The sequence below is a fragment of the Aotus nancymaae genome, unplaced genomic scaffold, assembly GCF_030222135.1.
Source record: "Aotus nancymaae isolate 86718 unplaced genomic scaffold, 86718_ANA_hifiasm-v0.15.2.pri h1tg000007l, whole genome shotgun sequence".
NCBI lineage: Eukaryota > Metazoa > Chordata > Mammalia > Primates > Aotidae > Aotus > Aotus nancymaae.
In genome coordinates this window covers 58,106,179-58,394,536 of record NW_026988418.1, presented here as the reverse complement: position 1 = coordinate 58,394,536, position 288,358 = coordinate 58,106,179, and the positions used below count along the sequence as shown (strand labels likewise).

The 288,358-nt window shown below is 43.6% G+C and overlaps 4 protein-coding genes and 1 pseudogene across 8 annotated transcripts in view; 4 read left to right on the top strand and 1 right to left on the bottom strand.

The window, feature by feature from the left end:
* Positions 1-980, top strand: part of CD2 (CD2 molecule) — a 14,247-nt gene extending 13,267 nt beyond the window's left edge. The window contains exon 5 of the mRNA XM_012458868.2: positions 215-980. Within this exon, the coding sequence (XP_012314291.2) occupies positions 215-534 (320 nt within the window). The 3' untranslated portion in view covers positions 535-980. The remainder of the gene's footprint in view (positions 1-214) is intronic.
* Positions 981-91,747: 90,767 nt separating this feature from the next.
* Positions 91,748-93,513, bottom strand: LOC105733021 (small nuclear ribonucleoprotein F). The gene is made up of 2 exons (XM_064370702.1): positions 93,508-93,513; positions 91,748-92,044 (listed from the first exon to the last, which is right to left on the bottom strand). The coding sequence occupies exons 1-2, from the start codon at positions 93,511-93,513 to the stop codon at positions 91,748-91,750; spliced, it is 303 nt and encodes a 100-aa protein (XP_064226772.1).
* Positions 93,514-147,317: 53,804 nt separating this feature from the next.
* On the top strand, positions 147,318-225,949 carry PTGFRN (prostaglandin F2 receptor inhibitor). The gene is made up of 9 exons (XM_012458866.2): positions 147,318-147,388; positions 182,531-182,899; positions 186,123-186,536; positions 190,925-191,305; positions 203,198-203,623; positions 209,073-209,492; positions 216,315-216,422; positions 220,600-220,905; positions 222,397-225,949. The coding sequence occupies exons 1-9, from the start codon at positions 147,340-147,342 to the stop codon at positions 222,561-222,563; spliced, it is 2,640 nt and encodes an 879-aa protein (XP_012314289.2). The 5' UTR covers positions 147,318-147,339; the 3' UTR covers positions 222,564-225,949.
* A 3,071-nt stretch (positions 225,950-229,020) lies between these two features.
* On the top strand, positions 229,021-230,015 carry LOC105721692 (L-lactate dehydrogenase A chain-like; annotated as a pseudogene).
* A 9,032-nt stretch (positions 230,016-239,047) lies between these two features.
* On the top strand, positions 239,048-274,676 carry CD101 (CD101 molecule). Of its 5 annotated transcripts, none has more exons than XM_064372655.1 (10): positions 239,048-239,148; positions 248,132-248,512; positions 249,824-250,240; positions 252,178-252,564; positions 256,335-256,718; positions 257,401-257,805; positions 261,523-261,933; positions 265,431-265,826; positions 272,056-272,330; positions 274,345-274,676. In XM_064372655.1, the coding sequence occupies exons 1-9, from the start codon at positions 239,106-239,108 to the stop codon at positions 272,295-272,297; spliced, it is 3,066 nt and encodes a 1,021-aa protein (XP_064228725.1). In that variant the 5' UTR covers positions 239,048-239,105; the 3' UTR covers positions 272,298-272,330; positions 274,345-274,676. The 5 variants fall into 5 exon arrangements, 4 of the variants coding, with proteins under 4 accessions (XP_064228725.1, XP_021529827.2, XP_064228724.1 ...); XM_021674152.2 differs by having other exon boundaries at positions 274,314-274,676; XM_064372654.1 differs by having other exon boundaries at positions 274,302-274,676.
* Positions 274,677-288,358: the final 13,682 nt, after the last annotated feature.

Below are 288,358 nucleotides of genomic sequence, written 5' to 3'. Positions count from 1 at the left end.
GAGTTCTCTAAAGTCCTGGGCTCTCACTCTACCTTGTGGTGAGCACCTCTTTCTTTCCTACAAGCTTCAGAGTTCTCAGAGAGTAGGGGCAACTTCTGCTTCTTCATTGCATCCCCCAAAGCCACTAGCATGGCACCTTGCACAGAAAGATACTCAATATTTCCACTGATTTCACCTGGCCAAGATGAACTCTACTGAGGTTTTGTTGTTGCAGATGAGGAGCTGGAGATAAGAGCCCACAGAGCCGCTACCGAAGAAAGGAGCCGGAAGCCCCACCAAATTCCAGCTTCAACCCCTCAAAATCCAGCAGCTTCCCAACATCCTCCTCCACCACCTGGCCATCGTTCCCAGGCCCCTAGTCATCGTCCCCTGCCTCCTGGACACCGTGTTCAGCACCAGCCTCAGAAGAGGCCTCCTGCTTCATCGGGCACACAAGTTCACCAGCAGAAGGGCCCACCTCTCCCCAGACCTCGAGTTCAGCCAAAACCTCCCCATGGGGCAGCAGAAAACTCAGTGTCCCCTTCCTCTAATTAAAAAAGATAGAAACTGTCTTTTCCAACAAAAAGCGCTGTGGATTTCTGCACTCCTGATGTGCACATCCACACTTGCAGCAGGTGTTTTCCACGTGCAGAACATGGTCACCTCCTGAGGCTGTGGGCCACAGCCATCTCTGCATCTTCAAACTCGGCCATGTGGCCAACTTCTAGAGTCTTTGGTCTCCTCGGAGAGCTCCATCATACCAGTAAGGAGAAGCAATAAAAGTGTCATTGTGAAAATGGTAGATGACTGAGCACAGAAATCTTAGAGATGTCTTGTCCCCTCTCGGGTCATGTGCAGATGTGATAAGTCAAGTGATTGCTGTGTCTGGGTCTCGCTACAAGCAGTCTATCTGCTTGAGAGACTCTGGACTTTCTTATATGCCCCGGTGGACACTTGCCCACTGTCCTGTGAGTAAAAGTGAAATAAAAGCTTTGATTAGACCCGCATCTGCTCATTGTGAAAGGCAGCCCAGTATCGAGGAGAGGAAGCTGCTAAATAAGAGCGAGCCTCTCCGATGTGACAGCAGGACCAAATTCAACCAACTTAATCCAGCTGAGACCTCCTTAGTCCTCATCAGAATGACCAGAACATTCTCCCTAGGTCTCAACTGCAAAGCCAGGTCCAAAAACCTATTTATAGATTCCCAGAATGAATTGAGGCCTCCATGCACAAACACTAACAGGAGTCACCAGAAAACTTAACCTTTTGGGTCTTATTTCCTTGACTGTTCAGACATGATCGTAATGGTCTTTACTGTCATCCTTGAAAACAGGGGAATCTATGGATACTGGAGATGTCATGAACTCATCAGGTGACATACAAAAGGATAGGCTAAGAGACAACTCAGTTGAATCAAACTTTGATGTCTTAAATGACTGTGATTAAAAGGTCAGACCCCAACCCCAGCAGTCATGCTAGCTGTACTTTGGGGGAAGTGGGGAGAAAAAATAGTTTTCAGTTAGAGTTCTAAAACAATAGGTGGTGAGAAGGCACCTGCTTTGAAATGTTGGTGCCATGTCTGTGGTCCTGTCTGCTCGCCTTCTCCTTGGCTTCTTAGGCTTGCTAAACCTTGTTAAGCTCTGGCAGGAAGCTCTGAGGTCTAAACCACAAAAACTAAACATATTCAGGACTTCCTGTGACAGCTCACTGAGGATTGAACTACTTTTTCCTCTGAATTTGGGAGGCTATTATTGTTCCAGCACCCAGAGTTAATTGCTAAGGGCAACGATGAATGAAAGCTCGTAACCTTCCAAAACTCAAAACACAAAATCCAGTTAGGTAACAATCACCACAAGATCTACCCAGTAGAGAGATGAGGGTTCTGGTCATGCGTGTTGGCTTGCACCTGTAATCCTAACACTTTGGGAGGCCAAGGCAGGTGGATCACCTGAGGTCAGGAGTTCGAGACCAGCCTGGCCAACATGGTGAAACCTCGTCTCTACTGAAAAAAAAAAAATTAGCCAAGCATAGTGTTATGTGCCTATAATCCCAGCTACTCAGGAGGCTGAGTCAGGAGAATCGCTTGAACCCAGGGGGCAAAGGTTGCAGTGAGCTGAGATTGTGTCACTTCACTCTGGCCTGGGCGAAAGAGAGAAACTCCGTCTAAAAAAAAAAAAAGAGAGATGAGGGTCCTAGTCCCGCCCCTTTCTCATTCTTCATGACACCCATGAGCAATTTCATTGGCTATCTCGCCACAGCAGTTCACATGCCGTTCCCCTAAGAAAACCTTCCCTGGTCTATCCAGCCCTGGGCTCTGCCTTTCTTCTGAAGTCCTGTGGCATTACATATGGTACACATAGAGCCCATTCAATCCTTCATCAGTCATACCTTCAACAAACATTTATTGAACTTCTGCTACATGTCGGGCTCTGTGCTAGTCACTAGGAAAGCAGAGGTGTACAATTGCATCTTTGCTTTCAAGGAGCTCACTACCTGGTAGGTGAAGAACAGACCAACCATGGGACAAATATAACGCAGCGTGAAAATATAGGTCAGAGGCAAGTGCATGAACCCGGAGGAAGGGCTTTGAACCCAGGCTGAGTGGTGGGACTGGGGTGACAAAGAGGGCTTCCTAGAGGAGGGACGTCTGGGTTAAGTTGTAATAGATTAATTGAATGGATGAAGAAGAGGTACAGAATTACCCATGTAGAGGGAGCAGCATGAGCAAGGCTCATTTGGCTTCCTGTTTACATAAACATATGGTTTCTTTTTCAGCTACTGTATTTAACTGATTCAAAGATGTCATTGATTTTAAGTGGCACCATTCTTTTACATACCACTAAGAAAGAAAGAAAACTTCTCAGTTGCATTATAACAAATACTAAGATACAGTCCGTTTTTAGTCACAATCTCATTCCTGAGATGTTAAAATGGGAAAAAAATGTGCACTTTAGAATTACTGCAATGCATAGTAAAGAAGCTTTTTGAGTATAATGACCATTTCTCAGTCCCCAGCACCTTTATTGAAGCTATCATTAGCCAATTGATTCAATGGGTGAGCACAGTCCTGCTGAAAGGAAGGGAAGTGAACATACACAACATTCTTGTCCTTACCCAGGGAGGGTAAGATGGATTCTCTGCCCTGCTGGAAACTCCACCATTAGGTGAGAAACATGAACCTTTCTTAAGATCTGTGCTGCTGTCACCCACCTGTCTGACACTGTGTGAAATCTCACTGAACTTGTCCCAGAGCATGGACATTCTGAGAAGTGGTCAGGCCAGCTGCATAGGAATAGCTTGTAGAGCTTGCAGGAAAAAAAAAAAAAAAAGGCTGACAATTCTGTAAGTTAGGTTGGGGGTCAAATACATATATATATATATATATATATATATATATATATATATATATTTTTTTTTTTTTTTTTTTTTTGAGACGGAGTTTTGCTCTTGTTACCCAGGCTGGAGTGCAATGGCGCGATCTCGGCTCACCGCAACCTCCGCCTCCTGAGTTCAGGCAATTCTCCTGCCTCAGCCTCCTGAGTAGCTGGGATTACAGGCACATGCCACCATGCCCAGCTAATTTTTTTGTATTTTTAGTAGAGACGGAGTTTCACCATGTTTGACCAGGATGGTCTCGATCTCTTGACCTCGTGATCCACCCGCCTCAGCCTCCCAAAGTGCTGGGATTACAGGCGTGAGCCACCACGCCCGGCCCTATATATATATTTTTAACATCTCTCCAGCTGATTCCAATGGGCATTGAAGTCGTAGGTAACCTTGGAGACTGTAGATAATGCAGTATTGTAAGAAAAATAAACAGCTTTAGCCCGGTTAACTATTCCCCCGCAAGGAAATCTCCAATACGAGAAGGCCAGCCATGTTGGAAAAAATATTCACACAGTTTAAGGTACTGGAACATCCTAGAGGGTTGTATGAAGATAGAAAATTTAGAGGTTTCTGATGGCCTATCACCCACCTTAAATAGTAATCTAATCCTAGCAGCTAGAACAGCTTAGCTCCGAAAGGGTCTCAACTGTAAGCTGGCAATTTCATCTCAGTCCTCCTGCTCCTTGTCCTCTGTTCATTTTCTAATGTCAGACTTCTTATGCATGCTCAGTGGGTTGCAGTTACCCAGTGGCTCATGTTCACCAATAAGTTTGCCACCTCAGGACCATTGTACATGCTGTTCCTACCACACATGCTATTCCCACTGCCCACACTTTTCACCTGGCTCCTCACCTGTCCACATTCTTCTTTCAGAGCTCAGATAGAAAGTCATTTCCCGGGAGACACCTTTCCTAACTCTTGAACTCCACTGTAATGTGAATCCTGTGTGAGACCATCTCTGTGTCTAGTTCTGTGCCCATGAAGTTCAATGCAGTAGAAGATCCACAGGTATCGAAGCCAGGAAGTTCTGACTCTCTTGCTCACTGGCTCTGTAGGCTTGAGTAATTTATTCGGCTTCTGTGAAAACTGATTTTCCCATCTGTTAAATGAGGATAACACCTCACAAGGTTAGAGTGAGGACTAAATGGACATGATGTATGTAATGTAACTAATAGATCCTTGTGTACAGAATGCATCTGAAAACTGTGAGCTTTATTTTTTGCATGATACTCAAGAAGGAATATCCTGGATAGTACATATAAATGGGCTAGTTATTGGAAAGAGACACAGCCCATTATAAATTGATAAGTAAGCACTCTGTAAGGTGACTTAGTCTGCTATGAGTATGATTCATCTGAGTCAGTTTCCTAACTTTGGCTCAAATGGAACAAATGGATGATAAAATCCTGTACCAGAGGCATTTAAAGCTAAAGAACAGATCAGTGAGACTAACTCACAAAGTCTAGATTGAGTCACCAGCCTTCTGTCACCTCCCTGGCCTCATAAGCAGGGTTTTCCTGAAAATAATATCAGGACATTATTTCACAAAGCATCCTGCTGGTTTATTTATAGTAATACAGAGCAAAAGGATGAGGGAGCAAGGGAAAATGCTGGTCTTTTTAATTGCCTACCAGACAATGACATTACAAAAAAAGAAACTACAGACCAACATCTCTCACAGATACAGATGCAAAACTTTTAAAAAAATATTAGCAAATCAAATTTGACAATGTATAAAAAGAACTATACATTACAACCAAGCAGGATTAATCTCAGGTATGCAAGGCTGGTTCAACATTTGTAAACCAATTAGTATAATGTATCACATCCAAGAGCTAATGAAGAAAAATCACATGATCATACAAGGAGATACAAAAAACAAACTTGACAAAATCCACACTTGTTTATTAAAAAATTTTTTTTGGTAACTGGAAACAGAGGGAAACTTCCTCAACTTGATTAGAAAAATCTATAAAAAAGACCTGCACCTAACATTTTACTTAAAAATGAGAAACTCTAAACTTTCCAGTAAAATCAGGAATCAGGATGTCTCTTCTCACCACTGTTTTTCAAAATCATATTAGAAATCTTAGCTAATGCAATAAGAGAAGAAAAGGAAATAAAAGGTATGCAGGTTGGGAAGAAATAAAACTATATTTGTAGATGACATGATCATCTGTGCAGAAAATCTAAAAGAATCCACACAAAACAATCCTGGAATTAATAAGGGATTATATTAATAGCAAGATTGTATTAATTAATTCTTACAAGGCTAATATTAAAAAGTTCATCAGTTTCCTATATACCAGCAATGAACAAATGCAATTTGAAATTAAAGGCATAATACCATTTATATTAGCACTCAAAAAATGAAATACTAAGGTATAGACTTACATGAAGAAAACTACAAAACTCTAATGAACAAAATTAAAGAACCAAATCAATGGAGAGCTATTTCATGTTCATGGATAGAAAGACTCAATATTGCCAAGATGTTAGTTCTTCCCGACTCAATCTATAGATTCAGTGTAATCCTGGTCAAAATCCCAGCAAATTGGGCTGGGTGCAGTGCCTCATGCAATCCCAGCATTTTGGGAAGCTGAGGTGGGCGGATCACTTGAGGTCAGGAGTTTGAGATCAGCCTGGCCAACATGGTGAAACCCCATCTCTACAAAAAATTAGCTGGGTGTGGTGGCACGCACCTGTAATCCCAGCTACTTGGGAGGCTGAGGCAGGAGAATCACTAGAACCTGAGAAACAGACATTGTATCGAGCAAAGATCGCACTACTGAATTCCAGCCTGGGAAATAGAGCGAGACTCCATCAAAAAAAAAAAAAAAATTCCCACAAATTATTTTGTAGATACTAAAGTGATTCTCAAGTTTTTATGGAGAGGCAAAAGTCCCAGAATAGCCAACGTAATATTGAAGGAGAACAAATTTGGACAGCCAAACTACCTCACTTCAAGATGTGCTATAAAGCTACAGTAGTCAAGATAGTGTGGTATTGGCAGAAGAAGAGACAAATAGATTAAATGGAACAGAATAGAGAGCCAGAAAGAGACTCTCATAAATTTCATCATCTAATCTAAGCTTGTCCAACCCTCAGCCCAGGGGCAGCATGTAGCCCAGGATGGCTTTGAATGGGGCCTGACATAAATTCGTCAACTTTCTTAAAACATTATGAGATTTTTTTGCAATTTATTTTTCTTTTTGCTCATCAACTATTGTTAGTGTTAGTGTATTCTATGTGTGGCCCAATTCTTCTTCTGGTGTGACCCAGGGAAACCAAAGGATTGGATACCCCTGATTTGACAAAGGAGCAAAGGCCATAAAATGGAGAAAGAATAGTCTCTTCAACGAATAGTGCTGGAACAACTGGGCATCCACATACACAAAAAGAAAAATGAATCCAGACACAGATGTAACAGCCTTCGTAGAAATTAGTTCAAATTAATTACAGGCCTAAATTTGGGGGCAGGGTACCTAACGTCTTTATTTTGAGGAATGGTACAAATCAAAGAAGTTAGGTAAATGTTTTGGTATAACTTATAGAAAAGGTAAAGGAAACCCCAACGCGCAGGCACCTCTTTGGTGGAGAGGTCACCCCGCGGCTGTGGGAAATGAGCCCCTCTTTATCCCCCTCTCCCACAGACCCTGCCAGGCCGGATTCCTGCTCAAGTTGGTCACGTGCTCACCCAGTTCTTGGATGGATTTCACCGGCTCATTCAGGCAATGTGTCTCAAGGAGGTGACACAAGCGGGGCTCGTTTTTACGCAATTCCAAGAGTGACTGGTTCACGTTTTTCCCAAGTGTGAGGCACACTCCGTCTCGTTCAGCTGGCTCTCCGCCTGGTGTCTTGACTCCTGAAGGAAGATTCCGCCCCTCGTTGGCTCTGCAGCTTCCTCAGTTTCTCGGCGTGCTCCCTCTCATGAGATTAGTGACGACATAAGTGTTTGGCAAAGTTCTTCAGAGCTACGTTATGGCAGTGAAAGCAGTAAGATGTGGGATGTTGGAGCTCCAGATTGGCCGGGGGTTTCTGGGCGGTCCCAGCGCACGGTGGGGAGGTGGAAGCGCTGACTCTGAGCTCCCAGCCGCCGGGGAGCAGGAAGAGCGCAGGTTCACCAAGCGCGGCTGAAGCAGGAAACCCCGGTGACTCCAGGCGAAGAACGCCTCCAGACCTAAATATTAGATGCAAAACTATAAAATGCCTAGAAGATAACATAGGAGAAAATCTGGAAGACCTCGGGCTTGGCAGTGACTTTTTAGATGTAACATCAAAGGCAAAATCCGTGAAAGAAAAAATTAGTAAGCTAGACTTCATTAAGGTTAAAATTTTCTTGGGCAGGGGCAGTGGGTCACGCCTGGAATCCCAGCACTTTGGGAGGTCAAGGTGAGAAGATCACTTGAGCCTAGGAGTTTGATACCATCCCGTGCTGTATAGTAAGACGCTGTCTCTATACAAATTTTCTTTAAAAACTAGCCCAGCAGGATGACCTGCACCTATAGTCCCATCTACTAAGGAGGCTGTGGTAGGACCATCTCTGCTAGGGAGGCAGAGGTTGCCATGAGCTGTGATCATGCCACCGCACTCCAGCCCGGGTGACAGAGCGAGACCTTGTCTCAAAAATACATAAAATTAAATTAAATTAACATTTTTTGCTCTGTGAAAGACAATCAAGAGAATGAAAAGACAAGCCACAGGCTGTGAGAAAATATTTGCAAAAAACGTGTCAGTTAAAGGATTATTATTCAAAATATACAAAGAACTCTTAAAACTCAACAATAAGAAAACAAGCAACCATATTAAAAATGAGCCAAAGACCTTAACAGACACCTCACCAAAGAAGATATACAGACAACAAACACATACGCATATGAAGAGATGCCCTATATCATACGTCATCAGGAAAAGTGCAAATTAAAACAACAATGAGAATACCACTACGTATCTATTAGAATGGCCAAAATCCAGAATACTGACAACACCAACAAATATCAGGGAGGATGTAGACAAACAGGAACTCTCAAACATCGCTGGTGGGAATGCAAAATGGTACAGCCACTTTTAAAGACAGTTTGGCAATTTCTTATAAAACTGTACATACTTGCCCCATATAATCCAGCTGTCATATTCCTTGATATTTACTGAAAGAAGTTAAAAACTGCGTTCATACAAAAGCCTGCACACACATGCTCAGAGTAGCTTTATTTACAATGACACCACTTGGAAGCAATCAAGGTGCCCTTCAATAGGTGAATAGATAAATAAACTGTGGTACATCCAGACAACAAAATATTAGTCAGTGCTAAAGAAGTTAGCTATCGGCTGGGCGCAGTGGCTCAACGCCTATAATCCCAGCACTTTGGGAGGTTGAGGCAGGTGGATCAGTTGAGGTTAGGAGTTTGAGACCAGCCTAGCCAACATAGTAAAACTTTTTCTCTACTAAAAATACAAAAATTAGCTGGGTGTGGTGGCACGTGCCTGTAGTCCCAGCTACTCGGGAGGTTGAGGCAGGAGAATTGCTTGAACCCAGCAGGCGGAGGTTGCAGTGAGCCGAGACTGCGCCACTGCACTCCAGCCTGGGAGATAGAGCGAGACTCTGTCTCAAAGAAAACAAAAAGAAGTTATCTATCAAGCCATGAAAAGAAGTGGAAGAAACTTAGATACATATTCTAAGTAAAAGGTGCCAATTTAAAAAGGCTCCACGTACCATATGATTCCAACTATATGACACTCGAAAACGCAGAACTATGGCGACAGTAAAAAGATCAGTGGTTGCCAGGTGTCAGATGGAAGGAAGGGAGGAGGGGACAGAGACTTTCCAGAGCTCTGAAAGTACTTCAGTTGATACTGTAATGGTGGATACATGCCCTTACGCATTTGTTCAAACTCAGAATGTACGTCAAGAGTGAACCCTACTGTAAACTATGGACTTTGGGTGATAATGATTTGTCAATGTAGACTTATCAATTGTTAAAAAATGCATCAGTCTTGGTCTAAGATGTTGATAATGGGGAAGGCTACGTGTGTGAGCTCAGGTGGGGGAATACTGGAAATTTCTATAACTTCCGCTGAATTTTGCTGTAAATCTAAAACTGTCCTGAAAAATGAAGTCTATTTCTTTTTTTAATAAAGATGGGGTTTCACCATGATGGCCAGGCTGGTCTTGAACTCCTGACCTCAGGTGATCCCCACACCTCGGCCTCCCAAAGTGCTAGGATTATAGGCTTGAGCCACCGCGCTCGGCCAGCTGAAATCTATTTCCTTTTTTTTTTTTTTTTTTTTTAAAGAGAAAGAGAGAGAGAGAGAGAATAGGAAGGAGGAAAAAGGAAGAGAAAGGACCTAGCACCACGAAAGAAAATGTATTCACACCAAGACATATGATTGTAAAACTTCAGAACACTGGGAGAAAGATTAGAAGGGGTAAGAGAAAAAGAGGTAATGGGAAGGAAGAAGAGAAAAGGCAGTGGAGAGAGAGACAGAGAGAGACACCATATCAAGGAGCAAGAATTAGAAAGAATTAGAATAGCACTAGATTTCTCGACAACTATACTGGAAGCTAGAAGACAAAAAAGTGATGCTTTTAAATTCTGGGAAGTATTCAGCTTAGTATTCTAGGCAAACTATCAACTATGCATGTGGCTTATAGAGAAAACACGTGTTATACAAGCTTTTCTGAGGCATGAGTCATAGTGCTGTTGGCCATGAGTTCAGTGTTAATGCATCAACAATATATCTCAAATAAGATGTCTTTAAACAGAAACACATAAAATTAGGTTTTGTATTGATCAGTTGACTCACTGTTTACTCACTCAGTGTTAAGGCTCACAGGAATCTAACCCTGTGTTTCCCCTGAGAGCAATGTTTCACTGTTTGCTAAGTCAGTGTTTGCAATAACCTTATAGAGCCTAACTACCATGAATAGTGAGAATTAGCTGCATAGACTTTTCTTTTTTTCTTTTTGCACTGCCTTCAAATTACCTCTCCTCATATCCCCTTTTCCACCACCAGGCCGACTACACTGTTGCTGATGATTGCTGCAGTGATGAAGCAGGAAGGGGGTGAACAAGGAGAGAGTTTGCCAGCTCTCCCCTGGCCTGCCCTTCTCTGCCCCGGTTTGCAGACATTCATCCCCCAACATGTGCTTGCTCACATTGTGGCTCAAAAGAGCCTTCAGTCTTCTCAGAAAGTTCTCAATGGTTTATTAGCTTGTCATGTCCATGATTATTTCTCTTTTGTAGCTTTTCTCTTCTACAGTTCTGTAGTTTGCAGTTTTAAAGGAAGGTACCAGCAGTACAAGCTCGTTCACTGGCTTGTCAAAAACCTGATCAGGGAGGATGTGAGCAATATGATGCAAGAACAACTAGCAGAAATATCAGGCATGAAAAATATAACTGTTGAAACAAAGGGCACAATAGCTGAAGTATGAAGCAGGATACATACAGCTAAGGATTGAATTAAGAACCTGCAAGATCATTGCAAAGACCTATGCAAGAATACAGGGGAAAGTAAAAAGAGATTATTTTAAAAAAAGAAAAAAATAATAGAGATATGAAGGATAAAAATACTGATATTCAGATAATAGAGATTCCATGGGAGAAAAACATAAAGCTGAAAATTGAGCCTACAATATAGAACCAAAGAGAGAGAGAAAACCTCAAAATTAGACATTGTATTGTGAATTAGAATCATCAAAGACTATAAGAATTTTTTAGAATGTTTTCAGAGAGAAAAACATAAAAAGAACAATCATTAGATTGACAGGAGACCTCTCGGTAACAATGCTGGATGCAAGAAGACAAAGAAGTAGTATTTTAAACGTGTTGTGCAGTCATCCCTGGGTTTATGTGAAGGACTGGTTCCGAACCCCTACGTATCTCCACGTCTGCACATGCTCAGATTCTGCAGTTGGCCCTGCAGAACCCACCCATGTATGTGAAAAGTCATCTCTCTGTATATGTGGGTTTCACATCCCACAAATACCGTCTTTTTATCTAATTTGGTTGAAAAAAAATCTGCATAAAATGGACCCCTGCAGTTCACACTCAGATTTTCCAAGGGTCTACTGTACATTGAATTTTATATACAGACCACTTGACAATGAAATGTGAAGATATAATTTTAAAAAATCTGAACATAAAAACTATAGTCTCTGGTATACAAAATCTCAGGATCTGTGTCATACAACTTTGATAAACCCTTGGAAGAAATATTCAAATTAGAGGAAAACAAATGTAACAGATGTTATATAGAAATGTGAAGTTAGGGCAATTAAATAACTTAGCAAATTAATTGTTGTCTTAAAAAAGCAAAGGCAGATAAAAAAATTAAAAACCACATTCATAAAAACCCAGAACTAAAATTCTATCTAGACCATATCAGTTGTGTGTGTGTTATTGTTGTTGTTGTTATATGTATTGCTGGGGGACAGAGAAAGAATAATCCAAAGACATAAGAGAACATGCTAAACTACAGGAAAGAAATAGGCAATCACAAGTTTAATAAGTCAGGTTGAATAAATAAACAAACACGTGTGTATCTTAACTACCATAAAAACCAAAATGAAACGTGTTCTTTTAAACCGGAAAAAGAAAATCATCTCTACTCAGTGAAGAGTAAAATTAAAAATGAAAAAAGGTATCAGTAATGAAACATGTGAAATAAAATGGAATAAACAAGTAATAATATAAAGTGATTATGAGAAATGTAAATAGGTTAAACAACCGATCAAAAGAGAGCATCTCAATTGGGCATTTTAAAAGATCCAACAATATATTGTTTACAGAAGATAACTTTACAACAAAAGAATACAAAAAGGTTGAAAATAAAGTAAATGTGATCCAAAAGAAAGCTGAGGCAACAATCTTAATATCTAATAGAAATATTCGAAGGACAAAGAAGGAAACCATACTGGTTGAAAGAATGGTACAGCAAACACATATGCATCTAACAATACTGCAACAAAAAAATAAGGCAAAAGATGGAACTTCATAACAAATAAATTAGTAATTTTAATTGGAAGTTTTAACACAAAAAAATTATTGAGGAGGAAATGGAGTCTTCAGAAATAAATGGGTTAAGCAGGGAAAAGCAGTGATATAGAAATCTGAGCATTTTAATTAATAAGCTTTATTTATATCCAACAGAGAACGCATATTCTTTTTGAGCATATCTGAAACAATTTAAAAAGTTAATCATATATTAGGCCACAAAGAAAGTTACAAAAGAAAGTCTAATGAATGAATGTCATCAAGAATGTATTTTCAATCATAATGAATTAAAATTATAAAATATTTTTCAAAAAGGTAGCGAAAAAACTGTTAGATTACTAGAGAACATTTTTTCTAAAAATATATTATTTCTTGAAATATAATTTTTTTCTGGAAATGTATTATTTCTAGGAAACCCAGAAAACAAATTATTAATAGTTGGCCTAACAGTAAAATGAAAGTTTTGATAATAAAATAATAATAACAAAGGAAGCTAATAAATATGTTAAACTGGTAATGAAAACACTACCTATCAAAATTTGAAGACCACAGTAGCTTTTAGAGACAGATGTATAGCTTTAATTACATTTATCAAGATATAAGAAAGATTGAAAACAAAGAGTAATACTCAAGAATATGGGGAAAGGACAAGCAAAGAAACAGAAAGAAAGCAAGAAATAATAATAAAGATAGAACAGATATCGATGACCTAGAGAAAAACAACAACAAAACAGAGAAGACTAATAAAACCATAAACAAGTGTTTCAGAAAGATTAATAAGATACACTCGTGGCAAGGATACTAAACTGAAAAAAAAAAAAGAGGTAGAAAGCACAAATTTAAAAACTCAATACAAACAGGGAAATAAGCACAGACAGCAGAGATTTTAAAATTAATAATTAATATTGTGAACAATTAACTATAAACGAATATTTTTTAAAGTACAAGCCCATTTCACATATAAATGTAGATGCAAAAATCCTAGATGAAATATTAACAAACTCAACACTATATATATATATATATATTTTTTTTTTTGAGACAGAGTTTCGCTCTTGTTACCCATGCTGGAGTGCAATGGCGCGATCTCTGCTCACCGCAACCTCCGCCTCCTGGGTTCAAGCAATTCTCCTGCCTCAGCCTCCTGAGTAGCTGGGATTACAGGCACGCGCCACCATGCCCAGCTAATTTTTGTATTTTTAGTAGAGACAGGGTTTCACCATGTTGACCAGGATGGTCTCGATCTCTTGACCTTGTGATCCACCCGTCTCGGCCTTCCAAAGTGCTGGGATTATAGGCGTGAGCCACCGCTCCCGGCAACACTATATTTTTAAAAATGTATCATGATGAAGTAGAGTTTATCCAAGTAATGTAAGCGAATGCAACATAAAAATAATCTACCAATAAAATCACAACATTCATAGTCTAAAGGAGAAAAATTATGATTATATTAATGTATGCACAGATGGAAGGGGTAAAACCAAGCATTTAATCAAAAGCCTTAACAGGCTAGGAATAGAAGCTCTTTCCATCATTGTTAATTGGCCCCTTTCTAATGATGAATGTCCAGTTTACTTGGACACGTGGACTATGTTTTCCATCCACTCTTTTTTTTTTTTTTGAAAAGGAGTCTTGCTCTGTCACCCAGGCTGAAGCACAGTGGCACGATCACTGAACCCTCGACCTTGTCAGTTCAGGTGATCCTCCCACCTCAGCCTCCTGAGTACCTGGGACCACAGGTGCATGCCACTGCATCTGGCTAATTTTAAAATTATTATTATTTGTAGAGAGGGGGTCTCCCCATGTCGCCCAGGCTGGTCTCAATCTCATGGGCCCAAGCAATCCTCTGCCTCAGCTTCCCAAAAATACTGGGATGATAGACTTGAGTTATCATGTGCAGCCCCATCCACTCTTGCTATGTGTTAAATGTTTAGGCTCTGGTGAAAGGAATACGTTTTGAGCATCTGGCACAGCTGAGTCAAATCAACAAGTCATACAGCATTTGGCACCAAAAAATTCACTCCAGGCTATATATCAATACATCTTAGCGAAGTACACAGAAGGGCCCATAAAGTCTGTTCTTATAAAGATTTGTAGGTACTCTATCATGACCAGAAGAATGGATAAGTAAAATGTGATACTTGCATGGAATTTTATTAGCAACTAGAGACAACAGATTAAAAGAGTACTCAGCAACAAGAAGATACCTTAAAAACAATCCTGCTAATCAGTAGTTACCAAGAGAAAGCAAATAGAAAGGAGTAGTGTGAGGGAGCTCCTTTATGATGATGGCCCAGTTCAAAATCTTGATTGTGGTGGTTACATGAATGCATACATGGGATTAAATTGCATAGGAACACACACACACACACACAGTTCATGTGAAAGCCAAATTAAAATTTGTGATTTAGTTAATAGTATTGCATTAATACCTATTTCCTGGTTTTGATATTGCAATGCTGGTATATAGGATTCCACCATTGGGGAAAGCTGGGTTAAGGGTCCACTGGACTCCAGGTCCGATAACTTCCTTGGAGTGTGTAATTTGGGGAGTAAGTCTATTGACTATTCCAAGACAAATTAGACATTCTGCAGACAATTAGGAGAAGCCAAAAGTAAGGCCAGCAAAAACTGTCCATACAAATATTATAGAACCAGAGTCTTGCAATAATCGCAGATCTAGGAGAAAGAACATGAGGGATATCATTAAAAACAATACTTAGATTTTTGTTCTCTTAGTTTAATTTCATTTCCTGACCATGAATGTCATGGTATATTTTTGTGGCATGAAGTCGATGTTTGGCTTATAAGAATGTGACTGAAGAGTTTGGTGCTCAGGAATTTCTGTAACATCACAACAAAATATGTTCTGCTCTCTTTGATAGCAGTGAATAAACTCTAGCTTTTAATAAAAAAAAAAAAAAAAAAAAAAAACGGTGGCTCACGCCTGTAATCCCAGCACTTCGGCAGGCTGAGGTGGGTGGATCACAGGGTCAGGGGTTCGAGGTCAGCCTGACCAACATGGTGAAACCCCGTCTCTACTAAAAATACAAAAATCAGCTGGCCATGGTGGCACATGCCTGTAATCCCAGCTACTTGGGAGGCTTAGGCAGGAGAATTGCTTGAACCCAGGAGGTGGAGGTTGCGGTGAGCCGAGAGTGTGACATTGCACTCTAGCCTGGGCAACAGAGTGAAACTCTGTCTCAAAAAAAAAAAAAAAAAAAAAGTTATAAAAAACACAGCACTACTTAAAATTCATCTTCTATTTCTCCAAAGAAAAAGGACTAACTTTTACTGCCATTGTTTGAAGCACGTCCCAGCCTGGCCCCTGCATGCTTCTTCATGGCAGCATGTCTCATGCCTACCCCATGTCTAAGTTCCAAGCATAGTCAACTTTATTTGGTTCTTTAAATATGCCAATTTCTCTCATTCTGACCCTATGCCCATGCCATCCTTACTGCCTTATTTTACCAACTACTATGTGTTCTTCAGATCTCAGCTTAAACATCTTAGACAAAAACCTAAGACCCCCACCATCTTCCCTAACCTTAGAATAGAGTACTAGCTGCCCTACTTCCTGAATTTCCCATAGCACCCTGATATCTAGTCCCTTTTACAACCATCTTGACATTTCAGAGCGGTCACTTGCTAGTGCCTGCCTTCTAGGCTGGGCTATGTCCTGGGTCTGTCTTGTTTGCTTTAGAATTGCCAGTGCTTAGTATGGCACCTGAAACATAATAGATGCTCAATAAATATTTTTAAATAATATGTTTGCCTGGGCGTGACTGGTTGGGAGCCAGTGGTCTGCCTTAAGAACCAGATCCCTGTGTGAAAATGGGGCTGGCCGGGACTCATCTGAGAACTGGCACAGGGTTGTATGTGCTGGCAAGTTGATGACTGGGACCCTCCATGAGAAGCAGGGCAGGTAGCAGCCAGGAAAGAGCCCAGGGGCCTGAGGCAGGTTCCCCACTCACACGACATGATCCCTGCATGACATGGCTTGGAAAAAATAGAGACACAATTCCCAGAAAAAAAGACATCAGTTTGAATGTCTGAATATTCTTCCACTCTCACAATCAGCAGGCTGCCCATTAGCCTTCGGGGAGGTGCTTAAGAAGAGGCCGGGCGCGGTGGCTCATGCTTGTAATCCCAGCACTTTGGGAGGCCAAGGCGGGAGGATTGCGAGGTCAGGAGTTCGATTCCAGCATGGCCAACATGGTGAAACCCTGTCTCTACTAAAACCACAAAAGTTAGCAGGGCATGGTGACATGCACCTGTAGTCCCAGCTACTTGGGAGGCCAAGTCAGGAGAATCGCTTGCACCCAAGAGGCGGAGGTTGTGATGAGCCAAGATCACACCACTGCACTTCAGCCTGGGCGACACAGCGAGACTCCATCTCAAAAAAGAAAAAAAAAAGAATGCAATGCTCTCAAGAAGTGGATTTGCTCTTGTCAGAGAGCAGCCCATAGAGACTAGCTGCCCCATTTACTCCTGTCTCAAGGTCAATGGCATTGAGGTTAACGTTATAGGATGCCTTGGGAGCAAAGCTGGCTTTGCGAGTACTAACATTGGGGAAAACTGAGGAAAATGTTGGATAGAAGGCAGGACCAGCTTGTAGATCCCACACTGATGAACAGAGCAGTATGTGGAGATCCACATTGTGAATTTTGTTCCAAGAACTGCCACAGGAACATACCAGGAAAGCTGAGAGAATCCACAGACCCTTGGAAGCAGGTGGATTGCCGCTGCAGCCTCCATGGGACCGCCTAGGAACAGTGAATCAGTTTGCTTTCTTAGCTGAGAGGCTTGTAGCCGGGGGCAAGTTCTCAGCCATACTCACTGACTGCCTGGAAATAAACTTGGTTCTGTGGTGGGGCACAGTGGGAGTGACAACAGCGTTTCAAGCTGTGTGGGATCCAAGTGAGGCCAGCTGCTGCTGGTTTTTCCCCACTTCCCTGGAAACCTGTGTGACATAGCAGGGGCAGCAATAATCTCACTGGGAACATAACTCCATTGGCCTGAAAACCACACCCCCATTCCCACAGCAGCCACAGCATGCCTTGCCCAAAGAGAGTCGACACATCTAATCCTGCTGCCATTTGATGGTCTTTCTGTACCTGCCCTGACAGCCAAAGACAAAGGACGTAATCCCTTGGTAACTCTATGGCCCTGCCCACTGCCTGACCCTAGGGCAAGCTTGTGTACTGCAAGTACAACAACAGCTGATGCACTTTTGCAATCTCCACCTCTGGGAGAAAAGGCCCCTGGGCTCTTTTCTGGCTGCTGCCTGCCCTGCTTCTCATGGATGGTCCCAGTCATCAACTTGCCAGCACATACAACTGGAAGTGGGAAGCCAACTAACAAAACCAGCGCACTTAACAAAAGTACAACTAAGGACCCTCACAGAGTCCGCTTTACTCCCCTGCTACCTCCACCAGAGTATGTAGTGGTATCCACAGCTGAGAGACCTGAAGATGGATCACATCACAGGACGCTTTGCAGACACTCCTCAGTTCCAGCCTGGAGCCACTCCGCTGGGTGGCTATGTCCAGAAGAAAAATAATCACTGCATGTCAGCTCTCAGGAAGCCCCATCCCTAGGGGAAAGGAGAGAGCACTGCATCAAGGGAGCACCCTGTGGAACAAAAGAATCTGAACAACTGTCCTTGAGTCCCTGATCTTCCCTCTGACATAGTCTACCCAAATGAGAAGGAACCAGAAAAACAATTCTAGTAATATGACAAAGCAAGGTTCTTTAACACCCCCAAAAGATCAGCTCCCCGGCAATGGATCCAAACCAAGAAGAAGTCTCTGAATTGCCAGAAAAAGAATTCAGAAGGTTGACTATTTAGTCAGTCAAAAGAAATGTGAAGTCCAACTTAAAGATATTAAAAAAATGATATAGGATATGAATGGAAAAATCTCCAGTGAAATAGATAGCACAAATAAAAAACAATCACAACTTCTGGAAATGAAAGACACACTTAGAGAATTGCAAAATGCACTGGAAAGTCTCAGCAATAGAATCAAGTAAAAGAACTTCAGAGCTCAAAGACAAGGCTTTTGAATCAACCCAATTCAACAAAGACAAAAAGAATTTAAAAAATGAACAAAGCCTTCAACAAGTTTGGTTAAATGACCAAACCTAAGAGTAATTGGTGTTCCTGAGGAAGAAGAAAAATATAAAAGTTTGGAAAACACATTTGAAGAATAATTGAGGAAAACTTCCCTGGCCTTGCTAGAGATCTAAACACCCAAATATAGAAAGCTCAAAGAACACCTGTGAAATTCATCACAAAAAGATCGTTGCCTAGGCACATAGTCATCAAGTTATCTAAAGACAAAATGAAGGAAAGACTCTTAAGAGCTGTGAGGTAAAAGAATCAAGTAACCTATAAAGGAAAACCTATCAGATTAACTGCAGATTTTTTAGTGGAAGCTCTAGAAACTATAAGGGATTGGGACCCTATCCTCCTAGTCTGTTTAAACAAAGCAATTATCAGCCAAGAATTTTGTATCCAGTGAAACTAAGCTTCATAAATGAAGGAAAGATATAGTCTTTTTCAGACAAACAAATGCTGAGAGAATTCACCACTAACAATCCAGCACTGTAGGAACTCCTTAAAAGGAGCTCCAAATCTTGAAACAAATCTTCAAAATACACCAAAATAGAACCTCCTTAAAGTATAAATCTCGCAGCACCTATACAACAACACCACACACATATACACACACACCAAGGTATTCAGGCAACAAATAGCACAATGAATAGAACAGTACCTCACATCTCGATGCTAACATTGAATGTAAATGGCCCAAATTCCACTTAAAAGATACAGAATGGCAGAATGAAGTAGAATTCACCAACCAAGTATCTGCTGTTTTCAAGAGACTCATCTGACACATAAGGACTCACACTAACTTAAGGTAAAGGGGTGGAGAAAGATATTCCATGCAAATGGACGCCAAAAGCAAGCAGGAGTAGCTATTTTATACCAGGGAAAAAAAAAAATAACAAATTTTAAAGCAATAGCAGTTAAAAAGAGAGAGATATTATATAATGATAAAAGTACTAGTCCAACAGGAAAATATCACAATCTGAAATATATATGCACCTGACACTGGAGCTCCCAAATTTGTAAAACAATTACTTCTAGACCTAAGAAATGAGATAGCAATACAATAATAGTGGGGAACTTCAATACTGCACTGACAGCACTAGACAGGTCATCAAGACAGAAAGTCAACAAAGAAACAATGGACTTAAGCTATACTCTAGAACAAATGGACTTAACAGATATTCTCAGAACATTCTACCCAATAACTGCAGAATATATTCTATTCATCATAATACATTCCATTTAACAGTATGTAAAACATTCTCCAAGATAGACCATATGATAGGCCACAAAACAAGTCTCAAAAAATTTTAGAAAACTGAAATTATAGCAAGCACTCTCTCAGACCACAGTGTAATAAAATCAGAAAACAACTCCAAAAGGAAACCTCAAAATCATGCAAATACATGAAATTAAATAACCTGTTCCTGAGTGATCTTTGGGTCAACAATGCAACCAAGATGGAAATTAAAAGATTCTTTGAACTGAAAAATAATAGTGACACAACCTAAAAAGCCTCTGGGATACAGCAAAGGTGGTTCTAAGAGGAAAGTTCATAGTACTAAATGCCTACATCAGAAAGTCTGAAACAGCACAAATAGACAATCAAAGGTCACACCTCAAGGAACTAGAGAAACAAGAACAAAACAAACCCAAACTCAGTAGAAGAAAAGAAATAACGGCCGGATGCAGTGGTTCACACCTGTAATCTCAGCACTTTGGGAGGCTGAAGCGGGTGGATCATGGCATCAGATCGAGACCATCCTGGCTAACACAGTGAATATCCATCTCTACTGAAAATACAAAAAATTAGCTGGGTGTGGTGGCATGCATCTATAGTCCCAGCTACTTGGAAGGCTGAGGCAGGAGAATTGCTTGAACCCAGGAGGCAGAGGTTGTGGTGAGCCAAGATTGCACCACTGCACTCCAGCCTGGGTGACAGAGCAAGACAGTCTCAAAAAAAAAAAGAAAAAAAAGAAAGAAAAGAAATAACCAAGATCAGAGCAGAACTAAAGGAAATTGAAACCAAAAATAATACAAAAGATAAACAGAACAAAAAACTGGTTCTTTGAAAAGATAAATAAAATTGGTAGCCAATAGTGAGATTAACCAAGAAAAGAATCGAGAAGATCCAAATAAGCTCAATTAGAAACAAAACAGGAGACATTACAACTGATACCACAGCAATACAAGATTATTCAAGGCTACTGTGGACACCTTTACATGCATAAATTAGAAAATCTAGAAAAGATGGATAAATTCCTGGATATATATACAACCCTCCTAGATTAAATTGGGAAGAAACAGAAACTCTGAACAGGCCAACAGCATGCAGTGAGATTGAAATGGTAATTAAAGCTACCAACAACAACAAAAAGTCCAGGACCAGATGATTCATAGCTGAATTCTATCAGACATTCAAAGAATTGGTACCAATCCCAATGACACTATTCCAAAAGATGGAGAAAGAGAAAATTCTCTCTAAGTAATCCTACGAAGCCACTATCACCCTAATACCAAAATCACGAAAGGATATAACAAAAAAAGAAAACTACAGACCAATATCCCTGATGAACATAGATGCAAAAATTCTCAACAAAATGCTAGCTAACCAAAACCAACAGCATATCAAAAAGATTATCCACTGTGATTAAGTGGGTTTCATACCAGAGATATAGGGATGGTTTAACATCCACAAGTCAATAAATGTGATACACCACATAAACAGAATTAAAAACAAAATTCACACAGTCATCTCAATAGATGCAGAAAAATCATTTGACAAAATCCAGCATCCCTTTATGAATAAAACACTCAGCAAAATCAGCATAGAAGGGACATATCCTAAGGTAATAAAAGCCATCTATGAGAATCCATAGCCAACATTATACAGAATGGAGAAAAGTTGAAAGCATTTCTTTTGAGAACTGAAACAAGACAAGGATGCCCACTTTTACCACCTCTATTCAACATAGTACTGGAAGTCCTAGCCAGAACAATCAGACCAGAGAAATAAATAAAGAGCATCTAAATTGGTAAAGAGGAAGTCAAACTGTCACTGTTTGATGGTGACGTGATCATGTATCTAAAAAATCCTAAAGACGAGATGGCAGGGCTGCAGCATCAGGAAGACCAATTCGAGACTTCTGCAGGGTTCAGGAGGGTCAGGGTCACGTTCCCTTTCCCAGGACCTCAGAGGTCTGAGAGGTCACGGCTGGTGTGGGCTGCTGTGGAATCCTGCCTCTTCCGTGTGAAGGAAGTGAGTTCCAAGATGGCCGGTTAGATCCAGCTCAGAATTGCAGCTCCGAGTGAAAGTGCAGAGGGTGAGTGGATGCTGCATTTCCAGATGGAATTTTATTGCCCACAGACCAGGAGATTCGCAGGCGGAGGAGCCCCACGGGTCGCCAGAGCAGCTGTTTTGGCTGGTGCGGCTGTTTTGCCTGTGCCCCAGCGCAGCCACTCCAGGTGCAGAGTAAACGGGACTGTGACCCACTTAGCCAGCAAGGGGAGCTGAAACAGGGAGCAAGGCCAGGAGATTCCCAGGCAAAAAAAGCGCCACGAATCTCAGAGCCACAGTTTCAGCTGGCGCAGCCACTCCCAGTGCAGAGTAAACGGGACTGTGTTCCCACTTAGCCAGCAAGGGGAACTGAAACAGGGAGCCAGGCCAGGAGATTCCCAGGCAAAAAAAAAAAGTACCATGAATCTCAGAGCCATGGTTTCAGCAGCGCGGTGGGTCACTGCACGGGATATCACACAGATCCTGGCACCTATTCAACAGGCGATCAGGTCACCTGGTAGAGAGCCAGCCGTTCAACGAAAAAATAAAAGGCTCTGAGGCAGGGAGCCAGGAGATCAGGCCCGGCTGGTCCCACCCCCACAAAAACAAAAACAAAAACAAAAACAAAAAAATAGCAATTGGAAATGCTCTGGGTTGAGAGTTTCAGGATGGTCCAGCTCTGTGGAGGAGGGGCATCCACCATTACTGAGGCAGCCTGCCGTTGCTGCAGCAACCTGCCATTACAGAGAAAGTCCGTGATTACAGAGGCAGGCCAACATTGCGGAAGCAGCTCTAACTACACCCATATAAACAGGACTGCAGGGAAGTTCACACAGCAGCTCAGTGAAGCCTCTGCAGGCTGAGAGTGACTAGGCTGCCTCCTTGTGGGCAGGGAAAACGGCAGCAGCACAGCGGAAACTCATAAAGCCCTAACTCCCTGAGACAGAACACCTGGGGGAAAAAAAGGGGGTTTATGAGTTCTGTTGCTGCAGACTTAAACTTACGAAAATCAGAAAGTCAACAACTACAAAGTCGACAGGTGGATAAATCCACAAAGATGGGAAGAAACGAGCGCAAAAAGGATGAAAACACCTGAAACCACAACACCTCTCCTCCTACAAGGGATCACAACTCCTCACCAGCAAGGGAACAAGACTGGATGGAGAATGAATGTGATGAAATGACAGAATCAGCCTTCAGAAAGTGGACAATAAGAAACTTCCATGAGCTAAAAGAACATGTTCTAACCCAATGCAAAGAAACTAAGAACCTTGAAAAAAGATTTGACAAAATGCTAACGAGAATGGACAACTTAGAGAGGAATATGAGTGAATTGATGGAGCTGAAAAACACAACACAAGAGCTTCGTGAAGCATGCACAAGTTTCAACAGCTGAATTGACCAAGCAGAAGGAAGGATATCAGAGGTAGAAGATCAACTCAATGAAGTAAAACGAGAAGGCAAGATTAGAGAAAACAGGGTAAAAAGGAATGAACAAAGTCAACAAGAAATATGGGACTATGTGAAAAGACCTAATCTATGTTTGATAGGTGTACCTGAATGTGACGAAGAGAATGCATCCAAGCTGGAAAATACTCTTCAGAATATTATCCAGGAAAACTTCCCCAACCTAGCAAGGCAGGCCAATATTCAAGTCCAGGAAATACAGAGAACACCACAAAGATATTCCTCTAGAAGAGCAACCCCAAGGCACATAATCGTCAGATTCACCAGGGTTGAAATGAAGGAGAAAATACTAAGGGCAGCCAGAGAGAAAGGTCGGGTTACCCACAAAGGGAAGCCCATCAGACTCAGCAGATCTCTCAGCAGAAACCCTACAAGCCAGAAGAGAGTGGGGGCCGATATTCAACATCCTTAAAGAAAAGAACTTTCAACCCACAATTTCATATCCAGCCAAACTAAGCTTCATAAGTGAAGGAAAAATAAAATCCTTTGTGAACAAGCAAGTACTCAGAGATTTCATCACCACCAGACCAGCTTTACAAGAGCTCCTGAAAGAGGCACTACACATAGAAAAGAACAACCAGTACCAGCCACTCCAAAAACACACAAAATAGTAAAGAGCATCAACACAATGAAGAATCTGCATCAACCAATGGGCAAAACAGCCGGCTACCATCAAAATGGCAGGATCAAATTCACACATAACAATATTAACCCTAAACGTAAATGGACTAAATGCCCCAATCAAAAGACACAGACTGGCAAATTGGATAAAAAGCCAAAACCCATCAGTGTGCTGTATCCAGGAAACCCATCTCACATGCAAGGATACACAAAGGCTCAAAATAAAGGGATGGAGGAAGATTTACCAAGCAAATGGAGAGCAAAAAAAAGCAGGAGTTGCAATTTTCATCTCTGATAAAATAGACTTTAAAGCAACAAAGATCAAAAGAGACAAAGAAGGACATTACATAATGGTAAAAGGATCAATGCAACAAGAAGAGCTAATGATCCTAAATATGTATGCACCTAATACAGGAGCACCCAGATACCTAAGGCAAGTTCTTAATGACTTACAAAGAGACTTAGACTCCCACACAATAATAGTGGGAGACTTCAACACACCATTGTCAATATTAGATCAATGAGACAGAAAATTAACAAGGATATCCAGGACTTGAAATCAGACCTGGACCAAGCAAACCTAATAGACATTTACAGAACTCTCCACCCCAAATCCACAGAATATACATTCTTCTCAGCACCACATCACACCTACTCTAAAATTGACCACATAATTGGAAGTAAATCACTCCTCAGCAAATGCAAAAGAATGGAAACCATAACAAACAGTCTCTCAGACCACGGTGCAATCAAGTTAGAACTCAGAATTCAGAAACCAATCCAGAACAGCACAGCTTCATGGAAACTGAACAACTTTCTCTTGAATGTTGACCAGATAAACAATGAAATGAAGGCAAAAATAAAGATGTTCTTGGAAACCAACAAGAACGAAGACACCACATACCAGAATCTCTGGGACACATTTAAAGCAGTCTCCAGAGGACAATATATAGCAATAAGTGCCCACATGAGAAGAAAGGAGAGATCTAAAATGGACACCCTATCGTCAAAATTGAAAGAGCTAGAGGAGCAAGATCAAAAAAACTGAAAACCTAGCAGAAGACAAGAAATAACTAAGATCAAAACAGAATTGAAGGAGATAGAGACAAGAAAAACCCTTCAAAAAATCAATAAATCCAGGAGCTGGTTTTTCGAAAAGATCAACAAAATAGACAGACCACTAGCCAGATTAATAAAAAAGAAAAGAGAGAATAATCAAATAGATGCAATAAAAAATGATAAAGGGGATATCACCACAGATTCCACAGAAATTCAAACCATCATCAGAGATTATTACAAACAACTCTATGCACATAAACTAGAAAACCTGGAAGAAATGGATAAATTCCTGGACAGTTTCCTCCTCCCAAGCCTAAACCAGGAAGAAGTCGAAACCTTGAATAGACCGATAATAAGGTCTGAAGTCAAGGCAGCAATTAAGAGCCTACCACCCAAAAAAAGCCCAGGTCCAGATGGGTTCACAGCCAAATTCTACCAGACATACAAAGAGGAACTGGTACCATTCCTTTTGAAACTATTCCAAATAATCCAAAAAGAGGGAATCCTTCCCAAATCATTTAATGAGACCAACATCATCCTGATACCAAAACCCGGCAGAGACTCAACAAGAAAAGAAAACTACAGGCCAATATCCATGATGAACATAGACACAAAAATCTTCAATAAAATACTGGCAAACTGATTACAACAGCATATCAAAAAGCTTATCCACCATGATCAAGTAGGATTCATCCCGGGGATGCAAGGCTGGTTCAACATACGCAAGTCTATAAATATAATTCACCACATAAACAGAACCAAAGACAAAAACCACATGGTTATCTCAATTGATGCAGAGAAGGCCTTCGACAAAATTCAACAGCCCTTTATGCTAAAAACCCTCAATAATCTGGGTATCGACGGAACATATCTCAAAATAATAAAAGCTATTTATGACAAACCGACAGCCAATATCATACTGAATGGGCAAAAACTGGAAGCATTCCCTTTGAAATCTGGCACTAGACAAGGATGCCCTCTCTCACCACTCTTATTCAATATAGTACTGGAAGTTCTAGCCAGAGCAATCAGGCAAGAAAAAGAAATAAAGGGTATTTGATTAGGAAAGGAGGAAGTCAAATTGTCTCTATTTGCAGACGACATGATTGTATATCTGGAAGACCCCATCATCTCAGCCCAAAATCTCCTGAAACTGATAAGCAACTTCAGCAAAGTCTCAGGATACAAAATCAATGTGCAAAAATCACAAGCATTCCTATACACCAATAACAGACTTAAAGAGAGCCAAATCAAGAACGAACTGCCATTCACAATTGCTACAAAGAGAATAAAATACCTAGGAACACAACTAACAAGGAACGTAAAGGACCTCTTCAAGGAGAACTACAAACCACTGCTCAACGAAATAAGAGAGGACACAAACAGATGGAGAAACATTCCATGTTCATGGTTAGGAAGAATCAATATCGTGAAAATGGCCATACTGCCCAAAGTAATTTACAGATTCAATGCTATCCCCATCAAGCTACCAATGACCTTCTTCACAGAACAGGAAAAAACCACCTTAAACTTCATATGGAACCAAAAGAGAGCCCGCGTAGCCAAGTCAATTCTAAGCAAAAAAGAACAAAGCGGGAGGCATCACACTACCGGACATCAAACTCTACTACAAGGCTACAGTAATCAAAACAGCATGGTACTGGTACCAAATATAGACCAATGGAACAGAACAGAGGCGTTGGAGGCGACACAACATATCTACAACCACCCGATCTTTGACAAACCTGACAAAAACAAACAATGGGGAAAGGATTCCCTGTTCAATAAGTGGTGTTGGGAAAACTGGCTAGCCATATGCAGAAAGCAGAAACTGGACCCCTTCCTGACACTTTACACTAAAATTAACTCCAGATGGATTAAAGACTTAAACATAAGACCTAACACCATAAAAACCCTAGAAGAAAACCTAGGCAAAACCATTCAGGACATAGGCGTAGGCAAGGACTTCATGACCAAAACACCAAAAGCATTGGCAACAAAAGCCAAAATAGACAAATGGGACCTAATCAAACTCCACAGCTTCTGCACGGTGAAAGAAACAGTCAATAGAGTGAATCGGCAACCAAGAGAATGGGAAAAAATTTTTGCAGCCTACCCATCTGACAAAGGGCTGATACCCAGAATTTACAACAAACTAAAACAGATTTACAAGAAAAAAACAAAGAAGCCCATTCAAAAGTGGGTGAAGGATATGAACAGATACTTTACAAAAGAAGATATACATGAGGCCAACAAGCATATGAAAAAATGCTCATCATCACTGGTCATTAGAGAAATGCAAATCAAAACTACATTGAGATACCATCTCACACCAGTTAGAATGGCGATCATTAAAAAATCTGGAGACAACAGATGCTGGAGAGGATGTGGAGAAATAGGAACAATTTTACACTGTTGGTGGGAGTGTAAATTAGTTCAACCATTGTGGAAGATAGTGTGGCGATTCCTCAAGGACCTAGAAATAGAAATTCCATTTGACCCAGCAATCCCATTACTGGGTATATATCCAAAGGACTATAAATCGTTCTACTATAAGGACACATGCACACGAATGTTCATTGCAGCACAGTTTGCAATAGCAAAGACCTGGAACCAACCCAAATGCCCATCGATGATAGACTGGACAGGAAAAATGTGGCACATATACACCATGGAATATTATGCAGCCATCAAAAACGATGAGTTCGCGTCCTTTGTAGGGACATGGATGAACCTGGAAACCATCATTCTCAGCAAACTGACACAAGAACACAAAATCAAACATTGCATGTTCTCACTCATAGACGTGTGTTGAACAATGGGAACACATGGACACAGGGAGGGGAGCACTATACACTGGGGTCTGTTGGGGGGGAGTGGGGGGACAGCAGGGGGTTGGGAGTTGGGGAGAGATAGCATGGGGAGAAATGCCACATATAGGTGAAGGGGAGGAAGGCAGCAGATCACACTGCCACATATGCACCTATGCAACAATCTTGCATGTTTTTCACATGTACCCCAAAACCTAAAATGCAATAAAAAAAAATCCTAACGACTCATCCAAAAAGCTTCTAGAACTGATGAATGAATTCAGCAAAGTTTCTGGATACAAAATTAATGTACAAAACTCAGTAGCCCTGCTATACATCAGCAATGACCAAGCTGAGAGTGAAATCAAGAACTCAATCCCTTTAGCAGTAACTGGAAAAAAAAAAAAAAAAAAAAACTTAGGAATATACTTAACCAAGGAGGTAAAAGACCTCTACAAGGAAAACTATAAAACACTGCTTAAAGAAATCAGAGACGACACAAACAAATGGAAACACATCCCATGCTCATGGATGGGTAGAATCAATACTGTGAAAATGGCCATACTACCAAAAGCAATCTAGAATTTCAATGCAATTCCCATAAAAATGCCACCATCATTCTTTACCAAACTAGGAAAAAAAATCCTAAAATTTGTATGGACCCACAAAAGAGCCTGTATAGCCAAAGCAAGACTAAGTAAAAATAACAAATCTAAAGGCATTACATAACCTGACTTCAAACAATATTATTAGGCCATAGTCACCAAAACAGCATGGCACTAGTATAAAAACAAACATATGGATCAATGACAGAATAGAGAACCCAGAAATAAAGTCAAATACTTATAGTCAACTGACCTTCAACAAAGCAAACAAAAACATAAAGTCAGAAAAGACACCCTATTAAATAAATGGTGTTGGGATCACTGGCAAGCCACATGTAAAAGAATGAAACTGTATCCTCACCTCTTATCTTATACAAAAATCAACTGAAGATGGATCAAAGACTTAAATCTAAGACCTGAAACTGTAAAAATTCTAGAAGATAACATTGGAAAAACCCTTCTAGATATTGGCTTAGGCAAAGACTTCATGACCAAGAGCCCAAAAGCAAACACAACAAAAACGAAGATAAACAGATGAGATTTAATTGAACTAAAAAGCTTCTGCACAGCAATAGAATAATCAACAGAGTAAACAGACAAGCCACAGAGTAGGAGAAAAATCTTCACCACCTATATATCCAACAGAGGACTAATATCTAGTATCTACAAGGAACTCAAACAAAGCAAGAAAAAAAAATCCCATCAAAAAGTGGGCTAAGGACATGAGGAGACAATTCTCAAAAGAAGACATACAAATGGCCAAAAAACATATGAAAAAGTGCTCAACATCACTAATTATCAGGGTCATGCAAATCAAAACCACAATGCAATATCACCTTACTGCTGCAAGAATGGCCGTAATCAACAAATCAAAAAATAATAGATGTTGGCATAGATCTGGTAAAAAGGGAACATTTTAGCCGGGCGCAGTGGCTCACGCCTGTAATCCCAGGACTTTAGGAGGCTGAGGTGGGTGGATCACCTGAGGTCAGGAGTTCAAGACCAGCCTGACCAATATGGTGAAACCCTGTCTTAAAAAAAGAAAAGAAAAGGGAACATTTTTACACTGTTGGTGGGAATATAAGATAGTACCACCACTATTGAAAAGTGTAGAGATTCCTTAAAGAACTAAAGGTAGAAAGGTGGCTCTACCATTTGATCCAGCAATCCCATTCCTGGGTATCTACTGAGAGGAAAATAAGCCATTAAACAGAAAAGATACTTGCACACACATGTTTATAGCAGCATGATTTGCAATTGCAAAAATATGGAACCGGCCCAAATGCCCATCAATCAACGAGTATGTCGTATATGTATACCTTGGAATACTACTGAGCCATAAAAAGGAATGAAATGATGGCATTTGCAGCAACCTAGATGAAATTGGAAGTAACTCAGGAATGGAAAACCAAACATCGTATGTTCTCACTCATAAGTGGGAGCTAAGCTATGAGGACATAAAGGCATAGGAAGAATACAATGGACTTTGGAGACTCGGGAGAAAGGGTGGGAGGTGGATGAGGGATAAAAGACTACACACTGGGTACAGTGTACACTGCTCAGGTGATGTGTGCACCAAAATCTCAGAGATCACCACTAGAGAACTTACTCATGTAACCAAACATCACCTATTTCCCAAAAATCTATTGAAATTAATAAATAAATAAAATAAACTAACATTAAAAAAATAGTATTAACATTAGAATGGGTGTGGTGGCTTATGTCTATAATCCCAACACTTTGGGAAGCCAAGGTGGGAGGATGAGTTGAGCCCAGGAGTTCAAGATCAGGCTAGGCAACCTAGTGAGACCTTGTCTTTACAAAAAATAAAAATAAAAAAATTAACTGGGCATAGTGCTGCACTCATGTCTTTAGTCCCAGCTACTTGAGAGGCTGAGGTGGGAGGACTACTTGAGCCTGGGAGGCTGAGGCTGTAGTGAGCTGAGATCCCACTACTGCACTTCAGCCTGGATGACAGAGCAAGACTCTGTCTAAAAAAACAAAAACCAAATATAAAAACAAAACAAATAAACAACAGCAACAACAAAAAACCAGAGTACCAACATCAGCGATAGCCCAGTGACACCAGAGTTACCTGAGGAAAGACTGTTGCAGACCCGGTGCGTGTTCCAATGAATAAATGGACCCCACACCAATGTGTCTATTAGGAGAGGCAACCTGGACTGGAAGAGACCAGGTGCCTGTGACCTAGATTGGTCACTGTGTTATCACCTGCCCTTGCAGAGCTGATAAAGAGATTCAGCTGTGAATATTGGTTACACCATAAAAATACATTTCCTTAAGAAAGCAAGGAGGAACAAAAGAACAGAAATTCCTGCTGCTTAAGGACTAGCACACTTGTCAGCAGTGTGTCATACCACTTACCTCTCAGGGGCAGGATTTTCTTGGAAGCTTTAGTTAGAGATGAGGAAGAAAATCTCCATCTATGCTTCACAAAGATTAGTGTCTCAGGGCCATGTCCAAGGAGAGCCCTGGACACACACACAGTGTCCAGGTGTGGTTTCTGAGAGACTAGTAAGCCCTGCTGCCCCCTTGGTGGCTCCCATACCACCATCTGATAACTGAAATTCCACTATTAAAGCTTCATATTGGGCTGCATGCCATGGCTCATGACTGTAATCCCGGCACTTTGGGAGGCCGAAGAGGGCAGATCACTTGAGTCCAGGAGTTCAAGACCAGCCTGGGCAACATAGCAAAACCTTGTCTCTACTAAAAATGCAAAAAAATTAGCTGGATGTCATGGCGCCTCCCTGTGGTCCCAGCTACTCGGGAGGCTGAGGTGGGAGGATTGCTTGATCCCAGGAAGCAGAGGTTGCAGTGAGCCATGATCACACCACCATACTCCAGCCTGAGTGACAGAGCGAGACCCTGTCTTGAACAAACAAACAAACACGTTATGTTTTTCAGCAAGAAACAGTGATAAGCAACTTGAGGACTGACATCTACATGGAAGAACCACCAGACTGGTGAATGATTTTCAGGATGAATGTCCAGATACTAACTTGTTAGTGACTAAAAAGTCACACCAGTTTCCTCATTGACATTTCCTTTATTCAGTAGAGCAAGTATGCCAAGTCTTGAGAATCCATGTTGTTTTCCTTGCATTTTCATTTCAATGGACAGGAGATGGTATGCAGAGAAGGCTGCTCACCTCTGGTTTAAGGGTTTGAACTCTGTTAAAATGCAAATCATCCCAGAAAAGTGCACCTTAAAAAAAACAGTTTATTTTTTAGAGCAGTTTTAGGTTCAGAGCAAAATTGAGAGGAAGATACAGAGATGTCCCATGTACCCACTGCCTTTATAAAGGCATAGCCTCCTGAATTATCAATATCCCCACCAGAGTGGTACATTTGTTACAATGAGGAACCCACACTGACACATCATTGCCATCCAAAGTTTACATTGCGGTTCACTCTGTGCTCTGCCTGTTCATCCCTCCTTCCCCCTAACCTCAGGCGACCACTGATCTTTTGGTTGTCTCCATAGTTTAGCCTTTTCCAGAATGTCATACAGTATGCAACCTTTTCATATTAGCTTCTTTCACTTAGTAATGTTGTAGTGGAGCAAGCATAGAAAGTCAACACCAAGACAAAAGTATGCCAAATTGTAGGGTCTTTATTGCCGGCGGCAATGGAGGACTCGTGTCTCTCCAACCTGTGGCCCCAAAAGGAGGGTGTCAAGACCTTTTATGCCCGTAAACCACCTCAGGCGTGAGGGTGAGGGTGAGGGGTGGGGGTGGGGGTGAGGGGCTTCAGACATTCTGAAGGCCAGTGGACTTTGGACATTCTGTAAATCACCTCCTGGGTGGGGGTGAGGGTGAGGGGCTTCGGACATTCCGACTGTTAGTTAAGTGGTTCACAGAAGTCAAGATAAGCGTTAGTTCACACATTGCCTGGGTAGGGTGGAAATTACAGACCTTAGTTACTTATTACAAGTCGCAGGGGCCAAGATGGGATGGGTTTGGACTGCTTGCCTGTCACATCAGGGTTACAGAGAGCAGTTTCTACAGAAGCTGAGGTATGGTTGAGATATGCAGTTTTATGGGGCTTTTACCAAGTCACATTAATATGCATTTCATGTTTCTCCACATCTTTTCAGGGCCTGGTGGTTCATTTGTTTTTAGCATTGAATAATTGCAAGGTTTAAATGAAGCAAGCAAGGTTCAAATGAGACAACTGAGGCCAGTTATTGAAATGAAGAAATTTAATGGGCTCCTGGGCAAGGTTCTGCGGTCCGACAGGAGGGGAAAGAGAAGTCATGCTTGACTCCTCTTGGGCGTGGGATTTTTATAGGGAGTAGAGGCATTCTGATTGGTTGTGGGGAAGCAGCACATGGGCGGGGGCAAGCTGCCATTGGCAGGTAGGTGTGATTTCCGGTGAGCGGGTCGCCCAGGGAGAGTGGGGCCTGGATGGGGCAAAATGCTATTGGGCAGGTTTCGGCAGGGCTTCTTTTAAATTTTGGCGGGATTCTTCAATGGCTGGCTAGGTGCTGAGTGCAGAGCCTAGTGCCGAGTGCAGAAGTGGGCAAGGGATGATGACGTGGTTTCTAGGCACGGAGGGCGGGTGGGCATGTCTGATCTCCTGGAGGGGAAGTGGGTGTGTCCAAGTGCCCAGCGAGGCAACTGGCCTTACAATAATATTCCACTGTCTGGATGTACTATAGTTTATTTATCCATTTGTAACCAGATAGCTTAACTTCAAAATGCATTTTTTAAAAATGTCCCCTTTCTCTTTTCTTCCTGGTCTTGAAATACGGTCTTGAAGCAAACTGCAGAAGCCTTTTCCCTTGAGCTTAAAGTAGACTCTGTGTCCTGCCCTTTCCCACCATATACTCCCTTTGCATTTATCTAGCTGTATGCTTGTATCTAATTATGTGCTTACTTAGAAGTTCCAGGGGCTAATCTTTTTTTTATAGAATACACAGGAATTTAATACAGTGTGATCTAAAAATTAACAAAGCTGCCTTCCAGGGACTAGTCTTGACAGACCAAGCCTGGAGACCCAGCTACAGAATTCCAGAGATAACCTCAAGGCAGCTCAGTAACAACCCGGCCAATTGTTCCAGGTGGACTGAGACCCAGGAGAGCCACCAAGACAGGACATGCGGATCTTGTACTCAGCACAACTCCTGCGTGCTTCCTACATGAAAGTCCCCTTTGTAAATTCCTGCTTTCTCCCCAGAAATTTGAAGTGATTACTTTGGATGGGGATCTGGTCACCTCCCCTTTACTAGTTTTAGTTAAGAAAGTCACTTTCTTTCTACCATACCTCACTCTTGTCATTGGACCCTCCAAGTGGCAAAGAAGCCAGACCTGTCTTCGGTTACACATTTGTTGTACTGGCCCAACCACAGAAAGTCAACACCAAGACAAAAGTATGCCAAATTGCAGGGTCTTTATTGCCGGCGGCCACGGAGGACTCACATCTCTCCAACCCGTGGCCCCCAAAGGAGGGTGTCAAGACCTTCTATACTCGTAAAATCACCTTGGGAGTGAGGGTGAGGGGCTTCAGATGTTCTGAGGGCTAGTGGATTCTATAAATCACCTCCTGGGCAGAGATGAGGGTGAGGGGCTCCGGACATTTCCAGTGGATTCCTGGCGAAGATGAGGGTGAGGGGCTCCGGATACTCCGAGGGCCAGGGGACTTTTGACATTCTGATTGTTACTTAAGTGGTTCACAAAAGTCAAGATTAGCATTTGTTTACACATTGTCTGGGTAGGGTGGAAATTACAGTCCTTAATTACTTATTCACATTTGGGTTATAGAGAGCAGTTTCAACAGAAAGCCGAGATATGGTTGAGGTATGCAGTTTTATGGGACTTTTACCATGTCATATTCCCCCCCTTGTTTTATTTACAGGAATTAAATCATTGATTCCTCCAACAGGCTAGTATTGTTTGTTGGTTCTAAGGGCTCATATCGAGACCTTAATAGCATTAGTCTATGTTTTTGGTGTACCCTGATATAGTGGAGATAGTTTCACAACCCCAATGGGGGCAAAAGAATTCATTTAAGTCTCCACACATTCACCTACTAAAGGGTATCTTGGGTGCTTTCAAGTATTGCTTGTTATGAATAAAGCTGAGTGCAGCCCTTTTTGTGTGGAAAGAAGAGCATTTTTGCAAGGGTGTTGAAGGCACAGAAATGGTAGCAAGGGGCAGGAGACTAATGTGGGAAAGGGAGTTGGGGAAACCCTCTCCCTTCACAACACTGCCTGTGTCCAGCCCTGCTCAGAAGATACTGGGTGTTAGAGCCCCATGGCAGAGGAAATGGGGCTGTGACTGGCAGGGCAGTTTGCCTGGTGCTATCCAGAGTAGCTGTCAATCCCATGGAGCCCTCCACTAGTAGCCTCTAAGAGCCGCCTAGAAGTTGGAAGAGAAATCCACCCTTTTTTAAGCCAGAAAGTCCCCTCTTCCAGGGAAGGGACTCTCTTCTCAAGCTACAGCTCAGAGGATAGTCTGTGTGGAAAGGCTAAGGGAGTCTTGCTCAGTGGCAACACTCCTTGGGAGAGCACTCCTCAGGGGAAACACTTCTCAAGGGGGCCTCCCCTCAGAGGGAATACTTTTCAGGGGAACACTTCTTAGGGGCACTTACTAGGGGAGCACTCCTCAGGGGCGCTTACTAGGGGAGCACTCCTCAAGGGGAACTCTCCTCAGAGGGAAACATTCCTCAGGGGAGCACTTCCCAGGGGGAGCATTCCTCGGGGGGAACACTCCTTAGGAGGAGCACATCTTAAAGGGAACTCTCCTCAGAGGGAACACTCCTCAGGAGTAATTCTCCTCAGGGGTAACTTCTCTTAAGGGGAAGTCTTCATGAGGAGCATTCCTCAAAGGAAGCTTTCCTTCCTGTATGTCCTGTCCACTTTCTGGCAGGGTCTCAGAGCCACATGTGCTCCCACTTCCTTACAGGGCAGGATGAGATACCACCATTTAAACCCTCACTGAAAAGGCAGTCACACACACTCATACTGTAAGGGAGGAAAAATATCTTTTTTGACCCATCTAGAATCATGACTGAGACCCCTGCAATAAAAAACAGATTAAAAAAAGACAGGAAATTTGGAATTCTAATTAAGATGTCAGACATCATCCTGTTTCCCATGTCTGTTAACTTCCATTTTATATCCCTCATATTTCTGTCTCTACCTTTTTTTCATTCTGGGTAAACTTATTTCAGTTTCCTAAATCTCTCTTTAGCTGTGCAGACTCTATTGAATAATCCTCCCTTTTTTGATGGTATCTGTTTTCTTGCTCATGTTTTCCATTTCGTTTTTCCCCTTCCTTTTAACACTTGAAACCGTACTCTAACTGTAGTATCTGATGTAGATTAGCAGTCCCCAACTTTTGGCACCAGGGACTGGTTTTGTGGAAGACAATCTTTCCACGGACAGGGCAGGTGGGACGGGGGTGATAGTTTCAGGATGATTCAAGCCCATTATATTTATTGTGCACTTTATTTATATTATTATTACATTGTAATATACAATGAAACAAACTACAACTTATAATAATGCAGAATCAGTGGGACCCCTGAGCTTATTTTTCTGAAACTAGGCAGCCCCATCTGTGGGTGATGGGAGACAGTGACAGATCAACAGGCATTCGATTCTCAGAAGGAGCAGAAAGCCTAGATCCCTCGTGTGCGCAGTTCACAATCGGGCTCGCCCTTCTATGAGAATCTAATGCCACTGGGAATGGAAATGAGATGTGTTGTATATATTTATTATGGCCCATCTGATGAACCATGTACCTTAGAGCTGATGTTTCTAAGTCTTATATTGGTAAGACTTACATTTGGAAAGAAGCAACATGAAGAGCAGAAACACGTGGGATCCATGTTTTGGCAGGCAGAGTGACAGTATGTCTGCTTTTCTAGGGAGCAGAGGCGGAGATTCTGATGTATAGTGCCCAGCATCACCAGTGGGCTCTGCAGTGCTGCCCTGTGTGGTCTTTGCAGATTCAGTCCTGTGATGAGTGATACACTTGCCTGTGTAAGCTTCCAGTCCTGACCTTGTGACTTTCCCAGGGAGTGTGTGATACCTAACATTCCGTAGCATAGTCTCTGCTTAAACTAGCTAAGCGATTGTGTTTTCAATTATGGACTCTGATTGATGGCCTGTAGCTATAGCAATATACAGAGGTTTAATTATGAAGATTAATTCCACACACTACATGCAGAAATCAATATTCTTACACAGAGCCCCACCTCACTAAAATCCGTGTGCTAATGAGGTTTACAAACTCAGATTACTGAATAAATTTGGTATTATATTTAGAACAGAAAAATAGGCTGGGTGCAGTGGCTCACGCCTATAATCCCAGCACTTTGGGAGGCCGAGGCGGGTGGATCACGAGGTCAAGAGATCGAGACCATCCTGGTCAACATGGTGAAACCCCGTCTCTACTTAAAATACAAAAATTAGCTGGGCATGGTGGCACGTGCCTGTAATCCCAGCTACTCAGGAGGCTGAGGCAGGAGAATTGCCTGAACCCAGGAGGCAGAGGTTGCGGTGAGCCAAGATCGCGCCATTGCACTCCAGCCTGGGTAACAAGAGCGAAACTCCGTATCAAAAAAAAAAAAAAAAAAACAGAACAGATAAATAATTTAGGATTCAAAAACATGGCTTTCTTATCAGCAAGTTTGGTTCAAAATTACAAAATAGCTTTTTAATATATTCACAATTCTATTGTCTGGTTCAAACTTAGGGGTATACATGGTGTGTGTGTGTGTGTGTGTGTGTGTGTGTGTGTGTGTGTGTGTTTCAGGTTTGGCTTGATGTGATCTGTGGTTTAGTTAAAAATAAGAAATGAATATTTGGTTCCAGTTGGGATTTTATGTAAGTTCCTGCCAAGGTTATTATTATAAAGGTATAAAGAGGTCAGCATCATAGAGATAAATAATCACACTGATTTTCCACATGATATCCCATGACACCTGTGATAAATAAAGACAACACATCTCATTTCCATTCCCATTTCACCTCTGCTCCCAGTGCTTGGAATTTCCTCCCCTTCTGTCTCCACGGACTTAGATTATAGCTGTCCTTTAAAGCTCCCTTTTAATGCCACTTCCTGCCTTTCATCAAAGCAGAAAGAATTAACATCTCTTTACTCTGGACTTACGAAGCACTTAATGGGTTCTACTTAATATTTCTGTATATGTCTGGAGCTTGGTGGTAAGGTCGAATGAGAGTGCCCCTCCAGTTTCTGGTCAGTCAGCTCCTGGAGTGGTTCTGTTCATTTCCTAGGCTCTGTCATCCGGGACTGTGCTGGTGAAGGAAGGGTAGGTGGTGGGGTGCAGTGGCAAGATGATCTGATCCACGTCTTATCAGGTCAAACACGCAACCAGAATCAAGAAGAGTACAAAAACAGCTCTTGATTTCTGGTGATCATCCAAAGTCTTCTAACCCAAATGCTCATGATCCCAGTGGTTCGTCTATGTTGTCTCTTAATTTGCTCAAGGGCAGAGGCCTTGGGGTCTGCCACAGAGCAATAGCTTTAAGTGGCAGGGCTCCTTCCCTGGGTCTTCCTCCTCTTCCCTCTCACTGCAGTTATTTTAATCCTTTCCCTCCATAGCACCCACCCGAAGCCCCAACTCTTCTTGTGTCTAAACATCGGGTCACCTTGTTAATTACTTTCTGTTTCAACTCTTTCTTCTTTTGAAATGAGGGGTGGGGAGAACTTTGGGTGCTGAAGTAGAAGAAAGGAGAAGAAGCCCTCCCAGGAGACTGACCATCAGCTGGAATATTTAAAATTATCATAAGATCTCTCAAAAGGCAAATGTTAACATCCTACTCACGAATCTCCTGTTATCTCATGTGAAAAGACTGGCCCTTTCCAAGACCTGGGTGTCACAACCAAAAAAAAAAAAAAAGAACCCTCCTCTATTATTGTAGCCTTAGGAGATTTACTCTCTGGAAAGAGAAAAGGATGGTGAGCAAGAAGGAAAAATATCCATCCTCCCATGTATCACCTCTCTGGCTAGAAATTAAGCATTTTGAGAGAATGAGTTGTTTTTTACACATTTCTTAGTCCTTTGTCACAGTAGATCAACATGTATTTATTTAGTGGATAGACAGACTATAGAGGGGATCGAGCAGGAAAAATTTCAAGTTCTGATGTTTGGCAGTGTATCTGGTGTCTTAGACTTCAGTCCCCTGATGTCTAGGACTTTTTTTTTTTAAGCACAGGCAAGTTCTGGCATGACATAAATCAAGAACTCTACACCCGCCTAAGGCACCCACTGTTGTTGCCTAACAGGACACGGAAGGCCCACAACTTTTATTTGCCTGCTGCAACCCAGCAGGGCCTCCCCTGGTAAGGGTGTGAAGTCAGGAAGTTTGACCTTGGTCCTCCTGCTCCTCTGTTTGGTCCTCCAACCCCCAGGAATCTCCCCTGCCCATCTTCCCCAGTCAGCACTTTCCTACGCTCTAACATCCTTGCAAAACAGGAAAAGGTCTGATATCGTATATATTTTGACTGATATTGCTCTAGGTAAAATAACTAAATGATTCAAAAAATTGTAGGTGCTTGCTTCAAGACACCAGAAAAGAATGACAGCCCAGATGAAAGGAGATTCTAGAGCCACAGGGCTTTCTCTGAGAATGTGGAAATCCCAGTGGATACAGGAGATTCAACAGAAACTGCTTACTAAGCCCACCCAAGGCTCCCAATGCAGAGACATCGTCCCCGGTTTTCCTGCTCAGGCAACAGCAGCAGCAGGGCTATCTGGCACGTGGTGGTAACGATGTGGGAAAATGGTAGCAAGCCTCCGCAGCTTTCGGGAGTGTTTGCCTCTGGGACTCTGAGTGGGGCTTGGAGTTTAACTTGATTGTGGGTGTTCAGAGTTAAATACCATTGCACTAGTCACTCGTGCCCTTGTTTATCCCCAAGGCTAATGAGACTTGGAAAATCAACGTGTGTGTATACCTTAACTGAATGGTGAGTTTTCGAGGCCAGCTAGCATAATTTTCATCCTTCTGTTTTTGAGACAGAGTCTTGCTCTGTCGCCCAAGCTGGAGTGCAGTGGTATGGTCTTGGCACGTTGCAACTTCTGCCTCCCTGGTCAAGCAATTCTCCTGCCTCAGCCTCCCAAGTAGCTGGGACTATAGGCGTGTGCCACCACACCCAGCTAATTTTTGTATTTTTAATAGAGACAGGGGTTTCACCATGTTGGCCTGGCTAGTCTCAAACTCCTGACCTCAGGTGATCCACCGCCTTGGCCTGAGAAAGTGCTGGAATTACAGGCATGAGCCACTGTGCCCAGCCTCATAATTTTCATCCTTCTTATCCCATTGCTTAATACAGTGCCTGGCATCATAGATATTTGCAGTAAAAAAATCACTGAAGGGATGTATGAATGAATGAATGAGTAAATGAATAGCACATCTTACATTTTTTCTGGTCCCCTGAAAGGAGAAATAAACAAACAAAAAATAAAGCTGAGGGAGAAGGAGGCAAGGTAGCTACTGAAGAGGCCTGGAAAACTTCCTGAACTCTCTGAGTGATTTTAGATGCTCATTCATGCCAACAAAAATTCAGAATTGCCTCCTGCGGCCCTCTTTCCCCACATTTCAAGGTCTGGTGGTATTGGTGTGGTCACAGGGCTTTCCCTGCGCCATGCCTGTGTGTTCTGCGAGGTGGCTTTATCCACTGGAAGCTGGCTGGGAATGGAAGCAAGTCTCAGTGAGAGGTGAACACTAACTCTCTCTAATCCCATGGCAGCCCCTCTGTCGTTATACATTGACTGACCAAGGTCTACAGGACAGAAAGCAATTGCTTCTCTCAAAGAGCCAACAGTCTGACTCACATATGTAACAGATCCACGGTAGTCTTCATGATTCGTGAAGATCAGGATGGATCCTAGCACGTGCAGCGAGGTGGGAGAGGCGGAGGGCACGTGGAATGGAAATGCAGGGCACACGGCTCGGGAATGGATTTATAACTGTACTGTATCTAGAGAATGTGCACACCCAACTTAACAATGCCAGCTGAGTCTCCACCTGGCCCCCTACCCTGGAGTCCATTCACCAGCCTTCTCTGCCTTTCTGTGCCTCAGGAAGTTGACCCCTATGGGCTGAATCACCTGCACTTCCTGACCACCTGGCTTCTGATTGGGTTGGCCAATGGGAGGCCCCAGCAAGGAAGAAAGAGAAGTTGGGGTTTTCCCACACCCTTCCCTGCTCTGGTGCTCTATCTTGACTGCAGCTTTCTTTCCACGGCTGCTGCTGTCTCCAGGGGACCCTTGCTCCACAGCTACAGCTCTCACTGGACCCCCTGTCCCTTCTGGTCTAGGGGAGTAAGAGCTTCTGCCAGTTCCCAGCCTCCAGGTGCCTCAACAACCCTATGGCTTCCTTGACCTTGCCTACACTTCCTAAGTGGTCCCTCCATTGAAGCCTCTAGTTGAACCATCTGAGGGACAGTCTGCTTCCTGCCAGTGCACTGCCTGGCAAAGGGGTGAACATATAGAAGTCATGTGAAGAGTCATTTTCCACTAAAAACAAGTTCTTACATTGGACTTGTTTTTTGTTATTCAACAAGAGGTTTCTGGCTTTTCAACACCTTTCTGCCCAACCTGTTTCCATGAGCTTGTTTCACAACAGCACCAGTGCTGACAGCACGTAGCACATGCCTGCCTCACGGTGGATAATCTGAGAGCTCCTGCCAGCTTAGACGGCTCAGGTCCTTGGGTTGAAAGTACAATAATTCCATTGTGCAGGGGTCCAAGCCAGCTGCTCCCACATCCCAGGGCAGCATACAAAAGAGATGGCTTATTATTAATTCCCAGCCCCTCCCAGACCTCTACGTTGCACTCCAGGACCAGCCACAAGCATAATATGATTTGGGATGCAAGGAAAAGGGTTCTCAGACAGTCCTTGCCATTTTCTGTACATACTTGCTGAAATTCCTAGAAGACACCAGAATTTTTTCATAAGGTGCACATGGCCTTGCGAGGGAAAGCGTCAGTGTTGATGAGGCTCAGGACATGCTAGCCCAAAATATTCTAAGCTGAAAGAATTTGAGAGAAAAGCATGTGCAGGAAAGTCTCTGTAACCATCCCCATCCTTCTCCATAAAATGTAGGAAGGATATTCTCACCCTCCCCTGAAGCATGTCATAAAACCATCACGTGAGAGGTAAGCGGTGCCCTCCCATGGGAAAATAAGAGAATAGAAGGGCTCAGGGATATTAGAGTCTATGAGGAAGGTCAGTAAATGATCCTCCATTCTCCACCATGTTTGGAACCGATTAAAAATGCACATTGGCCTGATGTAGTGGCTTACGTCTGTAATCCCAGCTCTTTGGGCAGCTGAGGCTGAAGGATTGCCTGAGCTCAGAGGTTTGAGACCAGCCTTGGCAAGCCAGACCTTGTCTCTACTAAAAGTGAAAAAAAAAAAAAAGTTAGCCAGGCATAACGGCGTGGGCCTGTAGTTCCAGCTACTTGCAAAGCTGAGATGGGAGGATCGCTTGTGTCCAAGAGATTCAAGGCCACAGTGAGCTATGATAGTGCCACTGCACTCCAGCCTGGGTGGCAGAGGGAGATCTTGTTTCAGCAAAAAATTTAAAAGCTGATTTTTTTAAAGGTACATTAGATTCAGGCAGATGGAGATACAAATGCCAGGTTTCTTACTGATGTAACTGGTGAATAAATATTTATTAACTTTAGCCTTCCTAATATTGAACTTCAGAACTAAGCAAATTTCCCCATCCCATCACTGGCAGCACTAGACAATTGAAGCCCCATCCCTTTCTCCCATAGGATGTGCCCTGAAAACCTTAAGCACAGAGGAACACAGAGAAAAGTGTATGCCCTGCAGCCAACTCCCAAAGCGAAAGAGGACAACGGACTAGGCTGAGCATGCTCAGATACCCTCCCCAACCTCACTGTTGGATAAATCATCTCCTCACCCCAAAGAGGAGAGAGAATAGACAGAGAGGGGCCAGGAGTGTTGGTTTCAAAGGATCTTCTCCTGCAGCTGCTTAATGGGTACAAAGACACAGTTCGATAGAAGGAATAAACTCTTGGGTAGCAGAGTAGAGTGTCTAAAGTTAACAACAGTGTGTTGTATTTTTTCAATAGCTAGAAGACTTGAAATGTACCCAACATGTAGAAATGATAAATACTTGGGTGATTGATACCCTAATACCCTAAGTTGGTCATTACAGATTCCATGAATGTAACAAAATTTTACCTGTGCCCCATAAATATGTACAAATACAATGTTTCAACAAAATTCTTCTCCTTAAAGGCAAAAAGTAACAACAAAGAATCTCCTTCTATCCGAGGAGAGGTATTATTCAAAAAGATTGTACATATGAATTTTCAGAATCCTTAGATCAAGGAAGTGTTAATAAATGCTTAGCGAGATAAATACAGAATAATCTATACCTAGCCACACTGTGGTGAAACTGCAAAACACCAAAGACGAAGAGAATGTAACAGTAGTGAGAGGATAAAGAAAGATTACCTGCTAAGGACTGTCAGAGGAGTTATCAACAGCAAGTATGTAAACCAGAAAACAACAGAACAAGATCTTCAGACGGCTAAGAGAAAATAGCTGTCAACTTAGAACTGTACCTGGCAAAAACTACTTTTTTTTTTTTTTTTAAAGACGGAGTTTCACCATGTTGGTCAGGCTGGTCTTGAACTCCCAGCCTCAGGTGATCTGCCCACCTTAGCCTCCAAAGTGCTTGGATTACAGGCGTGAGCCACCACGCCTGGCCAAAAACTACTTTTTAAGAAAAAAAAATAAAGACATTCTTCTGACCAGAAAGAAAACAAACAAAACCCCTGAGAACTTCTTACTATAGAAACTTCTGAAATGCGTTCATTTCAGAAAGAAACAAAAAAATATGCAGATGGAAGTCAGAGACAGAAGATGAAGCGAAGTATAAGGAACTGCTTTAACTGTCCGACTTTTCTCATTTATGTCCCTTATGTAGATCCCCGGCTTAATTTTGTGAACTCGTTGTTAAGAGTTTGGGGTGAAATCTGTGATTCATTATCTTAATTCTGGATCTCTATAGAGCCCATACAAGGATGACGGTGCTGCTGCCTTTTCAGAAGATGCAAGTCCAGGGGGTCAAGGGTGAGGAAAAAGGAAACAAGACCAAAAATATGGAAGTCATATGATGTGATGCATCACCAAGGTGTGCAGATCTTTCAAGCCATAAAGAAAACAACAGACTGCTCAGGTAGGAAGTCCTCTGGAAGTATCACAAGAAAAACCCAGGCCTCTGTGTACTGTATTGAAGGAAGAAAGGAAGAGAAAATTGTTTCTTCTTGACTCTCTCCATCTCCTGCTGCCCAATGGTCAAGATTTACCCTGTGCAGAAATCACCCCTCTGCAACTTGAATGGCATCACCTGGTGCTCAGAGGCTGTCAGAAAGCCAAGTTCAAGCTTCGTGGTGTATCATTTCATTCGAGTTCCAGAAGTGAAAATGAGACTCGGTGCAAATAAGGTTTGGTATGAGAGATGTGAGAACCATGCCTGCCCAGAACCTTCACCCAGTCTGCAGACACCTTGGGGACCTTGGCTGGGTGCCAGCAGTTTGGGGCTGGAGATGGTGCCATCAGGATGACAGGCAATCAAGGGGCTCTGAGAAGAGACACAAGTTCCGAGCTTCATAGGCTCCTGAAACAGCTTTTCTCTCCATGGAGCTAACTGATTTGCCCCAGATTAACCTGTGCTTTGGCCCTCTTAGAACTGTTTTCTAACCAATGAACTAACCCAGATTCAAAATTATTTTAATTAAAAATTAAAGGAAAAATCAACCACCTATCCATTCAAGATAGGCAGACCATGCTGTGGCAACAAACAACCCCAAAATCTCATGACTTAACACGGCAAAGGTTGATTTTTCACTCATGCAATATCCACTGAGGTCCCGGGTGACTTTCAGAGCAAGTGCCCTCCACGAGCTGCCTCCACCATCCAGGCTATGGAGGCTCCATCTGAGCTTGTGGCCTCCTTGGTGAGTGCAGCCTGAGAAGGGGAGGCTGGGAAATCATGTGCCTGTTCCGAAAACCCTCCTCCTGGAGGTGACACATGGCCCTTTGGCTCACAACGTAGCTCAGAGGTAGTCCTGTGGGTCTAACTTCCAAGGAGTGGGAGAGCATAATCTTCCTTTCATCTGTATGAAAAGGAGACCCCTACGAGCACAAGTAATGTTTTCCTGAAACATTTTTTTGAAATAGGATTTATGTTGGGAAGATAAATTTAATCACTAAAATATTTTTCTCCATCATTCTTCTTATTCGCTCTCATATTTCTATTCTGTACATGTAAGTGTATTCATCTTAACTATAAATGTCAGGAAGACTTAAATTTATTGTCTGTGATAATACCATCATTTTGGAACTACCCTAATGAGAAGTCCTCTATTTGATTTTGCTTACTGAAAGTTTTGATAGAGTCAGTGACATTGAAATTGGCTTAGAACAAATAGGTTGTTTTAGAACTGAAAAGGATCTTAGCATTTCACACCCACAAAAATATGCTTTCAGAAAGATGTGGAGAAATCCATATTGTCAAAGTAAGAGTTTGCTTTTAACATATCAGTCACTACCCCTGCTGGTCCCCTGCCTCAGCCCTAACTCAGACCCTCATCATCTCTCCCTGGGCCAGCTAACTGTCTTTTGATGGTTTCTTTGCCTCTCCAGCCCCCATCCGACCCATGTCCCATGCTGAGGCCACAAGTCTGATCTATATTCAGTCTATGGTTTTACAATTCAGACAATGTCTTATTTTCTCACAATTTCCTAAGTGTGTTCTGTTTCTCTTCCAGTCTGAAAGCTTCTGGGGATGAGAACCGTTTCATAAATCGTTGCATGTTTTCTTACCCCTCCTTTCCTGCTTCTTCCAGCACCTGGTCCTGAACACTGTGTGTTCACAGTGCACTCAATAAATACTTGTTGAATTGAATTCTCTAAACCGTACTAATTATTCATTCAGCTCAAGTCCCTGTGTCTATGTAGAATGATGGATTTCCAGACACCAGGACTGAGGGTCAATTCAAATCTCTCGAGGGCCTATTGGCTTCAGGGTTGCGCACCACCTTCCCCTTTCACACTGGTAAACAGAGGGCGCAGGATTACGCCACCCCGCACTCCTAAGCAGCTGCCCTGCATTTTGTGCCATCCCTAGAATTAGTCCTAGTGGCAGACATGAAAATAAACTCATTTTTTCCCAAATTCTGTCAACAAAAGGGCCAATGAATGTCAAATTAATGACTCATTGAAAGTCCACTGCATCCTGTTTCTGACTTCTTGGAGGAAGTAGACCCCAAGATTTCCGAGAACACTCTTAGTAATTTCTCCACTAAGCACTCCTTCCAGACATTTGCAAGAGTGACAACGTCTCCATTGTTATAAGCCTGAGCCTCTCAAAGACACCCTGAAGTGTGATATTTGAGTATTGTCAGTTTCTAGTCCTAAGTGCAAATGGTGGCAGTTTGGAGTCACGCCACAGGCTTCACCTTTTTGCCTGTTTTTATGTAATGGGGTCTTGCAGGTACAAACAAGAAAGACATATTACATAACAGGAGAAGATGTTTCTAATTGTTGAGATCAATTTTAGTACTCCATCAAATAAACTGGCAAAATAACAGTGCCTTTTGTACTGAGAGTACAGTAAGTAAAAGAAAAAACTATACAAGTAATAGCACATACAAAAGGCTGATGCTAAAACATGTTCAATGAATCACTGTGCCCAGCAGGGACAAGCAGGAACTTCTAAGAAGATGCCAGAATCTTCCAAGTGTTGGGAAATTCCATACAGATTGTCTGACCTGTCAGATCATGGTGTAAACTGTGGATTATCCAGAATTCTTTAAAATGCTGTTCCAAATCTTAGTTTCAAAAGTGAAATTTGAGACAGGATGTATGTACAAATAAATGAGATAAGAAATCACTTTGGGGAAACTGATAAAGAGATCCATTCAGGCTGGAAGTGATGGCTCAGGCCTGTAATTTCAGCGCTTCGGGAGGCCAGTGCAGGAGGATCGCTTGGGCCCAGGAGTTTGAGATCAGCCTGGGCAATGCAGTGAGACAATGTCTCTACAAAAAATAAAAATCACCCAGGTGCAGTGATGAATGCCTGCAGTACCAGCTACTTGGGAGGATGAGTTGGGAGGATTCCCTGAGCCCAGCAGGTTGAGGCTACAGTGAGCTGTGATCACACCACTGCACTCCAACCCAGGCAAAGAACCAAGACCCTGTCTCAAAAGAGAGGGAGAGAGGGGGAGAGAGAGAGAGAGAGACCCCTTTAGCGAAATATGTCTGCACTGTAACATGGTTGTACAAGCTTGAATATTTTATTAACATTTTAATAAATTCAATAAAATCACTGTGGCAACGTACAGCAATGGTGTTACCAGACTAACAACTGCAGCTATTGTCAGAGATAAAACTGAAACGTGAAATCAATATGAAAACCAAAGTTAGATTTACAGTTTTAAAACCGAATGTGCCTCTATCAGAAACAAGAAGTTACATGAAACTTCATAAAATGTCATAGATTAGGGCCGGGCGCGGTGGCTCACGCCTGTAATCCCAGCACTTTGGGAGGCCGAGGCGGGTGGATCACAAGGTCAAGAGATCGAGACCATCCTGGTCAACATGGTGAAACCCCGTCTCTACTAAAAATACAAAAAATTAGCTGGGCATGGTGGCGCGTGCCTGTAATCCCAGCTACTCAGGAGGCTGAGGCAGGAGAATTGCCTGAACCCAGGAGGCAGAGGTTGTGGTGAGCCGAGATCGCGCCATTGCAGTCCAGCCTGTGTAACAAGAGCGAAACTCCGTCTCAAAAAAAAAAAGTCATAGATTAAAATATCCTTGTATAAAAACTTACTGTATAACTTAAACATATTTTCTTCCAAGTAGTAGAGATTACTTATCTGAGGAGCCCATTTATTCATACTCTCCACATAGAATGCTAACCAATTAAGGGATGACAGAAGTTATTAGAGTTTGCCAATGATTCAACTTTGAAACAGAAAACACTCTATTATTCCCCTTTTGAGACTCTAGAGTAGTTATTAAGAGTATTGTTAGATTTTAAAGCAAGCTACCTTTTAAAAACATGTGCTCTGTTAACTTCTATTCATCATAATTAGGATTTTCTCAATGTTATAACTTCAAAACCAAACACAGGAATCAATGGCTAACCTGAGACTCAAACTGTTCTTCAGAACCTCTGAATTAAAGTTATTATGGTCATCAAAACAGCCTCACTTCTGACTGATAGACTTCATAATAAATAAATGGCATACACTTGAAATAACAAACTTAAACCAGTAAAATATTAAGGAATCTGTCCAAGATGTTAGAGTTGATAACATTTATTTATTGCTAAGAAAAAAATGTTAAATCTGTGGAATAAACTTTAGTTACGAAGTCTTTGGTGTTAGAACACCAAAATTCTAGAATGAATTAAAATTCTATTCATGAATTCTAGAATGTCATGGTGGAGGGGGCACTCACTTTCTCTGTGTGTAAATAATTGTCATTTAATTGTAGATCTACAGAGTTCTAAAACTGCATGATAAAATGATATTTGCCTTAGCCAGGACACTTTTGTATTCAGTAAAATCAGTATTCAGGACAATTCTATTCAATTTTATTCTATTCAGTACAACTTTATATTCAGGACAATTCTATGGTATAGAAAACAGCCTTCTAGGACTAGCTGGAGTGTGAGCCATAAGCCCTAGGGCCAAGGATTTGTGTTGAGTTATGAGTGAACAATGATAACTCAATCAGCAGGCTCCCTAATTTTGTATAGAATTATTCACAGAGGCTGCAACGTAGGTACAGTGAAGAAGGGTGAAACTAGGGTTATCATTCTTCATCCTTCAGCCTGGAGGGTGTCACTGTGAACGATAGCAAACCGAAGGCATATCTATGGAGTAAAGTCACTGGGAATTACCCAATGGCAAACCCATTCAATGCTGATTACACTGATGTGGTTTCTCTTAGTAAGGGACCCATCAAAGGGTTTTACTCAGAGCTGGGGGAGTTGCACGGCCTCTTGCCGATAATCACGCATGAAGAGTAGCAGGAATTTCTATGTGGCTAAGACAAAGTACGTGAAGAAATGCTTAAAAACTGCTTGGAGTAGAACACAATTTAATGCGAAGGCAGTGCAGGGGAAGCTGAGTGAGAAGTGAAAGCTGAAGTCAAAAACGGAGAAAACTCAGTAGGCAAAAATCACTCAATGACTTTTGAAAAATCATTTCCTGAGCACCCACTTTGGTATATAATATGGTTTAAAGTTTGCATTACTCTGCTAGGTGTGGTGGCTCACGCCTGTAATCCCAGCACTTTGGGAGGCTGGGGTAGGTGGATCACGAGGTCAGGAGTTCGAGACCAGCCTAGCCAACATGGTGAAACCCTGTCTCTACTAAAAAAAGTATAAAAATTAGCTGCGCATGGTGGCACGTGCCTGTAATCCAAGCTACTTGGGGGGCTGAGGCAGGAGAATTGCTTGAACCTGGGAGGCAGAGACTACAGTGAGCCGTAATCCTGCCACTGCACTGCAGCCTGGATGACAGAGCAAGACTCTGTCTCAGAAAAACACAAATAAATAAATAAAAATAAAAATAAACTTTTCACTACTCCTAAGGAAAAAGTAAGTCTCAGAGTCTTCATTTTTTGGCCAGTGTCACATGACCAATAAAGGACCTCACCCTGTGATATTTGAACTCAGATTTTATGGCTGACAGCAAGTCCAGATAGGGGTCTTTCCAGCTCACTCAGCACTTTTTTGATACGTTTTCCTTACGTTGTAAGGAAATTTACAAAGACTTTCAATGCCTGGGCAGAAAGCCTTTGAGTACCTGCTGAATGTTAATACTCTGGGCAAGGCCTGAGACTGCCTTCCTTGGAATGACCTACTTTGCAAGGTTGACCATTGGTTGGCATCTGGGAATTTGAGTTGTAAACGGTTCCCTAGAGTGATATAAAACTTTTCTTAAATGACAGGAGTGTCTCACTGTGCCTAAACTGTTTGCTATGCTGAACACCTGATTTTCTTCTGGGAGTCTAGAATTTTGCTATGTGTTAGGCATAGACTGTCTACATGACCAGCCTCCAGTAAAAACCTTGAACACTGGGTCTCTAATGAGCGTCCCTAGTAGACAGCATTTCACATGTGCTGTTACAAGTCACTGCTGGAGGAATTAGACGTCCCTTGTGTGACTCCACTGGAAGAGGGCTCTCGGAAGATCGTGTCTTCTTTCCTCTGAACTTTGCTCCTTTTCCCTCCGCTGAGTTTTCTTTTCATCCTTTTGCTGTAATAAATGATAGCACGAGTACAACTATATGCTGAGTCTTCCTAGCAAATCACCAAACCTGGGGTAGTCTTGGGGACCCCCAGTACAATGCCTCTAAAATAGCAAGTATAATAGTGATGGATTTCAAGTCATTGACATTTTCTTTCATATTTAATTGTTGTTTCACATAATACTTGCACAGGATATTAAAATTCAACAAGTATTCTAAGGCTTGTAATAAAAAAGGATAGACTCTTGTTTATCTCTTCCCCATACCTTCAATTTTACTCGCTAGAAGAAACCATATTCATATCTTTTAGACATTTCTTCTAATATTTATATCCATATTGATACATATGCTCATACTTAAAGTTTTGACATTATTTATCATGTTTCTACTATAAAAAAATGAGTATTTAACTATCTTACAACTAGTCCCCCAACACACCCACATGACCTTTTCTCTTCCTCCATTCTCACGTGGTAGGTTTTGGCATGATTTTTGGTTAAATAAATATTCAGTGTTTACATTATTACGCCTACCTACTCTTCACAACTGAGCCACAAAATGTACTGTGATTAATTTCCTTTCTTGTTACTTTTTAAAATGACCTGAAGATAATTGTTTTATATTTTTATTTGTTCTGTCACCAACTCTTCCTCTAAACTCTGTCAAACTTTTAAAATTTCTCTCATTGACACAAACACAAAAGATAATTTATCATATTCATTTATTTCTTTGAAGATATACTTTTAGAGTTCTCTGACTCTTCTGTAAATGTGTCATTCTGGGAGTATCTCTGCTTTCCTTCTGTGTTGAATGCCTTGTTTTGTAGCTCTCATATTTTGCTGTTTTTTTCATTTGATGGAGCACATTCTCTAATAACCCCCTAGAAATGTTATAAGGGGGTGAAATGTTTGAGACTTGCATGTCTAGAAATATGTTTATGCTACTACCCTCACACTTGATTGATAGTTTGGCTGGGTATAGGATTCCAGCTTGCCAATCACCTCTCCTCAGAATTGTGAAGACATTCCTCCACTTTAATTTCTTAGATTGTTGCTTATAAGCCTATAGGATTTCTGATTTTAGGCTTCTCTTTTATGCAACCGTAAAATTTCACAATGATGTGCCTTGGTGTTCTTGTTCTGGGAATTCAGAAGGTCCTTTTCAATTGGGAGACTCAAGTCTTTCAGGGCAAGATTTTCTTGTATTACTTTCTTGAAAAATTTATTATTCCATTTTCTCTGTTAACTTTTTCTAAAATGCCTATTAGTATAATGTTTTACTTCTTGCATTGATCCTCTAATTTTTATACTTTTTTTATATCTTGATCTTTTTGGTAACTTTCTGAAGATTTCTTCAACATTTTCCAATACTCTGTTGAATTTTTATTTCAAGATATTTTTGAATTTCCAATAGCATTCTTTTGTTTTTTGAATGTGTATTTCATACTTTTCTTTTTTTATGTTATGGATGTAACATCTTCTGACCTCTCACGTGATACTAAGCCAAGGGTACTCCCCTGCTTCATTTCTCTGTCACTAAACTTTTGTTACTAAAACTGTCTTTCATGGTGAACACTTTCCTCAGAGCCCTTGTGATTCTTATTCTTTTTTTTTTTTTTTTTCGGCAAGGAACTAAAAAGCTGATTGTGTGCACAGGGGGAGCTTGCTATCCAATGGGCTTCACTGCAGTGCTATCAGGTAGGAGCCTGGCCATTTTGCTGGGGAGCCTCAAAGTGTCAGGTCATAGGTCTTTTCTCTTGGTTTCTCCATAGAGGAATCCTCCTGCCTGGGAGATACAATTCTGTATGTGAATGTTCTGAGAATTGAGGAAGGACTGGATGTCACCTTTAAATGTAAACTTTTTTACTCAATCCTCATTTTCAAATCTTTGTACTATATCAAACACATTTTATTAACGAAGCCTAACATTGAACGAATCAGCAAAGGAGAAATGCTCACAGGATCCAGCTCCAGTACAAATGGATAACTGACACACTCACCCTTCCTTCACCTGGTGTCTCTTAAGCATACATTTTTCTTTCCTAGTGGGGTGAAGGAAGGGACCTGGGGTCTGACTGCTACTTATACAGGCTGTGAATTGCTGCTCCTCTTTTTATCTCCACCTCTCATCCCTAAGTTTCTGGTGCCTCTAATCTGCCAGTCTCTGTGAGACATATGAGCAAATTGGCTTCCCATTATAGCTTCCCCCATTGCACTTGGAGTTTCCTCCATGCTGCTATATCATTCACCATTTGTCTATCTGTGTTATGACTTCCAAGCTTTTGTTGACATCCTTCTTCTAGGGTCATCTTTTCTCATGTTTTCTTTGTTCCTGTGGATTTATGACTTTGAAAAAAATTATCATTTTATTGGAATTCCAGATGGGATAAAGATAACTATTCCTTCAATTCCTCATGTTTTAAGCTACTAATCTTTTACTGAAAGTATAGGTATTTATTTATAAATTAAAGAAAACCAGTTCGATTAAGCAGTGATTAATAACAAATCACTTTCCGTTTGGAAGGTATTTAATTTACATCCACTGGGAACAAACTTCTTCAAATCTTACTCTATAACTATCAAAGATTGGTCTAAGAAACACAGGCATCAAAATCAACTTATGGTATTTGTTGAAAATGCAAAAACATAAGCTTACCCTAGACTGTATGCCTCAGACTCTTTGGGGACTGGGCTCAGTACTCTGCATCTTAAACATATTTCTCAGATGATTAACATTTCTGAAGTTTGAGAACCACTGTTCCAATTTGTACTATTAATAAGTGATAGAATATTTTGATTTGGCATTTTGGTGAAAAAGTACGTTTTATTAAGAAAAGGATCCCCCAAAATGACTCTCAAATAAGTAATGTCATATTTGTAGTTTTTTTAATCCCGATGTTGTTAAGCCTTGCTTATCGGCCAAAACCACTATAAAAGAAAGCATCATCAGTCATCTGTTTTTTGCTGCCTGAAACTTAAGGAAAGAGTCTAAGAATTCCAGCTCCACAGATTCAGGCACATGAAAATGACAACAAATGTCACAGCCTCCATTAGACTGGGGATGAAAATAAATGCGTGTTCCAAGGCCTTGATGAGCTAAACCAATTATGCAAAGTGAAACCCTCCGTTAGTCTTTTGTTCCAGTCCCAGTCTCTAGCTGACTGTAAAGTGGGAAAGCAGCCTTGCTGGGTTCCAGGAAGGCCTGAAGCAGGTAACAGCAACCATCCCCCTCACCTTCCAGGCCTTAGCCCCGCACAGCGGCAGGTTTCGTGGCAAAATATTTTGTACTCAAGATTATTAGTTTTTCTTTTAAAATAGTAATGTTGATGTTTTTTCTGCTTATAAAAGTAATGTATGCTGACTGAAGAAACATTAGAAAACCGAGAAAAAACTAAGAAGAAAATAAAATTTACCCGAATCCCAGAGATAGCCAGTGTCAACATGTGAGTGCATTCCCTTCTAGTCCTATTTCTGCACACCCATGTTTTACGCAGTTGAGATAAGAACTCTGAGGTAGTTGTATGCCCTGCTTTTTTTCCACTTCTCATTTTGTGAGTGTGTCTCCACATAATTAAAGTTCTTCGTACACATATTTAAAGGTTGGATAGCTACCCATTCATTTGGCCACTCCCCAATTGCTGGATATTAAAGTTGTTTCCAACTTTTTGCTGTTACAAGTAACGTGATATTCAGCTTTTTATATACATTTTGGCCCACAGTTCTAGCTTTTTCCTAAGGATACATTCCTGGAGGCTATATGTATTTTAAGTCTCTTGATAGAAGCTGTTACACTATTTTCCAGAAAAGTCTTTCAAGATACACTTTTCAACCAGCAACAAATGAAAGTGTTCCTCTCATTACTGTTTCAACTACTATAGATATTATAATTTTTTTAACCAACATAATATATCTAGATTATTTTAAAAACCAGTATTCTCAAAAGACCTAATAAAAGACACAAGCCCCCGGCCCACTATCCTCTGCCCATATTCCAGGTGCAATTATTCAAAAATGTTTTTAGCTATAATTTTAAGTACTTATAATAATATGTTTATTTCTGGTGAAACCCCGTCTCTACTAATACAAAAAAATTAGCTGGGCATGGTGGCGCGTGCCTGTAATCCCAGCTACTCAGGAGGCTGAGGCAGGAGAATTGCCTGAACCCAGAAGGCGGAGGTTGCGGTGAGCCGAGATCGCGCCATTGCACTCCAGCCTGGGTAACGAGAGCGAAACTCCGTCTCAAAAAAAAAAAAAAAAAAAAAATTGTCATAACTGCACAAATATGATTCAACACAGACCCACCCTGTGTATTAATATTACTGACTTTCCTGTCTCTGTTTGGGCTGGCATTTTTTATTGCCCTTTTCTTCTTGCATTGCCTCCCTGATAGCTCACATTTAGCACCATTACATCAAGTATTCTTTTGAGTCTCGCATTTTCCTGAGGATCTTCCTGCCAAAGTTCTTCATATTCATGCTTTAAGATGGACCAGGAATCAAATCATTCGCTAAACAAACTTCTAATGAATCTAATGTTTAATTCTCTGACTCTTCCGCCTTTTGGTGCCGGAAGTTTCTGAGCCCAGCGGCGCTGCGGCCCAGCCAGCTCTCATCGGGGCTGCATTCTACGGCGGCTCTGTGGGCACCTCGAGCTGTGGTTTCTTCAAACCAACTCCATCGAACAGCACTTTGCAAGAATTCTGTGGAACTCTCTCGTGCTCAGATCGCCCTCATATCCCACTGATTCTCAGCTCGGAGTGAACTCGTCCCCCAGGGAACATCTGGCATACTGCAGATAAGTTTTGGTTGCCACACCTGAGTTGGGGGTGCCACTGGTACCTAGTGGGTAAAGCCCAGGGATGCTGCTAAGCGTCCTACGATACGTAAGACAACCCGCAGCAACCAATAATTATTATCATTACCATTTCAGTAGCTTCTCAGGATAAAGAAGAGGTCAACATGGATATTCAGATTGACATCTTTTTTTTTTTTTTTTTGAGACGGAGTCTCTCTCTGTTGCCCAGGCTGGAGTGCAATGGTGTGATCTCGACTCCCTTCCACCTCCACCTCCTGGGTTCAAGCGATTCTCCTGCCTCAGCCTCCCGAGTAGCTGGGACTACAGGCACCCACCATCATGCCCAGCTAATTTTTTTGTATTTTTAGTAGAGACGGGGTTTCACTATGCTGAACAGGTTAGTCTGGAACTCTGACCTCAGGCGATTTGCCCGCCTCAGCGCTGGGATTATAGGCGTGAGCCACTGTGCCTGGCCTTGGATTGACATCTTTATGTCATTCAAGTTCTTGGAGACTGTTTCTTCAGTCATAAAATGAGACTGGTACTTAGGAATCCTATTAGGACTAAATGAGATGATGTACAAACAGGATCCAAAGTATAAAAGTTTTTCAAAACTAGTCAGAAGTTATTATTTTTAAAAATGTTTTAATAGCTTGGCAGATTAAAAATGCTACCTTGTTTAAATGGACATTTTTAGTACTGGGTGAGGCTAAAATACTTTCACGTGTTTATTTTGCAATTTGCATTCATTCTGCTGTGATTTGTCCAAATCCTTTGTTCACATTGATTGACAATAATATGTTTATTATTACCCACAGGCTCTGGCCCTGCCAGCATGTGACTGCAAAATAGAGTCACATTTACTTTAATATTGAAATCACTGTGAATCACTACATCACAAATTAAGAAGAAATGTGCTGTTTTCCCAGGATTTCTCTTCCCAAGTGACTGTGATTCTCCGAAGTTAAAGGGCTGTCCTCGTCACTTGCTGCCCCCTGCTGGGAGAGCAGAAACTCACTCAACACTAGAGGGACTGTATTCCATGACTATTGGGGACCTCCCCACATTTTCTCCAGGTGGCCCCACCTGCTGGTCTCCTAGGCTTCCCACTCCAACATTTAACACCTGGTGGTGGTCAGCAGACAACCATGTCACAGCCCTGCAGCCCTGCAGAGATGGAGCCCAGCTGGACACCTTTCTCCACCTCTCCTAGACCCCTCTTGTTTTCACTGCCAGGTGCAAGAATTGACCAACTTTCCCAGGTGAAGATGAATCCTCAAGCTGCAATAAAGATCTTGGTATTCAAGTCAATTATGATTGTCCCATATTGACTGCCAAAATCCCAAGTGATTCAGCTCTTCAGTGATATATGTATGCTTAGTAGTTTTACATATAAGTATTGAGCATTTATTGTGTGCTACATATAGCACTCATGAATTTACATGAATTACTTTGTATTTATTTCTCATTTAAATATTGGGAGTTATACATATTATTATTACATGTCCTACTTTATAGATGAGACTTAGACAGAGGTAGGCAACGTGCCAAAAGACACAGAACCACAAATCCAATTTAGGACTGTCAGTCCTCAACACCTACATTTTGCACAGTTAAGGGGCTATTTTTTCTATTTGTACATACTGTACTCATTTCCTCTAAGACATACTTAGATAGAGTAGGTTGCATCTGGGTCTAGACTCTCTCCTTTTGAAGGTTAACCCTCAGGAGCCACCGTAGTTAACTCCTTCACTCTGATCTCAATCAGAGCCACCCAAGTCCATCAACACACGTTTATGTTCTTGAACTTTAAAGTGGGACAGGTGGAGGGAGAAGTCAAGGTCCTAATTCTCTTTTCCCAAGAGAAGACCCTCCTTTACTTAATAAATCCCATACCTACAAAAATTAATAGACATTAATTATAATAATAAAATGCAAAGACAGAGAGAAGGGAGGCCCAAGTGCCTGTGGATACATTGGGGAAAAATGGCATTTAACTACTCCTCCCAATGGTGTCTAAGCTCAAATCTTACTAAATCAATCATGTCTTATTATATAAGGTCACTGATATTTTGTGCATTTCGTGTTCTTTTATAAAATTATTATTTTGTTGTTTTTGTCAAGGGATTATGGTTTCTGAATGCTGCAATATAGTGACTTTTTACCACTTTATGTAACGTCGGCATCCATGTTGAATACAAGTTTAACTGTCTCAGACCAAAATCAGGTCACCCATGATACAGTTTTCAGTCCTACACTACACCCACACCCAAATGGCTCAAGCCTGTAGCCAGAAATAAGAACTTAGAGGCCTCTCTACCACTAGCAGACTGGACTCCCCACTTTCCCACCACTTCGTTTAAAAAAACCATGCAGGCATTTGCCCAAGAACTGAGAGTCACCCACACCCTATTCCCTAATATATATGCTGCCTATTGCCATGCACATGTGCTCTCTCCCTCTCTCCCAACTCTTTCTTTCTCTCTGACTCTTCATTCCCGCCTCATGAGACCCAGGGACAGGCTGCCCCCCAGGCCGGGTTTTTCCCATGATCCTGGGGAGAACAGAAGGTCAGGCCCTGATGCTAGAGTGATGGAGGCATAAACTGGATCATAAGCCAGAAGGCATCTGCCAGTATAAACAAGTTTTCCATGTGAGGGACCCCTGTGGTTGTGGGTTGGATAACTAGACATTAGGCCATCTGCCATGTAAAGGGTATCCCATGAAAGGCGCACTGTAAACACCTACGTCCAACCCCTATTTGTTTCCTGTTAGGGCAGGATTGCTGGCTGCTTTGGTTCTAACCTCCAGTTTATCTGAGGGCTCTCAAAACACACAACCCCTGGGGAAGGAGCAGGGAATGAACAAGCTCAACGGACTCCATGTCTGTCTTAGTTTGCTCTTCTCAAGTCTTTAGTGTCACAGGCCTCAGGTGACTACAGTCTCTAAATCAGAAAAGAAAAACAAAAGAAACTAGGAACATTTGGTGGGGCACGGTGGCTTACGCCTGTAATCCAGCACTTCGGGAGGCTGAGGTGGGTGGATCACCTGAGGTCAGGAGTTCAAGACCAGCCTGACCAACATGGTGAAACCCGTCTCTACTAAAAATACAAAAATTAGCTGGGCGTGGTGGTGCGCGCCTGTAATCCCAGCTACTTGGGAGGCTGAAAAAGGAGAATTGCTAGAACCTAGGAGACGGAGGTTACAGAGAGCCAAGGTTATGCTACAGCACTCCAGGTGACAGAGCAAGACTTTGTCTAAAAAAGAAAAAAGAAAGAAATCACCTCTCCCTGCTCTCCAATGGCACCCCTTGACATTCCACCTTCCAGATTCCTGGGACACAAATCACCCCTCTTGTTTCCAGCTCATTCATTGATACTACTTAGAGTGAGCTATGATAATGATCTCCCTGGGGTGATTTTTATATCTGCTACAAAATGGAGGGGTGGATCAGGTTTTCAAATATGGATCAGGCTATCATCTAACTTTACTGACCTTGCAATGGAAGTCCTAGGTTGAAATAGAAACATTTGGCAAAGGAAAATGTAATTTCAAAGCCTCTAAAATCACTGGTGAAGGTGGAGGCTGCGGAGCCACTGTGAGTCCTGGCCATATTTACTAGCTTGAGCCTGGATCTGGGCAAGTTACTTGACTCTCTGTCACAGGCGGACTGTTAATCGCACCTATCCCACAGGGTTGTTGTGAGGATTGAATGTAGCATTGCGTGTGGAGTGGTTAGAATGGCACCTGGCAGGTGATCGTGGGCTGCTGTAACTTATTCCTGCACTCCCAGTGTCTGGTATAGCACCTGGCCCCAGGACGTGCAGTCCTTTCTTGTTGCTAATGCTACTTATCTTCACAGTCTGAGTCACGTTTTGTGAGGTCCCTGTGAAAAATTTCCGGGACTCAGGCCTACGTCTGCCCTCACAGAAAAGTACAAAATCCCACATAGGTGATCAAGGTCTATTTCCACATTTCAGTCTGAGGGTTGGCTTGCAGAGAAAATGCTTCATGGGTTTCAGGCTTATCTTATAATAGAAAAGCCTTAATGTGATTATTAGAATCTTTACCCTTGTGTTTAAATTTACACCTTAATTAGGTCTTGTATCTTTTTTTTCCTCTTGGAAGTAAAACTGCAAAACCTGAGGAATGAGGTGTTTGTAAAAGGCTTCCTTCAAAGTGAGAGGGCACTACAAAATCACAGGTGTACCTGCAGAGTATCGAAGTGGAGAGTGCAAACAGTGAAGTTATCCCAACACAGGGGCACTGGGCACCTTGCTTCATTCAGAATTCAGTTGCAATTGGCCTGAATTTACTTACATTTCTATTTCACTCCGACATGGTAGAGTAAACCAATGTTCTGTATTAGATTTGCAATTCTTATTCTAAAGGCACTGTTATGATTTCATTTCTTAACTCTTACTGAAGAGAAAGTAGCCTTTTTGTCCCATTAAGGATGGTTTAACATCTTGAAACATGGGAAGAGGTCTACTTTATTGAAGCATGCTGCAGACCAGGGGCCCCCAATCCCTGGGTACCAGTCCATGGCCTGTTAGGAACTGGGCTGCACAGCGACAGGTGAGTGGTGGGCGAGCAAGCTCTGCCTCCTGTTAGATCAGCAGTGGCATTGGATTCTCACAGGAACATGAACCTTATTGTGAACTGTACATGCAAAGGATCTAGGTTGTGTGCTCCTTATGAGAATCTAATGCCTGATGATCTGAGGTGGAACAGTCTCATCCCAAAACCATTCCCCGACCCTGGTCCATGGAATACCTGTCTTCCACAAAACCGGTTCCTGGTGCCAAAAAGGTTGGGGACTGCTACTATAGACCATGATTATGTCTATTACAGCCTTCTACCCCCTTGGCTCTTGGTCTGCGGTTTAATACATCATAGACTCTCAATGCATTTGATCCTTGCCTTCCTCTTTTTGTCTGGTCCACACATAACTGTTACTAAGCTCTCTAAGCACAGACATTGAGGAGGTCCTGGAGGAACAGGAATTAGCAGCAGGCTAATCTGGTAGAAAGGCCGTGATGTTAGGACTGAAAGAGACTACACTGTGGTCCCTTGTGGTATGGGAGTCCTTCATAGAGACTGCTCAGTCACCTTCTGTGTCACAGCCACATAAATCTGAATCCTTGTCTTAGTTCACTTGAGCTGTTGTAACAAAATATCATAAACCCAGCAGTTCATAAACAACAGAAATTTATTACTCACAGTTCTAGAGGCTGAAAAGTTTAAGACAAGGCACCGTGAGATTTAGCGTTTGCTGAGTGTCTGCTTCCTCACAGAACGTGTCTTCTAGCTGTTCCTCACATGGTGGAGAGGCAAACAAGCACCTTCAGGCCTCTTTTATAAGGACTCTAATCCCATGGGTGAGGAGGAAGCCCTCATAACCTAATCACGTGCTAATGGCCCACACCTTTTTTTTTTTTTAAGACAGAGTCTCACTCTGTTGCCCAGGCTGGAGTGCAGTGGTGCAGTCTCAGCTCACTGCAACCTCTGCCTCCTTGGGTTCAAGCGATTCTCCTGCCTCCGCCTCCTGAGTAGATGGAATTACAGGTGCGTGTCCCCACACCTGGCTAATTTTTTGTATTTTTAATAGAGATGGGGTTTCACCATATTAGCCAGGATGGTCTCAATCTCCTGACCTCGTGATCCGCCCTCCTTGGCCTCTCAAAGTGTTGGGATTGCAGGTGTGAGCCACTGTGCCCAACAGACCCCACATCTTCATACCACCACATTGGGAATCAAATTTCAACATCTGAATTTGGGGAGGACACAAACTTTCAGACTATAGTAGTCCTAAAGTATTGAGTCTCAGTGAGTCAGGGAGAAAACTGCATTAGACACTGAGATTCTTAGAGCAAAGACTGTTGTTAAGTCACTTCCAGCAACTGTACAATCCTATACCTTACTCAGGGTAGGTGCTTAATAGAGCAATATTTGTTGATTCATTGATTATCTTGAAGGTCAGGTGAAAGAGTTCGTGCCTTAAATAAAGGAGAAGTAAGAACTCACTTTTGTGAGTTCAGATCGGTATGGAAGGGACTGGGTCTTGTTCATTTTTGTAACCTGAATATTCCGTGTATTCACTCAATAAATTAATATTTATTGGATGAGTGGTTGTACAAGCAAATGAACAAGAAAATCTCAGGGATCTCCTCCATGGGAGTCCACTGGCCTCTCCTTGGCCCCATCAGTTCAATATGAATACCCCATAAATGATGCTAGAGAAGATATGATTTTCAAATTGCAGATGACAGAATGTGAGTTTATTAATACCATACTCCACTAATTCTAAGATGCACATTTTAACTTCTAAAATTAGATGCATCATACAATCAGTTGCATGCTGTACTTTAAGGGGCAGTATTCTTTCTTCTTTATGGTAATTTAAAAAAATATATTGCATCTTACAATTAAAGGAGACTTCTATTTGATGAAATATGGTATATTGGTTGATGTAATCCAAATCAAAGGCTATCATCAGGATAGAATAAATAGGGGTGACTTGAACAAGATGGAATTTTGTGGTGATAAACAGTATAGTCCTGCACTTAAGTTCAAGAAATCAATTGCCCAAGTAAAAGATGAAGACAAGTTGGCTTAAATTCAGTTCCTGTCAGGTTTGAGTAGACTTCTAAGGAAGTCAATAGCCATGTCACTGCCCAAAAGCTAATGCAATTATAGGCTGTGCTAATAGAAATATAGTGTCCCCAAACAGGCAGAAATAACTCACTGTAATGTTCTTTGGTCAGATCGAGTTTGAAATCTCTTCTTGCCACATTTTAAGAGGCACATTAACAAACTGGAGCATCTGCTTTTATTGAAATTGTGCTTTGGAGTTAAGCCCTAGATCTACAATGAGAGATGACTTTAAAAGAAACAATTTGAGTAAATGTGGTATTGAATTTATCATAAGGAAATGGTTAGATGCATTCTTCTCTGGGAGAACCCAGGAGGTCCAGGGATAGCTGCATTTCCTGTTTGCCTTTATGAAGGCTGAATCGTACAACTGCCTATGTTTCCCTTTTTGCTCTGGCTGCCAGTAAGTTCAAAAGGCAAAGGTAGAGCCAATACCTAGCCAAGTTTAGAGATCTGTACGGCATGTATTTGTGCACTACACTTACCTTGGGTCAATATTTTCTGCTTTTATTTTCCTTTGCTAATATTTCCTCCATTACTTTTATAATCCTGCTGTATCATTTATGCTTTTGCAGACTCCTTCCAGTCTCTTTTGGGATACATTGGGGATATGAATGAATAAACACCAAAAATAACCAAGTAAAAAATGGATGCATATTCAGAGAGAGACAAGTGGATGCATATTCAGGGAGAGACAAGATCACTTGGGGAGACAAGTGATGAGGAAATTATTCCTGAGAGATATGGCTGAAGGAATCGGAACTATTGGAAAAGCAGAGGACTGACTGGGGAATGAGAGTAATCCTGCACACATTGACAGGCCTATCATACTGGAAACAGATTAAGTATATTCTGTATGACTCTAAGTAAAATCAGTGAATGTCAGAGAAAGAGTTGTGTTTATTTTCTTGATATAAAGGAAAAAGGTGCCAACAATTGGAGCTGCCCAAAATTAGAATGGCTGCATTGTGAGGAACCATGCTCCTGTTTGTGGAAGCGCTAGGTTGAGGCCGGAGGGCCATGTGTCAAGGTCGGGAACGATGGGATTCCTGAAGGGTCTCAGAAGTCCCTCTTGACTTGTGAGTCAACATTCTGTGCAATGGAGGTTGAGACAGGGGAAGAAGACACCCGCTGGGAGAAGGGGGCTTGGCCAAGAAACTTGCCCTCGTGGAATGGGATTCAGGGAGACAAAGGCCTCTAGGTAAAGAGGTCACTTCCCAGGGAGGGCCATCCACCTGCCATGGAGATCTTCTTCCAAGCCCAGTCCTCACACTGAAAACGGCACAAAGAGAAATCCGGAACACAGACATGAGCACTGAGAAGCACAGGCCTCCAACCAGCCTTCCTGTTCTCCATGGTCCCCTCAATCAGGGGACAGGAATGTGGCACTCTCAGTTCCCCAGGGGCCTTTTGTATTCCCTTGCCTGGGTTCAAATTCCATCCTTGCCTCTGATTGGCTAACAATTACCTCATTGTCTTTTCACTTGCTTAGAAAATCACATCTGCCTTCTCCACCCCCTTCCCTCCTTTCCCAGTGCCTCTTACTCCAGAATGACAGTGTCTTTCCCTTGCTGTGTATTCCTGCCCTCAAGTTCACAACTGCCCATTGTCTTCGACCTGATGTCCCAGGGCTTTCAGCTTTTCTTCCCTGACTGCATTAGCCATGCAGATTTATGCAGTGCTTCTCCCAGTCCTCAACCATCTTCCCTGCTATGTTAATATTCAATGTTTTCCTTTCCCTCAACTCTGCTTTCAGCAGATCTTATTCCACCCTGCCTCAGAGCGGCTCCCAGCTTGGTGGGGGCAGCTGGGTGTGGTGAGCACAGGACACTGCGGTGGACAGATGGACGGGCGGAGGGGCAGGAAACACCCCCAGCCCCGGCTCAGCTGCTGAGTGATTTAGCCAAGAGTAGGAGGGGAGGAATGAGACAGCTCCACCAGCCCAGGCTAAAAACAGACCTGGCCTCCTCCGAATGTTCCACAGATTAGGACCCTCTTCCTCCCTTCTCCATTCCTACCACCTCTCCAAACCTCAAATCCTACAGCCACTGTGTGGCTTCTGTCCCCGACAAGGCCACTCAGGATGTTGATCTTAATTCGATTTTGACAGACACAAAGAGGAGGAGGGGGAGGGAGCTCACAGTGTGATCTGTCCTCTTCTCTCCACCCACCTCTCAGGGTGGCCAGGGCCCAGCCAGCAGGACCTACAGCTTGGAATAATTTACAGCCTGAGACCTCAGAAGGTTGGAACCCAGCCAAGGCTGTAAACTCTGTTCAGAGTGCTGTGTGACAGTTTATGGTGAAGGGCAGACAGGACGGACTTACTGGCCCCGGGCCTGCCCCTTCATTACAGAGCACCCACCCTTCTGCAGCTCCTCTCACCAGTGGGGCCATGGTGACTTGCTGAATGGCACATGGGAAGCAGGCCTAGGTCCTCACACTTGGTTCCTGTGTCCTGAGATCCCCACACACCCTGGCCCTCACATACCCATATACCCAGGTCCCAACACGTCCTGGTTCCACACGCCCAGCTCCCTACACGCCCTGGACCTCACATACCCATATACCCAGGTCCCAACACATCCTCATCCCACATGCCCTGGACCTCACACACCCCATATACCTAGTTCCCTACACACTCAAGTCCTCACACACCCCACACACTCAGGTCCCCACACACCCTGGCCTTCACACATCCAGCTCCTCACACACCCAGCTCCTCACACACCCAGGTCCTCACACATGCAGCTCCTCACACACCCAGGTCCTCACACACTCAGGTCCTCACATACGCAGGTCCTCACACACGCAGGTCCTTGCACACGCAGCTCCTCACACACGCAGGTCCTCACACATGCAGCTCCTCACACACGCAGGTCCTCACACACGCGGCTCCTCACATACGCAGCTCATACACGCAGGTCCTTGCACACGCAGCTCCTCACACACCCAGCTCCTCACACACTCAGCTCCTCACACACACAGGTCCTCACATACGCAGCTCATACACGCAGCTCCTCACACACGCAGCTCCTCACACACCCAGCTCCTCACACACTCAGCTCCTCACACACACAGGTCCTCACATACGCAGCTCATACACGCAGGTCCTCACACACGCAGGTCCTCACACACCCTGGTCCTCTCAGACCCTGGTCCTCGAACACGCATGTCCTCGCATCCTCTTGTCCTCCTACATGGGCCTGTGAGGCACACACAGAGAATAGAGGGTCACAGAGTACACACACACTAACCCATATCAAAGATCAGCCGTCAGGAAGGGATAGAGATGCTTCCCTGACTCCCATTCCGTCTACTGGGAAATGGTATCAAGTGAACTTCCCTCAACTTTGAGGGAAATAAACTACAAAATAAGTCACGTGAAGAGAGTATGAGGAGGAAGAGGGCCAGGCACTTGTTCCTGCGAGTATAACCCAAATGTAAGGTCTCTACCAGCATTTGTCTAAACAACACTGTCACTGTCATATTTTAAAACAAGGGATGGAACCTATCCTAGCCTCCTTCTGTTGGGATTCAGGGGCTCAGGGGAGCCCTCAGTTCCCCTGAGAGGACGTTTCTCCAGGTTCTTGGTCTATCACTCCCCAAGAATGGGAGAGGAGACCACGGCGCAGTGCGCTAGTAAAAGCAAATGCCGGACTCAAAAGTGTTTGTAGAAGGTGATTTACTTAAGTAGAGAAAGAGAAACAGGAGAAGGAGAGAGAAGGAAACGGCTAATTCTCCATTAAGTGAGAGAATCTAGACAGATGGAATCCAGGAGAGGAAAGCAGCTTCCACACTGAGTGGAAGGGAATAGAGGGAGATGGAGTTTAGGAGGGGAAGACAGACTTCCACGAGAGAGTGTGGAAGGGGACTCCAGAGGGGAAATCCAGGAGAGAGAAAGATGGCTTCCATGAAAGGAGTGTTCATGGAAGGGGACCCAAACATGGAGTCCGAAGGGGTGTGGAAGAAGGGGACTTTTAACCTGGGAGGAACTCCCTCCTTCTCCAACTTCTCTGGCCAATGAAAGGAGTTCATAAAAACTTCCACTGGAGTGACTGACTTTTTTATTCTTTCAGTGCTCGCGAAAATTAAAACAGAAACCATTAAATCTCCCGGATAGACAGAGTTGGGAGGAGGCATGGTGCTGGAAAGTCCTTGCCCTTAAAACTACACCCACTCATGGACCCGGAAAGAGAACACATTCCCTTACTTTGACTACAGGAAACTTGTTTTTCCCCTGCGTTTCACCCCACGTATTTCTGAAGCAACCCCCATTCTGCGAAGTCTTCCCTGGTTGGCCCAGCTCCCTTGGTCAGGCCCTGCCTCCAGCCAGAGCCCGCTCCACTGCAGTCCCTCAACCACCCTTGGGAGCAGCTTTCTCCTGATTCTGTCTCTCAAGCTGGGCACAGGTCCTTCCCTCCATCCCCGACCATGACAGCAAAAACCAGTTCATCTTTAGCAAGATTCTTACCTAAAGCTTAGCTGAAGGGTATTACAGCACAGCCACAAAAATAACAAAAACCTTCATGTCAGATAGAGGAGAAAACAGAATCTGCAGACCTCGCCTGCTTATAGAATACCACCCTGTCCCCCTCCCAGCCTGTTCACTCAGGAAGAAGCCAACCTTCCCCTCCCCACATCTGAGCTCTGCAATCACTTAGAGCGTATGTAGAACCTCTCACCCCAGCACCCCTGCACAAAGCCCTGGGCTCCACTTCTTAAAGCTCATGGAAAGGAAACTGCAACGCTTGTCCTGCTCCAGCCTCATTTCCTGTCTCAGGTGTTAACTTTTCCCAGGGTGACTGACAACGGGATGGTTCACTCACTTCAGAACCACGAGGTTGACTCATCCGACAGCCTGGCCTCTGGTTTCCTCCATCTGCTCACCTCCAGCCACCTTTTCCTTCACTCCATCTCAACCACCAATACCTGTAATCAGCTTAGACTTTGGCATCACCAAGGAGAGCACCGGCTCTGAAATTTCCCTCTCAAAAATCCCCACCAGACCGTGAAAAGACATGGAGGGACTGTAAAAGAAAGAAGCCAATCTGAAAAGGCTATCTGCTCTATGATTCCAACTAAGTGACATCAGAAAAGATAAAACTATGGAGATTAAAAGGAAAAGTATTTGGCAGAGGTTTGGGAGAAGGGAGGGATGAAGAGGCTGAGTATAAATTATTTTCAGAGCAGTGGAACTATATTGTATGATACCCTGCTGTAGTATACATGTCATTATTCCTTTGTCAGGACCCACAGAATATACAATACCAAGAGTGAACCCTAATGCCACAAACTATGGACTTTGGGTGTGTCTTATATGGGTTGGGTAATTTATACAGAGAAAAAGTTCATTTGGCTCAGAGCTCCGTAGGCTGTACAGGAAGCATGGTGCCAACCACTGCTTCTAATGAGGGCCTCAGGCTGCTCCCACTCATGGTAGAAGGCGAAGGGGAGTCAGCGCATGCAGAGATCATATGGCAAGAGAGCTCTTTTTAGCGACCAGCTCTCGCTGGAACTAGTAAAGCAAGAACTTACTCATTTCCATGAGGATAGCACCACCGCCTACACGAGGAATCCACCCATGGTCCAAACACCTGCCACTAGGCCCCGCCTCTAGCACTGGGAATCAAATTTCAGCATGAGATGTGGAGGGGACAAACACTCAAACCATATCAAGGTCAGCGGAGGTTCGTCAGTTATAACAAATGTACCACTCTGGTGGGGTACGTTGACAGCAAGGCTGCTTGTGCACCTATGGGGGCAGAGCGTATATGGGAAAGCTCTGTACCTTCTGTTCCATTTTGCTGTGGACCTAAGACTCTAAAAGACAAAGTAGACTTTTTAAAAACTTTTAACTAATTTCCTGTCCTTCATTCCACATGCTCTAGTACCCTTTTGGCTGCGACTCTTTAATTACATTGAGACACATCACCTGTCCCTCACTATTCAGCAGGCCTCTTGTGTTAACTGCATTCCTGAACCAGCTTAGAACCCAGAGCCCACCCTGATAAACGCTACCTCACAAATACCCTCCACCCCGATCCTTTCTCTTGGCAAAACTCTCTCTCTGACGACCTCAATGACTGTTTTCTCTTTACCTGTACCCAGTGTGCCTAAATAAAATATTTCTAGAGAAAATCTTATGCCAGGCTGACATGCACACTTTAAATTCATGATCACAAGCCTGACCAGAGTGCTCAAAGCTGCCCTCCACACCAACCGTTTCCCACTCTCTGGAGTAACTAGCTCATATCTTCTTGTTCTTACCTTAGACTTTTCACATTTTCTGCCACTGCACCCTCTTCAGCAGGTGAGCTCACCTCGTACTACATGGAGAAAATAGAAGCTTTCAGATAGGAATGCTCTCATCTCTTCATCACCAAATGTAGAGTACAGCCTGCATTCCCACACACTTCCTCCTTTGCAAGCCAGGTGAGTAGGTTAAAGTGTCCTTACCATAATCAAAGGCACACCCTTGATTTGAGGTGTAGACCTCAGTCTTTTGCTCCTCCTTGTGGACATGGCCCCTGCAGAAATCCCTGATACCTTCTGCATCATCAAACTCTTGCTTTACTGGGTCATTTGCATCACTTTACAAACATACTCATCTTTAAGAACAAAAAAGATACAGGAAGAGATGTTCAGCATCATTAGTCATGAGTGAAATGCAAATCAAAACCATAAGACATGCAACTTTGCATCTATTAGGATGGCTACAATAAAAAGATAATAGTAAGCATTGACTAAGGTGTGGAGCAATTGGAGTCCTCTTACAAGGCTGGTGGGAATGGTAAAACAGTACAGCTTTGGAAAAACAGTCTGAAAGATCCTCAAACAAGTTAAACATAGAGTCACCATATGATCCAGCAATTCTGCTCATAGGTATCTATCCAAGGGAAGTGAAAACAAATGTCCACACAAAAATTTATACATGAATGTCGATAGCAGCATTATACATAGTAGCCAAAAATGAAACAACTCAAAAATGTCCATCAATTAATGAATGAAAAAATTATATATAGTATATCCATACAGCAAAGATTACTTAGTAATAAAAGAAATGAACTACTGATGTATGCTACAACATGGATAAACTTTGAAACTTATGTTAAGTGAAAGAAATCAGACACAGACCACATATCATATGATTGTATTTATGTTTTAATAGGTAAATCTGTAGAGCTATAAAGTAGATTACTGGTTGTCTAGAAATGAGGGAATTGGAGGAAGTGGGGAGGAAACATTAATGGGTATGGAGTTTCTTCTTGGCTTGATTAGAATGTGCCAAAACTGACTGTGGTCATGGTTGTACAACCAAAATCAAACAATTTAAGTATGCAAGTGTCATGGCATGTAAATCATATCTCGGAAAAGCTGTTATTAAAAAAAAAGAAAAAGAAAATACCTTTGAACCCTCATTCCCCTTCATCTACTGCCTCATCCTTTGTTCTCCATAGCCGAACGTTTTGGAAGAGTTGTTTTTATAACTCTTAATTTTATAGTGCTAGCTCTACTTTCTGATCTTCTTTCATAATTTATCATCATCATCATTAATTATTGTTACTGTTGTTATTAAATTATTATTTCTTTTTGGGGGGCCACAGATGAAAGTAGTTGAATTCTTCACACTCCTCAACTTATGACCATCATCTTTAGTGCGAACAAGGTCCCTAGTGTTTTATTTTATTTTATTTTATTTTTTGAGATGGACTCTCGCTCTGTCACCCAGGCTGGAGTGCAGTGGTGCATCTTGGCTCACTGCAACTTCTGCCTCCCAGGTTCATTCTCCTGCCTCAGCCTCCCAAGTAGCTGGGATTACAGGTGCACACCACCACACCCAGCTAATTTTTTGTATTATTAGTAGAAATGAGGTTTCACCATGTTGGCCAGGCTGGTCTTGAACTCTTGACCTCAAGTGATCTACCCACCTCAGCCTCCAAAGTGCTGGGATTACTGGTATGAGCCACCGTGCCCGGCCCCTTCCCTTCATTTCTAATCTCAACTCTTCTTTCTCTCCCCTCCACACAGATATTCATTCAAATATGTTTTGCCTAAGTCCTTGCATGTGCATTATTTCTGAAAAGCAATGGTGTTCTATTGTTATTCTGTGTTTCTAATTTACACAAACAGTACAGGGCTATACTACACAAACAGGAAATAGGAATACTACACAAATAGTATAGCACTGTACTATTGTGCTTTACTACTATTTGTGTAGTACAGCACCAGGCTCAGAGACAGTGAGCACATTGGTCAGAGTGTAAGCTGGAATCCCAACTCTGCTACTTACTCACTGGGTGAACTTAAGTAAGGTACTTAATGCTCAGTATTCCCATTCCATGTTTGTAAAACAAAGATTTATTCAACAAACATTCACAAATATTTATTGAGAACCTTCTATGTGCCAGCCATATAGACTATGTAATTTATAAATAGTAGAAATTTATTTCTCAGAGTTCTGGAAGCTGGGAGTCCAAGATCAAAGTGCCTGCAGATTCTATGTCTGGTGAGAGCACACACTCTGCTTCATAAATGGGCCTCTTGCTGCATCCTCATGTGGCAGAAGGGCAAAAGGGATGAACTAACTCCCTCAAGCCCTTTTATAAGGGCACTAATCCCATTTATAAAGGTCAAGCCCTCATGAACTAATCACCTCCTATAGGCCCCAACTTTTAATATTATTCCACTGAGAATTAAGTGTCAATATGAATTTTGGAGGGACACAAACATTCAAACCATAGCAAAGGTCAACATACGAAAATTGTATGCTTTTCTGTATTCCAGCAACAGAATTAGAAAATAAAATTTTAAAAGCATATCAGCTAAATAACATCAAAATATACAAACTAGTTACAAATCTAAAAATGATGTGTCAGATGTACATATAGAAAACTAGGAAACATTTTTGAGAGAAATTAAATACCAAAATAAGTAGAGTGAAGTACACAATGTTCATGGATAGGAAGACTCAACAGTGTAAAAATGTGTATTTTCCTCAAATGAATCTATAAATTCAATTCAATCCTAAGGGTTTATTGGTGATTTTTTGATGAAATTTAACAAGTCATTTTAAAATTTATATGGAAATACAAAGGCCCAAGGATAACCTAAAATGTCTTGAAGAAAAACAAGTAAGAGAGCTTTCTGTCCTTGAAATCACAACTTACTATAATGCTATAGCAGCCAAAGCATTATGATATTGGTGCAAGAATAGACTGACCAATAGACAAATGGAATAGAAAAGAGAGTGAGAAACAGGAACAGACATACATATATATGTATGAACATATGATATGATAGAAGTGGAAACTCCAGGCAGGGTGCACTGGCTCACGCCTACAATCCCAGCACTTTGGGAGGTCAAGCCAAGCAGATTACTTGATGCCAGGAGGTTGAGACCAGCTTGGCCAACATGGTGAAACCCCATCTACTGAAAATACAAAAATTAGCCAAGCTTGGTGATGCATGCCTGTAATCCCAGCTACCCAGGAGGCTGAGGCATGAGAATCACTTCATCTGGGAGGTGGAGGTTGCAGTGAGCTGTACGCCAGCCTGGTCGACAGAGTGAGACTCTGTCTCAAACCAAAAAAGTGGAAACCCTGGGTAAATCAACTGTGCATCTAAACATGAAATATAAATAATAAACCTTCTAGAAATTAATAAATATTTTCATGACCTTACAGGAGTAAAATATTAAAAAAATAGAACACAAAAAGCACTAACCACACATACATACACAAAAAGAGACTGATAAATTAGACTACAGTAAAATTTAGAATTTCTGTTTATCAAAAGACACCATTAAGACCAGGCACAGTGGCTCGTACCTGTAATCCCAGCACTTTGAGAGGACAAGACAGGAGGATCACTTGAGGCTAGGAGTTTTAGACCAGGCTGAGCAACATAATGAGGACCTCATCTCTACAAAAATAAAATAAATTTAGCAGGGCATGGTGGCATGCATCCATAGTTCTAGCTACTTGGGAGGCTGAGGCAGGAGGATTGCTTGAACCAAGGTGTTTGAGACTCTAGTGAGTTATGATTGTTCCTTCCTTCCTTCCTTCCTTCCTTCCTTCCTTCCTTCCTTCCTTCCTTCTTTCCTTCCCTTCCTCCCTCCCTCTCTTCCTTTCTTCCTTCCTTTCTCTCTCTTTCTTTAAGAGGGTCTTACTCTGTCACCTAGACTAAACTGCAGTGACATGATCTCAGCTTACTGCAACCTCTATCTCCTGGGCCCAACGAATCCTCCCACCTCAGCCTTTGTGAGAGAGCAAGACCCTCTCAAAGAAAGAAAAAGAGAGGAAGGGAGGGAGGGGGGAAGGGGGAAGAAGGGAAAGAGTGAGGGAAACAGAAACTCAAATGGCTAAAAATATATGAAAAAGATGTTTGCCCCAGACTAGATATCTTCTGTTTGCTCCTCCAGATTCATCAAACATCTCCTGTCTCTGAGGAATCCCTCGGGAATTCAGAGAAAGGAAAGGAGTGAGCCAGTTGCTCCCTGAGAGCAATTGCCTTGCACTAGCTCTTTTCTTCACAAAAGGTCAGTATTCTTCCAATGGTGACCTACTCTATGAAACTCTATCTCCATCTTTTTGGCCTAAGGGCAGCTAGCCTTAAGTTTTTGCACTATCTCTACTGTTATAAGAAAAATTTCAATGCCATAGAAAATAGCACTGGAAGATACGTTCTCTCAGCAAGGCAGTTTACTTCAATAGAAGGGTGTGGCGTATGGATGGAATAATGGCAGCCACATGCTTGGAAAAGGTACGGGTAAGGGGTACTGATGGGGGTTGTTCCTACTGCTGTGTTGTCCCTATTGGCTAGGGTTAGACCGCACAAAGTAGACCAATCCCGATTGGCTATTTTAAAAAGGGCAGGGGTCTGAGCTGGAGTGGCAGGGTGGGTGTTTTGGCACAAAGGATGGTTACGGGCGAGCAGGTAGCCAGGGGTGATCAGGTGACTGAGATGAGTCAGGATGGAGCTAGGGGAGGAGGAGCAGATGTGAACTACAGATTAGAAACGGTGGAGAAGGTTGTTTACTGGAATTACAAGGGAATTAAACTTTAAAATAGAGAATTAAAGAGTAAGAGACCTGAACATGCTGACATACTGATTCTTTGAAGAGAAACTTGGGGTTCACTATAACACTATTATTTCTCTGTACCTGCTCATACCTATCAACCCTTCTCTCTGACTCTGTTTCTTCTCTCTCTCTCTCTCATACACACACACACACATACACATACACACACACACACACACACACACACACACACACTATCCTAAGTTGAATATACCATATTTTCCTGCTGGGACTCTGATACATTGCCCAATCTCATTTATTGAAAAATAAAATACAAATTAAAACCACAACAAAGTATAACTTAATTCTTACCAGAATGGCTAAAGTAAAAAAAAAACTGATAAAACTGAGGATTGGCAAGGATATGGAAAAACAGGGACTCTCATACACCGTTGGCACAGTGTAAACTGGCATAACTACTTTGGAAAACAGACTGACTTTGTCTGGAAATGTGAACATAAGCCCAGCAATCTTACTCTTACATTCATATCCTAGGTCACGATTCTCAAACTTGCCTGCCATTAGTGTGACATGGTAAAAGCCCCATAAAACTGCATACCTCAACCATACCTCGGCTTTCTATTGAAACTGCTCTCTGTAACCCTGATGTGACAGGCAAGCAGTTCAAACCCACCCATCTCGGCCCCTGCGACTTGTAATAAGTAATTAAGGACTGTCATTTCCACCCTACCCAGATAATGTATAAACAAATGCTAATCTTGACTTGAACCACTTAAGTAACAATCAGAATGTCCAAAGTCCCCTGGCCCTCGGAATGTCCGGAGCCCCTCACCCTCATCTCGGCCCAGGAGGTGATTTACAGAATCCACTAGCCCTCAGAACATCTGAAGCCTCTCACCCCCACCCCTGCCCCTCACCCTCACTCCCCAGGTGGCTTTACGGGTGTAAAAGGTCTTGACACCCTCCTTTCGGGGCCACAGGTTGGAGAGATGTTAGTCCTCCGTGGCCACCAGCAATAAAGACCCTGCAATTTGGCATACTTTTGTCTTGGTGTTGACTTTCTATGCTCGGGGCAGCACAACATTAGCACACCCAGTGGGCTTGATAAAACACAGATTGCTGGGCCCTCTCCCAGCATTTCTGAATCAAGTCTGAAGCAGCAGTTGAGTTTTGCATTTCTTGTAAAGTTCTTGGGTGCTCTGATGCCTGATGCTGGGACTACATTTTGAGAACCAACGCTCTAGAAAAGCTCTTGCAGCACATGTACACCAGGTGTCATAGCACCATTGTCTAAATTCTTTTTTATTTTGAGACAGAGTCTCACTCTGTCGCCCAAGCTGGAGTGCAGTGGCACGATCTCGGCTCACTTGAAGCTCCGCCTCCCAGGTTCAAGCTATTCTCCCGCCTCAGATTCCTGAGAAGCTGAGTTTACAAGCATGTGCCACTATGCCTGGCTAGTTTTTGTATTTTTAGTAGAGACAGGGTTTCACCTTGTTGGTCAGGCTGATCTCGAACTCCTGACCTTGTGATCCACCTGCCTCAGCCTCCCAAAGTGCTGGGATTACAGGCATGAGCCACCACACTTGGCTGTCTTAATTCTTTTTAAAATATTGGAAGTAATTCAAATGTCCTTCCACTGTAAACTGGACAAATAAATTATCATATATGAAATAATAATCAGCACTACAAAGGCATGAAACACTGCGACAAACATCAAAATGGATTACTCATGAGGCAAAACTAAGAAAATGATTTTAGGGATACATAGATGTTAAAATTATTAAGACAAGAAAGAGAAATCACAAAATTATCATGGTGGTTACCTCTATGGGAAAGGGAGGAGACGTGATTGGAAGACACACACAGGGCCCTTGATCTTACTCTCAGTGTTCTGTTCTGACGGGTGACTAAGTACACAAATAAGTTTGTTCTATAGTTATTATTTTAGGTGAATATAGTTTTTTGAACGAGGCTGTGAGAAACATTGCCCCAGACCCTCCAAATGAATCCATCAAAAACTGAAAATTCCACACCAGTATGTTTCCCATATCTGGTTCTCTCATTTCGGAAAGTGAATGGGACATCAATAGTCTAAGATGTCCCACCAGCTCAAAGGAAAGGTGGGCTGGCCTGGCCTCCCACCGTCTTCTGAGTCTCCTCTGAGCAAACCACTGGGACAAGAACACACATTCACACTTCCACAGGGTCAAGTCACAATATATAAATAGTGCATGTTATCTAAAGCCATGTTTAGGAAAGAAATATTTTCTATCAGAAACACAATAGTACAGATGCAATTTTTCTCACAAAAAAAGACATATTTTTCATTATTATGCACTGTAGTTTAGTTCCCAAGAGCCAGGTTCTCAAACCTGCCATTCTAGAAAAGGGTCATTGTTCTATATTTGCATAACCAAAGGGTGTTCTTCTCCAGAACAATGAAGCAGTCTGCCTCCAAGTTAACCCAAGGCAGAAAACTGCTTCCAGCCTGTAAGTTCTTACTTCAGTAAGAACTGGGAAGCCTCTGTTTTTTCCTTTCTTCTTCCCCGCCTCCCCTTTCTTCCTTTAAAACAGCAATAAATTCCTTCTTCACTCCAAAGTCGCTTCCATTTGTGGATATTCTTCCCCTGTTAGAAAGTTCTTCCTTTATTGAAATATTTCTCCTAGGAAGCGCTCAGCTGGTCCGTTTGGTTTCTGCCCCTTGGGGTGAATATAAATCAATCCCTCTTCAGCGTGACAGCCTTTCAAATACTGTAGGTGAAGACACTTACTGCATCTTCCTTGAGTTCGTTTTTTCTTTTAGTCCCTCAGCGGTCTCCCCTAGGGCAGTTTTGAACCCCTGCTCCATCCTGGTGGCTGTGTTTTAGGCTCCAATTTGTTATTCCCCAACACAAAGAGGGGACCCAGGCCTGCAAGGCAAGTTCCAGTCGCGGAGGAGAAAAAAATGTTTTCCCTCTACCTATCTTAGGTTAATTGACTGGAGCCCAGCAAATTAGATGGACAAAGGACAGATTAGCAAGAGTAAAACATACAGAAGTTCACCAACACGTGTATCACATGGTTAGAGCTTGGGTGGGAACGTCACAGACCGGGGCCTGTTGGGGGTAGAGGGGCTGGGGAGGGATAGCAGTGGGGGAAATTGGGGAGGGATAACATTAGGAGAAATATCTAATGTAGATGGGGGAGCGGGGTGGGGGGGTAGGGGATGGATGCAGCAAACCACCATGGCATATGTATACCTACGTAACAATCCTGCACAATCTGCACATGTACCCCAGAACTTAAAGTATATATATATATATATATACACACACACACACACACATATAAATATATATAAAACTTAGGCTTAAAGAGCACCTTAGCAAAGAAGAGTTTTGAAAAAAAGAAAATAAGGCCCGGCGCGGTGGCTCACGCCTGTAATCCCAGCACTTTGGGAGGCTGAGGCGAGTGGATCATGAGGTCAAGAGATCGAGACCATCCTGGTCAACATGGTGAAACCCCGTCTCTACTAAAAATACAAAAAACTAGCTGGGCATGGTGGCGCGTGTCTGTAATCCCAGCTACTCAGGAGGCTGAGGCAGGAGAATTGCCTGAACCCAGGAGGCGGAGGTTGCGGTGAGCCGAGATCGCGCCATTGCACTCCAGCCAGGTTAACAAGAGCGAAACTTCATCTCAAAAAAAAAAAGAAAGAAAGAAAAGAAAATGACAAGACAAAAGAAAAAAACTTTTGAGTTTCTAGGAGTGGCAAATTGTGGGCAAATACGTGGAAAGTAGATAAGGGCTGGTTTAGCAAGGTTTGTGCAGATTTCTCTGGGCCGTAAGGACCTGGAGTTGTCTCTGATGATTTATTTCTGTCTTTGCTGTTAGAGAGGGGAGGGGGAACACCTTTACAAATTTATGTTTCGCTTTTAGGCAAATAAGGGGAGGGCAGAGAGCTTTTTACGTGTCTGCTTCTTCTCAACTGCCTTCAGCTCAAAATAATCCTCATGCTATATATTGGGGTGGCATTTTCTGCTACCCTTCACAGCCATAATGCTACTTCCAGTCTAGACTGAAGCAGGATTATCAAACCACACATCCTAGATATTATACACTTACTGACGCCATAGTTTTAAGGATGGTAATGTACAGAGAAGCAATAATTGACTGATGCCATAATAGGTACTAGAGGGAGAAAAGAAGGAAGAAATTCATTTGTCTTTATAAAAGCAAAAGCTATTACAACCATTTTCGTGAAATGTTTATTATGATGCCTAGTTGTCATGCAGCACAATAACAGCTGATGTCAAAGCCTGAAGGACTGCCAGACACATGAGGGATTTGTCAGATTATATTTGCCGTGCATTGGGCTTGACAACAGCAGTTAACTCCAGATAAGTAGTCTCAGTCTTCATAGTGTGCTGCTCATTGTGTTAGTAACAGATAAACTCTGAAGGCTCAGTGATTTAATACAATAAAAGTTTATTTCTTGTTTTTACTCTCCAGCGTGGGGCTGTTTGTATGGGTAGCTGTCTCCGAAGCAGAGATTCAGGGATCCAGCCTCCTTCTCTGCCATTGTCAACAGGCAGTTCCCAAAGTTGTCATGGAGACGAAGTGGGGAAAGCGGGACCTAGTCCAGTTAACCAACCAGAGGGAGAAACAGCATGGATGGTCACCCGTGGGAGGACTTCAGGGCCAGGTATGGGAGTAGAGGGCAACATTTTCCCTAAAATCTATCGCTGTGACTCAGTTACAGGAATAACCTAACCACAGGGAGGCTGGAAATGTAGTCTACCTGTGTACCCAAGAAAAAGAATCTATTTCTTATCTCCTAACAAAAGAAGGTATGATTTGCCACCCATACGAGATCCTCTACTTTGGACTGTTACACTGAAATGTTGTTTAATAAGCCTACCTAAGGTCATCTGATGTTCTGGAAAAGTGGTTTCAAAGTATGGCTCATAGACCCCTGACATCTCTGAAACCCTTTCAGGAACTCAGGAGGTCAAAACTACTGTTGCAATAACATTTCAGTATGGCATTAAAAGGATATGCAGTTATCTTTTGCCTTCCCAAACATTTCACATTCAAGGTTAAAATGCCCTTCAGTTCTCCTCCTTCCCCAGGCTCAATTCTGAGTTCCAAGGAATGGAGGCAACTGCTTCCCTCCGCACTGGGAGACTCGTAGAACTGGCCGTGGAGAGAGGCTCAGCTGCCTCTTGGTCCCGGATCCTTTTTGGTGCTGTGCTCATGTCTGGCTTATGACCTATTTCCACCTGTTTCTTTCAGCTCTGACAGTGTGTGGTCCTCCCTGGGGCAGATCTCAGCAGCCTGTGCCTGCTGATTCACTTCTCACCTTGGCAATGATAACCACCAGAGGAGCAGCCACCCTCCCTTCTGACTCTTAGCAGAAAGTCCACCTGACACCCCTCAGCCCCTTCTTTTCCATTTCCTTCAGGCGCTGCCCTCCTGCTCCATCCAAACAAATTGAATGAGTGACAGAGAAAGGTGAAGCAGACCCCGTGTCTCATTCTTAGCAATTCCTGCTACCTGAGTTTCTTCTACCCAACAACACTGTCCCTTCCCTCACCATTCAGGCCAGGTGTCTCATGCCTCGGGAGCCCATGCAGCCCTCTTCACCCCTCCTCCTGCCTAGGTGGCACAGGCACATCTGTGCATCTTCCAACACCCTAGACAGGAAGTTCCCGAGGGGCCAAGGCAATTCCATATTGGACCCTTCCCCTCTAGCTCCTTCAGGTAGGGGATAAAAATGGGGGTAGACCCGTAGCTCATGTGCTGTCGTCAGAACTGTCTCCCTTCTCCTGTCAGTGCCCTTTCTCCAGGTGTGTGTCTGGGGTGGGGAGGGGCCTGGGGACAGAAACCTGTTCTGCCTGTTTGTGCTTCCTTTCATGTCTCTCCAGTCTCACTAGAGGTGGTGGCTTTGGAAACCTGAAGTCAAGAATCATGCACCTTTTTCACAGGCTTAGCCCTCACCTGACAACTGCCCCAGGGGCAAACAGCAGGCTCACATCTCAGCGTTCAAATTCCAGTTGTAGTGCCAGAGAAGAATAAAACATTCCGGTTAATGTCTCAAATTATTAGTCTGCTAACTACTAACACCAGTGTAAATGTGTTCAGTTGTTCCTGGGTAACAGTTATTATTTAGGGCACTTTTGGGAGACAGCGTGGCTTGTTCCAAAGGCCTGGCTTCAGGTGGGCACTTTGAGGTTGCCTGCTGCAGTGTGCAGGCTGCCCGGGAGGCGGTGGGCAAGGTATTCAGGGAAGACGAGGGGAGAGGTAAGCAGGACCCGAAAACACCCTGTGGAGGGAGACGAGAGGAGCTGGGTACCCAGCAGGCCATTTTACCTGGGAAATTCTTGTCATCCAGTTCCAGCTCTTGCCCTCAGCTTCCCGTTTTGCTGAAGTTGAACCAGGCCTTCTTCCCTAGTGCTCTGCCTCTGGTATTTTTTTTTTTTGGAGATGGAGTTTCGCTCTTGTTACCCAGGCTGGAGTGCAATGGTGCGATCTCAGCTCACTGCAACCTCTGCCTCCCGGGTTCAAGGAATTCTCCTGCCTCAGCCTCCCAAGTAGCTGGGACTACAGGCGCGTGCCACCATGCCCAGCTAATTTTTGTATTTTTAGTAGAGACAGGGTTTCACCATGTTGACCAGGATGGTCTCGATCTCTTGACCTCATGATCCACCCGCCTCGGCCTCCCAAAGTGCTGGGATTATAGGCGTGAGCCACCGCACCGGCCTGGCATTTTTTTTAATCAATCTTGACAGGGTTACTGAGCAGAAGCAACTCAGGTAGCAGGAAGAGCTAAGAATGACAGATGAGGCCTGCTTTGTTAAAAAAAAACATGGGCTTTGAATGAAGAGACCTTCCAAACAGGCTTTGTGTGAGCAACATGACTGTTTATTCACCGGGGTGCAGGTGGGCTAAGGCCAAAAAGGGCATTAGCAAAGGGCAGTGGGATAGGAGTTGGTTTTATAGGTTTGGGTAGTTTTCTTTGGGGGGTGGTGCTGGAGAGTAAGTTCAGTTACAGTGGTTGGGGGTATGGGCAAGGAGTATACAGGTTCAGTTACAGTGGCAGGGTTGGGTGAGAGGTATTTACATCATCACAAAAACAGTTAAGATGGCAGGGTTGGGTGAGGGGCTTGTGGGAAGCTCTGCTGGGCAATTAGGGACAATGGCAAATGCAGGCTGGGGGTGGGAGACTTCAGCCGAGGCAAGCAGGACTCCAGGCTTGCATATGGAGACCTGACATGCTTTATCTTTCAGCCATTCTGTCCTCAGATACCCACAGGGACTCCGGCAAAAGCCCAGCAGACGTGCCAGGTGATGTTTTGTCAGGATATCCCAATTTCTGAACACTGATCAACATCTGCTCCAATACCCAGAAGCTCACATGCAGGAATGCTACAGCCTGGAGAGGCCCTGAGGACTCCCAGGGAGTGTGTAGATGAGCTCACAATAATTCTTCCCTGAGGAAGCCAGCTAAGGATGCATCTCCTCCCTGAATCGTAGGTGCTTTTGTTGTGCTGAACAGAGAACCCTGTTCCTAAGGGAGAATGCTGGCACTACCTTACCAGCCCCTGGGCCAGTGAGAAGCAGAGCCACAGGGAAGAGGCCAACCCTTCTGAGAGTCAGGCGATCGTGAGGGTGGAGGGAGAATGATATGGCTTGGCTGTGTCCCCACCCAAATCTCATCTTGAATTCCTACATGTCGTGGGAGGGACCTGGTAGGAGGTAATTGAATCATGGGGGCAGGTCTTTCCCATGCTGTTCTCAAGATGGTAAATAAGTCTCACAAGATGTGATGGTTTTATAAGGGGAAGTTTCCCTGCACAAGCTCTTTCTTTGACTGCTGCCATCCATATAAGATGTGACTTGCTTCTCCTTGCCTTTCACCATGACTGTGAGGCCTCCCCAGCCATGTGGAGCTGTAAGTCCAGTTAAACCTCTTTCTTTTGTAAATTGCCCAGTCTTGGGTATGTCTTTATCATCAGTGTGAAAACAGATTAATACAGTAGATTAGTACCAGTAGAGTGGGTCACTGGTGAAAAGGTAAGCAAAAAAGTGGAAGTGACTTTGCAGCTGGATAACAGGCAGAGTTTGGAACAGTTTGGAGGGCTCAGAGAAAGAAAGAAAAATGTGGGAAAGTTTGGAACTCCCTAGAGACTTGTTAAATGGCTTTAACCAAAATGCTGATAATGATATGGACAATGAAATCCATGCTGAGGTGGTCTCAGATGGAGCTAAGAAACTTGTTGGGAACTGGAGCAAAGGTGACTCATTATGCTTTAGCAAAGAGACTGGTGGCATTTTGCCCCTGCCCTAGAGATTTGTGGAACTTTGAACTTGAGAAAGATGATTTAGGGTATCTGGCAGAAGAAATTTCTAAGTAGCAAAGCATTCAAGATGTGACTTGGGTGCTGTTAAAGGCATTCAATTTTAAAAAGGAAACAGAACATAAAAGTTTGGAAATTTTACAGCCTGACAATGTGAAAGAGAAGAAAATCCCATTTTCTCAGGAGAAATTCAGGCCGGCTGCAGAAATTTGCATAAGTAACAAGGAGCCAAATGTTAATCCCCAAGACAATGGGGAAAATGCTTCCAGGCCATGTCAGAGACCTTTGCGGCAGCCCCTCTCATCATAGGCCTGGAGGTTTTGGAGAAAACAATGTTTTCGTGGTCTATCTTCTGTGTGCAGTCTAAAGACTTGGTGCCCTGTGTCCCAGCTGCTCTAGCTGTGACCAAAAGGGGCCAAGGGACAGCTCAGGTTGTTGCTTGAGAGGGGCCCCAAGCCTTGGCAACTTCCATGGGGTGTCGAGCCTGCAGGTGCACAGAAGTCAAGAATTGAGGTTTGGAAGCCTCCACCTAGATTTCAGAGAATGTATGGAAACACCCAGATGCCCAGGCACATGTTTGCTACAGGGTGGGGCACTCATGGAGAACCTCTGCTAGGGCAGTGTGGAAGGGAAATGTGGAGTCAGAGTCCCTAGCACAGAGTCCCTACTGGGACACTGCCTAGTGGAGCTGTGAGAAGAGGGCCACCATCCTCCAGACCCAAGAATGATAGATCCATCAGCAGCTTGCACTGTGCACCTGGAAAAGTCACAGACACTCAAAACCAACGTGTGAAAGCAGCCAGAAGGGGGGCTATACCCTGCAAGGCCATAGGGGTGCAGCTGCCCAAGGCTGTTGAAGCCCACCTCTTGCATCAGCGTGACCTGGATGTGAGACATGGAGTCAAAGGAGATTGTTTTTGAGCTTTAAGATTTGACTGCCCTGCTGGATTTTGGACTTGCATAGGCCTGTAGCCCTTTTGTTTCAACCAGTTTCTCCCATTTGAAATGGTTGTGTTTGCCCAACGCCTATACCCCCATTGTATCTAGAAGTAACTAACGTGCTTTTGATTTTACAGGCTCATAGGTGGAAGGGACTTGCCTTGTCTCAGATGAGACTTTGGACTGTGGACTTTTGAGTTAATGCTGAAATGAGTTAAGACTTTAGGGGACTGTTGGGAAGGCGTGACTGGTTTTGAAATGTGAGGACGTGAGATTTGGGAGGGACCAGGGACAGAATAATATGGTTTGGCTGTGTCCCCACCCAAATCTCATCTTGAATTCCTACCTGCTGTAGGAGGGACCCAGTAGGAGGTAATTGAATCATGGGGGCAGGTCTTTCCCATGTTGTTGAGATAGTGAGTAAGTTTCACAAGATCTGATGGTTTTACATGGGGGAGTTTATCAGCACAAGCTCTCTCTTTGCCTGCTGCCATTCACTTAAGATGTGACTTGCTCCTCCTTGCCTTCCGCCATGATTGTAAGGCCTCCCCAGCCACGTGGAACTCATAAGTCCATTAAACCTCTTTCTTTTGTTAATTTACCAGTCTCAGGTATGTCTTTATCAGCAGCATGAAAAAGGACTAATAGAGAGAGGACTTACAGAGTCAGCCATGGGGACATCATTACCGTGTGGCTGGCACAGAAAGGAACTCCGAGAAAGACAGAATTCTTAGCAGCATGCTACAGACACTGGGATACCACACACCCTTCACAAGTGTGCCACCAAGCACAGATTAGTGTGTAAAATTTGATTCTGATACAATCAGTGATATATTGAACACGCAGTGGGATGCGGAGTAGAGTGTAGTATAATTTGCTGCAAAAAGTGATAGGGAGCAAGTTTGTGGCAAAGACATTTCTCAATTTGACTGGAAAAATGGAGAATATTGCCCCCTGAGGATACGTCCAGCCAAGGTAGGGAACAACTGAACTCAAATCGTGACCCTAGGGTAAAGCACAGCCAAAGACCGGGAGAGGAGCAGTAGATGTCATTGCATTTCTTCGTATGTACCAATAAAAATCCTAGTATTTAAAAGTGTAGGCCAGGCGTTGTGGCTCACACTTATAATCCCAGCACTTTGGGAGGTCAAGACGGGCAGATTACAAGGTCAGGAGATCAAGACAATTCTGGCTAACACAGTGAAACCCCATCTCTACTACCAAAAAAAAAAAAAAAAAAAAAAAATTAGCCAGGCATGGTGGCACACACCTGTAGTCCCAGCTACTTGGGAGGCTGAGGCAGAAGAATTGCTTGAACCCGGGAGGCAGAGGTTGCAGTGAGCCAAGATAATGCCACTGCACTCCAGCCTGGGTGACAGGGCAAGACTCCATCTCAAAAAAATGAAAGTGTGTCAGCATGCTGACTTGGACATCACAGGTAGTAACATGGTAAAACACTGGAGTCAGGTGTGGTAGTACACATCTATAATTCCATTCATTCAAGAGGCTGAGGTCAGAGGATTGCTTGAGCCCAAAATTTTGAGACCAGACTGGGTAACAGAGTGAGACGCCATCTCAAAAATAAAATAATTAACAAGTAATTAAAATATTGAAATAATACAGAGATTATTATGGTTCCTGCACCAGATACCTTATACCTTCATAAAGTACTCCATATTTGAGAGAACTCTTTTGCATGATTGAATAATTTATAATATGTACATTATATATCTCAGTTTTTTCAAAAACAACCAGCAGAATGGTTAAATAAAAAAGGACTAGAAGTAAATTCATCACCATATTAATGGTGGTAATTCCAGTTGTAAGAATATGAATGATATTTCTTTTCTTTTATGTACTTTCTATATTTTTTAATTTTCTAAAAATAAAATGAAAAGGCATAAAAATAGTAAAAGAAATGCAAACAAACCGGTGAAACTCCTAGGGTTTCATAAATGTTATCTCATTTAATCCTCACAACATCTCTAAGAGATACAAATTATTTTTCTCATTTTCAGATGGGAAAACCGAGGCTAGGGCTGTTAAATAAACTCTTTAAGGTCACACAGCTGTAAGTGAATTAATTGGGACTTGAGCCCAGGTCTTTTGACTCCAGATTTTGACTCTAGATTTCACAGAGCTGTAAGTGAATTAATTGGGACTTGAGCCCAGGTCTTTTGACTCTAGATTTCATGCTCTTTCTTCTACATCCCATTGCCTCTGCAAGAACCACATACATTATTCTTCTAACAGCTAAAACAACAGGATATATTAGAAGGAAAGCCACTGATCCTCTTCTGCTTTAGCCAGAATGAGTGATGAACTTCAAACTCCTATGAGTGCCCTGGAAAGCGTATTAGGTCATACCAGACTAGGAGACAGGTGACTCAGGATACATGACACCTATCAAAAAATGACCAGGGCTTGCCCATGGACTTGAGAGTCCCTCAGATCAGAGCCCAGAAGTAGGCCCTTATTTTTAAAATCTCTTCTCTATAATACATATAATGCATAGGTATACATACAATCTTGATCTGTCACCTATGTAGGGAAGGCCTTTGAGGTCTTCATTCCAGCTACTATTCCTGAGATACAAATTAGCCCAAAACAACACCTTAAAACTACCATATTATTTTGTTGTTGTTGTTGTTTTGAGATGGAATCTGGCTGCCCAGGTTGGAGTGCAGTGGCACAATCTTGGCTCACTGCAACCTCTGCCTCCCAGGTTCAGGTGATTCTCCTGCCTCAGCCTCCCGGGTAGCTGGGATGACAGGCACCTGCCACCATGCCCTGCTAACTTATTTTGTATTTTTAGTAGAGACAGAGTTCCACCATGTTGGCCAAGCCAGTCTGAACTCCTGACCTCAGGTGATCTGCCTGCCTCTGCCTCCCAAATTGTTGGGATTACAGGAATGAGCTACCACGCCTGGCCAAAACTACCATATTATTTTACTCATGATTTTGTGCATCAAAAAATTTGAGAAGGCTGTGCCTGGGAGTTCTCACTTGAAGTCACTCTTGTGGTTACAGTCAGATGTCGCCTGAAGCTGCAGTCATCTGAAGATTCAACGGGACTGGATGTCCAGCTGTCTCATTCACATGATTGACAAGTGATGCTGGCTGATTAAGCTGTCACCTGGGGAACTCACACGTGGCCTTTCCAGTATCTCCAATTCAGGGTAGTTGGACTTCATACCTAGCACCTAGCTTCCCTCAGGACAAGCATCTCATAAGAACCAGGCAGTAGCTGCAAGACTTTTTCTGACATGGCTAAAGAAATCACATGGCACACTTCTACCTCATTGCATTGGTTACAAATGAATCATTAGACGAGATTCAAGGGGAAGGGAAGTAGGCTCTACTTCTTGATGGAGTAGTGCAAGGTCACATTGTGAAGGAGCACGTGAGGTGAAGAATGTTGTTTCAGCCACCTTTAGAACATAAAATTTGCTTCAGTCATTTAATCCAATGTTTCCCAACCTTTGTCATCTCATAGCACACACTGAAAGCATTAATATGTATATGGCTTATGACACATCAGTTGGAAAGCTCTGACAGGCTAACTATCTGTGATTAAGAAAGCTTCCTTTCCTTACTTTATAGCTAGTGTGCATTCAAGGGCAAAATTTCTCACATTTCAGGGTAATTCTTGAACTAACAGAAAAAAAAACCTTCCCAGTTCTCATCCCTTTATGCTATAAGTATCTATGCTATAAGGATTTTTGTGTCCAAAAGCTTTGAGATAGTTTTTCATCTTTCCTCCTCTAAACAGTAAAGGAGGGATAGCATACATTCTTCATGCATTGGATCAGTTAAAAATATATGCTACCGGCTGGGCACTATGGCCCACAGCTGTAATCCCAACACTTTGGGAGGTCAAGGCAGGCAGATCACAAGGTCAAGAGATCGAGACCATCCTGGCCAACATGGTGAAACCCTGTCTCTATTGAAAATACAAAAATTAGCTGGGTGTGGTAGAGCGTGCCTGTAGTCCCAGCTACTCGGGAGGCTAAGGCAGGAGAATCACTTGAACCCGGGAGGTGGTGGTTGCAGTGAGCCAAGATGGTGCCACTGTACTCCAGCCTGGGTGGCAGAGTGAAACTCTGTCTCAAAACAAACAAACAAACTATATATATATATATATATATATATATATATATATATATATATATATTATATATATATATGCTACCAATCAAAAAGAATAATAACTGTAACAGATAGAACACTTCAAATACGTTTAAATTCATAATGCTTTTAAAACGATGACAACTAGAATGATTTATAGCAATCTTTGGAGGTTTCCAGAACCCTTACTCACTTAGAAAACTGGAGAATAAAGGGAAAGACCAGGCATTTGTCCTGCTTTTCCTATATGAACTATACTTCATAGTATTCCAGGTATCAATGCGCTCTCTCTCAGCTCAAAGCCCATTCTTCTTTGCTCTGCTTTGCAATTCTAATGCTGGACCCTGTAAACATTTCTCCTATCACCAGCTGACATAATGTTAAATTTTTTTTGCCAGTAGAGGGTGCTGGAGGGAAATTGCAGGAGGAAGGAGTTTTTCTGGCTCCAGTGTGCTTTCCTGCTTGCTCCTGCAGTGCAAAATGGCCAACAGTGTGGGGGGCGTCCCAGTTAGTTTCAGCAGAACCCTTGTGGACAACTTTTTTTTTTTTTTTTTGAGATGGAGTCTCACTCTGTTGCCCAGGCTGGAGTGAAATGGCACAATCTTGGCTCACTGCAACCTCCACCTCTGAGGTTCAAGCAATTTTCCTTGTCTCAGCTCCCGAGTAGCTGTGATTACAGGGGCCTGCCACCATGCCCAGCTAATTTTTATATTTTTTAGTAGAGGTCATGTTTCACCATGTTGGCCATGCTGGTCTTGAACTCCTGACCTCAGGTGACCCACCTGCCTTGGCCTCTCAAAGTGCTGGGGTTACAGGCATGAGCTACCACGCCTTGTGGACAACTTTCTATCAAGCTCTGTCAGTCCCCCAGTAGGCATGTGATGGTTGATATTGTCAACTTGATCGCATTGAAGGATGTAAAGTACTGTTGCTGGATGTGCCTGTGAGGGTGTTGCCAAAGGAGATTGGACTGGGAGAGGCAGACCCACCCTCAATCTGGCTGGGCGCCCCCTCATCAGCTGGCAGCATGGCTAGAATAAAGCAGGCTGGAGAAGATAGGCAAGCAGACTTGCTGAGTTTTCCGGCCTTCTTCTTTCTCTAGTGCTGAATGCTTTCTGCCCTTGAACATCAGATTCCAAGTTCTTCAGCTTTTGGACTCTTGGACTTACACCAGTGATTTGCCAGGGGCCCTCAGGCCTCTGGCCACAGATTGAAGCCGCACTGTCAGCTTCCTTACGTTTGAGGCTTTGGGACTTGGACTGATCCACCACTGGCTTCCTTGCTCCTCAACTTGCAGATGGCCAATCGTGGGACTTTACCTTGGGATGGCATGAGTCAATTCTCCTTAATAAACTCTCTTTCATGTATACATCTATCCTATTACTTCCTTCCCTCTAAAGAACCGTGACTAATACAGGGCAGTTCCCTGCTTGCCAGCTCCAGCCTAAAACACTTCAGTGAATGTCTCCACTATCCATGGAACAACATCACTGTCTTCATCGCTGGGAATGGGGAATGGGAGACTCTCTTCCAGTTTGTTATTTCCTTGAGTGCTCTGACCCCACTTTAGAAATAGTGGCTGTTCTCTGTTTCTATTTCTGTATTCTTTAGAGTTCCCTAATCTCTATTTAATAATTTCTTATGTTAAAATTCACCTATTCTAAGGCCGGGCACAATGGCTCACACCTGTAATCCCAGCACTTTGGGAGGGCGAGGCGAGTGGATCACTGAGATCAGGAGTTCAAGACTGGCCTGACCAACATGGCGAAACCCTGTCTCTACCAAAAATACAAAAATTAGCTGGGTGTGGTTGCGGGCACCTGTAATTTCAGCTACTAGGAAGGCTGAGGCAGGAGAATCTCTTGAACCCGGAAACAGGAGGTTGCAGTGAGCCGAGACTGTGTCATTGCACTCCAACCTGGGCAACAAAGTGAGACTTCATCTCAAAAAAATGAATCAATTAAATAAAATTTACCAATTCTAAGCATGGTGTGGTTTCTGTCTCCTATCTGGACTCTGATTCACACAGTAAGTAAATCATTGATGAGGAAAAGTTATTCTGTATACAAAAAGACCAGCTAATAAATGTGCAGTGAATGAAAGAATTAGAATATTTTATAGTTAAAAAAATAGATCTAGGCCCTGACCATCAACCGATGCTGAAGTCAGTAGATAAGAGGCTGACTGAGAACATAATAACGAATGGATGAGACTAATGGATGGACCTTCTGAACCAGAGACAAGTTTACCAGGAGCTAATATAGCGTAAGCTTCAGCTCTCCTCACTTGCATGGACCTAAAACTTAATTTTAGATGTATAATTTTGATTTCCTTCTCTTAAAGAAAACCCCTCAAATTGCACAAGCTTCAGTCTCCATAAAACCTTGATTTACCCACTTTGTAAACCCACTGATCAATCTTAAGTTCTCAAAACAAAAGACCACCAGACGTGATGAGCCTCCTCATGTGATGCAACAGGCAATAGCAACAGCCACGAAATACTACTGCCAAAAGTTTAATACCAAACTGATCAAGCCTCCAGATATAATCACTGCTTTACACAAACACTTGGGATAGAAGAACATGTTAAAGACACTATGAGAATGCAATAGCCAAATCCAAAATATGGGAGATTTTTTTCTTTTAGGACAAATTACTCAGTATTTTCAACCAAAAAAAAGCAAGTTAAAAAAAAAAAATAACCGAGGCAATGTGGGAGGCTTTCATAGAGATTTTTAAAGACCTGAGAAATATTAACAAAAGCAATATGTGTACCTTGTTTAGATTTTGATTCAGTTAAAATAACCATTTATGAGATAATGTGAATTTTCATGCTGACTGGATATGCAAGGATATTAAGAAATATTGTTAGTTTCTTTTAGGTGTCATAACAATATGGATATTTTTAAAGGAATTCTTATCTCTTAGAGGTCTGTATAAGCATTTTTGAATAAGTTAATAAAGCCTGGGATTGTTTTAAAAATAGCCTAGCAAAGGGTAGGGTAATAGAGGTTATAGATAAAGTAAAAACTGGCCTTATGTTGATAAATGGTGATGCTGAGTGGTGAGTACATGGGGGTTCATTGTAAATCTGTTCCTTATGGTCAAACATACTTCAGTGATGCTTAAAAATGTCATCATAAAAAGTTTAATGGAACAAAATATATGCTACTATAGGTGGCATACTATCTACACATTAATCATAACCAAATTCATATCATATATTGTAGTTTACAGAGCACTTTTCATACAAAATTTAATGTAATCCTAACCTAGGGCCTACAAGGTAGATTTTATTATCATCATCTCACAGGGAACAATTTCAGAGTGGTTAAGTCAATGGCTCAGCAGTTCTGAGCTAGTAGGAGGCAAACATTGGGATTCAGATCCAAGACTTTGATTTCTAAATCCCATGCTCCACCTGGAGAGGGAGAAGAAAAGCTGGCTGATACTGGCTAAGTCTCTTAACTTCCGAGCCTTAGGAAAAATGAGAACACTAACACTTAGCCCGCTTTCTTCCTAGTTGTTGGGAAACTCAGGTCTGAGGATTTCTAGAAAAGGACTTTTTGTGTATTGGAAAGTGGCTTATAAATTTAGATCAGCCCATATAGACTAGCTTTCTAGCAAAGAATGCTGCAAAAAGGGAAGAAGGTGGAGAGCTCTGGGGTTGGTTTTGGGCAATGCAGAGTTTGCGCTTGGTAACCTTTGTATACCCGCCACGTCTCCAAATCCCTCCCTTATGTTCATAAGATGTTTTTCCTGTGGTGTACTTGAAAACTTGCCATTGTCCCTGATGTGCTGCGCTGTTACTAGTTGTAGGAGGAGAGGCTCCACAACAGCTGTTGATAATGGAAAGTTCTATGACTTGTTTTTAGACTGGTGAAATGAGTATGAAACTGCATAGTATTTTCTGCTGCTGTCCAGAACTCCTCTACTAGATTATTTACACTAAGTCACTGATAGCCATGAATTTTCACCAAGCAACACTGAAAAACAAATGAGACACTTTTGATTCTCTAGGGGAAAAAATGAAGTGGTACAGTTAAAATGACCCACATTAAACAATAACAACTACGACAAAAACCTCTTTGGGGACTGCTCAGACATCTAAAAAGCCACATCAAATGGCAGCCAGATGTGGTGGCTCACATCTGTAATCCCAGCACTTTGGGAGACCAAGGCGTGTGAATCACTTGAGGTCAGGAGTTCGAGACCAGCCTGGCCAACATGGCAAAACTCTGTCTCTGCTAAAAATACAAAAATGAGCTGGATGTGGTGGTGCCCGCCTGTAATCCCAGCTACTCAGCAGACTGAGACAGGAGAATCACTGCAGAGGGTGCAGTGAGCCAAGATCACACCACTGCACTCCAGCCTGGGCAACAGAATGAGACTCTGTCTCAAAAAAAAGAAAAAAAAATAGCAGCATCCAAACAACCACTTCAAAACAGCTTAGTCTGAAACACACATTCAATGATGACAATCTAATTCTGCCAGTATGCACTGAAATACTAACGGGAGCACCTAAATATAACTATATACTTTGTTTCAAATATATAAATTAAGGAATCTCATTTATGATTACTACTTTCATAGTGATAACTTTAGCCATAAGAAACTTCGGAAGGCTCTTTACCTCTCTGTGCCTCCATTTTCTTCACCATAAGTTAGGAATAATAATGATATCTATCTTGTAGGTTTAAAATTAAATGAGATCATATGTGTAAAAGTAGGTTGTGCCTTGCTCAGGACCTGGCACCAGTCTAAATGCAGGTGCTAAACGTTAGGGTTTCTTTGAATATAAGTACCTATTACATTGTGCACTGAAGTCTGTAATAGTCGTAGGCACTGGGAGCATGGAGATCAGTGTGGGTAAGAACGGAGGGAGAATTCTGCGGATACTGCAGGATAAAGGTGTGGTTGCTGAGTCCCAGCAGTCCTGGAAAGAGCAGGCACAAATTCTAGTGCCTGCACATGTGATAAAACGTTAAAATCTGAGTATATGGGTGTTAACTGCAATGTTCTTTCAATTTTTCTGAATATTTCAAAATTAGGATAATAAAATGTTGGGAAATAAAGTTAAAAAATAAAATCTGGTGTCCCCTCCAAACCTCCATGGCCATGGGTAGCCTCGGCAAAATAGATTGACATCGACTGAGCAGATCTATATACCAATTAAATTGGCACTAGGGAGAGAGAAATGGAGGTGGGGTGAGCCAGGAAGAGCCAGAGGAAGCAGTGCTTTCCAGATGTGGCGGAATGGTGCTGGAACCCCAGCTCACAGAGACTGGCTGATGCGGCTGGGGAAGTTTGCATCATTTGGAACATTTGTGCAGGACTTCTCCCCGCCAGACAGGCCGTGTGCATTTCCAGTTCTGCTTCCAGCCTGCCTGGGGGAGCCTAGCATTACAAACAATTACTCTGCTCTCAAAATGGAAAATTTCAATTCTAGGATTTCAACAGGAACTTCTGGAGTTTGTGGTGGGGAAAAAAAAGCACCTCGCTCCTCGAGAGCAAAATTAAATGGCAAAATGTCTAAATTACTGTAAACGTGGGTCTCACGTGTCCTGAAAATAGCGTGTATGTGACTGCTAAGTGTGTGGGTGATTCATAAGACTCTCATTTCTTGCTTTGGTTTCATGGAGAGCACAGGATGTGGATTAGGGAACTATGGTGCAGTGCTATGTCAAACGCAGAGTGAGGGGTTGCCCTGCACAGCAGCATTTAGCAATTACCAGAGTATAGATTTCTTAAAATTTAGTCAATTGAGAGTATATATGTGTATCTGAACTTTGGGCAAATGTTTAGGGTTTTTTTTGTTTATTTTGTTTGTTTGTTTGTTTGTTTGAGACGTCTTGCTCTGTCCCCAGGTACCAGGCTGGAGTGCAGTGGCGCGATCTCGGCTCACTGCAACCTCTGCCTCCCGAGTTCAAGCAATTCTCCTGCCTCAGCTTCCCAAGTAGCTGGGACTACAGGCACGCACCACCACGACCAGCTAATTTTTGTATTTTTTTAGTAGAGACGGGATTTCACCATGTTGGCCAGGATGGTATCGATCTCTTGACCTCATGATCCGCCCGCCTAAGCCTCCCAAAGTGCTGGGATAACAGGTGTGAGCCACCGCGCCCAGCTAGGTTTAGGTATTTTAAACATTATTGAAGACAATACACATCTACTTTAAAAAAAAAAATCTTTATTGTCTAGAAATATATGTATATATATAAATGCCCCGCAAAAGATGCTATTCTCTCATTTCTCCATCTTCTTCCTCTTCTTCCACACCTCTGATATAAAGGACATTATTACACCTTACTAAAACTTCCCCCAGATGTCCTGACAACGCTCCATCTATGTATTCTTCCGTATTTGCAAGCTGCACGTTCCGGTAGCCATCTACAGACACCAGGTAGCCCTTGTACTCCATTCCCCACCTAAGTTTCACCACCACTGGCTTTCCTGTTAGTCCCCTGAGGAAAGGTTTGGGATTGAGCTTACCCCTCAGTCCCAGCTCATCGTAACCACGGGCGAATGCTGCAGGCTACTCACCGCCAACCCGGCCGCCGCCCATCACTCGTGACTACAGCAGGTACCGCAGGTCCCTAGCGGAGCACCTACTATTTACAATGTGAATACGCATGAATTGCAACAAACGGCACTTTTGCTGTAATGTGTGAATTACATAATTTCAGAAATGTGTCATTTTCAAACCTTTTGTAAGCACAATCGCTTCGCTTGTATCTCTCTTCAAGAATCATTCTAGGCCGGGCGCGGTGGCTCACGCCTATAATCCCAACACTTTGGGAGGCCAAGGCGGGGGGATCACGAGGTCAAGAAATCGAGACCATCCTGGTCAACAAAGTGAAACCCCGTCTCTACTAAAAAATATAAAAATTAGCTGGGCGTGGTAGCGCGTGCCTGTAATCCCAACTACTCAGGAGGCGGAGGTTGCGGTGAGCCGAGATCGCGCCATTGCACTCCAGCCTGGGTAACAAGAGCGAAACTCCATCTCAAAAAAAAAAAAAAAAAAGAATCATTCTAGTCTTCACAGTCATGCAAGAGTCAAATCTGGGGCAAAGTTGAGACACTATACTCAACTGGTTAGGGGTCACTGCCATTCTCCAATTATATTATTTGAGTGCTACACTTTTTTTTTTTAATTGTTTTTAAAGTAAAATACTAATGATTTGGAAGGGGAAAAACTAAAAAGTGCACCTCCATAAAGCATCCCCAGTCTCGCCCCCTAGAGGTAACTCTGGCAACAGATCTTTGCATATGTTTCAAGAAAATGTTTACACATACACAAGCATATGCGACCCAGATGTTGGCCGTCCGTCTCATCTGCTTGACTGACTTTTTTGGCCACATGCCATGCTTGACACAAAACTCAGTTCTTTGACCAGCATTTACAAGAAATCCAATCACACTAAATATATCCTGATGTTTAAAGGATTATTAAAGATTGATGGGGTTAGAGAGAATTATCACAGTGTACACCATCAACGTCTCTATCTCAAACAAAACAAAACTGTGTTCAACATGTCTCTCCATATTCTTACCAGCCCACACCACAAATTGGGCATTCTCCATGCTCCTGACACACACAGCCTGTCATTCCTGTCATTGCTGTTCCAAGGTCTGTGTGTCTCCAACCTAATCCCCATTATCTCCCAACCTAAGCTGTAAGAATGCACTACATTTTTATTTTGTCAGTTCCTTTCAGATATGCATTAGGTTGCTCCGAGTTTTTTATTTCTGTGTTAAACAATGTTGTAATTAATATCTTAGAAGATACATCTTTATAAACTTGTGCATTTGTTGCTGGGTAAATTGGGTAAATTCTTAGAAGTGCAATGCCTGAATCAAGAACATATACATCACGATTTGGACATAGTTTTGACAAATTGCCCTTTGAAAATGATATGAATGTATATTCCCACAGGGTATGCAAGCATACGCGTTTTCTCCACACTTGGGTCAACGTTGGATATTACTCCACTTTACCGTCATCTTGCTTATCTGTACCAAATGAATGGTGAAAAGTAGTACCTTATTGTTATTTTAATCTGCACGGCTTTAATGATGAGTGGTATCAAAAGCATCTTTTTGTCTGTGTTTGCCATTTGTATTTCCTTCTCTGTGAAATGCCAGTTCATCTACCAGAAAAAATCCTCTTCTTGAAAGAATCATTTCCCTTTGCTTCCAGGACACTTCCATCTTCTGGTTCTCTGGTGCCTCTTCCTCACCCCTTTGCTGGCTCTGTTTTGTTTACCTTCCTCTGGGCTGTTGCTGTTCTCCAGGGTTCCAACCTCATCCTCATCCTGCCTCCTTTCCCCTGTACAAGCTTTTCCCATGTCATGCCACCTACTTGCCCAAAATTGGTTACCATTTATTGACCACTTGTTATGTTCTAGATATTCTACTAGGCATTCTAAATGCTCATTATAACTCTACAAGGTCAGCATTATGTTCCCCAGCTTTTCAAATGAAGTAACTGAGATTACAGAGTAACTCATCTAAAGTTGTACCACCAGTAAATGATAGAGCTGGGATTTAACGCTAGGGTCATTTCTCACCAATGTCTAAGCCCTCTCTATAACATTGCCATGCCCTCATTTACTAACCACAGGGAGACAATTCCAAGTCTGTATTGCTACTCTAGATCTCTCTCTGATCTCAAAATCCCATGTACTCAATTCCTCTACAGAAATCACTGCCAGAGGCCGGGTGTGGTGGCTCACGCCTGTAATCCCAGCACTTTGGGAGGCCAAGGTGGGTGGATCATGAGGTCAGGAATTCAAGACCAGCCTGGCCAACATGGGGAAACTCTGTCTCTACTAAAAATACAAAAATTAGCTGGGCATGGTGGCACATGCCTGTAGCCCCAGCTACTCAGGAGGTTGAGGCAGGAGAGTTGCTTGAACTCAGGAGGTGGGGTTTGCAGTGAGCCGAGATCATGCCACTGCACAAGAAATCTCTGCCTGGATATCAGCAGAAACCTCAAATACAACATGTTCTCCCTGAACCTGCCCTTCCATGATCCCTTCATGGTTAATCTCCCAGCCTTAGCCAATTAATTTCCAAGTCCTATAGAAACCGCTCAAATATCGGAGCCCTCTCTCCTTCCACCTATTCCCCACTTAGCTCAGAGCCTTGTCATTTCTTAGTCAAATCTCACACACTTCCTAAACTCTTCTCCCTGCCGTCAGGCTCTGTACGTTCCAGTTCGTCCCCCACTCAGCATCCAGAGGTTGTTTCTCCAATAAGCAGAATGACCTGTAAATGAAGAGATGCTCTTTATCTTATACAGCTCTTTTAAGGAATAAGCGAAATAATCTATGTAAAATACGTAGCTTATGATAATTCCTCAATAAGTGTTAGGGCTCCTACCTTCCTCCTAAAAAGTCAGTCTGATAATGTAAGTCCCTATGGCCTGCACAATGAAGTCTACAGCCCAGTGGTTACCGAGGCCCTGACTCACCTCTCTGATTTCTGCTTCACACTAGGCGCTAGTCAACCTAATGCCTCACTTTTCATGTCTCTGTGCCTCAGTTCCTTCTGCTTGGAATTCCTTTCCCCCATTTACTGCTCTAATGAGCACCTTTAATTCTTTAAGATAGGGTTCAGATGGCACTTACCCCAGAATAATGGCTCTGGATTCTTCCCATCAGGTTCCCAGGCCCCTTCTCTGAGCCTCTTTACTTGTTCTTACATTATTGCATTGAAATTACTTGTTTACCTGCCTGTCTCTGTGACAAGGCTGTGAACAGGGGCTGTTTCTTATCCAGCATCATATCCTCAGTGTGTGACACTCAAGAGGTGTTTTAAAATGTGTGTGGAATGAACGGGTTCCACGTGTTAATAAGCTCTTGCCACACCCACATTCTCCAGAACTGTGGCTATAGAGAAAAGGGATTAAAGTGCTGCAGCCTTGCAGGGAGTGCACTGCAGGCTAGCGGCTCAGTGGGTGCATTTGGCCTTCTGATCCTCACTTTCGAACCTGCAAAGTGGGCCTCAGATACTTCCTGGACAATTAAGGCAAAGGAAGTGACACGTAAGTAGCCAAAATGCAGTCAAGATGCAAGTGGATGTTAAGTTGCTAGCCAAAAGCAAGGGGAAAAATGATCATTTTTAGGGAATGGAAGAATACCTGGAAAGAATGCAGGCTTTGGAGTCAGACAAATTTAAATGCACTGTGCTATTCTGTTATAACAGGCTAACTCTGAAGGATCATTGATTTGACACAACAAAGGGTGAACGTGGGAATGTCCACCACGGGAATGTGGCTCCCGCTCTACTCAGGCCTCAGGGGCCCAGACTGACAAAGTCACGATCCCCGAAAAGCAGACTCTGAAAGGAGATTAACATGCAGGATGTTTGTGAAGGGGTACCCTTGGGGTTCACACCTGTAACCAAGAGCAGAAGGAAGCAGGACTGTGCAGAGGGAGGAGCAGAGCCGCAGGGCAGGCTCCGCAACAGCCTTGACCCGACCCACGCAGTCTCTGGAGCTTGAACAGCCCTTTACAGATGTCCTGAATTGGGCCAAGATGACTGGAGCCTGATACCTCTGTGTCAACTGGGGGCAAATCTTGGGTGGGTGACTCTCAGCAGGGGAGGCAGCTCTGCAGAGATTGACAATTGAAGGCTGTCTATAGACAGCATTCCCGGCCCCCTGGGGCCATGCATCTTCTATTGAAGGGGAGACAGCCCCTATGTGGAGGATTCTCATCATATAGTAGCTGCACCCTGGGGACACACGCCAAAGTATCTCAGCTTGGGTTCTTTCAGAGGCTGACTCTGAGACTGGGATGTGAGCACCAGCATTTATCCGGGGGTATGGAAGTGAGATGGGAAAGGAAAGGAAATCAATAGAGAGTAGTTTAATGAACAGGTAACTGCGGGGGCCCCTGCAAATCAGAATAGAACATATCCTAGAGCTGTCCCACTCCATGGGCGAAGATGAGGTGGTGTTTATCTACCAAATCCTGTGTGCCATTACTCACAGCCCCTCCTAGACAGACTTACCCCCTGGCAACTCCCACCTACCTTCCCATCTTGAACAGAGTGGCAGGTGACTGCAGTTAAGAAGCCATTGACATGAACGGGAGTTGTAAGCACCAAGAGGATGTGAGCAGAGCACTCATGGAGTCTGCCCCGCAGGGAGGAGGGATCACGCACAGTCTCTCAGGAATGTTATGCTGCCTCCGCCCAAGGGTGACACATTGACACAAGCACGGGCAGAGCCAGCCACATGGCCCACCTCACAGTAAGGTAGAAAAGTCTGCCTTGCCCTCAGGGAGGGAAGGGGAAATGAATATTGCTGAGTGCCTCTCCTGCCTACTGGCTGGGTGAGATTGAGAAATTTCTTTATCTTCCTGAGCCTCAATTTACTAATTTTTAAATTATGAAGAGTAGCATCAATCTCATAGAAATGTGAAAAATGAAATAAATACATGCAAAGGATCTACCACAATGCAACAGAACTGGTGATGAAACAAAGCTACCACAGTTCATTTTATTATTACCCTGTATAACACAAATATATGACCTATATTCTTTTCATGTATCAAATGTAACATTAAAATAATAAAAGGGACACTCGTTTAATACTAGATGTTGAAATTCTAAGAGAGATTTCAAACATATAAATAAATGGATGCTAAGAAAAAATTTTGAAATCGTCTATCACAGTTTCTAGTAAGTCACGGGCACTTAGTAAATGGTAACTATTACTATTATCTGGGAACTATTGTAAACCAATTTCATTAGTCACAGCCAAAAATAAAAGTGATTTGGAATGTGAATTACCCAGTTAAATAATCAGCTCAAAGGTTTACTTGGAGAGAAGGAGAGCTGACCTGTGCCTGTTGACTCACCATGTAAACACAGTCATGGTAATTTACTAACAGCAAGACCTGTTTCCTGCTGAGCACTTCCAATCTGAGCTCCAGAGCTAGACACAGAGGAAGAGGTCAAACATATCCACATGGAATCTGGGTTTTTTTTCCCACCAACTTCTGAGTGATCAGAGGCTCCCTTGTTGCAATGTCATCAAAATGAGACACGGAAATTCCTCACCTGCCATAAGCTAGACTGAGCTTTTGAGATGCAAACCGTATACGTTCTCAGAGGAGAGGATTGAAACCAAAGAGAGAAGTCACTTTCAAAGCACCATCCCCCCGCCTTCCCCCTTCCATACACATGCTAAGCACACAGAGCTTTTGCAATCTGCTACGAAAACAGAATTTTAAAATAAACCCTAGTCTACGCTCTCAAATCAGAATTTAGAAGAAAATGGATTTCTGTAAGGTGAATTTGTTGTCCCAAATTAGTTCCATTCACACACGTACACACACACACACACACACACACACACACACAAAATGCAGCACTCATTAATAGGCCAAATATGGAACAAGCAAGTTTATCCTCAGCAAAAGAAAGACATTAAATAATCATGAGGACAGGCTTGAGGCTGCGTAAAAATAAAACTTACAGAAGCCAGCAGATGGCACTTAATCATAATTTTTCCTATGATTTCTATTAATTGTCAAATATTTTTCATTCTGTCTTCCCAGTAAAACAAATGATATGCTAATATGGCACAGTAAGTAACATTTTCCCTTTGAGATATTGAATAGGCTTGTTACATAAAATTTCCCCACCTACATAACTAGCCCAAGACCCACATTGCTCATGCATAGATTTATCATATCACACTATGCATATGCATGTCCCTATATCTGTGTGCTTCCAAGCATGCAGCATATTTGATAAATGCAAAAAGTAAAAGCTAACACCTTCATTTATCTCCAAAAGCAAATCCAAATCAAGAATCTGTTGTTCCTGAAACGGTCACATAAAATCATTTAAACCACATTGTCTGCCAGAAATAGAAACGCAGAAATACCTCAGGGAGGCCACTTTGGCACTTTTCTTCAGGGCTCCTATTACAAGCATTAACAAGGTGAAGACCCCTTCCAGGCCGCTGTGTCTCACCTGCCAATTCCTCTGCTTTCTTCCCCCACACTCCTCCTTCCGTCTTCCCACACTTCCTCAAGCCTGCACACTTTTTCGGCTCTTTGATTCCCTTTCTACATTCTACTTCTGTTTTCTTTAATCTTTTCTCCCTCTTGAGCACTGGACTTGGTTTCCTGAGTCTTGTAGGGACAGATGCTGTACCAGCCAGGGTTCTTGGTTTCTGACACCAGAGATCGACTCTGTTAAGCAAAAAATATTTATTGCAGAGCCATTAAGTAGTTCACAGAATCCACAGGAAGCCTGGAGAATCTGGCTCAGTGAACAGGCAAGAAGCAAAGGTGTTGGCACCAGAAAAGACAGCCAAGGTGACACCACTGAAAACCACAAGTCTGGGACAGTGCCACCAGCACCACGGCCACCAGCCACTAACAGCTACCGCTGCCCCCAGGCTGTCCTGAACAATGGTTCCCTGACTCTGAGGGCTTGCTTCATTTCCTCCAGATTCCCTATCCAGGCTGGGAAGCCCACAGCCAAGGCTGGCAGGGCTGGCCTCACGAGCTGCTCTCCAAGAGCAGAGCTGTTATTCTGGCTCAGACCAAAGCAGGGTGGGGGCGCAAGCTTCAGGGCTGAGAAGGCCTAGCATGAATGCAGAAGAGAGAGGATCTCGAGAAATACCGGCGATGAGAAGGCACCAGGCATCACAGACACTATTCATTTTAAACCTGCCCTTTCCTGGTGCACAGACAGGGAAGTCTGTGCTCCCAAACTGAGTGGGATAATTTTGGGAAAGGAAAGATATTGGGCAGGATACAGGTCAGTTATGCCAGTTTTGGAAAGACAAACAATAAAGCAAAATCCAGCTGATGCTGTAGCCCCGCTCACTCCACTCAGTTATTTCCTGCATACTTTGTCCTAGACAAAGCAAGGAGCCACAGTTGCTAATGTGAACACTCTTCATTTTCAGGTTCTGTTTAGCCAATTTAAATTCCAGCTCCTAAGCACTATTCCTTTGACCTCCCACATCTTAACCCTTAATGAATGAAGGCTAGCCTCTTTCTAGGGATGAAATTTGTAACATGATTCCCAGCTCAGCTCTGCGCAGGGGCCTCTGTCTCTCCTCCTGCCAGCTGGTCCCAATTATGAGCTGGTTTGGGTAATTTGAGAGTGTGGAGGGTGCCTGTGCAGTAGGAGGAGTATTTTCTAAGCACTCAGCTTCCCAAGCCCAACTAGAACTAATAGATGCTTTAATATTCTGAATTCTGAGGGGATTTGTAATGGTTTTCCAAAAAAAGGATATAAAATGTATAAATAAAATCACTTGCTCACATGCCTGGTAACCACTATAAGTGCAGAGTGAGAAATCAAGTCTGCAGCATTCCAGCAAAGCCCCAACTTTGCCTACATTTCTTGGGCAACTACCTCAATTTTCCTGTGTTTTAACAGAGGGGCCTGTGTGACTGCACGTTTTCTTTGTGAGAGATGACACCAGACAAGTCTTTGGGAATCTCCAGCCCAGACTTTAAAGGGCTGAGCATATATCTGAGCTCAATTTTGTTATTTTCAACTTAATGTTTCTTGAGCACCTATTATATCCAACACATTACATATTCTGGGAATTCAAAGCTGAATAAAGCCCAGAATCCAGCAAGACGGTTCTCTTTCAACCAGCAGCATTCCAAGGGCAGAAGAGTTAGCCCTTGGCTGGGAGGAGCGTTTTGTGACTGACGTTGTTTGGAATTGCCCCGGCTCGTGTGATTATACAAACCAGATGGCATTTCGTTGGTTTTATTATTGTTATTTTATTTATTATTTTTTTATTTTTTTGAGACAGAGTCTCACTCTATTAAGCAAGCTGGAGTGCAATGGCGCAATGTCCCCTCACTGCAACCTCCGCCTTCCAAGTTCAAGCAATTCTCCTGCCTCAGCCTCCTGCGTAGCGGGGATTACAGGCACCCACCATCACGCTCGGCTAATTTTTTTTTTTTTTTGTGGTATTTTTGTAGAGACAGTTTCACCATGTTAGCCAGGCTGATCTTGAACTCCTGACCTCAGGTGATCCACCTGCCTCGGCTTCCCAAAGTGCTGAGATTACAGGTGTGAGCCACCATGTCCAGCCAGTTTTATTATTATTTTTAAACCCTCTACACACTCATGCACTCCTTAATATCTGTATCTGGGCTGACTTCTCCCACTGTCTCCACTGCTTCCAATCACTCCTCCCAGTTTATATCTTCATAGGCAATCTGAATATGTGCAGAAGAAAAAGAAAACTACATTTGAAGATGTAAATGTCTCTGGAAGACAAGTACCCATAGCTACCTGCACATGTATTCCATTAGCTGATTAAGGCCAATGATAGTTGCTTAGACATTGTCTTTTTTGGTCTTATCTGAGGCACTCTCCCAACGCACACAGGCTAGTCCTGTTAAGAGTAGATTTCTATTTCAGGGACAGTACAGTGTACTGGTGACGCTAGCAGGACCTTAAGTCACATTATCAGCATTTATAAGCCAGCTCCTTTTTCTTACTGAGTTATTATTTAATGACTTTGGGCCTAAATGTTCTCACATGTAGAGTGTGGATAAGAATATCTTTCCTAGAAGGACTGTTGTAAAGATTAAGTTAGAGAATACATGTAGGCCAGGCGTGGTGGCTCACGCCTGTAATCCCAGCACTTTGGGAGGCCAAGGTGGGCAGATCACCTGAGGTCAGGCGTTCGAGACCAGCCTGATCAACATGGAGAAACTCCATCTCTTAAAAAAAAAAAAAAAAGAGAGAGAGAGAGAGAGAGAATGCACGTAAAACCATGTGGCACATGGGAAGCACTCAAATGTTTGCTTTCATTTATTTATTTTTTTGTGGCAACATACTCTCACTATGCTGCCAGGCTGGCCTTGAACTCCTGGCCTCAAGTAACCTTTCTGCCTCGGGCTCCCAATATGTATGAACTACCATCCTCAGACAGCTGTTATTTTTATTATTATTATTATTTAATTTATTTATTTTTTTGAGATGGAGTTTTGCTCTTATTGCCCAGGCTAGAGTGTAATGGCACAATCTCTGCTCACTGCAACCTCTGCCTCCCAGGTTCAAGTGATTCTCCTGCCTCAGCCTCCTGAGTAGCTGGGATTATAGGTGCCTGCCACTATGCCCAGCTAATTTTTATATTTTTAGTAGAGATGAGGTTTCACCATCTTGGCCAGGCTGGTCTTGAACTCTTGACCTTGTGATCCACCCACCTCGGCCTCCCAAAGTGCTGGGATTACAAGTGTGAGCCACTGCACCAGGCCTATTTTTTATTTTATTTTATTATTTTTAATAGAGATGAGGTCTCCTTAATGTTCCCCAGGCTGGTCTTGAACCCCTAAGCTCAAGCAATCTTCCCACTTTAGCTTCCCAAGTAGCTGAAGACTACAGCATATGCCACCATGCCTGGCTAATTTTTTATTTTCCTGTAGAGATGGGATCTTGCTACATTGTCCAGGCTGGTCTCTAGCTCCTGGCCTCAAGTAATTCTCCCTCCTCAGCCTCCCAAGGTGCTGGGATTATAGGCATGATCCACTGTGCCTAACCGATGTTAGCTGTTATTATATCATTATTCTGTTAGAACATATTATGGTATCACGCTTAATCCCAGGAACAGCTTGAAAAACCTTTTATAATATTGTGTTCAAGCTCATGAATTAGAAAGATCACAAGCAGTAAAGAAGGAGACGGAGCGTGAGAGACAGACAGAGTTGTGCACCCAGGCCAGCCATATCGATGCAGGTACAGTTCTGAGGGACATCTGCCTGAGCATTGCCACTACACTGATCTGGAAATGCCAAGAGATAGAGTGGGTGTGCCTGGTTGCTGCCCTCACTCACATTGACCCACATTCACCATCATCCATTGATGTTTCTCGTCTGAATTAATTCTTACACTGACACTGCCAAATAGTGATTTTATCACCATTTATATATTTATTCTGTTTATTTTATTTTATTTTATTTTTGAGAAGGAGTCTTGATCTGTCCCCAGGCTGGAGTGCAGTGGCATGATCTTGGCTCACTTCAACTTCCACCTCCCAGGTTCAAGTGATTCTCCTGCCTCAGCCTCCTGAGTAGCTGGGACTATGGGTGTATGTCACCATACCCAGCTAATTTTTTTGTATTTTTCAGTAGAGACGGAGTTTCACCGTGTTAGCCAGGATGATCTCGATCTCCTGGCCTCAGGATCTGCCTGCTTTGACCTCCCAAAGTGCTAGGATTACAGGTGTGAGCCACTGTGCCCGGTCCATTCTGTTTATTATTATTTGACACAGGATCTTGTTTTGTCGCCCAGGCTGGAGTGCAGTGGCACAATCACAACTCTCTGCAGCCTCAACCTCCTGGGCTTAAGCGATTATTCTGTATTTAACCGTTGGCTTTTTACTACAAGAAATAATTTTCTTAATTTTCATTTGTTCATTTATATATCTGTATCTGTGTGAACACAGAGACTTCTATTTTATTCAGTGGATTATAATTATTTATTTTGATTTTCATATTGTCCCAGATTTGGTCAGCAGAGGTCCCTTCAAGCTGGTTTTGGTATCTTTCTGACACTCCTCATCATTCTCGGAGAAGTGCCTTACAGTAAGATATCCCAGGCTTATGTTGTTCTTCCCCTGCCCCAGCCCTGGAATCAGCTATTTGTCCAAGCAAACCGTAGTTCTTGTACTGTAAAATGGTTCTGGGAACAAAGATCTGAGCACTATGTGTACTCAGGACTCAGGACTATTGCTACTGGGGTGTCAGTCCTACACACACACACACGCACGCACACACAAAGAACTTACATCTCTTTTCATTGTTTCTTTATGTATTTATAGTTATCTCTATTTGTCAGAGGAGTTTGAACCAGAGCAACTCCATCTTGAATAGGGGCTGAGTGAAATGAGTTGCTGGGCTGCATTCCTAGGAGGTTAAGACATTCTTAGTCACAGGATGAGATAGAAGGTCAGCACAAGATACAGGTCATAAAGACCTTGCTGATAAAACAGGCTGCAGTAAAGAAGCCGAATAGAACCCACCATAACCAAGATGGTGAGGAGAGTGACCTCTGGTGCTCCTCACTGCTACACTCCCACCAGCGCCTTGACAGTTTACAAATGCCATGGCAATGCCGGGAAGTTATCCCATCTGGTCTAATGAGGGGAGACAAGAATAATCCACCCCTTGTTTAGCATATCATCAAGAAATAACTATAAAAATGGTCAACCAGCAGCCCTGGGAGGGCACTGCTCTGCCTATGGAGTAGCCATTCTTTATTCCTTTACCTCTTTAATAAACGTGCTTTCACTTTACGGGCTCTCCCTCCTGAATTCTTTCTTGTGTGCGATCCAAGAGTCTCTCTTGCGGTCTGAATCGGGACCCCTTTCTGGTAACATGTCTATCTACCTACCAACCTACCTGCCTGCATATCTAAACGCAGTTTACACAGTGGTTTCAATGCAACACCATGAAGATTATTTTGGTTTTCCCTTTCCATATCAGCGTCCCCCTTCTCCAACAGTGGAAGGCTGGCTCCCATGATCTCAAGTTACCTGTATGTGACCAACCTCCCAATTCACGCCCCACCCAGCTCACCCCTCTTTGAGCCTGCATCTTCTGAATTAGCTACCTACCTCACTCAGATTCTTGCTTTTTTTTTTCTTTTTTGATGAAGAAAGCAAGCAAGAAGCCAATACATATATTTAAGACAGAACAAGAAAGAGAACAAAAGGAAATAGAAAGGAAGGGAAGGAGAAGGGGGAGAGCTGGGTTACATATTGATTTGTGTTTTTAAAAGAACACTCTTGCAGATTTGTGGAGAAAAAATTGAAGGGGAGCAAGAGTAGATTCTCCTCTTACTCATCCTGGCATTCCTAGCACTTTGGTAGCGTATTTTAAGGAAGGTGCTATATAAATGTTTAGGGAAGGAAGAGAGACAGTCAGGGTGGGGATGGAAAGACTAGAAGACTGAGGGAGGGGGACAAGAGGCTTCGCCAGAGGCACGCACCGTACAATTAACTTAAGTTTTTCTTTTCTGTAGTGGGAGTTGTTTCTCTCTGCAGTCAAGGACGGAAAAGCACTTTGAAGTGTGTGTTCCTTTCTTTGTGAAGAACCTCTTAAGTGGCTTCCTATAGTTGCTTACAGTATGCAGTAGTGTTGGACCCATTGTCCTGTAGAAGGGTAAATCATCCCGAAGCAGATATTCTTTGTTCAGTGACTAATCACTCACAGTCTCTTTTAGTTATATAAATGTAGGACAAATAGGCCCTTTATCCTAGGAGAAGTTGTAACAGAATTGTTTTCCCTTTCTCTCTCTCACTCATTCAAGGTCAAAACCTTCCCCTCTTTCACATGCAGATCTGCATATAAGTGGAGGACCTGTTCGCCAGGAAGCCCAGGATCTCCTAGGAGGGAAGGGATTAAAGTTCAAGTCCCTGCTTCCTGAGGTTCAAAGGTAGGAGTATATGACATGGTGGCATGGCTCAAGGACATAACTGGACAATACAGTTCCCTTGAGGCTGGAAGAAACTGAACTAGTGGACTGAATTCTTTTCTGGTCAGATGGGTCCACTGGGTGGCAAAGGTTGGCATCAGTCCCGAACCCACCATATTGGGCCAGCCTGAGACCAGGGAAGTGACTGTGTGTGTAGACAACAGAGCTGGCTACTAAGAGCAGGAAACTGGTGGTATTCTGGAGCTGGCTTAAACTGACTTGCAAGAACTGATAGTTAAATTTTCAGGAATGTTTCAAGCTGGTTGTTAAATACAGACGTTAGCCAGGCACAGTGGCTCATGCCTATAATCCCAGCACTTTGGGAGGCCGAGGCGGGTAGATCATGAGGTCAGGAGTTCAAGACCAGCCTGGCCAAGATGGTGAAACTAAAATACGAAAATTAGCTAGGCCTGGTGGCAGGCATCTGTAATCCCAGCTACTCAGGAGGCTGAGGCAGAGAATTGCTTGAACCTGGGAGGCGGAGGTTTTAGTGAGCCGAGATCATGCCACTGCACTCCAGCCTGGGTGATAGAACGAGATTCCATCTCAAAAAACAAAAAAATAAAAATACTGTAATCCCAGTACTTTGGGGGCCGAGGTGGGTGGATCATGAGGTCAGGAGATGGAGACCATCCTGGCCAACACGGTGAAACACCATTTCTACTAAAAATACAAAGATTAGCTGGGCACACGCTTGTAATCCCAGCTACTCGGGAGGCTGAGGCAGGAGAATCACTTGAACCAGGGAATCGGAGGTTGCATTGAGCCGAGATCATGCCACTATACTCCAGCCTGGTAACAGAGTAAGACTCTGTTTCAAAAATAAATAAATAAATAAAAATTAAAAATAAATAAATACAGCCATTAATAAATATATGTTTTTAAACTTTTTGTTACATTATAGTTGTACGTATTAGGGAGATATAGTTGTACATATTTGGGAGATACATTTTAAATTTTTTGTGTGTGAATCCATGTTAGGTATGTATTTATGCGGGTATATGAGATGTTTTGATACAGGCATGCAATGTGAAATAAGCATGTCACCCCTGGGATATTTTAATACATGTATATAATGTAATAAATACTAATTATATCAACTTTCAATAAAATCATTATATTTAAAATACAGATAATAATTACTCAAAGTTTACTACTAATTATTTTACCATATTTTCCTATTATCTATGCTTTTGAGGTTATTTATATCTATTGCAACTAGTAAAAATTTTATAGATAATGGTGAGCTACTATGCATTTCCAACTTTGCATTGAGTAATATCATGTTAGTAGCTCAAAATTAGTCATGATGGGTGTATTTACACCAAGAAAATTGGCCAACTCTTATCAGTCAGGGCTTCCTCCCTGCATCCTCCAGTGAAGCCAGTGGTTAAACACTTAGCAGCACACTCCTGACTGTAACCCTTAAGACTTACTCACTGTTCTGTATTTACTGGCTAAGACCAGCTATGGTATAAGATCCTCATGACTGGGCATATTAAAGCACCTTTCCTCAAAGATCCACCATAAGGCAGGTGGAGCATGGGGCTCAGGTATTCCTTCTATTTCCAAGCTTGATAATTCTGAATTGTTTCAACTTCCTGAAATTCTTACCTTCCACCCAAGGTTCTTTTTTTTGAGACATAGTTTCGCTCTTGTTACCCAGGCTGGAGTGCAATGGTGCGATCTCGGCTCACCGCAACCTCCGCCTCCTGGGTTCAGCAATTCTCCTGCCTCAGCCTCCCGAGTAGCCGGGACTACAGGTGTGCGCCACCATGCCCAGCTAATTTTTGTATTTTTAGTAGAGACAGGGTTTCACCTTGTTGACCAGGATGGTCTCAATCTCTTGACCTTGTGATCCACCTGCCTCAGCCTCCCAAAGTGCTGGGATTACAGGCGTGAGCCACTGCGCCTGGCCTTCTCCCAAGGTTCTAAATCAACTTGTGGCTATATTGCTCCTCAGCACAGATCTCTGCTGTCGTGTGTCCATGAGACGCCTAACGTTGCTTAAGAAGCAACAGAATGAGGGAAACTGAGTATCCTTTTCTTGAGCAGTCCTAGAGATTAGCTTGAGAGTAGGTCATTGAGCATTACCTCCGGGGAGTGGGTCAGTTTTTAGAATGATGCTGCCTCCAAGGCCGGGCACATTATCCTAGTCCCAGTGGCTGTTACAAGAGGAGGAGAGTATCCAATGCCATGTTTGGAACATGAGCCATGTTGGCCAAGTATCTGCCTGCCCAGTGAATACGCGAAGGTAAGACCAAACAGGACTGGACACTTTGCACTCAAGGTTCCCTGGACATAAAATAGTGGCTATGGATTTGGAGGGGAAAAGGCTAGCTTCCCCTTTTGGACTTAATTACTAACATGGGGGGTCCTGAATAATGTGCTCTGGGAAATGACTGGGTACATTATTTGCATCTCAAATTGGGTAGTGAGACATCCCAGTTCAATGAAACAGAAGAAGAAGAAAAGGCCAGGCATGGTGGCTCACAGCTGTAATCCCAGCACTTTGGGAGGCCAAGGCGGGTAGATCAGGAAGTCAGGAGTTCAAGACCAGCCTGGCCAAGATGGTGAAACCCTGCCTCTACTAAAAATACAAAAATTAGCTGGGTGCAGTGGCAGGCGCCTGTAATCCCAGCTACTCTGGAGGCTGAGGCAGGAGAATCATTTGAACCTGGGGTGGTGAGGGGGAGTTTGTAGTGAGCCGAGATCACGCCAATGCACTCCAGCCTGGGTGACAGAGTGAGATTCTGTCTCAAAAAAAAAAAAAAAAGAAGAAGAAGAGAAGGAGGAGGAGGAGGAGGCAGAGAGGAAGGGGAAGAGGAAGAAGTAGGAGGAGAAGGAGAAGGAGAAAAAGAAGGAGAAAGGAAAGGAAGAAGGAAAGAGAAGGAATGACACAGATTAGACAATGAGGAAGGGGCACCAACCATTTTGCCTTAGACTGCCCCTTCCGCTGCATTTTCCGTTTCAGTTAATGTGATCTTCATTTTCTAGTTTCTCAGATCTTGGCATCGTTGTTGACTTCTTTCTCTCACAGCCCAAATTCAATCCATTATCAACTATATTTCTCTCTTTTTTTTTTTTTTTTTTTTAGACAGTGTCTTGCTCTGTTGCCCAGGCTGGAGTGTAGTGGCACAATCACAGTTCACTGCAACCTCTGTCTTCTGGGTTCAAGCAATTCTCTTACCTCAGCCTCCTGTGTAGCTGGGACTACAGGCATGTTCCGCCACACCCAGCTAATTTTTGTATTTTTAGTACGGACAAGGTTTTGCCATGTTGGCCAGGCTGGTCTCAAACTCCTGAGCTCTGGTGATCTGCCTGCCTTGGTTTCCCAAAGTGCGCGGATTACAGGTGTGAGCCACCAAACCCAGACGTTTATCAACTATACTTTCAAAAGAAACCTAGAATGTACCCTTTCCCTCACCACTTACCCCGCCACCCCCAGGTCTCACCACCATCATCTCTCTCCTGCACGATCACAAACGAGGCTAATGGGCCCGTTTCTGCCCTTTCTTTCTCCTGTTTCAATAGAGCAACCAGACTGATGTTGTTAAATCATGAGCCAAATGACATCACTCCTCAGCTCAAAGTCTTCCAGTGGCTCTCCTCTCATCCAGAATGAAGACCAAAGCCCTTCCTCTATCCTGCAGGACCATATTGATCTGCACGCCCAGCCTCTTTAACCTCGTTGCCAACTCCCTCCCCCTTGTTCATGCTGCCCCATCTACACCGGCCTCTTTGCTGTTCCTTGACTATATACCAGACTGATGCCCACATCAGGGCCTTTGCGGTTACTATTTGCTCCCCCAGAACACTCCTCTCCCAGATAACCGCATGTCTGACTCCTCACTTCTCTTAGTTCTGTATTCATAAACCATCTTCTGAGTGAGCCCTTTCCTGGCTACCTAACCAAAACATCTCCACCATCTCCATGCCTCATATTCCTCTTCTTTGTTCGTTTGTTTTCTCCTTGGCTTTTGTTGCCCTTGGTATATTTATCTTTTTTATTGACTGCCTCTCTCATTAGCATATGGGTATATGAGGGCACAGATTTTTGTTTTGTTCACTCTTCAGATTCTAGAGCAGTGCCCAGCTCATAGTAAACGCTCATATCAATGATCTATTCTGCATCACAAGCCATCTTAAAATACAGGAACTTAAAACAGCAGTTTATTAGACTCTCACAATCGGACTGGGTGCAGTGGCTTACTCCTGTAATCCCAGCACTTTGGGAGGCCGAGGCGGGTGGATCACGAGGTCAAGAGATCGAGACCATCCTGGTCAACATGGTGAAACCCCGTCTCTACTAAAAACACAAAAAATTAGCTGGACATGGTGGCGCCTGCCTGTAATCCCAGCTACTCAGGAGGCTGAGGCAGGAGAATTGCCTGAACCCAGGAGGCGGAGGTTGCGGTGAGCCGAGATCGCGCCATTGCACTCCAGCCTGAGTAACAAGAGCGAAACTCCGTCTCAAAAAAAAAAAAAAAAGAATCTCACAATCTCATAGGTTGACTGAGCTCAACTGGGTAGTTCTTTCTTGGGAATCTCTCATGCGGTTGGAGTCAAATGGCAGCTGGGACGGAAGTCATCTGACACTTGGCTGACACAGGCTGCTGGCTACTGGCTAGGAGTTCAGCTGGGCCCATTGTTCGGAGTGCCTACATGTGACCCCTCCAAGTTCACTGGGGCACCATCTCTAAAGATTAACTACCATGGTATTCAGTGAATATTTGTGGGATGAAGAAAGGCAGAAAGGGAGGGGAGACGGTGGGAGGGAAGGAACTGCAAAATTTAGAAAGAAGAAAATGAGAAAGGAAAGGAGAGAGAAGGAAAGGAGGGAGAAAAGGAGACGTGGATTTCTGATTACGATGATAGCGTGATAGCCCGGGAATAAAACTCATCCTTTTCTGCCTGACCCTGCTTTCCCATCTCCCTCAAGTTGCATAATGACCTGGCTTGGAAGCAGAAATCCATCTAACGCCACATAGCAGAGCTGGAGTACTCTTGGCAGAATCTTCTACAATTTATACCCCAAGTTCAAATTTGAGCCAAGGCATATTTCCAAGGAAGGAACAACACAGTACTTTATCTTGATGTTGCTCCTTACCCTCGGTGATTTCAAAGCAGTTTTATAAACAAGCACTGTCATTGTACAAGAGAGGAAACGGAAGGGAACCCATAATATTTAGGTAACCAATAACAAAATCTTTAAGTCAATATTATATTGAAATGATTAAGTAATTATATGGAATCCGAGGCAGGCTACCATTGCATCAAATTAATAAAGTAGAATTTGGAAGAAATAAGATATAAAAGTTTCCACATAAAAACTGAAGTCAATTGAGGCTGTAAGGAGCTAGAAATTAAAAATAGATTTATACCAAACTAGGTAGAACAAAATTTAAACAGTTGTTGAGATATTAAAAATGGATTTGCTTTTAAAACAGTTTGGAATCATGTAGTCATTTTCCAGAGCCATAGATATTCTATGCCAGTTGGGCACTTTTTCCCAAACCAATCTGGCAGACGGTTGTCTAATCAGAAAGCTTTGCAGGCAAGTTCCTTGGCTAAAACCCAGAGGAATAAATGAATTTGAGTTTCTGAAGTTCCAGTGTTTCAGTACAAAGAGGTAGGTTACACTTTTTCCTAGAGATACTGATGATGATATAAATTGTGGTATAACAGAATGCAAATTCCCTAAGCTTGGGATTCTCCTCTAACTGATGTATTATAAGACAAGATGACATCATGTTTACTTCCATTTGTGGTCTCTGTAAACCACTTTTGGTCTTTGGCCCCCCAGATCTGCCCATTTTGGGGAAATTGAAGTAACTCAAAAAAGTAACTTTTCATGAATTAGGATTAGGTTTGGCAGCAGGATATTGAACTCTCCCTACTCCCCAACACCGTCACCTCCTTAAAAAAAAAAAAAGGCTAGATGCAGCGGCTCATGCCTATAATCCCAGCACTTTGGGAAGCCGAGGCGGGCGGATCACCTGAGGTCAGGAGTTTGAGACCAGCCTGGCTAACACGGCAAAACCCTGTCACTACTAAAAATACAAAAAATTAACCAGGCGTGGTGGTACCCATCTGTAGTCCCAACTATTCAGGAGACTGAGGCAGGAGAATCATGTGAACCCAGGAGGCAGAGGTTGCAGTGAGCCGAGATCACGCCACTGCAATCCAGCCTGGGCGACAGAGTGAGACTCTGTCTCAAAACAAAATAAAACAAAACAGCGGCTTAAACAACATGAAAATTTATTTTTCTTTCATATGAGCCCGAATAGGTAGTTCACAGATTGTAGAGGGCTCCACAGTGCCAGGGAATCTCAGATTTTAAAATTTTTATTTTTCTGCCTTATCTGCATAATCTCCACTTCCTAAATCATCCTATGGTCCAAAATAACTGCTTGAGCTCCAGCCCTCATATCCCATTCCATCTAAGAGAAAAAAAAGGTAGAGAGCAGGGAAAGCTCCCTGCCTTTAAGAACGCTTTCCAGGCGGCCGGGTGCGGTGGCTCACGCCTGTAATCCCAGCACTTTGGGAGGTCGAGGCGGGTGGATCACGAGGTCAAGAGATCGAGACCATCCTGGTCAACATGGTGAAACCCCCGTCTTTACTAAAAATACAAAAAAATTAGCTGGGCATGGTGGCATGTGCCTGTAATCCCAGCTACTCAGGAGACTGAGGCAGGAGAATTGCCTGAACCCAGGAGGCGGAGGTTGTGGTGAGCCGAGATCGCGCCATTGCACTCCAGCCTGGGTAACAAGAGCGAAACTCCGTTTCAAAAAAGAAAAAAAAAAAGAACACTTTCCAGAAGTTGCTCACACTTCTTCTACTTACAACCAGCTGACCAAACCTTAATCACGTGACCAGGAGAGAATCAAGAAGACTGGGGAGTAGTCTTTCCAGCAGCAGGTGCCTAGCTAAACATCTAAGGTTCTCATACTTTAAAACAGAAGAAAACAAATGTTGTGAGACAATCAAACAGTCTCTCTGCTACAGTTTATCCCTTTGACCTCCCCCAAAATATAGGCGTCCCTCTTCTCCCATGTAGGACACAATCCCTCCTCAAGGGGAAGAAGCCCAAGGGCTGCCTCTAGCTCAGAGTCAAGATCTCTGGGTGCAGTGTACTCTCTCTCTTCAAATCCAGATATGAAGTCACACAATCTCGCAAGCTGGTTTAGTCTGTTCACGCTGCAATAACAAAATACCTTAGACTGGGTACTTTATAAATAATACAAATTTATTTCTCACAATTCTGGAGGTTAGGAAGTCCAAGATTAAGGCACCAGCAAATCTGGTGTCTGGTGAGGGCTCTCTGCTTCAGAGGTGGCAACTCTTGCTGAATTGTCACGTGGTGGGAGGGCAAAAAAGGGCCAGACTCCCTTAAGCCCTTTTATTAGGCTACTGCTAATTTCATCCGTGATGTCATCACCTGCTAAACACCCCACCCCTTACTATGATGACATTGGGGATTAAGTTTTGACATGAATTCTGGAGGACCATATTCAAACCGTAGCACAAACCATAAACTAAAAGATTAGTTATCTTTCCCACATCCACTACATATGCAGTAAGAACAAGAAAACCACAATTAAAACTACCAGTCAGAAATGTGAAAGTCCCAGAAGTTGGTCTATAGTAATTATCAAACCCTGCTGAGCAAGAATAGAGGGGACTGTCTTCTTAAACATCAGGAGCCAGCCATCCGTCCTGTGGGAGGTGCTTTGGTGTCCATTATGCCCCATGGTTATGTCTGAGGCAGGAAGCGAGGAGTTTGCCCTTTGGGACGGGGGCACTGCCGCACGGCTTTCATAGCCTGTTTCTTGTTAATGCATAGTTGGAGGCACAAAGGTTGCTCTAGGCATTGAACAGTCACAGGCTTTGGCAGACTAGGCTTGGATGTTTGGCAGTACAATTCCCTCAAAAACTAAGTAGGCATCTTTTCCATTTGCCTTCTATCAGTTCCATGTGTGAGTAACAATAGCCAAATATCTTGTCTAAAAATGGTTTTTAAACTTAGAGACTCAGATCTTACAGATCTTCATCCTCTGTCCACCCTTGCCCCCACTTTAATGGCAGCTAGTTGAGGCTATCTGATACAGTAAGTTTTGGGAGGACAGCAACAGCTTTAAGTGGCCAGTACCAGCTAAGTTGTCACCCATTGTCTAGCAGAGAGCTTTTACTAGCATTTTATTTATTTTTATTGTTAATTTTTTTTTTGAGATGGAGTCTCACTCTGTCGCCCAGGCTAGAGTGCAATGATGTGATCTCAGCTCACTGCAACCTCCGCCTCCCAGGATCAAGCCATTCTCCTGCCTCAGCCTCCAGAGTGGCTGGGACTACAGCATGCACCACGATGTCTGCCTAATTTTTGTATTTTTAGTAGAGATGGGGTTTCACCATGTTGACCTGGCTAATCTTGAACTCCTGACCTCATATTTTTTGAGACAGTTTCACATTCTGTCATCCAGGCTGGAATGCAATGGTACAATATAGCTCACTATAACCTTGAACTCTTGGGCTCAAGAAATCTTCCCATTTCAGCCTCCTGAGTAGTTAGGACTACGGGCACACACCAGTACATCTGGTTAATTAAAAAAAATTTTTCCTTGTAGAAACAGTCTTACTATGTTGCCCAGGCTAGGTTAGTCGATTTAGATGGCATGCCAAAGGCAGAGAGCATACCCTGTACCACTTCGCTAATTTTTTTCTTTTTTTCTTTTTGAGGCATTGTTAAGCTCTTGTTGCCCAGGCTGGAGTGCAATGGTGCAATCTCGGCTCACTGCAACCTCCACCTCCCGGGTTCAAGCGATTCTCTTGCCTCAGCCTCCTGAGTAGCTGGGATTACAGGCATGCGCCACTATGCCCAGCTAATTTTGCATTTTTAGTAGAGATGGGGTTTTGCCATGTTGTTCAGCATGGCCTTGATCTCCTGACCTTGTGATCTACCCACTTTGGCCTCCTAAAGTGTTGGGATCACAAGCGTGAGCCACCACGACTGGCCCACTTCCCTAATATCTTAAAAATTGGACAGATTAGAAAAAAACGGACAGATTGGCCAGGCATGGTGGCTTGTGCCTGTAATCCCAGAACTTTGGGAGACCAAGGCAGGCAGATCACGAGGTCAGGAGTTCGAGACCAGCTTGGCCAACATGGTGAAACCCCATGTCTTCTAAAGATACCAAATATTAACTGAGCGTGGTGGCACTTGCCTGTAATCCCAGCTACTCAGGAGGACAAGGCAGGAGAATCGCTTGAACCCAGGAGGTGGAGGTTGCAGTGAGCCTAGATCACACTATTGCACTCCAGTCTGGGTGACAGGGTGAGACTCTGTCTCAAGAAAAAGGACAGATTTAGCTTGAGTTTTCTACACTTCTGCTGCTCATGGAATTGAGGATTTTGTAACAATAACCACCACCTCTCACCCCCACTCTTGGTACTGAAATGAGAAAAGTTCCCTTGTCCCCCGTGCAAGGTGTGCAATGGGGGTGTGTCTTGCTTCTTCAGTGTCCCGCTGCTCAAACCTCTAGGGGAGCATACAGATGGGCACGCTGTGGGGCTCCGACCCCACGGCTGTGTCTAGGGCTAAATGTTTACAGCTCCTGAAGCCCCAGTGGGCGTGTGTTACAGGGTGCTCTTTTAGTTTTACCATTTCTAGGCGGCTTGTGTTAACCAGCTCAATTAGACCCTCTTTCTACCTTGTTGCAAGGACGGAGGGCTTTCTGTATACCGAGGCTCTTGCCTTGGTGTACTGGAAGAATCAGATCACACGTTGGCTTGGGGAATGAGTGCAAGGTTTTATTGAGTGGAAGTAACTTTCAGCAGATCGGGGAGCCAGAAGCAAGATGGTTTTCCCTTGGAGTCAGGCTGCTCAGTGGCCCAGGCTCTCCACTAACTGCCGCAGCCGAACTCCGCCTCATTCTGCCGGTTGGTGGCCTGCTGGCCTGCTAGTGCCTGCCTGTGTGTGCCTCTCGACCTCCAGCCACCACCTGTGTATTCCTCAGCTGATGTGCTCCTCTTGGCATCCAGCTGCCTGTGTATCTGCCTGCTAGGGCCTCCGGGGTTTTTATAGGCATGGGATAGGGGTGTGGCAGGCCAGGGTGGTCTAGCAAATGCAACATTTGGGCAGCAAAACAAAAATGCCCCTCTCACCTAGGTCTGTAGGGGCGGAGCCCTAGCCAGGGACCACGCCCTCCTCTACCGAGCACATCCCTTCCTTCTTCCATATAATTTAAAGGGACCACCCTCTTCCCTTCCCAGCACTCTCATATCAGTACCAATAGATGGTTTAGTTAGGGTAGGCTAAATTGCTACCAGTGGTAGACCTAAGATTTTAATCACTCTAATGCAAAAAATACATTTTAGTGGTTTTTTTTTTTTTTTTTTTTTGAGATAGAGTCTTGCTCTGTCACTCAGGTTGGAGTGCAATGGCACAATCTGGCTCACTGCAACCTCTGCCTCCTGGGTTCAAGTGATTCTCCTGCCTCAGTCTCCCAAGAAGCTGGGATTACAGGTGCACACCACCATGCCTGGCTAATTTTTTATATTTTTAGTAGAGACAGGGTTTCGCCATGTTGGCCAGGCTGGTCTTGAACTCCTGACCTCAGGTGATCCACCCGCGTCAGCCTCCCAAAGTGCTGGGATTACAGGCGTAAGCTACCACACATGCAACTGTCCAGGATAGTTGCTCCAGAGATTCAGGGACCCAGACTACATGAGTCTATGTCTTCATAAGAAAAGTACCCATATTAGTGAGTAGTCTGACTAAATGTTCTATCTTAGACATTTTCCTATTAAGAGGTATAGATTTGCAATAAATTCTACTGGTTAGTCAAAACTCAGAATTTTCAGCCAATAGAGTTTAGTGTATGTGACAATAGGTCATCTGTATTAGAGAATGCCCATTTAAGGCTGTCTCAATTGCCCAATCTGAACCCATAACCCTGTGGCGCTATTATGAGCTTTGCATGAACCTGGATTCAAATATCCCCATTCCTATTACTTACTACATGTGTGACTTTGGGCAAATTACTTAATCTTTCTGAACCTTCTAATGCAGATGTTAAAACAACCTACCCATTGTATGGATTCGATTTGTTATAACATATATGAAATAGATACATAAGTTTGGCATTTAGTAAGTATTCAATAAATGGTAGCCTTACTTAATTGAGGAGCACATGGTTATGATATCGGAACTCAGGTTTGAATTTGGACAGATCTGTGTTTGGATTCTCATTCTTGCTAGTTGTATGTATGACCTGGGCAACTGTCTCCTCGTCAGGTTTCTCGTCTGTTAAATAGGGATCATAATACCTTTCTCTAAGTGTGGTTATAAGGATTATACACGTGGCTCACACCTGTAATCCCAGCACTTTGGGAGGCCAAGGTGGGCGGATCACCTGAGGTCGGGAGTTTGAGACCAGCCTGACTAACATGGAGAAGCCCCGTCTCTAAAAAAATAAATAAATAAATAAGGATCATACACAAAAGACTCCTAGTATAGTAATTAACACAAACAGGGATTCAATATAAGGCTTCAGTTCTTGTTTTTATATTTTTTACTTTCTTTTCAGATTAAGAATGCAAGGTATGCTCAACTAATTTTGAAAAATATAGAAGGTTATGAAGGAGAAAATAAAAATCTACTGAAGATCCACTACCTGGAAGACATTGTTGATGTTATACCTTGAGGACTTCACTCCAGTCTTTCTTTTTTTATTAGGCTATTGTTTTTAAAGCTCCGGACTGTGGAGTTCCCTTTGGTTCTATACTCAGGGAGTTCCCCACTTTGTGTTATGAAAGGGAAGCCAGAAGTCCCTACCAGTGTGAAAGTAACTTCCCCATTAAAACCAAAAGGCCGCAGTTAATAATAGAGACCTTCAAGTGAAGAGAGAATAGCCTTTCCTAAGTTGGGCTAGATTTGCTGCCATCTTGGAAAGAGGAATGAAACCCTGGGAATAGGAAGGGCTGGGAAGATCCGGGGTGTGTGTGAGTCTGGGACTGCTGAAGACACTTGACCAATTTACAGTCTCGCCTTGGGCTAGTTCTGCTAGGGGAACATCTAGTGCTGATTCCCGTCAATAGGGTATTCTAGTCACAGAAGGACTGTGAGATTTGGCAAAGATCACAAAGCAAGACATGCAGACAGAAACACTCAAAAATTGCAACTTGGGTTAGAGCACCAGTAAAACCCCAAATTCTGGATTCACATATTCTGACATACCCAGTTTATCTGGAACAAGGATCAAAAATTTAAATTGGACAGTTACCAGTCAGGACTTATTTCTTCCCTAAAGGGCTCTGTAGTATGGGCACTCAAGGAATACTTAAAAAAAAAAAATCAGTGATAATCTGATAACAAAATAACAGTCAAGTTTGTCATTTTTAATTTCTGTACCTCCCCTTCCTATTATCACTGCCTAGACGTTTTGCCTTAGTCTTTAAAATGTAAATGTACCTACAGCTATTCATTCCGCCTATTCTAACGCCTGTCAAACCAAAATGAAAGAAAGCTGTACCAAGGCAAGTCTGAGATCTTCGTCTCAATCAGTAAAATCTTCCTCGGAAGCTTGCACTACTCAAGCAAGACAGATCTAAGCTCTTGATACAGTTAGGAAATGTGACCTACTTTAAAACCAAGCAGCGTGTGTGTGTGTGTGTGTGTGTGTGTGTGTGTGTGATGAAATGAAAGTGAATTGTTTTGCTGAAATCTGACACTAAAAATAGGGCACCGGATCCTTCCCCTGCTGGAAAAAAGAAGAAAAAAACCGCATTAAAATGAGTGTGTGTCTGTATGTCTGGGAATATGTCTCCATGGCAACCATTGTCCCACCTCCCCTATCAACGGTATTACCCCTCTCCACGGAAAGAGGGCACATAAACGCCTTTCCCAGCACCCCTCCCAATCCCTTACTCCATGAAATCTAATTAAAGAGTGAAATGAATTTTAGCGCTGGTTCCAGAGTCTGGGAGAAGTCCACGACTGGGGGGCAGGGTAAAGAGAGGAGCGCTGGGGGAGGGACAGGGAGACCTGCCCTTCCACACTGGAGCAGCAGCACGCGACTCTGTTCTCATTTTTAAAAAGATCCACAGCTCCCATGCTGAGGAGCTGCAAGGGAGTGATAAACCTGCCATGCAACGATGCTATTACTTTAATGGATACAGGACTGGTTGAGCACTTTATTTCCACCAGGGCTTTTCACTTTGCATCTTCCCTTTCCACAACATCCAGTTTTCCTCAGACACTCCCCCCTTTACTAATGAACGTTGTCCCCATTTCTAATGCCGTGCAGGTGAGGGAGAAAGAAAGCATTATTTGAGATAATAGGTCTGCCTCTGGGGTGAGGCGTCTGAGTCGATCACACTTGTGAACAATCCAACCCCCCAACCTCAAACATCTTTTTTGTATAGATTAGAAGCCAGAGAAGAATAGAGGGGCATGGAGTGGTGAGGAAGACACTCTGGGGAGGTTGAAGCTGATTTGGGCAAATGAGCTTCAGGGTTTTTTTTAGCATCTGCCAGGGACCTCCCTTCCCCCTTTCCAGCAGCTGCCTGCCCTCCCTCCTCCTTCCCCCACCTTTAGTGTCCAGTCAGCAGCGGCTCAGGCGCCTCCCTCTCCCTTCTCTCTGGCCATCCCTGCCCTTGGCTATCTGGGCATCTGTTCCTCATTCCTGCATCCAAACGTTTTCTCCAGGTTGGCTGTCAGTCGGCATTGTGTGGCGGGGTTCTCAGCTGGCGCTGAATTGCCCTCTCATGAGCATAAGCATTCGGACAGGTCTGGGCTCGTCCCCCTGACAATGGGGAAGTGGTGGCAGGAAGCCTGTGGGCCTTCCTGGGAGAGAGGGGAGAGGTAGTTTTACACAGGCCCCAACTGTGTGATGTTTCCGCGACAAGAAGAAGGAAAAGGATGAAGAGCAACTCGGAGCCTGTCACTCAGACTTTTCTGTCCTGGTGGACTGAGTGTGGTGGGCTGCGAGCAAATGGAAAGTCAAAGATGTGCTTTCACCCACAACAGGGTGGCAGGGCCGAGAGTCGATTGGCATAGGGCAGCTGGCGTGTGACTGTGGGCACCAGCAGGGGACAGTGCCAGCTGTGGCATCTGCAGTAGCTGCCACCCTGGCTGCCAGTCCTGCCGCTTCAGCAGCAGGCACCTCCGTGACCTTGGAAGGGATAACTGGCCTCTCCACCTGGACAATGGGCCTTGCGGGAGCCTTCCCTTCTTGCAGCCAGCTGAGGCAGCCTGCACCCTCGCTTGCCAGATACCCTGAAGCGTTCTGGAAAAAGTCAGGGACGACCCGCAGGCATGGGTCACTGTCAAGCCAGAGAAATTCCTCTGACTTTAGTTTTTTGTCCAGATTGATGTGACTTAGGGCAATGGCTTATCCACGGTATAATCATGAGAACCAATGTTTATTGAATGCTCACTCTGGACCAGGAATTCTTCTAAGCATTTACCAACTCATTTAGATGTACAAGAGCCTGTGAAACAGATGTCATCCTTATCTCCATTTGCAGGTGAGGTAAGAAAATTCTCAAGGTTATATAGCTAGAAAGTGGCAGTGGCCAGGCGCGGTGGCTTACCCCTGTAATCTCAGCACTTTGGAAGACCACGGCAGGTGGATTGCCTGAGCCCAGGAGTTTGAGACCAGCCTGGGCAACATAGTGAGACCTCATCTCCAGAAAATTTTTTTAAAAAATTAAATAAAAAGCAAAAATACAGCTAGAAAGTGGCAAAGCCATGGTATCAGATCAGACAGTTTGAACCCAGAGTCCACATGTTAGCCTCTCAGACTGGGATCTACTCAGTCACTGGATAACAGCAAATCTCCAGTCTTCACAGATTATCTTATTGTTTTCAAAGTTCTTAGGAATTCTTTAAACATTAAAAAATTCATTATATAATCATTATGTAAATAACACCATTAAAAAGCATGTTCAAATGAGAAAAAGAAGTCACTACTAAACTTACCACCCCAAAGCAACTGATTTTATACATGCATGCTTTTTCAATCCTTGCACTCACATGTTTTATATGGTGAAATATAATTCTGTATTATTTCCTAATTTTATAACATTGTCTTATATGTGTATTTTCATAAGGTTATTTTCTGACATTTTAATTGCTGGGTAGCATTCCTTCAAGTCGATGTACCATAATTGACTTAAGCAGTTCCCTATTTTGAACAATTAGATTGTTTCCATTTAAAAATTTGAAAAATAAACTCTGTATGCTCATTTTTTCCTTTTATCAAATGACTGGACTCTGTCCAGGCACAGGAGAGACGTTTCACCTGTGCAATTGAAGCTATTTTGATAACCTTTAGCCTATCCTTAAGGTATACACCAAGGTTAAAAGTGTATGAACTGGGAGAATAGCATTCCATACTATTCATTGCTGAAGGACTTGGAAGGAATGAAACAGTGAATGGAATTGCACTCAAAGCACAGCTGCCAAGGTGCTAGAATAGTGCATGTAACAGAACACAGGCCAAGGAGGCCAAGCAGCAGACTTGCAGAGACAACATTGTTAACTTGGTAACAGATGGCCCACTGGTCAGAGCTCAGAAGGCTGGGGCTCCTTAAACCAACAGGACCCAGGCGTATGATTCAAATGTTCTCAGTAACCAGAGGGACTGCGGTGACGTGTGAATATGCAAGAGACAGAAACTATTTATCTTCCCCTAACCTTGCTATTTCATTTTCCTAGCCTCAGTTAGAGACTTTTTTTAAAAAAAAAAAAACAACAGAGTTTTGCTCTTGCCCAGGCTGGAGTGCAATGGCACGATCTTGGCTCACTGCAACCTCCACCTCCTGGGTTCAAGCGATTCTCCTGCCTCCGTCTCCCAAGTAGCTGGGATTACAGGCGCCTGCCACCACACCCAGCTAATTTTGTATTTTTAGTAGAGATGGGGTTTCACTAGGTTGGCCAGGTTGGTCTCAAACTCCTAACCTCAGGTGATCCACCCACTCAGCCTCCTAAAATCTTGGGATTACAGGCGTGAGCCACTGTGCCTGGCTGAGACTTTTAAAACTCTGAATCACCACTGACTGCATTCCCAGCTCTACCTGGACTCAGCCATTTTAAACTAATGAGAAAACTTCAGTATCTAGGGTATGCTTAGATTAGATGAGACTCAGCTTAAACCCTGGTAAAAATTAGCATTCTCGGGGCTGGGCGCGGTGGCTCACGCCTATAATCCCAGCACTTTGGGAGGCCAAGGCGGGTGGATCACGAGGTCAAGAGATCGAGACTATCCTGGTCAATAAGGTGAAACCCCGTCTCTGCTAAAAAATACAAAAGTTAGCTGGGCATGGTGGCGCACGTCTGTAGTCCCAGGTACTCGGGAGGCTGAGGCAGGAGAATTGCTTGAACCCAGGAGGCGGAGGTTGCAGTGAGCCGAGATGGCGCCATTGCACTCCAGCCTGGGTAACAAGAGCGAAACTCTGTCTCAAAAAAAAAAAAAAAAAAAAATCAGCATTCTCCCCATTTCCTGAAAGCTCAATCCTCGGTGCTAAGTCAATCTAGACAGGCAAAGGGGTTTAAGCAAAGCCAGGGTTAGACAAGTGAGGTGCCTAGTAGGCAAAATTGAAGGAGGCATCACTGGCAGGTGCCAGCCCTGCACTGGTGACCCCGAGAGTGAGACCCTCCTTATGTCTTCTGCCCTGAGAATCTCACTTGCTCACCCTGCTCCTGGCCCCTACCCTAATGTCACAGCGAAGTTCTGGCTTAGTCATTGCTGTCCTTATCAAGCCCCTGCCCCTGCTAGGCTTAGAATAACTGGTTGAACCTAGGCCTTTGATATTGGCAGGTGAAGAAATGGGCCACATCCACTAAGGTGGCAGGAGTAGACGGGCATAGGCTGACGTCCTTCCCAGGACCAGGTGGAAGTGGAGCCCCATGTTCTCCAACCAACTGTGGACAAACGCAAGGACCAGACAGCTGGAACCATAACTTCAATACACACTGGCACTTGTGTTTTTAAGCCTGCCGAGAGGATTAACGTTCAACAGCTGTGCATATTCACACTGTTGAATGCGTATTACACAATATTCTCAGACATTCTCCTACGCAGAGCAGCAGTATTGGCCCATCGGGTGATTCATGAGGTTTCAACACAAGCCGCCAGAGAAAGGGAGCTATCAAGATTTTGGTGATGAGAGAAACTGTAGCACATGGTGAAAGAGTAAGACAAACCGGATATCTTTTCAGGCTGGATCAAGAAAAAGCTTTGACAGAATGAGACATGATTTTCCTTTATTCGAAGTGTTGCAGGTCTACGGATCTCAGTGCAATTTGTTCAGTATACGGAACAATGCAATGAGTATTCCAACCCTGAACAGCTGGGAAAGGAGGACGTGAAAACTGAGGAGCGAGCCAGGTGAGTTCACACTTGAATAATAGATTCTCTTGGTAATAAAACCACAGAGAGAGCCAGTGCTTGCCCAGGTCTAGAGTTATTAAGAACTCCACCGAAACTCCACCGGCTTAGAGTTCCTTCTATGCCAAACTTGCGCACACCTCTTCTGAGAGCAAGGCCCTCCTTTTCTATTATCGGAGTCAGTGGCTGCCAACGTGGGTATGTGCACACAAATCTATTGGGATACCAAAAAAAGAGAATTTTCTTTAATAATTATTTGTCTTCATCTTCCTAAATTTCTATTCTCGAATAGGTTTTAGGATGTACATTATATATTAGTACAGCAGTGATGAGTATTCATTTTGACAGAAAGTGCTAAAAAAAATTCATACTAATGTGTTACATGATCAAAAATGCTTGGAAGAAGGCCTGGTGTGGTTGCTCCTTCCTGTAATTCTAGCACTTTGGGAGGCCAAGGCAGGCGACTCACCTGAGGTCAGGACCTTGAGACCAGTTGGTCAACAGGGCAAAACTCCGTCTCTACTAAAAATACAAAAATTAGCCGATTGTGGTGGCATGTGCTTGTAATCCCAGCTACTCGGGAGGCTGAGGCATGAGAATCACTTGAACCCAGGAGGCAGAGGTTACAGTGAGCCAAGATCACACCACTGCACTCCAGCCTGGGTGACAGAGTGACTCTATCTCAAAAAAAACAAAATGCTTGGAAGTCACTAAGCAAGAAACTCCTGACTGGGCGCGGTGGCTTACATCTGTAATCCCAGCACTTTGGGAGGCTGAGGTGGGAGGATTGCTTGAGGCCAGGATTTCAAGACTAGCCTGGTCAACACAGTGGGACCCCCATCTCTATCAACAGTTTAAAAATTAGTCGGATATTGTGGCACATACCTGTGGTCTCAGCTACTCAGGAGGCTGAAGGAGGAGGATCACTTGAGCCTGAGAAGTTAAGGCTGCAGTGAGCCATGATTGCACCCTGTACTCCAGCCTGGGTGACAGAGTGAGACCCTGTCTCAAAAAACAAAACAAAAAGAAACTCCTTAGCCTGATGTTCCGGGTCCTCTGCACTTACTAATTCAACCTCCCCTTTCATCCCTACACCACCCACTGCAATAAAATGGATCTGGTCATCCAGTAATTCCTGGGTGTTTTTACACTTCCTTTATATTTTGGCTGGTGGAATACCAGCAAATGAGGAGAGCTAATGAAGTCTCCTGGATACACTGAGCCTGCAATCACTTTACTAGCATAAATTTCAGCCCTGTCCAGGATACCCCTTCCTAGATAAGCTCTCCAGGGGTAACTATCTTATTCATAATTCTCTGTGAAGCAACCTACTGCTTTCTGCCGGAGAGAAAAATGGTGGCTCAGATCTATTTAACTTTCTTTTTTTTTTCTTTTTGAGGCGGAGTCTCACTCTGCCTCCCAGGCTGGAGTGCAGTGGCACAATCTTGGCTCACTGCAACCTCCATCTCCTGGGTTCAAGCAATTCTCCTGCCTCAGTCTCCTGAGTAGCTAGGACTACTGGCACCCGCAACCACGTCCAGCCAATTTTACATTTTAGTAGAGACGGGGTTTCACCATATTGCCCAGGCTGGTCTTGAACTCCTGACCTTGTGATCCACCTGCCTCAGCCTCCAGGCATACAATGGCACTATCTCAGCTCACTCCAAACTGCCTCCCAGGTTCAAGTGATTCTCCTACCTTAGCCTCCAGAGTAGCTGGGATCACGGGTACCCACCACCACACCTGGCTAATTTTTGTATTTTTAGTAGAGACAGGATTTCGCCATGTTGGCCAGGCTGGTGTTGAACTCCTGACCTCAGGTGATCCACCCGCCTCAGCCTCCCAAAGTGGCAAGATTACAAGCATGAGCCACAGTGCCTGGCCAGATGTATTAAACTTTCATGAACAAACATTACAACTACTGCCTCCCCCGCTGGCAGCTGTCCCCACTGCTTGGTAGACTAAAGACCATCAACATAATTGGAATTAATACTAACTGTGTACCCTGCCACACTAGTGTTGGTCTAAGACCTTGGCAATGCAAAGGAAAAATGATTCCAGGAAGTACAGTATGGGGATCCAGAAAACACCCTCCATCTCTATAATTTACTCAGCTAGAGATTTCCCAGAGCAGAAATGCTGGTAGCAAGGGTGCTGCATGTTTCTGCAGTGTATATGGCACAGCGGTGTCAGGCAGGCAGTGGATCCAGCCCTCAATCCACCGACTTTTTCCTAAGGTATCCTAAGGCAGATTGCATTTTCCACAGACAGCAGCCACAATATCTCCCATCCCTCAAGGTCTTCTGACAATGTGACATTGACACTTCTCCTATGGAGTAGTGAGGTCAGATGACCCCTCCTTTTAAACTTGGGTGGGTCTTTGTGATTTCTTTGACCAACAAGAGTATGGCAGAAATTATGGTAGGTGACTTCTGAGGCTGGGCCATAAAAATACCATGCACTTCCACAAGGATTTCACGCCCATGCTCATCACCTGTGCCACCTAGCACAATATGCACCAGATGAGCTGTGTGACTGTGTGTGGGCAAGCTGCCTAGGTTCTTGGAGCCTCAATTTCCTCATTCATAGAATAGGGATAAAATTAGTCCCTGCTTTACAAGGATTAAATAAATTAATACATGCAAGTGCGTAGTATAATGCCTAGCATATCGTAAACCCTCACTGTTAGCAATTATTATCATCTGGCATTTGGTAGATGGCCAATTAATATTTGTTCATTAATTAATTGAATTGCACTGTACACAGATGGAAAAGAAGATGGAGATCCAATTGGTATCTAATGACACAGAAAGGTCTTCATGTCCATGCTCTGTTAATGTCTCCTTCCCCAAGCTGTGTCTGCACCAACTGCCCTGAGCACTGCCACAGGACCCCCTGCACCCTGCCCTAGTCTCCTCTGCGTATTCCCTCAAGCTCCACGTTGCCTGCCGATATTTGCTGCTACTATTCTCTTTTCCCAAAGTATTCCCTTCAACTTCCTCATTCCCCTTTCAATTATTTTTTACTGGTACTTCAGTCCTCAGACTGCAGGGCACCCCTTTGGAGTCATTTTCTGACCTGGAGGTTTTATAGAAAATGTTCCTCTCTGTTTAACATATCATGGCAGTGATTCGCCATAGGGCAATCGCCTGCTAATTTCTCTGTCTCCTGCATTACCTGGAAGCCCCTGGCGGGCAGGTTTTATATAATCTTCATCACTGTATTCCTAGAAGTTAAGAGTACCCGACCAGTAACAGTCACTCAATACATACTTTTTGAATAAATGGTTGCAAATAAATAGTAACCCTAAAACATTCAAGGTAACAATGTTCTGTAACATCACTGGAAGAAAACAGCTGTGTAGTACATTTTGAAACTATTTCCATCAAAACAGATTCAAATGAAATCTTGGCACTTCATGGAATAAGCTTCAGTTAACTGGAAAAATAATGTGCTTGCAATGCGTTAACAGAAGATGTTAAATAAACGAGAATGTAGTTAGCTGGCTTTTTCACTGACCTTTCAAATAGATCAGGGGATGGGAAAAAGGAGCCATATCACTTCTACAGTACTAAGGATTGTGCCTTGATTACAGTTGCTCAATGCATATTTGATGAGAGACTCAGAAATTTAAAGCTTAAAGGAACTTTGATGACTGAGGATTGTTTGATTAACACTGAACCATTTAGGACCCTGGGGATGAACCACAAAGCAGCTGTCACTGGCCAGCAGAAGAAGGGAATACCTCGCTGCTACTCCTAGGATCTGGTCCCAGGTGTCTGCACTAAATGACTTTCCAGGAACCCCAGCAGTGCCCGCCAAGACTGCATTTTCTGATTTAACTGCTAAGGCTCTCTGTATGGAACAAGGAAATATTTGCAATGCTTTTTGTCTAAATGTGATTAGCGCAGCACTCTGTAGTATTCCTTTCCAAGGAAAGCACATCACACTTAGGCTGGGAAAATACCCCAAATTTCCATTGTGATAGGATACACCAGGGTGAGGCTGACAGCAGTTTCTAACATAACCAAGGCCACTTTAATTTCCCACAGAAGTCTTTCTAATACCCAAGGCTCTGCCTTGGTTTGTGTGGCCAGAAACTGTTGGAGCACTGCACGCCATAACCTGTGCTTCTTGGTGAGTTGCTTGTCTATTACTGAAAATCCCAAGACTATGACATCATGACAATAACCTTCAAAACGCTGAATGGATTTCCTCCCTGCCTGGGAAAGCCCTCTTCTAGACAAGATATGACATGATGGTCTGGGAGATCTTAGGTTAAATTTTTTCTGCCACCACTCAGGGTAATATGGAGGTGGATGTGTCAACTCACAGACTATACCTATCATTTCTTTTTTCTTTTTTGAGATGGAGTCTCACTCTGTCGCCCAGGTTGGAGTGCAGTGACACAATCTCGGCTCACTGCAACCTCTACCTCTTGGGTTCAAGCGATTCTCCTGCTTCAGCCTCCTGAGTAGCTGGGACTACAGGTGCCCACCACCACACCCAGCCAATTTTTGTATTTTTAGTAGAGATGGGGTGTCACCATATTGCCCAAGCTGGTCTCGAACTCCTGACCTTGTGATCCACCTACTTTGGCCTCCTAAAGTTCTGAGATTACAGGCGTGAACCACCATGCCTGGCCCATGCCCATTATTCCTAAGCTTTCCTTGGATTCTTTCTCCACAACAGATAATCCCACTGATAGTCCCAGGTGATTCAAACACAGAATCAAGTTTTAGTACGATATGAAGAAACATGGGGTCTGAAGAATCTGAGCTGCCATGTTTCACAGCTCCCGGGGGCACCATTCACTCATGCTACTGTGCAAATCACCTGTTGCTGGCTGTCCCACGTTGTCTATTAGCTCTCTTGGCACAAATGTAAGATCTCTAACAGCAGCTTCCTAGTTGTCAGTCTCATCTTGGTCTACAGCCCCTTCGCCTAGGCTCTGACCTTGGGAGCTGATATTTTTTCTGGCTAAAATAACAACACCTTACTTTCACTTATAATTAACAAAACATTGTCAAATACTTTGTATCTTATGAAACTCAATACTCTTGTGAGATAGTTTGTCCCCACTCAAATCTCATGTTGAAATGTAATCCCCAATGTTGGAGGTGGGGCATGGTGGGAGGTGTTTGGATCATGGGGGTGGATTTCTCATGAATGGCTTGGGCCATTCCCTTGGTGATAAATGAGCTCTCAGTTCACATGACATCTGGCTGTTAGAAAGTGGGTGGCACCTCCCCCCAACTCTCTCTCTTGCACCTGCTTTGGCACCGAAACACAAGCTCCCTTCTGCCATGAGTAAAAGCTACCTGAGGCCTCCCCAGAAGAAGACGCCCCAGGGCTTTCCGTACAGACTGCAGAACCATGACATGAGCCAATTAAACCTCTTTGCTTTACCAGTTACCCAGTCTCAGGTATTTCTTCATAGCGACGCAAGAATGGCTGAATACAGGCAGGTAAGGCAGTTATGAATGCCCTGTTTATAAATGAGGAAACCAGTGCTCAGAGGTTTGCCAGTAGTCACCCAACTAGGAAAAAGCAGAGGTCCTGACTCCTAGTTTATTGCTTATTCTATCAGAACAAACAAGCTTTAGCATGTAAACAGAATCACCCTCAGAGTGCTGTTGCTGGCACCCAAGTCGGCATCAATCCCTCCTACTTATTTTTAAGACCCCAGGAAGATTTGTGCATGTTTGTGAACCAGCCCTTTCAGCTGTCCTGTGGGCCTCCCTTCCCTTCCTCTCCTTCTCTAGTTCCCATCAGTCCTGTGATGGCTCACTGCTGGAGCCTGCAGCCGGAAAGATGGAACCAGCGTTCAGTGCCAGAGCCACCATTCTGGGTCAACTCAACTGCTCTGCAGTGAGAAGGGGAAGGGAATGGTGTCAGGAAATGTTCCAATAGCCCCTATTGTTGTCCTGGGGCAGGAAGACCTCTCACTAGAGAACAGGAGGTACTGAGAGACAAGTTTCTGTGTCTAACTCTTTCTCTAGGATGACTCTTTTCCAATAGCCTCTTCTTCCACCACTCTTCTTGGCCCTCCCTGTAAATAGTCTCCGGTGGTCTGTCCCTTTAATCCTCCAGATATGCCTAGATGCATCTGAATTTCAGTCCAAGCTGGATTAAGAGGATCCGGACAAAAAACTGCCCAGAGTACCCGAACACCACAGATATAAATCAGAATGACTCTACTAATTTTCCCCCAGTCATGCGAACATTGGTTTCTCTCCCAGGAGGACACAACACCTGTAAGTGGTCAATTAAAAACACTCTTTTCCAGAGTTGATCTATCCCTGTGAAATACATGCAGATAGATGTGCCATATCCGTGTGCTTGATGCATACCCTGAAACTGGAAATCACAATTGCATAAGTTTTGAACCCTAATAGGGCTTTGAACCCTAATAGTGCTACTTACTGAGATCCAGTAATCTGATGATTTTTACTTTCGTTTTAAGTCCTTTCATACTCCTATCATGAAGTTGTCTTGTTTAGAAAATTGCAAAGGAAAGCTGAAGCAAGAATAAGAACATTGGGAAAGAGAAAAATATTTTGCCAAGTTTTATCAGTACCCGGACTCTGTTTTGGCTGCTGGGAATAAATTAATAATCTGTTTCAATATAGAACTTTTATTAATAGAAAATCAGTTTATTTCTGAAGTCACTAAAGAAATGTTGAGCAAATATTTCAAAAATACCCATTCAAGGCTGAGCGCAGTGGCTCACGCCTGTAATCTCAGCACTTTGGGAGGCCGAGGCCGGTAGATCACTTGAGTTCAGGAGTTCAAGATTATCAAGGCCAACATAGCAAGACCTCATCTCTACTGAAAATACAAAAATTAACTGAGCATTGTGGTGTGCACCTGCAGTCCCAGCTACTCGGAAGGCTGAGGCAGGAGGATTGATCGAATGAAGAAGGCAGAGGTTGCTGTGAGCTAAGATCACGCCACTGCACTCCAGCCTGGGCAACAGAGGGAGACTGTCTCTGGGGGGAGGAAAAAAAAAACATTTGAAGGGGCACCAACTTGTTAGCCTTCCAGGACACTCACAATTTTGGTCTAGCCCTGATCCTAGGGAGCAAATCAGAGCCGCTGTCTCCAACCTCACTCAGCCATTGGCTTGCTCTTCTGCGAAACGAAGGAATTAAAAGTAGAAGTTTAACAAGTGTTTGTTAACCGCGTGCCTTTGAAATCATATGGATCTCTGATGTTCTTTTTTTGAAAGAAGTAAGCTGGAATTTAGAAATCTACTCTGCAAGGGATTTTGGCACGAAAATATTGCTGTGGTAATAAGACGCGATCTGAGAAAGTAGCAATGGTTCCATTGCCCCACCCAGGCAGGCTGGGATCCTCTCTTTACTGTGGCTCATTTTCCTCTACTTCTTACGTAAGCCCCGTTCAGCTGCCGTTCTGGAGGAAAGCTGTGGGCGAGGCTAGAGCCAGAGTGAGTGATCAGAGAGGATGTTTTCAGAGGACACCATTTAGGGCCTCCTCTTGGGGAGGTCAGACTCCACAAAAAGCTTGTGTGAACTCACACGCCCAGACACAAGCTCACCATCTACCTGTTTTAGCCTCTAACCCAAGGCTTTTGAAATTGGAATGTGCACACAGGTCAGCTGGGGATCCAGTTAGCATGCAGACCTTGATTAAATAGGTGTGGAGTGGGTCAAAGTCAGCATTTCTAATAAGCTCCCGAGGGCTGCTGCTGCTGCTGGTACTCAAACCACACTTGGAGTGGCGAGCTCCATCCCACATTCTCCATCTGACTCAGGCACACAACAGTCACGGTGTTAGAGCGTAGAGACAGGGTAGATCAGGAAGATGAGAGTCAAGAAGAGAAGGTGAATATACAGGCCAGTGATTATATCCCAATGTTATGAGGGTTCACATGGGTACATACAAATGTGTATAAGCATGTTAAAAGGGACTGAGTAGAGAGGACCAAGGCTAAAAATAAATCTGGTAGAAATCAATGGACTTTTATCCATGGGTTCTCTTGGCAGGATCTAGGAGGACATGAGGGTAGTTTGGCAAGATTGTATATTTAGCACCTTGGACGGCAACCTCCCTGGGGCAGATCGCTTACTCTCTTTTGTGTCCTGTCTAGTTCAATGCTGGCAAATAAATTCTCCATAAATACTTGCTGACTGAATGAGTTCGTTAATTACTTATTACATTTCATTTTTTATTCTGGTAAAATATGCATAACATAAACTTACCATTTTAGCAAATTGTAAGTGGACAGCTCAGTGGCATTCAGTACATTCATGGGGTTGGCCAACCAACATCACACCCATCGCTAGAACGTTTTCACCCTCCTAAACCGACACTCTGTACCCATGACACAATAGCTCCCTGGTCCCCCTGCTCTCCCCAGCCCCTGTAGCCACGATTTACTTCCTGTTTCTATTCATTTGACTGTTCTAGGTACACACAGAGCTAAAATCACACAGTATTTGTCCTTTTGTGTTTTGCTTATTTCATGCAGCATGTCTTCAAGGCTCGTCCATGTTGTAGCATGTATCAGAATTTTGTTCCCTTTCAGACTAACTAATATTTCATTGTGTGTATGTATATATATATATATGTATGTATGTATCACATGTTGTTTATTTATTCATTGATGGATACTTGAGTTGTTCTCATCTTTTAACTGTTGTAATGCTATGACACGCGTATACAAATATCTGTATAAGTACCTGCTTTCAATTTCTTTTTTTTAAAATTTATTTTTAATGCATTTTAGGTTTTGGGGTACATGTGAAGGACATGAAAGATTGTTGCATAGGTACACACATGGCAGTGTGATGTGCTGCCTTCCTCCCCATCACCTATATCTGGCATTTCTCTCCATGCTAGCTCTCCCCAACTCCCCACCCCCCGCTGTACCTCCCCTATTTCCCCCCAACAGACCCCAGTGTGTGATGCTCCCTTCCCTGTGTCCATGTGTTCTCATTGTTCAACACCCACCTATGAGTGAGAACATGCGGTGTTTGATTTTCTGTTCTTGTGTCAGTTTGCTGAGAATGATGGTTTCCAGGTTCATCCATGTCCCTGCAAAGGACATGAACTCATCGTTTTTGATGGCTGCATAATATTCCATGGTGGATATGTGCCACATTTCCCCTGTCTGCTTTCAATTTCTTTTCTTTTTTTTTTTTTTTTGAGATGGAGTTTCACTCCTGTTACCCAGGCTGGAGTGCAATGGTGTAATCTTGGCTCACCGCAACCTCCGCCTTCCGGGTTCAAGCAATTCTCCTGCCCCAACCTCCTGAGTAGCTGGGGTTACAGGCATGCACCACCATGCCCAGCTAATCTTTTGTATTTTTAGTAGAGATGAGGTTTCTCCATGTTGGTCAGGCTGGTCTCGAACTCCTGACCTCAGGTGATCCACCCGCCTCGGCTTTCCAAAGGGCAGGAATTACAGGCATGAGTCACCTGCTTTCAATTTCAAATCTTTTGGGTATAGATCCAGAAGTGGAATTATATAATGTAAACATGATATAAATAAAACAGAATGGAATTACCAGATCATAGGGCAATTTTATTTTCATTTTTTGAGAAACCACTGTAGCATTTCATTTAATTTTTAAATTTTACAAACTTTATCATTTGTAATATAGGAAATAATTTAAGAATCTAGATTCTCCTTGCTGGGAGAACATGGGAGTGACTTTTGAATCTGGTGATTTATGAAATGGGTTTTCCTTGCTGTACCTTCCCTATGAGATGTTGTGAAAGAGAAGCTGGAGGGAGGTATATGTTGGATCATTTCATCTATGCTGGAGGGGCCACTGGATGGGACTGCCAGGTCTTCAGATTTCTGGACCAACCAGCCCAAGTCATGACTTAGCAGAGTATCTCTCAGCAAAGCCTCTCTGCTGACCTTGCAGCTGCAGAGAAGAGAGATGGCCCTGAATCAAAGCTGCCTGGGTTTCTCACCATAGGAGAACCCAGGAAAAGCAAAGCCAGCAAGACTCCTCACACCAGAGGCTGGATGGTTTCTGCAAATGGTGACACTGGCAGTAACATTTTCCAGGGGGTTGATCTCAGAGGCAGCCAAACCTTGGGAGCGCAGAAGCAGAACACTCAGAGGGTGCGGCTAAGGCCGAGGCTGGGGAGGGGCTGGTCTGCAGCTGGAGGCCATTAAAATGTGGCAAAGTCTCCCTTCTTTGTTCTTGGGATTAATTCAAAGTGCTGCCATCCTGTAGGGCAGGGAGTCACATTCCTGAAATGGGAGACTCAGGAATATCCAGACAGAATCCTGACTTTCAAACACAGGATGTCTTTTTTAAAGGAAGCTATTTATTGAAATAACAGACTTAAAAATCATCTATAATCCTCCCTGCTTCCCCCACACAAATTCACTGTTTCCATTTTTCCATGTTCTCGTCCATGGCTAATGCAATTTTTGTTGCTCTTTTTACTCATCAGTCATGCCCAGATTTCTCTTGTCTACTCCCTACTTCTGAAGGCAGTTCTACTCAAATTATCATCATTTTCAGGTTTCTGGGATTGGAGGAGAAAAAGGTGTCTCCTTCCTTTTCACCACCCCTTCAACACGCACACACACACACCCTCCAGGTGCCCTCCTCTTGGTTGGTAATGTGTTTTCACTTATCACTCACTCCACTATTGTCCAACTTCTATGGGAAAGGCACCAGTTAGAGACAGAAATGTGCCCCTTTAGCCTTACGCCTGTTCTAGAGTTGAGAATTACAAAAGGATGCAGCAGTGATGCTGGCCTCATGGGGCTCCAGCGCTGGGCATTTTGCCCCACCGCGGCAGTCCCGTCTCCTTTCCCTGATCCCTCTCTCCCTCTCACCCTCTCTCCCTTCCTCTCCACTGATCACAGCCCTCAGAAACTTCCCTTACACAAAATGGCCAAGGTAGGAGTTTACTAGGAGATTTATTGTGTTTGGATGCCGCCACCATGTGTTCCATTTTTTTGTATCTCCCCAAGTCTTAAAACTGACTTTGGCATTCCTGCCAGAGACAGGGTAAGATTTAGAGATCATGGGCTCTTTCTAGCATCTCTAAACCAACGACCTTCAGGTTCTTGACCATAATAGGATCATGACGTGGGTCGTGGGGGCTTCTCCCCAGTCTCTGTTGTTTCGCATCTCCTGTGTCACTGATGCTGATTTGAAAACTTCCTTCAGCTCAGGTGGCCCCAGTGACACTCCCTGGCTGTATAGTTCGACCTTGCTGCACTTCTGATGTTTCTGGAGACCTAACTCTAACTCTCATTGCCTACTTAGCTTTCCCGTTCAGATATCCTTTCTTATGATTAAGCTAGCCACCATAGCAAGCAGCACACACATCTTTCTGCTCTGATACAGGCAGGCAGAAGTTAGGATTAGAACTGTCTTTTCCCTACTAAGTCTGGGCAAACATTCAGGTGTCCTTGGTCCCTGTCTTGTAAGGTACTTTTTTCATTATTCAATGGGTTCTTCTAAGTGAAAATAACTATGATCTAGATTAAATTCACAGACTTGAAAATCGATATTAGGGAGACTAAATAACAGTGTGATTTTGAAGTCGGGGGAGGCTGGGACTGGATCCTGGCTGTGCCATAGGTTGAATTTGTAAGCTTGAAAAGGATGTTCTTCTCTCAGCCTCAAGCGTGGCATCTGTAAAATGGGGTTAATACTACCACCTACCCCTTAGTTTTGCTATGACATTGAGAGAATGTACATGAAACAATTTACCACGTAGGTAACACAGTGTTTTATAATTGTATTTAAATATTACTTGCTAACAATTACTAAGCACTTACTGTATTAGTATACTGATTTGTATTAAGCCAGGATATTTTGACTTCAGATAATAAAAACCCCAGCCCAATTTGCTTAAAATTGAAGAAAAAGCTTTTTTCTCACACAGCAGCAGTTGTCCAGGGTAGGATGGCTCCAGAGTTGGTTAGTTCAGTGAGTCATCAATGCCCTTCAGGACCCAGGAAATGTCTATCTTTGTTTCCTGTCATTTTTGTCACACTCATTTTGTCAGCAGGCTAGCTCCCTTGTGTCTGTAGCTTGGCTTACACACATCAGCATCACAACCAGGTATAACAGCATCCAGGAAAAAAGAGACCGTGTGTGTCTATGTATTTTTAAAGAAAAAAGACTCTTCCACTTCTGATCATCAAAGAGTAGCTGGTATCAAACTTGCCGTCCTGCCAAAGCAACTAGAAAACTGGAAAAAATATATGAAACAACTGTTTTCCAGCATTGTACACAGACATTACAGGGTAATCCCTGAGAGAAGGGAAACAGATGAGACGAGCTCTATAATTGTCCAACTCCCTTCCTGGAGGTACTTTCTGGACCACAGGTTATCCCAAGCAGAGCATAGCAGGCTCTCTGAGTTTGGGAGAATGAGATCTGAGTTCAGGGAGGTAGAGGTTGGAATTTTGTGGCGAGGATACTGGACAGGGGAAAGCTACACAGGGAAAGAACCCCCAGAAATATGCATAAAGAGAACGTTTAAATCTTTGGATGAATACTAAGATGCACAGACTCAGATTGAAACTGCACAAGAACTGGCAATAAAATAATCGTTGAAGATCTATGAGCTGAACAATTCCCAGTGTTCACTCAGGGATGATAACTGTTAGTATTCTAGTCCACTTAGGTGGAGAGTTTTCACTGAATACCTGGGTATTCAGTAGAGACCCCAGAAAGATTGTGCCTTAGTAGTAAGATTACGCTAGCCCTAGAAGAAAGGCTATCTGCCTGCCTTAACACAGCTTAAAACCTATCCTCAAAATAAGCTGATATGAAGGTAACTACCCATGCAAAGCTCATCACTGTTTTTTTTTTTGTTTTTTTTTTTAGATGGATTTTTGCTCTGTTTGCCCAGGCTGGAGTGCAATGGCTCAATCTCAGAGGCAACCTCTGCCTCCCAGGTTCAAGCGATTCTCCTGCCTCAGCCTCCTGAGTAGCTGGGATTACAGGCATGCATGACCATGCCCGGCTAATTCTGTATTTTTATTAGAGATGAGGTTTCTCCATGTTGGTCGGGCTGATCTCAAACTCCTGACCTCAGGTGATCCGCCTGCCTTGGCCTCTCAAAGTGCTGGGATTATAGGTGTGAGCCACCACGCCTGGCCTGCAAAGCTCATCACTCTTTAAAGGAAGACAGCAAAATCTAGATACTCAACAACATAATAGTCATAGTCAAAAATTTGCTTGTAAATGTTCATAATACCTTTATTTATAATAGGCTAAACTGGAAATAACCCAAACATGCCTCAACTGGTGAGTGGATAAACAAACGTGTTATAACTATGCAATGGAATGCTTTTCAGCACCAGAAAGGAACGATTCCCTGACAAAGGCAACCATGAGGGTGAATCTCAAAAGCATTATGCTATGTGAAAAAAGCCATATATCTGTAGGATCCGGTTCCTATGAAAATTTAGAATAGGCAAAATTATAGTAATAGAAAGCAGATTGTATGTTTCCAGGGACTGGGTATGGAGGGAGGAAATTGACTACAAGGGCACAGAGAAGTTTTGGGGGAAATAGAAATATTCTTTACCGTAATTGTGGTGGTGGTTATATGACTGTCTACATTTGTCAAAACTCATCAAATTGTATGCTTAAATTGGTAAATTTTATCATATGTATATTATACCTAAATAAAGCTAAAAATAAAAAAGAAAGCAAAAATATTTTTTTAAAAAGTGATTACCTTAAGAAAGCTAGAGCAGCTATATTAATATAAGAAAAAGAAAACCTTTCTAAGAATCCCTCCCAGAAGACTTTTCCTCTCATCTCATTAGCCAGAATTTCCCCGTATATTTATGCTTAAGCCAATCAGTGACAAGAAATAAAATTCAGAAGAATTGAAGTTTAGAACCCTATAGTGCCCGGGCACTCAGGAATCACCCACTGGGACTGGAGATTCAGCCAGTCTCCCTTGAGGCAGACGGCTCAACAGAGGTTGGGTGGACCCCTCAATAACATTGAGGTTCTGTTAGAAAACAGGAGAGATGGCCAGGTGCAGTGATTCAGGCATATAATCCCAGCACTTTGGGAGGCTAAGGTGGGAGGATCACTTGAGTCCATGAGTTCAAGACCAGCCTGGGCAACATAGCAAGATCCTGTCTCTAAAAAAAAAAAAATCGAAATAAAATAAAATTCAAAGAAAAGAGAAAAGAGGAAGGGAGGTGTATTACTTAGGTAGCTGTAGCAGATGTAATAAGTAAGCCCCCACATTTCAGTGACTTAACAGCATCAAAGCTCACTTCTCCCTACCGTAACAGAACAGTGTAGATGTTCCTGGTTGGGGGCAGCTTTCTTCCATGTGGAGATTCAGGGACTCTTATTTCTCTTCCATCTTGTGGCTCTGTTATCTTAGGCCTCTGCTTCTAACTAGCAGACCAAGGAAGAAGGTATGGAGAAGCCATACTTCTCAACCTGCCCACCATCCAAGTTACACATATAATTTCTGCTCTCACTCAGTGGCAAAAACCAACCGTGCAGCCACATCTAGATGGAAAGGGAGCTGGAAATGTAGCCCCTGGCAGGAGAGCTGATTCGTTTGATATCACTACACTGTGGAATGGGACACATTGGCATTCTGGTAGACAGCTGATTGTCTGTCAAGATGGAGGTAGAGGTGGAAGCACTAAATACTGAGAGACAACTCAACAGCTTCTATTACATAAATATGTATTTTTTTGTATTTTATTTTGAGACAGAGTTTTGCTCTGTCTCCCAGGTGACAATGAAGTGGCATGATCAGAGCTCACTGCAGTCACCTCCTGGGCTCAAGCAGTCCTCCTGCCTCAGTCCCCATGTAGCTGGGACTATTGGCACATGCCACCATGCCCGGCTAATTTTTTGTATTTTTAGTAGAGACTGTGTCTTGCCATGTTGCCCAGGCTGATCTCAAATTCCTGGACTTAAGTGATCTGTCTGCCTCAGCCTTCTAAAGTTCTGGGATTATAGGCATGAGCCACTGTGCTTGGCCTACATAAATACTTTTAAAAATCCTTTCTCAGTTATCCACAGAACAATCCTTTGCCATAAACATTATTATTGTCTCCCTTTTATAGATGTGGAAACTGCACACAGAAAGCTTAAATAACTTGCCCAAGGTCAGCAGCTTTTGTAACTGGCAGAGCCGGGATGTTCCCCCAGCTTCTGTGACTCCACATCTGCTTCTCTCAACCTCCATTCCACATTGCTCGATGAAAAACTTCACGGCATCGCTCTTTATCATTTGGCTCCGGTGAGTGTCAGAAGGAACCCTTTGAGAATGGGCCACACAGAGAAGGATCAGGTGTCTGCCTCACACTCACCAAGCGCTTTTTCATCATGGCATCAAGGATCATGGAAATGCTACACCAGCCCCTATTTTCTGGAACAATGTTGACCCATGTCTGGGCAAATAAGAAAAGTTTTGCATGAGTATGTCTGTTCGAATAAATCCCGTTTCATTTGGAAGGAATGACTAGTTCCCATGACTCACAGGACACCACCCCCCACTCCAATATCAAGAATTTCACTTAAAAAAAAAAAATACTAGCACATAGTGAACAGTGGTTTTCTCAGTTTTTAGCATAAGTTTTGGCTGTCCCTGGCATTCTGTATGCCACACATGTGCCAAACGCTGCAGCACAAGGACAGGCTAGAGGCAGGAAGGGAGCACAGGAAAGGGGGAGGGCTGGGAGAGGGCTTTTATTAGGTCAGTGCAAAAGTAATTACGGTTTTTGCCATTAAAAATAATGGCAACCAACCTGGTACAATTTATTGAGATAGTAGTACATGCTAGACCTCATTTTTAAATTACAAAAGAAAATGTTACTATCCCTATAGCTGCCATTGTTAGATGAACAGGTTGGAGAATGCAAAATGAGGTCATTCTGATTCAAAGTTCTTGGTACATTACCTGAAAATGTGTTTATAACTGGTGAATTTCTTCCCCTAGAAGAGAGAGCCTCACTCAAGCCATTGACTTCTTTAATCAGAGCTCGGGAGCTTTCCAAGCTAATTTATTTTAAGCCATTTCCTGGTGAAAATATAGCACAGAGGTGGTCATACCCTCCATTTGAAGTGCTAGTAATTCACATTGTAACTCCAGTTGGCTCCCTTGTCTGCATTTGATGTACTCTGTGAAATTGTTTTAATATTCCATAATCACTTTAATATACTGTGTAATCTTGGACAAGTTACTTAGGTTCTCTGAGCCTCAGATGCCTCATCCGTAAAATGAGGGTGTTGGGCTAGATCAGTGGTTTTGGATTACTTTTTCCCCAAATAAAATTTTATGTGGCACTCCAATGTATAAAAGAGATCAACGCAGAAGTATTGTAAGTACAGCTGAAGCATTTATTAAGCAGACCTACTATGTTTCAGACATCGTGCTGGGTGCCTGGGATACAAAGTTGAGGGGAGCACAGCCTCTATTTCATTCTAGTGGGAGAGACAGACATGTAAACTAGGACAGATGCATAACGCTGAGACATGCATCAGATGCAGAACCGGTGACACACACAGGACATGGTGGAGACAGCAGCTGGAGAAATAGGGAGAGACCTCGGGGAAGTAATGCGTAGCCGGATCCCTTGGCCCCTCCCGGGGTTTCCATGTGGCCAGCCAACAGTTTAGAGCATGCTGGGATGGTTCACCTCACGCATCCCTATCTCTCCACTTGTCTGCTTCAGGACTATAGGCTCGAACAGGTGCAGATCAGAGATCTGGAGGAATTGATGCCCTAGGGGCCAAGCTCAGCTGTTGAGGCAGGAGAAGCAGGGAGTAAATACCTGAGCCTCTTGTCCCCTGAGGGACAGTTCTAAGGCACATTCTACAGTTTGTTCACAGCTGTGCTTACCTCAATAACACACATTTATTGACTTCCTCTTGTTCGCTGACTTGCTGTCCCCTTCCCTCATCACTGCTTTTTGAGATCACTTACCAAATAAAGAACTCACAGCCAAATCAGTGTCTCAAGCTTTGCTTTCAAGGGAACCTAACCTACAGGAGTGGCCATGTGATGTGTGAAAGGCATTTCCGAGGGAGGGGACAGCAGGAAATGGCAGAGTACACAGGAGCCATAAGCAGCTCCGTGCTGGCTGGACCACGGACCACCTGAGCTGCTGACTGCGTGGAATCGGGCACACTTGCGTCCATCTGCCGTGGACACTCAGGCCACTCCAGCCCTCAACCCCTGTGTGCTTAGAGAAAGCAAACAAATGCTAATATTTGCTAACCCAGTGCAGACAGAAGAGCAGTGCAGTTTTCTAGGGTTAGGAGAGTCAACTGTCTGCTGCTCTTGGAAACAACATCGTTTCAGGAGCTCCTGTGACTCTAGTGGATGGCAGTGCCCTTTCTCATCACAAGTGCCTTGAGTTCTAGGGCGGCTGACACAGCCTAATCACATTCCAGTCTGTCCCTGGAAGCAGAGCTCATTGTGATTATTACCTCATTGCATTTAATCTGCAAATGAGGAGTTAGAATTTAAAATGTCTCTTGAAGGGCAGGAGGCGTGGACTAGAATTTTACAGTAGGAATGAATTCCTGCATTGTGCAACTGCATGAACATAATAAAAGAAATGAAAATGAAAAAAAATATGGTAAATGTGGGAAAGGGAAAATAACGATGGCAAGGTAAGGATGAGCTAGAAGGGAGGTCATGCAAAACTTATGCTACAAGTCCAATTCAAGGCTGGGCACTGTGGCTCATGCCTGGAATCACAACACTTTGGGAGGCTGAGGCAGGAGAATTGCTTGAGGCCTGAGTTCAAGACCAGCTTGGGCAATACAGGGAGACCCTGTCTCTACTTTTTTTTTTTTTTTATAATTAACTGAGCATGGTGGTGCATGTCTCTAGTCTTAGCTACTTGGGAGGCTAAGATGGGAGGATCGCTTGAGCCCAGGGGGTTGAGGCTGCAATGAGCCGTGATTATACCACTGCACTCCAGCCTGGGTGACAATGCAAGACCCTGTCTCAAAATAAAAAAAGTTTTATTCATTTGCTAGAAGGAGGCCATAGAATTGAACATAACCTTTCTAATCGCTACCATGAAAAGGAAAACACCGCCAGTTACAATATTTACAGAATCAATAGGAAAAAAGAAACTAGTCACTAAGGACAAGCACAACTATTTGTGGTACTGAGATGAGAGTAAAATTCCTCCATGCGACCTAAGTGACAGGCTGCTGCCTGATTTAACGAAGAGCGTCTGTAAACCTGTCCTTCTGGGAAACAAAATGACGAAGTGCACAAAGCTGTTTCTTAGGACATCCTTCAATATAGGCTGATGGTATCACGACAAAATGAAATTCAGTAAAAGCAACTTTATGAGGGTGCCAATATGGAATATGCAGGTACTAAGCTCACTGATGTTCTACTTCATTCATAATTTAGGGGTAGATCTTTGGGTGTCTAGAAAAATGTACAGACTGCATTTACTTCAATAATCTTCCATAAACTGTTTCTCCCAGCTGATCATTTAAAAAATATTGAGGGGCAGTAAGTTTGAAATCGTCATCTGGATGGTGACTGTTCTAGGTGGGGCCACATCAGTACAGCCAGCTGTGACTCAGAAGTGGATCTTCAGTGTTCTCATGGGCAAGGCACCCAAGATTCTCCTCAGAAAGTAACTTTACCTTCTAACCCAGAGGTCAATGGGTGATCGAAACCTCATAAGCTTTATATCATAAACCATGGATACAATAATTTTAAGCTGAAAAATAAGTTAAAGCAGGTGCAACAAACCTGCTTCTGCTGCGGGAGGATGAACAACCATTCATTAAAGTACCCATGAAATGGCTGACTGTGCAAAATGCCATTCCATGTACACTCTTCAAGATAGACAACGTTGCAAAATCTTGCAAAGTATACCTGGGCAACAAGTGACTGGCTGAAGGGGATTGTGAGTTACTAAATAACGCATAATACAAAGTAACTCAGAAATCCCCAAAATGATGTCTCCATTTTAGAATAACTGATAGGTGAGTCCTCTCTAGTGGAGAGTACCTAGGGAGCAGGAGTTGTAATCCCAGTTTTTCATAATAAAACTGTGGCATCTATCTATGAGTTTCTCTGTTCTCTAGTGCTGGAGAGCACACCCTTCGGCTCAGCCCTAAGTAAGGGGAACAGAAGTTCAGTAAAGACAAAGACTAAACTTTGGAAGACGGACTAGAAAAAGAGATCCTCTTGGCTGGACTTACGTAAATCTCGAAATCTTGAGATTGGAAAGGATTTCCTCCAAGGTCATTTTCTCCATGGCTCCACCTAATGTCCCCTTAGAGCGGCGTTCATGCCTTAGAGGTAGGCATTTAACCTCGGGCTGGATGCTTTTCAGAGAGGAGAGGACACTGCTGTGTAATGAAACTGCCTTCATCGCTGAGCTAAGTGGTTATTGCAAACTAGGCCAATTTCGTCTCTTAGCAATTTTTACCCAGTGACTCAGAGTAAGACCTCAAATCAAAGTCTACTCCTCCTTTAAAGTGCAACACTTAAAAAACAATCTGAAGATAACTCCTGGGAGATCCCTGTTGCCTTCTCCAAGGCTTCCAGAGGAACCGCTTTCCATATAAGGTAACTCTTCTCTTGATGAGGGTTGCCTGATTTCACACATAAAAATATAGAATGCCCAGTTGAATTGGAGTTTCAGATAAACAAGGAATATGTTTTTAGTATAAATATGCTCCATGTAATATTTGGAACATACTTACACTAAAAACGTATTTCTTATTTATCTGAAATTCCAATTGTACTGGACATTCTGTATTTTAGCCGGCAACTCTCCCTACTCTAGATGCATTTTCATTTGTAAATGTTGTTTTTAAAATATAGTGCCTTGGGCCGGGCATGGTGACTCACGCCTGTAATCCAAGCCCTTTGGAGGCCAAGGCGGGTGGATCACCTGAGGTTGGGAGTTCAAGACCAGCCTGACCAACATGGTGAAACACCGTCTTAAAAAAAAAAAAAAAAAAAAAAAATATATATATATATATATATAGTGCCTAGAACTTAAGATCATATTCTAGTTGAACCCAGAAGTGCAGCTCACATGGGGTGAGAAAGGCAAGTGGGGAAATGGTGAAAGGAAGCGGACATCTTCCTCCTCCTCTTCCTGACTCCCCTCCCAATTTATGTGTGAAGACTGGGATAAACTCCCTCCCAGTGAGGGGATAAAGCCTCTCCTGGGCGTAGCAGCTCAGTGACAGGGCACAATGTTGGCTTGATGAGGGCATCTTTGGGCACCACCCCACTTGGCAGCCCTAACCTTAGGTAAAAAACTGACTCCAACACCCCACAGCGCCTCCAGCCATTTCTAACGTGTTAGCCCCTCTTTTTCACAATGGACTGCAGTCTCTATTCATTTGAGGAGATCTTCCAGCCCAGATGATAGCATATTTGCAGAATATAATGCATGATGACCTGTGCCTCTCTTACCTATTTACCTTTCTTTCCATTCCCTTTGCTCTTGTGGTTTCCATCTCCTCCCGTCCTTCACTGTATTTCAGGGTTTTCATGCATTAAATTAGATGATAAGCTTCTCCAGGGCAAGGGCCTTGTCTGCTCATAACACAGGAAATATCTCAGTCTTGGGGAGAGGTTTTATTGCAAAAGCCTCAACCTCCATCCATTTCCTTATTTTTTCCTGGTACTTCTCCACCCCAGTGATCCTACAGGAGTGATGCTATGTGGGGTGGGTGCCCAGGGAGGCACCTTTGGCCTGGCAGAGGTGGAATCTGGAACAGTTCTAAGTCATTTAAGAACACTGTCTCCACCAACTCCCATGTCAGTCTTTTAGGGTTGAAGAAAAGATTAGGAGGATTGATAGTTGGGTGGTGAAGGAGCAGGACCAGCCCACAGGCAGGACGCTGCTTAGCCCACACCAAACAGATGAGGTCCCTTGCTGTTTTGAAACTTGTCAGATGAGCATTCTACAGCTTCCTCCGTAACCTCACCCGTATTGCAGGAATCTCACTCATGGGGAAATGAAGGCCTCCTCTCCCCACCCCTCCCTTTTTAACTTTTAATTTCATTCTCTAATCCTATAATTTAATCCTAAATTTCTTTTTGCTTAGCAATCCCTCTTTAACTTTAACTTGGGAAATATACACTGGACACAGAATAAGGAAGATTGTGAGTGGAAGTGATTAGTGGGATGAAACCTTGCCATGGAACATACTCCTTCCCCTAAGCCCCTGCTGAAGTGAGGTAGGGATCAGGGTCCTTTGGAGACTCTGTGTACAGGTGCCGGAGGCGGGCAGGGCCAACAACCCCAAGTCTAGGTGAATCTTAGAACAATTGGCAATTTCATTCACAGGGAACCTTTTAACATTTTCATTCACAGAGTTAAATAATATGATGATGTTTTTGCCTGATCTCAGCAGGGAAACTTGTTTGGCATAATAGTATGAGGACTTTTGTGAGGATTTAGGGTTATCACCCGCAGAAAGACATGTGTAACCAAAGGACTGTAATGTCTGACTGCTGTGACCAGTGCCCCTGAGGGCACTATGACTGGATAAAAGAAACTCATGTCGTAACCTCCTTGGGGATGGGAGTGAATCAATTAGAATTGCTGGAGAGTGAGTCTTCCTGCCCCAGGCAAGCCTATAGACTAAGACAGGAGAACCATTAGTTGGGGCAAAAACCTATACCTGTGTAGGTTACTCACTCTGGCAAATAAATATCTTTCATAATAAAAGCATCATCAGATTCCAGAGTCATGAATTAACAAATCGTGCCAGTCTGTTGTGAGTGCTTCTTCCTTTATCCATTGGTAGTCAGGGATGTGCAAAGGGTGTGGTGGATAACCAACAGTCCAGAATTATTAATTTATGCTTATTTTTTGTTACAAAAATGGCTTTTCAGGTTGACTCCCACGACAGGTAACTGCCAGCCACCAGCAGGCTATCCACTTCAGTCCTCATCCTACCGGCCTCACCTAGACAATTTTATTTATTCTCATCATTTCAGCTGTTAACTACTGTTATTTCCACAATTGTAAGATGCACCATTAATTTAATAACACCTGGGGGTGGGTGAGGCGAGAGGAATCTTTATCACATTAAATACAGAACATCTATTGTGAGCTTATCCCTATACTCCGCAGCTAAAGACCTACCAATTTTTCAAGACTCACTGCATAGTCATCCCATCTGTGAAGCTTTCTCTGACAGCGTCCTCCTGGACTGACCACTCCCTTGTGGTGTCACGACTCTACCTTGCACATGCTACACAATGCACAAACTGTAGGCTCCTTGAGGGCAGGACCTGTCTGATTCATACCGTACTTGTAGGATACAGCCCAGTATCTGCCATTAATGTCCTCTATAAACATACGTTAGGATCTACCATGTGGTAGGGACAGTCCCTGACACACATTGTTTATTAAACAAAAGAGTTGTTAAAACATCTACTCTGCCAGGCGGGCTGCAGTGGCTCACACCTGTAATCCCAGCACTTTGGGAGGCCGAGGTGGGGGGATCACGAGGTCAGGAGATTGACACCATCCTGGCTAGCATGGTGAAACCCTGTCTCTTAAAACAAAACAAAGCAAAACAAAACAAAAAACATCTACTCTGCCATAAGGTGGGCTACAAGGTGAAAATGTGACAGCCTCTGAGGCCCATGCATTATTAGACAGACATGGGGGCAGTGTAAGTGTTTTGCTAAACTGAATGTGACTAAGTGCCACAATGTGTGGTTCAGACACTAGGTGTTCTGTGTGGCGAAGGAAAGATGGCGGATGAGCTGAAATCGGAGCTTCCGGAGGCGCCAGGCCTCACACTTCTCTGAAGCTCCGCTATCTTCCAAAGCCTAACATTAGGGTGGCATTCAAGGTTGACTGAATGAAACTGGAAAACTTCCCTGTGAAATTCTAGGGAAGCATTGGGATGGGGCAGAGAAGGGAATTACAGTGTGTATGAACAGAACCAGGAAAGTCTTGGTGGCAGAAATAAATTAAAAATTATTGTGTAAAATTTAAATAACACAAAATTTACCATTTTAACCTTAAAAAAATTTTTTTAGAGACAGTGTCTCACTGTGTTGCCCAAGTGTTCTCAAACTTCAAGCCAAAAAAAAAAAAAAGAAAGAAAGAAAAGAAAAAGTGCCTGCTCAGTGACTCAGACCTATAATCCCAGTCCAGTGCTTTAGGAAGTCAAGGCGGGAGAATCACTTGAGCCTGGGAGTTAGAGATCTGCCTGAGCAACATAGGGAGACGCCAATCTCTACAAAAAATAAAAAATAAAAACAATTAGCTGGCGTGTGGTGACACACACCTGTGGTCCCAGCTACTTGAGAGACAGAGCTCTGTGGGAGGATCGCTGTTGGGTGTGGGGTAAGCAGGGTCCTGCCTGAGGGCTGGTCCACTGCACTCCAGCCTGGGTGACAGATGGAGATCCCGTCTCAAAAACTAAAGAAAGATAGATAAAAAACAAAACAAATAAAAACTCCTAGCCTCAAGCAACACTGCCCCCGCCCCCCACTCCACTTCAGCCTTCTGAGTAGCTGGCATTACAGATACCCGTTACCATGCCTGGCTATTTTAAACATTTCTAAGTGTACCATTCAGTGGCATTAAGTACAATAACATTGCACCACCAGGAATGAATTGCTAAGCCTCTTTCCCAAGGGTTCATACCTGACTAATCACACATTTGATAGTGGAAATAAGAAACACTTGTTGGTTGAAAGACAAACGCATAAGAGTAAAAGCACTGTTCTTCCCCAGCGTGGGCAGTTTCCGCAGGAGCATCTGTGGTCTGCTTTGAAGGTGTGAATGAAAGCCTGGTGAGGGCAGTGGGCACCAGGGCTGCTCCTTGCCTGTTTGAATCATGCTTGCTAAGTTTTAACAAGGAATGCTCCATTTCTCCCAATACCGTGGGGCCTTTTGTAATCAAATCAAAAGCACAAAATATTGTCGGGGTGGGGAGAAGAATCTTTATTGGCAACCAGTTGTGTCCACTTAGAGCAATAAATATGGAATCTTAAGAGCACATTCTATATGAAGTACAACAGCTATTAATACACTTGGGTTTTGTTGGTGTGTTCGTTTTTTTAAATGGGTGTCTTTGTGGGGAGTTGTTCCAATCAGGGCCACAGGCGCCGAGGAGAGGGACGGAGCTGGGCAAGGAGGAGGCAGGCCCACCCACCGGGGTGTGGGCAGAGTTAAGAGAGCAGGGTTCGGATCTCGCCCCTTCCTGCACCTCACCGAAACACTTAAGGCCTCTGTATGATAGAGGTTGGAATCCGTGGCCTTTGAAAGTCCTTTCAGCTCCTTCACTCCTATCTGGATAATTTTTGGCATAGGCCAAGTGGCTGGTTGGTGGGGTGCTTAGCTCAGGACCAGAGGCTGAACCAGCTGGGAGTTGGCTGAGGATAGACTAGACACGCGTGGGTGACTGCAGAGTGATGGAACGGGGGTGTCCCGGGATAGGGCTAAAGCGATGGGATTTCCAGACGAGTCTTTCCCAGGCCAACTTTTAAAGGTCGGAGGAAAGTTTCTCGTGGGGTGGGGGCCCGGAGGGGAGGGCAGGGTGGGCTCCGACGCCTCCTCGCCTTTAAGCGGATGGCCCCGGCGCTTTCTCCGTTACCTGGAGCGGGGAGGGGCTTGGGAAAGTTTGTGTTTGTTGCTGGCAAAGCGCCGGATGGGAGGCGCGGGCGGGCGGGCGCTGCGGTTCTTCCCTTCTGCTTTCGGGAAGCGGTCGGGGCTGCACACTCGGAGCGGCGGGGCCGGCTCCAGGGCCCGGCCGGCTGGAGGAGGGAGGGAAGGAGGCGGGAGGGAGCGAGCGGAGCCAGGGGCGCACGTACGCCCCAGCGCTGGGATTTATCGGCTCGCGGGGAGAGCAGAGCAGGCGCGCGGCCCAGGCGGAGGAGCGCCGACTCTGGAGCAGTCGGAGCTGGAGGAGGAGGAGGAGGAGAGGCGGCGGGGAAGGAGGAGGAGGAGGGGGAGAGTCGCTCCCGCCGGGCGAGCATGGGGCGCCTGGCGCCGAGGCCGCTGCTGCTGGCGCTCCTGTGGCTGGGTGAGTATGCGCGGGGCTCGGCGGGGAGCAGGGGGACTGGCGGGGCGCGGCTGCAGCGCGCGGCCTGGGGCGCGGAGGGTGCCCGTGCTGCTCCCGGGAAACCCGGCTGGGGAGCGCGGGCGGCTCGGCCCGGAGCGGAGCGGCCGTGGGGCCGCCCGGAGCCTGGCGCGAATCCGCCCGGGCCCCGCGCACGGGGTGCCAGTGGCCGCTCCGCCAGGCCGAGCCTCGCCCCCGACATGTGCCGGGGGGAGTGGCCCGGGGCCGGCTTTCCCCGGCCCTCCCTACCTGTTGGCCGCCCGGAGCCCGGCTCACCTTGAACTCCCGGCCCGGAAGGTACCGCGGTCCCGGCCCGGGTCCCCAGCTCGGGAGCGGAAATGTGAGCCTGGGATATGCCCCGCCATAGCCGCCGCCGGCCGCGTCGCTCTTCCCCGAGCCCGCGCGGAGTTGCCTTTCCAGGGAAGCGAGAGAATCCTCCAACTTCCTTCCACGAAGGTCACAGCGTGGCCCCGAGCGTTACAATGGAAATCGGCGTGCGAGCCCTGCCGTCATTTTCGTCGTGGCTGGGTCTTCTGCCTCAGTCTTTTCTTTTAGCTTTTCTTGAAGCTGCCTAGCTGCATATTTATACACAAAGACCTAAGAGCCTGGCTTCTCCAACTTTTTCTACCTGTTACTTTTCCTCCCTTACTGTCCCCTCGTCTTCCGCCCTCCGGAAACCCTCGGTGCCCTGTGAGGTTCTGGCCCAGTGCCCTCCCCCCACCCAAGGAATCTTTTGTGGGTTTTTTCCCTCTCCATTTTCCATTCACTCCATACACAGACACCATCTTCACGTAGATCCACATGGTGATCCTAGCCAGCCACGGAAATACGTTTATTAAGTGCCCACCATGGTACCCCAGGGCTGACCCTTAAACGCTTTGATATTCTTGGATCCTTATGGTCAGTGTCAGCCAGGACGAGATGATTCCTGTGACCCGGCCTGGGGTTCTCTTCCAAGCCCCTGGAGAAGGCAGATCTGAGCCTTTTACAGAGCGCGTGCTGTGCGGTGTCCGTCCCATCAAGGTCCCAGCTGCACACAGGGCAAATGACTACTCTGCACTTATGGCCAGAGGGTCCCAGAGGAGGCCTTCTACAGCCACTCCCCTGCTGGGAACACCGGGGGGGCCCACACTACTCTAACCCCCTTGACTCCTGCTGCTGGTGAACCAGCCTTGCTAGCTACTGTGTTTTCTTCCTTCACCTTGAAGGGATTTTCTGAACTCTCCCTAAGAGAGCTCGTCCAGCCACGTTGCTTTCAGCTTCAGCCAGTGTGCAGAGAGCTTCCATATCTTCCATTTAGTTTTATGGCATCTCTTCCATCGTTCCTGATTCTGGTGCTTTGCTTTTATCTTTGAAACAAGGTCTCACTCTGCCACCCAGTCTGGAGTGCAGTGGCACTCCACAGCTCACTATAGCCTCAAACTCCTGGGCTCAAGTGATGCTCCCATCTCAGCCTCCCGAAGTGCTGGGATTCCCGGCATGCTCCACCACACCCGGTGGTAATGCTTTTCATCTTTACTTTTCACTCTGGGACCTATGTTTGTGGCACGCTGCCGTTTGATAGTCCACATACATTAATTGACTTTGGGTCTGGGTCAAACAGGGCCGTGGCCTGGGTTTGCACAGATTGTGCACTGTACAGCTTCAGGAGCTGCTGTTCACTTTGTAGCCTATGTGAATGAATCCCCCTAGAGTTGTGCAGTTCTCTGAACAACCTGGGTACCAGTTATGAGGGTAGAACTTTGAAAACAATGCCCTTGAGTAATCATAATAAGGGGGGAAGAGGGAGGGGGCAAAGAGAGACTACAAAAGCAAAATAGAAGTGGGGAAAGCACAACTTGGAGAAATCTTGATTGTACCCCAACATATCCTGTCCTGGCTGGAGGCCTCCTATGAACTCCACAGGGAATTTCTGTGGTGTGACCAGCCAGTGCCTTTTCACCTGACAGTCCTGTGACCCGTTGATGACTCTCCTGATAACTGCTGCCACAGAATCTTGCTCGGTGTGGCTTCAGCCTGACCTCTGGGAAGGTCTCCCTGTGTTACACTACTCTAGCACTGTGCTGATCCCTGAAATGTAATATGTTGATCAGCAAGATCATCTTTCCTCCTGGGGTGTGACCTGGGTATAATCTTGGTATCGCTGCTCTTCTTGATCTCCACATTCACATAGTTTCTCAATTCTTGGCTTTCCCCATAGCACAGACTCCAGCTTCTTCCTTTCCTTCCTGTTTCTTCGGCTACTGTGTTGGCCCAGGTCCTGACGGTTTCCCACACAGTTGGTGTCTTCTTGCTTGACTGTTTCTTCCAGCTTCCTGTTTAAGCTCATCCTTTTCCTAAAGGATCATTTTTGAGGCTCCCACCTGTTCTCACTGGGTCCTCATGACTTTTCCTCCAAGGAGATTTAACCCTTGTGTCCCTTCCCTCTGGTCTTCTCTGGCCCAGATACTTCATTGCAACTAACCTGTTGGCTCTCTTTTATGTAGACTATATTAAACCTTCTGCCCTCTTCTACTTCTCACCTCTTGCCTGTGTCTGAATATTTCCTTTTTCCCCTAAAACTCACTTTCTCTATGAAGCTTTCCTAAGCCTAACTATCGTGATCACACCAGAACCCACCCTGCCGCATAGAGCAGGTTTCACATCCATTGCCTGTGTCTGACCTGTCTTGCCTGTCCACTCAATGTGGTATTTCTTGAGTGGCCACTCTGTGTGTAACTATGTGTTCAGTGCTGGGAGTTCCAGACAAATGACCAAGACACAGCATCTCCCTGAGCGGCTGGTGGGTGTGAGTGGACAGAGAGTAAAATAGCTAACCACAGGACTGAATGAAATACCTGACGTATTTCATTCAGTCCTGTGGTTAGCTGTTTTATTCTCTCAAACAAGGGAGGGGACGATTAATTTTGACTTGGGGGTTGGGGCTGGTTTTGCTGAAGAGGTGACATTTGATCTGAGCCTTGAGGATAATTAGAATTTTGAAAGAAAGGATAGAAGAGCATTCCAGGCTCTGGGGAAAAGCCTGAAGTGTGGATAAGTGAAAGTACATGGCTCATTCAGAAATGGCATATAAGTTCCAGGTAGCCGGAGCTGGGAGAACGAGGAAATAATGGGGGTGCAATTATTTGGGGGAGGAGGAAATAATGGGGGAGGAAAGGTGGGTTTGGGGTATATCCTGTGGGTTTTTTTTTTTGGAGATGGAGTTTCCACCCTTGTTGCGCAGGCTGGAGTGCAGTGGTGAGATATCGGCTTACTGCAATCTCCGCCTCCTGGGTTCAATCGATTCTCCTGCCTCAGCCTCCCGAGTAGCTGGGACTACAGGCGTGTGCTACCACGCCTGGCTAATTTTTTGTATTTTTAGTAGAGATGGAGTTTCACCATGTTGGCCAAGCTGGTCTTGAACTCCTGACCTCAGGTGATCTGCCCACCTTGGCCTCCCGAAGTGCTGGGATTACAGGCATGAGCCATCACACCCAGCCGATCCTGTAGGTTTTGCATGCTGTGCTGAGGAGTCTGGACTGGGAGGGGTAGGCTTGTTGGCGTTCTGCGTGCTGCCAGGCAGTCTGTGCCCTATCGTTAGAGCATATATTTACTTCACTGTATGTAGTTGTCTGTTCCCTACCCCGATTGTTTTCCCTGGGGGCAGGGGCAACGTTGGTTTTGTTCACTACAATGTCCCTGTTATTAATTGAATATATAACCCATGCTGGGTGTTTGATACCTATTGGCTGACTGAATATTATAAATATATATGTCATTTTTTTCTGTGGAAATGGGTAGCTATTAAAAGTTTGTAGGGTGAGATTAGCAGGACAGGATGATGTGTTTGAGGAGGGTAAGCCCTCACCTAGTGCAACATAAATTGGAGAGTAGAAGGCATGGAGATTGTGGGGTGGGATTAACATATTCTCTTTATTTAGGTCTTTATTTCTGCAGACCTGTTGAAATACTTCTTTAAATGTCAAAAGCTTTACGTCTGTATTTTAAAAGGACTTTGTATTAATTAAGTAGGCTAACCTGCTCTAACAAATAAACTCAAAGCATAGTGGTTCACACAATAGATGTGTCTTATGTAAAAATGTGAAGGAGGTGCTTCGGAGGGAAAGGTTGGGCAGGGGACCCTGCTTCACACAGTCATTCTGGCTCCCAGGCTGGCGGCAGTTCCACTGTCTTCAACTCACAGTTTTTGGAATCGCTTTGGTAGTCGTCATCACCAATCTAGCCCCTACAAAGGAGGAAAGAGCATGGAGTAGAATATATGGAGTCTTTGTGGGTCAAACTTGAAAGTGGCACACATCATTTCTACACACATTTGATTGGAGAGAATTTGGGTCCAAGCCACACTAGCTGTAAGGAAAGCTGGGAAGCCATGTGCCAGCTACTATGGAAGAAGGGAAGAGCAGATTTTGAGGGAACAGCTAGCAGTCTCTGTGTTACTTATAAAGGATATAAGATCAAAAGAAAAATGTGAGCTAAACACGGTGGCTCACGCCTGCAATCCCAGCATTTTGGGTTGCCAAGGCAGGAGGACTGCTTGAGATCAGGAGATCAAGACCAGCCTGTGCAACATAGTGAGACCTCCATCTCTACTGAGAAATAAGAAAAGTTAGCCAGGTATGGTAGCTGTGGTTCCAGCTACTTGGGAGGCTGAGTGGGGAGGATCACATGAACCTGGGAGGTCAAGGCTACAGGGGGCCCTGATCGCACCACTGCACTCCTGCTTGGGCAACAGAGCAAGATCCTGTCTCAAAAAAAAAAAAGGGAAAGAAAATGTGTCTACCCTCCTGCCCAGGCATAGCCACTCCTATTTAACGTGTGTGTGTGTGTGTGTGTGTGTCTCTGCTTACTGAATATTTTGTTTGTTTTGTTCCTTATAGCTTCTGTACAAGACTTTGTACCTAGTGGGTACAGTAATAATAGCTACTTTTTCTAGTGTGCATATCGAGCGTCAAGCTCTGATATACATTCTCGTATTTATTCCTCACAGCAATATTTTGAGGAACTCACTCTTATTTTCTCCTTATTACAGATAAGGAAACTGATGCCCAGAAAAGTTAGATAACTTGTTCAGAGTCATACAGATACTCCCTAGCAAACCCAGGATCTGATCTCAGGACTCCATTCTGCCTCTGCTAATGAAAAGTTGACTAATGTTTGCTAAACCTTATGCTGTGTATTGCTTGAGATTAGCTTAGGCAAAGAAGGATGATAGTGGTTTGAAAGTGAAACTGCATTTCAAAATAGGAGGATCCAGGGTGAGTGTAGTCCAGGCACACTTCCTGAAGGGAAGGGCAGTGCCAGCACGCACCTCGGAGGTGTGGCATCTCTGTAACCCTAGCAGGTGGCCACACCTGCTTTGAGGACGGGGACTGAAAGTAACTGCCTCTGGAAAGCACTAGAGGAGGAGGAAGGCCAGCGGGAGGAACCCCAGTGAATCCACCCAGCTTTAACAGTCTTTGAAGTACTGTGGGCTTCAGAGATTCCTTGGCACTCATTTTAGCCTTGTTAACAGAATTCCTGTATGTGCCAAGCTGATTAATGCCTGCCCTGGCTATAATTATTCTTATTAGCCTGCTGAATAGGAACTCTAGTTGTCAGTGATCGTTCCTTACAAGGCAGCAGGCTAGTCGGCATTTATACGGCTATTTTGTTTCAGCGATGAGCTGCTGAGCTGATTTTCCCCCCATAGATTGAATGTACATTTTCATATTGGCACTGCGTCTGGCAGTTAAATAAGGTGTGTGCTTGTCTGTCAGTGTGTGTCTGCAACTCACTTTATCAAATGAAGTTGGAGGGATGCTGTCCAGACAGTTCATAGCTGTTTCATTTAATTGCATTGGTTTCTTAAAGGCAGGGTTGCAGGGTCATTTGACTCTGCTTTGGGAAAATAACTTGAACTGGCAAAAATTCTTCATAATTTATTTTCTGGAAAAGGCGAAGTGCTGCAATTGGCACACTTAGTGGTTTTTTCGATCTTGGAATATTTCTTCCCATACCAACTGTAGACTTTGGGAAGCAACAGAATTAGACCCAGTAGTTAACATCGTCACTCCCCAGCAAGAGGCGTTTCCAGTGGGCTGGAGATCATGACACTGTGCATTTGCTTGTGTTCTTCCAATGCTGATTTCTCCACAGTACTCTGTAAGTGTTTGTGGTAGATTATGGAGTCACTATGCAGCATGATTCAAGTGTAAGTAAAATGTTCTGGGACCTTAATTGCATCCTGTTTCACACCTTTATAAGCAGTTGGAATGTGAAAATATTTATATCACTTGGGGTATTCATAGGAGTGGAGAAGAACCCGTGGCTAGTGTTGCTCTGTCTAGGATGAATTTGGCTTAGAACGGTGAAGACTGGAATTGTGCTTAAGGGTTCCGGGCACATATCAGAGTGGGTGCTACCTTGGAATCCTAATGAAAAAGAGATAGTATGCAGACAGATGAGTTACTTCTTGGAGGTTAAAAGTGACACCAAGTCAATATTCTCATATTGGCTCTTCCTTGCTCTTATTTAGAACTGGACTAGACAGAACTCCCAGCTTGTGGGCCACGGTAAGGGAACCACATGGGTTTCAGGTGGGTTGTCATGATACTGATACCCACAGGGCAGGGGCTGCCTGTAAATCCAAAGGCCTGCTTACCCAGAGAGCTATGCAGATATATCATTTGCTGTGTGTGCTATGATTTGACGAGGGATGGCACTTCTCTCCGCTTGGTGAGCTACAGCCCTTTAGCCCCAGCCTTGGAATGAGCTGTTTGAAGATGCAAGGTGAGCAGCTCAGTAACACGGCTAGCAGCTCATTTATTCAGCAAATATTGAGCAAGCGCCTACTATTACATGCCAGGCATTGCTCTGAGGATTCCTCTATGAACAGAGCAAACTCAGATCTGCCCTCAAAGGGTCGGACAGGATGTACTAGATGTCAGAAAGTGGACGATTGAGATGAGGGTCAAGGGCAGGTTCTTGGAAATGCCTGCAGTGCAGAGACAGGAAATGAAAGGGAGAGTTCTGGGAGTAGTCAGGGAACAGAAGTACCAGGAGAGCACGCTGTCGGAAACCAAGCAGAGATGGGTGTGAGTGGACTTGTTAAAGAGGGATTGGTCACATGCTGCTGCAGAACTGAAAGGATAAAGACAGAGGAGCCCTTGGATATGGGCACTGTGAAGTCTGCCCAAACGATGGAGGAGGAAGAAAAATCACAGGACTTGAGAAGTGGGTGGAATGGGGAAGAAGCTCTGAGTCAGAAATGATCGCCACCTTTTACGCAGCGTGGAGCAGAAGACCACTGTGAGGGCAGTGGCTCGGCACGGCAGAACTGACCAACTTAAACAGGATCCAGGAGTCGCCAAGCATGCCCACAGGCCAGCTGGGAGACTCTGGGGGCAAAGGACAGGCTGAAGAGTGGTGAGCAGGCATGACTACTGGGTGTGGACTCCAGATAAGGTGGCACAGGGGATTGGGGTGCAAGTAGGAGCCCTAGCCTTGAGGAGCTGGAGAAAAGGGAAGGGAGAGGGAGAGGAGAGCGTGGAGAGAGCAGCAGGGTGTGGCATGCGGTCTCTGCAGTGCTCTCAGACTTCCCAGCCCTGAGAGTGACCCCAAAGCTTCCACAGACATGCTAGTTAGAGGTTATCTGTGTGTTCTCTTGTTCCCGCTCTCTCTCTCTTTAGAACAGGGTCTCACGCTATCACCGCAGCTGGATTACAGTGGTGCAATCATGACTTACTGCAGCATGAAACTCCTGGGCTCAAACAATCCTCCCACCTAAGCCTCCTGAATAGCTAGGACTGCAGGTGTGCACCACCATGCCTGGCTAATTTTTTATCTTTTATCTTTTTTTCTTTCTTTCTTTTTTTTGAGACAAAGTCTCGCTCTGTCACCCAGGCTGTAGTGCAGTGGTGTGATCTCAGCTTACTGCAACCTCCGCCTCCCAGGTTCAAGCAATTCTCCTGCCTCAGTCTCCTGAGTAGCTGAGGTGCCCGCCACCATGTCTAGCTAATTTTTGTGTTTTTAGTAGAGACAAGGTTTCACCATATTGGCCAGGCTGGTCTCAAATTCCTGACCTCGTGATCCACCTGCCTCAGTCTCCCAAAGTGCTGGGGTTACAGGCATAAGCCACTGTGCCCAGTCATTTTTCATCTTTTTTCTAGAGGCAGGGTCTTGCTATGTTTCTCGGGCTGGTCTCAAATTCCTGGCCTCAAGTGATCTTCCTGCCGCGGCCTCCCAAAATGTCATGAGCCACTGTGCCTGACCTGTATGTTCCCTTTCTTTATCTGCACACATCAAGTTTCCCCTGTGTCCCTCTGGATGTCTTCTTCCATGTTGATTGGTAGAATTAACTTACTCTCTGATAGCTTTTAGATCTTTGGCTATTAGGTGGAATCTCTAGCACAATGCAAAGATGGATTATGAAATGCAAAGGACTCTTGCATTTCATAATCCATCTTTCTGTCATTCACATCAGCTAAGAAGATTTTAATAGTTTGTAGTACAAATAAACCATTACTTGTGTGTTTTTAAAACCTAATTCTGTTCTTTATACCCTTCCATCCTTGCCTTATCTCCCAATTAAAAGAGGAAAAACTAGGGTTCAGGCTTCATAGTCAGCCTTTCATTTGAATCCTGCCTCTCCTCAGTGTGAACCTTGGACAGGTTTTCCAGCCTCTCTGAATCTCACTTTCTGTCTCTGTGAAATAGGAATAATACCTCACTTGCAGGTTTTTCATGAAGATCAAAAACAACATATTTAGAAAAATGCAAACATTAGTGTATGTAAGTTCTTAGAACTCTGCTACCCCAGGTGTGTTCTGGGGACCAGCAACATTGGCAGCACCTGGGGGAATCTCAGGTCCAACCTTGTGAATGGAAGTTTGCATTTGAACAAGATCCCCAGGAGATTCAAATGCATGCTAAAGTTTGAGGAGCATATCAGGAGGAGTGTTTGGCACACAAAGTACTTGGTAGTCTGGGCTTTCTCAGTGGGTCTGAGGCAAAGCCATGGTCAGAGTCAGAGCTGGAGGAGAGTGGGCTAGGGCTGGACCCCACGGGAATGTGACAGGCATTCAGTTGGCAATAAAGGATGGAGGATAGCATAGGTCCATAGTGGACGCAGTGGGCCTAGTTTTGTGGCTTTATCCCACCAAGTTTGGCAGCTCTCTCCATGGAATAAGGATGGAAGGATGAGGGATAAAGGAACCAAGGGAACTGATGAGAACATCACAGACAAGACTGGCCACGGAGTACAGGTGGGATAGGCAGGTGAGTGGGGCTTCCAGGCCTGATGTCCCTGCAGAAGGTCTGAGGGCCTGGAGGACATGATGAGGGCATTAAAGCAGATTCTGAGGGGCAAGGGAGTGGGGAGTCTAGGAAAGTAGGAGGTGAGGGTCAAGAGAGGTAACTTCTGAGTTCAGGGTTTTGACAGCAGACATCTAAGGGGTGATAGGCTGAATGGCCAGTAGTCGCATAAGCATTTATTCAGACGTTTTGCTTCTTCCCCGATTTGGGCTGGTTGAGCTAATATCTGACTGGGCTGGGCCTGGATAGATTACAAGAGAGGAGTGTGTCTTAGAAGCATTAGTCCCGGGTGCTGTGGGAAAAGGCAGTAACCTAAGGCCAAGACGAACTGGGGGCTGAGGAGCAGGTGTAATGCGGAGAAACCAATATGAGCGTTCTTTTTTACCCCAAGAAATTCCTGCCTACCTTTTTTGTAGCATTTATTTTGTGCCAGGCGCTATACTTTCTTTTCTTTGTTTAAAGAGATGGGGTCTCTGTCACCTAGGCTGGAGTGTAATGTGGTGATTATAACCCACTGCAGCCTCAACCTCGCAGGTTCAAGCGATCCTCCCACCTCAGCCTCCCGAGCAGCTGAGACTGGCTAATGCACTTTCCATAGACTAACTCACTTAGGAGGTTTCATAGTCCCATGAGGGTAGGCACTGTTGTTACCCCTATCAGATAAGCAAACTGAGTCACAGAGAGGTGAAGTCACTTGCTCAGGGTCACAGTGTAAGTGGCAGACCTGGGATTCAAACCCAGATAGCCTGGCTCCAGAGTCTGGGTTCATAACCACAGGACACTAGTCTGTCTTTCCATGTTAGTCAAACTACATCTTTGAAAACACTGAAAGGAATTGATATAATTGGCTAAATTGTGAAAACATTTGTACAGGAGGCTTGGATTTTGGCCCTTGTCCTTCTACTCACTAGTTTTGTGACTTTGGACAAGTTGCTGAATAGCTCTCAGTCCTTGTAAAAGAAGGATTGGGCTAGCTGATCCCAAAGGGCTCCCCTTCCATCTCCAGAATTCTTTGAGTCCACACTGACCCCTGCTGTTGGCCATGTGGCCTCTTGGCCCAGCCCTGGCTTCCTGCCCATCTAAGCACTCCTTATGATTCTGTAGCCTGAGCCTGTTGTCTCTCACCTGCCTGGTGCCTCTTCACCACAGTGGGTCAGTGCCTCTGAGGGCTCTGGAAGTTGTTCTGTTCTGTATTGGCAACTGCTGCCTCCTTCCGGCCCATATCCTGTGCACTAAGGATCTTTTCCCTGTGGTTGTCTAGGGTACAGAGGTGTCCCCACCACCAGGCTAACGGGGCTTTCAGACAGACCTCTGGGGAAAGTCACAGAAACAGGAGAACCAATAAGACATTTCTAGATGACAGTTTCTTATCATTACTGATTTTTGTGTGTGTGTGTGCAAGTTTTGATTGAGGGTATCAACCATGAGCAAGCTGGGGCTGACTAATCAAGCCTCAGCCCTCAGAATTGTGACTTGTGTCTTCTCCCTTCAGCTTAGAAAAGAGCCTGGAAGGTGCTCCACAGGTTGCCCTTTTCCCAGTACACCCCAGACCACGGTGAGAAGAGACATAGACATCTTTAGATATGTAAAAGTATTGCCACTACTTTGGATTTTACACCCTTCCTGAAGGGTAGAAGAGTTGAAATGCTTTTTTTTTTCCCCCTCAAGCAGGGTCTCGCTCTGTTGCCCAGGCTGGAGTGTAGTGGCACGATCTTGGTTCGTTGCAACCACCGCCTCCTGGGTTCAAGCAATTCTCATGCCTTGGCCACCCAAGTAGATTGCAGGCATGTGCCACCACACTGAGCTAATTTTTATATTTTTAGTAGAGACGGGGTTTCGCCATGTTGGCCAGGCTGATCTTGAACTCCTGGCCTCAAGTGATCCGCCCACCTTGGCCTCCCAAAGTGCTGGAATTACAGGTGTGAGCTACGATGCCCAGCTGAAGAGTTGAAATTCTGACATCTCTAATCAATAGACTCAACTGGTTAAAAAATGTGCCCCTAGTATTTGGCCACTTTCTTCCTTTTCATTGCTTTGGTCTAAACAACGAAGGTTCAAAATGATGCTGGATAAATACCACCTACCAAAAGAATACCTTCTAGAAAGGCTATATATTACAGAAGTATCTTATGTGTATGAGCTCAGTCCTCACTGCATCTTGGCTGCTGCCTGGCCCTCCCTGGCTAGTTTGAGGTGTTACTGTTGATGCTGCTGCTAAGCCCAGTGATTTCAACTCACAGGTTTTGGATGCAGATATTTGTGAGGCTTACCAAGGACTTGTGAATTCTGGGCTGTGTTTGAAGTAGCTTGCTGTCTTGTGCTGTTCCAGAGGTGAAGGGGTGGATGGTGCTTTGGGAAACCATTGCCCCTTTAGGATGTACTGAGAAGAGAATATTAGCTGATTTGGTGTCTGTCCAATGTATGCTACTTTGCTTATGTTGCAGTGAGGAGTTAAAAAAACACACACGCTTTTGGCACAACTATTCATTTTTCCATTTTCTGAAAGCTGGCACATCCAAACGTTTTCTTATTTATTAGAAGACATTATAGTCCATCATCTTTGAGAAATCGTTACAGTAAGTTCCAAGTTAAGACCGTAGTGTCTACCTCATGGCATGGTACAGCACAGGGTACTTAGTCACATTAGTCAAAGTAAAAACAGTTATGACCTTTGAAGGAGTAAATTATTTGTGTCCAACTTTACTCTTCAGTACAGGTCATTGCTACTTTTCTTTGTGATCTTTTTTTTTTAGTACTTCAGCAGCATTAAGGGGATATTGACTGTGTTTCTGGTGCAAGATTACAAAGTCCAAAATGGAATGGAACCAGTTATAACTGAACGGCAGAATGGATCATAGGTGTTTTATAAAGGCCTGGGTGAATGCGCTATTAGATCACTGTACATGTGCGGCTGTCAGAATTAGAGAGATGAAACTGAGGCTAGGGGCAGTTATTACAGAAATGCTCCATGGAGCAGGTGGGGCTGGAGAGTCAAGAGCCAGGAACAGGAAATGCATATCAGGTATGAAAGTGGGCAGTACAGTTTCTCAGAGGTGGGAGTAGATAAATGTGTGCAGCTTGGTGTCCCAACCTTGGGGATTAGCTGACTCAAGCTGGAAAAGTAATAGAGACCTCAGGGGATGTGGATATTAAACTCTGGGGAGCGGGGGTTGGTGGAGAAGAAGAATGTGAGCAAAGTCACCCTGAAAGATGTTGGCAGCATCGCCAGCGCCCACAGAGCAGCTAAGAGCCGGCATGCATGAGGCTGGAGAGGTCCGCTGGGGCTTACGGGAAGCCAGCCTGCTAAATTAAGGTGATAAGTCAGGCCATAATCCTATTTTGGTTGTTTCTTATAAGGAAAACAACTCATAAAACAATTACCGATGTTCCCCCCCAGATAGTTTATGGGAGCATTTCTTCAAAGGACTGTCACCTGATAAGAGACACAGATAAGTTTTAGAGCAATGATGGGGAATTTTAGTTGGTTTTCTATGGAAACAAGGTTTATGCAATCATGCGGTCTATTCATGGGAGTCCCACTTTCATTACCATTTATCCCACAAACTAGTATCAGTGGAAACAGCACTGTGAGTCCCAGAAAGCCTAGTGTTGTACCTGGCTCATAAATAATTGGGAAGGGTACCTCTGTGAGCCCATCTAGGGAGGGCCACAGAGGTAGCAAGGTGGTATATGCTGATCAGCGGTACCCTCAGGGACCCCACATTCCAGCACCCAGTTAGCTTGTGCCACAGGCTGAAAGGTAGTTATCATACAGTAGGAGGATGTGAGTTTGGTCGTTAGAAAACAGCAATGATGAGGCAAGCTCCGTTTTCCATCCAGAATGTTCATTTAAGGCATTTGGGCCTCAAGACAAAGAAGTGTGAAAACTGAGCACGGAATCCAGTGTCGGTGACCCCTCTTGGGGTTTTCCCAAGTGTACTTCACTCCAGGTCTTTAGAAATGACTGTAAGATAGATACACACAACACCTTCTTTGGTTTATCTGTTCGTCTTGGAATTATTTCCAGTTATTTGATTCTTTGGATTTCAAGTAAAGCCTCATATCCTCAGAGAAATGAGGACATGCTTGGACCCAGGAGTGCTGCCGCCCACAGCATGGTCCAGCCTGCATCAGCTCTTGGTGATGGGCGCTCACTGAGCCCCCTTCCTTCAGGGTACAGCCATCAGTTTGTGATGATCTGTTTATTAGGATGAGCATTTGTGTGTCTCACCCAGCGGAAAGCAGCTCGAAAGTGGGATCATGTCTGTTTTTGCTTACCCCAGCATGTAGGAACTTGAATCTTTGAATAATTCAATTAATGTATGTACTTAGAAAAATGCCTGTAAGATGAATATGTTACATATATAATACATACTGTATATGATATATACAACACATATTTTAAACTGTGGACCTTAAGTTATAAAGGGGGCAGAAATTATCCATGTGTCTTTACTGTCTTTCATATGTGTGCTTATCTGTTTTTGTTACTCTTGTGGGAAGAATTGCGTGTGACTTCATTTCTAAGACAGAGGTTTTTGTGGCAGAGTAGGAGAAAATGAAATCCACACATGAAAAAGAAGAGGTGAGAAAAGTCTCCATTCTTCTTCCTGTGGATTGTCTCGTTTTTTCCTTGGCAGCTTGGGTGGAAGACAGATGACTCAAGGGTTCTCATTACTGTCTCTCCACTGCCTCTACCCCTTCCCTTTGTGGGGCTGCTACAACCATTTCCACCCCAAAATGGCATGTGCTCCCTTCCCAGGCTTCGTCCTGGTTGTTCACAGTCTAGAGAAGCAGACTCCTTCAGTCCCAGCGTATGTGTCAAGTGCCTTGTGCCTGGGTTCTTTCAAACCACGGACCGTCTGCTCGTCATCGCTGTTCTAGGGAGCAGCCAGCTCTGAGCCACGTCTGAGCGAAGGGGCACTGGTACTCTCTGTCTAGTTCATAACCACTATTTATTGTCTACTCCACGTCGGGCATTGTTGTAGATCTGGGGGCACTTAAAAACAGAGCGACAGTCCTTCGACTCCTCCAGCAGCCAGCCTAAATGTGGAGGCATGACATACACACAGGAGGAGAGGTGGCATAGACAAAGTGTCCTCCAAGGATTGTTTCAAACGGGACAAAACTGAACATTAGAGAAGAGGGAGAGGATTCTGGGAGCGCTTTAGGCACAGGTGCTTTTGCGGGAAAGGTAAGCATGATCCTCTGGGCCTGTTCATATCACTTCCTGTGTCTCGTCCCTACCTGTGCATGTAGTTTGAAAGGCACGTGCACTAAGCCATGTCTGGACTGGGGACTTTTGCAAGGATCCAAAGCACCCAGATAGTTGATTTTTACTAGCCCCAAAGAAGAGTGAAAATAAAATTGATGTGGTGAGTTTTGGGGTTTAGAATCTTGAGATAGTGTCACTTCCCAAAGTGCTGAGAACTGGTCTCTTGACTAATGCTGTGTGCCTCAGTTGCCCCAACCCCATGCTCTGTGCTCTCTGTCATGAACTGGCAAAGGGCTGTTTTTGAAAATTCATTGATGAAAGGCTGTTTCTGAAATTATTGAGATTATGTACTTTCTATTAAGCCCCCTGGATAGTGATCTGAAGATCAAATCTGGCCCTAACATTGCAGAAGCTCATTGAGATAGGAGTGATCACAGTCAGTGCATCAGCAGGCATGCTGCTGGGCTGGGGGTGTGGTGATGAGCAGCCCCTCCAGAGCCTCACAGGGAGGCTGACAGGCAGTCCGCTCCAGGTGATCATGGTGGCGAGCAGAGCCTCAGCAGGCACCTTCTAAACTCTGCCTGAGCTGGGGGCTGAGGTGGGAAAGGATCAGGAAAGCCTTCAGCAAGCTGGACTCACTTGAGCTCATTAAGTCTTGATGATCGGTACGTTTTTATCTGGCAGAGAAGGGGCGGGTAGTTTACTTTAGGCTGAGGGAAGAGCACAGAGAAAGAAATAAACCAGCTGGCGCAGTGGCTCACACCTATAATCCCAGCACTTTGGGAGGCTGAGGCAGGCAGATCACTTGAGGCCAGGAGTTCAAGACCACCCTGGCCAACATGGTGAAACCCTGTCTTCATTAAAAATCCAAAAATAAGCTGGGCATGATGGCATGTACCTGTAATCCCAGCTACTCGGAGGTTGAGGCATGAGAATTGCTTGAACCCAGGAGGCAGAGGTTGCAGTGGGCTGAGATTGCACCACCACACTCCAGCCTGGGCAACAGAGAGGGACTCCATCTCAAAAAAAAAAAAAGAAAACTTTTTGCAGCTGGCATGGAGGGTTGAGTTGTGGGGTTTTAGAGGGAAAGGATTGATACTGGAGAGAAAGTCCTGAGTGTAAAGAGCCTTGTGTGTCACTTGAAGGAGCTTAAACCTAGTATCAGAGATGAATTTGTTTGTTTTTTCATGATTCTGCCTTCCCTAAAAAGCTGGACGTCCCTCCTTTCCTTTATTTACTTGACATTTTAAAAGGTCTTCATCTTGTCATGGGACTCACCTCCTCCCAACTTTTCTATAAATCAACATACTGTTCCTTCTTCATCGACTCTGATACTTGGCCAGGTTTTAGCTCATCAGCTTTCTGTGATGACGTGGTTCTGCACACAGTAGGCATGCAGCAAAAAAAAAAATACTGAATGAAGGAATGAAGTATCAGATTGTAGTTAAAGTGTTCCTTAAAGGGCATGTGAACCCAGAGTCTTTTTCTGTTGAATTCCCTCCATCTAGACTGTTAAATAACACTGTACTCCTTTCTGAGCTTCATCAGGGAAGCTCAGCACAGACCCCTCATCACCCATGGCTTCTGGCACTGTCTACAAATGACAAGGGCAGGTTTAAGGTGTTGTTGGGGAGGAGGGATGGATGAGGCAAAGGAGGAGCAGACAGTGGATCTAGGGAACAGTCAAACGAGGGGAGATCCTTTAGCTCTCCTTTTTAGGCCTTCACTTCCCCAACTCCTTCCATAATTGTGTAAGGTCTAATTCCTCTAATAAACTCATTATTCCACAGTATTTATAAGGGCTCACAGTTGCCCGAGGAGAGTCGGGTGGGTGAGGGGAGTTCTCCTGATTATCTCAGGTGCTTTTTATGGTCATATGCAAGTTTAAACACAATATGAATCTCCCATTCTCTTAAACTAGAGGCTAAAAGGAGGACCAGGTGTTCACACAGAACTTGGCAGATGATGTTGGCCAGTTTGAACGTGGAGAGGATTAAAAATGTCTGAGCAGGGAGGGATGCTGAGCGGTGCTTGGGCCTCTGGCAGCTGTTAATTTTATAGAATGTGCTAAAATAAACCTTGTGGATAGATCTTGCCTCAGCCTTTTCTATCTCTGGTCCTTGGACAGAGAATTGTTTAAATCATTTCATGTTTATTGAGTTATTTTGGTTAATCATCAGGACAGATGGCCTCTAAGTGGTTTTTGCATCTTTTTTTTTATTATTGCTTGGTCACATAACTTCTCGGAACCTCAGTTTTCTTATTTAATCCTCTCAAGGTTGAACATTAAATCATATGAACAGGATTTGCAAACTATAAAGTAATCCAATGCTATGCATGTAAGGTGTCTCTTTTTTTGTCAATTACTGAGTCTTTAAGGGCAAATTGTCTACTCAATACGGTCTTCTGTGTTAGGATTCCATCAGGAAGCAGAGCCTTTATAAATATTGTGGAATAACAATAACATATTTATTAGAGGAATAAGACCTTACACAATTACAGAAGGAGTTGGGAAAGTGAAGGCCTGAAAAGAAGAGTTAAAGGATCAGGAAAAGTCATGAGTCAGCTGCCTTGAAGCACTGCTAGGTGGACAAGTTGAAGCTTGCAGAGAAATCCGGGAGCCAGGCAGAATGGGCTGGTTTAGGGTTCTGAAGAAGGGCCAATCATGTCTTCACTCAGCTCTGAGATTGCAGCCAAGCATCTAGTGGTCTTGGGGTCATGTTGGTCCATAAGAATAGCATTTGGGAAGAAAACAGGAGCAGAAAGAGCAAGGACAAACTGGTGCCCATTAGCGCCTTCGCATCTGTCCCACATTGCCTTTAACCATGAGCTCTACCAGAATAATGACTACTGCTTTACTTCCACCTCACAAGTCTCACATGAAATTCTATTTTGTCCAACCCTAACCCGGAACTACATAGATAAGAGGATTCTGGGATATGTAGTTCCAGCTTAGCCAGGTGACAAAGCCTCACAATTTTATAATATAGAATCAAAGGTTTGACATGATTCTGGCCTACCAGGATTTCTCAAAGGCCACAAAATTGGAAGTAATGTCATAGTTATATGATCTAGTGCTTCACTAGTAAGAAGGAAGTCAGTTAGTTAATGATCCAGTCTTGAAGAAGTACCTGCATTTTCGTTCCTCACTTGTTGGTGGCACTGCATGTCTTTCTGCCTTCCTTGCCATTCTGTGTGTGTGTTTTTTTTTGAAACAGGGTCTCACTGTGTTCCTTGTTGCCCAGGCTGGAATGCAGTGGCAGAATCATGGCTCACTGCAACCTTTGCTTCCCAGGCTCAAGCCATCTTCCTGCGTCTCCCTCCCAAATAGGTAGGACCGTAGGCACATGCCACCACGCCCAGCTCATTAAATTTTTTTGTTGTTTTTGAGACGAGATCTCACTATGTTGCCCAGGCTGGTGTTGAACTCCTGGCTTCAAGCCATCCTCCCACCTTAGCCTTCCAATGTGCTGGGATTACAGGTGTGATGCAGGAGATAATGGTTGTCTTGGCAGCAAAAACTAAGAGAAGTTGCATTAACTGTGAAGAGCCTGTCAGTACTGATGAAATGCAGTTTTTGTCGCCTCCTTTTAATCTTTTTTGATTTCGAGAACACGTGTGTGAAGGCTGAAAGAAGATTTCCAGATATAAATGGCAGGATAGATAACATTAGAGCCAGAACTACCAAGTAAATGTCACGTAGAAACAAGATTTAAGTCTCTGGACCACCCTTCTTACCCACTGTGACCTGTTCGTCACACCGCCCCTTCCTTGTGTTTCTGCAGCCAGGCACAGGCTAACGAGGACTGAGAGAGTGCCTGCTATGATAATTTTAGCTCCCGGAAAAAATAACAGACTTTGTGAGATTTAATGCCCACACCTGGACCTTGCCGTCACTTAGTATTCTTTCACCTTTTTGATTGTCAATCCTGATATTTCCCTCTGTGACCACAACCTCCTTCCTTTACTCCTTTCAGATTCCTTCCTCTGTTGACCCTATTCTTCATCCTAGTCGTGACTCTCCTGATCTTGAACTTTCCTCCTTTCCAGTCCACCAGGCCATTCTCACTTTACTTGGCTCCTTATCCAGGGCAGACCCTGGTGGTCAGCATTTCAGCAGTGAGCTTGTTAACATCTTGGAACCCTCTGTGGTATTTCTTTGCCAGACCTCACATTGTATTATATTTCAGTAATTCATACCAATCGTAGTTTGTAAGCCTGAGCTTTATGATCTTGCTGGGGGAAATCTCAAAGCTTGTTCATTTGAGATTCCAACAAAGTCCTGGCATCTTTACCGGCATCCAGCTCTCCTTTGTGTTCCTTTTGTGATGGTTTCCTATTATATTTCTTCTGATGCTAATTCTAAACCTTTGTCAGGGTCCTTAGCATCTGAACTCCTTTCTGCTATTTTACTGAGACAATGGAGACCAAGCAAAGAATCCGCAAGCTTTTGCCTTGAAACTTTTAAATATTTTTACTCATCCTTTTCTCCTTCTAACCTGAAAAAAAGTAAGGGCTCTATCTTTGGCTCTCTTTTCTCTCTATGTGTATGCTTTCCCTAAGTGACCCCATGCAACCTGTGGCTTTAAATACTATGTATGTGCTGGTGACTCTCCAGTGAGTATCTCCAGCTTGGACCTCCCGACTGAGCTCCAGACTTAAACATCCAGCTGCCTATTCCACTGCACAACCACTTGGTGCCTGGTGGGGATCTCACATTTAAAATGACCAGAAGGCAACTCTTACTTTCCTTGGTACAAATTTGCTCCCCTCTAATTACTTCGCTGTCTCTGTAAGTGGCATCACCCTGTAAGCCAGATGCTCAAGTCAGAAGCCTGAATCATTCTTGATTCCTCTCTTCTTCACTCCCCATGTTCAAAAAGTCAGTTTGTCTTTTCATTTATATGCAGGTTAAGTCCTGAATCTGACTACTCCTGAGAGTCGCCACCACTGTCAGTCAAGGCCAGTGTGCATCAGCTTTTGCTTGGTCTACGGTAACTTCCCCCATACTGGTGTCCTTGCTTCCAAATTGGCCCCATATAATCTATCTTCCCCACAGCAGCCGGACTGAAATTTCTACAAAGAAAGAAGGCTCTATCATTTTCTCGTTTATGTGCTTCCCATTTCAACCAGAATCCAGGGCCCCTGCCCCTCATTCATTGTAATCGGCCACAGTGATCTTTTTTTCTGTACTTTAAACACCCAAGCTTGCTCCGTCACAGTGCTCTTATATTTGCTGTTCTGTGTCTGGAGCAGTTTTGCCCCAGAACTTCAATCACTGTCTCTTCCTCATTCTGGTCTAAACTCAGACATGACCCTCTCAGAGAGGCCTTTCCTGACCATACCTCATATTGTCATATTTTAACTGAATAGCATTTGTCAGTGGGTCTATTTCATCACTGTCTCCTTCCTAGAACACAGTTTTCTTGTAGGCAGGGACTGGTGGCCGTGTGTCCAGTGCCTGGAAGGTGCTCTGGGGGACTGACTGGCTGACTTTGCAGGGTGGACCGCCTGCTTGCTGCTTCAGTGCCTTTTTCATGGTTGTGCCTTCTCCTCCCTACATCTTTGACTATTGCTTCTCTCCTGGCTCTTACTTTCCAGATCCCATCTCTGTCATTGAAAATGCGCTTTTCTGGAGGTTGCCAGAGACTACTTAGCCATTAGTTCATTTCTCTTTTCTCAACACCCACCTTCCTTGACTTTTCTGCATGTTTGACATTGTTGTTCATTTTTTCCAACAAAGGCATACAATAGGAGTCTGCTGTAGATATTGTGCAGGATGCAGATATTGGTAGGAAACAGCTCCTGCTTTAAAGGAGCTTGCAGTCTGCGAGGAACAAGTGATGAATATGTCCATTAAAAACAGTAGGTATTGGCTCACACCTGTAAACCCAGCACTTTGGGAGGCCGATGCGGGTGGATCACGAGGTCAAGAGATCGAGACCATCCTGGCCAACATGGTGAAACCCCGTCTCTACTAAAAATACAAAAATTAGCTGGACATGGTGGCGCGTGCCTGTAATCCCAGCTACTCAGGAGGCTGAGGCAGGAGAATTGCCTGAACCCAGGAGGCAGAGGTTGCGGTGAGCCGAGATCGCGCCATTGCATTCCAGCCTGGGTAACAAGAGCGAAACTCCGTCTCAAAAAAAAAAAAAAAAAAATACACAAATTAGCTGGGCGTGATGGTGCACGCCTGTAGTCCCAGCTACTCGGGAGGCTGAGACAGGAGAATTGCTTGAACCCGGGAGGCGGAGGTTGTGGTGAGCCGAGATCGCGCCACTGCACTCCAGCCTGGCGACAGAGTGAGACTCCGTCTTAAAAAAAAACAAAACAAAATAAAACAAAACAGTAGGTGTTACTCCAAACCCTTTCTTGAAATTCTTGCATCCCTTGGCTGCTAGGGCGTAAGGCTTTCCTGGTTTCTTCCTAACTGGCTATTATTTTTTTCTTTGCTGGCTCTTTTTCTTCTGCTTGTGCCTTAAACACAGGACTTTGCTGTGATTTTTGCCCCATTCCCTTCTTTCTGTACAGTAATCTGTCTCCTGGTGGCCTGATCGACTCCCGCATCTTCACTGCTGGGCAGATTTCCTCTTTACCCATCTCCCTTCATGCATGTGACTCCACATTGATGTCAGGCTCAAATGTCTTTTAGAGGTTTCCATTCCAGCTGCCCGGTAGACATTTCTACTTGTCAAAAATCTTTTTGTTTTTTTTTTTCAAGATGGGGTTTCACCATGATGGCCAGGCTGGTCTTGAACTCCTGACCTCAGGTGATCCACCCACCTCGGCCTCCCAAAGTGCTAGGATTACAGGCATGAGCCATCATGCCTGGCCACTTTTCAAAATCTTACTATAAGAAAATAGATTTCACCAGTGATGAGCTTCCCTTTGGCTTCTCTCTCCCCTCACAGGTCTACAAGCTGATCCTTCCTCTGTTATGGTTCTCAGAGCTGCCACCTTTTGATTCCTGCCATTGCCCTTGCTTTGCTTCTTATCACCTCTCCCCGCCATTAGTAGAGGGCCTCTGAATAGTCTCTGGGCCTCCACGTCTCCTCTCCAGTCTGTTCTTGGTATACCGCTTTAGTCACCCTGTCTTCACCACTACCTGCTGTGTTCCCTCGTGGCCCCTTCTAGATCTTTGCTTATGCTACACCCTCATCTCTGGTCGCTTTCCTCCTTCATGTCTCTGTTCAACCTCCCCTTCATCCAACCATTTTTCAAAGGCCCAATTCGAATATTGACACTGCATGAAGCTTTTCATAAACTCCTTTGGATGGAAATGTCCTCATTCTCTTTTGACCCTTGAGGCACCTGTTAGTGCCTCTCTTTGGTTATTTATATCCTTCCTTATACAGGTTGAGCATCCCTAATCCAAACATCCAAAATCTGAAATCCTCCAGAATCTGAAACTTTTTGAGTGCTGATACATTGCTCAGAGGTGATGCTCAGAGGAAATGCTTGTTGGAGCGCTTTGGATTTTGGATTTTCAGATTGGAAATGCTTAACAGGTAACAATGCAAATATTTGAAAATCTGAAATCCCAAACACTTCTGGTCCTAAACATTTTGAATAAAGGATATACAACCTGTAAGACAGTTTCCACTTTTTTTTTTTTCTTGAGACACCCAGGCTGGAGTGCAGTGGTGCTATCTGGAACCTCCGCCTCCCAGGTTCAAGTGATTCTCCTGCCTCAGCCTCCCAAGTAGATGGAACTACAGGCATGAGCCACCATGCCTGGCTAATTTTTTGTACTTTTGGTAGAGATGGTGTTTCACCGTGTTAGCCAGGAAGGTCTTGATCTCTTGACCTCATGATCTGCCCACCTCAGCCTCCCGAAGCGCTGGGATTACAGGCATGAGCCACCGCGCCCAGCCCAGTTTCCACTGTTATACACCGCTTGACTCTTAGCATACCATACGTGCCTTAAAAGAAGATCCACAAGCTGATTTACCTTTCACTCTCACTTATCACCTAGCACAGGGACCTCTTGCTTAATGGTTGTGTGTTGAATGAGTTATCTTACATTTGTCTCGTGTATCTCAGTGAGGTCCTAGCTGAACTTATTTTTTTTAATGATTATAAGCACTGCTTTAGTTGAACCTTATTTGCTTCTGGATGGGGTTTTGAAGTTCTGCCATATGTGACTTTATTACACATTCTCTGCTGGCTATAGCTTGTTTAATGTGCCTTGCTGCATTTTCATTACTTAGGGACTGTCTAGATGAAAGTTGGCATGATCCTTTCCTGCCAGACCTCTCAGTGGCAGACTTGAAGAGACAAAGGTTTTTCATTTGTTGAGTCAAGTACTCCAATAAAGGCACTATAAGGTTTTATAAGTCTGACTTTCTGTGCATTCATTTCTAGTTCACATGTGGAAATCTATAGGCCCCCAGTCTCTCCTAAAAGCCTTGTAAAGACTCAGAAAGTGGGAATTAGGCACCCATTTACAAGGCATGCTGAAATACCATAACCTCTTTAGTTTCAGTATTTCAACTCACCGTTACCACTGGATTCAGTAACTGCTGATACTTATCTTACAAATGGTTCAGATTGGAAAGTCAGATTGCTTGCTTCTAGGCAGCTCAGTGAAATAATAAAATTTGAGCGATAATAGAAACAATTGCAAGATATTTTAGCAGATATGCTGTACTCTGCAGGTCTTGATTTAGAATAATGTTGATGATAACCTGAGAAATAAAATCTATTTCCCTCGGATCAGGAAGAGGTGGAAAAGTGCAGATAAATGAAGTGTAGTCTTCATTGCGTTGTCTCTCTTAATGATTCCTCATGGTTGCCAATAGCACTTATCGAAATAAACATTGCAGAATTAGTTGTTTACCGTGAAGAACTTGCCTTTTTCTGCCTGTCCTCATCTTTTCCACCTGATAGAAGGAAGCTGAAGGCATTTAATTAGTTTCTTGAGTATTCCAGGGGTAGGGAAATGGTAATCTGGAAACAATTAACTCTTGGTTGTTAATTTTCTACTGCTGAGAAGTCAGGGCAGAGGGCTTCTAAAAATCCCTTCTGTATGATTTTGGAATAAAGTTCTCTGCACCATTTTTGAGCATCAATATGCGTGATGTTAAAGTTGGTATCACTTAAAATAACAAACGTCAAATTTTTGAAGAAATTTTTAACAATCTGATTTCTCTTATTTCTCACATCTATCTACTTCATATTGAAAATATATAATATTTCTTCTTTCAGTGACTCATTTCTGTATTATTTTGCTGCCTATCTGGTTCCATTGCCCATGGAGAATATGAAATGTTTTATAGGGAATTTTAAGCTGTTTCTTCTTCCTACTCAAATTAAAGACAAAAGTCAACAGAGGGTGACAATATTTAGTGCAGTCCAAGGCAAACCAATCCAGCCTATCTTTGGCTTGATAGTGCAGCATATAGGCCAGATAAACCTGGGTTTGAGTCCCTCACATTAAAGCTGTTTTGACCTTCAGGAGGGTATTAAACTTCTTTGATTCTCAATTTCCTCATATCTAGGATAGGGGCGATAATAGCTACATTATGGTTGCCTTCTGTGGATTAAGACAATTTGTGAATAGTACCTGGCTCAGTCAGTCAGTGCATGGCATGTAAGAAACACACAGTACATTATTATTCTTCCACTTACTTTATCCTAATCTTGTTGTGGAGAAAGACTAGGAGATTTGGTAGTCAATCAAACTGAATACATCATGAAATAAATACTTTGAGAAATGATTATATGATTTTAGCTGAAATGATGGAGTCTTTGATTAATCAAGTATTTTTTATTCTACCCTCACCCCCACCAGTTAGCTTGTTATTCGGTCTTTCATTTTTGTGGTTACTCTAGAGATTAGAACGTGTATCAGCGACCTGTTAGTGTCTGCTAGTGATCCTTTTACCCCTTCCAGGATAATGAAAGACCTTACAACATTGAAGCTCCAGTGTATTCTGCCCCTCCTCTCACTTTTTCTGCCATTGATGTCATATATTTTAATGATGTATATATTTTGAATTCCAGAAGACATTACCAATATGGTATTTATAGTCAATATTCAGTAGGTTTCCCCACATAGGTATTCTTTCTGCTGCTCATTTCGCCTTCTCACATTTCTGTGACTTCAAGTGGGATTATGTTCCCTCTATTTGAAGAACTCCCTTTAGTACTTCTCTTTGGTGCAATTAATTCTTTTTCTCTTGTTGAGAATTGGTTGAAAGCATGTTTATTTTGCCTTCCTATTTGAGGAATTTTTTTTTTTTTTCTGTATAGAATCCCAGGTTGACAGTTACTTCCTTTCATCACTTTGAAGATGCCATTCTATGGTCTTCTCATGAACATCATTTCTGTTGAAAGTTAGCCATCAGTTGTATTCTTGTTCCTTTCTCAGCCTTTCAGCAGTTTTGCTATGATTTACCTAGGTGTGGTTTTGTTTTTATTTATTCTGTTTATGATACATGAATCTGTGGCATGATGTCTTTTGTTGGTTTAAGAAAAATCTTAGCCATTATCTCTGTAAAAATTAATTATGCCTAATTCTACTACAGTCTCTCCCTCTTCTCCTGGGTCTCTATGACACCACATGTGTTTAGCCTTTATACTGCATCTCATAAACTCTCGTCTGGCTTTTTTTAGTTCTTTTTTATACCCTGGGCTTCAGTTTGGATAACTTTTACTGACTTTTGTTTTATTTTTGTTACTTTTTTGTTTTTTTGAGACAGGATCTCACTCTGTTGTCCAGGCAGGAGAGCAGTGGCACAATCCTGGCTCCCTGCAGCCTCCATCTCCTGGACTCAAGCAATCCTCCCACTTCAGCCTCCTGAGTAGCTGGAACTACAGGTGTGTGCCACCACACCTGGCTAATTTTCTTTTTTCTTTTTTTTTGGTAGAGACAGGGTCTCACTGTATTGCCCAGGCTAGTCCTGAACTCCTGGGCTCAAGCAGTCCTCCCGTCTCAGCTTCCCAGTGTGCTGGGATTATAGGTGACAGCCATTGTGCCTGGGTGCTGACTTCTTTTGTTCAGCATCTAATCTACTGCCAAACATATTTATTGACCTCTTAATTTCAGATATATATATATATTTGATTCTAAAATTTCAATTTGATTGGTTTAATGTTTTTCAGTTTGGGTGAAATCCTGTTTTCTACTTCTTTAGTAAATTAATTGTAGTTAGTTTAAAGTTTATGTCTGATGAAAACAATATCTGGATCCCTGCAGGTCTTGTTATAGTATCTATTTTTTCTCTTTTGTTTTTACTCATTTGGTTCTGTCATCTGGGCTATCTGGTAAGTTTTGATTGAACACTGAAAAATTATAGTTGCCCTGTGTGATGTTATCTTCTCTCTGAGAAGAATTACTTTTTTCCTAACAGGCCAGTAGAGTAAGAAAAGGTCACCTTTATTCAATGAGGCCATTGAGGAATTGAGATGCTTTGAAACTGTCTTTCAGTCTTGATAAGAGCTAGTTGCTTTTTCAGCTTTGCTCTTATTCCAAGAGCATAGCCCTTCCAGGGCTGTAACTAAGAATCTGAGTGTTTACCACCTTCCTTTATGGACTCAGAATTCTAGTTTATGTTTCCCCATATTGTGAGTTGGTCAAAAATTTTGCTTAACCTCTTAGCGTCTTAGTGTTTATTTTCTGCTTAGCTTCTCAGCCACTTACCACCTCCCTGTACCTCTCAATGTATCTTTCATAATGTCTGTTACCTTGAGGGGATAGCAGTGTAGTATGTCAAGCTCACTTATCTGCTGTTCCCTTTTTTCCTAGGATCTTGCTCATCAAACTCTAACCTTCTTAGTATCCCTGAACTCAGTTGTCTTCTTGGCCCCACAAGGTGCTGGAAGCTCTGAGTTACTAACTTGTACTTGGTTTCTAGCCTGCACCACTTAAAAATGGCAAATATCTGAAGAGAAAAGTGGGTATTGTTGAGTCCACCTCAGTATCTTTCTGTTATCTTGGCCCCTTGAGCCTGGCTGCCTTGATTGCTCACCAATGCATTCAATTTGCTTTTATCTGTCTTTTATGATTTCTGTAGTGGGAGTGGGGTTGGGGGGCAGGGAGTGATCTGATATTAGCTACTCTATCATAGCAGAAAACAAAAATCTGAAAGTGGAAATCTTAATTATTGGTCTTTTGAAATTTAAACTCTACTTACCACCCCCAAATATTTGAGTCAACTTCCAATGAAATACACATACATATACGTAAACAATGCACAAAGGTGATAATTAAAGTGCCCTTATTTTGTCTTGGGTATCAAAGGTACTCTGAGGCTGTGATAACTGCCCTGATAAGTAAGAGGAACATGTGTAGTTCTTGTTTTTGGGGAAAGAATATACAATGGTCCATCAACAGGTGTTTTTGTTTTTGTTTTCTGGTACTAAATTTTAATGGAATTTTATTGTATGGATTTTTATGTCATTGAACAACTCAGTAGTGTCCTCAATAGGACTTTTAAGGCTGATAAATGTTTTTCGTATGAAGGTTTCTTATATTCACCCCTGAAAACAAACAAAGCCACAATTCAAGATTGTTACTCAGTAATGACATTTTTATGGGGAACTAAACTAATACAGTTCAGGTACAGAAGTGTTTGGGACCTTAAATTTAAAACACTGGTAGGACTTGGAAAAATAGAGGACAATTTTCTTTTCCTCTTTTTCCCTCAGTTATCAACTGTTACAAAAGGTTTTGACAAAAATTGGCAACATGTGGCTATGTAGATACTCTTTTTGATTTGAAAAGAGCCATATGCTCTATTTTTCCAAGTTATATTTATTTTTAAATATCATTAGCTGTTATTTAACAATATTACAAGAAATCTGTGCTAAATACCAGATTGCTTGGTGGCAATTTGAAATTCTGTTATCAAAATTTAAAATCTTGATTTGTGTGGATGAGGGGACATCCTAGTTCTGCATGCAAGACACTGCTCAGGTTTATATCTTTTCAGATTAGAATTTGATCTTTCATGCATCTGTTCATATCTGCTTTACTTTTCCCAGTGGCGCTATCACATAGCCAACATCGAAGGTACTTTTGCAGGTTGAGTTGGAACATGAAGGAAGTTGTACGTAAGTGATCCCAGGGGAGTTGGGGAAGGCTTCACAGATGGGGTGGTGCTGCAGCCGCCTCTTGCAAGAGGGTGAAGAGATTGATGAGAGGGTATTCCAGGTGATGGAGGCATGAAAGCAGAGGCCATGAAGCACTAGAGAGCCTGGCATTTCCAGAAAGTAAAGAGATGTTTGTTTTGTGGGATAGAAGCATCAGAGAGTGGGAGAACAGTAGGAGATGAAGCTGCCGTGAGCCAGATAGTGAATGGTCTTGTATGTCTTTTATTCATTCGTTCATTCATTCAACAACTATTTATTAAACAACTACTATTTTACCAGGCCCTGTTCTAGGGACTGTCATTCAGCAATGGACAAAACAAATATCACTACTCCTATGGAACTTACATTCTACTGGAGAAAAAAACCAAAAACCAGACAGTAAATAATAGTAAAAACATGTAAGTGTTCACAAAATATTTTAGTAGTAATTAATAAGGAGAAAATTTGGCAGGAGCAAGAATGGGGATGTGCCACTTTAGGGTGGTCAGGAAAGGCATCATTAAGAAGTTGGTATTAGAATACAGATCTCAAGCTGGTGAAGGAACCAGTGGGATGAATGTCTCAGAGTGTCCTGCCCTGAGGAAATGTGCAAGAGCCCTGAGGTTGCAGTAGGTGAAACCCTGGGAGAAGAGCATGGCTGGAGTATAGTAGAGGAAGAAGAACAGACAGGAGGTCCAAGAAACAAAGAAGGCCAGATTCTGTAAGGATTGCCTCTATAAGGATTTCAGCTTTTATCTGAGTGAGATGGGAAGTGATTGGGGAGCTTTGAACAGAGTAAGGTATAACCCAACTTGCATTTTTCAAAGGTCACTTTGCTGTGTTGAGAATAGAGAGCAAGAATGGAAGCCAGGAGACCAGTAAGGGACATTGCAGTAATGCAGATGAGAGGGGTGCTGGACTGGGCCAGGGTGACAGCAGTGGGGGTGGCTCGTGGGTAGATTTTGTCCTGTAGGTGATAAGGCGCCATTAAAGCCTTTTGATCAGTGAAGTGACATTGGATTTGTATGTGGAAAATATGATTTCAGCAGCCCTGTGGAAGGATTGGAGAGTTCAGACAAGGAGATGAATCAGTTTCTAAAGCTCTGATCACTAAGAATAAAGATAGAAAGATAGAGACCTTACAAGGATGCAGTCTCATGCTTGTGGGAAGGTTGTCTACCCTGGCCAACTTCTCAACAGGGGATAGGAATGGAAAAGATTAACACATTAGGAAATTCCTCTGTAAACCTAGCCAAGGAAGCAAGGTGAATGATTATGATCAGGTTTATCCTAGAGGTGGCCTGCCCAGCATGTAACTAACTGCAGCCCCTTGCCACAAGCCAGGCATCGTGAGTGCTGTAAGTGCATTTGCTCATTTAATCCTTATAGCCCTCAGGGAGTGTGGCAACAGATGAGGACACTGAGGCACAAGAGGGTTAAGCACAAGGCTGTTTTGCCTCTGAAGAGTCTCACCATGATGCTTTCTTCTAGAAGATCTCTTTGGGAGAGTCAGAATTGTCTGATTGTCTCAAAACTTAAATGTAAAAAAGAGATCACCTCATTTCTTTGTGAACTGTGGTAATGATGGCTTCAGAGAATTGGTCATTGCTGGGTAGTGATCTAGCATTTCAGTGCTCTTTGAGTTGCCAATGACAGAAATTTCCTTTACTTTAAGAAACATAAGTGGTCTGGTGATGGTGGCTCATACCTGTAATCCCAGCAGTCTGGGAGGCCAAGGTGTGTTAGAGCATTTTCACACTGCTGATAGAGACATACCCAAAACTGGGGAATTTACAAAAGAAAGAGGTTTAATTGGACTTAAGTTCCCCATGGCTGAGGAAGCCTCATAATCATGGCAGAAGGCGATGAGGAGCAAGTCCCATTTTACATGATGGCGGCAGGCATAGCCCATGGCTGGAGAAGCCTTGCAATCATGGTGAAAGCTGGGAGGAGCAAGTCACATCTTACATGGATGGTGGCAGGCAAAGAGAAGAGTGCTCGTGTGGGGAAACTCCCCTTTTTATAACCCTCAGATCTCATGAGACTCACTCATTATCACAAGAACAGCATGGGATCTGCCCCTATGATTGAGTTACCTCCCACCAGGTCCCTCCCATATCATTCCATGCCTGGCCCCTCCCAAATCTCATGTCCTCACATTTCAAAACCAGTCATACCTTCCCAACAGTCGCAAAATCTTAACTCATTTCAGCATTAACTCATAAGTCCACAGTTCAAAGTCTCATTTGAGACAAGGCAAGTCCCTTCTGCCTATGGGCCTGTCAAATCAAAAGCAGGTTAGTTACTTCCTAGGTACAGTGTGGGTACAGGCATTGGTGAATGCAGCTATTTCAAATGGGATAATTGGGCCAAAACGAAGGGGTTACAGGCCCCATGCAAGTCTAAAATCCAACTGGGCAGTCAAACCTTAAAGCTCCAGAATGATCTCCATTGACTCCATGTCTCACATCCAGGTCACACTAATGCAAGAGATAAGTTCCCATGGTCTTGGGCAGCTCCTCCCCTGTGGCTTTGAAGGGTAGTGCCTCCCTCCCAACTGCTTTCACGAGCTGGCATTGAGTGTCTGTGGCTTTTCCAGGTGGATCTACCATTCTGGAGTCTGGAAGACAGTGGCCCTCCTTTCACAGCTCCACTAGGCCATGCCCCAATAGGAACTCTGTGTGGGGGTTCTGACCCCACATTTCCTTTCTACACTGCCCTAGCAGAGGTTCTCCATGAGCGCCTTGCCCCTGCAGCAAACTTCTGCCTGGGCATCCAGGTATTTCCATACATCTGAAATCGAGGCAGAGGTTCCCAAATGCCAGTTCTTGACTTCTGTGCACTCACAGACTCAACACCACATGGAATCTGCCAAGGCTTGGGGCTTGCACCCTCTGAAGCCATGGCCCAAGCTCTGTGTTGGCCCCTTTCAGCCACAGCTGGAGCACCTGGGATGCAGGGGACCGAGTCCCTAGGCTGCATACAGTGTGGGGCCTTTGGGCCTGGCCCATGAAACCACTTTTTCCTCCTAGGCCTCTAGGCCTGTGATGGGAGGGGCTGCCCTGAAGACCTCTGACATGCCCTGGAGACACTTTCCCCATTGTCTTGGGGGTTAACATGCTTCTTGTTACTTATGCAGATTTCTGCATCCAGCTTGAATTTCTCCTCAGAAAATGGGTTTTTCTTTTCTATTACATTGTCAGGCAAATTTCCAAACTCTTATGCTCTGCTTCTTTTATAAAACTGAATGCCTTTAACAGCACCCAAGTCACCTCTTAAATGCTTTGTTGCTTAGAAATTTCTTCTGCCAGATACCCTAAATCATCTCTCTCAAGGTGAGAGTTCCACAGGTCTCTAGGGCAAGGGCAAAATGCTGCCAGTCTCTTTGCTAAAACATAACAAGAGTCACCTTTGCTCCAGTTCCCAACAAGTTCCTCATCTCCATCTGTGACCACCTCAGCTTATATCTTATCGTCCATATCATTATCAGTGCTCTTAGTCAAAGCCATTCAACAAATATCTAGGAAGTTCCAAACTTTCCCACATTTTCCTGTCTTCTTCTGAGCCCTCCAAACTGTTTCAACCTCTGCCTGTTACCCAGTTCAAAAGTGGCTTCCACATTTTTGTGTATCTTTTTAGCAACGCCCCACTCTACTGGTTGGTACCAATTTACTGTATTAGTCCATTTTCATGCTGCTGTTAAAGACATACCTGGGACTGGGCAATTTACAAATGAAAGAGGTTTAATTGGACTTAGAGTTCCACGTGACTAGGGAAGCCTCATAATCATGGCAAAAGGCAAGGAGGAGCAAGTCACTTAAGTGGATGCCAGCTGGCAAAGAGAGGAGTGCTTGTGCAAGGAAACTATCAAATTTCATGAGACTTATTCACTATCATGAGAACAGCACGGGAAAAACCTGCCCCTGTGATTCAGTTACCTCCCACCAGGTCCCTCCCACAACACATGGGAATTCAAGATGAGATTTGGGTGGGGACACAGCCAAACTGTATCACAAGGCAAGAGGATCACTTGAGGCCAAGATTTCAAGACCAGCCAAAGTTTTGAGACCAATCTAGCAAGACCCCATCTCTACAAGATAATTTTAAAAATTAGCTGGGCATGGTGGCACAGTGCCTGTAGTCCCAGCTGCCCAAGATCATTTGAGCCCAGGAGTTCAGTGAGCTACAATTGTGCCACTACACTCCAGCCTGGGTTACAGAGTGAGTCTCTGTTTCAAAAACAGACAAAAATTTTAGGAAAGAAAAGAAACATAAGTGGGGATGAGTGGAATTGCAAGAAACTGAAATGTCCAGGGAAAGGGGTGTGTGGGTGTATGTGTGGGTATACATTCTTGCACATGGGAGTGTGATGTATGGTTGCATTGGGAGTGGTAGAAGGCATGGCTGGATCCAACAGCTCAGATGCTGCCATAGGAATTTCTCTGACCTCTCTATTCTAGGTGCTGGGTCCTGGGTCTGGCTGGGTCTCTTCTCCTATGGGTGACTTCTCCTCATGATCAGGAGGCCTGCCTATGTGCAGCTTAGAGTATATCATCTTTATATTACCTTAATTACACTGAAAGTCAAAGCCTCTTTCTAAGAAGCTTCAGCAAAAAAGAGCCAGAAATTCTGATTTACCTGGTTTTAGCCCTGGTACCCATCTCTGGGACTGGGGGTACAGTCAGTCTCATCTGAGGCAGTTAAGGAATGCTAGGCAGCCACTGCGGGTCTGCCTCATGCTTGCCAGAATTAACAGGTGTGAGGTCAGGGTGTCATCCTGAGCCACTAAGTTACCTTAGAAAGAAGTAGCATGGGCCAGGTGCACTGGCTTACGCCTATAATCTCAGCACCTTGGGAAGCCAAGGTTGGAGGATTGCTTGAGTCTGAGAGTTTGAGACCAGCCTGAGCCACATAGTGAGACCCCATCTCTACAAAAAGTAAAACTAGCTGGGTGTGGTGGTGTGCACCTGTGGTCCCAGCTACTCATGAGGCTGAGGTGGGAGGATCACATTAGCTCAGAAGGTTGAGGCTGCAGGGAGCTGTGATCATGCCACTGCACTCCAGCCTGGGCAACAAAAAAAAAGAGGGAAGGAAGGAAGGGAAAGGAAGGGAATGAAAGAAAGAAGAAAGAAGGAAAGGAAAGGAAGGAAGGAAAGATAGATGGAAGGAAAGAAAGGAAAGGAAAAAAGAAGTTTCACGTTCCAGCACTACTCCTCAACAGTATGTGAGGTTGGTGCTACCATTCTCTGCAGAAATATATGTGACTCATAGTTCTTCTAAGTTATCAGCACTCATAACTTTATTTTATTTTTATGGAGAGTAATGTGATTTAGGGTTCAGCAACTTTTCTTTGAGCTGGAGTTCAATCTGGGCCTGCCCCCAAGATGGGCTGGGAGGAGAAGGCAGTCAGTCAACCCCTGCTCAGAACCCACACTCTTCCCTATCACCTCTTTTCTTACATGGATACTTCCTTTTTCCCTTCTCAAAGTAAATGATAATGGGTGGGGAAAACAAGATATAGCTTTAATTCAGTGTTCTTTTTTTTTTTTTTTTAACCCTGACTCAAATTAAGATGTAAGGTTTCCGTCATCTTCTGGTACACACATACCTTTGTTAACAAAATATAATGAAACAATATTTATCTTTTACTAAATGTAATATACTCTAAGATTTATTCTATTTTTTATTTGGTTTAATTTCATCTTTAAAAATGTGCACGTGCTGGTCACGACTACTATAAATTCATTTCACAACCCACTAAAGGGTGGCAACCCGGAATTTGAAAACATGAATTAAACCAGTGGAAAAACAGTGGCAGTAGCATATTAGTTTGCTGGAGCTGCTGCAACTGAGTACCATGAACCAGGCTGATTGAACAGACATTGATTGCCTCACAATGCCAGAGTCCAGAAGTGGGTGTCGGTGAGTGGGTTCCGTCAGAGGGCTGAGAGGGAGAATCTGTTCCATGCTTCTCCCCTAGCTTCTGGTGGCTTGCTGACAATTTGTGGTGCTCCTTGGCTTGTAGACATATCACTTTAATCTCTGCCTTATCTTCTTGTGGCTTTCTCCCTGTGGGCATGTCTGTGTCCAAATTGCCCGCTTTTTAAATTTTTTTTTGAGATGGAGTCTCATTCTGTAGCCCAGGCTAGAGTGCAGTGGCACGATCTCGGCTCACTGCAACCTCCGCCTCCCGTTACCTGCTTTTTAAGGATACAGTCTTATAGGATTAGGAGCTCACCTTATTCCGGTGTGACCTCATCACAACCAATTACATCTGTGACAACCCTGTTACCAAATAATGGTCACATTCCGGGGTACTGGGGACTAGGACTTCTGCATAGGAATTTCGAATGAGGACAAAATTGAACCTATAACAAATGATAAAAATACAAAATTAATAAAAGGTTCCCATTTCCTGGATCCCTTATTACATGGCAGACTCTCACCTAGACATTTTGTTTGATTAACTTAGCGAAGACTTCTTGTCCCAATTCATAGTGGCAGAAGTCAAAGGGAAGAGAGGTCTCTCAGACTGAAACTTGGGTCTCCTTGATTTCAGACATGCTTTCTCTTGTATATGTTATTGCTGTCCTCTTCATAGAGCATCAAAAAGGCACCATACGTGTTTATTTGATGCAATTGAAATGCTAAACACAGGTAGTAAATACACTGCGAAATCCTGCTGAAGTTCATTGCAATGAAGACATCTTAAAGGACTCACAGGTGCCAGTCATAGGGTCCCTACCAGAGAGGCCTGGGAATTGTGCACTCTTAGGGAGGGGAAGCCAGTGAACTCGTGTGTGTCCTCTGGGCTCATCCCCGGCAATCAGCTGCTGCATTCCTAAGAGCGCCCAGCAACCGCCTGCGTCTCTCCCTTTGTGCTTCCCCATCCTCATTCTGAATTTAGATCAGAACAAAGAGTAGAGAAGGAAATGAGCCAGAAAATAGAAAATTAATACTTGGTAAAATCGTCATATTTTAAAATTAATTTATAGGCAATGTCAGATAACAGGAGTTAAATCATTTTATCAGCAGGCTGCTCTAGGATTTTAAAATTGGCGTCCGTCATTGTAAATCAGGTCTCGGGAGCCCCAGGAAATGGTCTCTAGGGATGAGGGTTGATATAGGGTGGGCAGAAATGTAAATACTTGACTAGCTCTGCCCTTTTTTTTTTACACAAAACCTAAAATATTTTTATATCACATTGAGTAATTAGGATGTGCTACATAGTAACGGTAGGGAAGAAGAAGCTGTTCAGGTTTATAGTTAGCCTGCTTTTAATGCTTATCTTCCTGCCTGTCAGTCCTGGGAAACTGGTTGTGTGAGAGGTGCTCATTTTAAGGTTGTATTCCTGGCTCATTATTAAAGGGACAGGCTTAACCTTCTGCATAGCCACATTTTCCCTAGCGGTTTGGCTGTCACATTTCTGCCATCCCTGTGAGCAGGAGCATCCACAGGTTTGCCACATTTGTACTGGGAAGACTTTCTGTGATTAAAGACCTGCCTTTTATCTCTTATCATTGCAGGTCTTTGTCAAGGGCGTGTGGTGAGAGTCCCCACAGGGACCCTGGTTAGAGTGGTGGGCACTGAGCTGGTCATCCCCTGCAACGTCAGTGACTATGATGGCCCCAGCGAGCAGAACTTTGACTGGAGCTTCTCATCTTTGGGGAGCGACTTTGAGGAGCTTGCAAGCACCTGGGAGGCGGGGTTCCCAACCCAGCTGTACCAGGAGCGGCTGCAGAGGGGTGAGATCCTGTTGAGGCGGACTGCCAATGACGCCGTGGAGCTCCACATCAAGAATGTTCAGCCTTCAGACCAAGGCCACTACAAATGTTCCACCCCCAGCACAGATGCCACCGTCCAGGGCAACTATGAGGACACAGTGCAGGTTAAAGGTACAGTCCTTACATGGGCTTATGATGCCAGGGGCCAGACCTTTCACTGCCACTGGGCTGTGGGTGACTTTGTCAAGAGACTTAATTTCTCTGGGGCTGTGCTCCCTCCTCCGTCCAGTGGAATAGTCGTGTCTTACCTGATTCAAGGCAGGGGATGGGCCAGATGACGTCAGAGGGCCCTTCTCCACTCCAGTGTGGTTCTGAGCCATCCTCTGCACAGCATGACGCAGTGGTGGAGAGCTGGCTCTGGAGCCAGGTTGCCTGTGCTTGTTTATAGTCCAGTTGCTGGCTCTACTACTTGTCAGCTGCATGGCTGTGGGCATGGTCCATGCCTCAGCTTCCTCCTCTGTAACCTTAAAGGTTGTAAGGACAGGCCGGGCATGGTGGCTTATGCCTGTAATCCCAGCACTTTGGGAGGCTGAGGCGGGTGGATCACCTGAGGTCAGGATTTTAAGACCAGCCTGGCCAACATGGCGAAACCCCGTCTCTACTAAGAATACAAAAATTAGTTGGGTGTGATGGCATGCGCCTGTAATCCCAGCTACCCAGGAGGTTGAGGCAGAAGAATCACTGGAACCTAGGAGGCAGAGGCTGCAGTGAGCCAAGATTGCGCCACTGCACTCCAGCCTGGGCGACAGAGCAAGACTCCATCTCAAAAAAAAAAAGGATGTGAGGAGTCAACAGGTGAGTTACCATGTGTAAAGCCTTAGAGCAGTGCCATCATAAGCATTCATTGGTTAGTGACAGGAAGGGGGTGATCATGTTGAGGATGCTCAGCTCTATGGGAATAACAGACACTTCAAAGTTTACTTTGTGACTTTCATGATTTAAGTACTTGTTTGTACTGGAAGTCGTATGTGTTACATGTAGAGAAAAAACATGTGGTCTCTGCTAGCTTATTGACCTAGCTGTGCAAATAATTACACCTTATGTACCTGGAATGTTTTAGGATTTGTTTTAGAGGTTTTCTTTGTTTGTTTCATTTTCCAAGTCCTTTTAAATTTACTCACACATTCAATTCTCTGAACCCAATCAAAATAGGGCAGAATATTTTCCTAATTTATACATGAGGAAATGGAAGAGCATAGGTTAATTACTTGCCTAAAATCACACAGCTAATTAGTAAACGAGCAAGAACAAACCATTTTAATTTGGGGCTAAGAAAATAGAAACATTATAATTGTTGTTATTGGTACTTAATTATGCATTTATTTGTACCCTGCCTTGTTCCCAGGCGGATTTGTGTCTGGGTCAGAATGTATGTAATTATCAGAAAGTAGAAAATGCACATGATGATATAAAAAGAGAGGGTTGATTGAGGCATTCATTCCCTCATGACTTGTAGAACCCTATCATAGCTCAGAGACTGTTCCCTCACTAGACTCATCGGGATAAAACTGCCATGTCCACTAAGGAGGTAATGAAACACCCAGTCTACCTCTTCTTTATTCTTATAGAAGAATGCCAAATATGTTTTTTAGAAAAAGACATTCTTGCATTGAAGCTAAGTAATGCCACATGCCAGCCAGGTGTGGTGGCTCACGCCTGTAATCCCAGCACTTTGGGAGGCCAAGGCAGGTGGATCATGAGGTCAAGAGATCGAGACTATCCTGGCTAACATGGTGAAACCAAATCTCTACTAAAAATGCAAAAATTAGCTGGGCATAGTGGTGTGTGCCTGTGGTCCCAGCTACTTGGGAGGCTGAGGCAGAAGAATCGCTTGAACTTGGAAGGCAAAGGTTGCAGTGAGCTGAGATCGCGCTACTGCACCAGCCTGGTGAAAGAGTGAGACTCTGTCTCAAAAAATAATAATAATAATAATAAATAATGCCACATGCTACCTTTTCATTAAGTCAGACATGCCTTGTATTCCCTGGGAGTCTCCTCCTGAGTGGGAGGAAGGTCAACAGGAGAATTTCTCCACCCCAGCCCCACTTCCTCCAGTGTCTTTCAGCCTCTTCTGCTGTCTTTGGATGGCAGGAGACACAAGAGGAGGCCTTTCTTGGGTGAGGAAAGTAATGGATGACCACAAGAGACTGCTGCCAGGTGGAGCTTCTGATGGTTACCATGTGTGGTCCAGGGTCTGCCTGGCCTTCAGCTTCATGGGTCTTGAAGCTATTCAGCTGTGCCCCAAGAGATGAGCTGGCCTTGAGAACTGAGTCATATTAGCCAGACTCACAGACTGATATAAATACTAGAAGGTCATTATATTTATTTTGCAGTAGACATGGGTCTTTGGGATGTGTCCTCCTAAAAATGTAGCAGTTTTTTAATGTTATCTGGGATAGCCCCTTCTCAAGGACACTGAATTAGTTTTTGAGTATGGAATTGGAGAAAAAAACCAAAGAGATGATGAACAGTGGTGTTGGCGGGTTCTCGTAGCCAGCTCATCAACAAGCCTGATAGATTTTCCCTGCTCCTTGGTAGCGGCCCCGTTTCTGGTTACCAGAGTAGCAGTATCCACCGCTTACTGCTTTTTACCTGAATAGCACCGCCAACACTTCCTTGATCTCTGCTCCCTTTTTCTAGGCTCTGTAGAAATGCCTGAGCCAGTTCCTACCATGCAGATACGCCGTGTTCATCCTAGTCATTCTTGGGCATTCCCCAGGCTGCAAGCCACAGGCAGCCCATGCCATCCTGTCTCCCCTGTGGATCTTGCTACTTTAAGTCTAGAAGGTCACCTTATCTGCAAACTCGCAGGGCTCCCTACCCTAGTCCTGGTCCTAACCGAAGAAATGTTTAACAGTCATACCCGGTGATTTATCATGACTGCTAAGTGCCAAACACTGTCCTGGGATGTGAACAATTTAACTTGTTTAATTCTCATGTCAACTCTATGACGAAGGTCCAGTTGTCATCCCCCTTTTAGGAAACTGAGGCACAGAAGGGTAAAGTAACTTGCCTTAGGGGTGACAGAAGCACATCCCATCCCCAAGGCACGACTCCCACGGGGAGTTTTCACCACTCAGTTCTAGCACGGGGTTTTATTGGTATCTCTTATTTTGCTTTTTCAAGTCAGAAAGTCAGTTGAGATTACAGATGAATCCAAATGGGAAAACGTCCATCAGGGCCCTGGAATGGGGGAGGGAGAAGGAAATGGTCTGTGGTTGCAGCAATGGTCCGGGCTGTGGTCAGTAGGCCCTGGAACGGACTGGCCCTTACTGAGTGCGGGGGACGGGGTCGTTTGCGGACAGGCTGCTGACCCAGCTTTCTCCCTCTGCAGTGCTGGCCGATGCCCTGCACGTGGGCCCCAGCGCGCGGCCCCCGCCGAGCCTGAGCTTGCGGGAGGGGGAGCCCTTCGAGCTGCGCTGCACCGCCGCCTCCGCCTCGCCGCTGCACACGCACCTGGCGCTGCTGTGGGAGCTGCACCGCGGCCCGGCCCGGCGGAGCGTCCTCGCCCTAACCCACGAGGGCAGATTCCACCCGGGCCTGGGGTATGAGCAGCGCTACCACAGTGGGGGCGTGCGCCTCGACACCGTGGGCAGCGACGCCTACCGCCTCTCGGTGTCCCGGGCTCTGTCCGCCGACCAGGGCTCCTACAGGTGTATCGTCAGCGAGTGGATCGCCGAGCAGGGCAACTGGCAGGAAATCCAAGAAAAGGCCGTGGAAGTTGCCACCGTGGTGATCCAGCCGACAGGTGAGCTGGAAACGATGCGTTACAGGTGATGCTATTCTGTGACTAATGATAGTGGTATAAAGAACTGGGCCAGGGAGCCCCGTGGCCTTCTGACAGGAACTGCTTCTGCTTCCCATGTGAGGCCTTATCTTTAGGGGTGAAGGGAGTGGGGTGGTGTTGAGAGGATGCGGGGCGGGGTGCATTTGTTTTGTGCTGAGATTTGTCGTTTTGCTACACAGCTGCTTTGATCTAAATTCATGTCCATGGAAAGCCATGGCCTACACGTAACACGAAGGCAGTTCTTTCACTTGGAGTTTAAGTGCCGTAGTCCCTCAGCCAGATTAGGTGGGCTTGGTGCTCAGTGGGGCTTTGGGGTGAAGGTATTCACACGCTGCCCCCTAAGCTTTACTGGGTTTGCTGTTTCCCAAATCCTTGGACCTGCCTTTCTGTGCAGCTGTTGGGATGTGTGTCTGGCTCATCCCAAAACCTTTCATCTAACTTGCATCCTCTAGGCCTGCCTTTTGGTCCCCGCAGATGTACCTTTCCTGGTAGGGGGAGGAGCTCTCTAGGGCAGGGCCATTTCTTGCTTACCTGTATCACCTGTGTCATACAGACCACAGGAGCACTCAGTGCTGGGGCCTATACAAGACGCCCTTAGTCCTGGCATCTTTTTTTTTTTTTAGACCCTCTACTGCAACTATAGTATAAGTAATTAAGAAAATACAAAATGCATTTTAGAAAGCACATCAAAATAAAAGGAAAACATGCTACTGATCACTCATTGTCCAACCAGCATCAACGGAGAACCTACTGTGTGCTCAGCTCTGTTCTGGGCCATCTGTGTTTGAGACTCATTCCCAGGCCCTGTGGAAAGACCTTCAGCAGAGACCGTGTAAAGAGACCAAGGGTCATTGCTCAGGATGAATGGGTGTCCTTGGTTTTCTGTGAGTCTGAATCTTCAGATCTCAGAATGCTTTGTTGCTATTGCTACTGCCTTCTGTTTTTTTTTTTTTTTGAGGCAGAATCTTGCTCTGTCACCCAGGCTGGAGTGCAGTGTCGCGATCTCGGCTCTCTGCAACCTCCGCCTCCTGGGTTCAAGCGATTCTCCTACCTCAGCCTCCCAAGTAGCTGGGATTACAGGTGCCTGCCACCACATCTGTCTAATTTTTGTATTTTTGATAGAGATGGGTTTTCACCATGTTGATCAGGCTGGTCTCGAACTCCTGACCTCGAGTGATCCACCCACCTCGGCCTCCAAAGTGAGCCACTGCACCCAGCCGCCTTTTGTGTTTTAAACTGAGAAGACCTTGGTTGGACTCATTTCCTGAGCATGAATGTGAATATGTGGCTGCTCTGTTGCTCAGATGGGAAGGAAAACAGGAAACAATACACAGGGGGAGTATTTTGTCTCTGAAGCTGCCTTGTCCTGAGCGCTTTACTCTACACTTACACCACAGCACAGGACCTGGATTTGGAAAAGTGAGTGGTGGAAAAGCAGGTCTGAGGTTCTTGAGTAACTATGGTCATTGAGGAGAGGAGCTGCTCAGTACCACCAGTCAGTCTGGGCTCCACTGGCTGCAGAAATCACTTTCTAGATGGACTTAGGTCAGCTTCCTGATCAGAAGTGATCTCTGGAATCTGCCCTAAGAAACCTCTAGATATTAAACTTACATCAAGCAACTCTTTTAATGAGGCAGAAGAGTTAAGAGTTTCAGCTTTGTAGAAAGTTACGCTTTTATGGAAGAATTTGCATCATAAAGACATTTTTTTTTGTTTCAAACATGCTACAAGACCTATAATATCTATCTAACAGACTTGAACACTCTGAACTTATTAAGTAGGTAATATCTGGCTCAGATGAAACAGCGTTCATAATCTTTTTGTGCCATGAGACTTCTCGACAGCCTTTTGAAACCCACAGACCTTTTCTCAGAATTAACATGTTTTAATTCATAAAATACAGTACACAAGATGACAGAGGAAAATAATTATATAGAAATAGTTATCAAAATGCTTGTAAAGCAAATTGGTTTTGTAGTAATATTATGCTGTTTTATTAATGTACTGATAATATGATAGTGGCAGGCTTAACAACTACTGTACTTTCTGAATAGTAATGAGTATACATGATATTTCAGGATATCTGCAACAACTATAATGTGATGGGAAAATATCTGTGATTTCTATTTGGGGTAGTCCCAGACACAGGTAATACCATACTGGTTTGTTACTTACTTTCACAGTGGGAAGAGATGCTATATTTCAGGTACAGATTAATAAAAATAAAGATGGAATTTTTTTTCCCATCCAAGTTCACAGACTGTCTAAATCCTCTTTGTGGTCCCAGGCTAAGAACGGCCACACTAGGGTCATGGTCCTTCTCATTTTGTCCACACCTGCACTATTCATAGCTGGCTGCTTATATGTTCTTATCACATTGTTATGATAAATGGCACGGAGTGAAGCTGTGCTAACCATGTGGCAGTGAGCCTCCTCCTCACGCTCTCCTCCCCGTCATAGGAGTGGTCTGGTTACTGCAAACTTTGTGTCTGATTTATGGATTTAGTTATATTCAGGGGCAGAGAGCCTTCCCCACCACAGGCTTTGTCTGAGGTCCCTGCTTTCATTACAAATACTTAGAACTGGTTCTTTTTTTCCCTTTAGCCTACTCCATCCTGTCTCCCAGCAGTTAACTCCCAAATCCAGAATGTGTGGGACCTATGGTTAGTGATGTGACAAGATAGTGAGCCACTTGCACAGAGAAAATTACAAAGTGAACTACACAGCTGAAGAGCCATCCCTGCCAATATTTTCTGAACCTGAGACTCTGTTTTCTCCATCCATACAGTCCACAGCTGCTTGTTAAGTACTTCTTCACTGACCCGACTCCCTCCTGAGTCGTCTTTTACTTCCAGTAGCTGAAGTCCTGGCAGAGGTGACTCCAGCAGGATCCCAGGGTTTCTGGCTGCAAGTTTTGACTGTAGAATGGTTCAAACTGCAGATCCTGGCCCAGGGTGGCAGTTTCCATACTTAGTCCTCTCAAATGATACCCTCAGGTTACTTTTGGCCCCTTTAAAGAGGTGAGGGAGAGAAAGAATGAGAAGAGGTGGAAGGTGAAATTGGACTTTTAAATTCCCTTTTGTAATACTGTGCCCACCTCATTTTCTGTCTCCTGTCTAGATGGATCTTGAACTTGACTTGAGATATTTGTTTGAGGTATTGTCAGGCTTTGGACATATTCATATGAAAGTAATTTACGCTGAAGAATATGGGCTTTGGAGTTGGGTCTTTTCTGAATGGGGTCCCTGAGCTTACTGGGGCCAGAGCCATGCAGTTGATGCCAGCGACTTGCTTGAATCCCCTGGGAGGTGCCTGGTACTTGTCATCTAAGTAATCGTTCCCCAGGCATTTCACAAGTTGATGTTTTTCTACTCTGATTACAGATGCTCTTTTAGAATCTTCTGAATAGAATAAAATGTTTCCACTGGAAAGCTTTGACAGGGGAATGCTGGAACTAGATCTGCCTTGAGTTTGTGACACCAAATACTTCAGTACTTCATCTAAATATAGTCTACTTTTAATTATCCACATTAATGAGAAAGGCCAGTAATGCAGATAGTCCAAAAATTATTGTATTTTAGTTTTCTAATATGTTTTATGATTGGCTTTTAGGTGGGTGTGTCTAAGAAATAAATGACACTCTCAGTACATTACATTTTGAAGACTTGACTCAAGGAAAATGGTCTAGTTTCACTTTCCTGGCCCTTCTGTTTAGGACTTTTCCCTTTTGCCCCGAAGACACTTTTACCCTCACTCTGCCGCCCTATTCCCTAGCCCCAACTAACAATATGTACCAGTCAGAACTAAGCCTTCATCTTCTATAAAATCACCTGAGTTTTATCATGCACATGGGGAAAGTATAATTTTAGTTTTGCAGGCTTCGGTAGACTGCATATCAAAGGAAAGCAGAACAGTGAAGAGGAGCTCCTAAAGGCAGATAGCCTGGATTCGGATTCCAGCTCTGCCACCTACCAGCTGTGCGACCTTGGGCAAGTTACTTAACTTCTCTGTGCTTCAGTTTCCTCATCAGTAAAACAAGGATAATAGTACCTACCTCTTAGGGTTGTTTTGAGGATTATTATATCTAAAGCACGCAGAACACTGCCTGGCATATATAGCAGGTGTGTATAAATGTTTGCAGCTGTTGTTGTTTTTATAAAATAAAAAGAAATGTAGTATGTTTTGTTAATTTATTCATGAAGTATTTCTCAAGCACTTACAACTGTACAAAGCCTTCTCACTTTCATGCCATAAATAAGAACTTAAAAAGAGATGCTCTAAAGAAGGTGGAGGATAGAAGGGGGAAACATAATTGGATTACCTAGATGTATTTGTTTTTAATTTCCAAGTTCTGCGAGCAGCTGTGCCCAAGAACGTGTCTGTGGCTGAAGGAAAAGAACTGGATCTGACCTGCAACATCACAACAGACCGAGTGGATGATGTCTGGCCTGAGGTGACGTGGTCCTTCAGCAGGACTCCTGACAGCACCCTGCCTGGCTCCCGCGTGTTGGCGCGGCTTGACCGTGATTCCCTGGTGCACAGCTCACCTCACATTGCGTTGAGTCATGTGGACGCACGCTCCTACCATTTACTGGTTCGGGATGTTAGCAAAGAAAACTCCGGCTACTATTTCTGCCACGTGTCCCTGTGGGTACCCGGACATAACAGGAGCTGGCACAAAGTGGCAGAGGCCGTGTCTTCCCCAGCTGCTGTGGGTGTGACCTGGCTAGGTGAGTGGTTTGTAGAATGACTCTTAACCTTTTCGGCTTAACCCCTCCTCAGAGTTATCTGAAGGAGTTATCTCCGGAAGCTCTGCGCTTTGCATTATTTTGACGTTATTTCTGTTGGTTCATGTGTTCTTTGGCCCAGATAGATCCCAAACTGGGGGTGAAAGCAAAACTGGCTGAAATAGAATCTGGTTGGGAAGGGCAATGTTTAGATAATGTGGCCTCAGTTGTCTCAATACCCTCATTTGAGAGTATATAGTTTCCTTTTTTTGCCGGCATTTGCAGGGTCAGGGCACTGCTGAGTGTCTTTGAAATGAATCTGTGTTGGAGGGAGAACGCTGCCATTCTTCGTTTGTTTCTCTTAGACTCCTAGGTGCTCCCTGGCAGGAGCTGGTGCTTTTCCAAAGCCCAGTGCAGAAAGAGAATTCCTTCAGTCATTGGAAAATGGTTTTTTTGGGTTTTTTTTCCACATCATACCCTGAAATCCCACAATATGTTTGCACATATCAGTTACAAGTCAAGGGCCTGCCTGCTTCTGTATGCTTGTTTTCTGGGTGCTCTCACCCCAGATGTGATTTCCCCAGTGGAAGAGCAGAGTGGCTCTCAAATGTTGCCACCCATTTTATAACAACCTGCCATATATGTGAAGATCTTGGACATGTCCTCTTGTTTTATACTAAGTTCCTCTTCCCCTATCTCTTGTTTCCCAAAATGTTTGCCTTCTGGACAAAATTGACACTAACTTTTCCTAATTTTTGTGATGTCTTCTAATTGTAAGTAATCATAGGAAGGATGGAGTCAAGCTGGGTGTGGAAAGCTTTGCTCCCCACCCCCATTATTACAGAGATGGGACAGGCCTACCAGTCAGATTCTTCTCTGTTTTGGCCTCTCTACCGTCCATGGATGCCTGAGCCCTGATGAAGGCATTTGGCATTGCTCTGATTATTAGCAGGCAAAACAGATCTTTAAAGGCCAGGAAATCATTTCCTCCTTTGTCTGATTCTTCTGCTGTGACCTCCAACTCATATACTTATCTCTTCCTTAGCTCTGCACGGAAGTCTTCTCTCGGGTTAGTGGCATATTCACTGTCTTCTTTTTCCTAAGAAGGCTTTATTTGGCAAAGATGGGGAGTTGGCTGGTGGAGACAGAGGGGGCAGGGAGAAGAAGAGCAATGAGAGTAAGCAGAAGGGACAATCCAATTCTGATGGAGACGAGGCAGGGTGTTCATCAGCCCTGTTAGCAAAGTGATCCTTTGATATCTGAAAAGGAAAAGAAGCGGGGTTTATCTGGCGAGCTTTTATTCCTGCTGTCTGAACCCCGTGCAGGAGAGTCACTGTGAAGTACTGAACTGGAACAATGCTGGCCCAGCTAGAACTCTCCTTAGCAACCTTCAAAATAAAACAGATGTTGTCAGCACCAAAAGAAGATTTTTCATCTCTGGAGCTGAATTTGTCTCACAGCTCTGATCCTTGGTGTATTGTGTGGTGCTGTCAAATCCCAGCACTGGCTCTCCGTACCCGCTCCCCCTTCAACTTCTGAATCCCCAGCTCGAGGACTTTTTTTTTTTTTTTTTTTTTTTTAATTGAAAATGCTGCTTGCACTCCAATTTGAGGGCTTCTTTGAAGTACTCATGCGCTGATCCCGGCATACCCGGGGGGAGATGCAGGGACTGTCAGACAACAGGAGGGGAGCTCTGGGAGGAACGGGCTTCTTTAACTGGAAGGGATTTGTTGGTAGATGTGTTCTCCGGAGAGTGAAAAGAAATAAAGAGACTAAATTGTGGAAAAGGCTCAGTTATTATCCTAAGGATCCTGTCATTTGTTTTCTTGTGGAGTGCCACTACCACTGTGAAAGTCATCAGTGTGCTTTTCCCTGACTGATGCTAACAGATACAGAGCCTGCCCCCTCCCTCCCTGGTGCTTTGCACGTAATAAGCAGTCAATAAATATTAGCTGAATGGGTAAATAAACCAGTACCAACACATGGGTTATGTTAGAATATGTGCATAGGAAAACTAGAATTGCTAAGGAAGCAGTGATGTTCAACTCCTAGGATATTCAGAGATACTTGCCCCTGAGTAAACCTAATGAAAGTATGAGTGTTATGAAAAATGATTGCATTCTTCTTTTTTCTTCCTCTTAAATCTTCTCCTCCTTCCCTGTGCCTTTGACTCAGACCATTACAGCTGCTTGGACACTTGTCAGGAGCGGGTAGGGTGTGAGCACAGCAGCAGACCCTTCTCAAAGACTTACCCGCTGGACTCTGTCCAGAAGCCAGTGAGCCTGGCCTGACGTTCCATGGTTGTCTCTAGATGTGTAACGTGCATGTATGTGGGTGTGGATACTGTACCACATACAACTTGGGACCAATATAAGGTAACTGAGAAGTGGCCAAAAGAGATAGACAGACAACCTGCCAAGCACTCTGTTTATATAGGTCATCTTAGGTCGTGTAACTCTAGAATGTTGTCACAGAAAAGTTCTCGAGAGAGCTGGCTCTCCACACAGGTAAGATGCAAAACTCAGTTTTGCCACTTGACAGGTTAAAGTGAATAATTACCATTTATTGAGCATCTGCTGTGTGCCAGACACTGGACTAAGGACTTTATATGCATTAAATGTTTAATGTGAAAATATTTTTGGCCTTGAGACTCAGCTTCACTCCTGAAACTCCAGAGCATAGTCCTGGATAGTTCTTGTCTTCATTTGCTTGGGGCTGGTGTACTGAGCCAGGTGAGGGGTTTGAAGCTGATTGGGGTCTTCTAGAGTTCCACTGTGCTAAGCAGGAAGACAGGGCAGTGATATGAATGGGTCGGGCAAGTCCAGAGCACTTACAGCTATTGAGAGGATCGTGATAATTTTTTAGAGGATGAGAACAAAAACCTCTTTTACCTAGAAATTGTGTCCTACTTTGAAAGGGAAAGAAAAAAGATTTAAATTGGCTTGCAAAATGAAGTACATTTTAAGCAGGAGACATAAAAATAAAATCAAGATCAAAAGGGTAAAAGAATAGATATTGCAAGGTGGTTGGTGTGAATTAGTTTTTATATTTGAGCTCTGAATTTGCCTCTGAAGTTCTGAAGAGTTGAGACAAAAAAAAAGGATGTGATTATACAGTTCTCTTCTGAGGAAGGAAAACATAAACGCTTTCAGAGACAAACTTTCTCTTGGCACTGAATTTATCATGTGCTTTTTCATTTCGGGCCATTGGAAAACATAATGGACAGTGCTTTCAACTGTTCTTCTACAAAACGCCCTAAATGATTGTTTAAATGGATGTTCCTTATATCCACCCTCTATAAAAGCCGTGGACATAAATCTTAAGTGTGTGAAGGAGTTTCTGTAAGAAGCTGAATTACTATGGGGGACAAATGATGCTTTGTGTTGATCCAATTTAGTATATGTCTAAAACAGAGAACCTAGCAGAATGGCTAGTTAATCTGCACATTAAGCCATCTCCTTCTGCTATCGGATGTCTTAAATGAGCCTTTGGCAAGAGTTGGATACTAATCAGTTCGAGCTCTCTGCCCAAAGTACCAGACTTCTGTGGTGTTAACTGGAAAGGGTTCCACAGGCTTTGGATGTAAGAGCTGGAGGAGGGAGAGCTGAGTTCTGCTGTTCAGTCTTAAGAACCTGATTTGCATTCTTCCCCACTGAAGGACTGGCCCCTCTTCCAGCAGTGTGCCAGCAAGGAAGGTAATTATTTTCTTTAAAAGGAGCTGTTAATCTGTTAAGTACTTGGTAGAAACATTAGAGTTCGGGGCCATTTATAGGAGATCAAATTTAGACCTGTAGGTTTTTCAAGGATAACTGTCAGGATTATTCTGGAAGTCAGAGGAGCACATGGCCAAGTGTTGGAGTCAGGAGACCTGTGTTAGTTCTCCTTCACCACCTTCTAGGTATGTTTCCTCGGGTGTGTTGATGAACATTTCCAAGTAAGTTTTGGTTTTCTTGGTTTAATATGATAATGCATATAAAGTACTTAGCACAGTACCTGCTCTTAAGTGCTCATGCATTTTCCTGGTGGTGGTGAAATGATTTGTTAGTGTTTGAGGGTCTTCCCCCACCAAATTCTTAACCAAGTAAGACATAAGAGTATGTCTTGGGGCATAGAGGAGCCCAATGTAGAACTAGGAACATGTGTGTTCTGGAAGCAGCTGCTCCCAAGAGGAGCTAGAGAAAGGGGTTGAGCTGACCACACCCAGCCCTTTTCCTCCCCCTACCCTTAAGGCTGGTAATTCACTTTTCCTTCTCTGGGAGGAGCAAGTGAGGATGAAGAAAGAAAAACTTCATGAATATTTGTTTATTTTTATTTTTATTTTTTGAGACGGAGTCTCGCTCTGTTGCTCAGGCTGGAGTGCAGTGGTGCGATCTCAGCTCACTGCAACCTCCCCCTCCCAGGTCCAAGCAATTCTCCTGCCTCAGCCTCCCAAGTAGCTGGGACTACAGGCACCTGCCACCATGCCCAGCTAATTTTTATATTTTCAGTAGAGACAATTTTGGCCATGTTGTCCAGGCTGGTCTCAAACTCCTGACCTCAGGTGATCCATCTGCCTCTGCCTCCCAGAGTGCTGGGATTATAGGCATGAGCCACTGCGCCCAGCCCTTCACAGGTATTTCTTCGGGTGCAGGGCATAGATATTGCATTCAAATGATGTTATTTTTATTGCTCTGAAATGGCTAGTGCTCCATACATCCTCATAATGGTTCTGCAACAGCAAGGTAACAAGTCCCCCCTCCCAACAACAATAGCTCCTTATTTGTAGCCTTGACTGGTTAAATGTTGGTGAATATTTAATTGTTATGCAAATAATGATCATGGCATCATTTTGACAATTGGTCAATACGCTCAGCTGCCTCTAAAGTACCTACCCAATTCAAAATAGTAAAACCTGACGTCAGCAGAGGCTGAGCACTCCTCCTGTTTCTTCTAACTGGTGCATGCAACCATTCATGTAATTAGCTGTGCCAAGTTAACTAAGTTTCAGAGGGGGTATTAGAACATGGTCCTGTTGTACACAGTTCAGGATTAGTGCTTCAGCTGTTGCCATCACTCTTGCCTTCTGGGACGTAGCAGGCTTTGAGAAAGATTAATAACCTGGGTGTGTAAGGAGGTTGTACATTTGATCATAGTCAGAACCAGGCCATGGAGCCAAAGCCTGCCCTATATAATTTTGCTTTCACATACTGTGCAAGGCCTTAGTCTTCTGACTTAGCATCTCCGGGCTTCATTTTTGCTTTTTGTTTGCCTTTCATTTGGAAATGTATACGAAAATAGTACCAATCTTATAAGGTTGTTATGGAGATTAAGTGAAAATACAAAGAATGTATATAGCAAGGTACCTGCCATATAGAAAGCCCTGATAAATGCTCATTGTTAGCGTTATTACTGTAAAATGGGGATAATGAAACCTTCCTTATGAAATTGTCATAAGAGTAAAAGGAGGTATTTTGTATGAAAATCTCTAAATCAGGCTCCTGTGCATAGTACCACACAATACTTGTTTTTACAAATTAGCCAGTGATTCTGAAAGCTTTTCATTGTTTTAAAAGTTGTGACAAAGGAATTTAATGGGCCATTCTTTTTCAAGCCTCTCTTTCAGAGAGGATCACTCTTCTGGAGTCTGTGCGTAGCTTTGGAGATGGTGTGGACATGAGCAGATACCTTCCTGGTATCCAGATTAGGGAGCAGATGCCTGCTTCTCAGAATTTTAGTGATGCCGCACTTGGACTGGCCTCAGTATTCTGTGAGAGGGCTTACAGTGTGTGTTGTTGTTTGTTTTTAACTTTTAAAAATAGAAATTTACAAATATTCACAGTTGAAGAAATAACCACCAACTTCAACAATAATCAATATTTTGCTGATCTTATTTTATCTCTTTTCCCTCTTCCAGACACCAGACACACACAGACACACACACAGAAACACATACTTTTTTCTTCTGGAAGAGGATAAAGTATATCCCAGACGTTATGTCATTTCACTGTTAAACACTTTAGTATGCATCTTTAAAGATAAGCATTTTTTTAAACATAACCGCCATTGCATTCTTGGCTGATTTCTTGATGAGACCAAGCAGAATGTAGCAGTAATCAGTGGTGAAATGCTTGTACCCAAAATGAGCATTTTAATGCAAAATATTAAATTTAGTTCAATTCAGCCAGTATGTTAGTATTTTTTTATATACAAGGCACTGCATGCACAGCACGTGCAGAGAATCAAGGTGGCAGTCCCTGGCCCTGGGAAGAGTCCTGTGGAAGGCCCATAAGACATAAATACAAATAACCAAAGTTCAAGGCAGTATTCACATAAAATCCTTAGAGAGCAGGGAGCTTGGCAGGTGGTGGGATTTGTTGAATACGAAGTAGGAGTGTGACACACGAGTTCAAAGGAGCATTCTCCGTTGAGTAGGAGAGGATACACAGAAGTGGCGTGTGCATGATAGACCTTGAGGAAGGGCACAATCTCTGCAAACCATTGTTTAAATTGTGAAACAATGCTAAAGGACACTTTCTATACATGCACCAAAAAAAAAAAAAAAAAAAAAAGAATTCAGAACCCACTCCTACTCCTACCATTCTGACATGGTGGAATCACATCTTCTCCAGGAATGCAAGTCTAAAGTTGACCTACAAGGCTGGTGGATAGTTCAAAGGAACCTGCTCCTCTTAAGTTCACAAGCCAAGAATCCACTTGTTTTTGTTTGCTTTTACATTAAAACTGAGGCCTCCTTTTCTGAGGTCTAACGTTACTTTTAAGAGAGAATGAGACCAACTGTTGAGGTCAATGAAGAGATTTTTCTTTCCTTCCAAGCTGGAATTCCTGTAGCTAGATACACACATTGTGCGAGGCCCCCATACTCTCATTCTGCTGTTTGGGTATGTAGGATTTAAACAGTCGTTTCAAGGTGGAGAATGGGGTAGAATGAAAGCATTTCCTAGTCATTTTTAAAACTACTTACTGAGCAGGTGGCCCAGGTACTGAGGCAGACAGAACAGCAGGAAGGAAGGCAGAGAAACTGGAAGCATAGGGGTAGCTAGGGAGGGTGCGACTGGTGACATCTGAATGGAGTTGAGAAGGCAGTGGGTGCTGTGGTTGGGTGCACGCAGTAAAGGGCCTTGAATGCAGGTTAGGGAGCATTTTCTTAACTCAGTAGGTGAGGGAGGAAGCCGTGGGAAGTTTGTGGAACAGATGCCCTAGCAGTCATGTCAGTTGTGTCAGGTGGCATTGGGAGGTTGTTAGTCCAGTCTTGGCTAGAGGGACTGAAGGCCAGGATGAAGGTGTTGTTTGTGAGGTTTTCACTTCTATTTGCAAATATTCATAAAGTGTCTACTATGCATCAGGCCTGGTGACAAAGAAATGGAAGAGACACTGAGGAGGTAGAATGTGCGAGACTCGGGAGCCCTTAGAGTGGAGAGGTGGAAGGGAAGGAAGAGTGTTGAAGATGGCACACCTTTCACCATGGGAATGAATGGCGGGGATCTGGTAGCAGGAACAGTTGTTGAAAAATTTGGAGGAGGGGCTAGCTCTGTGTGTGTGTCTGTGTGTGTGTGTGTCAGGGTGTGTGTGTATGTGTGTGTGTCTGTGTGTGTATGTGTGTTTGCAGAGGCAGATATGGAGTGAGGTAAATTTGGCTGTGAGTTTGCTGCTGTCATGAAGCCATGGCTGCCCACTCAGAATGCCCAGACCTTAGCTCAGGCCAGTGCTTGGGTCTGGAGCCTAAGGAAGAGCTGGGTTTTCATGTCTCGGGGAGGGAGCTTTGGGGTGTGAGCTGACCAGGGAGTAGAAGGAAAGAGAGAGCTGCCCAGGTGGTTGGCACAGGAGCTAGTTTTGACCATCTTTTTCATGTGTTCCGTGACCTGACCACTAATAGGTGAGTCAAATCACTCTACCATGTTTTTTCAATTGACGGATTACAATTGTATATATTTATGGTGTACCACATGGTGTTTTGAAATATGTATACATTGTGGAATGGCTAATTCAAGCTAATTAACATATCTATTACCTCACATACTTATAATTTTTTGTGCTGAGAATGTTGAAGATATATTCTCTTAGTTTCCAAGTATACAATACATTGTTATTAACTGTAGTCACCATGCTGTACAATAGATTTCTGGAACTTATTCCTCCAGTCTAACTGAAATTTTGTGTCCTTTGACTAGCGTTCTCCCCTTCCCACCCCCCAGCCTCTGATAATCACCATTTTACTCTCTGTTTCTATGAGCTCAGCTTTTTAGCTCCCACATATGAGTGAGATTATGTGGTATTTGTCTTTCTGTGCCTGGCCTGTTTCACCTAACAGTGTCCCCAGGTTTATCTGTGTTGTCACAAGTGACGGGATTTTGTTCTTTTTTATGGCTGAATAGTAGTCTATTGTGTAAGTATACCACATTTTTTTTCTTTTATGGAGATGAAGTCTATTGTGTAAGTATACCACATTTTTTTTTTCTGTCACCCAGGCTGGAGTGCAGTGGTGCAATCTCGGTTCACTGCAACCTCCACCTCCCGGGTTCAAGTGATTCTCCTACCTCAGCCTCCCAAGTAGCTAGGACTACAGGTGCATGCCACCACACTCGGCTAATTTTTTGTGTTTTAGTAGAGATGGGGTTTCACCATGTTGGCCAGGCTGGTCTCAAACTCCTGAGCTTAGGTTATCCACCTGCCTCAGCCTTCCAAAATGCTTGGATTACAGGCGTGAGCCGCCGCACCCAGCCACTACAATTTTTAAAATCCATTCATCTGTTGATGGACACGGGTTGATTCCGTATCTTGGCCCTTGTGAATAATGCTGCAATGAGCATCTACCATCTTTCATCATAATTTGACAGCCTTTGAAAAGGTGCCACTTTGAAAGAGTCTGCACGGGGGTGGAAGTAAACCATGAAGGATCAAAGGGTCTGTCACCTGTGAGGAGACAGAAGAGGAGTTCCCACAGGCAGCTGCGTGGTGTTTTGGATCACACTGGTCAGTCAGGCTGAGGCGATGGCCTGCAGGGAGCTGTCTTCTGGGTCAGATTCCCTGTGGCAGTAACTTAGTGTCATGGCAGCACCGCAGTCAGTGTTCCTAAAGATCACATGTCAGTCAGTGGAACTTAGAAAATACCAAGTTTAGAAGACAGTAAGTTTGGTTCATCTGTGAGATAAGGATGTACTTGTAAGTTTGGTTCATCCGTGAGATAAGGGTGGGTCTGTTCCCATCTGCCACTTTCAAGCCATATGGGCAAGTCACTAACTTCTTTAAAGCTGTCCCCTCAGAAATGGGAACTGTAATAGTAATCACAAATATATACACGTGTATGTGTATACAAATATGTGTGTACCTGAGTACACACACACAGCAGGTACCAGTCTAGGCACTTAAAGTACAGTATATTTTAACTCTTAACCGTCACAATACCATTATAAGCTAGTTACTGTCATCCCCATTTTTATAGGTGAGGCACCAGAGATCTGAGTAATCTACCCAAGGTCAATAGCAAGTAAATGACAGAGCCAGGATTTGAACACAGTCTGGCTTCAGACCTCAGCTCCTCACCACTGCTCTCTGCTGCCTCACAGTTTGCTGTGCAGGGTTATGGGGAAACACACAGGAAGGGTCTTATGTGCTGTGCTTGAAATGGACTTGAGCCTCCGTGTAAGTAACAGCCGCCACTGCTGCTGCCTGCAGATAGCTGGTGTTCAGTGCTCCAGGGCAGTCTTGCCCTATGCACAGCCGGTGCAAATCTGTCCTTTCCACATGCAATGGACTTAGTTGTCCTGCTCTGCACCCACATTGCTGCATCCTGAATTCGACATGAAAGTTTGGATGTGGGGTAATTTGAGCATTCCTTATCTTTTGCATCTGGTGGTGTAAGCGCAGTTCAGTGGTGTGTATCCTTCCCTCAGTTTTTGCTAGGGTGATGTGTGGTGTGGTGTGTTAGCACTGCGCCCAGGAGCAGGACATCTCCTAGCAGTGCAGCAGCACACAAGCCTGGAAAATGAGTAGTCAGGGTGGCCGCTGCCCTCCCCTCCAGACCTGGCAGTCCCACGGCCTGTGGATTTCTCTACGGTGTCCACATCACAGCACGACATATGCCCATGGATGGGCACAAGCAATTAAATATTTGTGAAGATGACATTTGAGGAGTTAAGATGTTGAGTTCTTTTCATTTCCTGGCTCACTGAATCATTCTTGGAGACATGATGATGTTACAAATTCCATTAGAGGTGTAAATAACAAGATAAGTTCCTTGACCTCAGCAGTTTGTAATCTGTATGTCATAAATAAAAACAATGTTAAATAAAACTAAACTTTGATTAAAGTGATGCAGATAAAGATAGTGTCGATAAATGGAAAGTTCTGTTTAGGTAGAATTCATTCTCTCCCAGAAGGCAAAGTGCTATGGAAGAAAAATGTAGCCTTTTATAGGCCGGGCAGGGTGGCTTGTTCCTGTAATACCAGCACTTTAGGAGGCTGAGGTGGGCAGATCACTTGAAGTCAGGAGTTTGAGACCAGCCTGTCCAACATGGCAAAATCCTGTCTCTACTAAATAGATACAAAAGTAAGACAGGTGTGGTGGCATGTGCCTGTATTCCCAGCTATTTGGATGGCTGAGGCACGAGAAACGCTTGAACCTGGGAGGCAGTTGCAGTGAACTGAGATTACGCCACTGTACTCCAGCCTGGGAGACACAGTGAGAGTCTGTCTCAAAAACAAAAAAAAAAAGAAGAAGAAGAAGAAGAAAAATATAGCCTTTTCTAAAAGCCTGAGCGTTAAGGCTGTAGACATTTATTGAGTGCCTATTGCATACAAGGCAGTGTATTTGGAGCTTGAGGATGAGACTGTAAGCAAAGAGTCAGTGTGGAATGGGATAACTGGCATAAAAGAGTGCATGATGGCTTATGGAGCACAGAGGATCCATCCAGGTGACACTGAAGAAGAAGTAGCATTTGCGGTGCATCACAAACAGGTCATCACAGTGGAGTCAGACTGTGTGGAGACTGGAGAACCTCAAGTAATCAGGTGTAGAGAGGCTGGGGGAGCGGAGAGGAAGCCACGAAAAGTTCCAACACCAACTCCTTGTCAGGTGTCAAGGAAGCCTTGGGGCCAAGGAGGACAGAACCATGGAGGTGCAGAAATGGATTAAATTGATGCAATGAACGCCAGAGAAGGGTTTTTTTCTCGGTGAAAACAGGACTGTGGCAGAGGAAAGGGGATGCTAGGAGAATGCTAGCTTCCACACAAGTCACATTGGCGGTAACAATAATGTCTTGGGAGAGTTTGAGGATGGGAGTGCTTATTGACCACTGAACACAGATTCAGCAGAAAAAGTCAGAGGAACAGTAAAGTGAGGACAGAAATATGTAGGGGGAATGATGACTTGAGGGCCTTGCATTTGGGGCATGGCCAAGGATGACAGGAAGCTGAGCCACTGTGCAATTGGCAGGCCTCGAGTTCTGGAATTTACTGTTGTGTGGAGTTTTCCAGTACTGCTCCAGTGGGGGCATTGGAGGTCTGTGGGCTTGCTTGGCATTCCAGAGCAACCTTGGTAGGGGGTGGGCATTGAGCTTCCTAAGAGATTCTTCTCAGAAGACCTTAACCTCTTGGGGAAACTGACAGCAGACCCCAGTGCCATGGGAAGATCAAGACTGGCCTAGGACATTGGGCTTCTGCACTTGAGAGGTTTTCTTGGGGTAGGAGGTATGAGAGGCGGTGTTGTACAGGTTTTGCAAAAACACTGTTACAGGATCCTGTCCAATGAAGTGACTGATTTCTGTCTATGTAGTCTGACAGGAGAAGCGTTTAATTCTTAAAACAAGAGCAGTCCTTGTCTCATTCCTTTTGCTGGTTATTGCCATGTTGCTCTAATTATTTTCCTATCCTGGCCTTTCTCTCTCTCTCTCTTTTCAGAACCAGACTACCAGGTGTACCTGAATGCTTCCAAGGTTCCCGGGTTTGCGGATGACCCCACAGAGCTGGCATGCCGGGTGGTGGACACGAAGAGTGGGGAGGCGAATGTCCGATTCACGGTTTCGTGGTACTACAGGATGAACCGGCGCAGCGACGACGTGGTGACCAGTGAGCTGCTCGCAGTCATGGACAGGGACTGGACGCTAAAATACGGAGAGAGGAGCAAGCAGCGGGCCCAGGATGGAGACTTTATTTTTTCTAAGGAACATATAGACACGTTCAATTTCCGGATCCAAAGGACGACAGAGGAAGACAGAGGCAATTATTACTGTGTTGTGTCTGCCTGGACCAAACAGCGGAACAACAGCTGGGTGAAAAGCAAGGATGTCTTCTCCAAGCCCGTTAACATATTTTGGGCATTAGAAGGTAGGAACTTTCTTCTTGTTTGTTACTCATTTTTGTTTGGTCTTTGCTTAAGTCATGCCACTGTGTGTTCAGATGCACAGTCACCCTCTGCAGGTTATCACTTACGCTAGGAATGCGTGTCCTGGACACTGATCACCATGAGACCCCCCCTACACCTCTTTGGACTCTCTGTCACCCCTCCTCTATCCCCAAGACCCAGAGGGGGCCCTCTCGAACTCACTGTCATCAGCCAAGTCTCCTGTTTCCTGAACTTTGCCTCTGAATGTTCCTTTTCTCTTTCTTGCATTAAGCATGATGACTCTGAGGACACTCTTTCCATTGGAGAAATAGTTACCTCTCCGAGGACAGTTTCCCCCAGAGCCGACCTAAGTGCTGTCCATTTACTTCCCACACTTCTCATAACTGGGCCTAGAGGTGGTGTGGGTGTCCTCCTTGGTCTTCCCTGCAGCTTCCTGGCCATTTTCGATCACTCCTAAAAATATCCAGCTTCCAGTCTCGTGTCATCATCACCCCATACCGCCTCTTCTCATTGCTGTTGCCTGTTGCCGCCTAGGTCCTCTGTTCATTCTTTGAAGATGTTAGCTTTTGTTTCACAGCCACTCTGCCTGACACTGCTCCCATCTTGCTAACTTCAGTATCCATGTAGAGCACTAGGTCACAATTGGAAGCACCCTAGGAACTTTAAAAAAAAAATGCTGGTGCTTTGTTTCACCAGAAATTCTCCCATCCAAGTACTAACCAGGCCCGACCCTGCTTAGCTTCTGAGATCAGATGAGATCGGGCAGGTTCCACCAGAAATTCTATTTTAGTTGGTCTGAAGTATATGAATTCTGGGCACTGGAGTTTTTAAATGCTCCCACAGTGATTTTTATGTGCAGCCCCCGTTGGGAACTCTAATACAGTTAATCCTGTCATTCTCAGGCGCTTGTCCTCCTCTCTCTAGTCGTCATGTCCTCTATACTATTTTGGTCCTGCACTCCCATGCTTATATGCTACATTAGACCGTCTCCCTTCTGATAACTGAAACCCCCCCACGGTCTCCTGTTCTCTAAACATATCTCCTGTCTTTCTACACCACGTCCTCTAGTACTCCAGCAACAATCCCCCAACCCTGCTGGGGCCAACAATCTGTTAATCCTGACATTGTCCTTCACTCCCAGTGTGTCTTCCTGTCTCTCTCACTAGGGTGCCCATTTGTATCCAGTGGACACCTGGTGTAATTATGATAGCACCTTTTTTCATCCTCAGAGCTAAGGCTGGGAGGTAGGGGTAAGGTATATGGTCACTTACTGTTAAATAGCCTAAATTCCCAGTCAGCTGTAATCACACCATTGCATACCCCCCTAGCTTCCTTGCCCCTCTCTGTTTGCCTTAGACTCTGGCCAAACCACAACCCAGTTCACAGGCAGATTTCTGCAGCCTCCCTACCTGTGCCCACAGAGCTAATGTGGTTGGAGAGAATCATTCAAATGTGTTGACTGGGCTCCCTTTAAAGTAGTGGTCACTTGTGACAAGTGGGCTCTCGGCACCGCCTGGGAATTATTCTGCGTCTCCTTAGTCTGGTGATTTCCCCACTCTCCTAAGTGATTACTGCATACCACCTTCTGTCTCTGCAAACCTCCTCCCACTGCTTCTCTCTCAGCTGTTGGTCCTGCTTCCTACTCTCCTAAAAGTAGAAACAATCAGGAGACTTCTCATTCACACTGCCCCAGGGCTGAGCCTAGGCCACCCAGTGTACATCCTGGCAGAGGCCAGCCCCTCTCACTACTTAGGCCATGGCTGCTCTCTTACATCTTCAGTAATTCTCTCCCTTCTGGATCGTTCCCATTAGCCTATCAATGTGCTGTTAGATCCAGGTTTCCTTGGGTTTTTATTTTGCGGGGGGCGGGGGAGGATGGGGAATGGGGTTGTATTTTTAGTTTTAGTTTTAGTTTTGTTTTTAGAGATAGGGTCTCACTCTGTTGCCCAGGCTGGAGTTCAGTGGTGTGATTGTAGCTCACTGCAGCCTCGATCTCCTGGGCTCAAGTGATCCTCCCACCTCAGCCTCCCAAGCAGCTGGGACTACAGGTGCTTACCACCACATACAGTGAATTTTTTTTTTTTTTTTTGAGACAGGGTCTTTCTCTGTTACCCAGGCTGGCATACAGTGGCATGATATGGCTTACTGCAGCTTCAGTCTTCTAGAGGCTCTACAGGCCTCTACCATCAGGCCTGGCTAATTTTTTTTTTTTTTTTGTAGAGACAGGGTCTCACTGTGTTGCCCAGGTTAGTCCTGAACTCCTGGCCTCAAATGATCCTCCTGCCTTGGCCTCCCAAAGTGCTGGAATTACAGGCATGAGCCACCATGCCAGGCCCCCTCTTTTTTTATGCTAAACTAATCTTGATCTTGCTTCTTCATCCATCTTTCTGTTTCCCACAACCACTTGTCTACTTATTCCTTTTTCCTTTTATAACAACAATATTTGATGTATATATACTCCGTGTCTCTGATTTTTCTCCTGCCATTCTCTCTGGTACCTACTCTAATCAGGCTTTTCCCTCTGCTGCTTGTGGTAAGATGGCCAGTAATCAACGTATTGGAAAATCCTATTGTCCATTATTTCATTTGACCTAGCAGAATTTAGCACAGGTGATCTCCTCCTCCTGGGAATACTATGGTTTTTCCCTTGGCTTGTGGGACACAATCTTCTCAGGGCTTTCTTTATTAGCCATTTCTCAGCCTCCTTTGCTGACTCTCTTCATTTTTTGGACCCTGGACATTAGACTACCTCAGGACGTAGTCTTTTGACATAGTCCTTGGACTTGGACTTCTTTTCCATTTAACCTCATCGTCTTGGTGATGACTTCTAATCTCATGAATTTAAATACCATTTAGACAACAGTGACTCCCAGATTTACATGTCTACCCAGGACCTTTTTCCAGAACTCCAGACTTAATGTTACGTTGCCACCTTGACACTGCTTGACTAATGGGCATCTCAAACTTCTGTTCAAAAGGATGCTTCCCATCACATCTGCCAGCAATCTTCTCCCAGCCTTCTCCAGCACCATTATTCTAGTGGCTCAGCTCATACCTTCATCTTTGACTCCTCATTCTTAAAATTGACTTAGAATCTGGCTGCTTCTCACACTCTGCCGTTTACTGCACCACCCTTGCCTGGATTACATCCCTGGCCTCCCAGCTCATCTCCTTGCTCTGCCCTAGCACACAGCAGCTGGAACAATCCTGTTAAATATAAGTCAGGTCATGAAATTCCCCAGCTCTGAACCTTCAGAGCCTCCCCATCTCACTCAGAGCAAAACCCAGTCCTCTCAGTGGCCTTAGATGTTCTGTACCAATTGGTCCTATTACCTTCTGACCTCACCTAGCACCCTCCCCAGCACCCACTCCATCCGGCCACTCTGCACTTCCAGGCTCCTCACATACACCAGATGTGCTCCTGGCTTGTAGCTTTCTGCCTGCTGTTCCATCAGCCTAGAATGCTCTTCCTGAGCTGGATAGGACTTGCTCCCTCACCTCCTTCAGGTCCTTTTTATTCGTTTTAAATTTAATTTTTTTAGAATCACAGTCTCACTCCCTCACCCAGGCTCTCTCACCCAGGCTGGAGTGCAGTGGCACCATCATAACTCATTGTTGCCTCAAATTCCTGGTCTCAAGCCTCCCAAATAGCTGGGACTATAGGCACATGCTCTGTGGCTGGCTAATTGTTTAATTTTATTTTTAGAGACACGGGGTCCTGCTGTGTTACCCAGGTTGATCTCAAACTCCTGGCCTCAAGCAATCCCCTCATCTCGGCCTCTCTAATCGCTGAGATTACATGTGTGAGCCCACACACCCAGCTCAGGCTGTTTTTAAAATGTTGCCTTCTCAGTGAGGATGTCCCCTGATCACTCTATTTACAATTGTGACACACACACCTCCCTTCCCATATACAAATCCACGATTTTTCTCTTCCTTGCCTGCCTATTGTCTCTTAAACATGTATCACCATCTAACCAACCATACCATCTATTTTACTTGTTTATTTTATTTGTTTTCCTTCACTAGCACCAAAAGGGACGGATTTTTTATTTATTTATTCACCATTATATTTCCAGTAGCTGGAGTATGGAAGGCTGGCAGTAAATACATGTTTAAATTGATGAATGAGTGACCGAACTCACAGGAAAATCAAGAAAGAATGTGGTGGCTCAGTAGAAGCTGAGCAGTCAGTGGTTCTGGAGAGAGTTCCTAATACATATGTTCTGCTAATCGGTTTGGTGGAACAAGTGTTCCAAAAAATCTAATGTAAAAATCTCATCTTGTAACTGGATGGATTATAGGATTAATCATCATATTAAAGGATAAAAGCAATGTATCTAATTCATTTATTCATCCACTCAACAGATATTTAAGCACCTTCCGAGTGCCCGACATTGTGCTGCTATGATAGATGAATTCCGGTGTGTACATGCGTAGGCATTGTTGTTTTGACAGAGATGCAGGGAGTAATCCACTTAATCCTAAAGTTAGTGTAGCCATAGACACTTCTCAAAATGTTAAAACAACATTTTTGAAATTAAAGTGTAAACCAAGTGGAAATTATTAGATCTGCAAATACATACACTGCAGTCATTTTAGCAATAAATCTGTTCTGTAATTTCACTATCATATGATTAAACAGAGAGATCTCATTTCTCCCTTGCTGTATTCCTCCCTGCAGGCTGGCTTAGCTAGGGGCACTTTCCCTGCACTTAGCAGACCCCTGGGGAGGAGAGGCAAATGGTATGGCCAGGAGCCTGGCTTGGGTGTTACAGTGTTGTGTTCAACCATGTCTTTCCCACCTTGCTGGCAGTGCCCTCTGCCTTGCATCCTGTGGGGCACCAGTAGCAGGTTCCCAGATTCTTCCTGGTGAAACTTCTCAAGAACTTAAAAATCCTGAAAACCAGTTCTCACCATAATTTCCTCTCTGCTGACACTCACTGATTCATTTCAGACTATTACTTCCAATGGGATGGTTTCAGCCTGCTTATAGATACACGTGATTCTCTTTCCAAGTTGCCAGATTTTCATAGGTGCTTTTGTGTGGCAATTTGCAAATAAGTTTCTATTTCCTGGTTATTTTGCCTTTAGTAGAATTTTTATTTATTTTTTTACAGTGAAAAATTTTTTTTTTATTGTACTTTGGGCTCTGGGGCACATGTGCACATCCTGCATCCTGCAGGATTGTTGCATAGGCACATACATGCCATGGTGGTTCGCTGTCTCCATTCCCCCCCACCGCACGTCAGGCATTTCTCCCGGTGTTATCCCTCCCCATCCTTCCCGCCCCCCACTGTCCCTCCCCTCCCCTCCTCTGTCCCTCCCTTCCCCTCCTCTCCACACCTCCACCTACCCCAGTGAGTGTTGTAGCATTTTTATTTTAACTGATCTTGTTGGAAATCACATCCTTCTGGTCCTTCATTCCAGATTCTGTGCTTGTAGTGAAGGCGAGGCAGCCAAAGCCTTTCTTTGCTGCAGGAAATACATTTGAGATGACTTGCAAGGTATCTTCCAAGAACATTAAGTCACCACGTTACTCTGTTCTCATCACCGCTGAGAAGCCTGTCGGCGACCTCTCCAGTCCCAATGAAACGAAGTACATCATCTCTCTGGACCAGGATTCTGTGGTGAAGCTGGAGAATTGGACAGATGCATCACGGGTGGATGGCGTTGTTTTAGAAAAAGTGCAGGAGGATGAGTTCCGCTATCGAATGTACCAGACTCAGGTCTCAGACGCAGGGCTGTACCGCTGTGTGGTGACAGCTTGGTCTCCTGTCAGGGGCAGCCTTTGGCGAGAAGCAGCAACCAGTCTCTCCAATCCTATTGAGATAGACTTCCAAACCTCAGGTGAGCAGGGAGCCCTGTTGAATCATAGATGGAGCTAGAAGAGACCCTAGGGTTTTGATCAGATGCACTCATTTTTAAAACAGCTTTGTTAAGATACAGTTCACATGCCATACAATTTACCTGTTTAAAGTGCATAATTCAGTGGCTTTTCATATATTCACAAAGTTGTGTGCTCATTACCACAACCAGTTTTAGAACATTTTCATTACCCCAAAAGAAACCTGAACCCCTTAGCCAATGCCCTCCAATCATACTCCATTCCCCTCCTCCCATTCTGCAGCAACCATTATCTACTTTCTGTCTCTGTAGTGCCTGTTATGGACATTTCACATAAATGGAATGTAATATGTGGCCTTTGTATCTGGCTTCGTTTTTGGAGCAAAATGTTTTCGAGGGTCATCTATACTGTAGCATGTATCAGTGCTTTGTTCATTTTTATAACTAAATAAGACTCCGTTGTATAGATATGCCACATTTTGTTTATCCATTCATCAGCCAGTGGACATTTGGGTGTTTCCAGTTCTCGACTATTATAAATAATGCTGCTATGAACATTCATGTACAAGTTTTTGGACAAATATATGTTTTCATTTCTGCCTTCATTTTAAGAAAATGAACTGAAGCTCAGCTACTCCAGATTCTTTAGGGAACATGGTGGAGTATAAAGAAAGAGAGGAGGGAATTGAGCCTCCCAAGGTGTCAAGTGACTTTTAACGTCCTGTCTGTGTATGTGTGTGCTTCAGTAGGAAGATGATTTAAAAGTATTTAAGCCCCAATCTTATTTAGACTATCAATGCGAAGGATTATCATTTGTGAGTTTAAGACTAAATGTTTTCACTAACTCTGCCCTGGGTTCCTGGGTTTTAGCTAGAAATTTGTGAATGTATAAATTGATACTCATCTGTAAAAATTCAGGTATCAATTAAATTCATATAATGAATGCTAGATATTTGTTGAATTAGATGATTAGCATTTATATTAAAGGTAAACTAGACTAATAAAGTTTGTTTTCTATTATTTTGTATTGTTATAACCTTTTATGGTATATAGTGAAATCATCTTCTAACGTCTCTTGACCTTTAAATTATTAAAGGGTAAATATTGATTTAAGCACTTAGATTTGGAAAGAGCAGAGAAAGCATAGGCCTCCTTTATTGTGTATCTGTTTGTTTTTAATAGCAGCTTTATTGAGATATAACTCATATACTATAAAATTCACCATATAAAGTATACAATTTAGTGGTTTCTAGTATATTAACAAAGTTGTGCAACCGTCACCACTAGCTAATTTCAGAAAATTTTAATCACCTCAAAAAGAAATTCCACTCTCATTAGTAATCATTCCCATACCCCCATGCCCCTGCCCCGGCAATCACTAATTCACTTTGTCTCTATAGAGTTGCCTCTCTGAGTATTTCATATGAATTGAATCATATTATATGTGGACCTTTGTGACTTGCTTCTTTTCACTTAGCATAATGTTTTCAAGGTCCATTCATGTTGTAGCAGGCATCAGTACTTAATTCCTTTTTATGACTGAATAGTATTTCATTGTATGGATATGCCCCGTTTGTTTATCCATTCATCTGTTGATAGACATTCAGACTATTTTTACTTTTTGGCTTTTATGAATAATGCTGCCATTAACATTATTATTTGAAAATATCTTCTCCCATTCTGTGGGTTGTCTTTTCACTTTTTAGTGATGTCTCTCGAAACATCAGTTTTTGAATTGTGATGAAGTCCAGTTTATCTGTATTTTTTTTTCCTTTTGTTGCTTGTGTTTTTGCTGTGTCTAAGAAATTATTGGCTAATCTAAGGTTGTGAGGATTTACACCCATGTTTCCTTCCAAGAGTTTTATAGTTTTAGCTCTTACATTTTAGGCTGTGATTCATGTTAAGTTAATTTTGTATGTGGTAAGAGGAAGGGGTCCGACTTTATTATTTTGCATGGAGATAGCCAGTTGTCCTAGCACTATTTATTAAAAAGTATATTCTTTCCCCCATTGACTTGTTTTGGCACCCTTGTCAAAAATCATTTAGTCATAAGTGTAAGGTTTATTTCTAGACTGTCAATTCTATTTCAGTGATCTAGATTTCTGTTCTTATAACAGTACCACGCTGTTTGATTACTGTAGCCTTATAGTTAGTTTTGAAATTAAGAAGTTGGACACTTCCAATTTTGTTGTTTTTCAAGATTGTTTTGGCTATTTTGGATCCCTTGCACATCCATGTGACTTTTAGGATCAACCTGGTAATTTCTAGAATCCAGGCATCTGGGACTTTTTTAACACAATCTGGGGATTGTGTTTAATCTGTAGATCAATTTGGAAAGTTTTGCCGTTAAACAGTATCATTTTTCAGTTCATAAACATGGAATATCTTTCCATTTATTTAGGTATTTAAGTTTTTTCCTTGGTGTTTTGTAGTTTTCAGTATACAAATTCTGGATTTTTGGTTAAATTTATCCTAAATATTTTATTCTTTTTGATGCTGTTGTAAATAGAATTGCTTTCTTAATTTACTTTTCCGCTTGTTTATTCATTGCAGTTTTATAGAAGTACAACTGGCTTTTGTATGTTGATCTTGTATTCTGTGACCTTGCTGAACTTGTTTATTCTAATTCTAAATTTTGGGGATTTGTTCTAATTTGTAAAATACAAGATTATGTCATCTGTGAATAGAACTACTGAATAGTTTTACTTCTCCCTTCCAAGTTGAATATCTTCTGTTTCTTTTTCTCAAGTAATTGCCTGGCCAGAACCTCCCATACAGTGTTGAATAGAAGTGGCACAAGTGCACATTCTTGTCTTGTTTCTGATCATAGGCAGAAAGTGTTCAGTCTTGTTCACCTTTGAGTATCATGTTCACTGTAGGATTTTCACAGATGCCCTTTATCAGACTGAGGAAGTTTCCTTCCACTCCTAGTGTGTTTCCTTTCATTCTTAGTTGGTTTTTTTTTTTTTTTCATTCCTAGTTTGTTGAGTATTTTTGTCATGGAAAGGTATTGAATGTGGTCAGATGCTTTTTCAGTGTCTATTAAGATGAGTTGATTATGTGGTTTTTGTCCTTTATTTGCGTATTTGTTTTGCTGTCTGTAGGAATCTGTTCCATCTTGTTTTACATTTGTTATTTGATCTTTCTTTTAAACTCTTACGTGGAAAAGGGGAGACACAAAGTCTTTTGTGTATCTATTTCTGGATGAGGAATGGGTATTGAATTTATTCCTGAATTCTTTAAATCTCAGCATAACAGATAAAACTACTGTAGCTTCCAGGTTGAATAGATTGCCTAAGGTTTTTATTTTATTTAATCCACAGAGTTGTCATGGCCAGTTCACATTTTAATTAGGAGAAGCTGCCATCAAATTCAGCACTCAATACTATAGCCCTGAATAGCCACCAGCAACCATTGATTTCAGACTGAACGGCGTTTGCTTCCTAAAAAGCAGTGGCATACCTTAAGATACACAACGAAGAGGTCCTTCCAGTGTTCACCTTCCTGTCCCCTGAGTTCAGGGCACCTGCCTTTTGGTATTGAAAACCAAGGGGCCCTCTTGAGTGCTGGGTTTTACTGATTCGAAGTGTCAAGAGGGAAAATGGTATTTAAATATGATAGTGTTAGCTTTGGCCTTTTAAAAGAATAATACTTTTTTTCTTAATATAGAAAATTTGAAAATATAGTAACATAGAAAGAAGGAAAAGAGACTCATTCATCATCCTACCGGAGACGGTTAATTTATGTTGTTCATTTTCCTAAAATTTTTTTCTTGTATGTTTTCTTCATGACTTTGAGATCAACCTGTATATACAATTTTAGGACCTGCTTTTCTTTCTTTAGTGTTATAAGATCAGCACTTTCTATATTGTAACCAGTTCTAGGTAAATATCAATACCACCTTTAACGACTTTACATAGTAGAATTTGCTTAGCCATTACCCTATTGATGGACATGCAGATGGTCTGCAATTTTTGCTTTCATTAAAAAAACTGCCACTAACATCTTTTTTAGAGGTCCAGGTTGGACCATGGTATATGTCAGTGTTTGTATTTAAAAGTTAAGTAATTCCTATACTCTCTGCAGACTAGGAATTGGGGGACCCCTAGTGACTCTGATTGTTCAGTTAAAGTCTCTGTACCATAGTCTGTCATCTGTGAAGTTAACCAGACAAATCCCCTCACAAAAACAGCATTACCACAGAAATTGACCATAATGAAAATATTTCTAAGCCTGGGATAATGACCCATATTAACAGTGAGCTGCTGATTTCATTAGGAGGAAATCCACTGCTGTGAATAGCTCCCCACAATGCAGGCCTTCTCCCCAGTCCTTGTCTGCCTTGGAAGCCACAGCACAAATGCTCTGTTGATTCCCACGTTCAGTAGGGGAAGTGAGAACTCTAACATGACTTAGAAGGTATTTGGGTTTTTTTGGACATATAAAGAAAAACTGAAATTTGTTCGAATTAAGTAAGTCATCTTTGCTGCTTCAAAGTAAATAGAAACATAAATCCATGAGAATTTCTTAATGTTTGTCATTTTATGTTCTCTTAGAAGGGGCCTGAACACTAGAAAAGCCCCTCAGTGTAGTTTTGTTTATTACCATGAAATTTCTAATCTGAGAAAAATGTGACCCCCCAGCTTGCTCACCATGGCTGCTGCTAACCTGTACTCACTCGCAGATGGCCGTCCATCTTATAAGTGTCCCCGGTCACCACACAGCGCCGATTTAGGGCAGTTTGGCTTAATCCTGCTCCACCTTGCCGCTCCAGGCAGAGCAAGTCCAGATTATGAGGCCTGAGGGAGCCAGGGCTGAGAGCTGAGTTAATTGAAGGGGATGATGTCCAGAAGTAGGTCACGCTTCCTTGTCTTCTTTGCTTTCATCCCTTCCCCGTTTCCTGGAACAGCCATTCAGTCAGTTGTTTATCCCCTTAGAGTTACGTTCGCCCCTGCTGTTCCCTGAATAATCAGAACTCGTAGCAGTTCCCACCCAGAGCTGCCTAACCCCTGTAGGGTTCAATATTCTACAACCATCCTTCACCTTTCTCCCAGGAAAACACAAATTATTTATATACTTGGTTAGGAAAGCAACCTGATGCATTCATCTTATTAGTCATGTCGAAGTGAAAATATAGCCTTTTCATCATCTTACTCTCTCTGTCATTGTCATTTCTTCTGCAAGTTTAAAAAGGTACTTTGGGATACTTTTTTCTGGCAATCTGAACAAGAAGTAGTAATACCTATACTCTTAACTTCTAATGAGTTTTACAGTCAGCACCTAGGGCCTTCAATCGTTGCTTCCCAGGAAACCCAAGGGGAGTCCCATAGCATCGATGTTCTGTGAACTTCTTTTAGGTGTGCCTGTTCCTAGACTTTAGGAATTGGGATAAAGTAAACATTGAACTCTTAGGATTAGCTAGGCTGAAAGCTATGAAATGCTCTCACCTAAGAGGAATTCGTAAGTGAGTTAAAAATAATAATTCTGCCTACAGTGTTCTCAGGGAGGCATGTAAGACAAATCCTGTCTGGGTAGCGTTTTTTGTTTTGTTTGTTTTTTACCAGACTTTATTTTAATTTAAACTTTTTCTTTTTTTTAAACTGGATTTTGCTCTATCGCCCAGGCTGAAGTGCAGTGGCACGATGTTGACTCACTGTAGCCCCAACTTCCCAAGTTCAAACAGTCCTCCTCCTACCTCAGTCTCCTGAGTAGCTGGGACTACAGGTGTGCACCACTGTGCTTAGCTAATTTTTGTATTTGTTGTAGAGACGGGATTTTGCCATGTTGCCCAGGCTAATCTTGAACTCCTGAGCTCAAGCGACCTATCTGCCTTGGCCTCTCAAAGAGCTGGGATTACAGGCATGAGTCACTACACCCAGCACGGACTTTATTTTTTAGAGCAGTTTTAGGTTCCCAGTTTTTGAGCAGAATGTACCAAGTTTCCATTTACTCCCTGCTCCCCCAACACACACAGCCTCCCCAACCTGAGTAATCTCTTAAAGGTATATCCACCTGTAATCTCAGCACTTTGGGAAGCCAAGGTGGGCAGATGACTTGAGGTCAGGGGTTCGAGACCAGCCTGGCCAACATGGTCAAACCCTGTCTCTACTAAAAATACAAAGATTCACCATTCAGGAGGCTAAGGCAGGAGAGTCACTTGAACCCAGGAGGTGGAGGTTGCAGTGAGCCGAGATCACGTTACTGCACTCCAGCCTGGGCGACAGAGTGAGATTCCATCTCAAAAAAAGGTATGTGCAAGCTGCCTCCATTTTCCCTGGCAGGCTGGAGCTGTGCCTTGAGTGCTCCCACCACACCTTATAGAAGCATCATTACTGGCATGTCTGTCTCCTTGCCGGATTTCAGCCTCTTGGTAACGGGGTCCCTTTCCCTACCACCCAGCACAGTGAATGAAGCCACTCACTCCATTGAGACCAAAAGCATTCTTGCTTCAGTCGCTGTTCCTCTGATCTCTACCCAAGCATAGAATTGAACGATGTTGATCAGCCCAGGCTGTTCCAGGGTGGAGGGTAGCTTTCAAATGAGGTCACTGTGGTCATCAGAAAAGAAATGAAAGAAAAGCCAGAGCAAAAGTTAACTCTTTAGGAAGAGTTCCATTTTGGTTGTAATCTGAAGATGAAGCTCACTGGGAGGTGCCTAATGCCCATGTCTCTCTGAATAGAAGAAAGGCAGCCTGGAAACCCCTATTTTGTGAGTTTCTAGACCAGTTCCCAGAAAGGGAACCTCATTTTGATGCCCCTTAGAGCACAAATAATGGAATTTGATGAAAGTGTGAAAGAGAATAATGAGGCTGGCATTTTTTTCCAGGTCCTGTATTTAATGCTTCTGTGCATTCGGACACACCGTCAGTCATCCGGGGAGATCTGATCAAATTGTTCTGTATCATTACTGTCGAGGGAGCGGCGCTGGATCCAGGTACCTCACTCCATCCTTTCCCCTTCACCATACTGCTTCTGTAGATGCTTCTCATATCATCTGCACTGTGTTACACAGATGTGGGTTAGGGACAGGATTATCTATTTGTCCCCTAAGTGCCTGGCTCAGTACTTTGTACTCATTAAGTGTTTAATCAATACTTGTTGAGTGGATGCATCTATCCGCTAGATGGTTTGGAAATGCATCCACACATTTGAATCTGAGCTGTCAAGACAGTTAGTGGGTCACTTCCAGAACGGTTTCAGACTGATTTGAAACTCACTGGCAGAGTCTAGCTCCTTCTCTTGTGTCTTTCATTCATTTATTCATTCAGATATTTGTTGAATTCCTTTGGTATACAAGTGCTGCTCTAGATGCTAGGAACAGAGGTGTGAACAAAATGCCCAAAGTATGTCCTCATGGAGCTTGCAACCTAGATGAGGACAGATGGAAGAAATAAAGTGCTCTGTAATATCACAGCAATTGATGCTATGAAGACATACAGAGCAGAGGAGTAGCCAGTGACCAGAGGGTGCTCTTGTTAAAATTCTTAGGAAATCATAAATATTTTCTTTGCAGAAAATATTAGCATTGCCAACAGGATGCCTAAGAGTTGTGGGACCCATCAGTCTTTCTCCTTTTCTGCTTATCCCATTCAGTGACCAGTTGATGTCCCTCTCTCACTCTTTGACTGTTAAGGCTTGAAAGAACATTAAATACACTCGGGGGTCTCTGTTACTGAGCAGGACTGTACCCACCTCTGCCTTTTCTTAGAGAACTCGTGAAGAACCTAATTCCTTACGAGCTTCCCTTTCCTCCTGCATGCCTTGACCCTCAGCACTCTTCTTACGGCCCCATCCCATCTCAAGCAGAGCCGTGGCTGCTGGCAGAAATCTGCACCTTGAAAAGGCCAAATTGTAGAGGGGTCACAAGTTTCTCTGTGGAGACTTCTGGAAGTGTGGCCCTGGGAAAGAAACTGAAAGCAGCTTTCCATTCTGTATGAAGGGGCAAGCTCCAAACAAGGGCGGTGGCCTGCAGTGAATCCAGGGAGCCCCTGAGCGGGGGACTGGGTAACACTAGCGTCTGGAAGCAGAGGCCTGGATACCGCCACCATCCAGGTGGACATCTGGCTCCTGCAGGACTTCCAGTGGAATGTTCAGGTCAGCAAATATTTTCTGTAAAGGACCTGGGTAAGAAACATTTTGGCTCTGTGGGCCAGATAGCCTCTGTGGCCACTATTCAACACTGCCATTGCAGTGTGAAAGAAGCCGTAGATAATAATGTAAGCAAATGGGCATAGCTGGGTTTAGTGAAACTTTGTAAAAATAGGTAGTGGGCTAACCTTGGCCTGCAGGCTGTAGTTTACTGACCCCGGGACTAGTTGATTGATACCAAAATTGGCTCCAGTAGGGTAGCTGAACATGGTTGATCTTTAAAGGTGGGAAACAGAAGGAGAATTTGTGGGAGATGTTAGAAAAGGAAAAGAAAGAATCCCATCTACATCCGTGGAGTTGGTTAGCTCCATTCACAGGGAAGAGGAATGAGAAGCTGCTCCTCTACCTGAGATGGGGAAGACTGAGGACACAGAGTAGGATTCAGAAGAGAAAACGAAGGTAAAAGTAGAAGAGACTACCAGGGAAAGGGGAGGAAAATCCTTTTCGAAAGTTGGAAAAATGTAATCCCATGTTTGCCGTTAAAGCTCACTTATGATGCATACAAAAATAAATCCTTTAAATGCTCTTTCTCAGTAAATTAATAGGTCACCAGTCGTGCCCTTAATAGAAAAATCTTTTCCTCCAGCGTAATTAATTGCAAAAGCTATAGGTAGCTGTTATCTTTCAGATCACAATTTTCAGAACTTTGCACTCTTGGACTGTGTGGGTGGAAGATTCTGAATTATTAAACACAAGTTGTAATTTAGTTTTTCCTCACACATGCTGTGAGCTCTGAGGGAATGCTCTTTTGTGAAGGACACATTGTGTAAATGATTTGTGGGCCAAGGTGCTCTGTGCGGAGCAGGGGTGGGGACAGCAGACTGTGGCCCTTCTGAGGCAGTATCTTAGGTCAGGTTCTCCCCAAGCAGAGACAGACAAGCATGCGAGTGATGGATTGAGGGAGGGCTCTCAGGAGAACACTGAGGGAGGGAGGGACTGGAGCTGGAGCTGGAGAAGAAGGCAGGTAGAGGCGTTAATTCGGAGCAAGTTCACCTCCCCACGGGGAGCTCTGGAGCGTGAGTGTTCCGCAGACTAGGCCCACCAGAGGGAAAGGGGCTGGGCTTCTCTGCCCCTTCACTAGTCAGTCATTGTCCACAGGCTGAGTGGCCAAGGAGTGAGAGTGTTTCATAACCTCCAGGGGGTGGCTACAGGTGTGTGAGTTTTAACAGCCAGCACCTGCAGCCCAGAGGCTCAGCCTGCCAGCTGGTGTGGACCGGCCGCCAGTGGCATTTGCTGCAGGTGGTAATGCCCTTCCCGTTAGCAGGTCTGTGTGTAGGAGCATGTGTGTTGAGCCGTGGAGATAATGGTGTTCATGGTGACCAATTTTTATTGAGCACTTATTGTGTGCCAGGTGCTGTTTTAAGCATTTTAATACATGTAGTTAATTTAACTCTGGGTGCTGTCATTTTCATTTTCCAGATGAGGAAACAAAGTCTCAGTGAACTTGGGAAACTCGCCCAGGTCACATGACTCATTAGTGCTGGTGCTAGGATTCTAGCCCAGGCAGCCTGGCCCTGGAGTCTGGCTCCCACACCCTGAGGGGCAGTGGGGATCAGGGCTTAGAGTCTGGGAACCTGCTTTGGCTTTTTGCCCTCAGCAACCACCCAGCACCCGCAGGTGACAGCAGCACTGAGTTCAGAGTGTTGACGAAGACATGAGAGTGATGCAGGTGTCCACTCTGCCCTTGGCCCTGTGAGAGCATGAGGCTGTTTACGGCACTTTCTCCACCCCCAGGGAGCTGGTTTCTTTGGAGAGACACTGGGAACAACAACAAAAAATTATACTCAAGTGCCACAGCAGGTCAATGCGAGAAAAATAACATATCCACAGTGGGTCAATGTGAGAAAAATAAGATAGTCCATCTTTAGAGTGAGCTGAGAAGGAATTATCATTTGGAAAATTTCATAGAAATTCTTGCTTTTAGTTTTGCTTACTTTTTTAATATGTAAGCATCTGAAAATAATTTATTTGCCTTACAGTGTGTTTTTTGAGGCTATTAGTGCATTTTTACTAAATGAATAAATGTTATCTCTTGTTCAGCAAAAATTGTCTTATTTGACATTTGTATAAAATGCTTTCTCAAGTGGATTTAAGATAAAACAGTCTTGTGGCCGTTGTCCTTTGTTGCTGGTTGAATCTCATAGCCGACACGACTGATAGTGGTTGGTACCAGTCAAGGGAAGAGGTCAAGGGCTTATGATGTGTGCTCTGTTTTCACATTCCATGAGAATTACCACTTGTGCCAAAGTCTTCTTTCTCTCATGCCCATATTAATTTATTTGGGGCTGTTAGAACCTTAGTTTTGCAGAGTACTTTACGATTCGGTATTACTCTCTGGGACTGTTAAACTGTGTTCCATTTTCTCAGCATGACATTTTTTTCCCCGCTTGTTTTGAACTTAAGCACTTCTGCAAGGAAAGAAAAACCATAGTGCACAATAAAAGCTAAACTATTTACAACTCTGTATTTGGTGCAGTTCGTTTTATGTACATTTTGTTCCATACGACTTTAGTGTCCTTCCAGTCTTGGGTTCTTCTGCCTGAAATGTCAAAGGAGCTGCTTTCTTTGGGAGCAGAGCCTGCAGTATCCCCTCCTACCAGCTTTCCGATCTGTGTTCTCTGTGGGAGACAGTTTTTGGCCCTGACTCTTCTTCCTATGGCCCTTTAGTCTGGGGCAGCAGTGCAGTGGTTAAGAGGCTGGGCTCCAGAGCTGTACTCCTGGATTAAGCTGCACTCTCTGCTACCTGCTGGCTACATGACCTTGAGCAGGTATATAGTCTGGTATTAATGGCAGAATAAAAGTATGATAGTGCCTCATCATAGGGCTTTTATGAGGATTTAGTGAGACCTAAAGCATGTAACGCTATGCTTGCCATACGTAAGGGCTGCATACATGGATGGCGGCCACACATGTGACTTCTGCCCGTTGCACTGACCCCAGCGTTTTGGCTTGGTAATCCATAGATGACATGGCTTTTGATGTGTCCTGGTTTGCGGTGCACTCCTTTGGTCTGGACAAGGATCCTGTGCTCCTGTCTTCCCTGGATCGGAAGGGCATTGTGACCACCTCCCGGAGGGAGTGGAAGAGTGACCTCAGCCTGGAGCGCGTGAGTGTGCTGGAATTCTTGCTGCAAGTTCATGGCTCCGAGGACCAGGACTTTGGTAACTACTACTGTTCCGTGACTCCATGGGTGAAGTCACCAACAGGTTCCTGGCAGAAGGAGGCCGAGATCCACTCCAAGCCCGTTTTTATAACTGTGAAGATGGATGGTAAGCATGTCACCCACATTTCTCAGTGTTTGGGAATGTCTTCTCTCTGTGCCAGGCTGTAGCTGACAGAACCCAGGTGGCCACAGTTTGAGGAATGTGCCATAGCACGTCCTGGTTTCTTCGTAGACCTGGCCTGGGCCTGCACCCAGAGAGAGCAGCCCTTGCTGTTACCCCAGCTTCACTATTATGTGCTGGTGCCACCATTGAGAAATGGTTTTCAAGACTTACTAGAAAAATTGTCAAGGCTTTGCCTCTTCCATAAATTTATAGAAACCCACTTTACTGTGTCCGAGGGTTGGCATGGATTCTGCCAGGCACAGGCAGAGAGCAGCCTTGAGAGAGAGGATTCAGGTCGATAGGGGAGGCTATAGCTTAGGGACCTACTACTCTCACTACTACTGGTTTCACTTCTTAAAGAAAAGAGACTCCTCTTGAAGTCACTGTACAGAGTGGGTACTTCACAGAGCCCCAAGATGGGAGGGTGAGTTCCCAGCCTCACTGACCCACGGTGAACACCAGGGTCGGCCTGACTAGACAGGCAGAGCTTTGTTCGCATCCCAGAGTGGGGACAGTTGTTCCTTGGTTTACAAGAAATATGTCTCCTTTGTGGCAAACTTCAGAAAGTACATGTTAGCTAAAATCACTCCGTGGAGAGAATCAAAGTCCTGGGGCCTCTGAGGCTGAGTAGAAACCTTTTGAGTGTTGCCCTAGTGATTGGTCAGGTGGAAATTGGAACCCTAGCTCTTCCACAGACTACTTAGCTTTTCTGATCTATTTTCTCTCATCAAATGGAATACTAGTCTTCCATGGGGCTGTTTTGAAAATAAACCTTAGCAAATGTAAGGCACCTAACCCAGTGGCAGCATCCACCCAAGAAGCATGGGCACCTATGGGGAAGGGCAGGTGGATTTCAAGGGTGGGGTCTAGATGGTGTGTGTGCGTTTCTGACACTTAAGTCATCTGTACCATATTTTGCATCTTAGGAATTCCTTGCTTGAAGTAACTCCATACGAAAACCCAGATTTAACAAACAAGGGAGTGATTATTCACTTTGCTAGATAATTTACTATAGTGTTACTTAAAATAGCTTCCTTAGTACACTTCAGTTACTTGATGCATAGGATTGATTTATGCACAGTTTTTTAAGGATGCATCTGCTGCTGAACGTGCAGTGCCCTTATACTGACTTTTAAAATCAATCTTCTGCCAAAACCCTAAAAAGCAAGTTGACATTCAAAGGCATCGAGTGAAATCTTCTTTATGGTTTTTATTCTCCCCGCAGAGCTGGGTAGGGAGACATTTGCTCATTTTTGTGACAGAGAAGGCTGAGCTTCTCCTGTCTCCAGTGCTGTGCTGGGTGCTGGATGCAGGAGGAATGAGATCTTATCTCTCGGGGAGATCCTGCTCCAGTGGGGGAAGGGAGGCGAGGGTGCCCCCAAGGCGGCCTCCTTGCAGCACTGACTGGCTTCCCCTTTGATCTCTCCCTCCCAGTGCTGAACGCCTTCAAGTATCCCTTGCTGATCGGAGTCGGTCTGTCCACTGTCATCGGGCTCCTGTCCTGTCTCATCGGGTACTGCAGCTCCCACTGGTGTTGTAAGAAGGAGGTTCAGGAGACCAGGCGCGAGCGCCGCAGGCTCATGTCCATGGAGATGGACTAGTCCGGCCCGGGAGGGGAGTGACGGAGGGATGTTCTAGGAGCGACTGGGCAAGAAGAGGACAGTGATATTTTAAAACAAAGTGTGTTACACTAAAAACCAGTCCTCTCTAATCTCAGGTGGGACTCGGCGCTCTCTCTTTTCTGCATGTCAAGTTCTGAGCGCGGACATGTTTACCAGCACACGGCTCTTCTTCCCATGGCACTTTCTGATGTAACAATCGAGTGTGTGTTTTCCCAACCGCAGCTTTTCAATGGTTAACCTTCATCTAATTTTTTCCCCCCACTGGTTTATAGATCCTCTGACTTGTGTGTGTTTATAGCTTTTGTTTCGCGGGGTTGTGGTGAGGAAGGGGTGATGGCATGTGGAGTTCTTCGTCTTCAGCGAGAGTGTGCCTGCCCGCCTGAGAGCCAGCTTCCACGCTGGAGGCATGGGTTCAGAGAGCTGCCGAGCCCACCCTCCACCCAGCCAACCTGACCGACAACACAGACCTGTGCCGAAGGCTAATTTGTGGCTTTTACAACCCTACCCCAACCCCTATTTTCAGGGGTTTAGACTACATTTGAAATCTAAACTTGGAATATATCACTTCTTATTGAGCCCAAATGCTTTTTTCTTTTCTTTTCTTTTTCTTTCTCTCTTTTTTTTTTCTTTGCTTCTTTGCCCCTTTTCCATTTCTTTTGTATTTGTTTTCTGTGAGAGCACTGAGATGGCGGCCCTGGAATCTAGAATTTGGCTCTCCACTGAGCACCTTATCTTCCACCTTAGCCTTAAGAATGAGTATGAAGAAAAATACACAGCCACCTCTGTCCAGGGCAGTAAGAAGGGCTGCAAGGAATGGGAGGTCGGGGACAAGGAAAGGAACAGACACCTGCTCCAGAAGTTGTGAGGCCACTGTGCCTCAGGGGACCCCAGGAAGTTATTTTTATGCAGCTGGAGCTGAGAGGGTCAGTGGTGCCAGGTGCAAGTTAGGCTGAAGAAGCCACCTCCATTCCTCTCTCTGGCCCATTGTGAGAGGCAAAGGCATTGGTCACCAAGAGACTTGCAGGGGGACCCACAGATATGCCACGTCCTTCACACGCTGCTTGGGCTCTTTAACGTGAAGGCAAATTGCTACTTGGAAGACTGACTGACTTCAAGGAATTAGAAATCACCTAGAAGCACCACGTATTTTCTGTGACCTTTTCAGTCCTTCAGGTCTTTTTAAGATCTGCCGCAGGGGGTTAGTGAGAAAGGGTGTACTTTGTGGTATGTTTGCTTTCCTAATAGGGACATGAAGGAAACCCAGCAATTTGCTGTCATGTGAACGGCCTGTAGAGCGGAGTCAAGAGCAGTCTGTTTTGCCCGACTGCGCCCATCAGGAATAGGAGAGTAGACAGAGATCTTCCACGTCCTGGGCTTCTGCTGCTGCTTTAAAAGCTCTCCCCTCGGAGCCTCCCGCTCCCTGAAGCGTCTCGCCCCCTGCACAGCACTAGCCTTTCGGAAGCATCCCAGTGGGGTTTTCTGAGGCTCACTGGTGACTCATGCCCTAATTGCAATCCTCTGCTTTTATCCTGGCTCTGAAGGATCTAACACTGCTCTGTCTTCCAAAGGGGAAAAAAAGATTCATTTGTTTTGAGCAATAAAATAATACAAAATGATGGCCATTCATGTGCAGCTCTTTGTCACCATGGGCCAGACGAGTTGTGCTCCTCCTGGCTCACCATTTCCCCTGCTCCCCCCCGGCTCGTTCTGCACTTATCACAGAGTCACCCCTGGAGGCAGATTCCCATTGAGTTTTCCCCGCCAAGGGGACCATGCACGTGATAGAAACGTTACGTTCTGCATTGACAGTAGCCTTTCCTTGGCCCGGGCCTGTGGTGGGAAGACGGGCAACAGGTATGCCCCACCAGGGCCTGAGTGACTAGAGGAAGAGGATGAGGCCTTGTTGGCACTAGATTTGGTATTTTCTGCATATCATATCCTGACTGCTATTTCAGAAGAGGTAGCTGGTAGGTGATTGTACAAGTGAGAATTAAAGAGAGAACAAATATATAAACAGGTGCTGTATTAGTGACAGCCAGTGTCCTTTGAGCCCTTGCATCCATTAAAAGGAGATTCAGGATGTTATTGGCACAGGCCCTTCTTAGTAGGAAGAAAGGGAGCTTAGCTTTGGACGTGACTAGGTGGCCCAGGGTGTGTGTAAAACCATGGACTGGGTCACAGCAGACACTCAGTGGTGATGAATGTGACGGGTGCTTACACACTGCCCCTTTTCCTTTCATACCGATGCTGCAGTTCAGGGCTGGAGTTGCTAAGGCATTGACCTCCACCCACCTGCCCCATGTGCATTGGGCTGCCCAAGCTGCATGTCACCTGGGGGCTGCGACGAAGGGGCAAGAAATCCCAGGGCATTGTACCAAGGACCTAGTTCCTTCTAGGGATATAAGTTTGCCAGGAATGTGTATTTTTAACATGGTGAGATGCACTCTTTTGTTGTACCAAATAGGGCTCCCTTCCCCTCCCTTACAATAAGTGCTCTTCTAGAAGAGGTTCCTACCAGTAGCACCGGTGAGAATGAAAGAGGGACCCAGCTGCGTCTCACTCAACAAAAAGGAACTTTATACAAGTTTGGGTTTTTTTTCCTAATCATAAAAATAGCCCCAGAAAGAGCCTAAGCTATGTTCAGATAGAAGCCTCGAAATTCCTGTAAATTGTTTACTTTATGATGTTTACATACACGTTTCACTTTAAAAAAAGAAGAAAAATGCAAATCAACTTTTTAACAACTTTTCAGAGTTTTCATGGGACAGTGGAACTCTGACTCACCAACTGGGCTGAATTTTAATTTAAAAATGTATTTATTTGAGTGTCTTTCTTCCCCTCACCCCCACCACATCTGAGGGGCTCCCTGAGATCTTGGTAGAGGAGGCCCCTCCTGCCCAGACCTTTGTCTGTTTCCCCGGTGGCCCTTGCTTCTTGCTTTGCAGACTGACTGCAGCCATGATTTTGTCACTGACATCTGTGAGCCAAAGACTGAGCCTTTGTGGCAGGAATAATAAGCAATACTACACAACTTGCTACTTTCAGAAAACTTTTTTTTAGCTTCACCGATGACAACAGAGGAAGAAGGGAACTGGGATTTGGGTAAGTTCTCCTCCACTGTTTGACCAAATTCCCAGTGATAAATATGTGTGCAGATCCCTAGAAGAAAAAAAGGTGACTTTCTTTTTAAGTGTGGCACATAAGGATCTGCAGAATTTTCCGTAGACAAAGAAAGGATCTTGTGTATTTTTGTCCATATCCAATGTTATATGAACTAATTGTATTGTTTTATACTGTGACCACAAATATTATGCAATGCACCATTTGTTTTTTATTTCATTAAAGGAAGTTTAATTTAAACTGAAGTTGTGTGAGGAACTTGATATTGGCCTCTGTTATCCTTTCCTATCTTCAGCATTAGGGATTGTGACTGGATTCCAGCAGCACCTTTAGCACTTCTGATCTCTTTGAATCCTGTAAAAGCACTGTAGATGTTCACTAATGATAAGAGGAGAAATGGATTTGATAGGATCAGTGTTGAAGTTCCACCAGGTGGAAAGATGAGGGCTAGGGTCCTATTGTTTACGGAAGACCTCCTGACCTTACAGGGAATTCACATGACCCTACAGGACTCCTCTCAGGAAAGATAGAAGTTAGATATTGTTCCTCTTTGCAGTTGAGGAAACACCGAAGTTCTGTGGCCATATCGTGACTGGAACAGAATGGTTTTTCTGACTCATGATGCGGTCTGGGGCCAAATCAGTCCAGAAGGTAGCGGCTCCTATAATATAAAAACAATCCTCTTCCCTAGGCAGCTGGTGTCAGCAGGCCTGGGCACCAATGAATACCGAGAACCCACCTCCCTGCGGGCCCCTGGAACAGCTGCGTGCCCTTGGCTGGCCTCTGCCGTTGACTCTCCTGCTGGCTTCATTTGTGTTCTGTCCTTTGTGTCCTGTCCAGGGACCACTTCACGCTGTGGAGTTATTCAAGGGCTGCTTCTGTGTCCCAGTCACTAATGTTACCCAGTGACTGGCACTATTCCAGGCATGTGGAAGGCACTTGCACTTTGTAAATGCACAGTTAATGCTCTGCTCTAGGAAATGACCCATCATTGCATGCTTCTCAGTGAACCAGGACGGGTTCCACTCATGCCACAATGCTGACACAGTCAGAGCTGGTCATTAGCAATCCTCCACCTATTTGTGAACCCATTCCTGCCTCAAATTTAATTTAAATTTAAAATTAATAACGTTAAACTAAATTAAAAACAAAACAAAAACTTACTTGTATACTTTCTGTGTGCCCAGGCATTGTGCTAAGCACAGCTGCTGCTGACTTGTCTGCAGGCCTTGGCTCATAATGTCTGCTTGCCTAGAAACTTCTTTCTCTCCAGCCTTCTTTCCTCCTAACTTGTACTTCTCTTTCAGGACCCAAGGGTCATCTTCTCCCTCTCTAGGTAAAATGAAGATCCCTTGACAGATGGTCTGATAGTCTGAAAATGATGGGAGGATAGGAACCATTCACTGCTGTGGCTTCAGTACCAAATTGTGACAATTGGATTCTTACAACGTGCCATGTGTGAAGACAAGTACCTCGCAGATGTGATTGCAATCTTAAGTGACCAAAAGGGGTTTACAGCAGAAGCACTCTTGCCTGTTCTTCTCAAAACTGGATCATTCAAATGCTACCACTCATTTCCTCTAACCCACAGACCAGTGTGCATGACACACTTTTAAAAGTTTTAATACTATTTAGGTATGGCAGGGCCAACAGATCAGGAGACAATGGGCATTGAAAGATAGGTTTTTATATTCATAGAGCCCAAGAGGAAGGGGCATACCACACTATGGGAGGCCGTACAGGGAAGCACCAGGGTCAGGGCACAGGGGAAACGGGCACAGGGCTTTATTTGGTTTTGCAGGAAGGAATGGGTGAGGCAGAGTGGACAGGCTTAGGAGTGGCTAGGTTGAATAATTTCAGCAAGCTCTAGGGCATAGGGGTTGTCCCTAGTTGTCTGGTACCTAATCCTGGGGTGATTAGGGAAAGGGGGTAGTGGTCCTCAGTGCAAGAACTCAATGGAGGAGGTTGTGGAGTATAGGCTGTGCATTGGCTGGTATGCATATGAAAGGCTTTTCTCAAGAGAGTCCTTAACTTGCTCTAGGAATTGGCTAGCCCTGGTAGGGCAGTCTCCCCAGGATTAGCAGGAGCCCAGATGTTAAAGCATCAATAAACAGAAAATAAAAACAGGTGATTAATGCATACACTCTGCTTAGGGTTTGTAGACTACTGAGGCTTGTAGACACCTGGGTGGCTCAGCTCCACCGAGAGACGTGATGATGGTCAGCTCAGTCTACCCTGTTCTGTGCATTCTCCAACCTACTTGTGCCAACAGTTCTGGTTACTATGATTATATGCATTTGTTAAATAGTATGTAAACCAGTGAAATATGAATGCCAAAGGGGTGTTCAAAAGTGCTGTTGGTAAAACTGGATGTCCACATACAGAAGAATGAAGCTGGACCCTTACCTTACGCCATCCACAGAAATTAACTCAAAATGAATTAAAGACCTAAACATAAGACTTAAAACTATAAACTCCTAGAAGAAAACATAGGAGGAAATCTTTAATACTTTGGATTTGGAAATAATATCTTGGGTATGACACCAAAAGCTCAAACAACAAAATGAAAAAAAAAATAGGCAAATGGGACTACACAAATTTAGCTTCTGCATACATGTCAAAGGAAAAAGCCAACAAAGTCAAAAGACAGCCTACAAAAGGGAAGAAAATATTTAAAAATCATGTATCGGCCGGGCGCGGTGGCTCATGCTTGTAAGCCCAGCACTTCGAGAGGCCAAGGCGGGTGGATCACGAGGTCAGGAGACTGAGACCATCCTGGCTAAACCCCATCTCTACTAAAAAAATACACAAAAAAATTAGCTGGGCGTGGTTGCAGGCACCTGTAATCCCAGCTACTCGGAGGGCTGAGGCAGGAGAATTGCTTCAACCTGGGAGGAGGAGGTGATAGTGAGCTGAGATTGCGCCACTGCACTCCAGCCTGGGCGACGGAGCGAGGCTCTGTCTCAAAAAAAACTTATATATCTGATAAGGAGCTAATATCCAGAATATATACGTGACTTCGTTATATATTAAAAAGTAACCTGATGTTAAAATGGCAAAGCATGAAAAGGAGTGAAATAAGGGCATTTGCAGCAACCTGGATGGAGTTGGAGACTCTGAGTGAAGTGCCTCAGGAATGGAAAACCAAACATGGTGCGTTCTCCCTTATAAGTGGGAACTAAGCTATGAGGACACAAAGGCATAAGAATGATACCAGAGTGCTGGGGCAGCTGCCGCCGAGTCCGGATCCCACTACTGTGCGCCCCCGACGCCCGCCCGACGTGCATTCCTGGTTCTTTTTGGTTCCAAGTCCAAAATGGCAACTCTCAAGGATCAGCTGATTCATAATCTTCTAAAGGAAGAACAGAGCCCCCAGAATAAGATTACAGTTGTTGAGATTGGTGGTGTTGGCATGGCCTGTGCCATCAGTATCTTAACGAAGGATTTGGCAGATGAACTTGTTCTTGTTGATGTCATTGAAGACAAATTGAAGGGAGAGATGATGGATCTCCAACATGGCAGCCTTTTCCTTAGAACACCAAAGAGTGTCTCTGGCAAAGACTATAATGTAACTGCAAACTCCAAGCTGGTCATTATTACGGCTGGGGCACGTCAGCAAGAGGGAGAAAGCCGTCTTAATTTGGTCCAGTGTAACATGAACATCTTTAAATTCATCATTCCTAGTGTTGTAAAATACAGCCCGAACTGCAAGTTGCTTATTGTTTCAAATCCAGTGGATATCTTGACCTATGTGGCTTGGAAGATAAGTGGCTTTCTCAAAAACCATGTTATTGGAAGTGGTTGCAATCTGGATTCAGCCCAATTCCATTACCTGATGGGGGAAAGGCTGGGAGTTCACCCTTTAAGCTGTCATGGGTGGGTCCTTGGGGAACATGGAGATTCCAGTGTGCCTGTATGGAGTGGAGTGAATGTTGCTGGTGTCTCCCTGAAGACTCTGCACCCAGATTTAGGGAAGGATGCAGATAAGGAACAGTGGAAAGAGGTTCACAAGCAGGTGGTTGAGAGTGCTTACGAGGTGATCAAACTCAAAGGCTACTCATCCTGGGCCACTGGACTCTGTGGCAGATTTGGCAGAGACTATAATGAAGAATCTTAGGCACCCAATTTCCACCATGATTAAGGGTCTCTGTGGAATAAAGGATGATGTCTTCCTTAGTGTTCCTTGCATTTTGGGACAGAATGGAATCTCAGACATTGTGAAGGTGACTCTGACTCCTGAGGAAGAGGCCCGTTTGAAGAAGAGTGCGGATACACTTTGGGGGATCTAAAAAGAGCTGCAATTTTAAAGTCTTCCAATGTCATACATTTCACTGTCTAGGCTACAACAGGATTTTAGCTGGAGGTTGTGCGTGTTGTCCTTTTTATCTGATCTGTGATTAAAGCAGCAATATTTTAAGATGGAGTGGGACAAACATCAATTCCAGAAGTTAGAAATAGGAATGGTTTGTAAAGTCCTACAGCTGTATCCTGATGCTGGATGGTGGTAACCTTGTGTACTCCTAAACTGGTTAGTGTGAAATAGTCCTGCCACCTCTGAGGCACCACTGCCAATGCTGCACATGCTGCAGCTGCCCCTTGAGCCACAGAGATGTTCATTTGTTACATAACTTCCTGGCTCCTTCACTGAACATACCTAGTCCAACATTTTTTCCCAGTCAGTCACATCCTGGCATTCAATGTATAGATCCAATATCGCATGTCTTGTTCCAAAGGATCTTATTTTGTGAACTATATATATCAGTAGTGTACATTACCATACAATGTAAAAAGATCTACATATAAACAATGCAACCAACTATCCAAGAGTTACACCAACTAAAACCCCCAATAAACCTTGAACAGTGAAAAAAAAAAAAATGATACAATGGATTTTGGGGTGGGAGCGGGGTGAGGGATAAAAGACTACACACTGGGTACAGTGTACACTGCTTAGGTGATGACTGGACCAAAATCTCAGAGATCACCGCTAGAGAACTTATGCATGTAACCAAACACCACCTGATCCCCAAAAACCTGTAAAATTTTTTTAAAAAATGGGCAAAGGACTTGAATAAACAACTCCCCAAAGAAGATACACAAAGGGAAAGCAGACATGAAAGGATGGTCAGCATCACTCATCACAGGAGAAGCGCTAATCAAAACCACAATGAGATATCACTTGATGTGCCTTAGGGTGACCGTTATTGAAAGAACAGGAAATAACAAGTGTTACTGAGAATGTGGAGGAATTAGAACTCTTCTGCTCTGTTGGTGGAGATGTAAGACGGTGCAGCTGCAAAGGAAAACAGCATGGAGGTTCCTCAAAAAATTAAATAGAATTACTGAATGATCCAGCAGTTGCACTTCTGGGTATATATCCAAAAGAATTTAAAGCAGTATCTCAAAGAGATATCTGCATACCCATATTCATCACAACAGTATTCTCAATAGCAAGAGGTAAAGGTAACTGACCCCTTGTTGATGGCAACAGATGAATAGATAAAGGAAATGTGGTATGTGCTTACAATGGAATATCATGCAGCCTTTAACAAGTAAATCCTGTAATACATTACAGTGTGGATGAACCTTGAGGACCTAAGCGAAATAAGCCAGTCACAAGGACAAATATGTGTGATTCCACTCATATATCACAGAAGATGGAAAGGTAAGGTTGAGAGCTTACCTTTTCACCTTACGCTAATTTCCCCTCCCCCCAGCTCTTGTATCTTGTGAAGGGGGGAGGGGAAATTAGTGTATATGGGTCTAGAGTTTCAGTGTGGCAAGATGAGAAAGTTATGGAGATCTGTCGCACAACAAGGTAGCTATACTTAACACTACTAAACTGTACGTTTATAATGGTTACGATAGTTAGTTCAATGTTATGCTTTTTACCACAATGTTTAAAAGTAAGAGGTATCAATAAAAACATGAATTCGCTGAAAAAACTCAATAAAAGCAAATTGCTTTTTTTTTTTTAGAAAAAAATACTATCAATTTAGGTGTGGGCAAAATAACTGTAAAAGATTGAGTGGATGGGGTGGATAACAAAATCATTCCACTGGCTTCACAAATGCTTACGTTCTTACCCCAGTTTAAAGAAATCAAACCCAAAATTTGTAGAGAAGACATAGGTTTTGTTTATCCAAGAAAGTGGCAAGAGACTCCAGGCAGCAGACCCACGTTCAGAGAAAGGCCTGGGCCTGCGTCAGGAGACTGGTGAACGAAGGTGCATGTCTAAGTTGAGGTAGAAATAAAATTTCTAAGATCCATGGAAGTCTTTATGATTCCCACATTTACCTGACATGTCCTCTTGATCAACTAACAGCCCAAACTGTCAGATAAGAAAGTTTCTACTGTTACTGCCCCCATTTTTATAAATGAGGACATGGAGACATAAAGAAGTCAAGTAATTTGTTCAATATTTGAACCCAAATCTTTCTGACTCCACAGTCTATGCATGTTCTAAATCATTACACCAGCCTCAGTGCCTGAATATGCCAGGCATTTGTTAAGTATTTGTTGCATAGATAGAAAGATGAGTAAGAACTAGCCCCTGCCTTTATGAAATTCGTGATCTTACAAGATAGCGAGGTGTATAAATAATTCATTTTATTACTATATAATAAGTAAACACAGAAATTCACTGACATAGCACAAACCTTTCTTTGGATTTCTATCCAAAGTGTTAAGAAAGTTTTCACATAGGAGATGCAAACTCAGATTTTAAAAATTTTAAATGAATAGGCATTTACCAGGTAGGGATGGGACAAGATTCTAAGCAAAGGCGGTAACATTTGCAAAGTTAAAGAAAGAAACAATAGTAAGGTACATTGAGAGAAATAAAAGTGATTCTGTACTTCCGAAGGTTGAAAGTTAAAGGATAGGGTGGTGAGAGCATTCCCCAGGGCCAGCTCACAGGGATCGTGTCAGAAAGTTTGGACCTGATCCTCTAGAAATGTTTTGGAGCTACTGAAGGAAAAATTTGTAAAGCTAATGGTTATGTTTGTATTTTAGATCACTCTGTCAGCAGATAGCAGGGAGAGACAAAGCTGGAAGACCAAAGGGGCTGCATTAATCCAGGTGAAAACTCAAGACCCTCCATTGTGATGGCAACAGGGAGAATTAATTCATAAAAGATTTTAGGAAGAACTGACAGGATTTCATAACTGGATGTGAAGTATGGAGTCCAGCCATGGGTCTGCATCAATAGTGGTACATTCAACCTTGATGGACAATACCAGTGAAAACAGAAAACAGCGATTTCAGCTTTAGACTCAAGTTTGAGTTTCCTGAGGAACCTTCAAGTGGAGATATTCAACACCAGATAGATGGTCTGGAGATTAAGGGGGTGGGAGATCTATTTGAGATTGTCATTATAGAGATGGGGAATGAGACGCAGCAGTGTGGGGAAAGAAGGGCTAAAGACGAACCTTGGAGAAGATTATAATGTCAAGTGGCCTGGAGAAGAGAAACCAGTGAGAAGCAGGCTGAGAAAGAACTTCCAAAGGGGTGAGTGAGACAGTGGTGTCAGAGGAGGAAGGAAAGAATTGCAAGCAAGTTTGCCAATGGCCAGCCACATCTGTTGCCACAGAAAGACCAGGTCAAGTGAGCATGTTCACTGTTGTGACCCAGGGAGTCTGCGTGGATCCATGCCCAGATTTCAGTGGGCTAATGTGGCAGTGAGAATTAGGAAATCACAAAGAATGCAGAACACCCGGAAACGGTCAGAGGTTTGAAGATGGGAGGGGAAAGGAGGTGATTTGGAACTAGCGTAAAAATGTGGCTATTCGGTAGGATAGGAGACACTTGAGTTTGATGGGCTGAGTAAGCAGTGGATGAGTGTCTGGTCCCAAGCGGGTAGGAGGGCTCTAGGGTCTAGGTAAAGGGAGCTTCCTGTCCCCTGTCCTCCTTTCTGCCTATTTTTGAGGCCTATTCTGATCCCTTCCCCCAATTTTTTAAAAATCAGATCTTGTTGTCAACGGACCCTCCATTAGAAATTTAAAGAATAGCCCTTCCCAAGGAAGTGTTCACTTAGAAAACAGGAGATGGCTTGGGAATCCCATCTGTTTCTCTTTCTCCTCTTTGGCCAGGAAGCTAAATTCGCCCTATTTTGCACCCCATGCCTTTTGCCTCCTCCATAGAAAGCTAGTCATGCCTTCCCCACAGGTAGGAAGAATTGTCACCCGCCTTGAAAACCCCTTCAGCCTTGGTTAATTCATCAGCTCCTGGTGAAGCCAGGCCAGTGAGAAGGAAGAGCAAGAAGGCCGGGGATTTGGGACCTGGACTTCGTCCTCCGTCACAGGCGCCAAGTCACAACTGGGCTATGCGAGTCCTCCGTTTCTTCCTTTGTTGAATGAGGGAGTTGACTGAGATCACCGCGGTCCCTTCTTGTAGTGTGACTGCTTGGTGTTATACACATGCAGAGGTGAGGCTCAACTGCAGGGCCTCCCTTACATGGGCAGGTCCAGGCCCTGTAGAGCAGGAATCAATTTGACCTGAATTCAGAGAGCTCAAGTGGGGAAAGGGATGAAATAATGATCAGCCGCCTGCTGACCCCTTAGGGATTTTCCCCCTCCTCCAGCTGTTCACTGTCTTATACTCTGCCTCCTGTAAATCATGAGCAGCTAGCTAGGTTTGTTAGAAAGAGCTGTGAACCTGAAGTGAGAAGGCAGCCTTAGAATCCAGCCATTTTCCAGCCATATGATATTGATATACTCTAAGTCTGTTTTCTCATCTGTAAAATGGGATTAGTAATACCTACCACATACTGACCTGAGGTATTCTATAAAACTGTATCTGTAAAGTGACTTGCACAGAGCCTGATGTGTAAAAGGTCCCTGTTTAAATATTTCTTGGGCCTGAGTGCCTATGATCAGAGGCCGTAACACCTGCAATTTCTATGGTTCTGTGGAACTGATATTGGAGCATATCACCCTGAGAAAAAGAACTCTATTAATCTTCCAGGAACTAGAACAGAATTTTTTTTCCTTTAGAACATTCCTGGTTTCTTTGTCCAGTACTGTCTCTCTCTCCCTCCATCTGACTCAGGAATTACATTTTTACATTCCTTTCAAATGATACAATTGCAGTGCAACAATTCCCAAGGTAATAGAATAACTGTCTCTCTTGCTGGCTCTATTTTTTCTTTTCTTTCTTTTTTTTTTTTTCTTGACAACAGAAAGCTGCTTTTTTCCCTCCAGAAAAGAAGCAACAGCACCCTGTCAATGTTAAATTCTGGCAGAAATGAAGCCCCTAAAATGGAAAGAGAAAAAATATTTTGGCAACAGCCAGGAATGAGAAATTGCATAGCATTTACTGGGTTATATATATTTTATGGATACAGGATATTCTCTATTATTGGCAATGATTGTCTCTGTGGTCAATGCTTATTTCTAAGATAATTCTCTTTTCAGTGCACATGGCAGATTGATTGCATTGATGGCCTCGGTTTAATCTCTCCCTTTGCTCTGTCACTTTGCAGTTCCCCTCCATAAAGAGGCAGAATATATATTAACCCATCTCTTGCTTTTGGACTTGGTCATGTGGCTTGCTTAGGCCCATGGTGGTCATGATGTAAGCAGAAGCTTTAAAAAATGCTGTTGTGTTTCCGCTAGTTCTTTTGCGCTCCTGACATTACCATGAAAATGTGCCAGTCCAGCCCGCCAGAGAGATGTGAGAGACATGCGGAAGAGAACTGAGTCGTCCGAGCCAAGGTCATCCTAGACCATCCAGCTCCTGTCAGCAGAACACAGCCGCATGAACAGAGCCACCTTTGTCAACAGAAATAAATGTTTACTGTTGCAAGCCACCAAAGTTTTGTGATTGTTACACAGTAGTAACTAACCCATTCACCACATTTGCTTAAAGTGTTGGTGCCTGGGGGTGACCCCCAACTTCTCCAGCTGAAATGGTGAATAAATTCCTGTAATTCGAGCCTCACTGATTTTACAGTTAGCAGCCTGGACAGTTGGTTTGAAATCTCCATCCTAGGCAGACTGCCCTTTAATTGTTCCCTAAATACAACCTGCACATCCCTGCCTCTGCCTCTGTACATTGTATGTATCCACACTGAAATGTCCTTCCTTCTCCTCCCTGCCTATTTGCATCATACCAGCTGTCCAAGGACCGACTTTAAAACCAGCCTTTTCTGAATGACCTCCTGTCACTATTCCCTGCCTTTTCAGCCTATTAATTCAGGTTATTTCTTGCCTGAGCAATAAATAGGATACCAGACCGATGTTTGCCATATATGGCTGCTGTTTTCTGTTTGTTTGTTTGTTTTTAATCTCAGTTGTTTATTAAAGTAGCTCCCAAGTTCCTGGAGGTCAGGGCCCTCTTACACCTCTTTTGTCTCCCAAGCCTTGCATAGTACCTTGAAAAGTGATGTATAGGGCCTTTCACTTAAGACTTCAATATTTGTAGGTTGACCATCACTGGGGGGCTAATTGTTAAGTATCATTGCTAATGAATAAAGCCAGAAGAATGGATGAGTGAATGGAGGGATAGACGTATAGACACACAGACAGATAGATAGGTAGATAGATAGACAGACAGACAGACAGACAGATAGGTAGATACATAGATACATAGATAGATACATAGATAGACAGACAGATAAAGTTAGATGCTTCCAGACCTGAATTTGTAGAATGTTACCCCATTCTACTATAATTCTCATGAGGAAAACAAATTTTACTTTAAAATGCCACCTTGCTCCTAAAGATTTTACTGACCTCCCATTCATTCTCTCCAGATTAGACATGCCCTCTTCCTTCTCTGATATCTCTCATGTGACAGTCAAGTTCTTACCTGCTCACCTCCACCATGCCACATGGCACAAACAGCAGGTCCTTCAGGCTGTATCTTAATTATGCATGGAAATCCAGCACCTGGTAGGGTGCTTACTGCACAGGGAGTACTCAGTAACTATTTGATTATTTTGTCTATCCCGCCTTTGTCTTTATTTTAAATGCCCTACTTCAGGCCCTTATTATTGCTCACAGAGACAACTGCAAAAATCTTGTAACTGGCCTTCTTGCTTCTAGCCGTGTCTCCCTCCTTAACCTTTCAACCTGTTAGCAATGCACACATAAGGAATTCAACTTAAAAGGAAAATCCAACCAGGCTGTACTTCCACTAAAAATCTTAATAGAAGGCCGGGTGCAATGGCTCACCCCTGTAATTCCAGCACTTTGGGAGGCTAAGGCGGGTGGATCACCTGAGGTTGGGAGTTTGAGACCAGCCTGACTAACATGGGGAAACCCCGTCTCTATTAAAAATACAAAATTAGCTAGACATGATGGCACATGCCTGTAATCCCAGCTACTTGGGAGGCTGAGGCAGGAGAATCGCTTGAACCTAGTAGGTGGAGGTTGCAGTAAGCAGAGATCGCGCCATTGCATTCCAGCCTGGGCAACAAGAGCAAAACTTGATCTCAAAAAAAAAAAAAAAAGAAAAAAAATCTTAATAGCTCCCCTCTTCTTCAAGGTATTAATAAAAGCCAAACTCTTAGGCTTTGCGCGTGAAGCCCACTAAGATCTGCCCATCCTACCTGTATAGATCCTTCTTTCATAACAGCCTCAAACTTTATTCCGGAAGATAGTACAGCCTGTGTGTTACAGGCTGTTTATGTACAACCTGTGTGTTACATAACCGTTTATGCTAGATGGTTTCTCCCCAACTGTACCTTGGCCCCCGGCCTCTCTAGATGACTCATTGACTCACCTGGCCCAGCCCAATCCATCCTGACCTTCCCTCCTGCCTACAAATTTTCACCACCCCCATAGGTGCCCCACTGATTGTTGACACGTCGCATTATGATTATCTGATTTAAGTGGAAGCTTCCTAAGAAGTCTAACACTAGCGTAGTATTAAATTAGCCTAGGTTCAGGGCCAACTGTTGCATTTAGGCATTCCTCTGCCACCCTTGATATCTGGGTTCACATCAGTATAACTGCCCATTATTGTAACTGCCCAATGAATTCTCCTTGCCTGCTGCCCTGATAGAATTGATTTATCAAGACAGGAGAATTGCAACAGAGAAAGAGTGTAATTCACACAGAACCAGCTAACTGGGAAACCAGAGTTTTATTACTCAAATCAGTCTCCCTGAAAATTCAGAGTCTGGAGTTATTAAGGATAATATGGCAGGCCAGGGAGTGGGGAGTGCTGATTGGTCATTTGGAGATGAAATCACAGGGGATGGAAGAGGGTTCTTCTTGTAGTCTTCTGTTCCTGGGTGGGATCAAAGAACTGACTGAGCCAGATTATCAGCCTGGATGGTGCCAGCTGGTGCATCAGAATGCAGGGTCTGAAAAATACCTTGAGCACCAACTTAGGTTTTACGATAGTGGCGTTATCCCTAGGAACAATTGGGGAGGTTGGAATTGTGTGGCTTCTGGCTGCATGTCTCCTAAACCATGATTTCCAATCTTGTGGCTAATTTGTTAGTCTTACTAAGGAAGTCTGCTCCCAGGCAAGAAGGGGATTTGTTTCCAGAAAGGGCAGTTATCCTCCTTGTTTCAAAATTAAACTGTAAGCTAAATTCCTCCCAAAGTTAGTTTGGCCTACATCCAGGAATGAACAAGGGCAGCTGGGAGGTTTGAAGCAAGATGGAGTTGGTTAGCTCAGATCCCTTTCACTGTCATAACTTTCTCACTGTTACAATTTTTGCAAAGGTACCTTCATAGGGCAGATGAAGATTTACTTAAATGTCTCACGATGGTGATGATGGTAGCTGATATTTATTGAGCACTTACTATGTACCTGATACTGTTTTAAGTGCTTTAAATAAATCAGCTCATTTGGCATTCACAGTAATCTTATGGGGCACATACTATTAGTATCCTCATTTTAGCAATGAGGGTTAGAAAGGTTAATTAAGTTTTCTAAGATTACATAGCTACAAAACTAGAATCTGCATGCAAACCCAGGCAACTTGACTCTAGAGCCTGTAACCTTCACCACCACCTCGTGTTGCCCACGTTCATGTTTTCCAGGGGCCTTCTCCAATTTCTCACTCATTTCCTTTCCCAAGAACAGAGAAGTAGGGCCACGAAGAGAACATTTCTGATTGCTTTTTCATTCATTTAGTTTACTTAAATTCTCTCATCATTACCAAATGACACATACTGAGCCAGGTTGAGGCCCATCTTTTCTTCATTTTATCTATATCTGTTGACTTAACCATGAAGATAACTTTTTTACTCTCAAATTTGAGTGATTAGCAAAGAGCTACATAATGTAACCGGTTTTGCTTTCTGCAAACCATCTCTGTTTCTCAGCGAGCTGGAAACCACACTATTGCTTCCTCTTTACTTTGCAGTGAGAGCACAGCATTTGTCACTCAACCTCCGAAGGTTAGTGACGCTGCTGGGACAGGAAAGGACTGTGCTGGCCCAAATGGCAGGCATCTCCTATGTGGCATCTTTCTTTCTCTTTCTGAGTAAGTTTTCTAATACTTCATGTTTCTATTGTCACAGGAGGTAGTCAACTCCGGGTGCAGGGTGATGGAACAGGACAATTTAGTCACTACAAAAATAACTATGCCATATATTTCTGATATTAGCAATAAATTTTGACTTATTGATGACCATTTTGGCTTGCCTAGACATCCTTGAGTTCCAGGGAGGTGCAATGCTTGGTTGAGTCCTGTGCACATAATTCCAATGTTTTTTACTTTTTTGTGTGTTGCCAGATCTGCCAGTTTTGCTTGGCCCTGGCTTTACTCATCTTCCTGGGCCGATCATCCCAAGAGACAGTAAAAAAGCTTTGTGCCCCAAACTGAAAGGAGACCTCAATGTTTGCCTGATATTAAGGTTTGACGGGATAAATATGCCTTGAAGATGTGACTGGATGGAAAGAAAGGTTATGAAAGTACTTAGTAGTTTTAGACTAAGCTAAAAGATGATTCTGGATTTCACCTGTGAGTGGAAGTGGAAATTGACTACGGAGAGACCTAGAAATGCAGAAAGATTCTCTTGGCTTTGCTGAGGGTCATGCAGAGGGATAAATGCCTCATCTAGAGGCATTTATCTATGTTAGAATAGGATGGAAGAAGAGGAAATTTGGAGGTAGAGGGGAGAATCAGATGAGTTGAGCAGGTAATGGAATAGTTTCAAACCAGATAGCAGGTACTTTTTATGATACAGTTTCCATTAACATCTGGTAAACCAAATAGACCCCATCTCAGAATAATGTTTTAAATGCATAAAATAAAATGCATAGGATTATAGAGGAAATCAATCATATTGAAATGCAGGTATCAAAATATTTTAAATAAATTGTAATGCAGTAGTTTGCTTCTTATTTATGCATTACATAACCAGATCTAGAGGTAGATCTATTAACCACCAAATTTCAAAGTCATGATGAGTATAAATAACATTTCAATATAGCTTCAGTAGCTGTGATATGAAAATATCTGTGCTTTATTGTTTACATTCGTAACTGAAGAAATACTAAATTTCCATTAGAGGTAAAAATGAAAATAAAGATGTAGGATTATTTTCACCCTAGTTTATGGACCCCTTAATCCTACATATGGATCCAGGTTAAGAACTCTTGCTTTATAGCTGGGCGTGGTGGCACACACCTGTGGCCCTAGCTACTTGGGAGGCTGAGGTAGGAGAATCGCTTGAACTTGGGAGGTGGAGGTTGCAGTGAGCCGAGATTGTGCCACTGCACTTTAGCCTCGGCGACAGAGTGAGATTCCATCTAAAAAAAAAAAACAACTCTTGCTTTAGAGAGACTGGATGGAGTTACTGCAGAAACCCAAATGTCTGGGAAGATTGGGGAACTAAACCGAGCTGTACTTGGTGTGACTGGTACTATGGCTAAGGAATTAAAAGGAAAGAAGACGGTATTCAGCACAAAGAGGTTGCTTAATAATCATTCGTTGAGTTGAATTGCACTCATGTCTCTAGGGACGTATGATAGTGTGAGGTAGGAGTCAGACCTGGAGCCTCCAGGAGAAGTTACTAGGACCACTTGCTGGGTGATGGATGCCTGCCAGACTGGGTTGGCAGGTGTTGATGAATAGGTGCATTGGTGGTATCCTTGGGGACTGGTGTGTTTCTGTTGTTCGGTTAAGTTGTCTGAGTGTGACTCTCAAGTGTGTGTGCTTTGTGTTTTTGAACTGTATGTTCGCCACATATATAGGAGGAAACTGGGTTTACACTGTGCAATAATTCATAGAATTGCAAATTCTCTTTTTTTGGTAAGCAGGCTAGAAGGCCTGGGGGAAGGAAAATAGTAATCAAGGCTCAAAAAGGGGAAGCTGAAAGCTTTTCCTTAACCCATTTAAACAATTACCTAAACTGGGTTATAGATTTACGTCTTCTAAATTCTGACTCATCCGAAGCACTAATTTTGTGTAGAAGCACAGTTTTTATGTGAAGAATACATAAACCAGAAAGTTACTTGAAAAAGCTTTGGAAGTCTGCTATTTGTCCTTACAAATATAGTGGGGAAATGAAAGAAATTATTAAAATAATGATCAATTAATCAATTACATTGCTTAGCAAATGTATACTTTGTCCCAATTTCTTTTCAATAAATATAAGGACTGAACAATCCTGATAGAAAATGGTGCTACATGAGGTTAATGTCCTGGGTAAATAAGTTCTTGGACTTAGCAGTTAGTTTTGTCTGCTTGATCTAGTTCCCCAACCGTAATTAGCTGCCCTACAAATAAGGGCCGTTAACATGGGAGGGTTTGGGGGAAGGGCGGTCTGCATTCATGAAAAATAAAAAAGATTCCACTTAGTATGGATGGAAGCTATCTCAGTCTCCAAGCATATAGGGTTTTTGAATGTGCAGAGAGAAAGAAGCTGCTTGTTATGTTGGCTCTTCCCGAGGTAGGTTTTGTATAAGGTAGCATTATTTTAAATTGCTGTTTTTTTGATATCAAAAATGGTCAAGTATGGGCCATTTCGTATGGTTCAACCTAATAGTTTTCATTCAAATAATACTGCAACGGTAAATTTGACAATTCCAGTGATATTTTTAAAGAAAGCCAATACTATCAAGGAATTTTTAGTGTTTTGAAAGAATGAGTCCAATGTTAGCATGTCAGTGCCAAGCTGTGTACTCATCAGCCAACAAGAATGTGAGCTACTATTCAAAAGTAGCTAACCCTCCGTCTGTTAAAAGAGAAAGCAAGAGGACAGTCCTCACAGGTGTTTTCTAGAAGGTGGGTGTTATGTTCTTGAATAAACCCACAGAGACTATATTTATAATAAGATGCTTACGTTTACAGCCCCAGTGCATAACCATTTGAGTTGATCTCTGTCAGTCATGCCACACTATTTATTTCGCTTTTCTGAGAAAGTAGAATGTCTTAGTCTGTTTGGGGTGTTATCGCAAAAGTAACATAAACCGGGGGGCTTGTAAACAACAGACATTTAGATCTGGAAGCTGGGAAGTCCAAGATCAAGGCACTCACAGTTTGGTGTAGGTGAGGGCCTGTTCCTCGTAGACAGCACTTTCTGTGTCCTCATGTGGCAGAAGGGCCTAGTGAGCTTCCTGGACTCTTGTATAAGGGCACTAATCCCATTCATGAGAGCAGAGCCCTCATGACCTAACCACCTTACAAAGGCCCCACCGCCTAACACCATCGCCTTGGGAACTAGGTTTCCGCATATGAGTTTTAGGAAGACACAGACATTGAGACTACAGCACAGCCCCCTCCCAGTCATGCCTCTACTAGACATTACTTCATTCATCCTCCTCTCTGGCTTCACCCATTCTCTACCCCACCCCTTCCTACCACTTTTTACCTAGCTACTCTTTCTGGCTGCCATCTTAGTCTTCTTTTTCCCTTCTCCACGAAACTCCAAGAAACTTCCTGCAGTCACTTCTTACCCTGAAAACTGCTGCTTCTGCTTTAGTGAAATCTCTTTTACAAAGATCTTCATGGACATCCTCTTCATCAAGCTAACAGGACACTCCTCTGTCTTCAGAGTTCCCAACTTCTCGGCAGCCTTTGGAGTGCTGACAAGCCCTTTCCTCTGGAATGTTCTTCTTCCCTTGGTTTCCAAGCTGCTGGGTCCTAGTTGTCCTCCATCTATCTAACTCTTCCCTGTGGGTTTTGTTCCTCATCCCATCCCCTAAAGAGAGATTCCCCAGTTATCTCTCCTTAGCCCCTTCCTTCTGTTCCCTAACACTTTCCTATACTTGTATGTAACTGACCTCATTCACCTCTAACAGCTCAGAACTCTCCCTAGTTACAAACAGACATTTACAGGAACACGCAGAAGACAATGGAGACCGCCATGGATTTGGCATTTGCAGATCTATTAATACGTTCAAGCCTGGCTCAAACCCTAGGAGTTTTTAACCTAACTAAATATGGGAATATCACAGGGTTTTTAAAAGGATTTGATTATAAATATTTTCAAAGGATTAAATAGACCTTTGGAAATAATATTTAAATACATGTATTTATATATAAATAATAAATATTTTCAAAGGGTTAAGGTGTATTTAACCCTTTATTTATATATATTATTAAATATATATTTATTAAATATACTATTAAATTATTAAATATATATATTTAAATATTATTTCCAAATGTTTGCTGGATATCCTTCCTGTCTATTCCACAGTTTTCAAATTTAGCATTTCTAAAATTAAATGCATTATATTTTCACCCACCCTTATACACACAACAGTAACTCTTCCTGATAAGTGTATTTCTATTCAGAGCATCAACATCCTCCCAGTCAGCCTTATCAAACCTATGATCTTTTATTTCTTCCTAACTCTCATCTTGCCATTTAACCCTACTACTCCCAAGCACCCAAAACACTGAAAACTCTACAGATTTTGTCTCCACAGTGGCTAACTTATAGTACCTTTATTTTTATCCCTATTGCTTTTGTCACCTGTGTCCTGAACTACTGTAATTACCTGATGTCTATTTCTTACTTCCATCATCCTACACACAAACTGTTAGGTTCATTTTCCTAAGACCTTTCAAAGACTTTCAGTGATTTCCCATTGCCTAATGAATCAAGTTCAAACTTTTAAATGTGACAGTCAAGTCTTTTATGCTCTGGACCCAAAGTTACTACCCAGTTTTACCTCTTTCTATTTCCCCCATCCAGTTGATTACTCCTTATTTTTGAACAAGTCTTGATTCCTACTCAAAGGGTCTTGCCATGAAATCTCCTCCACCTAAAATGCCCTGCCTCCCCACTTATTTTGTCATAATCTTTCCAATTCTCCAAAATCCATTTCTAATACCATCTCTTACGCCATCTCCATAAACCTATTTCCCTCCCCTCAAAATGTAGTCCCTCCTTTCTTCACATTTTTTGAAGCACTTTTATTATATGTTTTCCATAGAGAGACGACTACTGCCCACTTGACTGGATTATAAAATCCAGAAGTCAGAAACTCGCCTAAATTTGTCTTCATATCTTAGTCCCTAAAGCATGAGAAATACTGTAAGTTGTTGAATAAATATTTATTGAATTGGCAAATAAAGCAGTAGAAAAAGAAGTGCTAGTTTTCACAATAACAATTTTCAAATGTGGTACCAATCTTGCAGAAAAGTGATGGGAAATGTTGGAGAAGTGTTGCCTAGCCACCAAAAATAACATCGTTTCTAGAAACATGCCTTGATATAAGTAAGTAGGTTAGTGGTACTTCAAAAGCCACATTAAAACACATTTTGATTGTGAAATACAACATAAGAAAATCTTAATGAAACATAAATTTTTATTTTTTATTATTTCAGTTTAACAAATAAGTAAAAAGTAAATTCTACAGAATCTCTACCCAGGACAAGAAATAGAATATTGTCAAGACCCTGGAAGCACCCACCCAGCCTGCAGTGTTCCCCATCAAATCACAAATGCTCCCCACATGCAATCACTTTCCTGACTTTCATTATAACCACTTCCTAGCTTGCTTTTTTTTTTTGAGATAGAGTTGCCCAAGCTGGAGTGCAGTGATGCAATCTCAGCTCACTGCAACCTCTGCCTCCCAGGTTCAAGCGATTCTCTTGCCCCAGTCTCCAGAATAGCTGGGATTACAGGCTCCTGCCACCACGCCTGGCTAATTTTGTTTTTTTAGGAGAGACAGGGTTTCACCATGTTGGCCTGGCTGGTCTTGAACTCCTGGTCTCAAGAGATCTGCCCGCCTCAGCCTCCCAAAGTTCTGGGATTACAGGCATGAGCTGTCTTGCCTCATCATCTCCTAGATTTTTGCTAATGATTATACCCCTTATGTGTGCATCACTAAACAATACAGTGTGGTTTTACCTGTTTTTAAACTTAGTAAACAGTAGGCTCATTCTGTATATAGTCAAAAGGATTTAGAAGTGTTTTTGTATCTTTCATTGGACACAGTCATTCATGTTATTGCAAATAGTTGTAATTGTTGATTTTTATTTCTATATAACATTCTACTTAATGACTGTACCACAGTTTATCCAGTCTACTGTTGATGGACATATGGGTTGTCTCTTGTGTGGGGCTTTAATGAGCAGTGTAGCTGTGCATATTCTTTCACACATAGCCTGGTGCACACATTTCTCTAAGATGGCATGGCTGAAAAGTGTTTTAAACTGCCACTGTAGTTTAACTTGTTGGCAAGTAGCAATTTAAATTTTTCTAAGGTGGTCTAACTTCTATTCCTAGATTCTTATTACAAAAAGAGCATGATATAAATATGTCATATTAAATCGGACTTATGAATAAATTCATGTATTCTAAATTATTATAGAGGCTGGGTGCAGTGGCTCACACCTGTAATCCCAACACTTTGGGAGGCTGAGGCAGGTAGATCACGTGAGGTCAGGAGTTCAAGATCAGCCTAGCCAACATGGTGAAACCCCATCTCCACTAAGAATACAAAACCTAGCTGGGCGTGGTGGCCCATGCCTGTACTCCCAGCTACCCGGGAGGCTGAAATAGGAGAATCACTTGAACCTGGGAGACAAAGGTTGCAGTGAGCCAAGATTGCACCACAACGCTCCAGCCTGGGTGATAGAGGAAGACCATCTCTCTCTTTCTCTCTCTCTCCCTCTCTCTCTCTGTCTCTCTCTCTCTATATATATATATACACACATGATATATACATACAGAGAGTAATATATAACTTGATTATGTATATAATTAGTAATATATAGATGTACATAATAGGTTGCTAATAGCAACAGCATTCAATATAATATATATTACTCTATATATATTATAATTAGTAATATATAGTAATTACTAATTAATATATAGATATATAGAGTAATATATATATATTACAACAGCATTCAATATAATACATACATTACTTTATATATAGAGAGAGTAATATTGATATATATATATTACTGGAAACGTGTGTGGTTGGCTTACTGGTTGGTGGGTGTTGCTGGTGTCCCAGTTTTAGATTGAGCATATATATATATATATGCAATATATGCACCTGACTGCATCAGGTGACCACTTACCTTTTCTGCCCTTTCGCCCTTTTTCTGTAGTTCCCTTCTATCCCTTACAACTATTTTCATTTCATCCCAGATTCTTATACTCAGCCTTATCATGTTCTCTGTTATGTCCGCTTCCCTTACCTTTTTTTTCCACTCTAGTTAAAGCAGGAAGAGCCGCATGACAAACCTCTCGAACACCAAACTGGGAAGGAAGGGACGATTTATTCGGCCCAGAGCAAGGCGGCATAGTTGCCTAACAGCCGAGTTCCTCTAACAAAGAAAGTCGCTGCCCTTTTAAAGGCTTACAACTCTAAAAATTACGTGTGAAAGGGTCTTGGGCTTACAACTCTAGAAATTACATGTGAAAGGGTCTTGATCCATGAAGTAGGCGTGGGTGGGGGTTTGATCCTGTTTAAGTAAAAACAGTGTCTTCTGAGAGATTCCTCCGTATCATATCCATGATATATAGATGGGGTTGTGGTTAGCAGTAGGGGTCTTATCCTTAACCGGGCTGGTGGCGCCAACTGGTCTGTCCTCTGGCTAACATCTAACTTCTAACTTCTCCTTTTGAGATGCAAGGTAGAAGGCTGAAGGTGATTAAGGGTGTCCTTCCTCATAGTCTCCGTTACTGTTGTCCCTGTGGAGTCACAAAATGCAGCAGAGGTTATGCTGCTTCTGCATCTTCTCATGAACTCTGTTGGGTTAACTCCGTGAGGCCAGCAGTCTCTCCCTCTCTGGCCCTTCCGATGTCTTCCAACCCTGTCTTCCCTTTCACTGTACCCCGGGCCCCTAGTGAAATAACTGGCCACCCCTGTGGCGTGTCTGTCATTTGTCTTTGTTCTTTCTGTAACACAAAATGAACTAGCCTTTAATATCAATCATAGTAAGTAAAGGTACGCTTTTTGATTTCTGAAAAATACTTGATTTAAAAAATATGTCAAGTGAAATATTACCATTAATCATGTTTTTTTCCTTTAGCCCTAATACTTGAGATTAGTTCTAATAGAAAACATTCCCTAGTTGTCCCAACGGAAAACTTTTGGTCAGAAAAAAGCTAAAATAAATTCCAATCCCAGAACCTGCTGGATTTTACAGCCATCTATTAGGAGGTTTTTCAGTAAAGCTATAGTGTCTCTTTAAGAAATGACAAAACAAAACCAAAAAACCCTCCACAGAATAGAAGGAAGTGCTGCTGCCTCTTCAGATGCTAATTTTGGCTAGTCTTGCAACAGACCTGGCCAGGAGCCACAGACAGTTCCAGCCAACCAGCTAGAAAAATCATGGCACTAAGGGCGGAGCCCTAGACTTTGCAGCTCCAGCAACTACTTCTCTGGAAACTGCCCGATGACAGGCACCCTGGAATTTGAGGCTTGAGGAGGTATATGCCAAATTTTCCCATAAAATAATGTAAAGGGTGCATTATCATACATTTATCTGTTTTTTTTTTTTTTTTTTTTTTTTTTTTTTGAGACGGAGTTTCGCTCGTTACCCAGGCTGGAGTGCAATGGCGCGATCTCGGCTCACTGCAACCTCCACCTCCCGGGTTCAAGCAATTCTCCTGCCTCAGCCTCCCAAGTAGCTGGGACTACAGGCACACGCCACCATGCCCAGCTAATTTTTGTATTTTTAGTAGAGACGGGGTTTCACCATGTTGGCCAGGATGGTCTCAATCTCTTGACTTTGTGATCTGCCCACCTCGGCCTCCCAAAGTGCTTGGATTATAGGCATGAGCCACCACTCCTGGCCAAAACTTTTTTTTTAAGGGACTGAAGATTACTATGGAAGTTAAAGTTATAAAAGAACAATTAACTCATCAAGCGACTTCACTGCAGCTCAGCCTGAAGAAGATGTTGAACATTTGAGTTGATTATAGCTAATAACCTGCGATCTCATTTACCAGAATTGTAATACAGGGAAATACGTAATGTGGTACACTGGGAACTGGAGCACTAATCTCTTTTTATTCCCCTTTCTTTCTCCTCCTTGCAAGGTGAGCTCAGCCTTGGCCAGAGAGAAGTAACAGTTCAGAAAGGACCACTGTTTAGAGCTGAAGGTTACCCAGTCAGCATTGGCTGCAATGTGACTGGCCACCAGGGACCTTATGAGCAGCATTTTCAGTGGTCTGTTTACCTGCTGACAAACCCGACCCAGGAAGTGCAGATCATTAGCACCAAGGATACTGGCTTCTCTTACGCAGTATATATGCAGCGGGTGCGAAGTGGAGACATCTACGTGGAGAGGATCCAGGGCAACTCAGTCTTGTTGCACATCTCAAAGCTCCAGGTGAAGGATGCTGGCGAGTATGAGTGTCACACACCGAACACTGATGAGAAATACTACGGGAGTTACAGTGCAAAGACTAATCTAATTGGTAAGCTGCTTGTCCACTTCTGCTAGCCCGCCCCTGAGAAACCAGAGTCTCTGTCATCACAGTGTCTTGCAACATGACATGACTTTACATTGTTCCATTTTCTTTGAGAAAAGAGCCCATGTGCCCCTGTGGCTATTTTGGAGATATATCACAAGTGGGTATCTCATATTCTCTAAAACCATCTGTTTCTTTTTCTCAGTTATCTTTGCCATAAAGATTTAGAGGGCGAGTGGTTTTCCCAAGGCCTTGTCCACAGCTATCCATAGGTTGCTAATAGCAACAGCATTCAACAAAGCTGTGAGAGTTCTCCCTGTGTGGTCTCTGCTTGGAGGGAGAACAGTAATTTGACAAGAGAACTGGTATCTTAGGTGATAAGTCATTAACTTAGAAATGATTATTCTCAAATTATCATTCTCTAGCATGTTTACATATTGGGAAAGGGTCATAGTCCTTGCAATTGTCACTTTGTCCCTTTGTCTGGAATATCTATCACCCCCTTTTCAGCTTAGCAAACTCCTACATATACTTCGGGACCCAGTGTAGATACTATCTCTTATGTGGAACTCATCTTGACTGCTTGGGCAGAATTCTCACTTTTGTTTCCTTTAGATTGTCTGTTCATACCACTGCTATCAGCATGCATCCAGTTATATGGTAATTGGCAATTTGTATGCCTCCCTCCCGCCACATCCTCAGCTTCTACTCAGTGGCTAGCACTGAGCAGATGCTCTGTCACATTCCTTGATTAAATCCAAGTGTTGCTTCTACATAAGCTTAGAAATGTGATTTCATTCTAGGAAAACAAGAATGGCAGGGTAATAAGATAGTTACCAACACTTTAGTAAAGATTGCTTTCGGGCTCTGACTGATACATTTTAACAGATTATTACAGAGCCTTATAGAGGAACAGGTTAAGGTCAAGGGAGGTGAAGTGACATCTCCAAGTCCATGTAGTAGGGATGGATTTGGGATCAGAATCTAAGATTTCTCCATCCCAGTGCTTTCTCCCTTCAAATACATGCTCTGTGTCTGAGGAGCTAAACTGGTTACAGCTTATGCTAATGAAGCAAAGTGAGGGTCAACACATCGGTGAGACATTTGCTTTGCCAAGTTCCGTAGACTGTACATAGATGCCAATGTTCCCATTGGCAATAGAGAAAGCATATGGATAGGAAAGCATATGGAGAGGCAGAAAATCAACTCAAAGTCTGTGTGCTTTACATATGGCGGCTCAGGGTGCCATTTTCACCTAAGGATGCCCATTGGACAAGCACTGGGCAGGCCATTTTATTATCATTCCTTTGTTTCCAGTTATTCCAGATACCCTCTCTGCCACCATGAGTTCTCAGACTCTCAGTAAGGAAGAAGGTGAGCCATTAACCCTCACGTGTGAGGCATCCAAAGCCACAGCCCAACATACACACCTCTCTGTCACCTGGTACCTAATGCAGGATGGAGGAGGAAGCCAAGCCACGGAGATTATTTCTCTCTCCAAAGATTTTATATTGGTCCCTGGGCCCTTGTATACAGAGAGGTTTGCAGCCAATGACATACGGCTCAACAAGCTGGGGGCATCTACGTTCAGGATGTCCATAGAGAGGCTCCAGCCCTCAGATCAGGGCCAGCTGTTCTGTGAGGCAACGGAATGGATTCAGGATCCAAATGAAACCTGGATGTCCATCACAAAAAAGCAGACAGATCAAACCACTCTGAGGATCCAGCCAGCAGGTAATCATCTTCCTAGGAAATTCACTGATACACTAGTATTAGGTAGTGGGGATTTATGAAATATCTTTTAATTTTTGTTCTAATCTTTCGTTGGCTCTAAAAAAAATTGGCTAGAAAGTTTGATTTGATTCTGCATTTTTGTCATCTGAGAAGCATAACTAAGAGGGAGGATATTCAGTTTTGGCTCTGCCCACAGATTCTTTATGAGATAAGGTCTACTCCATGGTTAGATCAATTCCACAAGCCAGTCATGGAAGTAGTTTTGTTATCATTTTTGCAGCCTCTGTGTTTGCACATTAGCTAATTTAGTCCTAACAACCACCCTGTGAGGCAAGAAGTTGAGTCCCCATTTTAAAAATGAGGACTCTGAGCCTCAGACATGCTAGATGTGCTGCCTAAGTCCACCCAGCTGGTGAGAGCAGGGCTGGCATTCAAAGAGAGGCCTGTCTCTCTCCAAAGCCCACTCACCACAGGCAGCTGGGCCTCAAAGTAGCTCCACTCTCCAACATGAAGCCTTGTCTTCATCAGTGATGGGACTTCCTTCCACCTGTCCCCTTTCCCAATTTGGGATGCAGTCACTTTCCTTTTTTATTATTTTTTGATTTAAAAAAAAATTTTTAAGAGACAGGATCTTGTTATGTTGCCCAGGCTGGGCTTGAACTCCTGGGCTCAAGCAATCTTCCCGCCTCGGCCTCCCAAAGGGCTGGGATTTCACGCATGAGCCGCCACACCCAGCCTGCTGTCACTTTTCATAATCCTTTGGCATTTTTGTCAAAGCAAGTAGAAAGGCATTGTCTGTGATTCCTGGTCTCTCTCTATAGGCTTTTGTCCAACAGGAAGGGGTTGCTAAGCCATTGCTAAATGGTACTGTATACCCATTGCTAAGAGCAATGATCCAATGGTGAATCATTAAAGTTTTTTCTTTATTAAAAAGAGTGATATTGTGTTCCACTTAAAGTTGTCTCATTGGCCTCAAGTATCCAAGTTACATTCATGAGTCCTATGGAGCCATATCACAGTGTTTTCTAACTTGAGAAAATTCTACTGGATATTCTTAGCAAAAAAAGAGAGTAAGAAATCATAATTTACAGCAATTCTGTGTAAAATATTTAATTTAATGTATACAGTATTTAATTCAGTATACAGTATTTTGTTTTATTTTATTTTATTTTGTTTTGTTTTTTGGAGATGGAGTTTTGCTCTTGTTGCCAAGACTGGAGTGCAGTGGTGTGATCTCGGCTCACTGCAACCTCCGCTTCCAGGATGCAAGTGATTTTCCTGCCTCAGCCTCCCTAGTAGCTAGGATTACAGGCACGCATCACCACACTCAGCTAATTTTTTGTATTTTTAGTAGAGACAGGGTTTCACTATGTTAGCCAGGCTGGTCTCAAACTCCTGACCTCAGGCAATCCACCCACCTCAGCCTCCCAAAGTGCTTACAGGTGTGAGCCACTGCGCCCGATTCCAATATTTTAGTTTTTATGTTGTTTCTTTCTTTTTTTTTTTTAGATGAGGTTTCTCCATGATGGCCAGGCTGGTCTCGAACTCCTGACCTCAGTTGATCCACCCATCTTGGCCTCCCAAAGTGCTAGGATTACAGGCGTGAGCCACCGCGCCCGGCCTTAATATTTTATTTTTTAATTTAAAAAACATACATTACTATATGCCTCATACATTTGTGCATACATCTTGCTTACTAGGAGTGCATTCAGAAAACCATGGGTACTGTCATTTCTGGGTGATTTAAGGAAGAGTCATGAGGATTTTTTACTCTAACGATTTTTTTTTTTTTTTTGGTTTACCTACCACTATAGAACTGAGCTCCCACATAAAATGTGATCCCTGCAGTATCCTTACAGGGGGTGTCATCTCTCTCTGGTACTGAAAGGACAGAGACAGTGGGCTCTCTAAATACCTGCCTTGTTTTTGTTTCCCAGTGAAAGATTTTCAAGTCAGCATTACAGCTGACAGCTTGTTTGCTGAAGGGAAACCCTTAGAACTGGTTTGCCTGGTTGTAGGCAGTGGCCGTGACCCACAGCTTCAAGGCATTTGGTTCTTCAATGGGACTGAAATTGCTCACATTGATGCTGGTGGAGTCCTGGGCCTGAAGAATGACTACAAAGGAAGAGCAAGTCAAGGAGAGCTCCAGGTTTCAAAGTTAGGCCCCAAGGCTTTCTCTCTCAAGATCTTCTCTCTGGGCCCAGAGGATGAAGGCGCCTACAGATGTGTGATAGCAGAGGTCGTGAGAACACGCGCAGGTTCCTGGCAGATACTTCAGAGAAAGCAGTCACCAGACAGCCACGTGCACCTGAAGAAGCCAGCAGGTATGTGAAGTCAAGACCAGGCGTGCACTGGGCTGCTTGAGATCCCCTCTTGTCCGTAGAAGACGCCTCCGTGGATACAGTAGGGATCTCTGTGAATAGCAGGTTCAATCGGATCACATTAGAGGTGGAGTGGAGTGGAGTAAAGGGAGGCGCCCAAACTAGCTGGAGCCCCGAGTCCTATTCTGAGTCATCAGGAGAGCTGCGACCGTGAACACACCACTTCATGTCTCTAAGTCTCAGCTCCCTCATCTGTAAAATGATGGCACACAACTACATGGTCTTCAAGTTCCTTCTTGCTGTCTTAGAGTCTATTTATTTTTTGTTCTAATTTTTATATATTAGATATTTCTTTTTTTTTTTTTTTTTTTGAGATGGAGTTTCGCTCTTGTTACCCAGGCTGGAGTGCAATGGCGCAATCTCGGCTCACCGCAACCTCCGCCTCCTGGGTTCTGGCAATTCTCCTGCCTCAGCCTCCTGAGTAGCTGGGATTACAGGCAAGCGCCACCATGCCCAGCTAATTTTTTGTATTTTTAGTAGAGACGGGGTTTCACCGTGTTGACCAGGATGGTCTCGATCTCTTGACCTCGTGATCCACCCACTCTCTGCCTCTGTGTGTGTGTGTGTGACAGACAGTGAGAGCGAGAAAGAGAGAGAGAGACATAGGTTAAGAGTAAAAAGCTATACTTTGTCCTCCTTCCTGGGGAATGAACACCCATGTTATCCTACCTCGAGACTCAGCTGGCATTTTTCAATTGCCTTCTGTTAATCCCCTACTGTGTTAACCTGGTATGCGAAATAGTACTTAGTCACAATTCTGACTCACAGTTAAGAAACGAAAAGGTAATTGATAGTGGGCAGACTCCATCCTTTGCATTTTGCTGTGGTGTGGTGAGACTCCGGTCTTAATGGTTCTGGGTGTCTGCATGTAGAGAACTGAGGAAGCCACTCAGCTCACCTTTACTTCATGAAGGTTGGGTGACCTTAAAGACGTTTGAATAATCAGTGCCTTTTGTGTGGAGAAAAACAGACAAATCTACAATAATATAAGGATTCACTAGGCTGGGTTTAAATTCAAAGTCCAGAAAGATTAATTGGCCAAAAGCAACAACAACAACAAAATTTAATAGTTTAAATTTTTTAAAACTGAGCTAAAAATAAAGATGTCCTTGTTGCACTGACTTGTTGGAGACATCTCCAAAGACAGAGACATGTCCTTTCCGTTTCTCCAATAAGCCACTTACTAGGAATGAAGTTGCACAGCCTCGGCCTTGACCGGCAGCCCAGGAAGAGTGTCGGTGTTCGTTTTCACACTAAACATTTGGTCTGACTTTCTAGAGTTAAGGAAAAACAATATAGGTAGGTTTAAATATTTATGCAGAGATAAATCTCTGCTTTATGCATCTCAGTCTTCTCTAGAACATATCTTCAGGCTTTTGTAAACCTGGTATGTGGGAATTTCACCCAAAGGTGTACTTCAGGGTACACAACTGATCATCCTATCAATAAGGTCATCTTCCAAAACTAAAAATAGTTCTTTGTACAGTCTGGAGTCTACACTGGGCTTACTATGTAGACCCAGGAAAAGTCATTAGCAAATTTACAAATGCTGTTTAGCATTCTGCTTTCAAAGTCAAACATTACTTGAAGTATTAACAACATTTTATTATTATTATTATTATTTTTTTTGAGACGGAGTTTCGCTCCTGTTACCCAGGCTGGAGTGCAATGGCACGATCTCGGCTCACCGCAACCTCCACCTCCTGGGTTCAGGCAATTCTCCTGCCTCAGCCTCCTGAGTGGCTGGGATTACAGGCACGCGCCACTATGCCCAGCTAATTTTTTGTATTTTTAGTAGAGACGGGGTTTCACCATATTGACCAGGATGGTCTCGATCTCTTGACCTCGTGATCCACCCGCCTTGGCCTCTCAAAGTGCTGGGATTACAGGCATGAGCCACTGCGCCTGGCTAACATTTTATTATTTATGAATATTTTAATCACCCATTACCACTGTGAACGTGTAACTTACACACATTTTGTAAGTTTGTTACTTCTTACCAAAAGGCAATAATGACTGTAATGAACTAAGGAAACCCATTTTTAAAAAATGAGGTTAGTTTAAACTAATCATCATGGTTATGTTAAAGTGGTGAGAATATGAGTAATAATTTCTCCTCCAATTTCTAAACTTCAGTTATAAGTCTATTTTTAACTTGAAAAAAATTGAATTTGAAAGCAGATTTTCTCTTTTTAAAAACTTATTTATGGACATTAACCTTCATTCTGCCTTTGTTACTTATGTATATGTATGCATAAAACAGTCAAAGACTGAACTCCTTCCTCCGCAGGGAAGAACAATTTGCAAATTCATTTAGATCCTATTTAGATTTCTAATGCCAGTTCTATTTTATTTTCCTCTTTTGCTTTGAATTGCCTCTGCTTTTGCCAGTGCCTATCATTAAACACTAATGCTAGCAGCTAACCTTTTCTAAGTACTTTCCCTAGCCATCCAGGCTAAGCGCTTTGCATGTGCTATTTGTTCAGTCTTCTCAGCAATGCAGCAAGGTGAGCACTGTTATTATCTTCATTTTTACAGGAAAGAAAACTGAGGCTCAGAGAGGTCAAATATGTTGCCCAGGGCAATTCTGACTAAAGGAGCGGTGGCCTTAAATTAGTGCTGGGCTGTCTCGGATGTACAATCTCCTGCTGTATCTCCACACTGCTCACAAAGCAACCAGGACAAGACCTTGCAGAATTAATGGTCGTTGAATGAATGTGTTTGTTGAGTGATGACTTGGATTTCCCATCTGGGAGCCAGATTTACGTTTATGGTTTTGCACTGTAGTTTAGACATAAGAAGCCTCTCTGTCTACAACAACATGTGTGTGTGTTTGTGTGTATGTATATGCATATATGTATGTACATGTATATATGTGTATATATATGTATTTTTCTCCCAAGTAATTGTTTTTTATGGTAGTATTGTGAACAGAGATATAATTAACAATGTTTCTTCCTTGTTCAAAACATACTAAGCCAATTAGATTGATTAGAGAAAGATAAGGAAGAGGAAGATCATTTTGAACTCTGAAGGTCCAAATTCTAAAAAACTAAAAATTGAAGTAAACAGAGCTTTATTACTTTCAGGTTCTTATAAATACCCTAATTAATATAATAAAATGTTACCAGATGTTTACCCAACTAGATATTCTTAAGGAAGCGTTGATTTAACAAACTAATAAAAAAAATATGTGCAAGTGATAAATTGTTTAAGTAAGCTGAGTGCAGTGGCTCACGCCTGTAATCCCAGCCCTTTGAGAGGCTGAGGCAGGAGGATTGCTTGAGGCCAGAAGTTCAATACCAGCCTGGGTAACAAAGAGATCTATCTCTACAAAACTTTTAAAAGTTAGCCAGCGTGGTTGCCGGTGCCTGTAGTCCCAGCTATCGAGGCAGGAGGATGGCTTAAGCCAAGGAGTGCGAGGTTGCCATGAGTTAAGATCACAGTGCTGGGTTTCAGCCTGCACAGCACAGCAAGACCCAGCTTTAGAAATCAATAAATCGTTTAAGGGTAAATACATTCTCCAATATTCATTCTGCTATCTTGTTTCCACTATTTAAGTGTTTGGCAAATCTTTCGCCTGAGCATCAGGAAACAGCCTGATTTGACTTGTCACAAACTAGTCAAGTCCTAATTAATGAGATTTCAGTGTATTTTAGAAAATTTCTTATTTATCTAAAACAGTTTTTTTTTCTGTAATCTATAACCCACAGCAAGAAGTGTGGTCATGTCTACCAAGAACAAGCAGCAAGTTGTATGGGAAGGAGAGACGCTCACCCTTCTCTGCAAGGCCAGTGGAGCTGAAAGTTCCCTGTCTGTGAGCTGGTGGCACATCCCACAGGACCAGACACAGCCCGAGTTTGTGGCTGGCATGGGGCAGGACGGCATCGTGCAGCTGGGCGCCTCCTATGGGGGACCCAGTTACCATGGCAACACAAGGCTGGAGAAAGTAGATTGGGCCACCTTCCAGCTGGAGATCACCTTCCCTGCCATCACAGACAGTGGCACTTATGAATGTAGAGTATCTGAAAAGTCTCGGAACCAGGCCAGAGATCGGAGCTGGACTCAGAAGATTTCAGTTACTGTAAAGTCTCTGGGTAAGTGTCAAAGAAAATCCTTTCCTGCACCTGTATATCAGTCGATTCATTCTGCAGTGGAATTGGATTACGTGTTATCCTGAATCCCCCAGTTATGGTATGTGTACCCTAGGACACAGGGCATAGTCTCTGGCTACCCTCTCTGTCAATTTTTAAAGTTTCTTCATCTTTGTAAAGATCACCTTTAGAGTGTAACTTGTAAATTGTTGTTGGAGGTGAAAAACAAAATTCTATGAATCAGCTTATAGACGAGTATAGCTGAGCTTTATACCTTCTGGTTTTTGACAGCTGTGGCCCTGGGATTGCAGAGCCCGTTGGAGCATGTGCAAAAGGGTTCTGATACTGAACCCACGCACGGGGGTAAGGGAAGGAGGCCAGACCGCTGGGGTGGGGAGTGCTCCACCCACTCAGTAGCAGCAGCTGTCTAAGTAGCAGACTGGAGAAACACTGCCTATTTGTTGTGGCTGCTGGGAACAGTCTTAGAAGAGGGTCAACTTTGCAAAACTGAGGTCAGAGTTCAGGACAGACTGTACTATGAATCAACTTCTACTCTATAAAATATGAAACTCCAAATCTACAAATGCAGGGTCCTACTCGAAGAGTTGGCAACTAGAAGAACTTGAAAGTGCTGTATTTTAATCTGGTAAATATATTAGAAGTTGTGTTTCACTTTTTCATCTAGAGTCAAGTTTACAAGTTAGTCTGGTGAGCCGTCAGCCGCAAGTGATGTTAACCAACACCTTTGACCTGACCTGCGTAGTGGAGGCCGGTTACTCTGACCTCAAGGTGCCACTCACTGTGACGTGGCAGTTCCAGCCAGCTAGCTCTCACAAATTCCACTGGCTTATTCGAATTACCCACAATGGCACTATTGAATGGGGGCATTTCCCATCCCGGTTCCATAAGAAGACGAAAGTTTCACAGTCTTTATTTCGTTCACAACTCCTAATCCATGATGCCACTGAGGAAGAGACAGGAGTGTATCAGTGTAAAGTGGAAGTTTATGACAGAAATTCCCTACACAACAGCCACCCCCCGAGAGCTTCTGCCATCTCTAACCCACTGAGGATAGCCGTCACTTTACCAGGTAAGTGTGACTTGAAATTCATCTCTGCTTTAAAAACGAATAGCATTCCTCCCATTTTGGATAAGTTATAAAAATAAAACATAAAACTACCTTCTCCCATGTTTGTTCTGTCTATGTAAGCACCACATGATGAATGATAGACAGGTTAACATTGAGTTAGCATGCACAGGATGGCCATTCTGGCTGTTAAAACATTGAAATGCCTTCCATGTTGACTGATTGCTGCTCTGTGTCCATTCCCCATTTTCCCATAAGTTCCCACCACCCAGCAACTAAAGGGTACCACGTGGCACAGCAGGGGGCCTCTAGGACCTGGCTCCAGGAGAGAGGCAATGTTTTGGATTGGTCGCTGTCCAGGCCTTACCAGTCAGGAAACATTTGCAATCTCTCTGCTAGTGGTAGGGATACTGTAAATTCCATTGCATACATCCTACTTATTCATAAGGTGTTAATGTGTAAGAGCCAGAGAATTTAGTATTACAGTCAAATATAATCCACCTCGTCAACCGGTAATAGAGCACAGGAGTTAAAAGTGAGACACCACCTAGGCAGAGTTCTGCTGTGTCACGCATCTTCTCTCTCATAGCTTGCATTCTCTTAGGACAGCGTGACGGAGAGACGTTGAAGTCATTTAGATCTGACAGTCACTGGGCAGCAGAACAGCTCTGGATGAGCCACTTAATCTGCTCAAGGCCTAGTTACCTGATCTGTAAATTGTTAATGTGCAATTTAAATGTGGTGCCATATATAACATGCCGAGTACCTGACACACCAAGATGATGCTCAAACGTAGTCGCTCTCATTATTCTCTCTGCTGCTCTGCAACATTTTTGGTAATAGTAATGATCCCCTTGTTCATGAATTCATGCCTTAATTATTCCTCTCTGTGGTATTTGCAATTGCTGACCCAACCTGTCTTCTTGGAACTTCTTTTTTCCTTGGCACCATGACACAAGTTTTCTCCTCTGCTGATTTATTCTTTAAAGAAAACAATTTCTCTGGATTTTATTCTTAGCTATGCTCTTTTTCCATTCTATACTCTCTCCTGTGGTGGACGCATCCCTACCTGTGGATACAACCTGTGTGTTCACAACTCCCAAATTCATTATCTTGACCAATTTTTCTTCTGGTCTCCAGACTGATATATTCAACTGTCTCTAAGACATGTCCGCACTCATTATGTCAAAACATAAACCTACCATTGTTATCCAAAGCTATTCCTTCTACATTGCCCCTTATGTTCCCACTGCACACCAGTGACCCAAGTTGAAAACGTGAGTCATCACAACTCTGATATTCACCTCGTATCTAAACGCCCATAGTGTGACATGCAAGGTCCTTTTTCATCTGGTACATTTGTGTCTTTCTCCTTCAACTTTCCATCTTGAATTTGAGCTTCAGCCACACTGAATTACTTGCAGCTCCTCAAGAGTCCATGTTCCCTCTCACTTTCAAAGTCTTTGGTCAAGTTGCATCTTTTGTGTGGAAATAAATCCTTAACCTCTTCTCCATCAGAATAATTCCTATAAACCCTTAAGACTCAGCTCAGAGCTATCTCCTCCAGGAAGTCTCCCCTCACTCCTGTATTTGGGCTAGGAGCCCCTGCTGTGTGCTCTGATGGCCACTTCTACGTACCTCTCTGTCTTACATGGGTGAGATGAGGGACATGAAGAATAAAAATTTTCCACTGAGGCCAGTCATGGTGGTTCATGCCTATAATCCCAGCACTTTGTGGGGGGAAGGCAGGCAGATCACCTAAGATCAGGAGTTCGAGACCAGCCTGGCCAACATTGTGAAACCCAGTCTCTACTGAAAAGACACAAATTAGCCAGGTGTGGTGGCATGTTCCTGTGGTCCCAGCTACTCCGGAGGCTGAGGCACAAGAATCACTTGAGCACAGAAGGTAGAGGTTGCAGTGAGCCGAGATCACACCACTGCACTCCAGCCTGGGTGACAGAGCAAGACTCCACCTCAAACAAAACAAAACAAAGCATCCAAAAAATTGGCACTGAGAAGGTTTCCCAAGACTTATTTCAGTTGCATGTTCTAAATGTGGAAGACAGTGATCAGGGCAAATACCACTGTGCTGTGGTGGAATGGCTCCTGTCTACAAATGGCCTTTGGCACCATCTTTAAGCCTCTGTCCCTGTACGTGTCTCCCGTAGACTGTGAGCCACTGAGGGGAGATACCCACAGGGGCTAGAATTGTCTGTGTACTTCATAAATGTTTGCTGAAGGAAGGAAGAGAACCTACTGGCAACATCAATACACAGTTACAAAAGTAGAGTGGGTGATGTGGGCAAGAAATTAGAAGAAGATTTGGGAACAAGGATTGTCACTCATCTTTCTGACAAGGCAGAAAAGCTGCTGAGGTCAAATTTAGTTGACTCCATAGCCATATGATGTTCCCTCAGTTAAGCGGCTGCAAAGACACACAGTTTTAATCACCCATGTACAGCTTCCTTTTGTTTACCCGTGGTTGAAGGCAGATACAACTAGAGTTTGGAAATTGTGAATCCAGAAGTACTCTGTACAGTAAACACACAAGCACAGCATTCATGGGGCCACTTTCTCCCAATCCGTTAAATGAAGTACAACAGAAGAGATGCTCCTGCTTAAATACTGAAGCATTATCCTGTGGAAGAGAGATGCTGGGCTTGTCTGTGTGACGCTCCCTCTGCCACACCACCCCTACCAGGCACAGGTAGAACTGGGACTATGGATGGAAGTGATGAAGAGATAAAATTCAGCTTGATGTCAGAAAGCATTCTGTAGTGGCCATCCCAAAGTGCTGGGATTACAGAAGCCACCATGCCTGGCCTCAGTGGAAAATTTTTGTTTCTCATGTCCCTTATGTCACTCATGTAAGACAGAGGTACGTAGAAGTGGCCATCAGAGCACACAGCAGGGTCTCCTAGCCCAAATACAGGAGTGAGGGGAGACTTCCTGGAGGACATAACTCTGAGCTGAGTCTTAAGGGTTTATAGGAATTATTCTGATGGAGAAGAGGTTAAGGATTTATTTCCACATAAAAGATGCAACTTGAGATGCAACTCGAGACCAGCCTGGCCAATATAGTGAAACCCTGTCTCTACTGAAAAGACACAAACTAGCCAGGCATGGTGGCATGCTCCTGTAGTCCCAGCTAGTCAGGAAGCTGAGGCACAAGAATCGCTTGAGCACAGGAGGTGGAGGTTGCAGTGAGCAGAGATCATGCCACTGCACTCCAGCCTGGGTGACAGAGCAAGACTCCATCTCAAACAAAACAAAGCATCCAAAAAATTCACACTGAGAAGGTTTCCCAAGACTTATTTCAGCTGCACGTTCTAAATGTGGAATACACCGATCTTGTATGCAACTTGAGATGCAACCCAAGGCTTTGAAAGTGAGAGGGAACATGGACTCTTGAGGAGCTGCAAGTCATTCATTGTGGCTGAAGCTCAAATTCAAGATGAAAAGTTGAAGGAGAAGATGCTGGAAAGACACAAATGTACCAGATGATAAAGGACCTTGCATGTCACACTATGGGATGGAATGGGCTGCCTTGTCAGCTAGCGATGTTGTTCAAAAGCTGAACGAGCAGTGAGCAGGTGACTGTAGAGGGAGTTCGCCCATATGATGGCGGGAAGATGCAGTGTCATACTTCACCTCTAACATCTCTACTACCTTAACTTTGTATTTCCTAGCAAAGTAACCGTTTTCATTTTTTAAATTTAGAGAGCAAGCTAAAAGTGGATTCAAGGAGTCAAGTCCAAGAGCTCGCCATCAACTCCAATGCTGATATAGGATGTAGCATCTTGTCCCAGTCCAGCGGAAACCTTCAGTTAGCCGTTATTTGGTATTTTTCTCCCATTTCCACTAATGCCTCCTGGCTAAAGATCCTGGAGATGGACCAAACCAATGTTATAAAGACCGGGGATGAATTTCACACCCCGCGGAGAAAACAAAAATTTCATACTGAGAAGGTTTCCCAAGACTTATTTCAGCTGCACATTCTGAATGTGGAAGATAGTGATCAGGGCAGATACCACTGTGCTGTGGAGGAATGGCTCCTGTCTACAAACGGCACTTGGCACAAGCTTGGAGAAAAGAAGTCAGGACTCACAGAACTGAAACTCAAGCCCACAGGTAAACCTTGTGAGTGTGTCCTCACAACGTCTTTCTGTCTGGTGTCTGTTTTCTCTCGGACAGCTGTTCTGTGGAGTGATTATGTGGAAGTAAAAATATGACCTAAAGTCATAGGAACAGTGTCCCCCTACAAATGACTGCAGAACCGGGTAGTCCACCAGACGAAGGGAGGTCACTCAAGGTGATTCAATCTGAGGTTTCGGGGAGCACGGATAGGAGCAAAATCCTTTGACTGGTTTGCTTCTCAGCCTGGCAGCCTGGTCCATGCAGCTACCCCGGGTGTCGTATCTCCAGATCTCTATAATAACAAGCTGTGTCACTCCAGTGGGGCTCTACTGTAATTTGGCAAAGAAAGAGTAATACGAAGCATATTTCTCCCACTGTGAACAGAAACGGCACAACTCTATGGGGATGTGTGGAGAAATTGCTTCTCAACATTTAGCTGCCTAAACATAAGGCAAATAAGAGTAGTTAACTGTTGGAATGGCTTACTGAGGGAGTCTCCTGTTCCTCAGGAGATCTTTAAAAATGTAATGGAAGTTCCACACTGGTCTAAGAGTGCTGCTGTCTAAACGTGGGCAGGGTTGATTAGGTCTCTCAGCATTCGTTAGGTCACCTCCAGTGTTGATTAAAATTAAATGAACGTCACAGCCCAGATTCGGGAACTGGTTAAGATCCAGCAGCACAATGCAGAGAAGTTGATCTAATTTGGTGCTTACAATACTATTTTCAAGGTAATGTAAAAAAATGAGATGATAATTAAGCATTACGATGTATTAGGCAATGGAGTACAAAGATAAAGAAGACACAGGCCTGGCCCTTAGAGAGCTCCCAGTCCGCTGGGACCACAAGGGCAAAATAGCCGTTTGGTACGGGGTATCTTCCTGCCCTCTGGCTTCCCTTCTCTATGTTCTTCCAGCCCCTTCTTCTCCCTGCTAAATGTGTGTGTTCCTCAGGGATAATCCTGGGCCCGTTTTGCTTCTTATTCTCTGCTTTCCTTAGAATTGCTTAAACACTGCCCTGGTTTCAACTACCATCTTCTAGACGATGATTCTGAGATTTTGTGCTTAGCCCTGATCTCCTGAGCTCCAAGCCTGCATACCCAACTGCCTGCTCTACGTTTCTGCTTGGATGCCGCCATACTCAGCATGCCCTAAATTGCACTTAGCATCTCTGCCATCTCACCACACGCGTTTGTACGTCTGCATTTCCCATCTGTGTGATTGGCATTCCCTCTCCCAGTCATCCACACCAAACTCTTGACTGCATGTGGGCTTGCGCCTCTTCAGGAGCGGCCACTGCCGAGCTCAAGTGCTTCCCATGTAGAAATGTGGGCTCCGTGTTGTCAGATCTTTTTGCATATCTAGAGTTGCCTAAAATCTTCTTTGATGACATTTCCTAGTTTGAGAATGTCCACAACTAATTTCTTTTCTTTTCTTTTTTTTTGAGACAGAGTTTCACTCTTGTTGCCCAGGCTGGAGTGCAGTGGTGTGACCTCAGCTCATTACAACCTCTGCCTCCTGGGTTCAAGTGATTCTCCTGCCTCAGCCTCCCGAGTAGCTGTGACTACAGGCACGCGCCACCACGCCTGGCTAATTTTTGTATTTTTAGTACAGACGGGGTTTCGCCATGTTGGTCAGACTGGTCTCCAACTCCTAACCTCATGGTCTGCCCACCTTGGCCTCCCAAAGTGCTGGGATTACAGGCGTGAGCCACCGCTCCCGGCCCAGTTCCTTTAAAATACTGCAAGCGTCAGGCAGAACATACCTGTGGGCCAGGCGTGGCTGTGGACTTGCAGTTGTGCACATCATTTAGGGAACGAGTTAACGAAGAGGCCCCAGAAAGATGCTGAGAATGACTGGTCAGAGTTGTAAGAGGGATATTTTCTCTGAGGTTAGAAGAAAATGGACCCCACTGACAAAACCACATAGAGGACAGAAAAGGACTAGAGGGTCCCTCGCACTGGAAAATTGGGCCCTGGCCGAGTGTAGTAGTGGGATTGGAAGCCAGATCACAATAAAGTAGAAAGTAATTTGAGGCAAGGAAACAGCAACAGTCTCACATAAGCTAATATTCCATGTGCTTCTCCATGAATAGGAAAGGACAGAGTAAAGAGGGTAACTAAAAGAATCCAAGATCAGACAGAATTATTATCTTAAAGACAGATTGGTAAATGTGTTTGCGCCAGGCGCAGTGGCTCATGCCTATAATCCCAGCACTTAGGGAGACCAAGGCGAGTGGATCACTTGAGGTCAGGAGTTCAAGACCAGCCTGGCCAACGTGGTGAAACTCCATCTCTACTAAAAATACAAAAAATAGCCAGGCATGATGGTCCATGTCTATAATCCCAGCTACTCAGGAGGCTGGGGCAGGAGAATCACTTGAACCCGGGAGACAAAGGTTGAGATGGGACGAGATTGTGCCATTGCACTCCAGCCTGGGTGGCTGAGTGAGATTCCATCTCAAAATAAAAATAAATAAATAAATAAATAAATAAATAAATAAATAAATAAATATGTTTATAGTGGAATTGAAAATGTAATGCACGCTATAATTTCTTTATTTTGTTTGTAACTACTCCGGCCGTCATTTTAAATCCTCACCTGCTGATTAGCAAGGGGAGAAAAAGTAAATGTCAAAATCTGTTTAAAATTTAGTCTAATCCAATCATTTAAATAATTCCCTTGGATGGTTTTCTAACACTTGCATCAAAATGTTCAGTCTCTCAGATGGCCTCCTCTCTCTCTGCATCTACACCCAAGATAATATCTGGGTGTATGGGAGGAGAGTGATTTGCTAAGAATGAGGGGTACTGGTGGAATACATGGCTTGAGGGAGCTGCTAAAAGTTGTGACGACCACTTTGGGAAGTAGAGGAGGAGTGAATCAAGGATAAGTAAAAACAGCAGGCAGAGGGCCCCTGCGGAAGCCTCATGATTTTCAATGGCAGAGTCCAACCGGCAAGCAGTTGGGCTAAAGAAGGAAAGAGGCTGGTTTGATTCCTAGTAGAGAATGTCCTGGCAAATGTGAGAGAAAAACAGGGACCAAGGACAAGAATGAAAATGAATGCAGCAAGGTGTGGTGGCTCACGCCTGTAATTCCAATGCTTTGGGAGGTTGAGGTGGGCAGGTCACTTGAAGCCAGGAGTTCAAGACCAGCCTGGCCAACATGGTGAAACCCCATCTCTACTAAAAATACAAAAATCAGCTGGCCATGGTGGCACATGCCTGTAATCTCAGCTACTTGGGAGGCTGAGGCAGGAGAATTGCTTGAACCCAGGAGTCAGAGGTTGCAGTGAGCTGAGATCGTGCCATTGCACTCCAGCCTGGGTGACAGAGCAAGACTGTCTCAAAAAATAAAAATAAATAGTAAAATAAAATGAATGCACTGATGTCTAAATAATATAAATTCTTCCCAGTGAGGAACTAGATTTTTTTCAGAGGTGGTATCCAATCTGAAAGTCTGTGTTCTCTAACTTACTGCCATTTTATTTTCTAGGAAGTAAAGTACGTGTCTCCATAGTGCACTGGACCAAAAATGTGACCGAGCACAGCGAGGTGGCCATCCACTGCAGCCTGGAGAGCGCAGGCAGCTCGGCCGCTCTGTACTCTGTGATGTGGTACTGGAACAGAGAGAACGCTGGAAGTAAAATGCTGGTCCACTTGCAGCATGATGGCTTGCTGGAGTATGGGGAAGAGGGGCTCAGGAGGCACCTGCACTGTTACCGTTCATCCCCTACAGACTTTGTCCTGGAGCTTCAGCAGGTGGAGATGGAGGATGCAGGAACATACTGGTGTAGGGTGGCAGAGTGGCAGCTCCATGGACACCCAAGCAAGTGGGTTAACCAAGCATCTGATGAGTCACAGCAGATGGCGCTTATGGTGCTGCCTTCAGGTAACCAGGGGTTTATCCACCGCAGGCTCATGGTCAGGTGAATATATGGCTCTCCTCTTACGCTCTCCCTCTCAGCTACGTTTTGCTCCTTCTTCAGGCTGAAGACAATGTTCAGGCTCCCTAAAGAAGATGACTTTGTGTCTCTCTCAATAGTAGCTCATTTGAACAAACAAGGTCCACACGAGGTTTTGGCATAGACACTTAAATATCAGGAGCATCTGACCTGGTCTCTCCTTCTCCTCCCGAACAGAAAAGCCATCAACATATGTCCCTTTAAGTAACCAAATAATATGTGAAACAGACATCCTTACCCTTGGGCTGACCCTCTAATCTTAGATTGCTGACCAACAGTAGAAGGGGGAACGAGGGATAGGAGACCTGATGATTGAACCAAAATCAGCTACATCTAAATGTACTCAGGAGTCAAAAAATAAAAAACAAACAAACCAACCAAACTAAACAAACAAAAAGGACCCTTTTCCAATGAATAAGTGCCAACCTCCTATAAGTGCCAAGAACTCCTTGTCTTTCAGCAAACTACCAGAACTTTGACAGTGGTGGTCATTCGGTGTGCCTTGTCTAACTGTGTCTTGAAAGGCATCCAGGGAGGAAGGGTGCCCTATAAAGTGTGTTTCTAGGCTCCAGAAAGAAGGGTAGCTACTCCAAGACTGTTGGCCGAAGGGTGATCTTTCCAAGGGAGGGTCATCCTCCTCAGCTGAGCACTCATGAACTACTTGTTCATAAAAACAAACATTTCTCCAGTTAGACCAGTCCACCTTCCCTGGTGGTCAACGAGCTGGCAGATGTCATAGGCAGCCCATTCTCTCATCCATGTCTTTCTGCTGGGGTTCAGGGAGAAGGTGAGAGATGAGCAATAAGCTAAGCTTACTGAGGGAAAGGGCCATTGGAGAAGTAGGGGTGTGGTCGTGGCGCTGCCCACCAGCAAGCATAAAGGGAAAATCATCAATAAAAGTGACAATCCCAAGACACCAGCTAGCTTTAGTGACACTCCTTAGGAGGGACATAATGCTGTTGAGAACGTATGGGAACATCAAAGAACTAGGGATAGCTGCACTCCAGCCCAGCAGTGCTTCTAGAGCGGAAGTCGAAGCTATCTCCAGCCCAGCAGAGCGGAAGTCGAAGCTATCTGACTCGTTTCTTGAGGTGGCCCGTCATCATTTTCTTTGTCCACTCCTCAGCAGAATCTTTCTCCTGAGTGCAGAAATGATTTTTCTATCAGCCTTTTTTCCCCAACAATTATAGGAACTCCGTACTCATGAGCACGTTCCGTTCATGTTTTCCCTCTGGAATTCACAGGCTCTGTAGAATTGGCAGTTTTTGCGTTAGAATAAATAGATAAGAACTGTAAAAACTATATAGTCTGTGATGAAAAGTGTATTCTCCTCTGAGGCAGATGGGATCCTTCATAGCATACATATTGTTAATCTCTGTGAGATCTGGGTAAAACAGGTATATGGTTTTTAAAAGATAAACCTGGAAAGAAAACATTAAAAATTGAGTGGCCTTTGCAGAAAGCATTTGTCAGACAAACTGAGGGTTTTCGGTGTAATGAATGTTGAGGATTGAAATCCCTGTAATGTAGCATCTGGGCTCCTGCATTTGGCTGTTCCTTCCTGGTAGTCAGGGAGGCAGTGTGGGGTGATAAAAAAAAGTCCTCAGGGCTGGAATCAGACAAGCCTAGCTCAAATCACAGCTCTACCACCAATACCAGCTATGAAATCATACTCTGGTTACTTGCTGTGAGCCTCAGCTTTCTATAAAATGAAGCACATATATAAATGTGTATAAAGTATCCCATATAGTGCCTGGCACATTGTCAGTGCTCAGCAAATGTTATCTCCGTTCCCCTTTATGCTTCCAAACACGCCACACATACATATACACACAGGTATACACATACCTACATGTATACATATATGTGACAAAATAATGGCACTTGTTTAATAAATAACCATATGAGGTCCTAAAGGCACAAAAGTGTGTATGACAGAGTCGGTTTGCACGAGCTTAGAGTCCAGTGGGCGTGACCTCTCCACTTTTGAACTCCACTCCACAGTTAACATCATAGGTGTTTTCAAAGAAGTATTTCCAGTAGACTATGGCAACAACAGAGGCAGGGCTGCAGTAAAGGGAAAGGTAAGGAGGAGATCTGGAAGATTCTCCAGGGTATGGGGCTCATGAAAAGGAAGAAACATATTTTAGAAACATGAAAGAGTATGCAAGATGATAACAAGATGTAAAATTTCATGTTATATTGGGGGAACTCCTGGTCATTGAGAATGGCAGAAGCTGCAGCCGCTGTGGTACAATGGCAAGAGATGAGACCAGTGAGGTGGGGAAGGTACAGACAGACCCCACATGTGTCTAGAGTACGCAGCTAAGAAGGAAGGACTTTACCATGACAGTGATGGACTGTCATTGAAAAAGTTTAAGCAGGGGAGTGGCATGGTCAGATTTTCCTTTTAGAAAGTTCCCACATTAAAATGAATTGAAGGCTGGGCGCAGTGGCTCATGCCTGTAATCCCAGCACTTTGGGAGGCCAAGGCGGGTGGATCACAAGGTCAAGAGATCGAGACCATCCTGGCCAACATGGTGAAACCCATCTCTACTAAAAGTACAAAAAATCAGCCTGGCGTGGTGGTGCGTGCCTGTAGTCCCTGCTACTTGGGAGGCTGAGGCAGAAGAATTGCTTGAAACCAGAAAACGGAAGTTGCAGTGAGCTGGGATTGTGCCACTGCACTCCAGCCTGGCAATAGAGAGAGACTCTGTCTCAAAAAAAAAAAAAAAAGAGAGAGAAAGAAAGAAAGAGAGAGAAAAAGAAAGAAAGAAAAGAAAAGAAAGAGAGAAAGAGAGAAGGGAAGGAAAGGAAGTGGATCCTTGAAGGAGCTGTGTGTCTCTACCACACTGAAGTTCTTGGAGAGGCCAAGATACCAACCTGTGCTTCCCAGTGCCTCCAGCAAGGCCTGGCACCTGGCATTCAACAAATGCTTGGTGAAAGGATGAGCAGGCAAGTCTTTAGTTGGGTTGGAACAGGATGCTGTCAGTGATTCACTTATTCTGGGATGCACTTGCTACCAGGTTACCTTACCCTACTTTTGTTTCTTGGCCAGAGCCAACTCTCCCACATGGCTGCATGTTTGGGGTTGGGCAGTGGGGAAGAGTTGGCAGCCCCCTCTTTATCTCACGCCTCTTTTCTTCTGAAGTCAGTGTCTCTGCGGAAGTATGAAAAAGGAGTGCTCCTTTTGCTCTGCTTGGTTGTGTGTGGAAACACGTTCTAAACTAGGCCTCATGATGAAGTGCTCTCATTACATTTTGGGCTTTGTTTTGAAGGCCTTGTACTTTGAGTGTTGGGCACTTACTCAGATTGATCCAAAATGCCAAACCTTAATGGTTTGAATGTCACTGATTCTAATCCAGATATGGGTGAGAGGCAGATGGTGGGAAATGGTGACTGTGGGATCCAGAGCAGACACTGCCCTCCCAGGAGAGGTGATTTAGCAGCCCAGGAGCTGACAGTTGCTAACTGTTGGCCACGTCAGCATGGTGAGGTGCACACCTTGCCATCCTTTGATGGCAGACTGTGCTAAGGTGAGCGGCCTCCTCCCCACTAAGATAGCCAAGCCCTCTGGCTGCCCTTTCATGCTGAAAAGCCTAGTAGCAAATTTCTTTCCATCTCCTGTGTGGCATCATCTCACCATCATCACCCCACCATTCTAGCAACTATAATACCTGGGGCTGTGGACTCTCACCTCACAATTACCTGCCTCTCATGACTAGAAAAGGAAGCCACAGCCTCCTAAGTAATAATTTCAGTCTCTGCTGGATATCAGCAAGATCTAAGGACAGAGGGACCAGAGATTTAAGGGAGAGATTTGACCTGTGGAGGAAGATGGCCAAGCCTGGGGTCCCTGTGCGAGGGGTCTGTAGGCTCTGGCCCTGCTCTCTGTCGGTTCTCTTGGGAGAAGCTTTCCTGCGATTTTGTTAGCTTTCTCAGTAGCATCCTAGCTAGTATTTATTGCTTGCTGACTCCACAAATGCTTTAGGCACTTCATTAGATGCTTTATTATACATTATCTCATCCCAACTCTAGAAATTGTTATCGCTATTTGGTTGATGAGGAAGCTAATGATTAGAGAGAGGATAAGTAACTTCTCCAATGTTAATAACAGCACATCGAAGATTGAGGATTTGAACTCAGCTCTCTTTGACACACAGTAGGTACTCATTCACTACTCTGCACAAATGTCCACGGCCAGTGCTCTTAATACCTGGACTTCGTGGCTCCATTCACTTGCATCATTGCAGTCTATGCTTCCTTCCAGTCATGGGCCTTCAAATGTACTCAGATAAGACCTGGGAAGAAAACCTGTGGTCAAGCAGGGCCTTTGGAAGAGGGGTCAGATAGGATGTGGAGCGGCGCGGGGGATGGTGAAGAATTCAAAACCTAACTTTATCATTGCTCACCCTTTCAAAAACCAAAACCAAATTTAGGAGGAAGGATACAAATGAGATCAGAGAAAATCCAGGACATGAACCCCTGCAGCTCTTTGCCAGCCCCATTCAGAGCTGCCAGCCTCGTGTTCACTGATGATTTGTATTTTGTGTAGCATCATGGCAGCCATCCCTGGGTTCCCATGTGTGGAATGTACTCATGCAATTGATTCATTCATCAGGCTCCATTGACACCCTGTGAGCAAACAGTTGAGGAAGATAAAAAGACATACAAGACACAGACCCCACCCTCAAGGAGCTTACAGTGCAGGAGGTGAGCGAATGTCTAGATTCTTTCTTGACTTCCATCAAAGAGACGTTCTTTAACATGTAGGATTCATCGGCAATGCCAAAAATGGAATTCTTGCAGCAGGAGGTTGGTCAAAATGACCTCTAAACCTCTTTTCATCTCTAAGCATCCATAATCCCATGCCTCCTATAGCTTAACCTTTGAAGAAGAAATTGCTTATGTCATTACAATTTTCCAGTAAAAGCACAGCTACTGTTAGCATTGAATATTTCAGAACAGCCCTGATTTCAGATATCATGTCATAAATAAATGTAATTGGAAGATTACATTTAGTAATTGGCCTCTTTAAGCGTGTGTCTTTCTGCCTCAATAGACTGTGTCCTGAAACCTGTGGTGTTTGCAGTCCTCTGGGCCTTTGCTTCCCTGGCTGTGTGGCCAGGAACCACTTTGGGACTGCTTGTGCGTGCTCCATGTGTGTGTCTGCTGATAGTGCTTCCCGGTGGACTGCAGCTGCGGGATGATCATATGCTTCAGCATGCCTTTATATAGTATCTTTTGCCCATGTGGTTGCAGTCAATCCAGTTTAATTCAGATCAGCAGAAGTTACTGAGCACATGTGCTAGGCACTGTAGGGCATGGAGAAACGAATGGCGCTAGCAGACATACTCAAGGAGCTGTAATGAACAAAGGAGACGGGTAACACAGAATTAAAGAGGTCTAAACAAAGGGCTGAGCACGAAGGGGATGGAAGAGAACCTTGCCGGGGGCAAGGTAGGAAGAGCTGAGAGAGTAGGAAGCGTGGTGGAGCTAGGCCGGAAGGACCCAGAAGCTCAAATGCAGGGAGCATGTCGGGTGGTGGCCACAGCCAGCACAACACATGAAAGGAGTGGGAGGGAGGGGGCCGGGGAAGGGGGAGACCCATGTAGATGGCCAGGCTTGGGTGGGTGGGGAAGGGGTGCCTCATTGTGGGTGCGATTGTTTTATAAGGACAGTGCAGAGAGAGAGTGTGTGTGTGCGTGTGTGTGTGCACGTGTGTGTGCGTGTGTGTGTGTGCCTGTGTGTTGGAGAAGCAGCAGGGGGAATAACTCAGTTAAAAATTCAGGCCTAGCAACACAGTTGAGAACGAGGGTTGAATTATAGATATCTTTTCTGAGGAAAGAAGATTAAAGGCGAGGTTTTCTTTTTTGTTTTGTTTTTCATTTTGGCTGTTAGTTTTAAGTAGGTCATTGGAACCTCCAGTGGTTGGAAATTGCCGGGTAAGGCGGCATCGCTTTAGAAGAGCAGGTTCCAGGAGCTCTCTTCCCCCAGCACTCTGCCCTGTGCTTCTCATGATTTCAGGGGCCCACTGCTATTTGGCCCCGTTATATTCACATATACTTGTCCGTAACAATGAATCCCAGGAGTGTTTGTAATTGATTAGTACAAATAAGTTGGAGATGAATTACTGTGTTTCTCCCTTCATTGCAGAGCCCACGCTTCCTTCCAGGATCTGCTCCTCAGCCCCTTTACTCTATTTCCTGTTCATCTGCCCCTTCGTCCTGCTCCTGCTTCTGCTCATCTCCCTCCTCTGCTTATACTGGAAGGCCAGGAAGTTGTCAACGCTGCGTTCCAACACACGGAAAGAAAAGGCTCTCTGGGTGGACTTGAACGAGGCTGGAGGTGTTACCACAAACAGAAGGGAAGACGAGGAGGAAGATGAAGGCAACTGAATCCCGAGAGGCACCTGCAGCCAGGAAGAAAAGGTGGGGGTTTTTGAATTGGGCTGACTAGGGTGTGAATGAATCCTGGTTCTGTCCTTAACTATGTCTGCGTTCATGGGCACGTGACCTAGGAATCAGAGGGAGCATTCCCTGAGTGCTTACCGGTTCCAGGCACTGTTAAGTGTTCCTTTGTGTCTTACCTCATCCACTTCTTGCATCCCCCCTGGAACTAGCTAGCATCATTACCCTACATCTCTTGAAGGTTCAGGTCCCTGGGCTGCAAGGAGATAAGAGGCTCCCTCACACAGACTCTGGAGGGCTGCAGCAATGCCCTGGTGGGGCTGCTCTCTCCTCTCTTATGTCACCAGTCACACTGACTCTAGGTAATCATTTTCCTCCAGATGAGAGGTGTAGGAAAGGGCCTGAGGCCAGCAAGGCAAAAGGAATTGGGAACATGCTCTTTGTTTACCTAAAATTTGCCTTCCCAACAAGAATGTAACTTCCTTCAAGGCAGAAATCCAATTTTCTTCTCCCAGCCGGCCTAAAAAGGCCCACTGGAGAGCGAGCTCTGCCTAAGAGGTGCTTCACTAATATAGGTTCCTTGACAAAATGATAAAACACTTGTAACCTGAGTCTGGTTTTTTTTGTTTGTTTAGTATTCGATAAGACTTTTTATTAAGTAATTGCTAAGCAAAAACTTTTAAAAACTCATGGACTTTGGGAGGCCGAGGAGGATGGATCGCGAGGTCAAGAGATTGAGACCATCCTGGTCAACACGGTGAAACCCCGTCTCTACTAAAAATACAAAAAATTAGCTGGGCACGGTGGCGCGTGCCTGTAATCCCAGCTACTCGGGAGGCTGAGGCAGGAGAATTGCCTGAACTCAGGAGTCAGAGGTTGCAGTGAGCCGAGGTCGCGCCATTGCACACCAGCCTGGGTAACAAGAGCGAAACTCCGTCTCAAAAAAAAAAAAAACTCACGGAGCAGTGCTCCAGTCAGCCCCTCAAGGCCTCCTACACCTGCTTCCCCCCACCCCTCCATACCCCACCAGAAGGTCCATCTGGCTCCCGGTGCTCAGCCAGTGCCTCATTTTCTTTGACCTGATAGCACTGGGAGGTAGGGAAGGTGGTGTCTGGAGGAGCGGGTTGACAGTGCCACGGTTCCCCCATACTCCCACAGGGCTGAGCTTGAGGGGCGGCAGTAGGTCAAGTCTGGTTCTCCAGGGTCTCCTATTCTCAGTCGCAAAAAGCAGGCGGTGGGCGGGGGGTGGGTTATAAGGGTGGAGTGTAATGGATTAAAGCTTTCAACAGCTGTCCCCACTGGGCCTGCAGTCCCCTCATCTTTGTTTCAAAAGCTGCTCAGGCCCTGTTGTAGCCAGAATTGGAAATCAATCAGTGCCACCTAACAGACTTGAGAAAGCACATCTATTTATTATCTATGTGACCAACCGAGTTGCTTTAACGCTCGTTAATTTGCATGTCCAAGGAGAGCAATTTAGTTTTAATTATTTGATCAGGCACACAAGTCCTTTCCAAACCTAATTAGTTCCTTTGCAAGGGGACTACTGGTGGCTCTGAGCACTCCTGCCATGGACCTACAGGTTCCTTAAACGCGTGTCCCTTCATAGCCTGATTTAAAATACTGGAAATGTTTCCTCAAACATGTCAACACGTTTGTTTCTTGTCACCCAGGTAAGGGAGCACATTTTTGCAGACAACAAAGCTGAGATGAAGACTTCTTAGAAAGTGTAACGACTCCCTGCCCCTATTATTTAGAAACCTGTATTTTAATTCAAAGGGAAAGGAAGCAGAAGCGAGGCTGGGCAGAGAATCTTGGATGGATTCTGCCGCAGCCCTCGCAGGAGCGCTCTTGCCCCCATCCCTCCTCTCTCCTCACCTGGACACCTCCTTCAGCTTTTAGCTCAAATACCTCTTCCCCTTTGAATCTAGCACAGAGGGGCAGACAGGGAGGGTCTCCTGGGACGGTAGACATTTAACCAACTTGAGCAATCAGCCTGTTTTACAGCTTCCTGCCCTGATGCCTCTTTCTTCCCAAGTCCCGTGTGGAATGCGGTGACCTAGTCAGCTGGAACCAGCTCCTGACAGACCCCCGGCAACTTCTAGATGAACCGGAGTGAACTTTTCTCATTACCATGTTGAAAGTACCCCGGGAGGAGCTATAGCTTCATGACCGGAACATGTGAGCTATGTCCTGGAATGACAATTCACTGCAGCTACGCCACTGGGACCCCTCTCCTATATGCACTCTCTCCCCTCTCCATCACCCCATAAACCCTCCTGTCACTTTCCTTCAGAGACACCACTTTGGACAATATTCTTCCTCTCCTTGCTTGCGACAAGTAAAAAAACTCCTATTGATCAAAACCCATGTTCTCGTGAAGAGTCGTTTGTTACTTGCCAGGCAAACAAACCCCGTTTTTTCCCAGGGAACAGAGACCCTCAAATATGAAACTGTTCTGGCCAGAGCAGAGCATGGGAAGTATGAGTTCCCAGCGGGCATCTGCTGCATGTCAGGCCCTGCGGTAGGAGCAAGGGGCCCTGTGGTGACTCAGACACAGCCCCGTCCCCCTGGGATGATCACGTTGTTTGTCCTGGATGTTCTGCTTTCATGAAAGGGACTTAGAGCACCTTCGATCGTCCAAGCAGTTACATGGCACTGTCTGTCCCATAGGCAACTAACACCCTCCAAAACTAAAACAAACACCACCACAGTATTTTCTTCCTTTCAAACTTACAGAATAAAATTTGCCCTGATCCAGTTCGGCAGACATTTTATGTGAAACCTCTTCTCTCTCCAATTACGTACTTGTTCACTTTTGGTTTTTGAAACTTAGTTGAGAGCCTTACTTTTACTCATTGATTTCAGCTTTTCCATTTCATGCCACCACCTGGTTTTACTTAAGGCTTTTTGTGTTATAAATCCTCCTTGGCAAAAGGACAAGCCTCTGTCTCAGGACTTGGCCAACCAGGGCCTATGGGCCAAATGCAGCCCACCATCTGTTTGTTTTTTAAAATATAATATATTGGAATATGGTCACTCCCATTTGCTTACATACTATCTGTGGCTGCTTTCACGATAAAACGGCAACGTTGGGTAATTGCCACAGAGACCATCTGACCTACGTTGCCTAAAATGTTTACTATCTGACCCTTTACAGAAAACGCTTGCCAGCCCCTGCTGTCCTTTAAAGGTAATGTTCTGTCTCTCTTAGACGTGCATTATGTTCCTGGGAAACTGATTTGACCTCTTATATCTGAATCTCTTATATATCTGGTTAATCTAATAAATAATCTTAGGCTTTCAGGATTGACATCTAGTTCCAGGCATTCTGAAGTTCAACTCCTCTATACCAGGCTTATACTATAGATGGGAAGCTTATCACCCTGCAGTGTTTCATATCATCGTACTGAGTACCTACTCTGTGCAAGATAAGCTGACACAGAGATGATTAAGGCATGGTTTCTCTGTCCATTATTTTTATTGTATTGAGATATATAGAAAAAACTGATTTATGCTAAAAGATGAACGCGATGGTGTAAAGTCATGTGCCATAATGATTTCTTACAATCATACAGGATTTTTTCATCATCTCAGAATTTCACAGCATCTCTATACAAAAGGAATTGTTATTCCTGTCCTATCAGTATTTATCCAGGATCACCCAGCCATATGCAGAAGAGTAAAGGCTCAAATTTAGGTCTGCTGACAAGTCCTGGACTCTTTCCACAATAAACACTATGCTCAAATCCATTGCTATGGGGGAAAATCTGGATATAATCATAGCCACCTCGAATGGTTGTTATGGTGATCAAATCAGATACATAAGTGGAGATAAGTTTTGAACCATATCAAGTCATAAATGAATGCCAGCATTAACCCAAGTCTTTCTAGGACTTACCTGTCCATGTACATAAATAAAATATAATCAATAGTAATAATCCAAATTCTACAGGCTTTTCCCCCTGGATATTTTCACAGGGTCTTGGCCACCTACTGTGTCGTTTAGATATTTCTGGGGGATTTCCCAAAATTCTAGGAATTTTTTTTTAAAAGAGATGAGGTCTTACTATATTGATCAAGCTGGTATTGAGCTCCTGAGCTCAAGCAATCCTCCTGCAAGAACCTCCCAAGTAGCTGGGACTACAGTTACATACCACCACGCCTGGCCCGGATTCTGTGAATTCCTATAAGCTCACAAGCAAGTCCATTCCCACGTGGTTCCCTGCAGCTCTGTTGGGATCTGCAGGCTCCCTCTGCAGCTGGGGTCTTGGAGCATATGAGATGCCAAACTGAGTGGTGTTTGGTGGTAAGCAAGAAAAAGGGTCTCTCTTTCTGTCTGTCCATTACACTCTGCCATAGGGATACAAATTCAAAATTGTTTGCACTCCTGTGTCTCTAAAGATTCTCTTGTGAAAACTGCTCCATTAGCATTTGCCCAGTATCTCCTTTCTCCATAGAGTCCAGACTCCATAGATGCTGCGGCCAGGCTGGGAGAGACCTCATGCTTTGCTCTCGACTTCCCATTTCCTGTTCCCAGGAGCCTCTGCAGTAACCTCTTCATCACAGGTCCTTTTTCCTCCAGCAGGAAGGTTGTGCAATTGTGCTGTCGGGGAGGCTCCACCACTTGGCAGATGGGGCCTGAGGAGTCTGCATTCCCTGGAGGCTCAGGTGACTTCCATTATACTGGCTATTAATTTTGACTCCTAATAAACCGCTACAGGCATTTAGAAACCAGAGACAACTTCATAAAGAAGATATCATTTGAATTGGGCTTTAAAAGTAAGAAAATATTTTGGCAGGAGAAGGGTTAAGCAGGAGTCTGGACAGAGGAAGCCCCAGGAAAAGTGCAGTGCATAGAACAGCTTTGGTTTAAGTGTCTAATCTTTGAAAAAGATCGATGTGAGATAAATCCAGAAAGGTAGTTAAAGTTCTGGGGTTGGGGAGGGAAGGAAGAACAGATCTCGAACATGCACAGCATCTTGGACTTCATGTTGTAGACAATAGTGAGCCAGTGAATGTAATTTAGTAGGGAAGGCGAATTGAAAAGCAGCAGCATAGATGATAGGTGTGCTGGCGTGAGGAAGGCAGTGGTGCGAAGTGGGGGTCAGGAAGCCAGCTGGAAAACCTTCTTCACTCTCTTAATTTGTGTAATGCCTGTAACACCAATTTTGTGGGCATTTTGAGTCTAGAAAAAAATTATCGGAAAGTTTCAAGTATCAAGCTCATAGAGGTAGCTACTATATGTTTGTTAAACATGATGACACATTATGAGATTCTTCTTGTGTCTAAGAAATGTTGGTTAACCCAGTTTTCTACTGATTAGTGTAAAGGTAAGAGACAGTTCCATCCATTTGTTATATTAACTGGCTTTTCTTTATATATATTTATATATATAAATATATATATATTCACCTTTACATTTAATTTACTTGTTAGACATGTGGAGTTTCTACCATATTGTCTCTTAATCCAAGGCTTCTTCTGAACCAGCTCTGACTGCCAAACAGAGATGTTTTGAGTTGAAGCATAATTATCACATTAAACCATTTACCAAGATGAGAGACTATGTTGGATGGGGACAGTGATTAAGAAGTTTCTATGTTATAAATAACCAGCATAGGAAAATCCAAATGTATTACTCCTAGAAGGTCACATTGGGAAGGGCATTGAGAGTGTGTGCTTCCATTTTAAATTGGCTTTTCAATGATAAGATTCTTGGTGGACTTATCTCATCCTAGACCCTTTCTGGGTACCCTGTGTTCCAGCCACACCAAATTACTGGCCAGGTAATTACTCCTCGGGTCTCTACCAAACATGCCCCCGATTTTGTGTCTTTCATTTGGAAATGTTTCCCTTTTATGTGATCCTGTTAGTCCCACTACATTGACTTCAATATGTGTTTATTGCTAACGGTGTCCACATAAGCTACCAGGGAACAACAATACTGTTTGTTCTTCCGTTTGCCTTTTCTGGGTTGGATCATGTTCCTGTAGAGAGAGTTGTGATGCAAACCAAGATCTCGGAAAGCTCCCTACCCTACCTCATGCCCTTTGGTAATTATAAGATTTTGAGCTCCTATAATCTTATCTTGGGTCCTCTCTCCCAAAACCACACTCTGCTGGGAGGCGTTTCTTTTGGCCTGATGTGCATGCATGGCACACACATACATGGAGAGACAAAGTAATATGGAAGCTGCCCTATGTTACCGGCCCAAGTTTAAAGCCGCTACCGTGCCTTTTATTATTTACATAGGTACTTCTTTACTGTGAGGGGTTTTCAACATTTTCCTCATTATAAGAGTCATTATTGTCAGGCCAATAAAACAAATATGTACTATGACAATAGCAATACATGTTCTTTGATGACATGCTTATGCAGTGAGTTTCTAATCAAAACATGTATCAGTAATAGTTATTTGGGCACAATAATACCATAGACCAGGGATTATAAACTTAGATGTTTCAGCATCCAGGCAAGTAAATGAAGAGAAAGTATCGGTCTGGTGAAAATCTTTAGGGAGGGATGAAGATTAGAGCAACTGGAGCATGCATGTCTATTGAAAGGCACTTAAGTTCAACATAAGATACAAGACATTGTGCAAGGTAATCAAAACACTTTGGGGGTGGAATTCTATTCCTTGTACTCCCTGCATCACATCCTAAAGCCAGCAATAAATATTAAAACTGCCACCTAAACAGCATCTGAAGGTTATACTTATATCTTAAAATCGTGAGTTATTGGCCTATGGTTTCTTCTAAAAGCTTCGTTGTTTTACCATTTAAAAATAGGTCTAAAATACATGTCAAATTGATTTTTATGTCATTTTTGTGTAAAATGTGAGGCAGAATTCTCGTGCACTGCTGATGGGAATGTAAAATGGTGCAGCTGCTATGGAAAACAGAATGGCAGTTCCTCAAAAATTAAAAATAGAATTACCATATGATCCAGAAATTTCACTTCTGGGTATATACCCAGAATAATTGAAAGTAGAGGCATGAAGAGATATTTGCATACCCCTGTTCATAGCACCATTGATTCACAAAAGCCAGAGGTGGGTGGAAGAAACCCAGTGTTCATCAGTGGATAAATGGATGGATGAACAAAATATAGTATATGAAAAATAATACAATATTAGTCATCTTTAATAAGAAAATAAATTCTGACACATGCTATGACATGGATGAACCTTGAAGACATTATGCGAAATGAATGAGCCAGTCACAAAAGGACAAATGCTATATGATTCCACTTATATGAGGTACCTAAACCAATTCAATTTATAGAGACAGAAAGTAGAATAGTTGTTACCAGGCCCGAGGGAGGGGGTGATAGGGAATGATTGTTTAATGAGTTACAGAGTTTTAATTTGGGAAGATGAAACAACTTCTGGGGATGGATGGTGGTGATGGCTGTACAATAATGTGATTAAAGTTAATACCACTGAGATGAACACATAAAAATGGTTAAAATGGTAAATTTTATGTTATATATTTTACCACATTATAAAAGTGAGATAAAGATCCTGGTTTGTTTTGCTCCATATGCTTATCCCATAGCTCCAGTAACATATTTTTAAAAAGAGCATTCTTTTCCCACTATAGTGGTATCCATAACATAAATTAGGTGAATGTTATGTTTTTATGTATTGTTCAAGAAATCTTCGCCTATCCCTAATAGACTGCAGTAATATATTAAATCACAACCAATCATGATTTAATAACAATTTACTACTGAGCATGATTTCTTACAGGGAATGCAAGGTTGGTTTAACATCTAAAATTGAATCTATGTAAATCACTACATTAATACTTGATCACCTCAACAGATCCAGAAAAAAAGAATTTAATAATATTAAAAGAGATCCAAGATGGCTGATCACTAGCAGCTCGGGATTGTAGCTCCCAGTGAAAGTGCAGAGAACAAGAGGACGCCACACTTTCAGATGAATTTTTGTTGCTCACAGACGAGAAGATTCCCAGCGGAGGAGCCCCACGGGTTGCCAGGGCGACTCTTGTGGCCAGCGCGGTGGTTCTTGGTACAGAGTAGGTGGGACTGGGTCCCCTTTTGGCCGATGGTTGGAGCTCCAGGAAGGCAGAGTCACCTATTCAGCTGATTGAAGGATGGACTCAAGAAGGGAGCCAGACTGGAGATTCCTGGGCAGAAAAGCACCATCAATCTTAACACCGCTGTTTTGACCGGCACAGTGGATCGCTCAGATTTCGGCGCTGGGAATCAACAAGTCGGACGTCCACTCAGAGACCTAATTAGAAAGTCGGTAATTACAAAGACGACAGATGGATACATTTATAACGAAGGGAAGAAACCAGCCTAAAAAGGCAGAGAATACCCAAAATCAGAATGCCTCTCCCTCTACAGGGGATCACAGTTCCTCATCAGCAATGGAACAAGGCCTGATGGAGAACGACTACGTTAAAGGAACAACCAGCATCAGTCTTTCCAAAAATATATCAAAAAGTAAAGATCATCAACATAATGAAGAATTTACATCAACTAATGGGCAAAACAGCCAGCTAGCATCAAATGGCAGTATTAAACTCACATATATTATTATTAATCAAACTGGATAAAAAGCCAAAACCCATCGGTATGCTGCATCCAGACCCATCTCACATGCAAGGATACACAAAGACTCAAAACAAAGGGACAGAGGAAGATTTACCAACCAAACGGAGAGCAAAAATAAATAAATAAATAAAAAGCAGGAGTTGCAATTCTCGCCTCTGATAAAATAGACTTTAAAGCAACAAAGATCAAAAGAGGCAAAGAAGGACATTACATAATGGTAAAAGGATCAATGCAACAAGAAGAGCTAACGATCCTAAATATATACGCACCCAATACAGGAGCACCCAGATACATAAGACAAGTTCTTAATGACTTATAAAGAGACTTAGACTCCCACACAATAATAGTGGGAGACTGTAACATCACATTGCCAATATTAGATCAATGAGACAGAAAATTAACAAGGATATCCAGGACTTGAACTCAGACCCGGAACAAGCAAACTTAATAAACATTTATAGAACTCTCCACTTCAAATACACGAAATATACATTCTTAACAGTACCGTATCACACCTATTCCAAAAGTGACTACATAATTGGAAGTAAATCACTCCTCAGTAACTGTGTAGCATTTCATAGGTTTAAATGAAATATTGGTTGGCTGCTTGTTTGTTATTTTCTTCCCTTATTCCTTCCTGTCTCCATTGTTAAGCACAATTATTGGCATAAAAGAGGTTTTCAATTCCCATTTTTAGACTGCATTCTAGCCTGGGCAATAAAGCAATACTCCCGTTCTCTCTCCCTCTTTCTCTTCCTTTTTCTTCCTCTCCTTCATTTTTTTTTCTTTTTTCCTTTTTTTAAAAAAAAGAATCTATAAAACTGAGGCTTAGAATGGACTTTACAAGTTATCTAATTAATTAATTCAACTCTTCTTTCTCATCTTGTGCCTCAATTTGTTCTTTAACATCTCTGTTCAGTCATTATCTAGAACAGCACTATACAACAGAACTTTCTGTGAAAAACAAAACAAAACATTAAATACTTTTTTTTTTTTTTTTGAGACAGACTCTTGCTCTGTCACCCAGGCTGAAGTGCAGTAGTGTGATCTTGGCTCACTGCAACCTTTGCCTCCTGGATTCAAGGGAGGATTTTTGTGCCTTAGCTACTTGAGTAGTTGGGATTATAGGTGTATGTCACCATGCTTGGCTAACTTTCTTATTTTTAGTAGAGATGGGATTTTGCCATGTTGGTCAGGCTGGTCTCAAACTCCTGACCTCAAGTGATCCACCTGTCTTGGCTTCCCAAAGTGCTGGGATTACAGGCATAAGACACCATGCTCAGCCTTAACACTTATTCTTAATAATATTTCTCAGTAAACTTGTAATAGAGGGGAACTTTCTAAAATTGATAAAGTGTATCATACTTAATGGTGGAATATTAAATACTTTCCCCCATAGTTAGGAATAAGATGAAAATGTCAACTATCACTATGTCTGTTGAATATTATACTGGAGGTCCTAGCCAATGCAAAAAAACAAGACAAATAAATATAGGACAGAAGACAAATAAATATTATAACAGAAGTTAAACTGTCTTTATTTGCAGGTGATTTAATTATATTTGTAGAAAATCCAACAGTGTCTCCAAACAAGGTTGCTGAATACATGATGAACATGTTGATCAAAAATGAACCATATTTTTATATATTAAAAATTTAAAAAATTGAAAATTACATTTAAAAGCATAAAATACCAAATGCATTGGAATGAATTTTAAGATGTGCAAAAACTCTACATTGAAAACTGCAATACTTTGCTGAAATAAAGAAGACCTAATTAAATAAAGAGAGATTCCATTTTCATGGATTGGAAGTTTCAATATCATTAAGTTGTCAATTTTCTCCAAGTTGATCTATAGATTTGATGCAGTTGTTATCCATGGAGAGGGAGTGGGAATTTTGTGCCCAGATGACATCTGGCAATTTATGGAGACATTTTGGCATGTCTTCACAACTTGGGGAGTGCTACTGGCTGGCATCCAGTGAGCGAAGACCAGATCTAGAAATGAACATACTACAATAAACAGGACAGTGGCTCTCTCCAGCGACAAAGAATTGTCTGGCCCCAAATTTCCATAGTGTCAGGTTGAGAAATTGTGGTTTAATGGAATCATAATGCAAATCTCAAGAGTTCTTTTAGAAATTGACAAGCTCATTTAGCGTTACATGGAAATACAAATTACCTAGAATCAACAAAACAATATTTAAGAATAAAAACTTGGAGGAATTATATTCTCAGACTCCAGAACATTCTACAAACTATGATAATTAAGACCATGTGAAATAGGTGCACAAGTGAACAAGGAAACCTGTGAAGCAGAATAGAATCTAGAAATATATACACATATACATTTCCATTATAGGTGCTACTATAGTGGGGAAAGGATGCTCTTTCTAATAAATGTAGTAGAGTAATTGGATACTCACATGGAAGAAAAACAAACCTTGACATCTATCTTACCTGTTATAGAATAAAAGAAAAAAAATTGAAAAATTGGACATCATTAAACATTTTTGTTCATTAAAAGACAATATTAAGAAAGTGATGACTGGGCATGGTGGCTCATGCTTGTAATCCCAGCACTGTGGGAGGCTGAGGTGGGAGGATCACTTGAGCCCAGCAGTTCAAGACCAACCTGGGCAACATAGTGAGACATCTTTTCTACTAAAAAAAAAAAAAAAGTAAAAAGGCCAGACTTGGTGGTGTGTGCCAGCAGTCTCAGCTACTTAGGAGGCTGACATGTGAGGATCACTTGAGCCCAAAAGGTAGAGACTGCAGTGAGCTGTGATCATGCCATTGCACTCCAGTCTGGGTGAGAGAGAGACCCTGTCTCCAAAAATAGTAATTACATCACAGATTGGGAGAATTACATTAATAAAACATAACTGATAAAGGCTTATATCCTGAATATATACCAAACTTTTTAAATCAATTTCAAATGAGGAGAAGCACATAACTCAATTTTAAAAATGGCCAAAAGATTTAAATACGGTTTGTAAAAGAAAGAAAAAAGACTTGAATATGGATCTTAGAATTGCCAATAAGCGTATTAATTCATGTGCTTTGAGAAGCACATGCCAAGATTAGACATGAAACGGATCTACTCGGGGCAGTATCAGTGAAGAAAAAATGGGATGGAGCAGAAAATGGAAAGAGCCCTTGACTGTCACGCAGGTCTGCATTCTGTGAAAGGAAACAGGGAAGGAAGGAGGATTATGTAAAAAAAGCCTCAGACTGCACAACAGTTCTGAGATAATCTGGGTCCAGCTGATAAGGAGTCTCTGAGCAAAGGCTACTTATGGAAGAAGTACCCCGTGGGGCAGACATGGCCCAGCTCTAGTAGCTCTGCCATGCTTAGTCCTTGGCTGGAAGCAGCCCAGGGGAAATGTAGCCTTAGCACAAACATCTGAAGATCTGATACTGTAGGTTGTCAATTAGCTATGATCTTTACAGCAGGCCTCCTTGGAAGGAGATATGAGTGGTACAGTTCCATGGCCACAGCATATGAAAGATGGTCAACATCATTCTCATCAGAAAAAGGCAAATTAAAACAGTGAGATAACTTTATTCATACACCAGGATAGAAAATATAAAGGACTGACAATATCAAACACTGGTAAGAATTTGGAGCAACTGGAACTCTAATGCATTGCAGCTGGGAGGGTAAATGTGTTCAACTATTTTGTAGAATAGTTTGGTAGTTTCTAATAAAGCTAAACACATACCTACCTTATGACCTACAATTCCACTACTAGCATTTTCCCAAGAGAAATAAATGCTTATGTCCACCAAATGACATATATAAGAACATTCATAGATTCATCATTGCTAAAAACTAGAAACAATCCCCTTGTTTATCGATAGGTGAATGAATAAATTATAGTTTCTACATGTCACATAATACTACACAGTAATGAAAAATGAAAAAACTACTGATATACATGTTAACATGAATGAATGTCACAGCACGTGTTGAGTGAAAGAAGACAGACACAAAAAGGTACAAAATTCAAGAACCAGCAAAACTAATCATCTATGGAGTATTAACTGAGAAGTGGCATGAAGGAAGCTTCCGGAGTAATTGAAATATTCTGCTTTTTGACCTAGGTGGTGGGTTCATGGGTGTATACATATGTAAAAATTCATTGAGCTGTCTTTTTAAGATTTGAGTATTTTACTATATGCAAATAATAACATATAACTTGTATAATAATAATACATAACTTACTATAGGTAAATAACTTAAACCTGAGGGGTTTTTTAAAGCATTTTTCTTTCAAAAAGTAGTTAAGAACCAAATGGATGACCAATGTAGGATGAGGAATTTTAAAATAGAGGGGAAATTGTAAGATTTATGTGTTCAACAAGCATTTTTCTGGTACTTCGTATGTGCCAAAACATATGCTAGGAGGTAGGCAGGCAGAAATAACTAACATTGTTTCTTCCTTAAACAGGAGAAAGGAGTTAAGGTTTACTTTATTAAACAGCCATCATGTGTTATGAGGATTGAATCCTTATCACAACATTGTCAAGAAGCCAAGATTAAACCATTGTGTTCGTCAGGGTTCTCCAGAGAAACAGAAACAATAGAACATTGTTAGGCTATGTATAGATATAGAAGAGGAGATTTATTCTGAGAATTGTCTCACACAATTATGGAGGCCAGGAAGCCCCACGATATGCCATCTGCATGCTGGAGAACCAAGACAGCTGGTGGTGTAATTCAGTCTGTGTGAAGGCCTGAGAACCAGGCTAGCTGAGATGTAACTCCCAGTCTGAGGCAGAAAGCCTGAGAACTGAGTGGGGAGAGGATGTAAGTCCTGGAGCCTGAAAGGCCAAGAGCAAGGAGCTCCAAAGGCAGGAGAAAGAATATGTATGTCCCAGATCAAGAGCAGAGACAGAATTTGCCCTTTCTCTTTTTGTTCTATTTAGGTTCTCAACAAACTGGAGGATGTCCCCCTACATCAGTGAGGCACTCTCACTGATATATCCAAAAATAATATTTTACCAGCTATCTGGGCATACCAGTCAAATTGACACATAAAGTAAGTCATCATAACCATACATCAGGAAGAAGCAGTTAAATATCATGATCATTAAGTGGCATTAAAAATCATGATCATTAAGCCCAGATGCTTTGACTCCAAAAGCAATGCTCTTTCTGTCACAGTAGGCTCCTCAAGTCTTCAAGATTCTACCATTTCATTATGGGCAAAGATCTGTACACACGAGGTCGTGAGAGGGTCACTGGGACAGAAAACAGTACTAGGTGCTCGTGTTGTCACAGAGTCTCTAAGTGCTAGCATGTTCCGAAAGGGGGAGATAAATTTGGACTGGGGGAGCAGGGACCCCTTGCACTCTTTGCCCTGGGTCTGACAGATTTCCATTCAGCCCAACACATGTTGATTGAATGGCCACTCTGTGCTGCCTTCTGATGCTGTTCAAATAGACACATAAGAGCATGTTTTGTTATGGTCTCCCATGACTAAAGGCAGATGCTACCAGTTCTTAAGTCTGTCTTTAGGGAATCTTTGTATTGTTTAATGGTCTGTCTGACAGCAGCTATTTGTATCACGCTGCTGGCAGCAGGAAATTGAGGGTTCTTCTGTTGTTAATGCCCAAGATGTGACCAGCCCAATAAAAGGGTACTGATGTCAGAATGGCACAGGCCAAATACCTTCTAGTCCTAAAATTGACAGTTGGGGCTGCTGTGTGAAAAAACAAACAAACAAACAAACAAACACAAACAAACACATCGAAGCAAAGCATTGAGTGGTGTTACAGGAGTCTAAAGTGTCTGGGCTTAGCTTCAATATCAAATAAAGGTTACTGGCTCAGCCCAGCATCAGCTCCTAAGACATGTAGGTGTCCAAGTATTTCCCTTGAAACTCTTTTATTGATTGAGGAAAGGCATTCAGTTAGGATTAAATGTGGATCATTCCAATGCAATAAACCAGTAGATTTTCCACCTGGCAACAGAAGGCTAAATGGCAACTCTATATTTAATAGTAGTCTTTCCATACAAAAGAAACAGTAAACATATGAGCCTTCATCTATTGAAGAGATGAAATTGAGGCCACTAGCTACTATCTCTTACAGTCCTCTACTTAGATTTTTTTGCTTCTTTTAGATGGTGTGCCAAATGAATACGTCTAATGAATTAATACTCAGAAACATGCACTGTGGATTCAGACTGCCTGGGTTCAAACTCTGACGATGTCACCCACTAGCTGTGTGATCTTTGCCGGTTAATCTTACTTTGCCTTAATTTCCTCATGCATAGAATGAGAATAATACCCATTACTTCACAGAGTTCATTGTGAGACTTAAATGAGATGCACATGTGAAGGCATTAGAACCCATAAATGTTAGGTATCATCATCATTATTAACAAGCTAGCCATTTAAATTCTTTTTATTCCTCAAAAGGAAATGAGATATCTGCATTTTACTTCTTAATTCTTAGCACACTGGTAGAGAGAACAGGATGTGGAAATAGAATGCAAGCATCGGTTTTGCCATGAAATAGGATCATTGCTTGAGTTTTCCCCAAAAGGATAATCTAAGGGATAGGTAAGTATAAAGTTTCAGAAGTCAAGATATCAAGACAGTGTGAACAGAAAAGCATGTGGATAGAATTATCTGAGTGCTTTACAGTTAAATGCAAAGCCAGGGTAATTTAACTTACAAATTCTAAGTGAAGATATATAATATATGGTCATTAATGAGAAATGGCATCACCAGAGACTCCTATTCTGAGGTACATTGTACCTATATTAATTACCTGTTTCAATTTACATGTAGATTTGAGTGCAAATGGCATATTTGGAAAAGAACTGTTAAGGCAGATAGCAAATAATTAGTTTGGGAATCCGTATCAGTCTGCTTGGGCTGCCATAACAAAGTACCATCGATGGGGTGGCTAAAATAACAGATACTCATTTTCTCACAGTTCTGGAGGCTAGAAGTCCCAGACAAAGTGCCAGATGATGTGGATTTTGGTGAGGACACTCTTCCTGGCTTGTAGACATGCCACCTTCTCACTGTGTAGTCACATGGCATGGCAAAGAGGGCAAGCTCTCTAATCTCTTCTTAGAAGGGAACTAATACTATAACGAAGGGCCCATCCTCATGGCCTCATCTAAACCTAATTATCTCCCAAAGGTTCCATCTGCAAACACCATCACACTGGGGGTTAGGACTTCAATATGTGAACTGTGGGAAACATCACTCAGACTATAGCCAAATTGACAGCATAATTAAGGAATTGGACTGTGGTTTATCCTGTATCTATCCAAGGTGTGTACTCTTCATGTCTGTTAGCATAGTTCACATGGAGTAAGTTATCTGAGTGTTACATGTTTGCTATTTTTTATTGTGCCTGTATATACTTGGGTAGGATGTACAGCTTAAGAGCAAAACCAGTCAAGTGAACTGAGTAGAATTTCCCCACCTGCCACTTA

What these genes read in the sequence shown, in the direction of transcription:
- PTGFRN (XM_012458866.2), top strand. Translation starts at nt 147,340, where the DNA reads ATGGGGCGCCTGGCGCCGAGGCCGCTGCTGCTGGCGCTCCTGTGGCTG. An exon ending in GGGAGCGGCGCTGGATCCAG is followed by an intron (nt 216,423 to 220,599) that starts GTACCTCACTCC and finishes GGTAATCCATAG; the next exon opens with ATGACATGGCTTTTGATGTG. An exon ending in TATAACTGTGAAGATGGATG is followed by an intron (nt 220,906 to 222,396) that starts GTAAGCATGTCA and finishes TCTCCCTCCCAG; the next exon opens with TGCTGAACGCCTTCAAGTAT.
- CD101 (XM_064372655.1), top strand. Translation starts at nt 239,106, where the DNA reads ATGGCAGGCATCTCCTATGTGGCATCTTTCTTTCTCTTTCTGA. An exon ending in GCACCTGAAGAAGCCAGCAG is followed by an intron (nt 252,565 to 256,334) that starts GTATGTGAAGTC and finishes TATAACCCACAG; the next exon opens with CAAGAAGTGTGGTCATGTCT. An exon ending in GCTTATGGTGCTGCCTTCAG is followed by an intron (nt 265,827 to 272,055) that starts GTAACCAGGGGT and finishes CCTTCATTGCAG; the next exon opens with AGCCCACGCTTCCTTCCAGG.